The 288,358-nt window shown below is 40.8% G+C and overlaps 1 protein-coding gene and 1 long non-coding RNA gene across 3 annotated transcripts; one reads left to right on the top strand and one right to left on the bottom strand.

Annotated features, from left to right (window-relative positions):
• Nucleotides 1–68,937: 68,937 nt before the first annotated feature.
• Nucleotides 68,938–272,297, bottom strand: PKP4 (plakophilin 4). Of its 2 annotated transcripts, XM_081312603.1 has the most exons (22): nt 272,112–272,297; nt 228,253–228,383; nt 209,976–210,088; nt 136,771–136,805; nt 132,473–132,598; nt 132,164–132,354; nt 130,235–130,787; nt 116,308–116,499; nt 114,289–114,499; nt 113,890–114,022; nt 111,133–111,346; nt 104,315–104,498; nt 89,926–90,043; nt 88,507–88,698; nt 88,157–88,330; nt 85,498–85,648; nt 81,682–81,877; nt 75,693–75,777; nt 75,445–75,562; nt 73,750–73,881; nt 73,402–73,475; nt 68,938–70,098 (listed from the first exon to the last, which is right to left on the bottom strand). In XM_081312603.1, the coding sequence occupies exons 2-22, from the start codon at nt 228,376–228,378 to the stop codon at nt 69,850–69,852; spliced, it is 3,567 nt and encodes a 1,188-aa protein (XP_081168729.1). In that variant the 5' UTR covers nt 228,379–228,383; nt 272,112–272,297; the 3' UTR covers nt 68,938–69,849. The 2 variants fall into 2 exon arrangements, with proteins under 2 accessions (XP_081168729.1, XP_081168730.1); XM_081312604.1 differs by lacking the exon at nt 228,253–228,383 and having other exon boundaries at nt 68,939–70,098; nt 272,112–272,273.
• On the top strand, nt 151,713–167,259 carry LOC308659167. The gene is made up of 4 exons (XR_014024465.1): nt 151,713–151,884; nt 156,671–156,866; nt 165,066–165,237; nt 167,161–167,259. It is a non-coding gene; the product is annotated as an uncharacterized lncRNA (long non-coding RNA).
• Nucleotides 272,298–288,358: the final 16,061 nt, after the last annotated feature.

The following is a 288,358-nucleotide window of genomic DNA, read 5'->3' as shown; positions in this document are numbered from 1 at the left end:
GAATTAGTTAGACCCTAAGATGCTAAGACCCTCAGTGTCTTGGTATTGGGGGGAATGACTTTGGGAAAAAGGAGGAAGAGCCACAGACTAGACGACAGTCTGATAAAATGTAGCATTGCAAATGCCACAGAAGGGATTCTGCCTAGTTTCCTGGGCTGTAAAAAGGGGGGGGGGCATGTACTTTCAGTCTTGCACGATTCTGTTAATGTGACCTTATAAAGTAGAATTAATCCATCTAGTCATGCTTTCTGTATGAACTGACTTGCAAGGCTGGCAGTTAATAATTGTTGGGAATGCCCAGTCAGATAGAGGAGGAGTCAAGCAGGGAGTTAGCCTTGAATCACTGTGCAGCCACAAGTGACACCCCTCTCCAAGCTTCACGGAACCTTATCTATCTGTTCCCAAGGGAAGATAAGAAGTCTGGGGAGATTCCTTTATTATAGGTGGCATTGCAATAAAGTAGTGAATTTGAACTCTTCATGTATTCATCTATTGCCTGAGTCTGACAATAACCTGATGAACTTCCTTTTCCCAGTCCATTTCATGATTAAGAGAATTCAAAGGAGCCAAGTGGTTTCAGCCATAGGTCTGTGTCCTCAAAGGACCTACATAATCCCAGAGAAAAGAACAGCCATGAGTGTCATTTGACATTGACAAAGCAAAACTTTGGAAATCTTAATGCCTACTTTCCTGGATGGCAAGTACTTTGTTTCACATATTATAATTGTACCATGAAGCATGATTCATAATGCGGATGGCTGTCTCCCACATTTCACCAATGCAATCCGAGGAGAGACAGGGAGACAAAAAGAAAGAATTTAAAAAAGCATGTGTCTCATTCAGTTTTGTCTATGGAATATTAATAATGCATTTAGAATAACTATTCACATGGTACTATCATCAACTGCATGTATTCTTAATTTTGACAGTCGCTATTCATACAGTGAAAATACTGCTTTTAAAAAACATCAGCCTATATTTTCATGGAGTTTGAAAAAGAAACCCTTCAGTGTAATAGTCACAATTGTGGTATAAATATTTGAACATATGAATTCATGCAGAAACAGAACTGTATTTGATCATAAATGGCTATAAAACACGGGTTTGGAGATTTCAGTATAATTCAAAGCCAATTTGCTTCCAGTATGGAGTGGAAACCATATTATGTTTATGTATGAGACTTTCAGGACGGAAGATGTGTGGATGAAAGCTCTTTCCATTGAGGACCACATTTCTCCTGGGGTGATTTCTTGGATCCATGGGGTGGATGGGGCTTCAGCAAAAAGTAGGTGGGCCAGAATAAAATATATGTGAAAGTACTAATTAGATGTAGTTGCACAACAAACATAAGCAAGCATGATGCTGTTTACACTACCTTGATCCTGGGTTTATTTGTCATACCTAACCATATAAATTATGTATGGCTCTTAAGTTTCATTTCCCACTAGAAAACATTATTCCTCAACTAATGTTAATGGCTTCTTTCATAATATATAAGAGGTTAGACCAGGGGTGTCAAACTGCCGGCCTGCAGGCCGGTTTCATCATACCAAAGCCGTGCCCACCCAATTGCTGGCAAAGCAAAAAGAGTCACGATATGTCACGACCCGTCACGCGATGTGGCGAGTTTGACACCTGTGGGTTAGATGGTCCTTTTCACAGATTGAAATCATGTCTCCCAAATTCTTTTTTTTATAACACACCTAATGTAAAAAGGGCTTTTTTTAAAAAAAAATCTCACATAGGTGTGTATTTGATGCATGCATATGTATAAGGGGATGTGTGTCTTTTTTAGTATATGACATTACATTTCCTTTTTTGCATTTTTTATTTAAAAAATATAAATGAAAGAATAAAAGCAAATTCAAACTATGAAAAATGCAAAGAGATACAAAAAGGAAAAAAGGTATGAAAAAGGAAAGAGAAAAGAAAGAGTAATTTCATCCCAGCAATTAAAGATAATTTTAATAATTCATATTTCTAAATACCACATAATCTCTCTCCACCCACCCATAGTTCATCACTTGATAAAAAAACATAATCCAGGTACTTCATCCATTGTTCCTTGTCAGTAAAAGTCCAGTATGGAAACTGGATACAACTATTTTCCTCTTTTAGTTTGGATCAAATAAGCCAACTTTATAAACCTTCCCTGAATTTTTAAGGGTCTCATTTTTAATCCCTTCAGAAACAAGGTTATTATTACCAGTATGTATATGTTGTGCATCTAGTATTTCCAAGTTTCAAGAGCTGTAAACTTTTCCATACTTCACTTTTATTTCATCAAATAGTTATTGGGGAACAAGAATATTGTGCTGTCTGTTGGAAAGACTGTAGCTAAAAAGATTAATGGGTGGGAGGAGAGGGCTGTCTTTGAGCAAAGAGTGCTCCAAATCCCACTTGATTAAAGCAGCCCAAGCAGATAGTCTAAAACATAAGCTTCTGGATTCTTTTTTCACTGCAAAGGGAATTGCATTGGGTTGTATACCATGTCTCGGTCCATGTCTGCCACATCGCTTTGCTTCTGCAGCAAATTCCCATTACCATGGCTAATGACACCAATCTATCTGCAGGGCAGTAACAGATGTTCATCCTCTCGCAAGCAGATGTATAGATTGAAAACTATGCAATTTCATGCATCAAATCTGCGCTTGTTGACTGCAGTTGCTGAATCTTTTTTGGTACTGTAGTAACTTTATGGAATAGAATGTGATCTTTGCCTCTTTTGACACTTTTTATCTATCATCTATATCTACCTATTTAACTACTTAACATCTATCTATCTATCTATCTATCTATCTATCTATCTATCTATCTATCAACAAACAACCTTAATATTATGTAGCATGGGGGAAGAGGGAAAAATGAATGAAAGGAGGTGGTTTTGATAGGAAATGAGAGAGAGAGAGAGAGAGAGAGAGAGAGAGAGAGAGAGAATAGGGATAGGTGACTCTCCATGGGGGACAGGCCTGAGGGAAAAGAGAGAGAAGCAGGACTTACCAGCTGATCTGGTCTTGACCCCACCAAGTGAAGGGGGAATGAGGACCCAGATTGTTGGGGGCAATAAGCTGACTTTGTAATAATGCCGCTTGGGGGGGAAAGCCCTAATAAGCAGGCATATACATAGAATGAAGGCTATTGCTAAGCACATTTGATTTGTGCTTAGATTGTAAGCCGCCCTGAGTCTTCGGAGAAGGGCGGGATATAAATGGGATTAAATAAAAAAATAAAAAAATGAAAAAAATGAAAAGGAGGAGGTTTTGGTGGGCAAGGAGAGCAAGGGTTAGAGAGAGAAGGCAACAGGGAGAGGTGAGTCTCTTTGGGGGACAGACCTGAGGAAAAAAGGCCTATTGGCCCACTTGGCCTCCACCCCACTAAGTAAAGGGGGGGGATGCATTGCTTGAAGATAGATAAAGGAAAGATAGAAAAAAGGAGTGGGAGAGAAGGTGCAGAAAGGAGTGTAGGGAAAGTAGGGGAAAGTGTGTGAGGAAAGATTGAGAAAAGAAGAGGAGGAAGAGGAAAGAGAGAGATTGATAGGGAGGCAGGCAGATGAATCAATGAAAGAACAGAGGCCATGGCAGGAGAAACCAGCAAGCAGCAGGATGGGACGGAGAGAGAGAGGAGAGGGAGGAAGAAGGGCCGACTGGCCATCGGACCACCACCCCACCGTGTGATCCAACTGCTGAGAGGAGACTGCACAAGGGACCAGCTGGAATGACAAGACAGCAGAGTCTAGCTGACCCAGACAAGAGGAGGTGCCTGAGCGAGGGACCAGAGTGGGCTGGCAGCCATAACAACAGACTGTAGCAGGGGAAGGCACCTGGATGATTGGAAAAGAAGGCCAGAGGAATCCAGGTTCCAGCAGCCCTTTCGGGGGTAGCACTACCATTAGATCGGGATAAAACAAAGAGAACTCACCTGTTTATTGCACATGATTTGATGGTGAAAAATTAGATTCTTAATCTTAAATTACACTGCATTGTGAAAATTCTTGTGCATTTGGAAGAATGACTTATGTCAGCAACATTCCCTGTAATGATTCCCTGTAATAAAGGTTTATTATTGATTATTTTGTTTCAAAGCTTCCAGCTATACAGCTGTCTCACATTTTAACACTGTGGCAATTCTTATAAGAAAAACAGAAAACGTAATGAATTTATTTCAATAAAAACCTAATAAAAGTTTATAGTATATACTGGCTAACCAAAGCATTTCATTACTGTCCAATTGATTTACAAATACTATGCAGACTCATTAAAGATTTTTTCAGTTCATGTTAGCTTAATTTAGATATTTAAATGCCACATAATCCCTTAAGAGCCATGAGTGATTAACCACATACAAATATCCATTCTTTTAAAAATGTATATATATGTGTGTGTGTGTGTGTGTTTGTGTGTATGTGTATATGTATATATAGTAATGATGATTAAAACAAACAGCGTAATATATCAATATTACTGAGGCTCTGATTTCATGTGCCATCACTGTTATGCACACTTAGGGAAAATGCCATTGAATTTAGTGGAAAAATAAGATTTTTAATAAGATTTTGCTGAAACACCTCTTTACCCTTATATTCTATCTTATCTATGTTACGTGATTTTTGTTTTTTCCTTAACAAATAAGCTAACCATCTACCTGGCTTATTAGCATTATAAAAAGTATTATGTTTGACATATCGTAAATTGGTTGCCACCTGATCTGCCATCAGCATATCAAACTGCCCTCTTAGCAAATTAATTGCTTCTTTCAACCTTTTATTAGATGAATCCAAAATAAAAGCCTTCTCTTTCATCTTTATTTCCTCCTCTAATTCTTTACGCTTATATTCCAATCTACGTCTATATTTATTATTCAAATATATTAACACTCCTCTCATATAAGCTTTACTTGCATCCCAGACCATTTCAATGGGTGTACCCTTATGCATATTTATAACAAAAAATTCTTTCATTTGTTTTTTACATTCTTCCAAATTTTCTTCATATGTAAACAAGTTTTCATTTAACCTCCAAGATCTCCTATCTCCCTTCTCCTTGTCCAATTCCATCCATACTGGACTGTGGTCTGATAAGGTTCTTGGACATATCTTGATCTTCTTAACCCTAGAGAAAAAATCATTAGTAGTTAATACAAAATCAATCCTGGAAAAGGATTGATGTCTATCAGAAAAAAAGTAAAATGTCTTTCATCCATGTTTTGTTCTTTCCAGACATCTCTCAGTTCCAAATCGTCTGTCATGTCAAAAAAGGATTTAGGCAATTTAGCGTGATTTGGTGTACTTTTAAAAAGTCCTTTTTTATCTTTTTGTGTATCCAGCACTCCATTCCAGTCTCCCATTAAAATACACGATTTATAATCCCATTGAATTATTTTGTTATGTAAAAGTTTATAAAATTCTCCTTGCTGTTGGTTAGGTGCATATAGTCCAATTAAAAGTATTTTCTTTCCTTCTATTAAGAGTTCAATTATAACATATCTTCCTTGTTTATCTGCTTCAGTTAGATTGGCTGTCAGATTCTTCTTCACATAAATAACTACACCATTTTTCTTTTCTGGAGCAGATGCAATAAACTGTATACCCAATCTAGAGTTTATCAAATATTTTTGATCAGCTACACGAATATGCGTTTCCTGCAAGCATATAATATATATATTTCAGGTACTGAAATATTTTCTTTCTCTTTTGCGGTGAATTTAAACCATTAACATTCCATGTCAGGAACTTTGTCGCCATCTTTTGCGACTTGAAGCTTTCGGAGCGTATCTTGCAGATTCACAAGCATCTGCTTCTTTGGTCTCGCTCCTCCCACTGCTTCTGTATTAGTAGATTCTTGAGTTGCAATTGTAGAATATTGTTTCTGTTGTTGTTGTTGCTCCTTGCGTCTAGTCGCTGCTCTTATCACTCTTTGAGCCCTTGGATCTTCTAATGGGACCAAGGGCTGCACAATTTCCAAAGTTTGCTGTACTTCTTTTGAAATCAGCGAGGTGATTTCTTCATCTCGCTGTGTACCTTCCAATTATGTCTGTCGCACTTCTTTTTCCTCTCTCCTTTTAATTTCTGGGGATGGCGGTGAGCCTGCCTTCAGTATATTTCGCAGTCGGTGCTGGCAGGAGGGCAGAGGTCAGCCTTGAGGCCTCTCATTTGTGGAGTTCCTCAGGGGTCAGTCCTCTCGCCTCTCCTGTTCAACATCTACATGAAGCCACTGGGTGAGATCATTTGTGGTTTTGGGGTCGGGTATCATCAGTATGCTGATGATACCCAGCTTTTCATCTCCACCCCAAACCACCCCAGTGATGCCCTCGATGTGATGTCCTGTTGCCTGGAGGCGGTTCGGGTCTGGATGGGGAGGAACAGGCTTCGGCTCAATCCCGACAAGACTGAGTGGTTGTACGTGCCGGCATCTCGGGAAATTCAGGTTATTCCATCTTTAACCATGGGGGGTGAGGTATTACCCCCCGTAGATAGGGCTCACAACTTGGGTGTCCTCCTGGATTCACAGCGCTCCCTGGAAGATCATATAGGAGCGGTGACTAGGGGGCCTTTGCCCAGGTTCGCCTGGTGCACCAGTTGTGACCCTATCTGGACCGGGATGCCTTGTGTACAGTCACTCATGCGCTCGTGACCTCTCGTTTAGACTACTGCAATGCTCTGTACATGGGGCTGCCCTTGAGGACCACTCGGAGGCTTCAACTGGTGCAGAATGCGGCCGCACGAGTTGTATTGGGGGTCTCCCGATACTCCCATGTAACACCTCTACTCCGCGAGCTGCATTGGCTTCCAGTTGCCCTCCGGGTGAGATTCAAGGTGCTGGTGATGACCTATAAAGCCCTAAATGGCATGGGTCCGGATTACTTACTTACTCAACTTCCCTTCGTCCAGTGCGCTCCCACAGAGAGGGCCTCCTCAGGGTGCCGTCGGTCAGAGAGTGTCGGCTGGCGGCCCCCAGGGGGAGGGCGTTCTCTGTGGGCGTGCCAGACCTTTGGAATCATTTACCAGTTGAGCTCCAGACAGCTCCAGACCTTCGCTCCTTCCGCCGTGACCTGAAAACTCACCTATTTGAACAAGCCGGCCTGGTCTGATGGGTTTGGGGTATTTTAATTGTAATTTTAATTAACTTTTACTGCAATTGGGCTATTCTATTTAATTCTTATCTTAACTTTTGTATATTGTATTTTTATTGCATTTTATTGCCCTGTGCACCGCCCTGAGTCCTTCGGGAGAAGGGCGGTATAGAAATTAAATTAATAAATAATAAATAAATAAATATTGCAATAAAAGTCTCGGGCCTTAAGAAGTGTATTAAGACGATACCTTGTGCCAACATAATTCACCACTATCCCGGTTGGTATCTCCCATCTAAACTGAATCTGTCATTTCTTTAATTCATCTGCCAGAAAAACAAATTCTTTCCTTCTTCTTAAAATTTTTGGTGGAATTTCTTTCAGAATTAAAACCTCTTGATCAGCCACTTTAAATCTGTTGTTATAAAAAGCTTGAATAATCGCATTTCTGATTGTTCTCTTTTTAAAATAAACAACCACATCCCTTGGCAATTTTCTTTGCCTAGCAATCCAAGAGTTGACGCAAAATATTTTATCTATTTCCAATATAACATCTTCAACTCGCCAACCCAAAATAGGTGCCACAGCTTTTGCCACTATTTCCTCCAAATTTTCTTGTGGATTTTCTTTCAGACCTCTGATCCTCAAAGCAAACTCCATGTCCCTATATTGTATCATCACCATCTCATCATCAATTTTTTCCATTTTATTCTCAGCTTCACTGACTTTGGCTTCCAATATCAAATTATTTTGATTAACTTCTTCCACACGATCATCCAGATTCTCAATACAGACTGTCAGTCCTTGAAGTGCCAGCAAAATATCCTCTCATATTTCTTTAGTTTTCTCATTAATAAGCTCTGCCACTTGCTCAGATATTTGCTCAGATTGGAGTTTTAAAGCATCTTGTAAATCTTTCAATGTTAATGTGGGTGCAGATGCTGCAGGGGGTGGCATTAGTGATTGAAGACCAGATTGTTGAACTGGTGAAGCCCCCGCACTTTTAGAAGCAGGGAATCTAGGTGGTTTGGAAGCCATTTTAACACCCAATTAACTTTCATTTCTCACTTTCACTTTTCCACACTAATTGCAACTTTGTTGCTTCACTGTCAAATAGCCAAGTCTCTTAAATCATCTTTGAACCAACTTCAAATGTTTTAAACAAAGTCTTTTACAACTTTTAAAAATCCACTTTCTGTCTGCCCCCTTGCTTTTATTTTATTTTCCTTGTTCTTTTGTACTTCATGCTTTCTCTCAGAAGTTACTCCAGCGCCATCTTCCTCCCCTTCTTTTAAGTTAAACCGGAGTTAAAGATCATATACTTGCTGTTTCTGTATTCTCCCGCTCAGCTCTGCCTGTGTCCAAGTAATCCAAAATACAATGTTAAAAGCAGGGATGGTTGCAGCGTCCTGTTCTGTTTCAAAGCCTTGAAACAGAAGAGTCCGGAGTCCAGAGTTAATTCAGGCTCCGAGGAAGCTCTCACCCTTCAACCCCCAGATTAAGTTCTGGGGGTCTAGGGGAGCTCTACCTCTTGCCTGAATACTCACCCCCCCTCTTCTCCCGAAGGGGGGATTCCCAAACCACGAAACAGCTAATCATCGCTGTTTTCGCAGTTAAACGGAACAGCGGGGCTGACGGTCAGAAATGACCGTCATCGACGGAGCCTTGCCACCCAGAAGTCCTTGGAATGACACTTCTAATATCTTACCATCACACTATCTATATGTATTCTTTGTATCAGTCCTAGATCAGCTCCAATTCTCCATGTTTCCATGTTGATATGTCATTTGGGACATGTTTCCCAGACCTGCATAGATTTATCACAAACTAGAAGAAAGCTGGCTAACTACTAGTCCTACTACTACTAGTCCTACTACTGCTACAACTACGGCTACTACCTCTTCTCTTGTTAGGAAGGATTAGGAAGGGAAGAGGTTGAGTGAAAATTGTGTTCTAGGAACTAGAGTACTTAACTAAAATGTTTGTTTAAATTATTTTCACTAAATAAAGAATATATACATTTCAGTTTTGCTCAAATTCTCATTTTTAGGACCTTAGGTTCTTTTAATCCTATTTCTGCTTCAATTTATCCTTTTTTTAAAAAAAAAGGTATGCAGATCTAAAATCTAAATTGTTTTCATACGCCATTTTAATATACTGTTTGACAAGCAGTTTTCCTTAATACAATGCATTTGGGACATGGGTTTCACCAAAGTTTTTGTTTGTGTTTTTGCCCAATATTACAAATTTTTCTATGCATGTTTTGATTGGAGATCTTTCTTGAACAATTGGCAAAGTGAATGAGGAAGCATAATGATATCTTGATTGGTACAATGCACATTAATTGAACTTGCACAAATGCATCAAAATGAAGAAATCTCTCTCCCCCACACGCCCCCAGCTAAATGTGCAGATATGTGCAAAAGAAACGTTACTTTCTTCTTGAATGATAGGGCAACCCCAAATCAGATACATTATCCACACTACTTTAGATGGAAACCCAAACTTTCAACAGCAATCAAAAGAATGTAATTGGGTGGCCCAATACTTCCTTGCTTTGTTTCACATTTCCTTTTCAATGCAGAACAGTCTTGTAAGATCTTACAGTCTTGTAAGAACCTGATTGCAATACAGGACACACATAACATATACATGTGTTTTCTTGAAATATATTTTACCCAATTAAGCTGCTACTATTTTCTTGCCAGCTTCATGTGGTACAAAAAATGCATTTCAACCTGATATTTCTCCCTTTGACGTCTCCCTTCTTATTTGGCTCAAAAGAGATCTGATGTAGCCAAATACATCAGAAGCTTGGAGAATACCATGCAATGAATTATCAGGGTAGAGGTTTTGGTCCGTTAGCCAGTGAACTAATCTGGTAGATTAATATAAATGGACACATTAGGCAAGCAAGCATTTCGTTTGTAGCATTTTGCTTCAATGCTTTTAAATGGTCATTTGAATAAGGTACGTTGTGAAACGTGTACAAGTTCTTCAGAAAGGAAGATAACATTGGAGAATTTTCTCTCGTCTACAGTGTAATGATGCTAGTTGCACTTTATAAGCTTGGTGCCAAACTATTGTTTCTGGGGAGCAGTGGCCTACATTTCCTTTGTGGCAATAGTTCAGTTGTACTTCAATTTCTGCTTGTTGATTAAAAAAAAGCATGTAATGAAACAGATGGGAAATGTCTCAAAAGATGTAATTTCTTGTGTCAGCCAGCAATGCATGAAGCCACCTGTTCCAATATTATGGTCTCTTCTGCATTCTTGAGTTCTTCTAGCTGGTTCAGATGTTGGAATAGGCAAACAAATGCTAACCAACTGCTCTCTATATCTACTCCTGCTAGTGAGAGTGGATAAACAAATCACAAGATCTCTGATCAAGGCTTGTTTTTTTTGTTTGTTTGTAGCATTGGTTTCCTAGGAGAAGAGTTTGTGAAGGATCCTGATTCAGGCATAATACAGTATCAAACAAGCCAAGAATAAAGGCTGAAGGAGTTGAGCAGCAGCAATTGGATTGTAGGCATGAAGTTGCTTGTGTGTTCCTATATATGACCTGAAATCTGAACTGTAGTGGTGGAACTGTAAATTATTGTTCCATACACATATTTCTTCTTTATTAACTCTCACAAAGACTCTATGACAGCTGTTGTGGTAGTAAGGGCATTAAAGAGACCCAGGTTTTAGCCCACCTTCAGCCACTGTTATAAAGTTCACTGGATGGATTTAGACCAATCACACTTTCAGCCTTTGCCCAACCTTGCCCAAAGTTGTAGTTGTTGGTTAAAACAGAGACGTACCATGTAAACCTTAATCGGCTGATGGCAAAAAGGGATAAAAATGTAGCTATAAATATAACTAATTAAGAAATTAATATACTGTAGTAATATTATCTATCCCATACAAAAAATCCCTTTACATGGTTAAGATAAGTTGTGCAAAGAAATTATATTTAAGTACCCAATGTACAGAGCTTCCCTTCACTGGAACATATTCCAGAATTCTATACTACATTTAAACATAAAAACAGCTCAGTATCATCTCTACTGTTTTTTACTTTTTAGTTATAACAAAATTATTTCCTGTTTTAGCCCCATAACTTTTCGTTTCAGGTGTTTTCAAAGGTTTGCTTTCAGAATCCTTGCTTATACAAAGTAAATTAAAGATAGCAATTTTCAGGATACCTGAATGTTGTTTGAGAGATACATTCAGATGTGTTTATATCCAGTATCATCTGGGTTGAAAGATGTTTTGTAGGTTACTTGAAAGATGAGTCTGCTAGCATTTTTTCTAGCTAATACATTTGATTGAAGAGCATGAGGTTTTGTGTGTTGCAGTTTATTTCATGAGATGCATAGAGTGGCTGGACTGATGTAGCTTTAAATTGGGAGGGAAGGTGGGGATAGGAAAGGGAGGGTAAGATAGGGTTATTCTGCAGATGGAGGCTACACAAAGCAGATTTACAAACACTAGAAGCCTCCTATTTTGTCACCAAAGACCAGCATGGCTTTCCTCTTGGAACATTTTAAACAATACATTAATCTATCACCTCCAAAAGGGGAAATTCCTGAGATGGTTGTACACAAGAACAACACTCATACCCATACACAGAACAACAATCAGCGCTTCCTTTTTCACACCCCTCTCAACTCTGGGGAAAACTAATGCCCGTAATGCTCCTTCTGACACTGTTGTTTGGCACTTGAAATGTGAACACCCATTATTATTTTCCAGGTTCCTCCAGTGTCAGGCAATACATCTTCCCAAAGAAACAAACTGCTGTTTTATCAGTCTGACACCAATCTAATGGAAACAGCATGGATTCCAAGCATTTGAGAAAGCTCCCTTTTGATGTACTGATTGAGGGCTTGTTACCTGTCAGTTAAAGTTATCACCCAACTCTGTCAGGTATGGATGTTTTTAAACCTACTCCTGTCATCATTATAATTAAAAACCTCTTCATTATATGTTAGCTTTTTAAGTTCATAACTATTCAGATACTCTCCTATATCCATCAGAAGTTGACAGATAAAGTGTTTCTTTTGTGACAAGTATTGGCAGAAGTTGCTTGTCCGTTGGCATCAATAGGATTTATGCGGAGAGGGCAATGTTCTTGCTTGAGAACTGAATGGAAGGTGACATTCCATGCAACAATACTGGGGAAGTAAACCAATCAAATTAATGGTATTGGCTATTTCCCCCCCTCTTCTTGCTTTATTTGTCAAATATCAGGAAAACTGGATCATCCCAAAAGAGGCAAAACGCAAATAAATGGATGAAAGGAAAGAATTGGGTTCCTTTTCATTAATGTTGGTTTGTTTGTTTTTTAAAAATAGAATGTTTAGATAGGGTTTAGTTATTTTTTGGTGGCAAGGTTGTAAGAGCCATAAATACCAATGGCCACGTATACATTTTCAAAATAAATAAATACAGATGGTCCTCACTTAACAAACATGATTGGGACCAGCAACTCCATTGCTGAGTGATGCAGTTATTAAGTAAAACATCACATGACCATGCCTTACAATTTTACCGTTGGTTTTTCTATTGATTCTATAGAAAACCAGGTATGAAATTCACCAATGGCAATCATGTAACCACTAAACACTGAGATAGCCGTAAATGGGTGCCGGTGCTTATAAAGTTACTTTTTCAGCACCACTGTAACTTTGATTAGTTGCTTAACAGGGCAGTCATTAAGTAAGAAGTACCTGTATAGTTAGCCTAAATATCCATAACTTATTATATAAGAGGAGAAAAACATAGAGGAGAACTAGTGTGCTGTATAGAGGAGACTAGGAATCCTGACAGTAAAGTTCCAGATTTAAATTTCAACTCATTCGTAAAGTTTTCTGTGTGTTTGGGGCTGTGTGTCATCCTTCAACAACAACAACCAATGTTTTGAGATGAAGAGAATGATTTCTGTACAACATCTTAATCTCCCAGAGGCATTGTAAACTATCAACATAAGCAAATATCTCAGTTAAAGACTGCAAGATGGTGATACTCCACCCACGTCGCTTAAAGTTTAAAAACTAAGCAGAGCTAGATCTTGTTAGTTTTTAAATGAGAAACCCAGAAAGAAAACCTCAAAAGTTTTTGGGAAATATCCCAAAAGAAGACAAGGATTTGCCATTTCTGTTTAGTTGCTAAGGCAACTACATGGACATAGGCATGAGCATAAAATCACCAGTGATTGTGGTCACCTTGAAGGAGATGCTTCTTAATGCTTCTTTATCTACAAGCTCAAGAACTTCTGAGGGAGAAATGGTGGAGATGGCTTTGCAAAAAAATGGAGCCAACGACCGTGGTGGAATGAAAAACCAGCGAGTAGATTGGCTGTTTAGTAATTCCTCTCTGGTAAAGGAGAGGATTTGAGATCATGAGAGATAAGAGATGGGATATGGGAAGAAGAAATCATTGGTTGTATTTTAAGAAAAGGTGATAAGTTACTAAAATTGTTTATACTTTCACTTTAACGCAATAACAGAGTTAGAAGGGACCTTGGAGGTCTTCTAGTCCTACGCAGGCAGGAAACCCTATACCAGGGGCAGGCAACCTCGGCTCTTTTATGACTCATGGACTTCAACTATGCTGAGTTATGCTGACTCAGGAATTCTGGGAGTTGAAGTCCATGAGTCATAAAAGAGCCGAGGTTGCCTACCCCTGCCCTATACCATTTCAGATAAATGGTTGTCCAATGCCTTTTTCAAAACTTCCAGTGTTGGAGCAATTAATCAGGTTGTTCCACTGATTAATTGTTCTAACTGTCAGGAAGTTTCTCCTTAGTTCCAGGTTGCTTCTCTCCTTGGTTAGTTTCCATCCGTTGCTTCTTGTCCTGCCTTCAGGCCCTTTGGAGGATAGCTTGACTCCCTCTTCTTTGGGGCAGCTCCTGAGATATTGGAACACTGCTATCATGTCACCCCTAGTACCTAGCTGTCATAAAGGGGGAAATCACTTCTTTATATATTTGTTTTTCTTTACTATATTCTTACTTTTCTTTCTTTATTCTTACTTTTCCCTTTTTTCCTCTTCTTTCTTTTCTGCGCCTTCTATTTTTTCTTTGTATTCTTTTCTTTTATCTTGTATTAGTTTTTACTGTTGTCATTATAATCTTTAATAAAATTACTATTAAAAGGAACATACTTTTGTCACTCTGACATTTTGCAATTAATTGTCCATGTACTAATAAAAGCAAAAACAAAACAAGCCCTAGGTTTTTTTCAAAGATTTAGATTTCATGACGAGTCATACCTTTCAAGAAGATTGGTGTACAGTTACCATAGTTTATTAATTTCTGCCTTCAGCATTTTTATTTCCTAATTAAGATTCACGTGACTGCATTGTCTGATTGCTTCATTGCATATTTTTTTACTCTTAGAACCGTCTACTTTTCAACAACAAATCCTTGATTTCCACCTTCACTACATTTAAGCCAGATGGAAGCATATATCAAGGATACAAAAAAGTACCAGCATCCCATTTCTGCTTCCCAGCCCACTTAATTAACTGAGTCCCCAAAACCTAGCCTCTTTTTTTGCATTCACAAGTGTTGAGGGGGGGGGCTTAAATGGCAAAATGAATGATGTAAGACAGTCTTGGAGATGCTTAAGGCAGGCATTTTACCCTTTCTCAAAATAAGCCCTCACTTTGAATCTAGCATCCATCACAGCACCTTGTGTGGTTTTTCGTGCAAATGAAGATATATACCACTGGCATGGATAGGGCTGTAAGTGGCAAGGGGCAAGTGAGCCATTTAGGTCAGACCAGGCACAGTTGATCCAGTAATCCAGATATAGGCTGTCATGTACAGGGGGAGCGGAACAAAGACTTTTCAGCCAATTTAAAAACCTCTTTTTAGAAAGACCATATCTTATTAGGGTTTGTTGGCTATTTTGCTTTCAGAACACAGTTTTCTTAATGTGAACCTAATTACTTACAGTAGAAGGGTGATAGATTCTTCCTTTGTGGAATTTTCAAACAAAAACTGGATAGTTGCCATTGGCAACATTTCCGCTCTGATTTCCTGCATCAAGTAGGAAAGTTGGACTAAATTATTCAGAATGTTTTTGTTGACTCTGTTCTTTGTGCAAGCAACCTATCACTCCATGTTCCCAGAGGCTTATACTAGCTGCATTCACATACGTTTTGTTAAAAAATGGTTTGAGTAAGCCATGATTAGTTGGGTTCACACATAGTTCACACAAATGCAGGCCCTTAATTCTATATGAGTGCATACAAAATGTGGTTGAAACAAAACAAAATCAAATTTGATGCTATGCATACTTCTACACATTAGTGTTTTTATTTCTCCAAATTTAAGAAATGTTTCATATCGGCTCCCATGTTCCCTCCCTGTAGCCAGTCTTAAAATGTTGAATTCCTGCATTTCTACTTTTCAGTGGTTTCAAGAACAATTCCTGTGGCTCCTAGCTCATCTGGAAACAAATCAACTCAGCAGCCCAGTGGGGATAACAGCCCAGGATCCTCCAACCTGATTGGGAACGATGTAGATGCCATGTGTGGAGCTGTCTTTTAGTTCCATAAGGCCAAAATTTAACATAACTACCAAACTGTGCTTTTGCCACTAGAGGGCACATAAAGCTCTCTGATTGATAATACTTGATCACAAGTTTTACAGATCAAGAAATAGTACAAGAGGATAACAGGCAATCTTGCACATGGCTGCTGGAATTGGGTATGTCTAGTTTAACGAAGAGAAGGACTGGGGGTGATATGATAGCAGTGTTCCAATATCTCAGGGGCTGCCACAAAGAAGAGGGAGTCAAGCTATTCTCCAGAGCGCCTGAAGGCAAGACAAGAAGCAACTGATGGAAACTAGTCAAGGAGGGAAGCAACCTGGAACTAAGGAGAAACTTCCTGACAGTTAGAACAATTAACCAGTGGAACAACTTGCCTTCAGAAGTTGTGAATGCTCCAACACTGGAAGTTTTTAAGAAAAGACTGGACAGCCATTTGTCCGAAATGGTGTAGGGTTTCCTGCCTGAGAAGGGGGTTGGACTAGATGACCTCCAAGGTCCCTTCCAACTTTATTATTATTAATAATAATTAATCATGGAAGAATAAACTTTGAATCCTAGAAAATACTAATAAGATTTATTTATTTTTATTTTTATTTTAATTCCATTTATATCTCGCCCTTCTCCGAAGACTCAGGGCGGCTTACAAGCTTAGCAGTAGCCTTCATTCTATGTATATGCCTGCTTATTAGGGCTTTCACACACACCCCAAGTGGCATTATTACAAAGTCAGCTTAATTGCCCCCAACAATCTGGGTCCTCATTTTACCTACCTCGGAAGGATGGAAGGCTGAGTCAAGATGGCAATCCACAGGAATTAGGGACCCATCTAACTGGGACTAGATACTGTACCTTATTCTCAATACTGTATTCTCCATTCGTCAAATGGATGGAAGTGCTACTTCACTTTAAAAAATCAGCTGGAGCAATTAACCAAGAAAACTAATGAGATTTGCCTCATATTATGTATCTACAGATAGTCCTTGACTTACAACCATTCGCTTAGTGTTTCTTTGAAGTTACAACGACACTGGAAAAAGTGACTTAGGACAGTTTTTCACACTGACACCATTGCAGCATCCCCATGGTCACATGTTCAAAATTCACACACTTGGCAACTGGCATGTATTGATGACGGTTGCAGTGTCCCAGGGTCATGTGATCACTTTCCTGATAAGCAAAGTCAAAGGGGAAGCCAGACTCACTAAACTGAACATGTTACTAACTGAACAACTGCAGTGATTCAGTTAACAACTGTGGCAAGAAAGTTCATAAAGTCTTGTTTAGCGATGGAAATTTTGGGCTGAATTGTGGTTGTAGTTTGTAGCTCCTCGGTCTAAACAATTATTTTTAGCAAATGGCCATACAGATTCCTTTATCTGCTTGTTCCAGACCTTGATTCTCAGTCCTGTTGCCACATCTTCCATATCTGCTGCCTTTGATTTTTAATTCTTTGCTTCATGCCCCAGAACTGTAGCTTGCCCATTTTCTGTCTTTGGTCTTTGGATTCTGTTTGTTGGTATCTTTAGTGTAACCTCATCGGAGAGACCTGTTGCAAAGCCAAACTACGTGAAGTAATGCCCAGCTGGAAGATTAAAAAAAAAGGTTCCCCTGGAATCAGTGGAATATTTTAAAACATTTTTGTATTTAATGAGCTCATTTTGTACTTCAAAGCTTGGCCAAGGCCTGAGACTACTAAATAGATTTGAATTTTTTGACTTAGTGTTTGTTCAACAGGTCTTGCAGAATCTTGGCAGCTGTACAGGATTGGCCTTGGTTAGTACTTGTTTGGGAAGCTGCCTAGGCATTTGGGTAGATTGGGAATATAAACACACACAAACAAAAACACACCCTAGAAGAAAGGAGTTGTAAGCTCTTCCAGAATACAGCCAAAACCACGGCAGGGTCATCAAGAGCTGAGCTCAAGCTCAGGAGATTTTTTAATGTTTTATATGAAGCCCAAATTCTGCTAATATGTGTCATCTTAGAGCCTGAAATAAATTTCTAGTTTCAGATGATTAAAATGAAGGTCATTACATGTCACTGATTGCCAAATGCATGCTGAATTGTAATAAAGGTATATTCTTATGGCAAATTTACTGGAAGGGGGGTGGGAAATAGTAAGAACAAGCAGAGTTAAAAATTGCTATAGAATAAAGGGCAGGCATTCTCAGTTTGGAATGAGGAACATATTACACTAATCAAAAGCAAAAATTAACAAGTGTAATGAAAGTCTGTATTTGATAGATGTTCACTGCCCTTCCTCAGAAATTCACTTCCAAAAAGGAGCATCTTTGGATTTGGTTCTGTAAGAGGGCACTGAGTTTACTACAGGTTCCTTTCTATCTCTCCTGGTAAAATACATAGGAAAATCCTATTTGGGAAAATTCCACTTTGAGTTAGGTTTAGGTCACATGAACTCGGAGAGCAAAACGGACATCGGCAACAAATTCAGAGTGCTTGGGAATGGTTAGGAAGGCACTGACTTTTCTACAGTATCCTGTCTATGTTTCCTGGTAAAATACATGGGAAAATCCTATTTGGGAAAATTCCACTTAGGGTTAGTGTTAGGTCACCATGAACCTGGAAAGCAAAATGGACATTGCCAAAAAAAAAAACTCGGGATGCTTGGAAATGGTTAGGAGACCACTGACATTTCTAGACTGCCCTATCTATGTTTCCTGGTAAAATGTATGGGAAAATCCTATTTGGAAAAATTCCACTTAGGGTTAGGGTTAGGTCAGCATCAACTCAAAGAGCAAAATGGACTTCACAAACAAATTTGGCATGCTTGGGAATGGTTAGGAGGGCACTGACTTTTCCAGCCTGCCCTATCTATGTTTCCTGGAAAAATACATGGGAAAATTCCATTGGAGGAAAATTCCACTTAGGGTTAGGTCACCATGAAATCGGTTGACAAAATGAGCATTGGCAACAAACCTGGAGTGCTTGGGAATGGCTAGAAGGGCAGTGAGTTTTCTAGGCTGCCCTATCTATGTTTCCTGGTAAAATACATGGGAAAATCCTATTTGGGAAAATTCCACTTCAGGTTAGGTTCGTAAGAACTCAAAGAGCAAAATGGACATTGCTAAAAAACTCGCGATACTTGTGAATGGTTAGGAGGACACTGACTTTTCTAGGCTTTCCTATTTATGTTTCCTGGTAAAATACATGGGAAAATTCCATTGGAAAAAAATTCCACTTAGGGTTAGGGTTAGGTCACCATGAACCCGGAGAGGAAAATGGACATTGCCAACAAACTTGGAGTGCTAGGGTATGGTTAGAAGGGCATTCAGTTTAGTACCCTGCCATATCTATGTTTCCTGGTAAAATACATGGGAAAATTCCATTGGGAAAAAATTCCACTTAGGGTTAGGGTTAGGTCACCATGAACCCGGAGAGCAAAATGGACATTGCCAACAATCTTGGAGTGCTTGGGAATGGTTACAAGGGCACTGACTTTTCTAGGCTTTCCTATGCATATTCCTGTTAAAATACATGGAAAAATCCTATTTGGGAAAATTCCACTTAGGGTTAGGGTTAGATCACCATGAACTCAGAGAGCAAAATGGAGATTGCCAACAATCTGGTAGTGCTTGGTTATGTTAGGAGGGCACAGACTTTTGTAATCTGCCCTATGTTTCCTGGTAAAATGGAAAAATCCTATTTGGGAAAATTTCACTTAGGGTTAGTGTTAGGTCACCATGAACCTGGAAAGCAAAATGGACATTGCCAAAAAAAAAACTCGGGATGCTTGGAAATGGTTAGGAGACCACTGACGTTTCCTGCCTGCCCTATTTATATTTCCTGGTAAAATACATGCAAAAATACCATTGGAGGAAAATTCCACTTAGGGCTAGGGTTATGTCACCATGGATAGCAAAATGGACATCGCCAACAAACCTGGAGTGCTTGGGTATGATTAGGAGGGCACTGACTTTAGTAGCCTGCCCTATCTATGTTTCCTGGAAAAATATATGGGAAAATACCATTTGAGGAAAATTCCACTTAGGGTTAGGGTTAGGCCACCATGAACTCGGGGAGCAAAATGGACATCACCAACAAATTCAGAGTGCTTGGGTATGTTTAGGAGGGCACTGATGTTTCCTGCCTGCCCTATTTATATTTCCTGGTAAAATACATGAGAAAATTCCATTGGATGAAAATTCCACTTAGGGTTAGGTTTAGGTCACCATGAACTCAGATAGCAAAATGGACATTGCCAACAAATCTGGAGTGCCTGGGTATGCTTAGGAGGGTACTGATTTTTCCAGCATGCCCTATGTATGTTTCCTGGAAAAATACATGGGAAAATTCCATTGGAGGAAAATTCCACTTAGGGTTAGGGTTAGTTCACTAGGAACCCGGACAGCAGAATGCACATCGCCAACAAACTCAGAGTGCTTGGGTATGGTTAGGATGGCACTGACGTTTCTAGCCTGCCCTATCTATGTTTCATGGTAAAATACATGGGAAAATCCCATTTGAGGAATATTCCACTTAGGTTTAGGGTTATGTCAGCATGAACTCGGAGAGGAAAATGGACATCGGAACAAACTCAAGAGTGCTTGGGAATGGTTAGGACAGGGTCAGGAACCTTAAATACTCAAAGAGCCATTTGGACCTTTTTCCCATTGAAAAGAAAACCCCGGGAGCCACAAAACCCTTCTGCTTCCCCCCACCCTGCATGGAGCGCTGCACCATCACTGCTTCCTTCCCATCCCGCAACAGAGCGTTTCACCACTTCTGCTCCCCCCCAGAAAGCATACCCCGCTGCCACTTCCCTCAGTGGCGAAGGTGGAGTTTGGGAGGCAGTGGCAGGGTGTAGCTCGTCGTCCCCACTCAAGAGGCCATCATTGGCTCCTTGGCTTCGTCCGAGTTGAAGAAAGTGGAGAGGAGGATTGCTCTCAATAAGGTGGGTGTACACGAGCGAGGATCGCACCGGCTCTTATTGTTTGAGAGCAATCCCACTGCTGTGCCTCCGTTTTCTTCACCTTGGATGTGTCTGAAGCACCCAAGGCACTGGTTGCCACTTGAGCGGGGAGGACAAGGAGGAGGAGAAGAGCAGTGATGCTTTGTGCCAACCGGCCAGCCAGGCAAGGAGTAGGTCAGGCGATGGTGGCTGGCTGGCTGGGGAGGGGGGATCTTGGCCGCTTGGTGGGGGATCTGCCAAGCCTCATGGCAGTGGCATTGGCAGCTCCCCTCACCCGGCCTGTTTCCCTGGTTCGGTACAAGATGCCTGGCAGAACCCACCCCGTTTCCCAGCCCCGATCAGACCCACGCGGCACCTTCTTTCCATCTCCGATGTGGTCCTCCATCACTTCCTCCGATGCTGTGTGCAGTCCCACAAACAAAAGAAGTTTGTGGGACTAAAAAAAAAATCAATTTCAACCTTGCAAGATCTTTTTTTCCCCACGAGAAGTTGCAATTAACTGATTGAACTTTTTTTTTAGTCCCACAAACTTCTTTTGTTTGTGGGACTGCACACAATGGCAGAGGACAGGGAGCCACAGCAAAGTGATGAAAGAGCTGCACGCGGCTCCTCAGCCACGGGTTGCTGACCCCTGTATTAGGGAATGTCTTTTTTTAGCAATTTGTACACTCCTTGTTTTATTGATTGCATGTAATATTCTAATTTTCTGAGATTGTGGATTTGGGGTTTTCATGAGCTGAACGCCATAATCATCACAATTATGACAAATCACGGCTTGAACTATCTTGCTTTGCATTTAATGAGTCTATCTCATATATTAGTTTCCCCTTTTAAGTTGCATTACTGAAATAAATGAACTTTTGCACGATATTCTAATTTTTCGAGTTTCATCTTTAGTTCCTTCTAGGACTAAGGAGAAAAAAAAGGAATAAAGGGGGATAAACTCTCAAATGCACTCAGCCAGTTGCTCCCAGAAAGGGCAGAGTTTCTCAGCTGATGTGCAGAAGCCCCAACCACCTTAATCAGGGGTTCCAGAACATCACACACACACACACGTTCTAACCTGTCAACCCTTAAGGCAGGCCAGACTAGGAAACCAAATCATGAAGGCCAATATAACTCTGATTATGAAAGCATAGTTGCACAATCTGAATCTGAATGCACTTCCCCTTATGTCTCCCTTAATCTTGATGAGAACCAGAGATTTCTTTTATCTGTCTGTAGTCTTGGTTGCAGCTCTTCCTCTTGTTCCTCAAATATATTTTTTTCTGCCATTCCATCACTGTGAATGGGAAGGGAACAGTCACCCTGAACTCCAATAGGATAGGTGATATACAAACCCAGTAAAATATGAATATTCATTTGTAGCATTCCGTTTCTTGTCACCATAAAGAAGAAAACTTGAATAGTTTGAGGAGGCTTCCAACATTATTTCTAATACTACTAACTAAAATATTCATTGATGTTGGCCACTCATTCTTTCCCTTATGAACAAATGTATGGTAGCAACAATTTCGTAATTCTATGGCATTTGGTTTTAAATTCCAAATCCTTGCTGTGTATCAGTCTAAAGTTGGTGATAATCATTGAATGGATAGATGATAATAATAATAATAATAATAATAATAATAATAATAATAATAATAATAATAATAATAATATACAAAACAGACTAAAAGCTTTTGACCCAAAATTGCTTTAGAACTGTTAAATGAATAAGTTATGTGAGAAAACCTAGGAGATTTACAAGTGAAGATGATGACCAGGTCATCTATCAAATTTTATCAGTACGGCACAACAATTGCACAATAAAAAGCGCTTTGGCAGTCCTTCCACTCACAATTCACAACAATGCCGCAAGACCTTCTTAGGGCTGCCACAAAACATTTGGTCTTTCAGCCAAAAGAATAAATAGCGCTGTCTTATCAAAGTGAATTACAAGGCCAGCAAAGTTATTTTAGCAAATGAAGGGAAAAGCCTACAATATTTTTCCTCCTTTTCCTTCAGTAAAAGTTGCAATGAAAATTAATTAAATACTTGACAATTTCTTGCCATTTCATGATATCCAGAGAGCAGCTGCCTGAAGCGCTCTCATTTTGCCTAAGGGAAGGATCACATCTAGTCACTAGCTGTCGTGGAAAAGCAGGACTATAAATGTAGTGCTTTTAAGGTAATTTACCTTAAAAAAAGTCTAATTCCATTTTTTCTTGTGTGTTTTCAACATTATACCCTCCTGTAAAATGCTTTTTAAAAAAAGAAATAAAAGAATAATAATCCTACCACTATCTCAGTTGTTTTTCAAAATATATGAAATATGTTTTTTCTTTCAAATGTTCAGACTTTACCTATTTTTATAGAAATACTGTGATTGGCCATCCTCAAAGCAGTAGCAGGTTGTGCTAAATGCATTTTTAATATTTATTAAAAGTGGAACAAAGGTGACATTAATTATAAAGTGATTTCATGTATGTGTTCAGAAATAAGTCTCATTAATTTCAGGCAAATTGCTTTTAGGCAAGTACATGGACAAGATTTTAGCAAAAAAAGATTCTGAAGAATTGCTTTCAAGATACCACTACTGGAGAAATTTAATCTATGACTTTTTGACAATTGGTAAATGTCCCCAATGGTTATTTTATTGCAGGCAATTACAGTTGTGCATAATCTAGGATTACAGAAATCCTTATCCATTTTGGACAAACTGATACCCTATTTGAATGTGATTGAGTTTTACATCAAATCTAAATTATCAGAACACATCGGAAAAAAGATTTTCAACTGAGTACAGAAGGATGTTTATTTTGTTCCCATGACATCCATTCATAGGAGGAATTGATTCCCTCACTGTGATATCAAAAGCAATTCAGACTTTTGATCAAAGACCATCTCAGTCCTATCTGTCTTACTAACCATCTAAGGCCAATGCCAATGCCATTTCCAGTCTGAATTGTTTCAGGAGACAATAGACAAATAATTGCATTATTTTTCAATAACTTGATTATAAGCCTTTTAAGAAGAGCGTGATGTATTTCTTCTTTAGCCTAACTGAGATCAATCCCCTTTTCTCCCTTGTACAAATAGTCTGTGTATAAAGGAAATTAATTTTCTTATAATTAGCTGAGTCTTCCCAAGGATGACTCAGAAAAACAAAGCAGAAATAGCTTGTGTCAAAGTCTTCACTCTCTCTTAAAAAACAGATAAAAACTAACAGCCACTGCAGCTACAGCTACTTGACACTTCTGCTTCATGAGATGCACTGGCCAGAGCAAGCTTCCAGGTGCAATTCCAGGTGTTGTTTATTACTTACAATATGGCCTGTTGTCTGAAGGAGCATCTGTTTTCTGTAGTTTCTGCCTGTCTCATACAATCCAGCAGAATCATCATGCTTTAGGTCCCATTGATTAAACAGTGTCACCTGAGAAGTATGTCTTCTCTGTCACAGGGCTTGGCCTCTGATATTGTCCTCATATTTATTTAAATGAGCCCCTAAAATCTATCTCTTCCTCCAGGGCTTTGGATGGAGGGTGTAGCCAACACACTCAGATGAATCTATTGTTCTTTCCACATGTATACTTTGCATTGCATTGCTTTAAGCTCTTTCATCTTGCATGCCACCTAGAGTGGCAATGAAGTCAGGTGGCCTACACATTAATAAATGAATAATGAATCAATCCAGGGGAGAGGCAGAATGGAGAGGTCATGGGCCCATGTCCTGCGTCAATGACCTCATGCTCTGGGATGAATAACAAGGTGCTGAGGTTATAGTACCATCTCCTTTCTGCTCTTCTAAGTTACTAGGAAGAGTGCTGGTGGCCACAGCCTTTCCAATGCCATTATTCACAGCTTTCCAGCTTTCGCCCTTCCCTTAGTTAATCAGCAGGAAAAGGATAACACAGTCCTTTTATCTGTGTATTGAGTTCTGTAACAGAGAAGATTACCAATCAAAGATTCAGAGTGGTCAGCAAAATTACCCGTGGTGTCTTGATCATTTCTACCACTAATTAGGGAGAAGGGCTAGTGATAATGGCTGTTAGGAAAAGGCAGCAAATTGTTTGTTCACTTCATGTTGTATTCTAATAAGGAAAAGGTTTGTATGGGAATTTCCTTTTGGACTGAGATGCCAAGAAAAGTTGACCAATCCACAAAGCCTTGATTTTGTTCCCATCAAAGTAGTATGAGATTATCCAGTCCCTTTTTGTTATTGTAGTAACACATAGACAGTCGAGAATGAGTTTGGTATAGTGGTGAGGATACCAGACTAGAAACCAGAAAGCTGTGAGTTCAAATCTTGCCTTAGTCATGAAGCCAGCTGGGTAACCTCAGACCAGAGCCTTGGTGGAGCAGTGGGCTAATGCCTCCTTAAGTAACACCAGCTGCCTGCAATTAGTGCAGGTTCACATCCCACCAGGCTCAAGGTTGACTCAGCCTTCCATCCTTCCCAGGTAGGTAAAATGAGGACCCAGATTGTTGGGGGCAATTAAGCTGACTTTGTAATAATGCCGCTTGGGAGGGGTGTGAAAGCCCTAATAAGCAGGCATATACATAGAATGAAGGCTACTGCTAAGCTTGTAAGCTGCCCTGAGTCTTCGGAGAAGGGCGGGATATAAATGGAATTAAAAAAAACAACAACAACAACAACAACAAACAATCATTCTCTCTGAGTACTAGGAAGGACCAGGCAATGGCAACATACTTCTGAAAGAAAACTGCAGGGAGTTGTCCAGATAATGGATACTGTTTGACATTATTATTGATGAAGCTCTGTCTCATTAAATATAATAAAGCGGGGGAGGGAAAAAAAAGAAAGATAAAGATTGTCCTGAACAATGGAAACATGTGTTTTTTCTGTCATTAAATGAACCAAATATTTACTGCTGTTGAAATTCCCCATTTTTTTTGACCAGGAGTTAATAACATTAATTTTACTAGAACTGACTAATTCCTCTTCAGTTCTGCAGTAGCATTCAAGAAATTTGTCTTCTGAGCAATGGAGCCAGGCATTTTCATTTTCTTGCATTTTTTTTAGAAAAATGCAAATAGACTTTGAAAGTTCAGACTGTCTAACCATCTTATCTGCAGGCAAGGGAAAGTAAAAAACCAAAGATTCCTTTAACTTCCATTAATTTCACTGAAAAAAAGAAAAACCAAGGAGATTGATATAGAACAAGTCTTGCAACAAACTAAAGTCAAGTCTTTCTGGGAATGAGAGGAAAAATGCCTATGCTGGCCAATGAAGCAAAGGCAGAACTTTGGGCACAGCTTTGAATGGAGCATTTTATATTCTCTCTTATTCTAATTATTGTGAAATGACGTCCCCTTCCTCAGACTGCCTCATCCAGTACTGGTGAGAAGGATATCCTCCAAGGACGGGACTCTGGTTTTCTATCGTCTGCATTTTCATTTGTATTAACTGTGCAATTATGGCCTCATTGATGAAAACAATGCCCAGAGCTTTAAAATAAGCAGGAGTGAGTGGAAGGCCCCCCACCCTGGGTGATTCTGAGCAGTTGCCTAGGATAACTCTTGATCCGGCTATCTTGTTCACATAGCAGAAGGAAGAAGAGCTTTGCATTGCTATCTTTCAGCACACATTTATCTGGTGGGATAACGGAGAGCTAAAGGAAAAATATGTTGAGGGAGGGAGAGCCATGGCTCTGTAGTAGACTGCAAATGCTGGCTTTTATCTCCCCTATTACACGCACTGGTAGCTACAGCAAAGCAGCTATGTATATTTGTTGGGAGAAGGGGAAATTATGTTAGTACTTCAGAATAGAAATTGACTGCCATGTTGGTCTGTAAAGCAAAAAAAAATTCCAATTGTAGAATAATATTTCCTTTACTAAGAGCAAGAAAAATGGCCTGGACGAGCACGACAGCTTTAAGAGTCTTCAGAACTCTTCACTGGGCAGGATCTTACAAAAGAAGGAGATGAGAAGAAGGAGAATTGGTGTGTTGGAGGTGGGAGAGCAGAAGGGTGTAGGTACAGCGGCAAATTAGGAGGAGCTTCGGGGGGGAGGCTCTTGAGTGGGAGACACGGGTGCCCATAAGGGTCTAGTGATGGCAGTCTTGAGAAGAGTCTGGAAAAGATTACAGTTGGAAAAAAGATTTGGAACTTTATTATTGTATCCGCTGACTGCAGTGAGAAGTCTTTATGCACAGAGATGGACAGGTACATCAGTCATCACAATAGAAGAACTAATGGAGAAAGTGATAGAGCAAACAGAGATGGCAAAACTGACCTTTTTAATTAGAGAAAAGAATATATCCAGTTTTGTTTCTACTGAATTTCTACTTACTTTCCTCATCTAAAATTCTTACTTTGGATGTCTCCACTTGAAATGTCTCCTATTGATTAAGCTGACCTTCTTGGAGCTTTCTTTTCATTGCATCATAACACTCATGGCTGACTTCTCCTTTTCTTTCGATTTCAACATGCACTTTTCCCCATAATAGAGGGGTGCACATTAAATGTGCAGACTAGTTTAAGTAACTCAGGTTTTCCGGTTACCATGGTTTCGTCCCGCCCACAAATAAAGCTGATATTTATTTATTTTTTCATGCAAGCACCTGCCCCCAAAATAATTTCTTATCAAAGTTATATTCCAGTGTTTCCCTCTATATGCCTTCTGTCTTCTATATAAAGCTATTTGCGGTGCAACAATGCCCCATTTGCAGGCCACCCCCACTATCTTGTAAATTCAGCTGCTGCTGCTGAGTTTTGGTGACAGCTTTTAGCAGGGTAATGATTTCTTTGTTTTTTTGTGGAAAATAACACCGGTATTGGGAGTGGGAGGCCTCAGCACCTATCCTTGAAGTCCTCCTCCAATAGTAAGAATATAGACCCCCTATCCTCCTAAGCAGCACTCTAGAATGCGAGGTGGCAGAATTATTATCTCAGGTCCTCAAATATTGTCTCCCAGCTGTTTTAAATTTGTGCTTTGCTCTTGGAAAATATCCTTGCATTGCCATTCTTTGTAATTACTCCATCTTCCTTTGCTTTGGGACAAGGGGGACAATTGAACATATTTATCAAGCCTCTCAACTGAGAAGCAAACATTTGGTTTTCTACTCTGACATGTGCTTGAAGTTATCTTGCCAATAACTTCCATGGGAGATTTGCTATTGTGTTTCCTGGGGAAACATTTGCTGGCAACGGCCAGGTTTACATTGTTCTCGGTGATGCTTTAAAAAAAAATGTTACACCAAGATATTTTGCTAGAGTTCTTTCTGTGTTGGTTGCACCCCTATAGCCCTGATTCACAATCTGATTTAACATAATGGCAACTTATGTTAACTTATGATACAAAGCTGCCTACCCAGCATGTATGCAATCAATGCTTCCCTTTTAGGAGTAGCTGCCTAATGATCAGTGAGTGAGAAAGCGTCAGTAAAGCCTAGCTTTTATTTGCTTTATTGTTGTTGTTAATATCATTGTTTCCAAACCTAGTGCTGTCCAGATGCATGGGGATCAGAACTCCCAGGTTCCTGCCAAGCCTTGGCCAACAGCTGTTTGAGAATTACGGAAATTACAATCTAAACACATCTGGAAGATGCCAAAGTATGGCCCCTATATAGTAAAGGAATGCTGCCTTATACATTTTTAAAAGATATATATATATATATATATATATATATATATATATATATATATATATATATATATATATATATATATATATATATATATATATATATATATATATATATATCTTTTAAATATATATATATATATATATATATATATATATATATATATATATATATATATATATATATATATCTTTTAAAAATATATATATATATATATATATATACACACACACACACACACACAAACACAAAGAGAGGGTAATTTAAATGCTTTGAACAAGACCCACCTGCCTCATGAAATAGTAACAAGAAAGATTTCTAGAGGACAAAACACAGAGAAAGATTGCCACATCACAGCTAGCCGTTAGTTTGCTTTGCCGTTTTTGTTATCAACTTCCCAAATACATAACACATCTTAATGTGTGAATGGATGGAAACCTTTGAAATGGGAGAAGCAATGCTGAAGGAAGACTAGGAACCTCACAAGGAACCCATGAAAAAACGCACTTGAATATCAAGGACAAAGTAAGATCTCCGGCAAGTTGCAAGACAAAAAATGTCAGCCAAGTTGAGAAAAGGCATGGAATGTGTAATGTATTGGGCCTTTTACTTGAACTGTTTCCACATCTCTTTGAATGCTGCTTGAGACTGCTTAATCAGGGAGTCTGTGTAACGGTCGCAGGGCTGCCCAGACATGCAGTCTCCAGGACGACCATTGGTTGGCTGTAGGGCGGGAATAGGTTCCTTCAAACCTATTGGCCGCTGCCTAGTGGCCAGCAGTATAAGTAGCTGCGTAGAAGCCTTGGTTACTAGTTCAGTTCCTGTTATCCAATAAAACAATGTTCCTGTTTGAACTATCTTGTCTTGCCTCCTGCTTGCAAAAAACCCAGTACACAGTAGAATGTCAAAAAGACAAGATTCAAATTGAGGAAATTGTGAGAAAAGCGACAAAACAATAACCAAGATAAAATTCTCATAATACAGATTTCATTAAAAAAAATGGCAGTAAGGCCAAGACGACCAAGCCAAGCCAAGATACTGAAACAAGCACCCCCATTCCTGGATGTATGCTGACCATAGACAAAACAAAAACAATATTGATAAAACCTGATAAAGACAGAATCCTGAAAGCTATATTTGAAATGGTCCATGAGTGAAATATCTTAAGTTCTGCCAACATATTTGGGGATGCTAGTAGAACAAAATGCATTTTCAGTGTATCTGGAAGATAAAAAAAATAACATGTGATGATTTTTATTATTTCTATGTGATTTTTAACATTTTGTTTCTGTTTTGATTTTACTATACTCCACCCAAAATCCATTTGGATTGGGGTGTGCTCTAAATCAGGGGTCCTCAACCTTGGCAACTTTAAGACTTGTAGACTTCAATTCCTAGAATTCCTCAGCAAGCAAAGCTGGCTGAGGAATTCTGGGAGTTGAAGTCCACAAGTCTTAAAGTTGCCAAGATTGGAGACCCCTGCTCTAAATCTTCTAAAAGCCAAAAAACAAACTTTATTCATTTGCGCAGCCACAAAAGACCCAAGTCCAGCCCTCCCCCCATGAATTCCTTTGACCTTTATCTAGCACCAATTTGGCTTGATCATTAGCAGCCCAGATTCTTATGTACAGTATAAGTAGCATGGAACAACTTTTAGTTATTGTTCCTGGTTACTTGTGCCTGACAACCGGGGCCACAACATGTCATAGCTAAAGTCCATAAGCAAGCAGCTTAAAGGAAGTTCAGAACTAAAAACACAAACAACTCCCAAAACTTTCAGTACACCACTTGAAAACTACTGATTTTGACAGAAGGCTCACTTAATAAATTAATATTAAATTCTTACATTAATTTCAACAGTTCCCATAAAGCTATGTGTAGGTTATGGATTAAAACGTTTCCACATTAAAGTTCAAAATATTCCACATTAAAGTGCAATATTCAGATAGGTCATCTTGATATAATTATATCAAGATGACCTACCTGAATATTGCATTTTAATTACTGCATCGATTGTCAAGGTTACAGTTTTCAACAGAGGCTGTGGAGATATTTCTGGGTCACCAAATAAAAGGACACAGAGAACTAGATCTCCCTTCTTTTTATGTTCTGACAACTAATACTCTGAACATACAAACCGTAGGCTGCCATCATGATTAATCACATTTCAGAGTCCCATACTTCAGATATAATGTATTGCTGCTAAATGGGTAGTTACATGACAGATATTGCCCAAAGGTAAAGTTAAATATCCCTATTATTTAGTGGGTAGTAAAAAATTAAAAATGGAACAAATTATTTGAGAAATCAGGGAATTCCAGAATGTGGTAGAAACATGAGGCAGGCCAAAATATGTAGGGCAAGAAAGAAGGCCCTATTTCCTACTTTTAGGAAGAAAAAGGAAGGAAAATCTAGTCTTTTTCAGTCTTAAAAATTATTGGAGCATTAAGAAACACCTCAGTTAACCAAATGCCTAGAGAAAAAGCCTTTTGATTTCAGCCTTCAATTTTGTATTCACAACACAGAATTCCAAAGATTGTTCATTTGTTTTTTTCAAAATTAATGTCCTAACTCTTCCCTGCCTTCTTCCCCTATGATCTTTCTTCCCACCCCCACCCCCATTTCTATCCATCTAGGAAGAAAAGACCAATGTTAGTTACATTAACTTTACCTACAAGTATCCCAGGAAGTCAAGAAGTTCAAGATGGGGGGAAAAAGAGAATTAAAAACTCCATTTGCTCTTTTAAAAGATGTGGTTTTTTTAGGTGGGATAATGAATAGAAGTAATAATAGTACATATAGCTTAAATTTTGGCATTTTTACCAAATAAAAATTACTAGAGACACTTCTGCACACCTGTTACTTTTGCCTCCCTTACCTTCTGCAGCAGTCACTCCCCTCAATGCCTGTGAAAGGTCAGAGAATTACAGTATCTTCATAGTAAGAGGCAAGCTGAGGAAAAATTCAGGAACCAAGGGAATTAAATTAGTAGGGAACCACTTATTCTGCAGCTCCAGTAAATACTGCAGACTTACCTCCACAATTATGCATTGTGAAGATACCTGGAAATTTTGTTGCTTTTTGGAAGTAGAGGGTGAGAGGTGTCAAAGGCCAAGCAATCTTATCAATGGAAGGGGCCTAACAGCACAAACTGGTTAAATGGGGGTACTTTCAGGTAATTGACTAAAACAAAAGTAAGAAACCTTTTAGTGGCTGAAGGCCATACTTAATACAAGTGGTGGGAAATGATGGGGAGAGCCAACCTTTTTTTCGGCATCAGAATGATGCAAAGTTGGTGCACTGATTCTCCATGAAGTCTACTGCAATCTACCTATCTATCTGTCATCTATGTATTATCTCCATGTATTGCTGTCTTCTCTCTCTCTTTCTTGCTCTCTCTCTCCACATACCTTAAAAATGTCTGCCCCAATTATGTCACTGCAGGTAGTCCTTGCTTACAATTGGCTACGTAGCAACCGTTTGAAGTTACGACAGACTTCCCAAAAGGTGCAACCTGGTTTGGTCTGATGGCTGAGGGCCCCTGCAGTTAAGTGACTGCTGTTTGGGTCTGTGAGGTACATAATAAATGTATATGTTAAAATTTTTCATAGTATAGATTAGCTTATATTTTATAAAAACTATTTAGAGCCAGTATTTTAAGGTATAATCATATAGCCAAAGTGCAGCCATATTTCACCTTGCTAAAGTGATGACATACACAACTTTTGGTTTGAGGCAGGCATTAATTACATTGTAGATAGATAGGCAAGGAAATATTTGTATCATCCAGCTTAGACAAACCCAATCCTATTGTGAGCTGAGTTGGTTGAGTGTCACAAACATGAAAAGGGAAAGTCCTTTGGGAGAGGGGCGGTATATAAATCCAATAAAATAAAATAAAAATAAATAAAGGTAAAACAAAGGAGAATTATTAATTGTACAGGTGGAGTGTCTACTAGGCAGTCAGAAAGCATGTGACCAGACTGGATCTATCAACTGGGTCTGGAAAAGAAGGACGTGGCGTATTCTACGGGACGGGTATAAAGGTTTCTGCTGAACTAATCTAGGTATGGCCCTTTACTTGCAGGTAGAAGGGTCCACCAGCCTTTGCAAAAGCTTCAATAAAACTTGTCTTGTTTTCCAACACCCTTGGAGTTAAATTTCACTCCTCACAGGCCCTCAGCAACTACCTGCATTTATGTCCATTTGCAGCATTCCACAGTCATGTGACCATAATTTACAAAATTTTTGCTGCAAACTGGCCTTTACTTCTGGCTTTCGGCAAAAACACCCCATGACTACCTCAATTCACTTAACACCCATAATGATTGGCTTACAGACTGCCACACAAAAAAAAGGTTGTAAAATCAGGTCAGTCATATGATGACCTACTTTTTGACTGTGGTAATTTATGAACATAATGGACAGGCACCATTGTAGTCATAAGTTGAAGGCTATCTATATAATGCTTCATTACAAAAATAATAAATGCGAGATATAAATAAATAAAATAAAATAGTCCTAGAATTGGCAGGTCCCCAAACCACTCACTCAGACTTGCCAGGGTTCAGCTGAAGTCTGTTGTTCTTCATCCAGACCCTTGCAAAGGATCATCACATCCAACAGCACTCTTGTGTATATTGTAATAATGTTGTCATATGAACAGTATATTGTACATCCACTGCATCTCTCTCCCATTTCCAGGTTGTAGCTTTCCAATTCTCTGCTAGCAGAGGACCGTTTCCTGCCATGCTTGCTCAAAAGCTATTTCCTATGGTCACTCATTACATGACCTTCATCTGATGTAAAAATATTACTAAGAAGATAGAAATCATGTATAGTTCTGGAATGTTTATTCTGTAATATATTGCTAAATCCTTCTGGAGGTTGGGGTGGGCAATAGACAAACATCTGGAAATTATATATTTCTCCTGCAATGTCTGTATTTACCTATAGATGGCAGAGAGTTCACAATTAAGGCGATAATAAATGACAGCATCTGTGTCCTTTCTGCCCTGCTTAGCCTCATGTAGACAAGATCTATAACTGCTAGCAATTTTTTACATGAAATTCACAGTCATTTTTCTCTTACTCTCTGGTCTGCCAGTGCTCTGAGCCGAAGATGCCAAAAAGGCTATTTAAAAATCAGGTTTTTGCTTAATGAGTACACCTATAAATTGATTTTAGCAAGACCTCTTGCTCTTTGGTTCCTGGCCCCAAATAAATGCAGTTGTTTAGTATGGCATTCATACTGTAAGGCCAAGTGATTATTTGCTCTTTTTTTTAAGCAAATGGGCTTTGGTTGATGTTGCCAGGCACTGACAGTATTATTGAAATGGGAACTTACTGAATTGCTTCCCAGTTTTGAGTGTAACAGAGCTAAAGAGAGAAAGAAATAAATTACCTGAAAAGTTCCTGGCTGGTTTCACAGGTTCTATGAATCAGAAGTGATGGATACAGGAGGGAATATTTCTTTATATCCTAATTTACTAAACCACAGTGTATTAACCTGAAGGCATCTAATTATGCTTCAATTCTCTCTCCCCCCCCCCCGCCGCCCATTTGCGAGTGACAAGGATGGGAATAGAAAGGGTTCTTTTAAATGTGTTCAGTACTAAGCCAACCGTTAACGCATTAATTAAAAATTAGCATTGACATTTATTCACTTATTGCCTGAAATATGAAAAAGTCGATCCTGGAACCTGGGAGTGTCCCTTTCTCGTACCCTCAGGAAGACTTCTCAGTCATGGTCCCTGGAGAGTATTTATAACTGTAACTACAGTAGAAGATCCTGAATGGACAATAAATAACTTATAACTGGTGCTTGGAATACAAGCCTTTCTTTATAAAATCTGAGGATAAAATTTGGATCCCCAGCAGTCTGCTTGCTAGTTCATTCCACCCAACATCTGACCCCCATCTTGTTCAGAATGCCCGAATGCCCAGAGCAGCTATGAAATTTCAGACAGGATCATGTGGGAGAAAGCATCTTTCCAGAATTTGTCTTCATTGGTGGTCTATATTTCCTCATCAAGACATCCCTAGTCTATTTAATTCTTGTAATTTTAATTGTTCCTATATTTATCATTTTTACTTCTATTTTTAATGCATTGTAAGCCGTCCAGAGTTGCTCTGGATAGTGAGATGGGCAGCATATGAATTTAATAAATACATAATTAATAAAAATGTGGTGGAAAAAGTGAAGATGGAGGCTGCAACAGTGTGACACAAGCTCTGCAATCCACATAAAAACCAGGCAGAGTTTGAACTGCAGTGTCTTCTTTTTTTCCACTATACCCTGTGGAGAACCATATTTCTAATTTTAAAAAAAGCCTGTTCTGTGGCTGTTTTTTCTGCTAAAGCAATACTTAATTGCAGAAAAAGAAGTGCAGACAAACATACTCCAAGTACAGAGTTAAAAAAACATAGCTTATGTACCTGAATACATTGGGAAACTAAGTCACGGAAAGCATTCAAGATGACTGTCACAGGCTGAGTGTGTGTGTGTGTGTGTGTGTGTGTGTGTGTGTGTGTGTGTGTGTGAAAGATCAGTTGCTCTCAAAGATTTTCTTAGTACCAGATATTTTTTGCAGGGCCTATTACTATTTGGCAAAACTTTTCAAGTCAATTGAAAAACTATTTTGTTTGGTCTGTTTTGGGATCTCAGACTGGAATCTTGCTGAATAGCTGCAAGAATTTAACTGTTTCTTTTCTGATAGTACACATTGTGGTCTTTTGCACAATATTCATTAGGTGTTTTAGGTTCAGGGCCTGGTGATAAGGACTATTCAGGCTTGGCATATTGGCAGTGGTATGATTGTACAATCTGTCCTTCCATCAACAAATGCTTTTCAGGGTGGCTTATAATTAAAAAAAAGTAACAAACTTCACCTACCTAGCTGCTATTATATAGAGAAAATAGAACCCCAAAGAAAAAGTTGTATAGGAAAATGCCCTGTTTGATAATACTTTCCACACCTGCTTTATTGTTTAGAAGGATCTACAATCCTTAGGTTTGTTTTATCGAAATCTTCAGGTTCTCAGAAGCTTGCTGATGCTTGCTTTTCTTCTTTCCTAGGTGGACAAATAAGGAATGGTGAATTATGATTTTTCTTAGCAAGTATAGTCACAGTTTCACTTAATGTCTGAGTTTACTGCCCAGCCAGTCATGCCCTTTTCAAGAATATTCCATTCCATTGCCTCAGGTCTACCATGCGAGCTTCCCATATTCATCCAGCATTCCATTTCCCCTGATAAAGTTCCCCAGGATTTATTTTTTACATGCAGTGAAAATTCTTGACCTTGCCAATTCTCCTTTTGTGAGTGTTTTGGTTACCCAGTGACTCCATTCTAAGTATATGATGATAAATTATCTCTAAATTGTATAGAGGGTTGTTGTTGTTTTTTCAGTTCAAGGACTCATTTGGGTAATAACAATTAATTGCTACTATTTTATAGTTTTGGCAAAATAAAAAAAGTAATGGTACTTGCATTCTAATCCCTTCTGGGCACAAGAATTTATCAAAGGCAGAGTTCAATATAAAACTTAAAGAGCGTCCCTAGATTTTGTTGATTTTTCTTTATAAGCTTTGAGGAGAGACAGCATTATCTTGATAGAACATTGATTAATTGGACAATTAAAAGGAACACATATAATGGAAGGCGTTAATTAACCTTTCTTGCTTTAACATGAAAAACAATAGAGGGCCCTATTTGGCAACCAGATACAAGAAAAGCAGTCAGCAATAAAAAGGATCAAATGAAGCATAAGTAAGAATAAAACCAGTAGAATACATTTAATATATTTACCAGATTAATTGCAAGGGAACTGAGTTTTGAGCACACAATGTGTCAAAACATGTGCTAGAATAGAATTTTGGCTGCTTTCTTGTAATGGCATGACTAATTTTGAAAAGGCCACAGACAAACTTCCCATGTTACTTTCCCATGCCTGTCCCACTTTCTCTTCCCTTACTTTTAAAACTACTCTCACCCCAAATCCCTGCAGCATTACATTAGCTACTCCTCTCCTTTCCCACAAGCATCTCATCTCAGATGCCATAATATTGCCTGGCAAGTTCCAGTGAGCAGAAACAAGGCAGCACAACTGTTTTTAGTGGAGATCACTTGCGACTGATAACCATGGGAAAAGGAAAGGAGGAATGGCAGGATGGCTCCACATCTCCTAACCAAGACTGGTGGTATCAACCAGATATATCCTTTCGACTCCCAACATTCCAGAGTTGCAAGGCAGTAATGGTGGTTGACCTCTGACAAATTAGCCATCAATAAACACTAGACATAAACAATGTCTACACCTACTATGCAAAAGAAGCAATCAACAAGCCAAAAAGGGATCAAAAAGACCCAAACATCCCCACCAGCAATCAGCATCCAGATGAGCATAGATTAACTCCAAGATTAATAACAGACCAATAATCAAGTCAACAATACCCAATCTAGGAATGCCAAACAAGCCAACAGTAAACAGCCCAACCAAGAATCTCTTAAGACCACCCCCACCAACACTGACAGGCAAGCCACTTACAGGGGTAGGCAACCTTGGCTCTTTTATGACTCGTGGAATTCTGGGAGTTGAAGTCCAGGAGTCATAAAAGAGCCAAGGTTGCCTAACCCTGCACTAGAATATAAACTCAGAGCAAACCCCATTCCTTATTAGCAATGATGATGTTAGCCAGTTTAGGTAATGAAAAGTCTACAAGAAAATAACCAAGCTCAGAGAGCACCAAGTACCCCTTATGTCAACCCTAAGCTCCGCATATACTCATTTCAGATGGAAATAGAAACCAGTCAACTGCAATCTTGGCTCCTGGAGAATTACATTGCTTAATCCAGCATGCTATGCATCACCACTGGCATTCACTTTTGCCAAACGTCTGTGTGGTTTGGAGAACACCAAGCTGCGTCCAGAGGTTCAGCTTCCTGAGGTTTTTAATGGCACAAGATTGGCATAATCTTTTGCACCTGCAGAAGATTATGCAGGCCACCGTTCAAATAATCCAGCAGCTATAAATCAAACATCCAACATCAAAGAGAGCTTTCTAGCTGACTTAGTCCTGAGGTCCACAAAAAATGCCTGTATGAGCTCCGGTGAGCTTACGATTTCCTTGATATTCTAATGACTCACTTACTTTTTCCTCAACTTTTTTAAAATATTTTTTTTAATATTCAAAATTTAAAATCCATGTAAAGCAAATTAATCTCCAGCATCATGCGTAGTTCTAGAAAGGTTAGAACCTCACAGCGTTCTTGGGAAATAATGGGTTACTGCACCACTGCCTTGCTTGGAAGTTTGCCCAGAAAGAGAAGAGAATAAGCTGGACTGGAAGGGGTTGTTTTGGTGGAATAGAAGGAAGATAAGCTTCAGCAAATTCCACCATCTGGTGGATGGTCCGTCCTAGCAGCCATTTGGTCAGAGAACCCATAAAACCCATTCTGAATTTGAAATGTGCCCACAGACTCCCACATTTTGGAAGCTCAATCCCAAATAAAAGACAGAAGGTTCAGAGCTAGGCTTCAAATGAAATCCTTTGACGGGCACCACACACATTTACAAATTAATAAACAACATTCTTGAGAAAATAATACAGGTGGTGGCCCTCAACTTACAACAGTACATTTAGTGATCGTTTGAAGTTACATAGGCATTGAAAAAAGTGACTTATGTCCATTTTTCACACTTATGACTGTTGCAGCGTCCCCATGGTCACGTGATTAAAATTCTGCCCCTTGTCAACTGACTCATATTTATGATGGTTGCTGTGTTGTAGGGGTCATGTGATCCCCTTTTGCGACCTTCTGACAAGCAAAGTCAGTGGGGAAGTCAGATTCACTTAACAATCATGTTACTAACTTAACAAATGCAGGGATTCACTTAACAACTGTGGAGAGAAAAGTTGTAAAATGGAGCAAAACTCACTTAACAAATGTCTCACTTAGCAACAGAAATTTTGGGCTCAATTGTGGTCATAAATGGGAACAGAGCAAAGGCTGGATGTGTTGGTAGGATGATCAGCAGTCTAGAACAGGTTTTAGATGGGACTCAGTAACTGTAACACAATGTAAGTGTTTCAAATTATACATTTTGAAACTTATCACAAATGATAACTATTACAGCAGAATGCCTAAATTTATTGATAAGGTTTACAAACTACTCTATTCCAGAATTCTAGGCAATATACAAAATCAAAAACTAAGAACAATCCAAGGACTGGATTTACAAAAAGGAGAGGATGTACTGTAAGAGAGAGAGACAGAGAGAGAGAGAGAGAGAGAGAGAGAGAGAGAGAGAGAGAGAGAGAGAGAGAGAGAGAGAGAGAGAGAGAGAGAGAGAGAGAGAGAGAGAGAGAGAGAGAGAGAGAGAGAGAGAGAGAGAGAGAGAGAGAGAGCGCTGTTCACAAGAACAAACAATATTGGTGTGGATCTTTCTCTACCTGTTCTGGAAAGACAAGTTTTAAATGTTCTCTGGAGGGCCTTAAGAATGAGGGGGGCATTTTTGCCTCAGGGATAAACTGCTAATGAAGGGAGCATTCACCAAGGATGCCCATCTCCATGCCCTCATTTCTATGTAAACATCCTGCTTGGGAAAAGTGCATTTTTAAAGGATGAATCGTGAAAGAATTCAGGTTCTTTGAAAGAAATGGTTGATGTGGGAGTGGATTCTCAGGCTGCTAAAGACACTACAACTTTTATCAGAACCATGAACAGGTGCAAAACTTTCCTCTCTTTACACAAATGGCTCGTTTTCAGTCCCCTTTATTATGAGAGCCTGAGAAAACATATAAGGCTTTGGCTGCCAAAATTGGGTAAACAGAGAAACCTCATTTGAAAACAAATGGAATTCTTGTACTTTAACCTTCATCTTCTTTCTAATAAATATTAGTAGTTTTTGAATTAACTGTTCCTTACCCAGACTGCTAGGAGGAAAAACATGGCAGGCATGACTTAAAGGCAGAGAGCTATGTGAAAGGCAGAGAACCACTGAATCCGAAGACAACATCCGTTTCCCCATCTCATGGGCTTTGTAGAGAAGTTCTCCCCATGTTTTATCATTGTAACCTGATTTCATCTCTTTGGTATCTCTCCTTTTCAGGGACACAGTATTGTCTGGAGGCTGTTAGAGCCTCCTCACAAACTTAAGCTCAGTCCCTGTGAGGTAGCATGGATTTAAGTGACAATTCCATCTGATTCCAGGAGTATTCCATTTTTAAACAAGGTCATAATCCCAAGGTCAAACTAGTTCATAACTTGGGAATTCCTTTTTGACCCCCATTTCCTGAGTAGCAGCTGTGGCAAAGAGGGCCTTTACACAACACTGTCTGTATGTCTCCATTGACCCTTCTTACAATGAGCTCCTTCTCTCAATCACATCTTAATTTCTCCTCACATGGGGCTTTCTTTGATGTTTTTACTTTATGACTTTTTTGGCTTTCTGATCACCTTTTAGCTTGCTGGTGCTGCCTTCTCCTACAGGGAGGAAGGATTTATTTGATCAGTTCATTCAGGTGACTAATAGATCCAGATGGATTTCACAGAAGGCTTAGGCTTTTTCTTGGGGATGTGTACGTAGTTCAGCTAAGGTTTTAATCTCTGCATTGAATGGGTATGTGATGAGGGCTTTGGATTAGATTGTACCTATGTGCATCAGCCAAATGGTACTCTGGTTTTCTGAGTGGTTAAAGTAGCAGAAAAGACACTTAGACTTAGAGCAGTCAAGTGAGAACTTTGGCTTGAGTTGTTTGATTATTCATGATATTCCCAGGAGTCTTCTCAATGCTCTTTCTCTCCTGCTTTTTCAAATCCAGCTTTCACTTCCATAGAGTGTCACAGGGAAGCCCACTGCCTGCATGATTCTGATCTTTTGTAGTAGTAGGCACATCTCTGCATCCGGACATCTTTTTCCAAGGCCTTCACTGCCTCTCTACTTAGGGCTAGTCTACTATGCATTTCATGACTGCTGATTCGTTTACTGCAAATTATTATTAAGATTAATTGATTATCTGCCATTCAGTCATTGTCAACTCTTAGAAACCAGGCACTGTTTATTTTGGCTCTTATTTACAAAAAAAGTATATGTAAACTGCTCAGAGTTGGTACCAAATGGAGCAATATATACAGCCTGAAAATAAATGAATAAAATATACATTTGAAGAGGAACTCAAAATCCAGGGAATAAAGGGAACCTGCGCATCATGTCTGGACAGACAAACGACTGGTTGGCATTTTACTGGGTACTGATATTCTATGAGACAATAATTCCAAACCTCACCCTCTTAGAAGCAAGAAAAATGCTACTTAGCTGGAACTCTTTTCACAGAAAGGAGCAAATTCTTTCTTGTTTTTAACCTCCCTGATTAGAAAAACAGGCTGGCAACTCAAAATAATGCATATTCAATAGCTGTTCTTTCTTGCCCGCATGATGTACTCAGCCATTTCCTGGGCCACTGCCACAACAACCATATGTCTTTATCTAATCACATTGAGATAAGCATATCTGTTCACATAATATTCCAGTTCCCTGCAGCAAGGCAAGGCCAAGTGTTAAATTACCTTGAAAACAAAATCATGGATGCTGGAAATGTAGGTGTCCTCTTATGTTTAGTGGTTGTTGGGGAAGGGGGAAAAATTTCTATGAACATGCCTAAAACAAGAAGCCACTCAAATACCTTATTAGGATTAGACAAATGAGTTATAATACAATTAGCTGTAAAATACTTGGAGAATCTTAGTAGCTACTATAGAGAGACAGTCTGATATAGCAGTTAAAGCACCAGGCTGGAGATCAGGATTATGAATTCTAGCCATGCTTCAGACAAAAAGCCAGCTGGGTGATCCTGGGCCAGTCATCCTCTCTCAGCCCTAGAAAGTAGGTAATAGCAAACCACTTCTGAAATCTTGCTCAGAAAACTGCAGGGACAATTGTCAGGAGTCAATATCTATCATCTGTCTCTCTTCCAAATTTTGTCATAAATAAATTCAATATCACATTAACATCTTGGAACCTATTTCTCTTTCACTTTCTACTTCAGATTAACAATAATATGAATACTGAATCCAAGTGGAACAACTGTAGAGCAAAAGCCAAACATATATGTGATCATTTCTGCTAAGCTTGTAAGCCGCCCTGAGTCTTCGGAGAAGGGCGGGATATAAATGTAATAAAAATAAATAAAATAAAATAAATCATTTCAAATATATAACATTTCCAGCATGAAAATTGCCATGTCAAAATAGGAAAAATATTAACAAATATGTCTTAGTGCAGGGGTGTCAAACTCATCACATCACATGACGTGTCACGACGTATCGTGACTTTTTCCCCATTGCCGGAGCTGGGGTGGGCATGATTTCATTATGACGCATCCGGCCTGCGGGCCGGCAGTTTGACACCCTTGTCTTAGTGTTTTATGGGAAAAAGCTAGCACAAATATATACAAATCAAAATATAAGCCCAACAATAAAGTTGAAAATCAGGAAAATTAAACTCCTTATCTTTATATGGAAGCCACAGGTTAGATTTAAAAAAAAAACCTGGAGGGACTTATCAATATATTTTACATACTTATTAACTTCAGGATCTTTTTCTTAGTGTGTATATGTGTCTCTCTGTATATAATTTAATTATATTTATTCTTCCCTATTGAGTCATAGGAATTTTTAACAATTTGTTTGCCATATTCCTTATAGAGGGATGAAATTCAGATATTTCAATATTTATAAAGTCAACATTCAGATAACAGTCAAGACATTTGCTCAAAATAGGGCGAAGGTACAAAAACTATCCATATGGTGCTGTAACAACAACTTGCACCTGAACATTGGCAAGATGAAAGAGATGGTGCTAGACTTCCGGAGGAAAAAGGAGGAACCTGCCCCACTTTACATCGGGGAGGACTGTGTGGAGAAAGTTTCCTCCTTTAAATTTCTGGGAGTCTACCTCTGCGAAGATCTTACCTGGAAAGTTAATACAACCCAGGTGGCAGAAAGGCCCAACAGAGACTTCACTTTCTCAGGGTCTTGCGGAAGAACAGGGTAGAACAACGGCTTATGACCCTCTTTACCGGTCTACTATAGAGAGCGCCCTCTCTTATGGTATTGTGGTTTGTGTGTTGGGGGGAGAGAGCACGGGGGGAGGCTCAGCTAATCTCAATGTACACATGTTGTACTTTGACAATAAAGGTTTATTATTATTATTATGCTGGTCTGACAGCCGCGGATAGGAAAGCATTACAGAGGGTGGTGAGCACAGCACAAGACACTGTGGGCTGTCCCCTGACACCACTGGGTGACATCACCAGGGCTCGCTGCCTTGGAAGAGTGAAGAAGATTCTCAGGGACGACTCACACCCTGGACGGTATCTCTTTACTCTCCTACCATCGGGTAGGAGATATAGGAGTATAGCCAGCCATACCAACAGGCTGAAGAACAGCTTTTATCCATGGGCTGTTAGGCTTTTGAACGGGAAATAATTTTATAAACTTTATGCATGATTGACTTGCGAGGCCGGTGCGTTGTGCAATTAGCTCACATGGTGTAATAAGATGGAGGGTTTGTATCACTGTAAGTTGGGGGTGGGGGCACGAAGGGAGGGTCAGCCAATCTCAATGTATACATGGTTGTACTTTGACAATAAAGGTTCATTCATTCATTCATTTTCTTCTAAGTAGTTTTCTGTGTTTCCAGTAATGTTACATCTCTTCCAAGATAGATATACTTTAGATTTTTGTTACGGAACCCAGAACAATTCAGGGTTTAAAATAAAATATTTTGTGAAATATATTATAATTCAGGGTTGACATTTAATCCAGCCACAGGTCATGGCTGTGATTCATGTCATATCTAAATATTTAGCTGATATGAATGCTAATTGTGGCACTTAGTAACTTAAATATGGCTTCTGGTTCTATTTTTAAAAGATGCTTTTAGCAAAGATGAGACAACTCTAATATTGACTAATGTGGAAGAGGTTTCTCTGATAATCTTCGTTACCAGGTTAAAATCAATGTTGAAATATTTCTATGTTCTCACTTTCCTTTACAGCCAAATAGCACCCGCCTCTTGGCATTTTATTTCTATCTAATTACAATGAAAGAGCACAGAATCAATCACTCTTATTTCTTAGGTTATGCATATAGATGGCAGGATTATTCTTTTTCTAAATCTGTCTAGATACCAGAGATTGTTTGATTCTGAAGCATATCCCTTTCATGTGCTTTTAGAACCTATTTTCAGAAAATTATATATCCAGATTCTTTTTTATATATAAAAATTTATTGATTTTCCAATATTACACTTATATCTTTGAAAAGCAATGTGGTGTCTGGGTTACAGTAGTTCCATTTCATACAGGTACATGTTGTTACAAATCTCCAGTTTGTTATAGCCAGTATTTCCTCTCTTTTTTCCTTAAACACACATTGTCTCTTATCTAAATTAACATACTTCTTATTTTATCTATCAGTTATTTAATGGTTTCCTTGCATTTGTCAATACTTTTATGTTTTATTTATTTTAACATTTCATCTTTAAGATATCAATCACCTTATAAATTTTTTCAGCTTTAATTTGCATTAGTATTAAAGTTAAACGTTTGAAGTTTCTCATTTTCATGTTTCTAGGTGACCCTACTTCCCTTTATCATAGTTCTCTCCAGTACCTAATAATATAAATACACATCCTATCTATCTCATTTCCATATCAACAGGTTAATAATACAATATAATATTCTTGTTTTCATTATAATTTCCACATAATGTAAATTCAATAACCAAAATTTCTCCCATTTCACCATTTAATACACCTTTTCTCTTCTCCTTTACATCTGCTCTCTCATGCTTAGACTATAATTTTATTCTTATCACTACATCTAAGTATATTAGTTACATTATATCACTCTTAACATAAATGCCTCTTAGTCAATTTCATTTAAACTATTTAATATTTCAATTTAACTGTTGATATTCACACATCTAAGTTTTTTAATTAACCAGTATTTTTATCTGCACATCAAAACAATCTCTCATAATCCAAGTACAATCCTGTCTATTTAGATATTTTCTGTTTCAGGCCTCTTAAATATGTCCATTCTTCTTCAATCTTATTCCGGTTTTCTTCCTTTGCCATGTCATTCTGTTTCTTTACTTCAGAGTCATCAAAGAGTTCTTGTGTGGTAGTGTCATATTGAAATGACCCTCCAATCTCCATTTTTGAAGGGTTGAGGGGTCTGATAGAAATACCAAATCTTCTCATTATTTTCTCCTCTTTGTGTAATTGTCCTGGACTGTCCATTTTTTCTTCCATCTGTTTCTCATTTTGATCTTCAAATTCCTTCTGCTTTATGTAGCAAATTTTTCCTTCTATCCATTTTGTCAGGTTTTTCTCCGAATTTTCTCTTGTCTGTGCTTGTTGAGTAGTTAAATCTTCTGTCAGGGTATTTAATTGTTCAATTTCTTCTGTTATGTTCTGTCCTGATAAATTATTAGTTATAGTCACAATTTGAGTTTGCTTATCCAAGAGGGACGCGGTGGCTCAGTGGGTTAGGACGCTGAGCTTGTCGATCAGAAGGTTGGCAGTTTGGCGGGTCGAACTCCGAGTGCCGCGTAACAGAGTGAGCGCCTGTTACTTGTCCCAGCTTCTGCCAACCTAGCAGTTCGAAAGCACGCAAAAATCCAAGTAGAATAATAGGGACCACTACGGTGGGAAGGTAACAGCGTTCCGTGTGCCTTTGGCATCTAGTCATGCCGGCCACATGACCACAGAGACGTCCTCAGACAAGCGCTGGCTCTTCGGCTTTGAAACAGAGATGAGCACCGGCCCCTAGAGTTGGAAATGACTAGCACGCATGTGCGAGGGAACCTTTACCTTTACCTATCCAAGACGCTTTCTAGTTTTTTTCTCAAAAGCTCTTATTTCATCACCAGCTGTGGAAAGGAACTGGTAAGTTTGGCAGGTTATTTTCATCATAGCATAAATTTGTTTTTGTATTTCTTCCATGGTGGACTCTCACATCTGGTGTTCAAGGTTAGTCTTATCTTGTTTTCAGCCAAGTCTCTCTCTCTCTCTCTCTCTCTCTCTCTCTCTCTCTCTCTCTCTCTCTCTCTCTTTTAGAGTGTCAGATTGCAATTTCAGATTTAGCCACACGGTGTCCCCCAAGTGCTTAGAAAATCCTTATCTTTTCTTTTAGGGAACTGCCTGTTAATCTCTTTTCAATTGTTTCTTCTGTTTTAAAAGAGCAGAGCCAAATTTTCAAATAAAAATAGGAAGTAAGGAATAAATAGTCAAAAGCTTTTAGTCCACAAGTTGTTCTTTTTAAAGGAATAAAGTTCTAGTTGAGGTCCAATTGGTTTGTTTTTTTAACATTTCTTTTTAAACACCCCTGGAGGTTCAATCGCCGCTGATCCTGAAGGGAGGGTTGAAATCCCCCCTCCCTCTCTGCAGGGGAGAACGTACTTAGCAGCTTATTTAGGTGAAAAGAGGAAGATTGGAGTATAAGAGAGGTTGATCTTACCTGGTCTCTTCCATGCTGCTTTAATGTTGCCTGGCAGTAAGTGTGGCTTTGGCTGTCTGCAGCCTAGTGACCAGCCGTATTGCTATGGCCAGTTTTTCGTTCGCCGGTTCGAAGGGAATGCAGGCACTAACAGGAGAGTTGCGGCCCCCCTCATTTCTGCAAAAGCCCCTTCTTGCTGGTTGCCCCTCCAGGGTGACTCTTCTGCCCTTTTAGGACCCCCCAGCGATGCGAAACTGGACGTGGAAAATGAGAGCCATCCTCCAAACGTCCATAAAGGCAGCATTGGCAAACTGGAAGCCTATATATCCAGATTCTTAGGCCCAAGTTTCCCAGGCATTATTGGATGCCTTACTCATCAATGGGCTAAGAATGTTTTGCTGTTCAGCTGGCTATGATTAAGATATGTTCCATTAGGTGTGCCAGTGTAGTGGTTAAGATCAGAACTGGGGACACCCTTAGTCATGGAAACTTGTTAGATGACTTTGAGCCAGCCACCCTCTCTCAACCCAATCTTTTAAGGATTGTTCTTGTGGGAGACAGTGGAGGAGGAAATGGTATGTATGCTACCTTTTGCCACTAGAGAAAAAGTGAGATGTGAATGTAAGAAACCAAGCAATGAATAAGTAGTAAAATATGAAGCAACTGTTATACCACTTCAGATCATGAGTGCATCCACTAACCTTTTAAAGGCAGAAAAGCAGGACTGGCCTCTCTTCCTTAGTCAGGCAGGAATCTCTGTTCCTAACTGTTTACATGAGCAAGTAAAGCTCAAATCTAAACTAATAGCATATCATACCTCTTCTCCTTTGCCCAGGGATAAAAAATGCTGAAAAAAAGAAATCCAGTAAGATTCTAAATCCCATTCATTTTGTCTCCTTCCATTTGAATTAGTATATAACCAGTGGTGGGATTCAGCCAACTCACACCACTTTGGCAGAACCAGTAGCTAATTTTTTGTTGCCCAGACCCATAATGGACTTATGGAAGTGGCATCCACACAGACAACCGGTTGTTCACATATTTGAAATCCACCACTGTATATAGCTAGTTCTCAACTTATGACCACAACTGAGATCAACATTTCTGCTGTTAAGTGAATTTTAGTCTATTTTATGATTTTTTTGCCACAGTTGTTAAGCAAATCACTACACTTGCTTGGTCATTAAGCAAATCTGGCTTCTCCCATTGACTTTGTTTGTTAGAAGCCAGCTGGGAAGGTTAAAATGGTGATCACATGGCCCTGAGACAATGTAACTATCATAATTATACACCAGTTGCCAATGCCCAAATTTTCATCACGTGACCATGGGCATGCTGCAACAATTGTAAGTGTGAAAAAGGGTCATAAGTCACTGTTTGCAGTGCTGTTGTAACTTTGAACAGTCACTAAACAAATAGTTGTAAGTTGAGATCCATCTGTATATAAATGTACATACCGTATATCTATGTATATGCATATTGATAGTTATAATGAATAATATAATGAACTGAAATGTTCATTCAGCAATCACTTTCAGAAAAGAAACTGGTTTGTGCTCAGGCTTGGCCTTTTCTGACACAGTACCTGTTGGCTCCCAGAATCTCCTTCAGACATCCTCATGTTTATTATCCAAATGATAAATCGCAAAGTCGCTGGATGGGATTTGATTACCCAAAGCAGCTAACAATAAATCCTGAATGGGGGCTGCTGTGCTGGGACTCATATTTACTTGTGGGTGCAAATAATTACTATTGTGACAATTCTTAACATGACCAAATGTTGCCATGAAGCAATTCCAATTTATTAAACAAATCTTAAATAAATACATATTTCTATAAATGATAATAATTTATATTGTGCTGGAATGTGGGACAGAGTCAAAGGAGAGAAGGGGACTTTCCCAAGGAGCTAAAAGACAAATCATCCTGGAATCCTTGGTAAGCAGGAGGAATCCTAAGGTGGAACAAACACCCCCCCGCCCCGCCAGCAATTCACAGGGACTATATATAAATATGTAGACAGATTGTGCTTTTGTCTGGCAAGAATGCGGTCTATGGGTGGATAAAGGTAAAGGTAAAGGTTCCCCCGCACATGCGTGCTAGTCGTTTCCAACTCTAGGGGGCGGTGCTCATCTCCATTTCAAAGCCAAAGAGCCAGTGCTTGTCCGAGGACGTCTCCATGGTCATGTGGCCAGCATGACTAGATGCCAAAGGCGCACGGAACACTGTTACCTTCCCACCGTAGTGGTCCCTATTTTTCTACTTGCATTTTTACGTGCTTTCAAACTGCTAGGTTGGCAGAAGCTGGGATGAGTAACAGGCGCTCACTCTGTTATGCGGCACTCGAGATTCGACCCGCCAAACTGCCGACATTCTGATCGACAAGCTCAGCGTCCTAACCCACTGAGCCACCGCGTCCCTTCTATGGGTGGATAGCAATAAAGAAACTACTCTGAGTAGATCCTGGATTCATTCTTGGTTCCTCGTGCCTTATGATATAAATATAGTACTAATTTATTTCTTAAATAAAAAATATTATTGAAGCTTACTCTAAGCCACCTTCATTGATTTGAAGATGGCTTTTTAGTCAATTTTCAGGAAAGGCTATGAAGGGCATTAACACTCTCACTTTTTGATAAATGTATAAAAATGCTACATGAAAACATTTATGTTTGTTAAATATTCATGTAATAATGACACAGTGGATTCCGTTCCCACTCTGAAAGGAATCAAATGTGGCAATATTTTAGCTCTTCTATTATTTATCTTTTCTGTTAACAATCTTGTTTCAGGCTCACACCAAATTTGATTTACATCCCTGAACCTTGGCCCGCCAAACAATTTCTATCCTTCTAAATGCTGATGACGTTGCTTCTTGGATTGTGTCCAGGAATGGCCTGCACATCTTGTTCTTAAGATAAAAGCTGGAAATCAACCTTTGGGGATGATGACAGATGCATCACAAAGAGCCAAACAGCTTGCATAACTGGAAATTATATGCAAATTGAGCAGGTCAAGATATACCTGGGAATTTATTTCAAATCTTCCCCTGCCTGAAAAACAACAAATTCATGACCATTTAGTAGAGGCTACTAATGCTAAAATCAAACCAATAAACCATATGGGTAATAATTGTATTTCAGCCACATTCAAACTATTAAATGCCAAGAAGACAAACTTTCTCATGTAGAGTTTTGCACCTAAAGACATGGATGCATTTGCATTTGAAGCAATTCCGTGCAACTTTTGGAAATCATCCAGTGTGCCCTCTCCTTTCACCACACCAGGGCAAATATCGTCCTCCGGCTGTGCCTTGTTAAAGGCCCCAGTGAAACCCTGCCAGTTGAAATATTGGTTGAAATAAGTGTTTGAAGATGAGTTCTTGGTTCACCTCTCCTTGGCTGATCAATTTTCCTCTTCTTGGAAGAAATAAATAGCTGCTGATTTCGGTTATTGTGGCCTCTCAACCCACATTTTACTCACGCTGGTTTAGAAAAAGCTATGGGTGAGCTTACACATAAAGTATTTTATTCAGATTTTCAAAACAGAATCTCACTCCTATCTTACTCTTATCAGCACGTCTTCCAAATAATTTTACATATTCTTTTAGTTCCAAGCAGGGCATTTTTTTTTGATAAGCTATCTTTAAAAATCATGGAGAGATATTTTTTTTTAAATGTTTGTGGTGACCTCTGGAATGGAATGCCCACTCACATTAGGCATGGCGTGGCTAATGAAATGGAATCCCAGGGTGGATTGCAGAACCGTAGAACTGTTTAGCCCAGGGATGCCGGAAAAAGTCACATTAAGAGCTCTAATAGACTCTGGCTGCACTCGCTGCCTCGTAAGCCCAACCCTGGTGGGGAATTTAGGAATCCTGGTGAGGAGGCTGAAGAAGCCGATTTCATTGGATGAGTCCATTGCAGGGGGGATCCTAGCCACCCTTGCCATGCAAACTGTTCAGCTTACCATAGGGAACCACGTAGAGTAATGTTTGCTCAAGCAGAGGTTGAATGAATCACATGGGCTTTTTTGGAGATGTCTCTGGTACCACACCTGATACCTGAGTTCTGATTATTAACAGATGTCCAGGCTCATCCTCCTAATCATAAACTGATCTTTTCGTTTCTAGAAAAATCTCTCAAAAGTCTTGTTAAAATTTGTGGGTCCACAGTTTCCATACTGACTTATAATGTCCATTTTCCATTTTACTATTTTTTATGTTGATATCTGCTTTCCTCATCATTTTGCTTATTTTTTTTTTTTGCTTTTTTACATTCACTTCTTGACACACTTTATCTGTCTTTCCTACTTTCTTACTGTTCCTTTGGTCTGTGACTGTAATTTTTTAAGACAGGTTTTATTAAAAAAATTAATTATATTTTAAAAATACACTCAGTGAAAAATATATCAAATGTGAAAAAGAAAAAAGAGAGAAAGAAAAAAGGAGATGTAAAAAAAGAAAAAAAGATCATAACACATGAAAAATATATGAAGAAGTGGCTTCTGATTTTCCTCTCGGCAGTTATACAATTGTAATCAAACCTTTTTCTCTCTCCAGGGTTACATCATAATTCCTTTTCCATAACCTATTCTTTCTAATCATCAAAACCATACATCACAAAATCATTATTATTATTTTTTTACACAAAAAGAAAACCTTTCTATGAAACTCCAAAGCATTTTATAGAAGAGAAACAACAGGCAAAGACAAATGATTAATGGCAGAATGATCTAGTTGTCAACAGTTTTCCCATTTAGTTACCAGAAAAATTTCAAGTGGATAAAAATACTTATGGTATGGTACAAAGTAAGACAGAAATTTGAAGTGAACTGTGTCCTGGTGATGGCATGTAATTGTTAAAAAATATAAACGTTTGTTGAAATTTGAAATAGATGAAGAATAGGTTATTTATGATAAATGGGCTAAGAATTATGGTTATAAAATACAGATGGATCAATAGGAAAATATGTGGTGTAAAGCGTTGAAATTTATGTTATGTTTAAGGAAAAAAATTATAAAATGATGTATTGTTGGTACATGATCCCAAAGTAACTACCTAGAATGTATAAAGACATTAGACTTTAATGTATAAAGACATTAGACATTAGACTCCGGATGAAGTGGACAAGATCATGGGGAAACTAAGTGCTGCCACATGTTTATTGGACCCGTGTCCCTCCTGGTTAGTCTATGCATCTTGGGAGGTTACACGAAGCTGGCTCCTAGCAGTTATCAATGCCTCACTGAGTGAGGGGTACTTCCCTGCCGCCTTGAAAGAGGCGGTGGTAAGGCCCCTCCTCAAGAAACCGGCATTGGATCCAGCTATTTTAAACAACTTCCGTCCCGTCTCCAACCTTCGCTTTCTTGTGAAGGTCGTTGAGAGCGTGGTGGCACGACAGCTCCCTTTGAACCTGGAGGAAGCTGAATATCTGGATCCGTACCAATCGGGTTTCAGACCCGGGTATAGCATGGAGACGGCATTGGTCGCACTGGTAAATGATCTCTGGCGGGCCCGAGATAGAGGTTATTCCTCTGTCCTGGTCCTATTAGATCTCTCAGCGGCTTTTGATACCATGGACCACGGTATCTTACTGCGTCGTCTTGAGGGGTTGGGAGTGGGAGGCACCGTTCTGTGGTGGTTCTCCTCCTACCTCTCGGACCATTCGCAGACGGTGTTAGCAGGGGGGCAGAGGTCAAGCCCTAGGCCTCTTAGTTGTGGAGTACCCCAGGGATCGGTGCTCTCGCCCCTCCTGTTCAACATCTATATGAAGCCGCTGGGAGAGATCATCTGTGGCTTCGGGGTGAAATATCATCAATATGCTGATGATACCCATCTATTCATCTCCACCCCGAACCAACCCAGTGATGCCCTCGATGTGATGTCCCGTTGCCTGGAGGTGGTACAGATCTGGATGGGAAAAAACAGGCTTCGACTCAACCCGGCCAAGACTGAGTGGCTCTACATACCGTCATCTCGTTTAGTCCAAGAGGTTCCATCTTTGACTATAGGAGGAGAGATGTTACCTCCCATTGATAGAGCACGCAATCTGGGCATCCTCCTAGATTCACGACTCAGTTTTGAAGATCATATTGGAGTCGTGGCTAGGGGGGCATTTGCCCAGATTCGCCTAATATACCAATTGCGCCCCTTTCTGGACCGAGATGCCCTAAGTACAGTCACCCACGCACTCGTTACCTCCCGTATAGACTACTGTAATGCTCTCTACATGGGGCTGCCCTTGAAGACCACCCGGAGGCTTCAGCTGGTGCAGAGTGCAGCTGCACGGGTTGTGATGGGAGCACCCCGATACTCCCATATTACACCCCTCCTGCGTGAGCTGCATTGGCTACCGGTTGCCCTCCGGGTGAGATTTAAGGTGCTGGTACTTACCTTTAAAGCCCTACATGGCTTAGGCCCGGGATACTTGCAGGACCATCTGCTGCCGGGAACGAATTCCCATCGCCCAGTACGCTCACACAGAGAAGGCCTCCTCAGGGTACCGTCAGCTAAGCAATGTCGGCTGGCGACCCCCAGGGGGAGGGCCTTCTCTGTGGGAGCGCCAGCCCTATGGAATCAGCTCCCCCCTGAGCTACGGATGGCCCAAAATCTCCAATCCTTTCGCCGCGGCTTCAAAACACTCCTATTCCACCAGGCTGACCTGGACTGACAGGCATTTTAATTATATTTACAATCTTTAATTTATTCTTAGTTTTTAATTTTAATTTATTGCACAGATGATTTTAATTTTATTTTTATCTTAATTTCTGTACTTATTATATGTTTTGTTGTTAGCCGCCCTGAGTCCTTCGGGAGATAGGGCGGGATATAAATCCCATAAATAAATAAATAAATAAATAAATAAATAAATAAATAAATAAATAAATAAATAAATAAATAAATTTCAAATGTGTATTGGAAATGTGAGTAGTATGAAGGGAAATTTTATCATGCTTGGTGGACATGTAAAACAGCTAAAAAAATATACACTGGTACAGAATTTTAAAGATTAATATTCAATTGAAGCCAGAACTTTCCTTTTAGGACTGATGGATATATAGTTAGAAAAGAATCATGAAATATTATTTCAGTATATGATTACTGTGGTAAGATGGAAAGATTTGGTATTAACCACCAAGAAGGAATGAATGGTGAGATTGATAGAACTTGCCGAGATGACCAAACTATCTTCTTTGATTAGAGAAAGGTCATTATTGATACTCATGGATGCATGGAGACTCCTTATGGACTTTTTGGGTCTATGATTATAAATTTAATACATTACAAGATCACACCTGAAGTTCAACAAGGGGTGTCTTGTATATATCATTAATCATGTATTAATGTCTTTGGTGTCTAAAATAGCAGACCTATTTGCAGGAACTTGCTTTCTCTTTGTGCAATAAGGAGCTCATGACATAATCCATTTTTCATATCCAGGAGGGTCACAACATCCCTGCACATCGTTAGTTAAAATATCAGATACCAGCTGAAGGATGTGTTCAACTGAGTGCTCTGCTACTCAGTGTTGACAAAACTGACTTGGAGAGATGAATGGTCTTACCTCAGAGAAGGTCTTTCCTATGCTTGTTCTTTGATTTTGCTAAACTGGGCTGAGAGTAGGGCTGGAGTGTAGCTTTGAGGAAAGAGCTGCTTCTGGTAATTGCAAGCTGAAAGATGAATACATGTGCTATGACAACATATTTATTTAGTACAAAATATAAGCTTCCAATAACAGCAATGTCATCTACATAGATCTGCTAATGATTTCATGGTTTCAATTAGATTTTGCCCACATCACTTATCTTTTAGTTACTATTGTGCCAGCCACCATGTATTTAATATAATTACTACTATATTATTCTATACATTAAAAAATATCCAGTTGATTGCTTTAATCTTCTGACTGACAGACTTCTGCAAATCTCTGACTAGACTGTAATTTCTACAATTATTTTAGAGAATATGTGAGAATTACAGCATGATAAATAGTTTTGGGACCCTGCTCAGCTCCTAATGTTTACAATACTCGAGGCATGATTACTTAATGTCCCAATAGTAAGACATTGAAATGCTAACCACCATTAAAAAGTAGCTTGTGAACGAACTCCTAAATTTGTAGCTAAAGTGGTTCTGCAAGCAATTTCTTATGTTTGTATTTCAATCCAAAATTCAAAGCAAAGAGACTCCTGATTTTGCTATGCAACTGATGGGAATTCTATTTACAGATCATTTCAGGTGTATGGTAGAAAATGAAAATAAAGTAGAAAACACACCCAACTACAATCACTTGCTGAGAATTCATGATTGAAATAAAGTTAACATGTCTGATACAAGAATAGTATTTCTTTGAAAATGTCAACACCCCAGTTCTACTTCTGCTGTTCTTATAAGGCAAGTTTATTCGATTAGTGAAATAACTATCTCTCTGTCTCTCTTTTCAACACAAGCAAAAGTATTTAATACAGAGAGGCTAAGGAAACATCCACAGATTTTAATGAAGACAAATAGATTTGCTCAACTAAATGTACTGGATATATTTTAACATTATTTGGAAGCATTCATGACCTGAAAAATGTTTGAAAATGGTGTAAGTTTGATTTGGGTGCTCTAAAACAATCTCGTGTTTACAAACCTTTAAATAGGAGCCTTGGTGGAGCAGTGGGCTAATGCCTCCTTAAGTAACACCAGCTGCCTGCAATTAGTGCAGGTTCACATCCCACCAGGCTCAAGGTTGACTCAGCCTTCCATCCTTCCGAGGTAGGTAAAATGAGGACCCAGATTGTTGGGGGCAATTAAGCTGACTTTGTAATAATGCCGCTTGGGGGGGGGGCGAAAGCCCTAATAAGCAGGCATATACATAGAATGAAGGCTATTGCTAAGCACATTGGTTTGTGCTTAAATTGTAAGCCGCCCTGAGTCTTCGGAGAAGGGCGGGATATAAATGGGATTAAAAAAAAAATAAACATTATGATAAACAACAAAACTTTTATCTTGCGCTGATAGCACTCCAGGTGGCTGCCATTTTGATTGCAGAGCCCTCCAGCAGTTATGGAGCATTATAGCTTGCCTTAACCCATACATCTTGTCTATTGACCAAATGAGCACTTGGCTGCAAGGCTACTATTAAAGATATAAATCCTGTATCAGAGAAATGCAATCTATTTTGAAGATAAAAATAGCTGTGTTCCCAGAAAAAAAGGCTCTGGAAGGGTTGGATCCCAAAATAAAGCCTGGCTAGAGATACCAAAGATTTATTTATGATAGTCATCATACTTTTTCAGGGTTCAGCAAATAAACTTGGACGAGCAGTGACATCACCCTGAGAGTTTTCTTTCAACAGGAAAAAAAAGTATGGAAAATGAAGGAATGATACAGGAAACAGCTGTTTCCTGAAACCAGCAAATATTCCAGCAAGTTTGAAGTACTTCAGCAATAACACCTATGATCACATCCTTTTCCTGGAAGTTCAGACTCTGACAGTGTGAGATCTCTTCAGGATAAAAGTATAGTCCATATACATCACCAAGAATAAATAGTCAAGGATACCTTGTAATGGATGGAGCCTACATGAGTTTGGTGTAGTGGTGAAGGCACCAGAAACCAGGAAACCAAGAGTTCTAGTTCTGCTTTAGTGGAAATCTTTCCAAGAAAATCTTTCCAGGCAGTTGCTAAAGCCAACACTCATTTGAAGGTGTGTGCGTTTGTGCACACACACACACACACACACACACACACATATATAAATACACACACAGGCTGTAATAGACATGTAGGCTTATGTTAAACTGATCTTTTTGAATTTCACATTTGCATTCCAAGCTTAAAATGGGAAGATACAAAGGCAGTTTCAAGAGGTCTTGGCATTTATCATGTTGGGATTTTATTGAAACTAAGTTTAATGTTGGGAAGGGGGCTCCTTTTAAACCTAACAGGCTATGCTACTGTTTTAATAATGGAATATTTGTGTTTTAATGGATGTGGTAGTTTTGTATTTTATTGCTATTGCTTGGGATATGGGTATCTAATCCAGGTCATGGTGGTTATATCCAATCATTAATTAGAAACTTGAGTCCTGGTTCAAAGTTATGTTCCCTTCCGAAGTGGCAGACTGAATCTTCCTGCTTTTGGTGTAACATGTGAGCAACAAATGTTGGTAGTAGCTGCAAAGGTGACATAGGAACCATCTCCAGTGCAACCTTTCCCACTATGGTTCCCTCAAAATCTGTGAGATTACCACTATTGTAATTCCTACTTGTTTAGGGATCATGGGAGTCAAAATCCAACATACTGTACTGGAAGACCGTAGATTGGACAAAGCTGATTTAATCTATTATTCAAGTACTGCATAGGTGTCAAACTCGCCATGTCATGTGACGTGTCGTGATGTATTGCTATGTTTTTTGCATTGCCAGAGCTGGGGTGGGCGCAGTCTCCGTATGATGCAACCGGCCCACGGGCCAGCAGTTTGACACCCCTGAAGTACTGTAATGAATGGCAGTGTAAATATTTTCCCATGAATCATAGGCAGCTTGAAGAGCCTGTATTAAACCGAATGCCAATGTGTTGAATGAAAATGCTGACAAGCTTAGAATTGCTTTGACTGAAAAACACTTCAGAGAAGCTGTATTTGTGTGTATGCATGTATGCATAGTATAAACTCTATAAATCATATTTAAGTGACTTCAATATTTACTTTATCATTGTTTTAATTTACTATTTTACTTTACTGACCAAACGTTTGGTTTTTGCATTTTTGTTTTTGATTGTTTCTTTTAGCTTCTTCTGAGTGGGATTTTACAGCTATGATGTCTTTCTGTTCTGAAATGTTTATGTTAATTCTTCTCTAAGGAAACACATTTGGGTAAAGAAATGTTTCACTTCTTACCAAAAGCACCACTTCAGTTTTACACAGTTGAGCCATGTTGCTATTTCTGATTCTCAAATGTATGATGTTTTGAAAAGTAGTAGCAATTTTCAGAATACTGTGTACCAGAAGAATATTTGGTCGTTAGTTTAAAGAATCGTATTTGTATCTTACCCAAACATTCTTTGATGGTGGTGGGAAATAACACTCCCTTAGGCATAAAATGAAGAGGAGGGTAGTAGAAAGGACCACGAATATTGATGGAAACTCCTTGGAAGACTGAGAAAAATATACTATAGTTCTAAAAATCCCTCTATTACAGTTGAAAGTCACTGGATCTAAAGAAATGTGATCTGGACCACAAAAGTGTTTAATCCATTAATTTTGGTAGCATTTTGTGAATTACTGCAAAAACTAATGCATCACCATTGGCAGAGTAGGAGCAACACCTACACAAATGTCAATTGAGATTGAAGAACCCAAAGGGCATAATAATCTATTCAACTCATAGAGGAAGCTTTTACTGAGGATGAAGAGTTGTATATTTTAATGATCCAAAAACTGGGCTGTGATCTGTGAAATCCTATTCAAAACTCAGCTGAAAGCCTCAGCCATTCATCTATATTAACAAAATGCACAGGAAGCATTTGGAACAATTAGGAAGAGTACTAATGGTGGATAAGAAATAGTATTATGATATTATTGAATTAATAGCATTGGAAAGTATCGTGGAAGTTTTCTAGTCAAGCCCCCTGCCCAGTCAAGGAATCTCATACCATTATTTAAAGCCTTTAATGCATCATTACAATGAAGTGTATTTTCATGATTTATTATCGTTTACCTATCAGTATCTTCTGCAGCACAAAAGGTGGTTTAACAGAACGATTCTGTAGCCCTTATTACTATCATTATGGATGCATTATGTGCTGGATGCAAATATGAAACTAGAGCTCTTAAGGAACATCAATAAAACAGAGCAGCATCTAGATAATTTTTTCAAAAAATTATATGCATTGTGTTTGTTAAATTGAGTCAAAAATTTGGGAATCACCCTTTTATGGGAATTTTGGAAGCCCAGAAAAATTCTAGTGTATTTATCTGCAATTACTGAAGTTTAGTAGTAGGCTTTGCATCAGCTGCACTTACGTTTTATTGCATTTTCTTTGCATATTTTCATCAGTGCAGACAACTGTGTCCACATTGACACTAATTTTCATAAGAGCATCTCCTCCTTCCAAAGCTGTCAGCCTTAACAATTACTTTTCATCAGTGTCATCTTTCTCATAGGAGAGGTCAACAAAACTTGTGAGTTGAGCTTGCTAACCTACCATTAATTCTACATTAATATAAAATGGAACAGGCTGAACAGAAATAAATTGAAACTCACCGTGGTCTTTCATTTGCATAATAGAAAGTGTGACGTGTGTGGACTTCCAGGGAAGAATGCTGAATTGAAGATGGCTCCAGTCAAAGCAGAACCGATGACCACAGCAATGAAGAGCTGGCAAATAGATTGGCTCTTCATAATTCCTCTCTGCACAAGGAGATACTTGAGATTGCTCACAAGCACTCCAGACAATTGCTCCTCATGAGGGGACAAGACAGCAGTCTCCAGTGGGCTTAGAGTTCTGGGAGACGAGGCAAAGACATCTTTACTCAAACCTAAGTTGGTGCCTTTCAAAAGGGTTCACACCCTTTCCAAAAACTGCTGGTTAACTGTTTTTCAGCTGTTAGGTAAAGGTAAAGGTTCCCCCGCACATGCATGCTAGTCGTTTCCGACTCTAGGGGCCGGTGCTCATCTCCGTTTCAAAGCCGAAGAGCCAGCGCTTGTCCGAGGACGTCTCCGTGGTCATGTGGCTGGCATGACTAGACACCAAAGGCGCACGGAACAGCTGTTAGGAACCTTTTAATCTACAATTTTACAGCACTGGATAATTTTCTTTCAATCCTTAGTAAAAGAAGTTTTACATACAAGTTTAAGGACTTACTCTCTCTTTTTCTTTTAGAATAAACAGCAAAACAGAATGGAGCAAAATATCTTTGCATTGGATGCATTGAAGGTTATTTTTTAACAATGGACCCAGAAGTTATTTTAAGAGTGTCTGCCTCTACAGAATGTGCTCAAAAAACATTAAGGGAGAGGAACAGGTTTTATTGGACAGAACTGAAATTGATATGAAAGTAGATTTCAGAATGACAGGTTACAAGAATGATATGGAAAACAATACTGCATTGAATATACAAATGAAACCTGTTGATGTCTTGATAATTATTATTAATAAAAGGGATATGCAAGTAATAAACCAAAAGATTGACCTGGAAAACTTTCCTATATGGTTTTACAAAAGAGACTTGTTAAAAGTATTGAAGGATGTTGTGAGGAGGAACAAAGAAAAAAATGAAATAAGGGACTTCCGGTTTGCCGAGCCAGCTGGCATGGATGTCTGGAGGATGGCTCTCGTCTTCCACATCCAGTTTCGCATCGCTGGGGGGTCCTAAAAGGGCCGAAGAGTTGCCCTGGAGGGGTGACCAGAAAGAAGGGGCTTTTGCAGAAATGCGGGGGAGCCGCAACCCTCCCATTAGTGCCTGCATTCCCTTCGTACCGGTGGACGAAAGAATGGCCATAGTAATATGGCCAGTTACTAGGCTGCAGACAGCCGAAGTCAAATTTACCATCAGGCAACATTAAAGCAGCATGGAAGAGACGGGGGTAAGATTCCTCTCTTATACCTTAATCTTCTTCTTTTCACCTAAATAAGCTGCTAAGTACCTTCCCCCCTGTGGAGAGGGAGGGGGGAATTCAACCCTCCCTTCAAACAAGTGATGAGCAAGCTCAGGGATGTTTTTCTTTTTTTCTTTAAACATTGAAAAAAGAAACGGACTAAAAGAAAAGAAATTTCAAAGCGTTTGGGGGACACCCAGTGGCTAAACCTGAAATTGCAATCTGATTTTCTTAAAAAAAAAAAGAAGAAAACATTTAAGAAAAATAAGATAAGATTAACCTTGAACACCAGATGTAAAACTCCACCATGGAAGAGTTTCAAAAACAAATCTATGCTATGTGGGAAATATCCTACCAAACCTATCAGTTCCTTTCTGCAGCTGGTGATGAAATAAGAGCTTTTGGAAAAGAAATAGAAAGTATCTCAAAGAAACAAACTCAAATTGTGACTACAACCAATATTTTATCAGGACAGAACTTAACAGAAGAATCAAATACATTGGCAGAAGAATTAACTACTCAACAAACACAGATTTTCGAAGACAAAAATGAGAAACAGATGGAAAACATTTTATTCAGCCCAGCGCAACTATATCAAGAGGCGAAAATAATGAGATGATTTGGTGTTGTTAACAGACCCCTCAATCCTTCAAAAATGGAGACTGGAGGGCTACTTAAATATGATACAACAATACAAGAATGCTTTGATGACCCTGAGGCAAAGAAGCGAAAAATGATATGGCAAAGGAAGAAAGCAAGAATAAGATTGAAGAAATATGGACATACTTAAGAGGCCTGAAATAGATAACACCAAAATAGATAGGATTGTACTTGGATTATGAGAGATTGCTGTGATGAGTAGATAAAAATACTAATTAAAAAAACAAAAACAAAATACAGATGTATGAATACTAACATTGAAATACTATTCTTTAAATGAAATGGATTAAGATGCATATGTTAAGAATGATACAATGTAATTAATATACTTGGATGTAGTAACATGAAAAGACGTGTTAAATGTTGAAACGGAGAAATTTTGGTTAACTTTCAATATGTGGAAATTATAAATGATAAGAACATTATATTGTCCTCCTCTTCCTCCTGCCTGCAATTGGTATTCTAATGACTACCGTTCTCATATTGTACTACTAACGTCAATATGAAAATGAGATAAATAAGAAGTGTATTTACATTGCTAGGTATTGGAGAAAACTGTGTAAAGGGAAAGGTGGTTATTTACAAATATGAAAATGAGAAACTTTAAACGTTTAATCTTAACATCAATGTAAAATTAAAACTGGAAAAATATATAAGGTGTTTTGATATCTTAAAAATGGAATGTTAAAACATAAAATATACTAAGGTATTGATAAATATAAGAAAACTATTAAATGACTGATGGATAGCAATGAAAAGTATGTTAATTTAGATGAGAGATAATATGTATTAAAGGAAATAAGAGGGAATATTAGTTACAACAACTTGGAGATCTGTAATAATATGTATGTCAAAGCTCGTACTGCAGCAAGCAGGGCAGAGTGCCGAACACAGGAACGAGAGACCTCCGCTGCGATCTGCAAGCACTTTATTCTCCAAGGCAACAGCCGCAACAAGAAACAAAGCCAGCGTTGGCCGCTACCTGCAGCCAACGCTGTTATATACACACCCAAAACACCCACCCAGACTCCACCCAAACACGTCCACACCCTCCCATTCCCTATAACTTTCCCACCCCTCCCCTACAAGTCCCTTCGCCCGTCGCCCAACCAGGTAAGCCTCCTCCCGTGCGCTGCCGCCACCGTGCTCCACCCCCTCACCACCTCCCTGCCGCGCCCAGCTCCAAAACCCCCTGTGGTCGTTCACGCCCGGGGCTCCCAGCCACCCAGGCACCGCGGCGGAAAGGGACCCGTCCCCCAACGGATCCGCCGGCTCCCATGCTGTGGCGTGGCCGAAGACAGCCGAAGTGGCGGCGCGGCCTCCTGGGCCTTCCGGGCCGCCGACGCACCGCCAGGCGAACACAGCTGCTGTGCCACGGAGGAAGACGTCCAAAGTGGCGGCACGGCCTCCGGAGCCTTCCGGGTCGCCGACGTGCCGCCAGGCGAGGACAGCTGCTGTGCGGTGGTGGAGGAAGACGTCCGAAGCGGCGGCGCGGCCTCCTGGGCCTTCCGGGCCGCCGACGCGCCGCCAGGCGAGGACAGCTGCTGTGCGGTGGTGGAGGGCGGTCGACGCGGCAGCGCGGCCCCCGGAGCCTTCCGGGCCGCTACGGAGCCGGTCACGGCCGGCGCGACCCCAGGAGCCTCGCGGACTGCTGGGGAGGCAGGCGAGTCTGGCGGGCGGCAGGCGGGGGTTGCTGGGGGGGTGGAGGGGCCCCCCCTCGAGTGTCGGGCTCCCGAGGCCCGACATGCTGCCCCCTCTACCAGGGGCCCACCTGGAATGCAAGGAGAGAGGGGTGAGTGCTCCGTTATGTGACCTGCAGTCTCCCCCTGGGTCCCTCCCGGCTTCCCTGGATGTTTTCGGTGGAACGCGCGGAGAAGGCGTGGTGCACACACATGCCCATCCCGCACCCAGGTGGCCTCCTCCATGGGGTATCCCTTCCAGAGCACCAAGTATTGCACCCGCCCCCTCCGTTTTCGGGAGTCCAGGATCTCTTGTACCTCATAGTGGTCGCCGTGTACAGGCCCTGGGCCGCCCTCCCCCACCGCCGCAGAGGCAGTTGTAGCAGGCTTCAGCAGGCTACTGTGGAAGACGGGATGTATCTTCCCAAGGAGGGGGGGTAGCCGAAGCCTGACGGTGACAGGGTTTACCACCTGTATAACCCGGAACGGCCCGAGATACTTGGGCCCTAACTTCTTACAGGGCACCTGTAACCGCAGGTACTTCATGGAGAGGTATACAAGATCACCTACTTTAGGGAATGCAAATGGTCATCTCTTTCTGTCTGCCTGCTCTTTGTATGTCCCTGCAGCCCGCTCTAACGCTTTCTTTGCCATCCCCCATACTTCCTCCAACCGGTGCATCCACTCCCCGGGTGTGCAGGATGCAGGGGCACCCTGGTCACAACCTGCGATGGGGACGAATTCATATTCCGAGACTACTTTAAAGGGGGAGAACCCAGTGCTGCTATGCACCGCGTTGTTGTAGGCTACTTCCGCAAAGGCTAGCAGATCCACCCATTCAGACTGCTGGTATGAGACGTAGCAACGTAGGTATCGCTCCACTGCCGCGTTCGCACGTTCCGCAGCCCCATTTGTGCTTGGGTGGTACGCCGAGCTCAGGCCCTGTGTTGCTCCGATGTAACGCACGAAGTCCTTCCAGAACCGGGCCGTGAACTGCACCCCTCGGTCCGAGATGATACGTCGTGGCACCCCGTGGAGACGGTAAATGTGTTGGACAAACAGCCAGGCCAACCGACGGGCCGAAGGCAACCCCTTGCAGGGGATAAAATGGGCCTGTTTCGAGAATAAGTCTACTACTGTCCACAAAACGTTGTACCCCTTGCTTTCCGGTAGTTCGACCACAAAGTCCATGGCAATGTCCTGCCAAGGCCGTATGGGGTCCGCCACCTGTTGCAGAAGGCCTGCCGGTTTGTTGGTGGAGGGCTTGGTGGTCGCGCAAACGCGGCATCTCTGCACGTAGCTCTCGATGTCTCGCCTCATGGTTGGCCACCAGAACTGGCGGCGAGCCAAATGTAGGGTTTTTACGAATCCGTAATGGCCTGCCTGCCTGGCGTCATGGCACTGATAGAGCGCTCGATCCCGTACCGCCGCAGGCACATACAGTCTGACCCCGTGCCAAGCTAAGCCATCCCGCAACGTGAGTGTACCGGGGTGCGCCTGCATCCACTCATCAGTTGCCAGAGCCCCCTCGTAGGCCTGCAGGAAGTTGTTTGTTAAGGCGTTGGCCTTGTGCTCCGCCCCCTCCACCGGGCGGGGTGGCGGTACCAGTGCCTGCACCACCTCCTCTTTCCGGCAATCATATTGAGGTAGCCGTGACAAGGCGTCTGCCAGGAAGTTCCTACCCCCGGGCACATACTTGAGCCGGAACCGGAAGCGCCGAAAGTACTGGGCCCACTGCATGTGCTTCGGGGACAGCCGGCGAGGCGTTTGTAAGGCCTCCAGATTTTTATGGTCCGTCCATACCTCGAACTCTTGGCTAGCCCCTTCAAGCAGATGTCTCCACGTCCCCAAGGCCCAGCGGACCGCGAAAGCCTCTTTCTCCCAGATAGCCCAAGCCCTCTCCGCGGTGGTCAGTTTCTTGGAAGCATAAGCGCAGGGCCGCAGCTCCCCCGTCGCATGCCGCTGCAGTAGGACAGCTCCAACAGCCACGTCACTCGCATCGGCCTGCACTACGTAGGGCAGGTCAGGGTTCGGGTGACGTAGGACGGGCTCCTTAGCAAATTGTGCCTTGAGCATCTCAAAAGCCTGCTGGCACGCAGTGGTCCACGCCAGCTTTTGCCCTGGCCGCGGGGGTGTTGCTGAGTGCTTTGTCCGCAGCAAATCTGTGAGCGGCAAGGCGATGGAAGCAAAGTTTGGGATGAACTGGCGGTAAAAATTAGCGAAACCCAGGAAACTCTGCAACTGTTTCCGGGTTCGTGGGGCCTGCCATTGTTGGATGGCTTCCACCTTCCCTGGGTCCATCTCCACCCCGTTTGAGGACACCCGATATCCCAAATAGTCCAGCCGGGACTTGTGAAACTCACATTTAGAGAGTTTCACATATAATTGGGCGTCCCTCAGTTTGGTTAGTACACACCGAACCAGGGCGACATGCTCCTCCAGCGTTGACATGTATATGAGGATGTCATCAAGGTAGACCAGGACCCCCCGGTACAAATGTTCATGCAGGACTTGGTTAATCAATTGCATGAAGACCGCGGGGGCTCCCTGCAGACCAAACGGCATTACCCTGAACTGGAAACTCCCCAACGGGCAATTGAAAGCCGTCTTCCATTCGTCGCCGGCTTTGATCCGGACACGGTAGTACGCCTCCCTGAGGTCTAATTTGGTGAACACCCGGCCCGTAGCCAAATGGGCCAAAAGATCCTTCACCAGAGGGAGGGGGTACAAGTGCTCCACACACACCGCGTTAACCCCGCGGTAATCCACGCACAGTCTTAGGGTCCCGTCCTTCTTCTCCCTGAATAGGACAGGGGCCGCCATCTTGGACCGGGCAGGCTGGATGAACCCCCTCCGCAGGTTCTTATCTATGTATTGTCGAAGCTCCTGCATCTCCCGGGGTGCCATTGCGTACATGCGGGGTTTCGGCAGTTTCGCCCCTGGCTCCAGTTCAATGGCACAGTCCGTGGGGCGGTGGGGCGGCAGGGCATCACACTCTTTCTCGTCGAAGACGTCTGCTAGATCGCCGTACTCCCGTGGCACCTGTATCTCACGCCCAGCTCCCACCCCCGCGGCCCTTTCAGGCCCACCGGCCCCCTCGGGACCCATGAAGGTATGCTTTGCAGGGGGCTGGGGCCCCGTCCCTAGACGAAGGTGTCGGCACCCCCCCTCCCACCAGACCGTGGGACCCCATCTGCCCAACCATGTGAGTCCCAGGATGACCGCCTCCATCATGGACGGCACCACGACAAACCGTAGGGTCTCCCAGTGTGTACCTAACTCCATCCTCACCGGTGCCGTCACATGCGTGATGGGTGCCCCGCCCAGTAGGGACCCGTCCACCTGCTGGAACCGGAGAGGGTTGGGGAGCCGCTGAAGGGGGATGCCAGCCTCCCTTGCCGTTACCAGGCTGATAAGGCAGCGCGTGCTACCTGTATCGATCAAAGCTTTATATTCCCTCCTTTCGCCTGTTTGTGGGCTTATCAACGTCACAGGCAACACAAAAGGGCACACTGGAGCACTTACCATCGGGTCCTCCTCGTACTCATGGTCCTCAGACCCGTCGGATGTATCGGTCCGCCCATCCGCCGGCCCCTCTGGGCGCGTCAGGGTTGACGTTCGGGGTGTCTTGTCGGCCACCTGGTACGCCGTTCTGGAGCGCTCTGCGGTTCTCCTGGGAGTTGGGACCCGTGCCACCGGAGGGTTGGGCCCTGGCCGGGGCGGTGGTAACGGGCAGTCCACTGCCCGGTGGCCCGGTTGGTCACATCGGAAACAGCGAAACGCTGGACGGGGCGCCGGTAGGGGGGCGGGTTGTGACACCGCCGGCCCGGGCTTCCGGCCCTCGGCTTTCGGCTCTCCCGCGGCCTTCCATGCTCCAGGCCCCACTTCAGGCCTGCCCCGGGTGTCCTGCAAACCAATATCTAGCTCCACCGCCACCCTGAACCAGTCCTGAAGCCGTGCCGGGACCCCCCTCACCACACATGCCCGCCGGAGAGCTCCATCAAGGCCGGCCCGAAAGTGGTGCACCAGCAAGCGCTCAGGCCACGAGCGCAACCTGCCCGCAACCCTGCAGAACTCGTGCACGTACTCCTCCGCTGGCCGTCCTCGCTGCCTGATGGTTAAGACCTCGGCTTCTGCACGGTGCATACGGGAAACATCTTCGAACCGGACGCGCAGGGCATCCAGGAATAGCCCAACGTCGCCGAGTTCACGGGCGTGGTCACTGTAAAGATCCGCTGCCCAGGTCGCAGCCTCTCCCTGAAGGCATGCGGTGACCGCCACCACCATCGCCCACTGTGATGTGTAGGCCTGGGCATACCCGTCCAGATGGTTAATCACCTGACCCAGGAACATACCCAGGCGGTCGGGGTGGCCATCGTAGGTTGCGGTGAGCGGTGGGGGTCCCCATACCACACCCGGACCCCAATACCCAACAGATGAAGGGGCTTGGGCCTGGGACGCCCCCGCCAACCTGGGTGCCGGACGACCAGGGGCCCGGTCAGGTGTTGGCCATGCTTCTCGCCCCCCTTGTGCTTGTGTGGATGAGGGCCGAACGCCACCCTCCCCGGTCACCTTGAACTTTGGGCTGGCCAGTCGGAAACGAGACGTTGCTGGCTGACTGGGTGCCCCCCCAAGAGACCACTGGCCTGTGTCTCCTTCAGGCCCCATGGCCGCCCAGGAACTGCTGTCACGTGCCCCGACCTCTCCGAACCTATCCCGTAGCACGTCCATAGTCTGGCTACCCGGGGCGGTTGAATAGCTCCATTCCTCGCCGTCGTCATCGGTCAGCCGGCGCTCCCTCCAACCCAGTGGAGCCCCACTGGGCCGGCCCGTTCGCCCTTGCTCGTGTCCTGTGCGGCCCAGGACCGAGCTCAGCCACCACTCCCCCCCCAGGGTCTGGCTGCTAGCACCCTGGGACTCCACCGCGGGGTCTGCTGGTGGTGCTTCCCACACCTAAGGCCGCACAGCTGGCTGGGCGTCCTCCACTTCCCTCTCCTCGGGTGGTGTTGCCTCCACCCCGGCCACGCCGGCCTCCTCCAATCCGGTCTCCAAGGCGGCTCCTTGCAAGCCCTCTGCCATGGCACTCAAAGCGAAACACAGCAGAAAGGCAGAAAGGCCGCAATGCTAATGGAGAACGCTGGCTTTCTGTCAAAGCTCGTCCTGCAGCAAGCAGGGCAGAGTGCCGAACACAGGAACGAGAGACCTCCGCTGCGATCTGCAAGCACTTTATTCTCCAAGGCAACAGCCGCAACAAGAAACAAAGCCAGCGCTGGCCGCTACCTGCAGCCAACGCTGTTATATACACACCCAAAACACCCACCCAGACTCCACCCAAACACGTCCACACCCTCCCATTCCCTATAACTTTCCCACCCCTCCCCTACAAGTCCCTTCGCCCGTCGCCCAACCAGGTAAGCCTCCTCCCGCGCGCTGCCGCCACCGTGCTCCACCCCCTCACCACCTCCCTGCCGCGCCCAGCTCCAAAACCCCCTGTGGTCGTTCACGCCCGGGGCTCCCAGCCACCCAGGCACCGCGGCGGAAAGGGACCCGTCCCCCAACGGATCCGCCGGCTCCCAGGCCATACAGCCCTGCGCCCGACTGTCCAGTGCCCCGGCCTGCCTTGCCAAACGCGTCGTGCTGCGGGCTCCCGAAACGGCAGTCCCGCCACCAGCCGTAGCCCCTGTACCCTCCCAGGCCGCCATGAGTGGGCCCGAGCCTCCGCCGGTCAGCTGTGGCGCGGCCGAAGACAGCCGAAGTGGCGGCGCGGCCTCCTGGGCCTTCCGGGCCGCCGACGCACTGCCAGGCGAAGACAGCTGCTGTGCCGCGGAGGAAGACGTCCGAAGCGGCGGCGCGGCCTCCGGAGCCTTCCGGGCCGCCGACGCGCCGCCAGGCGAGGACAGCTGCTGTGCGGTGGTGGAGGAAGACGGATGAAGCGGCGGCGCGGCCTCCTGGGCCTTCCGGGCTGCCGACGCGCCGCCAGGCGAGGACAGCTGCTGTGCCGCGGAGGAAGACGTCCGAAGCGGCGGCGCGGCCTCCGGAGCCTTCCGGGCCGCCGACGCGCCGCCAGGCGAGGACAGCTGCTGTGCGGTGGTGGAGGAAGACGGATGAAGCGGCGGCGCGGCCTCCTGGGCCTTCCGGGCTGCCGACGCGCCGCCAGGCGAGGACAGCTGCTGTGCGGTGGTGGAGGGCGGTCGACGCGGCGGCGCGGCCCCCGGAGCCTTCCGGGCCGCTACGGAGCCGGTCACGGCCGGCGCGACCCCAGGAGCCTCGCGGACTGCTGGGGAGGCAGGCGAGTCCGGCGGGCGGCAGGCGGGGGTTGCTGGGGGGGTGGAGGGGCCCCCCCTCGAGTGTCGGGCTCCCGAGGCCCGACAATGTATTTGTCTGAAATGGAACTATTGTAACCCAGACACCACGTTGCTTTTTAAAGATATTATTGTAATAGTGGAAAATTAATAAAAAAGAAAAAAGAAATAAGACCAGGTTCTGGGACAATGTTTGAAGGGACTAAAATCAAGATTTGTCGGTGGAGATTCTCAGCTATCCAGGTCATATTTTGAGCTTAAATTGCTGAAGTTGCCTTTTCCAAATGGCATTTTCTATTTTCTATATGTTATTATAACCACATGTTCCTTACACCTTTGTGCCCCTCAGTGATTTCCAGTGTTCTCAGAAGTGGGCATGGTTGGTTTTTTTTTGGTCTGTAGAAAGCCAGATCATTTCTTTTAAACCTTAATACAAACAGCATCATGTAAACATTCTCTGATATTACTAAGCATCAAAGCGATTCTACAGCAAACATTTTTTGCCAGAACTACATCAAAGAGAAATACCAGTGAGTGAATTCAAGGTATTTGATAAAGCACTGCAGATGGGGATATGGTCAATGATCCAGATGGCACCTTACCTCGACTTATACGATTGGCATCTTAAGCATTGTGAATTAAAGGAAGTATATAAGCTCAGTCTCCAGGCATGTATCAATCTTCTGCTCAGAATTACAAACATTTTTGTTTTTGCTTGTTCTTCCATCTATGGCTTCATTTTGTTTATGAAGACTGTAATAAGTTCTACTTATGGAATAGCAGCAATAACACAATCGCAAACAGATGCAGATAAGCAACAAATAAATCCTAACTAATTAGAATTGGGTCTAAACAGAGCCCTAATGAGCCTAAAAAAAGTGAATGGAAATAATGCTCCTAAATGAAAGGAAAAAATGTAGGAAGAGGTATATGAGCCAATTGGAAACACTACGGGAATAAAAGAGAAAAAAAGAGGATTTTTTTTATTCTGTATCATGTATTTTTGAACAGAAAATCAACTGTGAACAGCAAAAAATAATGGATGCTGGGAAATAAAAAAAAGATGACAAAAAAGTACATAGTTTTGTGTTTCGACAAATAAGAAATAATTCTGGACAACAGAAAAAAATGCCAAAAATGTTGCATATGCATATATTTAAATCCATTTTTACAACTAACAGTGAGCATTTACAACTCTTTTGATCTTTAACAGTAAATGTGAAAAATAAAGAATGAGAAGGGAAGTACTTTCCATGGCTGAGATGTCCATATTTATTTTTCCCCCAAAGGCATTAAAATGGCAGTGAAATCTTCTGAGAAAGAGGCAAAGAATGAGAAAGGTGCAGATATATTTGACTGAAGTTTGTGCTTCAAAAGTACACTATTTGTTTTAAAAACCAAATGATATTTATTTATAACAATCAATTCCATATGTGTTTTCTCTTTTTCTGGCTAGAGTTGTCAATATTTGAAATCAGTTTTAAAATGACACCTGGCATTAAAATGATGGCACTTCTAACCAATGTGGCATTTCCATATTTACAACAACTAAAAAGAAATTTACAAGACATGATAGCATACAATCTTGACATTTAGTAATAGCGGTAAAACAAAATGGCATCTGGGCTTTTTCTGTACAACTATGAGAATAAGACTTCTATTCACATTTCGTTTAAAAAAAATCATTTGTAATTTGATCTGATCTACACATTTCCCAAATCCATTTCCCTGTTCTCAAACCTTTCATCACGTTGCCCACACCTTCACCGAACTACAGGAACTACAAGTAATGAGATCTAAAATCTAAATGGAGCAAACCTCCTCTCTTTCCAATTTCTCTCCCGTCATCCTGATTATTAAAACTCTTCCTTCTTTCCTTCTTTGTAATTCACTTTCACACTTCTCCCTCAAAACAATGAATCCATTACTCAATTTCTTCTCAAGTAAAGTTAGAAACTGTATGATTTATGAATGCTACACCCAAGAATCAGGGGACCCAGGATATTGTTCTGTTCTGTAAGAAGGTCGTCTGGTAGAATAGAAATCAACATAGTTTGTGGTTGATTTCAGTCCATACTGTGTTGTGTAATCTGTAGAAGCTGGGAAGTGAACCCGATCATCAAAATATGGGTCTTCGTAACTATGTGGGGATTGCAAATACAATCTGTATGCATCATAATGCTTTCTGTTGGAATCATCTTGACTGTAGTATAAGTGCTGATGCTATTTGGAAAATAAAACAAAAGCACAAGTAGTATTATTCACTTTCTTAGAACTATATAACAGATTTCCATGCATAGAAGTAGCAATAAATTAGTCATATGATAAATGAGTTCTGTGATGACATTTCTACAGTGAGAAATAATATTTATCAAATCTTGCACAGTTTATTTTTATTAGCCTTTTTTAGATCTACTTTCAAGAAGGCCAACAATGAGCCTGTATAATCTGTTTTATAATGAGTTAGCTCACGAGTGCAGTGTGTATATAAAACAATACTTTTGATCCGGTATTTGAGCCCAAGCATCTGTGGAGTCAAGAGACAGTTTCTTAATCAAGTATGAAGATGATGGTGATTACCGTATATACTTGAGTATAAGCCGAATTTTTCAGCCCACTTTTTGGGCTGAAAAATTCCACTTCGGCTTATACTCCAGTCAACAAAAAAACTTACCGAGGACTTGTGCGCGGCCGAGGCTTTGGTGCTTCCGGGATCGCGCGCACCTCTCCCAAGCCACCGCCGTCTGAGACCTGCCGAAGTTTGGGGAGGTTTGGGGAGGTGCGCGCGCACCTCCCCAAACCTCCCCAAACGTCGGCAGGTCTCCGTTCCTCCTGCCGACGTTTGGGGAGGTTTGGGCGCCTCCCCAAACCTCCCCAAACGTTGGCAGGTCTCCGTTCCTCCTGCCGACGTTTGCGGAGGTTTGGGCGCCTCCCCAAACCTCCCCAAACGTCGGCAGGTCTCCGTTCCTCCTGCCGACGTTTGGGGAGGTTTGGGCGCCTCCCCAAACTTCCCCAGGTCTCCGTTCCTCCGCGCAGACCTGCCGACGTTTGGGGAGGTTTGGGCGCCTCCCCAAACTTCCCCAGGTCTCCGTTCCTCCTGCCGAAGTTTGGGGAGGTTTGGGCGCCTCCCCAAACCTCCCCAGGTCTCCGTTCCTCCGCGCAGACCTGCCGACGTTTGGGGAGGTTTGGGGAGGCGCCCAAACCTCCCCAAACGTCGGCAGGTCTGCGCGGAGGAACGGAGACCTGGGGAGGTTTGGGGAGGTGCCCAAACCTCCCCAAACGTCGGCAGGAGGAACGGAGACCTGCCGACGTTTGGGGAGGTTTGGGGAGGCGCCCAAACCTCCCCAAACGTCGGCAGGTCTGCGCGGAGGAACGGAGACCTGGGGAGGTTTGGGGAGGCGCCCAAACCTCCCCAAACGTCGGCAGGAGGAACGGAGACCTGCCGACGTTTGGGGAGGTTTGGGGAGGCGCCCAAACCTCCCCAAACGTCGGCAGGTCTGCGCGGAGGAACGGAGACCTGCCGACGTTTGGGGAGGTTTGGGGAGGCGCCCAAACCTCCCCAAACGTCGGCAGGTCTCCGTTCCTCCGCGCCCTGCCTGCCTGCTTCTTTCCGCAGCGGAAAGAAGCAGGCAGGCAGGGCGCGGAGGTCCGGAGACCTGCCGACGTTTGGGGAGGTTTGGGGAGGTGCGCGCGCACCTCCCCAAACCTCCCCAAACTTCGGCAGGTCTCCGGACGGCGGCGGCTTGGGAGAGGTGCGCGCGATCCTGGAAGCACTGAAGCCTCGGCCGCGCGCAAGTCCTCGGTAAGCTCCGGGCGGTCACTTGCTTCGCGTCTCCTGAGGGAAGGGGGGGCGACTGGAGCGGGCGTGTTTCCTCGCCTGCTGGGCGCCGCGATTTGCCCGGGGAACGCGCGGGCCCCGAATGGCAGCGTGGAGCGAGGAAGCGGACAGCCAGGGCTTCCCCGAGAGCCGCGGCCACACAGGGTATTCCTGTGTATTCAGGCTTGCAAAATGGCGGATCGAGCCTCTGCTGACGGCAGAGGCTTGCAGAGCGCGGATCCAGCCTCCGCCGGCGGCAGAGGCTTGCAGAGCGCGGATCCAGCCTCCGCCGGCGGCGGAGGCTTGCAGAATGGCGGATCGGCTTATACTCGAGTCAACAACTTTTCCCAGTTTTTGGGGGTGAAATTGGGGGTCTCGGCTTATACTCGAGTCGGCTTATACTCAAGTATATACGGTACGCATGCTTCAGTCTTTTAAGTAACATTATTTTCATTTTTTGTCCTCCCTAGTGAAGATACAAAACTAACAGGAGATATTTATTCTTAGGAAAATGACTGTAGTCTATTTCAATCGACACTTTCATTGTTATTTAATGAAACATAGTTAAATTACTTTCCTGAGGAATATGGTGGCTCACGTGGTTAGGGCTGGAGGTTAGAAGCTCATGTCTGAGACATGAATGTTGCCGTGGAGCAGGGTTGAGCTCCTGTCCTTTGCTCCATCTCCTGCCAGGGACATGAAAGGAACCCCAACTGGGAGTCTCCTACACTTTTTTAAAATCTCATCTTCAAAATAAAGTTGTGATCTCCATTCAATACTTGTTCCATTGCCTATTCATTTATCTTGCTAGAATGCTGCAACTGCATTATTTTCTCTCTAGCGCATTTGTGTTTGGGCAACATACACAAACTAATGTCCTCCTTAGAGAAATCATTTACCTCTCTATAAACTTCCATCTTTGACTACGTCCTGAGAAGAGTTGCTTTTTTTCTATTATTAGTTTGTACTTTCCCCACAATTCATGAAAATTCAAAATTGTAAGAATTATGCCCTGCATTTCAACAAAGTTCATTACTATGGATAATGATGGAAAACCAAAGTGTCATATTGTTTCTTCAGCTGTTCCACTAGTAAGCTCACACACTAGCATCTCATCAACCTCCTGCTAAAGGCATTTTTCTGTATTGAGGATTTGGTTCTATGTCATTTTTCATTCCTTACTAATTGCAAATCTTGTTGTGCAATTGATTTTATAATTTTCTTTTTTCTGGTGGCACATTTTAAGGATATGATTAATTATGCCTCTGTAGGAAAAAATATTTTGCATGTATAGGCCACCTGTTGTGCAAATATTGCATATATACTTTCAGTGAAGATGCTCCATAACCCACTTTGGTATACCCATGGCTCCTTTGTTTAATTTGTCTATGTGTTATTTGTATCCCTATTAACTAATGTCATTTTGCTTTTACTTATCAGACAAATTTCTTGAGGAATATAATTAGACTTTTTAGGACCTTGTTATGTCTACTTCCCTATCATGGGTGTTGGCCAGAGTTTTTCTTGGAGGGAAGAGGGAATACATCTATATTTCTGTGCTATCGGACATTTTTGGTGAAGAGATATTTTTTTCAGAAAATTTTACATGATTTCTCAGGATAATGCTGTTTAATGTCCTTAGATTACATAAAATGCATCCTCACTGGGACACAAACTGATTATCTTCAGAATAAGCTTCCACACCTTACCTGTAGGCGCCGATTTTGGTCCCTTGCTGGTGAGGAATAGGAACTGATATAAATTGGCGAAGGTTTACTAGAGCCTGTAGGTAAATAGCAGTATTGTATTAAAACCAAACTTCATGCCAATTGAGCATTTTATGCTTTATTGAAAGAACAATTTTTTTCCAAATCAATAAGTCATAAATAAACTGGTCTGGTATCAGAAAAGCTCCACTGGAACTCAATACATTATTTTGGAAGCTATTTTATAGGTGCTTTGCAAATATAACCTCAACTTGCTTCCAGTATGCTTCCCCCATCCCAACCCCTGTAATTTACATTCCTACTTTCAGTTTCATCCCACTGGGCCCTTACCAGTATAGATGTCTTTATGTGCAATCCCATCACCTTGGCTATTATAATATTGCATAGAAGACTGGGTCCTTTCATATTCAGAATGAGGGTCTCGAATTCCCAAGAGTGCTGGTGAGGAAGATGTGCTGCCAACTAGGAAAAGAAGGAGGCAGAGAGAGCGGATCAAACAGAGAGAGAGAGAGAGAGAGAGAGAGAGAGAGAGAGAGAGAGAGAGAGGGAGGGAGGGAGGGAGGGAGGGAGGGAGAATAATCAACTACTTGACTAGTGACAAAAAAAGGATAACAAGTGTATATCTGCCAATATTAATTGTGATCTGGAAGAGAGACTTTGCACTCAGTGCAGCAAGTAATCTGTTAAGATTAGAAATATGATGATCCAGTTAAAATGTTAACTTCAAACTCCAACTCCATCAGTTTATTGGACAATGTGCTCATCTGTAGCTCTCCACTTATCCAATTGCACAAGGCTATTGTAAAGATTAAATTAGGTGGTAGCAATACCGTGGACATAATGATGGGACACAAGTTTGAAAATATGTAATCAGCAACTAGGTAAAATAGACATTTATTAGACATTAAATATATGGATTTTAGAACATTAAATTCCTAAGTAGTGGAACAGAAATGATTAAAACAAAATAACAAACAAACAAACATCTTTAAAAGCAAGGCTATGTCCTAATGTATACAAAGGCATTGGCAATTTTCTAGCAAAGAACCTTTTGACTTTACGGATCTTGCTGTAGAGGATGTTTGCTGATACTTTTTCATTATCACAAAAATATATCTACTTATGCAAAGTAGTCGTTTTCTTGAAGCACCACAGCCTTCTTTTGGTCTCTGCTGCTCCAAGGGAGAAAATGGCATATATCTCCTGAAAAGAACTTCCCACTTCAGTGGACCAAAAAAAAAAAGGGGGGGGGAATAAAATTCATATCTAAATACTGGACAACGATAAGCATCAAGGAATAGATTTCTGCCCCTCTTTCACCTCCATTTCAGTGTATCTGATACCACATGTGTATTGCAGCCTCATTTGGAAGTCACATAGCTACATCTTGGCAGCTGGCAAGAAACTGAACAGACCAATATGCTTGGACTCTGGAATTTCTAACGTTTGCAGAACTTCAAAGAACCAGCTCCCTGCCTGATATACTCATGATTTCTGGTCAGCAGAAAACTTCCTGTGTATCTCTTTTCATCTTCTTCTTGGCCCTCCCTTATCAGGTGGGATAGCATACCTGTGAGGATTGGTCAAAGAAGTCCTACCTGGGAGGCTGCAATGAATGTCATAGCTGTAGAATGCAGGTGCATAATATTCAGGAATGCAAGTGGATGGGTATGGGGGCTAAAACTATCTGTTGCCTCTCTGATTGAAGGAAGATGTTGCTGCCCTTGGGTTCTCTGATCTGAGCGTTCCAGTATGAATACTGTTAAGGTTTAACTTCAAGTATTCTCTCTTTGATTGGGTCAGACGGCTTTATAAGTCACCTTGGAGAGCTTTTGATTAAAAGTTTATAGTCTAGCCTTGCTTGATTTTGTCATATCAAAATCAAGTCAGGAAAGATAGCTTCAATTGCGTAGGAGAAGAGAGGCTGACAGAGAACAATTTTCTAAGGTTTGAAAAGATGTGTGCAAAACCTGTTTGGTTAATGACTATCAAGTTTGGCACATACAAAAAAGTTGATTGACTAACCAGATTGAATAATAGGTGACATCTGCTGATTTGCTGTAGACAAGGAGGGATGTGACTTGAATCTATCACGCTCAAGTGTTGACACAGGAGTAATAAAATGATTTTGATTCCAGCCATCCTATGGAGGAAGGAAAAGAAGGTCACAGGATAAATAAATTCCATTTAATTAAGAGAAATTGTTCAGACTTCACTATGGCATTGAATCTTAAAGAATATTATCTTTGTGAGAAAGGCAGTTAATATATTACCTTTTTATAAATGCTACGGAGGTCACGATATTGCCATAATGTGTTGAGCACCTGGGCTGCTGCCTTGACAACCTTCAATGATGATCTAAGAAGGAAAGATGTATCAGACACACACACACACACACACAACTACACAATGGTTGGCATCCAGTGCTAAGTTACCGTTAAAATAGTTTCCTTTAACAGAATTTTCCCCTTGCAACCACAAAATTAACTCTGAAAGCAGAGTCTGCAGCTCTGAAAGTGAGAAGTTCTATTAAGCTAACGTGGGTCTGCTAGCAACATTCCTTGACTGAAAATTAACTTCTGCTTTACGTGAACCATAGTTCACTTGAAAGAACATCAATATTTTATGATCAAAATGAACTACCAGCAACAAACAGGTAAATGGATAAGTTGGAAAGTAAGTCTCATATCCCTATAAAACAAACAGGTTATGACCCAGATAGCAAAGGACCTTGACTGTACACATGGAAAAAACATGAGGAGATAACCAAATGCACCCCTTTACTATGTGCACAGCTCTTCCTTTTTAGGAGACAGAAGTGCATAAAAGCTGTAAACCAAGAGTTGATAGGTTAACAGAGAACTTATTTCATGTGCCTATCCTGTTTGGATAGCATGATACCTGTATTTCACCTTGTACCAGTTATGCCAGCATACTGTGATGTATATTTCAAAACCACCTGGTGTAGGGAGTTAGACTGGCATGGACAGGTGGGCTTTTTTGATCTATCCAGATGTGTTCTTTATTTATGGAATGGCTATGGCACAGTTAACAGCACCGAGGAAGAATTAATCTAAGTGATTCAGAAAGAGGGGAAGACAAATATTCATTAAATTACCACTAAGAAATGAAGCTCTTTATAGACCTAATGAGGAAAGGTGCTAAATGCTAGACAGCATAATCTGGAAAATGCCTGATGACGATGAGAGACTCCAAGTTACTAAAGGGATATGCGATTCTTTCCTGTGTTTACACTTCTCTGCTGGATGATGCAGTGTCTTGTTCCCTTGCCTATGAATATTTTCTATCTATATTATGTTTTTTAGTTAAAGTTATCCTTTTGCTATGCTTTACTTAATAAACATTTGTGTTTTTATTTGTGTGTTTATTGCTTTCAAATCCACAAAATGCAAAATCCAGTGTCATTTAAATTTGGGGTATTTCGGGATTAGATTGCAGCAAGCTTTTTTTTTTAATGTGGAGATTGCCATGCATAGCTTTTGAGTATGTAGCCATTCCAAATGAAAACAACAGGGCTTGACATTCATTAGCAGAAACAAGCTCGAATGTATCATACTTCATTTAAAAGTGCCTTAGTTACCAATCCATTTACAAGCCCAGTTAAAGATGCAGGTTTTGGCTTACATGATGCGAGTTCTGAACAGCTCCTTCCATATAAGCTGAAAGCAGTGATTCTCAAACTAGGGTCTGTGACTTACAATTGAGCCACAAAAGGACAACTGCATTCCCTGCATCACCATCAGCCAGCTGGCTGGGAAGAACACACAATTTCAATTCCCACCTCTCAATGTCATGCCCTGTCAGTCAACTGCTTCAAAGGAATAAATAAAAACTGAATTCACTGAAGTTCAGAAGTGGCACATGGGTACTGTACTAAAATAATAATACATCCCACCTCCAAAGAGGCATCCATTTAGTTACTCACTTTGCATCCATGGTGTACTGTTCTACATGGAACTGTGATTGTGACTATAGCAACTCAAGAAGTGGAATGAGAAGGGGAATAGGAAATTTGATTATTTCTGTTGGAAAATGGGCATGTTTGTGCTAAGAGGTGATATGTATGACATATGTTGCACAAAATAATTTAAATGGTATGTTGAAAATTTTGGAGCTGTATTGATATTTAACAAGTTAAACATGCCTTTGTTTCAAAAAAATTTTTTTGCAGGTCCATGATCAAAATAAAATGACTTGACTTAATTTTTGGTACATAATAAATTTGATTAAAAGGGACTTTTAAAATGGGGTGGATGGGAAGGCACACACAAATGCAACTATAATTATCATTCAGTGAAAAATGGTATTTTGTATGAACATGTAGGCAGGGTTCTTTTAACTTGGAGATCCATGCATTTTTCAAATATTTCTTTGGGATTACTTACAAAAGATTTAACAAACACTGGTCTAATTGTTTATGAAAATCAGGGTTTCTATCAATGATGACCTCTAAACATGGCTTTTCTTTCCTTGAAGTTAGAATTTCACTTTCATTCTCCTCCTTTATTTTGTTGAACCTGTTGGGTTTGATTTACCTTATGAGATTGGAACATGAACACAGTGCCATTATTTATTTATTGATATTTCCCCCATATCCTTTATTTTATTATTTGCCATTAATTCATTACCGTATTTTCCGGCGTATAAGACGACTGGGCGTATAAGACGACCCCCTACATTTCCTGTTAAATTATAGGGTTTGGGCTATACTCGCCGTATAAGACTACCCCTCTTCCAACGCACACCAAATAAAAATTAAAAAACATCAGATCTGATTTTAATATGGTAATTTTAATTCAAATGCTTATGACATGCAGGTGCTTAGTAGGAAACCTGTCACTTATAAACATAAGGCTGTTTGTCATCAAACATGTAAACATAAAACAGTGCAAGTGGATTAAACTATAATAATAATAATAATAATAATAATAATAATAATAATAATAATAATAATAATAATAATAATAATAATTTATTTTTTATTTATTTTAATTCCATTTATATCCCGCCCTTCTCCGAAGACTCAGGGCGGCTTACAAACTTAGCAGTAGCCTTCATTCTATGTATATGCCTGCTTATTAGGGCTTTCACACACACCCCCAAGCGGCATTATTACAAAGTCAGCTTAATTGCCCCCAACAATCTGGGTCCTCATTTTACCTACCTCGGAAGGATGGAAGAAGAAGAAGAAGAAGAAGAAGAAGAAGAAGAAGAAGAAGAAGAAGAAGAAGAAGAAGAAGAAGAAGAAGAAGAAGAAGAAGAAGAAGAAGAAGAAGAAGAAGAAGAAGAAGAAGAAGAAGAAGAAGAAGAAGAAGAAGAAGAAGAAGATGGAGGGGTCCTTGGAGGTCATCTAGTCCAACCCCCTGCTAAGGCAGGAAACCCTATACCATTTCAGACAAATGGCTGTCCAGTCTCTTCTTAAAAACTTCCAGTGTTGGAGCATTCACCACTTCTGGAGGCAGGTTGTTCCACTGGTTAATTGTTCTAACTGTCTGGAAGTTTCTCCTTAGTTCTAGGTTGCTTCTCTCCTTGACTAGTTTCCATCCATTGCTTCTTGTCCTGCTTTCAGGTGCTTTGGAGAATAGCTTGGCTCCCTCTGCTTTGTGGCAGCCCCTGAGATATTGGATCCCTGCTATCATGTCACCCCTCACCCTTCTCTTCGTTAAATTAGACATACCCAATTCCAGCAACCGTTCCCTATTTTCCTAATTCACTTTTTCACTTTTCCTAATTCACTCTAAAGCTTTCCCTGCGCAGAGCCTTAAATAACACCAGCTGCCTGCAATTAGTGCAGGTTCGCATCCCACCAGGCTCAAGGTTGACTCAGCTTTCCATCCTTCCAAGGTAGGTAAAATGAGGACCCAGATTGTTGGGGGCAATAAGCTGACTTTGTAATAATGCTCCTTGGGGGCGGGGTGAAAGCCGTAATAAACAGGCATATACACAGAATGAAGGCTATTGCTAAGCACATTGATTTGTGCTTTAAATTGTAAGCCACTCTGAGTCTTCGGAGAAAGGCAGGATATAAATGGGATTTTAAAAAAAAAAGACCAAATGGGAGATCCGCTCCAGGTTTTCTAGCCAGCCCGCCCAGTTCCTGAGTCAAATGTGTCCTTAGAGCTAAGCCGCTGCTCTGGCTGCTGCCTTCCCCTCCTGCCTTTCAAGTTGGGATATACTACAGCTGGTCTTCAACTTTAGAAGGAAAGACGCCCAGACCCCAGCCTGTAAAAAATCACAGACTGCAGCTTCTTCTCCAATTGGTCCCGCTTTCCCTGCGCAGACTAAATGGGAGATCCGCTCCAGGTTTTCCAGCCAGCCCTGTCCCTAAATTTTCAGCACCCGGCGTATAAGACGACCCCTGACTTTTGAGAAGATTTTCATGGGTTAAAAAGTAGTCTTATACGCCGGAAACTACGGTAATTCATTCACACTGTATTCTGCTCTGCCCCAAAGAATCTGAACCACTAAACACTGACCATGAGAATAACAGGATTCAAAGCCCTAGTAATAAGAATAAAATATTTTTTAAAAATTCTATAATACAACTTAAAAAGCAATCCCAGGCACCAATCTTATGATCTCCAAATAATTCTTAAAGAGCCAGGCCAAGATTTAGTTCTTTTGAGTGTTGGAGCCAAAACAGACACAGCGACTGTAAAAAAACACCAACTTTCACACCACTCCCAAGAGGAGTGAAGAGGAGACACCCAGACAAGTCCTTAAAACTTAATCAAATAAAATTGGTAGATTCTGTCTGAAGTAGGAAGCCCTGAAGGGTAATCTAGACCAGGGGTGTCAAACTCAATTTCATTGAGGGCCACATCAGCATTGTGGTTGCCCTCGGGGTGGGGTGGGGTGCGTGGCCAGGGTGGGTGTGGCCTACTGGGTGGGCATGGCTAGAGTGCGTATGGCCTACTGGGTGGGCGTGGCCAGCTCTACATCGTTCGCATCAAGGGTGCCTATGGGGGCCTGGGCAGGAGTGGGACAGATCTGAGGGTCTCTGGCAGAAGGAGGGTCTCTGGGCCTGGGCCAAGGCAGTGGGGGCCGTTCCCTCACTGTTTCCAGGATGGCTTCGGGGGCCACATGAAACCACTTTGCGGGCCGGATCCGGCCCCCGGGCCTTGTGTTTGACATGTCTGATCTAGACCTATGCATATAAAGCTTTATAAGTAATAACTGGAAACAAGCAGATAACTAATGCAGCACCTGAAAGATCACTGCTAGATCATCAAAGCAACTTTTAGGAATTTGATAATTCAACTGAAATGTCCTTTTATGCACTTTGACAAATATAATGGCTAAAAAATATACTCACACTTTTAAATAATTAAGATTGCATTGGCTGGCAGTATTGACTAGCACGGGGCAACAAAATTGAATACAAAAATGTGTGATATTAGGGCCACTGGCTTGGATTGGCAAGTGCTTATGTAAAAATTCAAGGTCTTTTGACACACCTCATTTCATTTAGGAATCCCACAACCTCAGGAACAATTGTTCATGTGTATAGAAGTAGAGAGCAAGAATTCCTTTGGTACAGGTGACCCAGTGTCCTTACATATGCGTAAGAATTGCATATTTAATCTAATTTTAAAAAATCATCCCTAAGTGGCACTGAGAGTAAAACAAGAGAGAGAGAGAGCGATAAAGAGACTAGACTTCGAACACAGTTTAATGCTTCATAGTAGCATCCTTCATTTCAGTCTCTCTTTTTCCCCAATGTCACAGCAGACATTCCCAGCAATTTTTTCATGCTTTGCAACATAGCCACCTTTTAATGATCAGGCAGACATCGTCTTTTTATGACTTCAACCAGCTTTTGGCTGGAGGTTCTGATAAATACACACAGAGAGACATATATATGTGAGCACATATATACCCACATTTTCTTTGATCCGGTGCAGAGCATCAACTGGGAAAAGCGATAAATATCACTGGGATTTACAGAAATTTTTAATCCTGAAGCAGTTTGCAAGAAAAGGGCTTACAAATAAATGCTCTGTAACAAGGAGAGTGGCAGGCGCTATGTGGACCTTATGAAAATGAAAAAAGAAAAGACGCTAAGTTCCCTCTATTTCCTCCCGAACAAACAAAATATAAGGCTAGTCAGTGAATTTAATAAGCAGACAGTGTGGAAACAAAGTTTCCCAAATCAACAGCTATTTTCCTAATGTGATACATTCCTGTTCTCAGAAGCTATCAAAGGTTTCTATTGGAGAAATTCAAACATTCGGTACTGACCTGTCCCCTCTTCCTTTGGTTATGTTCACCAGTTTTTCTATTCCTCCAGTATCAGCCAAAGCTTTGGCATTTTCCATGTTTTTGCTGGTGACCTCGTGCAAAGCACAGCAGATGGCTGCTACTGTTTCGTCAGAGAGAATGTTGGGCCCACTGCCGCCGGGAAGGCGATTTACCAAGTCCCGCATAGCGTATTTACCTGAAAAGCAGGCTATGAATTATGCCACAGTATATTTTATTATTATTATTTATTATTTATTAAATTTTTATACCGCCCTTCTCCCGAAGGACTCAGGGCGGTGTACAGGGCAATAAATATCAAAATATAAATACAAAAGTTAAAAAGAAGTTAAAAAGGATTAAATAATTATGCCCAATATAATACAATAATAAAACTGTGTTAAAACTAAATCCAACCCCAAACCCATCAGACCAGGCCAGATTGTTCAAATAGATAGGTTTTTAAATCGCGCCGGAAGGAGCAAAGGTCGGGGGCCATCCGGAGCTCAACCGGCATATACTTTCAATATCGTAAAGAATGATGATACGGAGAAATACACATATTCAAAACAATGGAAAGAGGTTCTATTTAATATGGGAAAATTAATTTCATAAAAAAATAAATAGTCCTATGCAACTCTTTACAGAGCAGTGTTTCCCAACCTCATCAGTTTTAAGATGGGTGGACTTCAACTCCCATCATTCTCCATGCTGCTTAGGGAATTTGGGGAATTGGACGTCCATCCATCGTAAGAGTTGCTGAGGTTGAAAAACACTGGTTTAGAGGGAAAAAGTAGGTACTGCAATATCAATTTTCAATTTTTTTAAAAAAATATATGTACTAGATTCTTTTATTTGATTAAGGGAAAATGTGATTAAAATGATTCTGGCAAGAAGCCAAAGTACACAGACATATACAAATCCGTTTACTTATTTTAGATAACTTTGTTTTAGCTGAGCTATTTCTAAAGATAAAAAGGCACAGTCGAATTAACTGCATAGCTTTCAATATGTGGTTTCTTGAAACACAGCAGATATCAGGCAGCTCTCTCTTTTTCTTTCAAGTATAACGTGGAATACGCAGACAACAAAACAAGATCAATGTTATGACCTAATCTTGGCTCTAGTGAGTATGGAGGCAATAAATGTGTATAGAAGAGAAAAACCAGTTCTTCACATTATGGGTCTGTTCCTTTTATTTCATGAACAACTGAATAGGGCACAGATATTCTGCTTGCTTCATTTTTCACCTGTTACAAATAATCTCTGTGAATCTCTTAGAAAGAAAAAGATGGACATTGCATGATAAAGAAAAATAATAACCTCAAGCTTTGGGTTGATACAATTTAGGGACTTTTAATTAGTCTCTTTTTTTACAAACATGAAATGTATATGGATATAAATCATAATTAACATTTGGATTTAATTAGACAAGCGGTGCCCTGTTTGGGTCATCCTTTCCCAGATATTTCATTGACTATGAACAGACTGCTATTGAATCAAGAAATTCTATTGGAAAATGAGTAGTGTTGTTTCCTTCACTGACAGTACTGAAGGAACAATATTTTTTTCATCATTTCAGGAAACCTGTAATGCATGTGGAATTAATTTTTCTCATTGCTTCATTGCGGGGAACCCAAGATAGAGTTCTTTGAGAATAGTTCTGCAGGAATCTCCACTGAGATGTAGGAAGCTGTCAGAGTCCGTTTAAAAATACAATCACATGACTTCCTGAGGGCTAGGGCAGGATTAGTCTACCTCAGTGGTTCTCAACCTGTGATCTGAGAAGGCTTGAAGAAATGTTATGATTTAAATCTTGAGTCTTGGGGGTCCGTGGTGAAGAAAACGTGGAGAACCACTACCTTATCTCCAGTGGCCGAAGGAGGGGCTGGTCTATACTCATTTTCAAAGTAAGAGCAGTTGAAAAATAAAACAGGCAAGGACTAAGACAAATTGGCTGATGTATTTGACTGAATATCCAAGCCTATGTTCATGGCATATATAGTTGTTGCTTCTTTAAGAGTCACATGATGAGTCAATTTCTCACTGCTGGGTGGGGAAGGAGCAAGATTGGCTGGGAAACTGTCATGGAATGTTCAAAATGACCATCATGTGACTGCAGCAGCCTGAAGCAGCCACAACTTCCCCAAATTTCATGCTCTAAGGAGTCACTGATCCCATATTTTGGACACATGTGGTAAGTTAGTCCATTTCAGGTCCCTTGGTTCAAACACTGTTGTCCTATGGCGCACTGTTTCACCCAGATAAAAGATGTGACAAGTTTTTCAATAATATATAGTTGAGAAAAGTATTAATTCTGTGCTATGGTAACTGCAGACAACTTTCAGTATTTAAGTAAAAACTATGATCGATCATACATTTAAACATTTATATTGTCTCCTTACAGGAGGGGATGGGTCATCCCCTCCAGTTGATGGCAATTTGTGGTTCTCTTAGATTCTCAGCTTGTGCCTCATTGAAATGTGAACTGAGTATGTATCTCATCCTTTTTTCAGCACTTCTCTCAATTTTTATGAGCTGTGTTATGAGGCCTGTCAGATGATAAAAACAGATGCAGCATAAATGATTCTTCAAGTTACCATGTCCATGATTTATCTGCTGAATGAGCCCTACATTGTACAGAAAATGTTGAGGCCTGTTTGAATTTATACATTTTATCATGACATTAAGCATGTCTGAAGAAGCTAGAATATGGCTAACAAAATGTTAGCACATTCTCATCATCTCAGATGCATCACCTTGGAATCATTTCACCAATTGATCAAATCCATTGGTTCCTTATCCCAAATCCATTCCTTATTCTTTCAGCTAAACAAAATACCAAAGCGTATTATTACGTACAGAGCCATATTATAAGCTTTTGCCCTGCCTATGAAATCCTTTCCCAGGTGTGTTGTTTCTCAGATAGTGTGTTTAAACCTTCCTATTTTCCTAGCTATGTTTTAATTAGCTTTTTATATTAAGTGATCACAAAATCACTTTATAATATTTTAAATGCTTCCTTGCACGTTTTAATGAATTTCATAGTTTCCACTGTTTTTAATAATTACTTTTGTAATCTCTCCACACATTGGGAGTATCTGAAGGAATGTTTTGTCCACTGCCACTACCAAAAGGCACAGAGTATTCCAAGCACTGCAGCCAGAATGTTATTCTGATTTCTTGTATTTGATTTAAACTTCATAAAAAACTTGGGTTTAGATCTAAAAGTGTAACCTTTTATACTTTCTGCTCTACAAGAAGGAACATTTCTTGGCTAGCAAGCTATATTTCAAGCAAATTCATCTGGTTTGATCTTGAGAAATACCAAATCAATTCCTATTCATAGGCTTTTCACAAACTCAAACCAATAATCTAGACTGTATTAATAAACATATTAATAAAGATTCTTCCTTCATTTATAAAAAGAAATACAGAGGAAGAAGGGAAGAGTGGCTTATTGGTAAGAAATGGGTCTTATGTATCCACATTGCCATTTTGAGAGAAATACAAAAGTTAAAAATAAGGTTTTAATTTTTTTTTTATAAAAAAACTGTAAATCTCCAAAGGAAAAGCATCTTTGGGAGCTGTCAGAACCCACCATTAGATGTAAAAGATCTATGGTTATACTGAAACTGAAAAAAAAATCCAATCAAGTTCAGCAAATATAAATTCCACCCAAATTAATTTATCTTTGATGGCAGTTTTTCACAGTGGAGAGGCATAGAATGGATAATAGAATTCTAAAATGATTTTTTAAAAAACATGTCTTCAAAGTTTCTCGTATTTATAGTTTGGATTGTGCCCCTCAATACTCACCTATAAGCTCCTTGTTACGCACATCTAGTGCCATATTTCTCAGGGCTGTTGCCACAGAAGAAACAACTCTATCATTGTCCATTCTTAGCAATTCCACAAGAATTGGGAGTCCTTTCTCTTTCCTGACAGCCGCTCGAATATATGCTGCAAACTGTTGCATAAAAATAAAAGTTACTTACAAGTCTTTTCTTATTTATGAATCCATCAAAATTACCTTTCAAAACATAATTTTTTATAACTTTTCAAAATTTATTTTATAGCTTTTCAAATGAGTTTATTCTAACTATAAATGGGAATCCTGCATCCAGCGGCCATTAAATTAAGTGTGAGTTTGGCACTGATTGAGTTCGGAAGGCTTTTTCTTATGAGTCATAGAGAAATAAAATGAATTAAAATACTAAATTATGTGATCATTGTTTCAATAGCCATTAAAGATGCAGTGACATTTATAGAATAAAGACAAAATGTTTGGAAAGTCAAGCTGCTGAAGCAATTTAACATAGCAGTATGTTATTTATTTATAAGTTTCTTCCAAAGTAGATATTAAAAAAAATCCTTGGAATGACAAAATACTTTGTAAAGTAACGTTTACGAGCTTTGCAATTCAGAAGTTGAAGTGTTCAGTATCTTTGTCTTTCACTTTTTTATTACTTCAGCAAAGTCAATTAGCTGAATTAAATTCTTTTTCTTTTACTAGAAAAATGCTAGATTTTTGAATCTTACTAGAATATAATCTAAAAAGTATGATAAATGATACTACACAGTTATAAAACTATGTTCAGACAAGATGCTCCAGTATTCTTAACAGAGTGCTATTTGTAATGCTCTTCTCCTGAAAAAAAAAAGATTTTTGTTTCTGTTATATGCTGTAAAAGATCAGATTTATAAACTGCAGAAGGCAGTGATCAAGAACCACCATCAATCTCTAATAGCTTATTTTTTAAAGAAAAATTAGGAAAGAAGAATTGTAGCTTTGTCCTTGAGAGGAGTGGGAATTTGAAACTCTGGGACATGTTTTGCTGCATTGCCTTTAAAAAAACAAACCTATGAGATACTTGTATTTCCCTATGTATATAACATAAATACCTAGACAGCAGAGACCGATTGCCTTAGTTCAGGGGTCTTCAAACTTGGCCCTTTTATGACTTGTGGACTTCAACTCCCAGAATTCCTCAGCCAGGCATGCTAGATGAGGAATTCTGGGAGTTGAAGTCCACAAATCATAAAAGGGCCAAGTTTGAAGACCCCTGCCTTAATCTCTTGCTAACTGACTGGAAGCAGGGACTTCAAAGAATGTAGTCTACTTCTGTATCAGAACTATGATTAAATATAAACAACGGCTTCAAGTGAGGTGAACCTTAACTAGGCTTCCATAACTCAATGTATTTTCTCTCCCCATTTCCTCCCTGCCTTTTCTCTTTTCCTTTTAAATAAGCACATAACATTCTATGTTTTACTCTGCTATTTCTTGGTTATAATTGGTTGGGCAATAATTGCTACAAATAACTAGGACAGATAACTAAAAAGACCATAATGATATTAGAAATTTTAAGATATTACAAGAATGTCAAGCTATACTAGCTTATATTAAATCTAATACTTGCTGAAGCTCTCCAAAGGGTTCATTTTATCCACACCTTATTTTATTCTATCAATTTGATTTTTTTTATTTTTATGTTTGTTTTAGAGTAATTGTTATGTTATTAGTTCTATGCTGGTCTATGACCGAAATAAAATTGATTGCTACAAAACGTTCAACATATAAGAATATCTCCAGATGTATCTTAACATTTAGCATTTGTTTGAATTTAGTCATTGGATCTGAAAAGAATGCAATGAATACTCAAACAACTCTCTGATTTTCCACTTCTATTAAACAATGAATGTTGAGGAGCAATTGGCTTTGTTCAATTGGCCTATATATAAAGGCCTAACTATGCATGACAATGATTGGAAAAGGAGTTCTACATTGTGATGTAGAGCTGCGATATACCTGCCAGGATCCCCAAACCATGCTGTTTGTTCTTCAGAGGGACAGAATATTGTTTAGAGGCCGCCCAAATATTACTTTCCTGGTCTTGCAATTGTTGTTGACAGCAATGGTAAGGTCATGAACTAGATCAAATTCAAGGTCAGCATTATTCTTTCTCTATTCTATGACTATATTAGAAGCCCGAGAAAGCTAGGAAAGATTCCTAGCGTGCTCAGGGAATGTCTATTAACCTTCTCCCTTTTCTTGCTTGTTCCAGTACCAAAACTTTTTCAGATGGCTAACAAAGAATGCCTAAATACATATACATATTTGTCCTTCAAAATCCTATCTTCTTTTTCTACCCCACAGAATTGCAACCTAATGTTAAATCTGCAGATAGGTTGCAAATGCACTACAAGGAATCAGGTCAAATTAATTTTACTAGCCGAATAACAGTCATCTGATCCACTTGTAGATTCAAGTTTTGTTAGATTGAAGTAACTTTAGAAACATTTCAGATGAGACCTGGTGATTTCAAGCAACTGGATTAAAAAACACACAACTGTTTGCAGTTAGCTGTAATATTGCAACTCATACTCCAAACCTCATATTCTATGTCACAAATACCAATGTTGTAATAAAGGCAGTAGGAATGAACTATCACTACTCCCAAGTTTCCTACACTACCTTCCAGTTGCCTGCAGAAAGATTCTGAAGAGATCCTGCAGAACCCTCCAAAGTGGCTGGATTGGAACTTTCAGCTAGAAGAGTTAGATACGGTTTTACGACAGATGGGTGCCACAACATTTCCACGCCTTTAGGAGATTTGGACAACCCTGGTATTGGACCAACTCCATCCCACTGTACAAAATAAGCACAATAAAAATATTACATGCAAACAGTTATTCCTTTTTAACATATAGTGACTCAATGTTCTCATAAAAAGATTCCGCTGTAATATAAATAGATAATGGAAAAAATTCTTTCTTTGGTATTCCTGAGAGAGTTACGCAAGAAGAAAAAAAGAACGAACAAACCTGATCCTCTTGCGAAGTTTTTTTCTTTTTCTTCTTCTTTTTTCCCCAGCAGCTTGAGTCGGAATCTTTGCTGGGCGATTCCTTCCCCAAAAATTCATCCAGCTCACTGATGCCAAGAAGGCGGGCTTGAGGAACCTCAAGCTCGAGACGATAAGAAAGGTTCCGAAGGGTGCACACACAGTTTTCGACTGTCTAAAAGTGAAACGGAAGAGATTCAAAGAAATCCAATAATGATTTGGGCAGATACAAGTTTAGAGAATATTTAGGGAATCAGTGTGTTAGAAAGAAAGAAAGAAAGAAAGAAAGAAAGAAAGAAAGAAAGAAAGAAAGAAAGAAAGAAAGAAAGAAAGAAAGAAAGAAAGAAAGAAAGAAAGAAAGAAAGAAAGAAAGAAAGAAAGAAAGAAAGAAAGAAAGAAAGAGAAAAGGGAGGGAAGGAAGGAAGGAAGGAAGGAAGGAAAAGAAAGAGAGAAAGAAAGAAAGAAAAAAGAGGAAGGAAGGATGGAAAAGAAAGATAGATAGAAAGAAAGAAAGAAAGAAAGAAAGAGAAGAGGGAAGGAAGGAAGGAAGAAAGGAAAAGAAAGAAAAAGAAGGGAAGGAAGGAAGAAAAAGAGAAAGAAAGAAAGAAAGAAAGAAAGAAAGGGAAGGAAGGAAGAAAAAGAAAGAAAGAAAAAAGAAAGAAAGAGGGAGGGAGGGAGCAAGGGAGGGAGGGAGGAAGGATCAAGCCATTTCTCCTTAAGTTTTTCACTTCTCCCAAGTAAAGCAATGACGATTAAATCTTCTAATCTTTTAATATCATAATGCTTGGAATGATTAATATAAAAAAAATCATGTTAAATTCCTAAACTACTGCATTTTTCAAATCCTGAATTTGTGATATTGAAGAAATAATAAACATCAATCCTGTCTGAAATTTAACAAACATGGCACCTCAAAGCTGACTCTGTCTTTTTGGCTGTATTGGGAATGTGTTTTTTAAAAAAATCTTTGCTGAAATTATATAGATATTTTAAGATGTTGTGGTATATCTCGACTGTTTTCCTTACTTTGAAGTACTAACTTAATGAATTATTGTCAGTATCAGATAGTGCTAATATAGCTAACACCCTCCTGTAGGTGTTCACAAACTTTATTACAGTGAATCTTCCCTAAACAACAAGTATAGTTTTTCTCTTAAAAATGCTAAATTGGAATAAGGGGTGAATAGGAACTAGAAAGGGCTGAAAAGTAAGCAACACCAACAACAAACCCCTTGTCTGTTTAAGTTGTCTGTCCACACGAAAAACATACTAATGATGACGTTCCACATACAAATTATTCAGTAACAAAAAGACAAATTCTGACTTAAAATAATATAGACACCTGTCAATTCTATATAACTCTTATTTGAAAAGAAAATTGATAATTAAAACATTTGCATACCTTGCTATCATAATCAGAAGTGTTCACACATGTATGGATCACATATAACAAAGAATCAACCAATCCTTCACAAGATCTCATTTGTTTCCTTGCCTCTTCTCCTGCAGAACTTAAATTCCTAAGGCACAAAATAAAGCAAAAAATACAGAACCTGTGATATATCCACCGATATTTTATTATATCAGCTATACCTATGCAATAATTTGATTATAAATGAACATTTATCCAAAACGATACCATTGACTTGTGGGGAAGTATAAAAAATCTCGAAGTGTTCAGTTTCATGTATGATGATGATGATATTATTATTATGTACTCATAGTTTATCTGACAGTTCTGACTAGTTTTGTTACTTTTCTCTATTGGATCCTTTTCATGAATCTAAGACAGACATGTCAAACACAAGGCCCGGGGGCCGGATCCGGCCCGCGAAGTAGTTTCATGCGGCCCGCGAAGCCATCCTGGAAACAGTGAGGGAACGGCCCCCACTGCCTTGGCCTTGGCCCAGAGACCCTCAGATCTGTCCCACTCCTGCCCAGGCCCCCATAGGCACCCTTGATGCAAACGATGTAGAGCTGGCCACGCCCACCCAGTAGGCCATACGCACTCTGGCCACGCCTACCCAGTAGGCCACACCCACCCAGGCCACACCCACCCAGCCCCCTGAGGGCAACCGCAATGCTGATGCGGCCCTCAATGAAATTGAGTTTGACACCCCTGATCTAAGATAATTAAACACATTATCTGTTGTTGTCGTTTTACAAGGACATTGTCATTATTGTTTGCTAAGTGAACAGGTAACCAAAACAATAATTTAACAGAAAATCTACATTATTTTCACAATGAGCAACAACTAATATTGTACAAACATATTTCTGCCTCCTCTTCCATTTCTCTGATTTGCTCTGGTGTTTACCTCCAACACTCGAGTTCATTTGGAGAATATGAACAAAAGGAGAAAAGGCCATTTCACTGGAGAATATAATAGCAATAGTGGATTAGCATCTCTGAATACAACCTATTCTATTTTTCCCAAACACCATTCGTATTTGGAGAGAAAATGCAGAAACCTCTACAATATTTAACAAGCTACGGCTTTCTTTAAACATATCGGTCCACACTGATCAAGCTACACGTGCAAATTTGACAAATCTGTGAATGAGATCTTCAGCACCTCCCTTCTGAGCCCCAAAATATTGTGTTTCAAGTATCTTTTTAAAACCCATCTTTTTTGGTCTTTTCTCTAGTCATGGTTCTATTTTAATTTAATTTATTCAATTGTTGTTTTTTGTGTGATTTTTAATTTATTTTACGACTAATGTAGTTTGCTTCTGGATTTTCAGTAAAAAAATCTCTTTCCCATTATTTATGTAGATAGGTGCCTGATTTTTTTTTAATTTCCTCAATAGGGAATTAACCCTCCCCATTTATCCGGGCTTGGGACCGGCATATAGATGTTACTATCTATATGGCTGGGTTGACAGTACCGGGATAATATTGCTGCAGAGTCACAAAAAGTAGCTTGGCAACAAGAATACTGTATATTATATACTATATTGCACCATCTTGGAGGTCACATGCATAACATCAATGATAACATTTGCAAACCCCATGGTACCTTTCCTGAAAAGTTGAACTGATGGAATAATGTTTCTACATCTATAACCACTACGAAATGATGTACCACTTTAAGAAAGAATTTAGATTCTCTTCCAGAACCAATACCAGAGGCAAGATCAAGAATCAGAGAGACTGAAGAGGCTATAAAACAGGGGTGTCAAACTGCCGGCCCACTGGCCGGACGCGTCGCAACGAAACCGTGCCCACCCCATTGCCGGCAATGGGGGAAAAGCTCCGATACGTCACACGACGTCACATGACGTTGCGAGTTTGGCATGTCTGCTATAAAATAACTAAAGCAAGGCACACTGAAGTCAGGAGGTAAACTTTGCTAAGACCTGTGCTCATTAATTATGCACACCACTATTTCTCCACTTTCTGATCTGGACATCAAAGCAAGCCATCAGAATCTCCATATGTAAAAAAAAAAGGGGGGGGGGACAGCCAAAAGTGTAGATGTTATCATGGGATCAGTTTTACTTTCTATAGCTGATAAAATGTTCACATGGACAATACTACTCCAAATACAAAAACAAACAGAACAAGAGGCTTGCTGGTTTCTCTCCAAACTGCTGTCACCAAATATTTATGCTATATCATGTCATGGAAGAATGAATGAATGAAGTTCAGCTAGCGCTGGCCACTGAGGAAATGCCAAGCAAGATCCCATGGCTCCTACAGCACAGATATAATACCTTAATCAGTTGCATTTGCCTCCAAAGTGAATTATAAGAGGGTTTCCCAGAGTGCACTGGATACGCCAAGAATGTAACTGCTTGTCAGGACCCACCTCAATCCACATCTTAGGAAATAAGAACTCTTGGATGCAAGTTTGTCCAAAAAGAAAGGCTTACTAGGATGAGATTGATTGTGGCAATACAAGACGGGATCTAACAGAGTTACATTTCAATCCTATATAAAGCATTCCCATTTCAGCCCCCTCCCCTCATCCATTTGGTCAGGCTCACATCATTTACTTAGGTGTCAGGCCCTTTCGTGGGAAAGAGAACTCTCCTTGTGTTTATTGTTATTGCTTCTTCCTTTTCAGCTGCAAATGGAGATGCAATCCAGATCTCTCTCTCCCCGTCCCCCCCAGATCAAAAGCTTCCCTGGTCTTTGAAGACAGCCTATTACAATCTGAGTAACCATCCTCTCCCCCCCCCTCGGTGAGATGGCAGAATCCCCAGAATAAGCACAATATTCTACCCATACATTTATGAAATGTGATATAAATGGATTCTGACACTGCTGTTCAATACTGCAATAGATGCCTTCATGAAAAAAAATCTCCACCATTAAGCATGGACTTGAAAATGGTCAGGGACAGCTCATTATTGACTTAATGTATGCAGATGGGCAAATGATCAACAGCAAACCCTCAAGCACCCTGGCATGACCTTCGGTTTATAGCCAACTACTTATGCCTCCCTTCCAGGAGGTTAACAAGGCTACCAGATTGCAGTAATAAGAGATTTTCTGGGACTGAACTGACTGGGGGACGGGAGATACTGGAAAGAAGCACTGCATTCAGAATAGAAAACGGAGGACACTAATGGCCTCTCCCAAGGGGAAGAAAAGAAAGACGGCACACTGTTCACCAAACAGTAAGGAAGATAGAACCAATACACAAAAACAACAGAAAATTCTGTTTCTGTCAGCCTATACCATCTGCAGTGGGTCGTGCATCCTCCCCCTTTCTCCTGCCGGATAGCTGCGAGGCTTTGGCATTGTTTGGGGATTCTTCCCTGGAGTGGGATATGCGGGCGCAGGCCGAGAAGAGTCAGTTGAGAAGCCAGCTGAGAGGCTTGCTAATCCCTCCACGTAATTGGATGATAAATGACTCAGCAGTTTTAAGTGAGTCAGCTCCAAGCCAGGATAAGGGACTAGAGTTGGAGTTTGACAATCATAGTGGATCAGCTTTAGGGCTTGAAAACCAGCTAAGTGACAGCATAAAGGATTTCATCAGCCGGCACAGCATGCTCACTTCTCAGAGAGTCCGGGCCATTTTTGACCAGTTTGCAGAGGTGCGTTTGAAGTTGAACTCTGTGATCAATCTTGTTGCTGTGGTACAGACGGAACAGCCGCAGGAGATTTCGACTGGTTGCCAAACAGAACAACCTGGTCAGATATCAATGGTGCAAATGAGGGAAGGAGTAAGTAGACAGCATATTGGCTGTCATGGCGGAAAAAAAGATGGTGAGATGGATGGGCCTGAAATCCCATGTCACAGGTGTGTGGGGGGAAGCAGGCGATTGCTGAAGGAGCAGATTGTATTGAACATATATAATTCTGAGACAAATGAGGGTAGATGGATTTCAAAAAGACGGATAGTGACCTCTTTGTCACAGCTTACTCGGAGTGACAAGGGGGCAATAGATCTGGTAACATATGAATATCTTCCACAATGTGATAATTATTCCAGAATTCTTCTTAAGTTCAAACAACAGCTCTTTCCAAGTCTGCTCACACGAATGAGAGGATTCTTGGCTTTTTACCCAAATTTTACCAACCCAAGTCTTTTCTAGTAGCGAAGTCAGCCTGTTGATCCAGAGAGCCCCTAGGGAGGGGGGTGCAGCGCATGGGACAGCTGACTTGAAAAGTAAACGAAATGGGGAAAGTAAGTTAACTGAAACAGGGAGGAGATCTAGAATCACAAAGGAAACGTTAGCTGAGGCTTTGGTTCCAGCTATTGTGAAATCTCCTTCAATTGGCTTAATGCAAGATGAGATATTTGATTCTGCCTGCTTAGAAACTTCTTCTATACTTTCATTAACGGAGCAGCAAGAAGTACTTAAAAAACTTAAAGAGACGAGAAAGCTGCTGAAGCAGACCATTTCCTCTGCCACCTCTTTGGTGCCGATAGTTCTGTCCCTATTAAGTCATGACGCAATTCTGGAGAGTCAGCAACCTATAAGTTCGGGAAGCCGGATACCTGCGTCTATACAGCATAAAGTGCCAGTGACAGCTGACCTGACAGTGCAAAGTGCTGTGGGACGAACACCGGAGATGGAAGGTACCCAAGAAGGAATCTCCCAGTCCTCCTCAGTGGCAAAAATGATACCAAGAAACGACGTAAGCGGGGAGCCTCAAGTAAAATCATTTATTGTGGAGGCAGAGATTAATAGAACTTATGGATCTGCAAGCCTAAAAGCAACAGGCAAAGAAATGATGCCTAAACAGTCTTCTATGGAGCTCAGGCAATTAAATGGGTGTGTGAGCGTAAACGGGGGAGGACGGGTGGAAGAGAATATTCAAGAAGCCTGACTAGGAAATAGCGAGCAATCACTTTCTTTAAAAGTCCACTTCCTCTCATGGAATGTGGCAGGATGGAGAGGGAGTTGGTGCACAGAAGATTGTATTAAATTTTTAAACAGGTATCATGTAGGAGACCTGGTTAGTGGTGATGAGGCCCCAATTGAGCTCCCTGGGTTTAATATTTGGCAGCTGCCAGCGAAGAGGGTAACTATAAAGGGAAGAGCTTCAGGAGGGTTGTGCATTTTGGTAAAAGCCGAATTAGGTTGGAAGGGAAACGAGATATGCTCGTGTGCCGGCCCTTTATTTTTTCAAGCAATCCATTTGGCATATGGAGGGAAATCAATGGTATTTATAAATGTGTATGTCAATCCAGCAATGGGCGATCTGTGGGAGGCACTAGAAGTAAAGATATTAGATATACGTAAAAAATTTATAAAAACACCTTTAATTTTGGCAGGAGACTTTAATGCCCGTGTGGGTCCCTTGTTGGAGCCTTTTGTTGAAAATGGTACAATCCCAGATGGTTATTTACATAACCAACAATTATGGGACTCCCAAGATAGGAAAAAGAATAAAGATGGGGGAAAATTTCTAACAATGGTATACAACTGTAACCTTCAAATAGTAGGCCAGTACACAGAGGTTAGAAGGTACCCCATAACCTTTTTTGGTCCCAAGGCATGTGGCTCTACTGATTACTTCTGTGTTTCTCACAGTTGAGTGGCAGGGGCTACTTCGGTCTGGATGTCACCAAGACCAGAAAGTGATCATCTTCCGATTGAGATGTCCCTGGCACTCTCCTCTGATTTAAGGAAAAGGAACCAAATAATTCAACAAATAGGCTTCAGCTTGGATATAGCCCAGGAGAGAAGGCTAACATGGAAGAGGGTTGATGGGAAAGCAGTGACAGAATTTATGAATTCATCACGTATGGAAGCCCTAGCGCATATATGTTCAAATAGTACGGGTGAACAAGAGCTTATAGTATATTTTGTGGAAATATGTCAGAAATTGAAGCATTTTTTCATGACTACTAAGTCAATGGGTCAGTTTGATTCCAGTTACTCAACATGGTTTGATAATGACTGCAAGGAAGGGAAAAAACAGCTTAGGAAATCACTTAGGAGATACTTAATGAGCCCGAATATGGAATTACAGAAGAAGTATATTATCATAAGGCAGAAATATAAGCAGCTACTGAAGAGGAAAAAGGCTTCTTATATTGACGACTTATGGGCTGGCTTAGAACAGGCAGCAATGCTGGCCTCACCTACACTTTTCTGGTTGGGGATCTCAAAAATTATTAAAGATAGAAAACCAATAAGTGACCCAAATATTACTGCAGAAAGTTGGGAGAGGCATCTGGCCACTCCAGCAGTTGCGGAAAGCTCTGATGAAGTGATATCCTCTCTGAGCTTGATACAGGGATATGAAGCCTTACCCCAGTGGGCAGAAGTGTCAATCACAGAGGTGAGGCAGTTAATTTCTTCCCTGAAGACAAACAAAGCTCCAGGACAGGATGCACTCCCGGCATCACTATTTAAAGAAAACATAGCCTGGTGGGCGCCTGTCCTGGAGGGTCTCTTTACTTTTATTAATAGAACAGGGCAAATTCCTGCCAGTTGGCGTACATCAATAATTGTTCCATTACATAAAAAAGGCTCTAGAGACAATCCGGATAATTTCCGGTTAATTAGTCTGATTGATATTTCAGCAAAAATTTATGCTAAGTATTTGCTTCATAAATTAGAAGACTGGATAAAGAGAAACAACATTCCAGCTGAAGAACAGTCTGGCTTCAGGAGCGGAAGATCTACAATGGACAACTGTTTTGTGTTGGACCATCTAATAACAAAGTTTAAGTTTTGGAAAAAACCATTGTACGTGGCATTTATAGACCTGAAGGCAGCCTTTGATACAATTGATATATCAATTCTATGGGATAAATTAGAGGCCATGGGAATAGAAAAGAAACTGCTATATTTACCGTATATACTTGAGTATAAGCCGAATTTTTCAGCCCACTTTTTGGGCTGAAAAAATCAACTTAGGCTTATACTCCAGTGAACAAAAAAAAGAACTTACCGAGGACTTGCGCGCGGCCGAGGCTTCGGTGCTTCCGGGATCGCGCGCACCTCTCCCAAGCCGCCGCCGTCCGGAGACCTGCCGAAGTTTGGGGAGGTTTGGGGAGGTGCGCGCGCACCTCCCCAAACCTCCCCAAACGTCGGCAGGTCTCCGGACCTCCGCGCCCTGCCTGCCTGCTTCTTTCCGCTGCCTGGCTGCCCTACGATGTAACCCGCTTCATGATAGAGTGCGACGCCTGCAAGGACTGGTTTCATGGCAGGTAACACAAAGCGGGTGGATCCGCGCTCCGCAAGCCTCTGCCGGCGGCAGGGCACGGATCCAGCCGGCGGCAGAGGCTTGTGGAGCGCGGATCCAGTGGGGGGGGAAAAGCCCTTTAGCAGGATTTGCCTGCATGCTGGCGGAGGCTGGATCCGTGCTCCACAAGCCTCTGCCGCCGGCTGGATCCGCGCCCTGCCGCCGGCAGAGGCTTGCGGAGCGCGGATCCACCCTCCGCCGGCATGCAGGCAAATCCTGCTAAAGGGCTTTTCCCCCCCACTGGATTCGCGCTCCGCAAGCCTCTGCCGCCGGCTGGATCCGCGCCCTGCCGCCGGCAGAGGCATGCGGAGCGCGGATCCAGTGGGGGGGGAAAGCCCTTTAGCAGGATTTGCCTGCATGCCGGCGGAGGGTGGATCCGCGCTCCGCAAGCCTCTGCCGGCGGCAGGGTGCGGATCCAGCCGGCGGCAGAGGCTTGTGGAGCACGGATCCAGCCTCCGCCGGCATGCAGGCAAATCCTGCTAAAGGGCTTTTCCCCCCCACTGGATCCGCGCTCCGCAAGCCTCTGCCGCCGGCTGGATCCGCGCCCTGCCGCCGGCAGAGGCTTGCGGAGCGCGGATCCACCCTCCGCCGGCATGCAGGCAAATCCTGCTAAAGGGCTTTTCCCCCCCACTGGATCCGCGCTCCGCAAGCCTCTGCCGGCGGCAGGGTGCGGATCCAGCCGGCGGCAGAGGCTTGCGGAGCGCGGATCCACCCTCCGCCGGCATGCAGGCAAATCCTGCTAAAGGGCTTTTCCCCCCCACTGGATCCGCGCTCCGCAAGCCTCTGCCGGCGGCAGGGCGCGGATCCAGCCGGCGGCAGAGGCTTGTGGAGCACGGATCCAGCCTCCGCCGGCATGCAGGCAAATCCTGCTAAAGGGCTTTTCCCCCCCACTGGATCCGCGCTCCGCAAGCCTCTGCCGCCGGCTGGATCCGCGCTCCGCAAGCCTCTGCCGCCGGCGGAGGCTGGAACCGCCGGCGGCAGAGGCTTGCGGCAGAGGCTTGTGGAGCACGGATCCAGCCTCCGCCAGCGGCAGAGGCTTGCGGAGCGCGGATCCAGCCGCCGGCGACAGAGGCTCGATCCGCCGTTCTGCAAGCCTCCGCCGCCAGTTAATACCCTGTATTCAGCTCTGGGAAGTGGGGGGAAGGGGGAGAGAGGGGGAGTTTGGGAGGAGGGGGAGGGGGAGCTCCACGGTGCAAAAATAAAGCCCTGCCGCTCTTCGCGTTGCTTGCCCGACTGGCTGTCACGGGACCGCACGGATCGCCTCGCTCCCACTGGCAGCTGATTCCTTCAAGTTTGGTCTCGAGCGATTTTGCATTTTCTCCAGTGCTGAAAGCCACTCGGCGGATCCCAGCCTCGGCTTATACTTGAGTCAAGAACTTTTCCCAGTTTTGGGGGGTAAAATTAGGGGTCTCGGCTTATACTCGAGTCGGCTTATACTCAAGTATATACGGTAATTAGATTGTTATACACGGAAACCCAGGTAAGAGTTTGAGTGAACAAAACAGGATCGGTAATAAATGCAATTCCAATTAAGAAGGGCGTAAGACAAGGTTGCATTTTAGCCCCAACACTTTTCAATTTATATTTAAACGATTTTTCAAAATGTCTGGAAGACTTATTACTTCATGGGCCTAGTATGGGAACAAGACAGGTAAATTGTTTGTTATATGCCGATGATATAATTTTGCTGTCGGCCTCACAGGTGGGGCTACGAAGGTCACTAGGAAGGTTGGCAGCATATTGTATAAAAAATCGTTTGACAATTAACGTAGAGAAATCAAAGGTAATGATATTTAGCAGGCAACAAAAGATGAGGAGATGGGTTTTAAATAGCAGAAGAATAGAACAAGTTCAGTCATTTACCTATTTAGGGCTAGTATTCCAGACAAATGGTAAATGGAATAAGCATGTAAAAGCCAGAGCTCAGAAGGCTGTGGCTTGGATGGCCCAATTAAACAAACTTATTTTAGAGAAAACTCCATCTTCATTAACCCCAGTGTTAAAGGTCTATCAAGCGAAAATTTAACCAATACTTACCTATGGGGCAGAAATATGGGGATCAGTTAAGCTGCCTGGGCAGGAAATTCCTCAAAATAAGTTTCTGAGGAGAATTTTGGCAGTGTCCCCTGGAACCCCAGCATGCATAGTTAGGGCAGAAATGGGAGTCCATGCGATCGGCACTAGGGCCATGCTGAAGACCGTTTATTATTGGCTAAGAATATCCGAGATGGAGGAAGGGAGGTTACCTAAGCTAGTGCTAATGGATCAGATTGTTTCAAGTAACAAAAATAATTGGTTATCAAGAGTTTTGAAGCGGGTATCTAGCTTTGGTATTCCATTAAACTGGCAGCTGTAGGATCATAGGCAGATTCGATCTTGGATCACACAGAGATTTAAGGACATAAGTGCACAATCGGACATCGCACAGGTGACAGTAGAAAAAGTTTACCTCTGGTTATCGGCTAATAAACAAATTTTTAAAATAGAAAAATATTTAACCTTGCCTTTATCTCCCATCATAAGAAGATTGTTTTACTAAACTGAGATTGGACCAACTTCAATCAAACATGCTTTGGGGCAGATATAGGGGGATTCCTGTAAGTGAAAGAGTCTGTTTATGTGGGACGGGGGGAAGTTGAAACAATGTCCCATGTAATTTTTGATTGCCCCCGTATTCAGATTTGAGGGAACATCAGTTGGGCAGAATCTTTTATACTAGTACCCGTGTCTAAAGAGTGCTTCTTGCATCATTGTTTGTTAGGCTCTAATTTGCAGTTGGTGAAATGGATTGCCAAATATGCTGTAAAGTTGATGGAAATAAGAACAAGGTTGATGCAGCAGAGTGTGGTAGATTGTGGGAAAGATCACTTGATTTAAAAATGTGATTTTAAAAGTAGTTTTAAGACTGTTTGGGGTAGACGCAGGGGTGATATTGTAATATAATTTTAAGCATATTTAATCTGTATGTTAAATCATTGTATTCTATCCTGATTTTATTTCGATTGTATTTTGCTTCAGTTTCATTTTAAATTGTATTTTATCCAGTTTCATTTGAATTGTTTTTGTCAAGTTTTAGTGATATTTTGTTTTTGGAACTTGGCAATTTGATATGGCCCAAGGGCTAATCAATAAATAAAGATGAGATGGGTATGCAGATGACGCTGCAATTTTTGCCATGGGAACATGGTCGTTTGGATTGGTAATCAGTATGGAAAATATGAAAATATTGAGTGGTGATGGCTCATCAAGAGTCATATAGCTAATGAGCTACAATTAAAAGAATTCAAATATTGCAGCTCCATAGTACAGAAAAGAGAGTTCTCTCAACAGCTCAGTGTAGCTGAAGTAATAAAAACTAAATTAGTGCTGCCACCACAGCTTTTGGTTAACTTATTTGTTGTCTACTGTTACTGCCTTTTACTGTCTAACATGACCGTATACACCAATTTTTCAGTCAGTGGTACTACCAGTGTTATTCTATGGGGCTGAATCACAGACACTTCTATACTTAGAAATCTAAAAATAGGATACCTTCCAAATGCATTGTCTCTGTAAGATCCCTGGCATTACACTGATGGACTGCATAAAAAAATGAAGCCATCCATCAGTAAAAGAACCATTAGCCAGTAATAGCTAATGAATTCCCCAAACAGTTATGGATGTAGCATATTTGCATAACTTTTTATTTATCTGTATTCCTTTGTTATTTTTACAAATAACTCAAGGTGGTGAGCATATCTAATACATCTTCCTTTTCCTATTTTTCTCACAACAACCTTTTGAGGTGGGATGAGAGAGAGAGAGAGAGAGAGAGAGAGAGAGAGAGAGAGAGAGAGAGAGAGAGAGAGAGAGAGAGAGAGACAGACAGACAGACTGAGAGAGAGAGAGAGACTGGGGCAATATTAGACATAATTCACTCTGTTGCAAAGTATGCTGGAGAACATGACCTCGTGGCTGGAAAGTTCAGTGCAGGGCACCACGTAAAACCTAAATAGGATAAATTGAAACCGAGCCAGTCTGCTGTAGACTGGCAAAAATCACACTAATGGTCAAAGCAGTTTTCCCAAAGGCAGCTACAGAAGTACACTGGTTGTGAAACTGTATTCAGCCAATTGTGATGTTAGGAAATCAAGTTGTGGGATTTTGCATGATAAGAAACAGCGTATATACACCATCAACAAATAAATAAAGTGGTCAGTTGTATGACTGAGTGCAGAAAGTATAAGATTTACAAAAGAGAAAAAAAACCACCATTTTTCCCCTTAAATGTTTCCATTTTGTTCTTGGGGATCGGCAAGTTCTTACCCAGATACACAGTCACTAATAAATGACCCATATGGCGTATTTCTTGCCATGTGCTGTTGCTGCCTGCCATGTCACTTGGCACTGTAAGGCACTGTCTGATCCAGAAACAGAGCATAATTGAGAACTGTCACCCAAAAGATTTTGGAATCTGCAATTAACTTTACTACTTAGAAAAATGGTTAAGAATTTTATTTGCTCTTTAGATGTGCATAGAATATTTTTCTGTGAAAAGTTCCTGCAGTCTGGCTCAGAAGACCTGTATAACTAATTCAAAGACCTGAAAAAAGAGGCATATAGAACAGCCACAACTGTAAAAAGGTTAAGGCCTTTTGGATAAAAGTTTGGTGGAACATGCAGAAGATTTTTAAACAGAGGATAAAGTTTTGTCCGCAACTTTTTTTGTTGGGAATAATTACAGATGCTACAGTTGTGGACACTAAGTTGATGTTGAATTTAATTACGGCAGCAAGTCTCTTGATAGGTCAGTATTGGAAGAAAGAGGAATTGCCGTCTATAGAAGAATGGACTTTAAAGGTTTCCGACCTGGCAGAGATGGCGAAGATTTCGGCCTATTTGAAAGATCACTCGCAAGAACGCTATATTATGGAATGGAGAAAATGGATTGAGTTTATCCAGAATAAGTATAGGGTTAAGAAGTTTTATGTAGCATTTGAATAAGTCTTCTTTCTTTTTTCTTCTTTTTTTTCTTTTAGTTTTTTTTAATATATTTAATATTACTAAGGTTTGTTTTATCCTATATAAGCTAGAGAGTGATGGATTTTAGAGCTTATAGTTGTTAGTATATGATTGTTTATGATTGGTTTTTTTTATATATACCTTGTATTTAGCTCTGGGAAGTCGGGGGGGGAGGGGGGGAGGGGGGAGAGGTAGGGGGGGAGGGTGAAGGGAGGGGGAGGGGGGGTTTTAAAGAAAAATTGTATGTTAAAACTTTTCAATAAAAAAAAAAAGAACAGCCACAACTTTGGGAAAAAGAGCATTTTCCAAGGAAAAAGAGCTATGAATGGCCTTTCTGTGGAGATGAGTCAGAGGTGCTGTTACTGGAGCTCACTGAATTTTAGATGACAAATGATGAAAGAAAATGATATGACACAAGAGTGGAGGGACTGAGATGTTATTTCTTTCATCCCTGACACTACACGAAGCAGGCAGCACTTGCTAAAGCACGACTACATCTTAAGCTGCTATGATTTGTTGCTTGGCATGATGATAAAGAAGATAGTAACTCCTTGTTTGTTCTTTCCCCCCTGAACAATCGCTTGTCTTTCCCTACATAAATTGTTGAAAATAGCGTGTAGGAGCTTGGGGATTAGCGTTTATGCTAGGACAAAGCAATGACTGAATACTGTAAGAATTACATTCTTTGAAGCTGAATTTCCTGCCTTCCCTGTCTGTCAACAGGTTCCAATTTTGGTGCTGGGCCATACTCAACAGTTATGGAGGTTAAGATAAATAACGAGGCAAGAAAGTGGTAATTGTTATCCTTCATCTTTAATAGGTTCCCTACTTACCTAGAAGCATGGAGCACAATAAGCAGCTTCTGCTATGCATTCTTGCCCATCTAAGAGCAACTGGAAATAAAGGAATGGGAATCTGGTACACATATCTACTAACTCATAACTGGTGGAGCCTGGATGACATCCAATACAATATTCAGTAACCATTTGGATAAGCTTACGGGTGAAATGAAATAACATTTATTGGCTCAATGACCAGGAGTTTAAGGGTGGGCTTCCTCAGATGGCGAGAGATCTCTTGGTCAATTATCAACAAGTCTGGAGAAAGAATGGGCAGCCAGTTCAAAACAAAAGCTTTAAAATCCAGTAATCACCTTAAGAAATATATCAGTCAATGAGCTTCCAGAAAAGATTCTAAGTGGTATTGAAGCAGCACCTGGTTTGGATGACAACTGAACTGAAATCTCCACTGAAGCCAAGATTGCTTGAACCAGAGCTGCTAATGCTGAAGGGGTAGAACTAATTCTGTAACAGGCAAAGATAGGTCATCTGGCTCCCATGTCAAAAGTACCACCTACTTTTGAACTTGACATTTCAAAGCCCCTGCAAGCCAATATGAAGATCGGTAGGGCTGAGAACTTAAGCAATAAGGTTTCCTTGAGAAATTACTGTACTGTTGTAAGGTAAGAAAAGCCCACTTTGAAAATGTAAAGGTAGTCCACTGGAAGTAGTAAGTACCCAAAGGCAACTGATAAAGACCAGTAACCAGGGAAGGAGTTCTGATGTTAATGTGCTCGATTACTAAGAAAAGTTATAGAATAAATTGAGTGCGTTTTTAGATTTTGGGGTGAAAGTCTATAGATTTATTTTAGAATCTGGATTTACAGAATGCAGCCAAGATTGAAAAGTCTTCCCTGAGCTGAAATTGTGTAACTTGAACAATAGACTTCCATGCAAAATGGAGATATTTGGCACTCAGAGGCCTACTGAAACATTTTTGGTAAAATATGAGAAGTACCTACATACCAGCTATTCTTATACTGATTTTGATGGAAGTACTTTGTCTTAATTTTGCAATGCTTGCATTAATAAAAACCATACAAACATTGGTAATATGCTACAAAATAAATTACTACTTTGAACTGGACCAAATCAACTAGGTGAAGGCTAACTCTGAATGAGCATTTAATCAAATACACAGAATTATTTCATTCATACAACAGTCTACCTTTGAGGCTACATCTGCAGCACTCATTACTGAAAAGAAAATTACCTTGAATGACAAAAACGAATGGGTTAAAAGGATGCACAAGCATTTATTAGTGAAGGTGATTATTATGAAACTATGATTTTACCTTAGACAACCTGTTGTGTTGCGCAGAACTAGAGAAGTCTGGAATTTAATTTTATGATCATCATCAAAGGAAGAATTATTCCATCCAGAATGAGGAACTATCACACTGTTTGTCAATGTTGCTAGAGCATCTCGGATGATTGTCATTTTTACTGCATCACACGAAGACAGGTTCCAGAGGACACCTTTGGAATAAGGATATATCACAGGTTGTAACAGAAAAGATCAAGAGGCATATCAGTTTCAGCTATCATTTCAAAAGAGGAGAGAACTGATAGCAGTAAGCCCGATATATTTTAAAAAAATAAAACCCAGTGATTGTAATCGTGGCAATTCTAATAGGAATGCAACCATTGCCAACATCGAACAGCATAAAAAATATCCTTTTTTTCTATGTGTTTTTTGGTCTGCCACTGAATTTATTACAAAGAAAGAGCTCTTACTAGGTCTATAAAACATGAAGTGTCATAGCTACTGACGATTTTATAAATCGGAAAGAACTTAGAATGGCACGCGACTGTAGTGCAAATGGTGGATTGATGCAACCTAAACACCAATCTCACATCAATTTTCTCTGGAGTAAGCTCCACTTAATCCAATAAACAAATATGGCATTGTGCACTGCTTTATAAAGGTTTTCTAATATATTTCTGTATATTCTAAGGAATGAAAGGAACAGGGACCCGCCATTTATAATGGAAATACAGAGCAGGAGTGATTTAGGAAATATGTAAAATTTTTGACTCAAGGTATTGTTAAAAATTGATTCAGTGTAACAGTGGTTTAGTTATTTTTTCCCCAAAGAATTAGAATGTAAACAATCACTATAATGGATTTATTGTGGATGAAATTACAAAAGCTATTTTTATAAATAATGAATATAATGGAATTACATTCCTTATCTTCATAAAGATTGACGAAAAGAAAAAGGAAAGAAGTATTGCAATATCAATTTGCAAATAAAGCCTATCCTTCTTTCTGCAGCTCTATAAATAATACTCTAAATCATAGCCTGAAACCAACATTTAAGGATTTTTTTCTCTAGAAAAAAGTCATATAAGGGTGATCATTATAAGTGTATTCAGTGAAGCTTGGTGTGGAGAAAATAAATGAGTCTTTCTTCGTCTTTCAAAATTCTGAACAGTGGGGTCATCCAAGGAAGCAAACTGTGTGGGATTCAGAACAGACAAGAAATACTTTTTTTAAAACAGTGGCACAGTTAAACTAGGTAATCATGCTGACATCTCCTGATGACTGCTTGCTTGAATGGCTTTAAAAGAAGCAAATTCATGGAAGATAAAAGTCCATTAATGGCTACAATCATAAGACTGACCTAATGTACCCCACCAATTGAGTCACTATAGTTTGTAAGAGAGTGAGTTGAAGGGGTCTCAGCATAGCTTTTTCTTTTACAATCTTCCTGAGCTAATATTTACTTCACTGTTCAAACTTAATGCTTGACAAATACTTACAAGAAGAGAATCCGAAATAACAATAATCTGTCTCACCAAATTGCAAAATATTTTTGGTGCAAACATTTTTAACCATGTACTTTTTCCCTTACTGTAGATAGTTCTATAAAGAAAAAATATTTCCAGTATCTGGAACTTCTGAGCAGCCTCTTCTTAACAAATATTCTGTTAGTATCTGGATACCGAACAAAGGATGTGTAATTCCAACATTTCCCATTTTAGGGTTCTTTCTCCACTGTCAACAGATCCCAAGTCAGAATTAGGGCAGCAAAAATAGGATGCTTTCCATCAAATTAGCTTTTCAGCTTTCCTTCCCAGAATCCTTTCTGTTTTATCTGTGACCGAACTTTGGGGAGATTTTTCTGTATATGAATCACTAATGCACCCATCCAAATGCTTCCTTTGTTATAATTCATCACTCTATTGAATTGTTTTTATAATATTTATTAATTTTATGGGTATAATTATTCAACCATTTTTTCTTCTTGGTATAAATAGGAATGCCACAAATAAAATCTGAAGTAAAAAAAATCCCTAAATGTTGGCTTGACAGTGCTATTTAAAATAACCTCTCCAGAATTTGAAATGGGTACTAGTCTTTCCAGAATATGAAAAATTGGAAGAATTTTGAGAATTGATTTTGTTATAATTTATCTCCTTCATTATAATTTCATTTCATAATATCCAGTTAACCAGTAGGAACCATCTGTAAAGAAAGTGAAGAGTTAATTTTTATAAAATATGATTCCCATTCTTTTACCAATTCAAACATAATGTTAGGCAACATATTGTGTGAACATGTTAAAGTCTGTTTCCCTTCTCTCTTCCTTCCCTTGTACATATTATAGATATGGAAAAGGCAAAAGATTTACAGTCCCAGTAAAATGACATTTGCATAATAGATGTAGTCCTTTCTTAAGGACAGCTTCCAACAAGCAGAGTCAACAGAGAAGCCAGCAATAAAATCGCAAGCCATAGTCGTGTCTTGTTTAATGATCGTGGATGATCTGCTTAACAACCATGGAGGAAGTAAGTCTGTTGTGGTCATGTGATGTCTTACTTAATGACCATGTTGCTCATGACAGAATTGCTGGACCCAATTGTGGTAGTTAAGCAAGGACTACCTGTAACAGACATTTGGAGGAGAAAGTCTTTATTTACAAAGATTTGGGGCAATTATTCAGCAAACAGGGTGGGCTGCAAAGAAGAATACACTTAATTAAATTTGGCATGGTTTAGTTGCAACTAACTACTGACATGCTTACATTAATATCTCAGAGGAAATGGAAAGTGCTATTTTTCGTACTCAATGCTAAATACGGCTGATGAGTAATGGCCCTACAATAAATGTTGGTCCAGGTGCATTCATATTCTTTTCTTGCATTCATATTCACCTAATCACTTTGCACTGCATATTCTAAAAAGAAGATATAGGAAAAGACACATACTGCCTGAATCATTTCTAAAATGATGAAAATTTTTAATGATAGTTGGCTCTAAAATATTCTGTATCGTTTCTTGCTACAGTTTTGATTCAGCTTTAGATTGTATGATTTATATTCCCTTATTGTTTGAACAGTAGGATGATAATTCTGTTCTTAAGTTATTACAAACTTAACCTCTTGCAGATACTTGAGAAAGAAAGGAGGAAAATAAAATTTCAGTGAGAATTCTAATAAAAAAAATGGGAAAATGTCTTAAGATCAGTTTCAATGTCATCTCAAAATGTATCAAGCTGAAACCAAATTTAAATCGAAAGAGCCATGTGTAAAAATCACATTTAGATAGTCATGCGCTCATAATTACAGCAATATTATGTATTCTTGGTTGCACTTGCAGGTGTAACACACCAGGAAATCCTGTTTTACTTTGAAATTATGCTCTTCTGTTAATTTGCATGTGCAGAGTCAAACACTTGATGTAAGTAAAATGCCAAGTGCATACAATTCCCCCTACCCAATACCACTGTTTTATTTTTAACATAAGCCTAACATTAAACTTAAATTAGAATACTCTGAGGTCTGCATCTATGATTATTAGCTGTGTCATTTTCCGGCTGCTGTGCTGAACTGTTTTCCATTCAGCGGTGCAATTTATTGGAGGTTTGCATCTGACGCTGGTGTGCAGGGCAAACTGTTGTAGGCATTCGTGCAGAAAGAATAGTTGTTCCTTGGTGGAGGTTTGCCTACATGCAAATTTCTGTCATTTGCGTGCTTATTGAAGCGTACGACATCCATATGTGGCTCCATCAAAAGAGAATATACATAGCTCAGGACTGAACTATGGAGTGCTTAGTGTTCTCTGAGCTTAGTTGTTTGCAGATGTTTTGTTACCTGACTAGATAACTTCATTAGGTAACATTTATTTTATTTATTTATTCTATAAGATTACTTGCCAATCCTCCCAGGTAAACCAGGGAGGAAACATGATAAGCTAAATCTACTTTACTGTAAGGCTACATTGACCGAATCTTGAAAGCCTGAAAGCAAGATTCTTCTGCCATCAACTTTTAGTAACCTGCTCCTAAGTTTCTTTCTCTGTCTCTTAAGCCACTAGGGAGTTTCCCCACTCTTGGCTGACTAGTCTCTAATCCAGGGGCCCCTAATTCATGGGCCATAGCCCACTACTGGGCCTTGAGCCCTTTGGAACTAGGCCACGGAAGTGGAGGGCGAATTCATGCGTACGCACACGGATCCCCACTTGCCGAGCAGTGGGAAAGCACGGGCGCTCCATTTGCGTGAATGGTGGGCGCGTATGCCCACTTGTGCAAATAGAGTTGTCCGCATGTTTGCCTGCCACTCGCGCAAAACCATTCTCTCTACACCCCCCCAGCCAGTCCGCAAAGCCGGAAAGGTTGGGGAACTCTGCTCTAGGCAACATCTTTTTCTCTCATCCAGCAAGATCATTCCTACATGCCAATATATTATCCAACTAAGTGTCATCATTCAAGAAACACATGAATACTAGAGTCTGAGAAAATCATGGCAACGTTAGAGCTAATGTTACAAATACTACACTGAATATTATGTAAAATATTATGCATACCTTCTAGCTGTGTAATGGAATATTCAGAATCTTTGGCAGTATTCATAAACCATGACATGGATGGAAAATGGGCCCTGACCAAAATTGGCATTTGTTATATACTAAATTGCCAGTAGGGACGCGGTGGCTCAGTGGGTTAGGACGCTGAGCTTGTCGATCAGATGGTCGGCAGTTTGGCAGGTCGAATCCCGAGTGCCGCGTAACAGAGTGAGCGCCTGTTACTTGTCCCAGCTTCTGCCAACCTAGCAGTTCGAAAGCACGTAAAAATGCAAGTAGAAAAATAGGGACCACTACGGTGGGAAGGTAACAGCGTTCCGTGCGCCTTTGGCGTCTAGTCATGCCAGCCACATGACCACGGAGACATCCTTGGACAAGCGCTGGCACTTCGGCTTTGAAACGGAGATGAGCACCGGCCCCTAGAGTCGGAAACGACTAGCACGCATGTGCGGGGGAACCTTTACCTTTACCTTATTGCCAGTAGGACTAGTTTAACAACATCATGCTACCTATGTACTCTTTCAATTTAATTTTAAATTCATTTAATTTCCAAAGCAAATTGTCATCTAAGTAGTCAGTATAAGCAACAGTTCAATAATGTCCTGAATGAAATGGTAAAGAAAGAATATTTGTATAATATCCTGGGGAAAAATAAGTACAGGTAGACCTTGACTTATGACTGTAACTGAACCCAGAATTATGATCATAAGTTCTGTTGGTCATTAAGCAGTTCACCATGTGAACATGCCTCATTTCATAGCCTTTCTTGTGGCAGTTGGTAAGTGATCCATGGTTGTTAAATGAACACCACAGTGTTTAAGCAAACCCATTTAAGCCAATGGATGTTTTTTCCTGAAATGAAAGCAAAACTAGTTTCTGGCAAAAAAAAAGTTGTAAATTATGGTTATGTGACCTCAAGACACTGCAAATGGCTGCAAAAGCGGGCCAATTGTCGAATGCCCAAAATACAATTGCATCACTGCATATGGAGGGGGGGGACTGACTGTCTTAAATTTGAAACTGGGTCATGAGTAACTCTGGGGAGGTCCATTGTAACTTTCTAAGTTAAGAACTTCCTGCAGCACTATAGCCTGCAGTTGCAATGTTGTTCAGAGGGACAATAGTGTTTTCTGATCTTTTTTTCTGACTATTGAGGTATACCAGGATTGGCAAAGAATGTCTCTAGAATTCCAAGCTCCTCCTTTCTCCAATTATTGGAGCTACCAAAAAATAGCTATGCAAGATTATCATAAGCAATTATCGTTCTTTCTGTCTTATTTTGGGAATGGAGAAATGCAGGAAATAGTTTTCAACTCACTGTATGTGAGTACTCAAGAGTGAATGACTAAGCAGTGATGGAACAATTTTCTAGGAAGGTTGAAGGTTTCAGGTTAAGTAGGTTAGAAGCAGCTGATATTGAGGAAGTGAATCTGCACACAGATTTTAGACTCAGCTGGTGTCAATAAATGTGACATCATTGGATTCTCACAGAATATATTTCCCAAATTAGGGGATCAGTCTTTCCTACTGGCATTTGTAAATATCACCGGATTTCAGCTACCCAAGGATTAAAAAAATATTTAAACAAGCTTAGATTAAGAGAATAGAACAGAATTTTTATCGTGCAGAAAATACACAGCACATTTCTCAGTCTGAACACACAGTGAAATCATACAGATATACTAAACATCTTACACTGTTTAAATTATTTCTAGAGAGATTGTAGGCTTTTAGGCAATATTTTAAATTTTTACCTGACTTATCAATACAATCTCATACAGAAGACTGTTTGTAGTTCAGGACTGAACTGTGGGGTCCTTGGGGCTCTCTGAGCTTGGTGGTTTTCTTGCAGACATTTTATTACCAAAGTAGGTAACATCATCAGTGTGGATGAGCGCTGGTGAAATTATTTAATTTGGTAATGAAGTATCTGCAAGAAAACCACCAAGCTCAGAGAGCACCAAGAATCCCAAAATAGTCTTATGCATATCCAACCGGAGGTAAGGCTTACTCACATATATCACAAATTGTTTTGAATAGCACTTATACCCTCAGATCTTTACTAAAGAACATGATGACCAGAACTGATAAGGAAATGATAGGAGCCGATATACAAGACATCTGGAGGAAACCAGGTTGTCTAACTCTGGTATAAGTCTCAGTGAACCAAACAGACATGCCTTAGAACAGTGATAAGTATTTTTTTTCAAATAAATAATAGCTATTTCAAAGGAATGCTTTTTCTTGCACATATATTCATTGTACCTAACTATAAATCATTTATCTCCTATCTATTAACAATTACCTGTGACAAGTTCTCTTACTTCTGCATCAATTGATTTTCTTAGCAACCGTAAAAGTGCAGCTATTCCACCAACATTTTTCATTGCTATCTTATTTTCATCTGTAGATTTCCCAAATACCAGGTTCCGCAGTGCACCACAAGCATTCTTCTGAACTTCAAGAACTCTGTGGTCTAACAGGTCAACCAAGTGCTTAATTCCACCTAACCTGCATACCTATAAAATACATTGAATAGAGGAGTCGGTGAATATGTGAAGTGAAATTCTGGGAAAATATATTTTTTCACACAGGTTGCATATACCAAGCTTACTGTCTGCCAATTTAATATTTGGCATTTCTAGGGGATATACAGTATGTCTAATTTATTGAAATACAGTGCTGTGTATAATCTGTGTATTAGCTATCCCCCCATTTTCAGATAAAATAAATGTTCTGGAATTAAAACATGATTTACAGATATTTTAATAAAACCCATTAATAGTAATTTTTATAAACATGCTTGGCTGTATCTCAACAGTTTAGAGATGCACTTTTCTCAATCTTTCATATGATTGTAAAAATAATATTCCCAATCCCTGGCCACACAAATATTTAGCTGCTCTGATTGCAGATGATGGAAGTTGTCGAGTAACACCTCTGAAAGACAATAGGTTAAAGAAAGCTTTTAGGGAAAATTATTTTTTCAAACATCTTTATATTAATGAAGGTAACTTGAAGTTTATTCTTTGAAATATCCAGAAAATAGGCATTAATCCAAATCCCTATATAATATATATAGCATGTGCATTGTACAGTGTATAATTTTTATATGAAATATCCCGCTAGCGGTTTATAGATATATGATAATAAATATGACCTTTTCAAGTGCTTAAAGCTCAAAGCAAAGGACATGAGTTTTGTTTTAAGATTGGAATAAAATGTAGTGTTTTATTCCCAAAATTAGCTGCTTCAAATGTTTTCATTGTAGGTGTTTCAAGGGCTGTCTGACTTTTGCCTTTAGGATTCCCCTCCCCTCAAATGTTTTTCCAGTTCAGTCAGTAGAGCAGCAGACACCAATCATGTACTCAGTGCTATTGGTTTGGAGTTACTGTAATGGAGAGATGTAAGAATGGAGTGGTGAAAAGAAAGCAGCAAATAGGGATGCAGGTAGATTGCTTGCAGCTACATTTCTGCCAGCCTTTCTGGATACTGGGCTTTTTTTCCCAGCAAGTTAGAGTTAATACTTGTATACATGGTTTGATCCTCTTTCTTTCATAGCCTCTGAAATCCTGCATGGCCTTTAACTCAGACAATTTAATAATTGTTCACAATTAACAAAGTGCTTCTGTTGTTATTATGGTTTGTCACACAGTCAGCTAGATGTTCAGAGTGGATTTGGAATTTCTGTCTACCTATCGAGTTTTTTTCCCCAAGGACCTGGGATAGGCAGATGTGGATGTCTGATGGTGTTACAGATATCATTGCAGGTTGTAAGCTGTTCTGAGTAAAGTCAACTTTTGCAATTGGCTGATGGTGAATATGTTAATGCCAATGGTTTTCAAGTGGTGCTCCATTCATTTGGGATTGTTGTTGATGATGATGATGATGATGATGATGATGATGATGATGATGATAATAATAATAATAATAATAATAATAATAATAATAATAATAATAATAATAATAATAATAATAATAATAACAATAATAATAATAAATAAATTATCAAAACCCAAAGATAGCTCTCATTTTGTCAATGTTACAGATGTAACTAATTTGAAGGAACTTTGATCAAAATGTTATGAGAAGACAAGGTAATCTGTGCTACTTATCTACTACTGATCTACAGAGAAATTGGCCAAGGGGATTTTTAACTTAAAAAAAGAGAAAGAAAACATAGGAACAAAAATAATGTACTATATTTTGTGTTGCCAAGATGGCTTGTTTATCTCCTACTGGAAAGCAAACACTGGAAATAAAATCATGTCTGTTATTCATAGTGTTGCTTCAGTCTCAGGTGAGCTCAAAATTAATGAGTAAATCTCATCTCTGTATAAATATACTTGCTATTTGAATCACTAAGGATAAAGTCTAAGAAAATATTCATGCTTTTGTCCTAAAATTTGAAAATCTGCAAAAGTCCGCACTGGGGTTTAAATTAAATTCCCTTATAAATAGAGAAAGCATGAAAAACAAAACTAGAAACACACCTTTTAATTTGTTTATTTTGAAACTGGCTTAACAAGATTCTCTTTCTATATATACTTCCTTATATAAATACTGTACTGTGAACACAGCAGAGAAGTGATGGATTTCTTCAATGTTTAAGAGGTGGCAAATAATACTGGAAAGCATACTTTCAAGTAATTCGAAGTTAAACACTATTCTTTGTAGTATTATTTTCCCTTCCATTTCATATATGCATAAATTTCACTAAAAACGTCATAAATATTCATATACTTGTTTTAAAGAGCCACACAGAGAAAATTGACATTTTAAAAATCTCCCCCATTAGCCTTATATGCAAATATTTAGAAATGTTCCACAAAAATCACCAGGGTTTGCATCTAAGAGTATGAGCAAAATATTATGATGTTAATGAGGGAAATAGCTACTTGCACAATGTTTTTCTAGTGACCATAATAAAGCTTAAAAGCATGACTATATTTCCATTACAGGGTTTCTCAGTTCATAGAGTTTACAGTGTCTAATCTGATGAGTATTTCAATATTGAGCCATATGTTGTAATAGTTATGAAATAGTAAGACCTGTTCCATACCTCGGTTTTTACTTTATTATCTCCAAAGCACAGGTGCTGTAGATAGGCTGCTGCATTGGCCTGAACTGATGGGAACTGGTGCTGAAGCATATGAATGACTTCTGGCAACTCTGGATCCCGCCATGCAAATTCTCTTCAGTAGATAAGAAAATTCAAAGGAAAGAATGAACGTATTGTTATTTTATGAGATTTATTAGTTAGCCCCTAAGAGAGGTGGCTTTGAGAATGTGTATTTGAATCCAACAATAGTTTGAATTTTTGGATATCAGCAACTAAACTTAACTAAATTAAATCAGAGGCAAAAAACTAAAAATGAAATTCAAGGAATCACTTAAGGATTTATCTTTATTATTCTTGTGCTAATTGTATGTAACTGATTAAAATATCATTTATACGTGCCTGGGATCTTTCTGGATGCTGTCTATAGAGGGAGATCGTGTTGTTCCATCATCAGCAGGGACTGCATGTTGCATCCTGTTATAATTCGATTCAGACATCCGATAATGAAGTGACCTATAGGGTTCTGCGTAGGTAACTGTTGTGTTCAGCCCGTAATTATTTCTTTGGTATGTGCTACGCTGACTAGATGATCTTTGAAGATTTCCAACACCTAGTATACCAAATAATTATGAGAATACTCCTCTGTACGGTTAACAAACATACAGTATACACAGATACCGGCATGTATTCTTTGTTGTTGTCTTTCTCTTAATTCCTTTTCAAGAATGTTAAAAATATATTGAATGTTTCTCTCTATATTGGTTTGTGAAGAATGTAGCTAAGCAGAAGATAGTTGTGATCCTAAAATAAGTTGACTTAGAAAAGAATATAGCATTATAAGAAAACTCCGTGCATCAGACTAATGCAGTGTTTCTCAACATCAGCAATAACAAGGCTTGTGGGCTTCAAAATTTCCAGAATCCCCCTAGCCAACATGCTGGGAGGTGAGGAGGGATTCTAGGAGCTGAAGTCCACATATTTTAAAGCTGCTGAGATTGAGAAACACTGGACTAACGGCTCCTAGGTTCATCATTATTTTTTCTGCTGAGCCAATCAAATGCTTATGGGTAGTCCAAAAGTAGACAATTAAGGGTAATAAACTTGTCCTATTATTGCTCACATAAAATATATTTGCAACTAAGCATTAATCAACATTCTAAGATTTATTGCTAAATAAATATGAATGGTATTGTTCACACAGCGGAGGACGGCTTATGTGAGAGACAAATTCCACAACGCCTTTCCTCATATTGCTTGTCATAGATCTACAAACTTCAGAATGTTTTTATGGGATTCAAAGGAGAGGAATAGTTAATGTATTTCCTTCTATGAACTTCCTTAAGTTAACTTATTTTAGGATGCAAGGTACAGTGATACTTAAAAAATATTTTGAAGTTTAATTTCAGTACTGATTGACCTTTTAATCTCTTATTCTGTATCTTCAAAAAAACGGGTTAGTCATAAAAGTGATAAACAGAGAGAGCTAGATCCAAATTTAGCCCTTCTTTGAAGTTAATCAACTGAAATTAATGGAATATAAATTAGCTATGACAAAAACCCAGATTTGGTCTGCAATAAATAATGCATTTAGTTATTAACTTGTTTAGAAGTAAAATAAATTTGGCCTACAATAATGCTTTCTTACACTTTCCTCCCTGAAAATCTCAACATCTGCTCTGAATTTGCTTTGGATTTTTTTCCAAAGCAAAATACTATTTTTTCACTAAGCATTCACACTAAACAGGAATTAATGTTTATACTGTTTTATACTTTTTATCAAAACGTAGGAACATTGTTGAAATTCTATATTAACTGAGAGTAAAGTAAAAAAACCATAAAACAAAAAAGTCTAATATAAATTCAATGTGCCTTAACAGAGACATAAGGCTGTAAGTAATTTTCAGAAGGTGACAATTTTGTTTCCTGATGCTACGAAGGGCTGCAAAAGGCAAGGCCAAAACTTTTGTCTGGGTTTTTTTTTTGGAAGGGGGAGAGTTTTAAAGATTAGGAGGTGCAACCCTGTGAAAAAAAGGCTGACATTTAGCCATTTTGCTGTCAATTCTAGCAGTGTAATCAAAGAGTGTTTAAAAAACCCATAGGGCCTGGTGAGTGTGTGGGTATGAGCTCTCCATCTTTACAGTTAAAAAACAAGCAGCTGCTGCAGTTATATATACATAATTGCACAGTCAAACAGTGTGAAATGAGTAGAATGTTGAACTAGAACCAGAGGATCAATTTCAACTCATTGGTTTGAACCTCATAGGTTTGTCTTTGAGCAAATTATCTCTAAATCAGCTTATTTCATACTATGTTTCTGAAGGAAAGGTTGAATATGAATATGAATCTAACCACAAAATAAGAATATAATGCTGCTGCAGAGGTTCTAGGATAACAGAAAAATAACTATTTCAAACTTACCTGAGCCAGTTCGATACAATCCCGTTTGAGATCCTTGAGGTACATCACCTGTTCCATGGCTTGGACTGTGGTACACTGGACTATAATAAGGTCTACCTTCATAAATGGGAGTGATATGTAAATCAGGAGATACATTAGAACGTAACTCCTGTCCAAGTTGACTATGTTGACTAGCATATGAACTCCTTAAGCCTAGGAAAAGAAACAGAAAAAAAGTAATAAATGGCAATTATCAGGGTATGATGATTACCGTAAGTAATCTATTTTGATTCCTCCAGGTTTTTGTCAGTAGTACTGGAAAAAAAAAACCACAAGAAAAATTCACTGCCCCCAAAGAGGAGACACTGAAGTAAGCAGGAAGTAATTTAAGCAAAATAAATTCAAATCCAGACTTATACTTTTTGAATGAATTGGCATCCTGTTATTTGTTGCCCTTTATTGTTTCTAAAAATTTCACTATTTACTAACCCACTTCTTTTTGAATGGACTACCCAATTTTCTTAAATCAGTTTTTCCACATGATTTAGGAACTTATTTTTCTCTTTTGGTTTTCTTGTTTTAATTTTGATCTAAAGTGAAAAGTTCAGATTTTCCCCTGGTACTTTCTCTTATTTACAACCCTTGTGCTTGCTTAATCTTCATCCACTCCTCAATTCCACTGTTATCTGGATCTGTGTTAATTGTTCAAGATGACAGGGAAATAAAATATGTGAAAATTGATGTACTGTAGTGGCATTATAGTTAATACATTTCTGTTTATTCACTGGAATATTGCCTTTGGTTTGGAAAGCAATCCCATTCATTCCAACATAAATCAAAAGTTGTTCCGCAGCCATATATGATGCAGTACAAATAAACTGCCCAAAGTAGGAAGTGCATCACATTTACTTCATTTCCAATTGTCTGATTGATAGGCATATGCTTTTTGATCCTTTAAACCAGTGAAGCTTTCTTCACATTCTGACTATGTCACCTCACTGTTCCATGAAAAATGTGTCCTTACAACTGCAACCTTTCTTCTGAAATGTTTGCCATCAATATTTAACATTTAGAGCCACAACACCTTGGATTTTGGAGGACAGAGCTGGTGCTTCTGCTATTGAAAAATAAGGCTTTCTTCACACCTCAGAAGTCTCCTGACCTTTCTCACCCTTCTAGTTTTGGTCTGGCTGCCTGGCCAGCTTGTTTATAATACCACCCAATGTAGTGTTTCAATAGATTGACTGAAATAAGAATAAAGCCAGTGAGAATTTGGAAACATATAGATGTACACTTGGCACATAATCATTCCCAACAAATTGTAAGTTATCATTTATTATTTTTTCCTAAATCCATGTGGAATTGTACAATTGAGACTGTTAAATATTTAAATTTACAGTGCCTATGAGAGGCTGTGTTTATTTTACATCTGACAACACAATTCCATCCTTCAAACAGGTGAAAAAACAGTCTTGCAATTTAACTATTTAACAATCTACACACACCCTTTCCCATCTCAGCTAAGTTACACTCGATGGTTTACAAATATGTTATTTAGTTCCAAGAACATACACTTCTTAGATGGTTTAGAAGATACCTGAAGATAATTTATGTCACTAAAGCCATTGTGAATGGTTGTTAAAGAGTTCTGAAATAAAATGTCATCAATATTAAGATGACAGGCAAGATTTTTTCCTACTATCTAAATGAAATAGCAAATGCTGTAAGGATATTTTTGGAAGTCTAAATGAGACCGATAAATTTAAAATGAAATAGATAAAGCAGAGGTACTGAAAAAGGGAGAATGATCACAGAGGTTATTGTGCTTACTTTTAAAAATCAGATTTTCTTGAGGTACAAGTAACCAACCAACCAATCAGAGGTACTATCTGTTGGATGTTGAGTAGCTTCTGTGAATTAGTCAGAGATTTTCCAAAGTCAGTTAGTAAGTGCTTTCTATTAGAGAGGTTAATAACTGCAATGTATAGTAAACTGAAGGAGGGACGCGGTGGCTCAGAAGGTCGGCAGTTTGGCGGGTCGAATCCCGAGTGCCACGTAACAGAGTGAGCGCCTGTTACTCGTCCCAGCTTCTGCCAACCTAGCAATTCGAATGCAAGTAGAAAATGCAAGTAGAAAAATAGGGACCACTACGGTGGGAAGGTAACAGCGTTCCGTGAACCTTTGGCATCTAGTCATGCCGGCCACATGACCACGGAAACATCCTTGGACAAGCGCTGGCTCTTCGGCTTTGAAACGGAGATGAGCACCGGCCCCTAGAGTCGGAAACGACTAGCACGCATGTGCAGGGGAACCTTTACCTTTACCTTTATAGTAAACTGGGCTAGCTTTGCTCTGTAGAAATAATTTAAATTATTTCTATTCTGATAATCAGGGTTGTTGACTACTATCTTGGAAAGCTCTCAAAGGAGAAATTCATGGAAGGCAGGCCCTTTGAGACTTATTATTAGTTTGAACATTTAATACTACTTTTATGCTGGAGCAGCATGTCTCCAACTACCAGCAGGAGAGCATTATGACTCCATCTGCTTGTGAGCACACTGGAAGCATCTGGTTGATCTTTGCAAGAAATAAAAGGCTGGACTAAGATGGGCTTTGGTCTGATCTATTAAGGTCATTCTTCTGTTCTTACAACAGACTTGTGCAATGAGGCTACTATAGGCTACTATGGGATTGCTCCATTAGAAAATGTAATTGATTACGATACCAACATATTTGTGGAACACCACTAATTATTACATACTACCCTTTCGGCATCTTTTCAGTTAAATTAGCATCTAAAAAACAACAGCCACTTCCAGAGAGGAAACATCCTTAACCAATACTGTATAGACAATAGTGTTAATTCTACATAAAAGGAAATCTTATTACAATATAAAGTAAGCATTTTTATATTTTGAAATATGTATTTGCTGGCTATGTTTAAAAACAAACTGGATGATCACTTTTTCCCGTTTGCTTCTTTCTCACTTCTTTTGTTAACTTATAATCTGCTAGTTTAGAAGATAAAAATGGATGGCCATATAAAGTCTTCTTCATTATCTGAAGATTTATTCTTTATGTTTTAAATTTAAAAAAATAAAAAGGCTTCATATATTACACACAGGGAATCAAAAAATACATACTGTAATGAATCAAAGAATGAACAAGGATTTTGAGGGCAGGGGAACTTCAAGTATATAAAACATTGTCCAGAAACAACTGTTATGGTAGGGCATTAAATTTTTCTTCCATGAAGAACACAAACCATGTGCAGGAAATACGAAATAAGGTAGGGCATTCATTCAGGAAGAAAAGTTGGACTTGGGTGGAAGTGTCCCTGCAGGCAACTTTTTCCCATTTGTGTGCTGTCTGTAGATGACACCTTCACCATAACAATAAAGGACAAATGAGAGAGCAACATAGAACCATCAACATTTTTAAAGGAATCCAGTTTACTAGAAAAAAGAAAATAACAACTTGCTGTCCTTCCTGGACATCCTGATGAGCAAAGACCACAATGGCACTACTAGAAATGCAAGTCTACAAAAAAAAACCCCACCCATACTAACCAGGTGCTCCACTATCAAAGCAACAACCCAACCTCCCACAAGAGAAGCTGCATAAGGACTTTATTTAAATGAGCCCAAACACACGCAGCAACCTGGAACAGCAGAAAAAGGAAATAGAGCATCTATACAACGTATTCCAACAAAATGGATATCCATGCAATTTTATCAAAACATCCCTGACCACTCAACCCAATACAGCACAACCAACACAAACCCTAGAAAGAATTACATTGCCATACATCAAGAATATCTCAGAAACCACCAACAGACTCCTACAACCACATGGAATCAGCGTAGCACACAAGCGAACTAAAGTCCTTCAAGACATCCTAACCAGACCAAAAGACCCAACAACCCCAGAAGAAAAAAGCCATCTACAACATGCAATGTAACGACTGCATGTTGCAACCACTATGTAGGACAAACAGGCAGAAAACTGGCAGAATGTATCCATGAACATAAACTAGCAGTCAGAAGACATGATGAAAATTCTTTAATTTCACAACATACAGACAGATTTAACCATAGTTTCAATTGGGAAAATGTGACCATCCTAGACCAGGCCAAGTTCAAAAATGCCAGGGAATTTTTAGAAGCCAGGCACTCTGATAAATCATCCATCAACAGACACACAGATATTAACAACATCTATAGACTATGCAAAACAGACTATCACCCAGCCCAAAAAAGGAGCAAAAAGACCAGAGCACCTCACCACCGCAATCAGCATCCACATCAGCACAGATTAAGTCCAAAGTTAACATCAGACCAACTGTCAAGTAAACAATACCCCAATCAAGAAACTGTCAAAGAGCCAACAGTAAACAGAATCTCTAAGACCACCCCCACAACACTGACAGTACAAACCACCAGAATATAGGCAGCAAACTGCCCTCTTTACTACCATGTTTCCCTGAAAGTAAGACCTACCCCCAAAATAAGCCCTAGTTTGGGGGCAAGGCGCACACCTAAAAATCAAGGTAGGGTGGGGGTGGGTGGAGCTTACCATTTCAGCCAGGCCTCCCATGGATCGACACTTGCCTCGCCAGCCCACTACGGCCAAAGGAGCAGCTTCATTCTGCAGCTGAGAATGGAACTCAGGCCTGCATTTTGCAGTCAGAGGCTATAGGTCAGTTCTTGGCTGCATAGGCCTTCCGGAAAGCCCTCTGATGGTGAAATGCAGGGCCGAGCTCCATTCTCAACTGTAGAATGAAGCTGTTCCTTCAGCCACAGAAGAAGTGGGCTGGCTGGGTGGGGCTGTCAGTGCCGGAGTTGCGTGGAAAAGACACCCCCCCAAATAAGACCTGGTGCCTCTTTTGGGGCAAAAAAAGATAAGGCCGGGTCTTATTTTTGGGAAAACACAGTAGCACTGATGTTACCTAGGTTGGTAATGAAATATCTGCAAGAAAACAAACAAGCTCAGAGAGCACCAAGGACCCTCTCATCCCAACATACAGTATGTTCCCCATAAACTAGACCAGTATTTTTTAAAATGTGGTCCTGGGACTCCTAGAATTTCCCCAAGAGGCTGTCAGAAATCCACAAAATCAAAATTATTTGCCAGCCTATATTAAAAATAATGTATGATTAAATTACATAAAACAATTGTGAGAAGCAAAAGTGCAGCAGATACATCAATTTTAATTTTTAATACAGTAAATGTTGATAAATATAACCCATATGAACAAAAGCTCTCTTGGGATTCTCCATAATTTTTAAAAGTGAGAAGGGGTTCTTAACTGCATAAAAATTTAAAAATCTTAGGGAAATAGAGGGAAAATTCCATTTAACAGATCCTTATTTAGCAGTCTTCAGATGCAGCAGATAAATTTTCAATCTGGATATCCCTCCCGCCTGCCCCCAAATATAATGGACAAGCCCACGGCACCCAAAGTAGTCTAGATAAGGCAATTAAATATGTTAATTTTATGATACTTTTATCTCATTTGAGATTTACGTCATTTGTGTAATGATGTCATTATGTAAATGACATGAATTGATGTCAGTTACATCATTTACTTAACAATATCATTATGCAAATGATACAAATTATTGTAAATTACATAATTTGAGATTTGACAGACATTTGGGAGTAACAGATGCTATCTCCCCACAACTGGTCTGTTAAACCATGTTTCTATGAAACATTTGTATCAGAACTCTATTTCAGAATTTCAGCTGTCTTATATAACTATAAACAAATTTATGCAGATGGATATTTATTTTATTTATTATTTATTTTAGTGAGCTTATATGCTGCCCCAATTATAACTGATTTTGGGAAGCTTGCATATTCTGTAAAATAAGGAAAAAATATATGGAAAATAAAGCAAATAATAAACAGATCACAATTCTGTGGATATCATACTTTGAAAGAGACTCATTAAACCAGTAGAGAGTTTTTCTTAAAAACATTCTGAGTTTTCTTTTTTGGGCAAAATGAGCATGATGCAGTGATAATAAAGGACTTAAACATACATGCCTATTTTCACTGAAATTTGCTGAATCAAGCACAAAGTATCAACTTTTCAGTATCTCTTATAAGATAAATTTAAACACATTTTCTCGGCTGCCATATTTTATTTCTTAACAAAACCTGTAAAATTTATTCATGCTGATTTAATCTGTTTTGAAAAATATCACTGGATAAAATGGGTTAATTTCAGAATTTATGTATCTAAATGAAAACATTTTAAATTGAAACTTGAAAATATTCTTATGCTGAAATTATACTAATGATTGTGTTGGGGCAAAAGGATAGAAATTTCTAAATAAATACATGCTCCGTTTTAAGATCCAGCTAACAAAGAACATAGAATCCTTTCACTCCCCACCACCCAGTCAGAGCCGAAAAAGCTTCTTGGATGAGAAGTGAAACATCTTCAAAGAAAAACAGAAAAGTCCAGTTGCCTCTTGAAAAAGCAGTTTCATGACATGGATGACTGAGAATTTCCATAGACATCTAACTAAGAATATAGTTTCCTGTAAGGTAATGCTGGTGCCAATGTTATCGGATTTTAATGCCAGTTGAAGACCTGATTTTTTAGCTCTCGGATTTGACAATTCATGTTATGTTTCACCAGGCCTTTGTCTTTTAAATGCCTCCCTGATACTTATTCATTGTAGTTTTATATTGTATTTTCAAGTAATTTATTACTGATTTTACCCGGTGCTACTCTTTTCTCTTTTTTAAAGAGGACTGCAATTCGCCATGTGAGTCAATAGATTGTGGGTGAGCTATAAATATTCCAAACAAATAATTAAATATCATGTTGGCTACTTAAAGATATAATTATCAACTGCAGAAGTAATGTTTCAATAGCTTATTTGCCTAAAGTTTTTTTTCCCCTGAAAAAGTAGCTTGTGTTTTTCTAATTCTCAAGATACTTTAGAATTTCTTTAGAACAAAAGTTAATGGCATTTTTAACTAACTTCACCACTGCAGAGCAGAAATTGTGTTCATGTTTCATATTTCTTCATTATTTTATAGCCTCCAATATTTTATGATCTGGAAAAATTCCATGGGGGAAAACTTGTGAGATATTTTGTTGAAATGTAATTGAGGACTGGAAAGCAGGGAAGCTGCAGATCTTTTAGATCTTTATTGTGCATAATTAGAAGCCACCAATGTATAAGTTAAATAAATTGAAAGCCAGTTTGGTCAGAAGTCACTAGGTTAAAAAGTGGGAGATTGTGAATTCTAGTTCTGCCATAGCCATGAAAGCCGGCAGGTGATCTTGAGTCAGTCTCTCTCTCAGCCCAACTCACTTCATAGGCAGGTTGTTGTGGGGAAAATAGTAGGAGAAAGGTGTGTTGGATAAATTCACTGCCTTGAGTTATTTGTAAAAATAATAAAGGCAGGATACAAATAATAAAATAAAATAAATGCACAGCCCTATGGCCATATAGTGAAAAATCCATAAAAATGTTCTTAGAAAAAATATGAAAACATTTCTCCCCATCAAATTGATTCAGTCTTGAAAAAATAGCAGAAAGGTATTTTGGAGCATAGTATTAATAATTTAATTATTAGGGACTTCCGGTGGTGGCGCGGCGCCGGAGACAGCCGTTTCGGGCTGCCCGCTGCTCAGCTGTGTTGTTTTCACCCGAAACAGCGCCGATCAGCTGTTCGGGTGGATTTGAAGCCCCCTCCTCAGGAGAAGAGGAGGGGGTGAGGCCCCAGGTAGGGGTTGAGTTCTCTGGGGCCGCCTGAGCTTAAAGCTTGGGCGGCTGAAGGATTGAACTCCCCCGTAGCCTGGGTTGCTCCCAGCTGTTCAGCGTCTCTGCTCCGGAATTTTTGGAGCAGAGCCAGGCATTTGCGACCACCCCTGCCAGAAGGAAAGACCCTGGAATAAAAAGGAGCAGGCAGAGCGGTACAGGAGGATAAGGTGAAGAGGACTTTTATTTTTACTCTCTAGCTTAATGGACTTTTTAAACTTAAAGTGAAAGTGCGCAACAAGTGAAAGTAAAAAGATGGCGGCTAAACCTCCCTCAAAAACTCTTCGGAGTGCTGGAACTTCCCCGGTGCAACAGACATTGTTACAAGCTTTGCTTCCTCCTGCTGCATTGACATCGAAGGATTTACAAGATGCTCTTGAAAAACACGTCCAGGTAATTTTAGAAACACTGGGTGATAAGTTGGCAAAGGTGGAGGAGAAATTGGAGAAACTGGAGGAGAGGATAGAAGAGAAGATGGAAGAGAAATTCAGTGCGATGAGGGTAGACATTTTGTCTACAGTGGAAAGTGTGGCTGAATGTGTGCAAGGTCTGGATGAAAAAGTGGAAGATCTGACTCAAAAGAATGCTATATTAGAAGTAAAGGTACTGGAGAATGAAGATTTAAGAGACAAAATGGACAGAGAATTGAGTTTTGTTCAGTATTATCAGATGCAGTATGCTGTTAGAATCAGAGGCTTAAAAGAAAATACCAAAGAAGACCTAAAGCAGCTGATTTCTGAGGCTCTGGAAGCAGTATTGGGTCAGCCAGCATCTGAAATAAAGGGATGCATGGATAAAGTCTTTCGTGTAAATTCATGGGTTGCTAGACAGAGAAAGCTACCTAGAGACATGGTGGTTTATTTTGCAAAGAGAGAAACTAGAGATGAAGTTATTCAAGCCGCCTATGATACTAAAGTAGTGGTTGCTGACCAAGAAGTTTTGGTTTTAAAGGAAATTCCTCCAAAGATTTTAAGGAGAAGGAAGGACTTTGCATTTCTTGTGCAGGAACTTAAGCAACGTGATATAAGGTTCAGATGGGAGATTCCAGTGGGATTGGTGGTGATGCATGAAGGTAAAAGATACCGTCTGGTTACTGTGACACAGGCGCGTGATTTCTACAATAATGTTTTAAAAGCAACCCCACTATCACTTTTGGAAGCTGCAAAGGGATCTGGAGAAGGAAAATATCAAGAGGCCGAAGATGGACAGACAGAGGAGAACGGTGCTGGAGGGGAGCAAATTGTAACTTCGCTGGCTGATGCTGGAGAGCAGAGGGTGACGCGTGCTGCTTTAAAACGAGCAAAACAAATAAAAGAACAAGACCAACAGAAGTTTATGGAATTTTCAAAGCGTACTTACAGCGAGGCAGTGGGAGGAGCACGGCCCAAAGCAGACAGAGGGGCTATAAAAGATGTGCTTCAACAGCTTCGGGATGACAAGCATGGCGACTAAATTTCTAACCTGGAACATTAATGGACTAAATTCGCCTCAGAAGAGAAAGAAAGTTTTTCAATATTTAAAAAAATTTAAGATTGATGTTATATGCTTGCAAGAAACGCATATTAGGGCTATGGACCAAAAGTATTTATTGAACTCAAGGTTGGGCACGCAATTTGTTGCCTCTGCAATGAATAAGAAAAATGGAGTGGTTGTCTATGTTAAAAGTGCTTTAACAGCGGACTTAATTGAAGCAGATAAGCATGGAAGATACGTTATGATAGATTTGTTGCTAGAAGGCAAAAAAACGCTTTTAGTTGGACTGTATGCTCCTAATCAACAACAACAACAAGCTGATTTTTTTAGTTTACTTCATACAAAGCTTACTCAGTTGGATTATAAATCGTTTATTTTTATGGGGGACTGGAATGGTGTTTTGGATGTACAGATGGATAAGGCTGGTTTTTTTAAGCGTGTTCCGTGTCATGCCAGATTGCCTAAATCTTTTTTTGAAATGAAGGATGATCTGGAATTGCGAGACATTTGGCGTGACACACACTTGCATGAAAAGGATTATACATTTTTTTCGGATAGACATCAATCTTTTTCTAGGATTGACTTCATCTTGCTGACTAACGACTTTTTTTCTAGGATTAAGAAGGTAAAGATCTGTGCAAGAGTTATTTCTGACCATAGTCCAGTATGGTTAGAGATTAATAAGGACAATAGAGATAGGCGCTCGTGGCGCGTAAATGAGAACTTGTTTAGAAATCAGAAAAATGTGGAAGAATGTAAACAATGGATGAAGGATTTTTTTGAAATTAATATGAATAAGGATACTTCTATGGACATGGTTTGGGATGCTAGCAAGGCATATATGAGAGGGGTGTTGATATATATGAATAATAAATACAGACGTACTTTGGAAGCTAGAAGGAAAGAATTGGAGAATGAAATTAAGGAAAAAGAGAAGGCCTTGATTTTGAATCCATTGGATGTGAAGACTAAGGAGGTTATTAAGCTATTAAGAGGACAATTCGATAAGCTAATGGCTGATCAGGTGGCAACCAATTTGCGGTTTGCCAGGCATAATACTTTTTGTAATGCTAATAAGCCAGGTAGATGGCTAGCTTACAGACTAAGGAAAAAGCAAAGGGCTTCTAATATAGACAAAATTGAACATAAGGGGAAGGTTGTGTTTCAACAGGATCTTATTAAGGAAGCCTTTGTGGATTTTTATTCTAAATTATATGCTAAGGAGAAGATTAATGAAAAAGACATTGATGTATATTTGGAGAATGCTAGCATCCCGGTTCTTACGCAAGTACAAAAAGAGGAGATTAATCAATTGATTACAGAAGAAGAAATTCTTACAGCAATTAAGGAGTTGAAGGTGGATAAAGCGCCAGGTACGGATGGTCTGACTGCGGCTTACTACAAAAATTTGCAATTAGAGTTGATAAAACCGTTAAAGGAACTGTTCCAGACAATTCAGAGAGGGGGAAAGGTGCCTCCGTCTTGGAGAACTGCTTTTATTTCTTTGATTCCGAAGGAAGACCAAGATGTTACTCAAGTAAAAAACTATAGACCGATATCACTTTTAAACACAGATTACAAGATATTTGCTAAGGTGTTGGCTAATAGATTGATGAGGGTTCTGCAACAGGTGATTCATGGGGATCAAACTGGGTTTATTAGTGGTAGGCAAATGAAAAATAATGTGAGGCATATAGTTGATGTGTTGGAATTTTTGGAAAGGAACAACCAGATCCCTGCGGCGCTAATTTTTTTAGATGCTGAAAAAGCCTTTGACCAATTGAACTGGCAATTTTTGATGAAAGTTTTAGATAAAATGAATTTTGGGGATAAATTTCTGCAACCAATTAGGGCATTATATCAAAAACAAACAGCCCGAATAATAGTTAATAATAGTTTGACAGAAGCATGTAATATTGAGAAGGGTACAAGGCAAGGGTGCCCGTTATCGCCTTTGTTATTTGTGTTAACATTGGAGATATTATTGGTAAAAATACGGAATTCGGAAAGAATTAAGGGTATACAAATTAGAGATCAGGATTATAGATTGAGAGCGTTCGCAGACGATCTGGTTGTTACAGTGACCCAGCCGGAGAGCTCTGTTGTGGACCTGATGGAGATAATAATGCAATATGGGAAGGTTTCTGGATTTAAAGTTAATGTACAAAAAACTAAAATTTTGGCTAAAAACATGACAGCATCGCAAAAGGCCCTTTTAGAAGGGTTAACTGGATTTGAGATTGCTAAAAAGGTCAAATATTTGGGGGTGCTTCTGTCGCCCTCTAATACAAAATTATATAAAAATAACTATGAAAAATTATGGGGAAAAATTCAAAAAGAAATGGAGAGTTGGGAAAAACTGCAATTGTCTTTGTTGGGGCGAATCGCAGCAGTGAAAATGAATGTCCTGCCTAAATTTTTATTCTTATTTCAAATGATACCGGTTCTCAAGAAAGATTCTAATCTGGAGGAATGGCAGCGAGGTATCAACAAATTTGTCTGGGCAGGGAAAAGGCCACGAGTTAAACTTAAGATTATGCAGGATACTCGTGAAAGAGGTGGTCTTAAAATGCCTAATCTTAAATTATATTATGAAGCTGCTGCGTTAGCAGGTATAAGTGATTGGATTAATTTGACACAAGAGAGATTATTAAATCTTGAGGGCCACGATTTGTTGTTTGGCTGGCATGCATATCTGTTGTATGATAAGAAGGTAGATAATGTGTTTAGAGCGCATATTTTAAGACAGGCATTGCTGAGAGTTTGGAAGAAGTATAGATATAAGTTAGACTGTAAGATACCTTTGTGGGCAATTCCAAAGCACGCAATAGAAAATATAAATGTTGGTTTTAAACATGATGTGACTACGTATAAGGAGATTTTAAGTTTGGAAAGAAATGTCTGGTGTCTGAAACCATACAGTCTCTTGCGAGAGGAGAAGATTGTTCAAACTTGGTTTCAATATATTCAGCTACGGGCCAGGTGGAAAGAAGACCAGAAAACTGGTTTTACAATGACTGATGAAAATCTGATAAAACAAATTAGAAATCAGGGTCCAGCACATATTAAACGGATATATCTTGCATTGATAGAGATCGACTCAGAAACAGAACTTGTTAAGGATTGTATGCTAAAATGGGCCCAAAACATTCAAGAAGTTATTACAATGGACACGTGGGAAAAGATTTGGGTGAGGAACGTAAAATTTACACAAGCTCAAAATTTAAGAGAGAACTTTTATAAAATGTTTTATAGATGGCATCTAGATCCTAAAAAGCTTGCAAGTATGTACCCGAATTATCAGCCAAAATGCTGGAGGTGTGGCGATGAAGATGCAACATATTTTCACATATGGTGGACTTGCAAAAAGGTGAAGGCCTTCTGGATAAAAATTTGGTGGAATATGCAGAAGATTTTCAAGCAAAGGATAAAGTTTTGTCCGCAACTTTTTTTGTTGGGAATAATTACAGATGCTACGGTTGAGGACACCAAGTTGATGTTGAATTTAATTACGGCAGCAAGACTCTTAATAGGTCAGTATTGGAAGAAGGAGGAACTGCCGACAATAGAAGAATGGACTTTAAAGGTTTCTGACCTGGCAGAGATGGCAAAGATCTCGGCTTATTTGAAAGATCACTCGCAAGAACGTTATATCATGGAATGGAGAAAATGGATTGAGTATATCCAGAACAAATATAGGACTAAAAAGTTTCATCTAGCATTTGAATAAGTCTTCCTTTTCTTTTTTCTTTTTTCTCTTTTTTTTCTATATATTAATTCTATATATATTAATATTAACAGTGTTTGTATTATCCTATATGAGCCAGAGAGTGATAGATTTTAGAGTTTATGGTTGTTAGCATATGGATGTTTATGATTGTTTTTTTTTTGTTTTTATACCCTGTACTTAGCTCTGGGAAGTCGGGGGGGGGGGGAGGGGGAGAGGGGTAGGGAGGGAGGGAGAAGGGAGGGGGAGGGGGGACTGTTAAAGATAAAATGTATGTTAAAACTTTTCAATAAAAAAAAATAATAATTTAATTATTAGGCAAGATAAATGCAAACTATAGAAGAATGTTATTCTGTACTTTTCCCCCCTTTTATTTCTAAAAAAAAATGCTCTGAGATATTAAGAGGACACTCTATAATGTGATTAACAATTTTTAGGCCAACTAAGATGATATATTTTATTTTTACCATTTGTTATTTAGTTAGAGCAGGAGTATCAAACTGCTGGCCCCTGGGCCACATGCATCATGCCAAAACCGCGCCCCCACCGCATTGCCGGCAATGGGAAAAAATCACGATACGTCGCGACATGTCACATGACGTCGCAAGTTTGACACCCATGAGTTAGAGCATAATCATTTGTGCAATGAAAGCAAACCTATATATGTGAGATCTGACATATATTTACAGCACAGAAATATTAGTAATTTTGTATTTTTTTAGATTTGCTTATTCTTTCTTCCTCAGCTTGAAATTCAATTCTGACTTAGAAAAGAAAAAAAAGTGAAAATATGCAACCACACTAACCAATTGTTATTATTTTTGAAAGAATCAATTCCTTTCTTTAAAACATTCATTTTCAGAAAAATAATTGCAATAATTGCTTCAGATAATTCCATTTGTCATTAACATAAAATATAATTGCACAAAATTTTAAGTTGTGTCTTTACCTTTTTACTAACCTGTAAGGCTGTCTGGACGAGGTGGAACCATTCTTTCATAGATATCATACTGCTGTGCATATTGCTCAATGTCATGAAGTGTCTGTTGTAATGTTCCCAAATGTTGTGGAACAGCAGTCATCCCAGAGCGCTTTGGTGACGAAGATCCAACTTGAGTTAAGGGTGGAGAGGCTACTCTTGTCTGCGTATCATTTATTGTGAGAGGTGAACCAACTCTGACTGAAGGCTGGTATTGAGGAGTTCCTCCATTGGGGTTGGTTGATTGCCTAGATGTTATTGAACCAATTCGGCGCACTGCTACTGGTGAGGCAGGCCTCTGTGTAGTAAATGGAGATGCTGCTCTTTGAACAGGTAATGTTGAGAAAACATTAGAGCTGACAGACCGTGACTCAGTAATAGATGGCGAACCATAGCCACTTCCTAAAGAAGTTCTGAGTGATCCCCTTGAAGGGGAAACTCCTGTAGTGGTTACATATGAGGGAGATTGGGCCCTTGATGGAACAGAACTTACACGTCTCATGGCTCTGTTGGTGGAAGCTATGTTTGGTGCTGTCTATTAAAAAGGAGAAAAATAACGATATCAACAAAATAAATTTAAGTGTAAAGATTAAGTGAAAACCTCATATACAGATTTGGGATTAGGCCTTATTGGATGCACTGGAAAGTACTTCTGAACAGGACTGAACTCTCAGTTTCTCCCAATGAAAAGTAAAATACTTTCCTTTTGTTACACTGAGCCTAAAACGTTGTTAAACAATTTTATTTATTACAGCATCCATCTAGAATGCATTGTTAGAGAACACTGAACATTGTTTACTAAATAGAAAAATAAAAAATTAAATAGAAAATATTTTTCAGATTTCCTTGAGAGAGGCTATAAAGATAATAACCCTGTAAAATGATTATATAATTATACCATTATAATTTTGCATCGCTGTATCTTTAGTTTAACAGTCATCTTTTCATTACAAATATAGGCTCAGGTTTATTTAGTTGACCTTTTTCATACAAACTATACTTATTGCAATATGTAACAATAAACAATGTTTTTGTTGAGTTTATTTTTATTTTTGTGGAATAGCTGTGATAAATGTGTTGTTTCATGGTTTTTATTTCTATAAATTTTTATATGATTTGTTTATAATCTATAGACAATTATGTCTTAAGACAATTATATTAATTTGGTAAATATTATTTTTATACTACATATACACTAAGTTATAATTTTGTGGACTTTTCTTAAATGTACTTTCTTAAATGTACTTTCATACACACACTTTCAAAATTTAAAATTCACTTTTTGTGGGCAGCTTTTCAAGTGCTGCGATATTTTGTTTTTTTAATGAACAATAAATTAATTTGAGTAAACGTTGCAAACTTAAAAAAACATTGGGCAACTTATATGGCAGAGCGTTACCCAGGAAGAGAATTTATTCTTCCTATACGCTGCCCATTCTCCACATCTGCTCAAAATAGTTGGAAGCCTTTCCCGAGCAGATATTGGAGGAAAACGATGAAGGGAGGGGGGAGGCTGTGAAGAAAGGAAATCCCATGGTACTAGAAACGAGTGCCCCATGGGCAGAAAGAAATTAATATTGTAATAAATAGCAGACCTCTACTACATAAATTAGGGCGGGGGTCCCCAACCCCCAGTCTGTGGACTGGCACCGGTCTGCAGCATGCCAGAAACTGGGCCCCGGAAAGAAGCGAAGCCCCGTTCACGGGATGCAGGCAGCACAGGAAACGATGACCCCTCTAGTCCGTTGAGAAACCTCTCTCCACAGAACCAGTCCCTGGTGCCCAAAAGGTTGGGGGCCTTTTCTTATAAAATACAGACATATCTCCTTACACAATGACAAAGCATAACTATTTGCAAATGTCTAGCACATGGAACACTGAACGAAAACAGGTGCTGGAATTTAGCTGTACCTGTACCAAAGTTTGTCCTTCAGCACGTGAACTTCGCACTAAATGGTTATTGTTTGCTCCTGCAAAAGAATGCTGCTGTCTGCTCTCTCCTTTTCCTGGGTTCTGGCTGTTATGGAAACTGCCTACTTCCTGGTACCCGCTATCAGAATATGAATTCATCTGTGTTGAGCTTCTAGAGTTACCAACTGATCCTGCGGAAATAAATCATTACAAGACTGACATTATTACAGGTTACCACACACACACAAAAAAACCCCTCTTGAATTGAAAAATGTCAGATTATTTAAGATGTATATAACAGACCCTCACTTTCATGAAGCGATGTCTGCTCTGGAGAGTAAAGATTTCCTTGTTCAGGCTCTGTTCCAACATGGTAAGAAGTGATAGGAACACTCTCAGATGTTCTGAGCTTATTTACACCTGCGTTTGGAAATTCTGAAAGCAGAGTTTTGTTAGTCAATGAAAACAGCTTACATATACCTTTCTGTACGTTCATGACTTTATTCTACATAACATTACCAACAAAGGTAGGTAGTATGGTATATTCTCCATACGGAAATAGGTAAGCAAGTGTATGACTGTGTATGCAATATTTCTATCTGAAAAGTGCCCTCTTTTGCAAATGTTTTTTTCTTCTCAGCTCCAAAAAGATGATCTCATACATTTTCCATGCAGGGAAATTTGAAAACAATAACTGAAGAAATTGTTGGCTATTCTGGTGGCGGCCATAGAATGAAACCAATACAGATTCCCAAAAGTCTTCAATACCTAGAATGATACCAGATGTTGAATTACGAGGTCTGTATTCAGAAAGGCTTTAAACCTCCGGTGATCTTTCTTTCTTTGTTACTACAGAAAATGTTTTAAAAAAACTAGGGCTATCAGATTTGGAATGCAAAAATGCAGTCTATCTCAAAATGGCAGCAGAGCGTTCATATATTCTACTGGTCATCTGAATTTTTATACAGGTAGTTTGCAACTTACAACCATTTGTTTAGCGACCATTTGAAGTTACGATAGTGTTAAAAACTGATTTGTGGCTGGTCTTCCTATTTACAACCATTGTAGCAACCCTGCAGATATGTGATCAAAATTTGGGTGCTTGGTAACTGCCATTTATTTACCATAGTTGCTGGGTCCCAGGTCATATGACTGCCAATTACAACCTTGGTAGGGGTGGGGCTTTCAATAAATAAAGTCAATAAGAGAAGCCAGAGTCACTTAACAATTGCACGATTCACTTAGCGACCACGGCAAAAAAGTCATACAATTAGGCATGACTCTCTTAGCAGCTGCTTCACTTAGTGACAGCAGTTCTGGTTCCAATTGTGGCTATAAGCTGAGGACTTCCTGTAGTCCAGCTGTGTTAGCTGCAATGATCTCTTTTTATATATCTTGTGTTGGTACTACAAGTAATTCGAGGGCTTTCTGATTCATGATTTCTTCATGTCCATTGATAGCTCCTTTTTGGTTTCAAGTTGTTACATTTGTCACATCCTGCCAGCTGATGGCCAACCAAAGTAAAAATACCACATAGGATATACTGTATAAAAATGCCTCCTTCCAAACAAAGGGAAGTGGTATAAGTCATGTAAAGTCTCCTTGGAATATGACACCACGTAACATCCATACTTCTTTCCTCCAAGAGCTTAAGGAAAAATGAACTATATATGCCATGCTGATAGTTTATTTTATTTATTTTATTTTTTATTTATTTTAGTTCCATTTATATCCCGCCCTTCTCCGAAGACTCAGGGCGGCTTACAAGCTTAGCAGTAGCCTTCATTCTATGTATATGCCTGCTTATTAGGGCTTTCACACACACCCCAAGCGGCATTATTACAAAGTCAGCTTATTGCCCCCAACAATCTGGGTCCTCATTTTACCTACCTCGGAAGGATGGAAGGCTGAGTCAACCTTGAGCCTGGTGGGACTCGAACTTGCACTAATTGCAGGCAGCTGGTGTTACTTAAGGAGGCATCAGCCCACTGCTCCACCAAGGCTCTTTAGATATGTTTAGATATCTAAAGTTTAGATATGTTATCAGTTTATTTCTCCAAACAATTCTGTGATATTGAATGAAGAAAGTTTTGAAGCAATAGCTGGCAATTTTCAATATGTCTTAAATGAAATGCAGTTGAAAGCATTTGCACCAGAAGGCACAAAGAAAAAATATATTGGAGCATCTGTGAATCAGAGTTTTAGAATCAGCTTTTGGTTTGTTAGTTATTTAAATAATGTTTTCTTAGCTTCACAGCTTAAAACAATTAACAGGCTAAAAGCTCGGGCACTTAGCACATAGAAAAGAAAATATGTTTGGGGGTCAACTCACTATATGAAGGAAGCATTATTAGAATTATGGCTGTGACTTAAAATATCCACTTACTATGAAATAGGCAGTGGCTTACAATTTAGGCCTATTGATATATTTATCTGCATTATAACCAAGGGAACAGAGAAGATAACAGACACTTAATACAGAAAACAATTAACAGTAAGAAGCTCAAGCACTTAACACATTAAAAAGGAAATGAATATGTGTGGGGGTCAACTCACTATATGAAGGAAGCGCTACTAGAATTATGGCCTTGACTTAAAATATCCACTTACAATGAAATAGGCAATGGCTTACACTTTAGTCCTACTGATACATTTATTTGGATTACAACCAAAGGAACAAGGAAGGTAACAGACATTTAATACAGAAAAATTAAATTATGCTAGTCCTGCAAATCTCAGTCATAAGGAGTTGTTTGGATCATTGATTGCTTGGTGAATAACTTGATGATATTCATGATTATATACAATTCATTTATGTCAAAGGAATTTTCCGGTAAATTAATTTTTGTATGACAGAAAAGTATTTATTAAATTAACTGTGTCACATGCTTCATTCCCTGCTAACTGAAAGATCAGTATTTTGGGGCACATTTTGGCCAATATGCCACTATAGCAAGCAACCAAAGTTTTATCCCCAAATGCAATCTTATTATTCTATGCATGCTAGAATTACTAATCTAGTGACAACCTTACAAGCCAATATAGCTTGTATGTCCTATCACCTTAAAGGTTTGTGCAATGTATGACACACAGGCAAGATGCTACATGGAAGTAGGACTTGGCTGAACCCGAGGAAATATGAAGTGCATCTGGAGGCAGTGGGGGGGGGGGAAGACTACAAGTGTAGTCCTTGATTACTTATTGCAATTGGGACCAGCAACAGTGTTGCTAAGTGGTGCAGTTGTTAAGTAAAACATCAAGTGATCACATCATTTCCGTCTGTGGTTGTTAAGTGAATCGCCTGTAGCCATTAAGTATGACATCATACTTAATGCTGGCTGAGGAATTCTGGGAGATGAAGTCCAGAAGTCATAAAAGGGCCAAGTTTGAAGACCCCTGATTTATGACTTCCTGCTGGTTCCCCATTGATTTTGTTTGTCAGAAGCTGCCCGGGAAGATTGTAAATGGTGATCATTGACAGCAGAATACTGTGACCAACATAAATGTGTGCCAAGCTGTGAAATCATGATCACATGACTGCAGGAAGACTGCGATAGCTACAACTTTGAGGACCAGTCATAAGTTGTTTTTCAACACCATTATAACTTTGAAAGGTTAGTGAATGAGTGGTCAGTAAACAAGGACTGCCTATACTGGATTTTTTATGTGAAAACATGAAGAGTTCGGGTCAAGAATGAATGGTGCTGAATGAATGGAGAGTGAATATGAAAGATAAGCAGTATAAAACAAGTACATATGGTTTGGCCACATACAGAAAATGAACGAGGACTGATATATATATGTATGTAAGTGCCTTCAATTTTTTTGGTCTAATATTTCTCAGCCCTTTTCTACACTTTGCATAATGTTGCTTACCCAGAAAGGAAAGCTACGTCACATGTCACAATTAGATTTTAGAGTGCTCCTCTGTGTTGGGGTGGGGTTAGGAAACCATCTAAAGAAAATGAAAGCATCACAAAGGAAAAAAAGTTCCATTTTTGCATCACAATCTGTGGAAGCTTTCATATTTTCATTTTTCCTTTCTGCTCTTCAAGGAGAACAGCTCATGGATGATAGGGAAGGGGAGATGCTGAGATCCGGGAACAGATGGACTAATAAATAGCGTAAGCTACACTGGGCAAGTGATGGCAGATGTGGGGGTGGGACTAGGAAGGTTGAGCTCAGATGGGTTGATGGGATATACTATATTAATTGATGCTGAATGGAGGAGGGAAGAGGGGGGACATGATGCACCAATCTGGCCCTTCCATCCACTGCTCATATTCCTGGCACTTTCTCTATTCTTCCCATCCCATCCCATCCCTGAACTACTTTTGAAAGGTTGAACCCTGTTTTGACCCATGCATAGTTCAAAGAACTCTCTTTTGTCCTGTGTACAGACTTAAGTATGAATGTTTCAGTTAGGGCCTGGATTGCATGAAAAACGCTATTATGTAAATACAACAGATTGTGCAAGGAACATTTGTACATCTCCTTAAAAGATTATATAACACCTTGCCTTTTGTGTAACTTATATGACTGTGGTTCAGAACAAGTGGGTTAATAAGAAAGCAATGAATTATGTAGTCATAAAAGCAAAAGTATACCTGCAGATCTCCAGGGAAAAGACTTCTCAGTAGAACTATAGAAAAGGAAAAAAAGAAATCAAATGTAATTCTTTTCAGGCGTTCACGTTCTTTATTGTTATAAATACAGAGAGTACATTTTGATCAGTACCCACACGTGTAAAAAATTCTCATGAGGGTAGAACATTTCTACACATCTCCCTTCACCCACTATCCTTATGGACAATTTTAAGCACAGGAGGACAGTTCAAGGAAAGAAAGCGTGTTCTTCCCACATCTGCCTTCAGGTTATCTTTTTAGCTATCTAAAGTTATAAGAGATCCTTATTTAACCAGTGAGAACTGGCGTGGAATGCCATATCCCAAATTGACCATTGCACTGTTGTGCCAACAAAAGCGATGATAAACATGGGTCTATTGAACCCCATAGGCTATTTGCTAACATCCCCATCATATCTCATTACGAAAAGCAAGCAATTAATTTAACAATCCTTCACCAGGAAAGCATAGAAGTGGACTAATTAATTATTCATTAATCTGCCAACTGTTGAAAAAGATCTCGTGTCTCTGGCATATCCATCCAGTGAACTTGCCTATAAAGATCTCTGGGACCGCACAATTTAGAGCTATATTCATTAGCTTATCATGATTACTGAGAGTATGGTGGAGATCATTACAGTGCAAAGGTGGCAGTAATAAATACGAAGGTCTATTCCAAGCCCCCTTTAACTCTTATTGACATCAACAGGGGAATTAAAATAAATGTGTCCAATCTGCAACATATTGGTCTTTTTGACTAATTAACAAGGACTAATCAAAACTGTATACTAAAATCTTTCCTTGTATGATTAATTTTAACATTATTAACATTTGTTCCTGCTCTTACTCTTCTCATGTTTGAAAATTATTCCTGCTTATCTACCAATGAATTTTGAAATAATACTTTAACCAGCATAACTGAAATATTCATCTTTAACCGTATAAACAGAACTTGTGATTAAAACAGATATTCTGTTCCTATAGGATATGTGATTCCCCCTCCCAAACTTGATCTGAATGGTTATAATGAAATTTCCTTGGCAGCCAATGAGAGAAAGGACAAATTGAATGGAAACTTGGTTATATTCACCTCTCTCCCCCTTAGGCATGGCTGGCTCAGGAATTCTGGGAGTTGAAGTCCACGAGTCATAAAAGAGCCAAGGTTGCCTACCCCTGCCTTAGGCTATAGTAACTAGATTCCCTCCATGTGAGCACCCTGTGAATAATAGCCATACAGATGCTCAAACCTCTACAGGTAAAGTTAGAAAAATATATAGCTAAATACAGCTAAACAGTTTAGTTATGCATCCAGTTAACCACAATGGTCTCTTCTAACGACCGGTTGCTATTTCAACCACAAGTTAGCTCCTAATTTGACCTCAATGATAAAGAATTTTAAGGATGATACCACTGTTACACTAAAATATTTTTATAAATTGAGGTCCCTCTAAAAAAATATGTCAAGGACCTAGGCTGTACTTCTGCAGGCTTATTATTTTTATTTATTTTTATTTATTTTAATTCCATTTATATCCCGCCCTTCTCTGAAGACTCAGGGCAGCTTACAAGCTTAGCAGTAGCCTTCATTCTATGTATATGCCTGCTTATTAGGGCTTTCACACACACCCCCAGCGGCATTTTTACAAAGTCAGCTTAATTGCCCCCAACAATCTGGGTCCTCATTTTACCTACCTCGGAAGGATGGAAGGCTGAGTCAACCTTGAGCCTGGTGGGATGCGAACCTGCACTAACTGCAGGCAGCTGGTGTTACTTAAGGAGGCATTAGCCCACTGCTCCACCAAGGCTCTGAAGGCAGCTGAAAAATAGTTTAAATTTATGTTTACTGCTATTATTGAAACTGCTTATTCTGGAAACTATAACTTTTGGAGAGTAGAAAGAGACTAATCACTGGATACATGCTATAATCATGTAATCATCAAATTTTGCCCCACTGGTCCTATTCATAATTATTCCAGCTTAGTGGAAAACATCTCTGTGGTTGCTCATAGTTGCCACAACACAGCCAAAGAGAACTTTGGAGAAACTATGCAGAGATGGTTACAAAAACATGTATAAAACACACTTTAAGCCTGGGAAACAAAGAAAGTATCAGAAATAAATTCAGATAGGCTTTGCCCTAACTGTCTAGGGCAGAGGCCCCCAACCTTTTGGGCACCAGGGACCGGTTATGTGGAGAGAGGCTATTGTGTGGACTGGAGGATGCATGGTTTTGTGTGCTGCCTACATCCTGCGGATGGGGCTTTGCTTGTTTTTGCGGCCTGATTGCTGGCATGCTACGGCCCGGTACCAGTCCATGGACTGGGATTTGGGGACCCCTGGTCTAGGGTATAAAAGAGAGGAAAGGAAAAGTGCAGAACCTCTTCCCCCAACAATATATTTATTATATGGTAAATGTGTATATACAAGACACATATACATAATACACATCAGCTAAGACAGACATAACCACCCATATGGTATTTATATACATTTAAGACAGTTCACTTATGAAAACTAATGGGAAATTAAACAGACAATTTATAAAGAAGCTTCTGAATTACTTTCTAGAGATAAAATACTTGTTCAAAATAAGAGGTGAGCTCTTCAAACCATTATTAAGTCCATTATATAATTTTACAGACAATGGGCATCTTTTTTAACTTTGTGCACACATCCTCCCTCCCTCTCACTATAAACAGATGCATGCAGTATTTATTTAATTTCCATCCTATTGGTATGTAACTAAAAAGAAGAGGGAGTCAAGCTATTCTCCAAAGCAGGGTTTTTCAACCTTTTCACCCATTGTACCACTTTTAGGATATGGCAACATCCGAGTACCACCAGTCACCTAGCAAGGTGTCAAAAACTTGATGACCAAAAAAAAAAGAAAAAAAAGAAAGAAAAAAGGAAAAAAAGGAAAAAAGTGATGAAGTACAGGTAGTTCTTGACTTACAACAGTTTGCTTAGTGACTGTTCGAAGCTACAATGGCACTGAAAAAAGTGCCCCCCAAGCCACAGCCGAGCAAGACACCTGCCTGCCTGGTGGCACTCTTCCTCCTGTCCAAGGTTTTCATTGTTGTGAGCATTTCTGTTGAGGATTGGCAGCGGGGGTGGGGTGGGGGGGTTGGCTTTTATTCCTCCCGTCTGCTGGGTGGTTGCAGCAGGTTTTGATCACTTCACATGACCCTGGGACACTGACTGTCATAAATATGAATCAGTTGTTGCAACATTCCAGCTGATCGGTGCTTCTTCTGAGCTTAGAAGCGCCAGGATCAGTGCCGAGCTCCAGCTGGAGCCTGGTACTGATCCTGGCGCTTCCACTGAGCCCTGAAACTCCAGCCATCTCTCGCTCAAGCTTGTGCGGTGCTGCCACCGGTTCAGCTCATTCCCCTCCCCCGCTACCACTTGTCCAGAATGGTCGTGTACCACCTGCCAGGTGCCAATGTGCCACAGGTGGTACCCGTACCACTGGTTGAAAAGCCCTGCTCCAAAGCACCTGAAGGCAGGACAAGAAGCAACGGATGGAAACCAATCAAAGAGAGAAGCAACCTAGAACTAAGGAGAAATTTTCTGACAGTTAGAACAATTAATCAGTGGAACAACCTGCCTCCAGAAGTGGTGAATGCTCCAACACTGGAAGTTTTTAAGAAGAGACTGGACAAACATTTGTTTGAAATGGTATAGGTTCTCCTGCCTGTGCAGGGGGTTGGCCTAGAAGACCTCAAAGGTCCCTTCCAACTCTATTATTGTTATTGTTATTGAATAACAAGGCCAACAAGTCTTCCAAAACAATGAAATAACTTTTATTCAAAGTAAATGACTAAGCATTGAATCACACCATGTTGGTTGTACTTGGAAGATATTTTCAACAATGAACTCAACTTATACCCTAGACAAATGTCAGTGTCATTAATAGGTTGTTCTCCATCAATTCAGTAACAAAAGACCAGGTAAATATAGGATTTGAAACTGAGGAACAACTAATATGATGATTAAAGATCAAATCCAATATCTGGCACAACATTCCTATCTTAATTTGACAAAGCAATTCTGATCCCTGTTTGGTCCGATTCAGCTAAACATGCAGGAAATTATAATGGTTGCATATCTTATTTTCTGCAGAGCTTTTGCCTATGAACCAATGAATAGATACTGACCTATAATTTTGCTTAAGGCCTAGATTCAATTTATTGTTTAAAAATGGAATTGCAACTTGGGGGAAAAATGAAGAAAACCATATAATTTTAGTAGTGTGATTCTGTCTGTCTATCTCTCTCTCTATCCATCATCTATCTATCTGTTAAATGGACTTTTATACACTATTGGGGAAAAGCATTAGATATTTAGATTTTTACTGTGTTATCTTGATTTTTTAATTTAATATGATTTTTTCAACTTTTCCCTTTAATTTCTTAGTAGTTTAACAGTATGTTTTATGTATGTAAGTCTATAAAGTTAACTATATTATTTAAATAAATATCTAATTTAGAATTCTATATATAATTTATATTGTGTATAGAAAATGTTTATTATAATGTTTTTGAGGTTTAAAACATTTTTTTGTTTTTCAATAAAAATAAAAAAATATGAAGATCTGCTTGCATAGAAAATATATTATCTGTCTATGCTCAGGGATCTATAATGGGACATTCTAACAAGTCAAGCAAAAACTACTGGCATTTAACACATGGAAATGTCTCTTGATTATACTTAAACATTATTGGTTAGATCAGAAAATGACCCGACATCCCATTTCTGGATTATATCCAGTGGTGGGATTCAGCCGGTTCACACCACTTCGGCAGAACCAGTAGCTGAGTTTTTATTGCCCAGGCCCAGAATGGACTTCCGGAAGTGGCATCCACAAAGAGAACCGGTTGTTCACATATCTGAATCCCCCCACTGATTATATCTTGAAAAAGCAGTGAGACCTAGGCCTCTTGGTGTTCTGTAAGTTTAAAGCCTTAATCAATTATAATCATTTAACCTTTGTTTTAAAATTAATTTCAGCAGAAGTAGTATTCTGATTATGAATGTATACTTATCTCCCTTACACCATAAGATCAAAAGGTTCTGGACTATTTAGCAAGGTTGATAGCTAACCAAACAAGACTCCTCCAAAAGGCCTCCAGAGCCAGGACAGGAGATTGAAATGCAACAATGAAGCTAGATGTATAAATTAAACCTGTATACATTTCACAATGATGGGTGTATATGGTCCCCAGTCCCACAATCCAAGTATGGGAACGGTACTTTAATGGTATGGTAAGAGATCAAGTTCAAAGGAATTGCATAGTGTATGTTGGGTAAATAGCTGCACCAGTTATAATGATTATGTGATTGTATCTCATGATCTCTTTCATCTTATTGATCATTTGTACTACAATGTCACCCAAATAGTGATTTTCTGCCTCTAACATCTAGAATGCTAGACTTAATGATTTTTTATGGGATTTGGTATTCAGCGATTAGATTAATAGGCTTCAGGATGCCTTCATAAATCCAAACTATGGTTCAATGAAAAATGCACACACACACACACACACACACACACACACACACACACACACACACACACCTACCTTCATAGTCAATTATAAGAGAGAAAGTAATTGGCCACAGTAAATAAACAAACACAAACATACAGAGGAAAAGGAGAAAAGATTTTGATTAAGGCAAATAACTATCTGTAAGGAGAAGACTACCAACATAACTGTAGCAGTTATGTTGAGTAATTTTCTGTGTTTTAAAAATATTTTTATTGGAATTTTTTAATAAGATACAATTTTTTTTAAAAAATAAGAAAAATATATAGAAATGAAAAATGAAATTAAATTAAAAATAAAGAGGGAGAGAGAAAATGGAATGGAAAGGAGTAGAAATAATTTTTAATAAGACACGAAATTTAAAAAATAACAAAAATATATAAAAATGAAATGAAATAGAAAGAGAGGGAGGGGGACCCTAAAAAGGGTTGAAAGTCACCCCGGAGAGGCGACAAAGAAGGAGGGGACTCTCGTCAATCGCAAAGGGGCAGTGGCCCTTCCACTGGATCCGAGGAAGCCCTGCAAACTGGCAGGGGAATGACTGGCTACATTCATGTGGCCAGTCAGAAGCTGCTGACAACCGGCTTCCGGATGGCAAGGCGACGCTGGAGGCAGCCATTTCTTGGCTGTCAGCCTCGCAGCTCCGTAGAGCCGCCGAAAACAGCGCTGATCAGCTGTTCGGCGGCTCGGAAGCCCCCACCTCGGGAGAAGAGGAGGGGGTGAGCGTCCAGGTAGGGGTAGAGCTCTCCGGGGCTGCCAGAACTTATAGTTTTGGCAGCGGAAGGATTGAGCCCCCCCGAAGCCTGGGCATGCTTCGGACTGCGAGGCGCCTCTGCTCCGGGTTTTTTGGAGCAGAACAGGGCGTTCGCAACCATCCCTGCTAGCAAGGAAGAGCTTTTGAGAACGAGGACGCAGGCAGAGCGAAGCAGGAGATTTTGGTGAAGATGATGCTTTGATCTTTAACTCAATGGACTTTGCTGAATCTGCATGTGAAACTGCGTAGTTAACAATAGAGGGTGAAAATGGCGGCTATATCTTCTAAAGTTTCTGCCCTGAGGCAGCAGTCTTCGGTGAAAACCTCATTGTCCTCTGCATCTGAATCTGTATCAGCTTTTACAGTAAAAGATTTGCAGAATCTGTTGCAAGAGACTATGGAAAAGCAAATGCAGCAATTTGTTGAGATAATGGAGAAAAAGTTGGAGGAGAAGTTTACAGAGAAATTAACAGAAATGAGAGCAGACATCACATCTGCAATAGAGGGCATGGTTAAAAGTATTGAGATTTTGGATGACAGATTGGAAGATCTTGCTCAAAATGATATTAGATTGGAAGCCAAAATGACAGAAACTGAAAATGTAATAGAGAAAATGAATTATGATTTGATTTCGACACAATATTCTCAGATGGAGTTTGCTTTAAGAATCAGAGGCCTAATAGAAAATCCTAAGGAAAATTTGGAGAAAATGGTTTCTGAGGCTTTGGAAGGGGTGTTGAAGCGACCAGCAGATGAAATAATGCAAGATATAGATAAAATCTTCCGTGTTAATTCGTGGATCGCAAGACAAAGGAAACTACCTAGAGATGTGGTGGTTTATTTTACAAAGAGAATGATTAGAAATGAAGTTATCCAGGCCTCCTACAACATTGATTTTGTAATTGCTGAGCAAAAAGTTCTGATTTTAAAAGAGATCCCTGCAAAGATTTTAAGGAAAAGGAAGGAATTTGCTTTTCTGACACAAGAATTGAGACGACGTGATATTAAGTTTAGATGGCAAATACCAGTGGGGATGGTGGTGACCTATGAAGGTACGAGGTACTGTTTTACCACGGAGATTCAGGCACGTGATTTCTACAGTAATGTTTTAAAAGCAGTCCCCATACCATCTTTGGAATCTACAAAGAAAAAAGGTGAGAGAGAGTCTCAACGTTCCAGAGAGAACCTGCATGTTGCTGAAGGGTTAACGCAGGCAGATGTGAAAGATACAGGAGTGGGTCAAATTTCATTATCACTGGAGAAGGCCAGAAATTGGAAGAGGCGTGTTACTTCTGGACGAATGAATCAAGCCTGAAGATTTAGTCACATAACTGTAAGAGACAATAATGTAATAAGGATTATGGGAATTGGAATTGCTAGAAGGACTAAATATTTGGGGATATATTTTTTACCCTTATAAAATAATTATGTAATATTTCGTGTTGCTTTAGTTCTAAGATGATTATGGAAAGTTAATTGGGAAGATTTGTAGTAGTGTGTATTGATATTCTGTAGGTTATGATTTGTTATTTGGATGAAAAATTTTAAGCTTTTAGTTGGTTAGAAGAATAGTTTTATAAAATTGATATAAATTGGTTTTTGTGTGATTGAAGTTAATTTGTAATATTTTTATGGGTAATATTGGAATAGGTAATAGAATATAAGAATATAAGAATGATGTGATTATATAAAAATTTCTTAAGTTTGGAAAGTAATCTATGGTATTTTAAGTTGTATAACACATTAGGATAATGTGAATTTAAAGCTTAGTTGGAATGAGGAATAGTTTTAGACAATTGATATAAATTGGTTTATTTGAGATTGTTTTTATTGGATATCAGATTGGAAGGTATTATTTTGTATTTGAATAATCATTGATATGATATATATATGTACCGTATATACTTGAGTATAAGCCGAATTTTTCAGCCCACTTTTTGGGCTGAAAAATTCCACTTCGGCTTATACTCCAGTCAACAAAAAAAACTTACCGAGGACTTGTGCGCGGCCGAGGCTTTGGTGCTTCCGGGATCGCCCGCACCTCTCCCAAGCCACCGCCGTCCGAGACCTGCCGAAGTTTGGGGAGGTTTGGGGAGGTGCGCGCGCACCTCCCCAAACTCCGCGCCTTGCCTGCCTGCTTCTTTCCGCAGCGGAAAGAAGCAGGCAGGCAGGGCGCGGAGGAACGGAGACTTGCCGACGTTTGGGGAGGTTTGGGCGCCTCCCCAAACCTCGGCAGGTCTCCGTTCCTCCGCGCAGACCTGCCGACGTTTGGGGAGGTTTGGGCGCCTCCCCAAACCTCCCCAAACGTCGGCAGGTCTCCGTTCCTCCTGCCGACCTTTGGGGAGGTTTGGGCGCCTCCCCAAACCTCGGCAGGTCTCCGTTCCTCCTGCCGACCTTTGGGGAGGTTTGGGCGCCTCCCCAAACCTCGGCAGGTCTCCGTTCCTCCTGCCGACCTTTGGGGAGGTTTGGGCGCCTCCCCAAACCTCCCCAGGTCTCCGTTCCTCCTGCCGACCTTTGGGGAGGTTTGGGCGCCTCCCCAAACCTCGGCAGGTCTCCGTTCCTCCTGCCGACCTTTGGGGAGGTTTGGGCGCCTCCCCAAACCTCCCCAAACCTCGGCAGGTCTCCGTTCCTCCGCGCAGACCTGCCGACCTTTGGGGAGGTTTGGGCGCCTCCCCAAACGTCCCCAAACCTCGGCAGGTCTCCGTTCCTGTTTGGGGAGGTTTGGGCGCCTCCCCAAACCTCCCCAAACCTCGGCAGGTCTCCGTTCCTCCGCGCAGACCTGCCGACCTTTGGGGAGGTTTGGGCGCCTCCCCAAACCTCGGCAGGTCTCCGTTCCTGTTTGGGGAGGTTTGGGCGCCTCCCCAAACCTCGGCAGGTCTCCGTTCCTCCGCGCAGACCTGCCGACCTTTGGGGAGGTTTGGGCGCCTCCCCAAACGTCCCCAAACCTCGGCAGGTCTCCGTTCCTGTTTGGGGAGGTTTGGGCGCCTCCCCAAACCTCCCCAAACCTCGGCAGGTCTCCGTTCCTCCGCGCAGACCTGCCGACCTTTGGGGAGGTTTGGGCGCCTCCCCAAACGTCCCCAAACCTCGGCAGGTCTCCGTTCCTGTTTGGGGAGGTTTGGGCGCCTCCCCAAACCTCCCCAAACCTCGGCAGGTCTCCGTTCCTCCGCGCAGACCTGCCGACCTTTGGGGAGGTTTGGGCGCCTCCCCAAACGTCCCCAAACCTCGGCAGGTCTCCGTTCCTGTTTGGGGAGGTTTGGGCGCCTCCCCAAACGTCCCCAAACCTCGGCAGGTCTCCGTTCCTCCGCGCAGACCTGCCGACCTTTGGGGAGGTTTGGGCGCCTCCCCAAACGTCCCCAAACCTCGGCAGGTCTCCGTTCCTGTTTGGGGAGGTTTGGGCGCCTCCCCAAACCTCCCCAAACCTCGGCAGGTCTCCGTTCCTCCGCGCAGACCTGCCGACCTTTGGGGAGGTTTGGGCGCCTCCCCAAACGTCCCCAAACCTCGGCAGGTCTCCGTTCCTGTTTGGGGAGGTTTGGGCGCCTCCCCAAACCTCGGCAGGTCTCCGTTCCTCCGCGCAGACCTGCCGACCTTTAGGGAGGTTTGGGCGCCTCCCCAAACGTCCCCAAACCTCGGCAGGTCTCCGTTCTTCCTGCCGACCTTTGGGGAGGTTTGGGCGCCTCCCCAAACCTCCCCAAACGTCGGCAGGTCTGCGCGGAGGAACGGAGACCTGCCGAGGTTTGGGGAGGTTTGGGGAGGCGCCCAAACCTCCCCAAACAGGAACGGAGACCTGCCGAGGTTTGGGGAGGTTTGGGGAGGCGCCCAAACCTCCCCAAACGTCGGCAGGTCTGCGCGGAGGAACGGAGACCTGCCGAGGTTTGGGGAGGTTTGGGGAGGCGCCCAAACCTCCCCAAACAGGAACGGAGACCTGCCGAGGTTTGGGGACGTTTGGGGAGGCGCCCAAACCTCCCCAAAGGTCGGCAGGTCTGCGCGGAGGAACGGAGACCTGCCGAGGTTTGGGGAGGTTTGGGGAGGCGCCCAAACCTCCCCAAACAGGAACGGAGACCTGCCGAGGTTTGGGGACGTTTGGGGAGGCGCCCAAACCTCCCCAAAGGTCGGCAGGTCTGCGCGGAGGAACGGAGACCTGCCGAGGTTTGGGGAGGTTTGGGGAGGCGCCCAAACCTCCCCAAACAGGAACGGAGACCTGCCGAGGTTTGGGGAGGTTTGGGGAGGCGCCCAAACCTCCCCAAACGTCGGCAGGTCTGCGCGGAGGAACGGAGACCTGCCGAGGTTTGGGGAGGTTTGGGGAGGCGCCCAAACCTCCCCAAACAGGAACGGAGACCTGCCGAGGTTTGGGGAGGTTTGGGGAGGCGCCCAAACCTCCCCAAACAGGAACGGAGACCTGCCGAGGTTTGGGGAGGTTTGGGGAGGCGCCCAAACCTCCCCAAACGTCGGCAGGTCTGCGCGGAGGAACGGAGACCTGCCGAGGTTTGGGGAGGTTTGGGGAGGCGCCCAAACCTCCCCAAACAGGAACGGAGACCTGCCGAGGTTTGGGGACGTTTGGGGAGGCGCCCAAACCTCCCCAAAGGTCGGCAGGTCTGCGCGGAGGAACGGAGACCTGCCGAGGTTTGGGGAGGCGCCCAAACCTCCCCAAAGGTCGGCAGGAGGAACGGAGACTTGCCGAGGTTTGGGGAGGTTTGGGGAGGCGCCCAAACCTCCCCAAAGGTCGGCAGGAGGAACGGAGACCTGCCGAGGTTTGGGGAGGTTTGGGGAGGCGCCCAAACCTCCCCAAAGGTCGGCAGGAGGAACGGAGACCTGCCGAGGTTTGGGGAGGCGCCCAAACCTCCCCAAACGTCGGCAGGTCTGCGCGGAGGAACGGAGACCTGCCGAGGTTTGGGGAGGTTTGGGGAGGCGCCCAAACCTCCCCAAACAGGAACGGAGACCTGCCGAGGTTTGGGGACGTTTGGGGAGGCGCCCAAACCTCCCCAAAGGTCGGCAGGTCTGCGCGGAGGAACGGAGACCTGCCGAGGTTTGGGGAGGCGCCCAAACCTCCCCAAAGGTCGGCAGGAGGAACGGAGACTTGCCGAGGTTTGGGGAGGTTTGGGGAGGCGCCCAAACCTCCCCAAAGGTCGGCAGGAGGAACGGAGACCTGCCGAGGTTTGGGGAGGTTTGGGGAGGCGCCCAAACCTCCCCAAAGGTCGGCAGGAGGAACGGAGACCTGCCGACGTTTGGGGAGGTTTGGGGAGGCGCCCAAACCTCCCCAAAGGTCGGCAGGAGGAACGGAGACCTGCCGACGAGCCGCGGCCACACAGGGTATTCCTGTGTATTCAGGCTTGCAGAACGGCGGATCGGCTTATACTCGAGTCAATAACTTTTTCCAGTTTTGGGGGGTGAAATTGGGGGTCTCGGCTTATACTCGAGTCGGCTTATACTCAAGTATATACGGTACTGACTCTGTAAACTGCTTAGAGAGTGCTGTAAAGCATTATGAAGTGCTATGTGAGTCTTATTGATATTGCTATACTACAAAGATAACCAGCTGACACCAAACTGCCTAAAAAAATAAGATTGTGCTTTCCACTTGAAAAACTGTGATGCATCAAGAAGGATCATATACAGTGGAATGGTAATCAGCCTAGAACATCATTCTACTCCTAAATATCTGGGAGTAATTCTGGATCACACACTTACCTTTCAGAACCATTATTTTAATACCAAACAGAAAATATTTGCTAGGAACAATATTCTGGAAAAAATAATGTGCACAAGAGGCAGTCTCAACCAGGCAGATTAATAGCTTCTCCATTAGCCCTATGTTACTCTTGGAGAATATGCCAGCTCTGTTTGGTATAGATCAAAACATGCAAAATAAGTGGAAATGGCCTTAAATGAAACAGTGAGATTGGTCACAGAGTATCTAAAACCATCTCAATACAAAAGATGTAACTGGTATCCCCCCTCTAAAGTTCCACAGGGGAAGTGTTGCACAGAGAGAGTGGGTTAAAGTTATGGCTATAAAAACACCTATTATATGGCCATCAACCTTCAAGGTCAAGAATGAGTTCAGGGAACAGCTTCCTTAAAACTTTTGCCTCTCCTAACAATTAGCCATCATAGACCACCCTGGAACTATGGAAGGCAAGTAAGCACTATCGGGCAACCTTGGCACATCCACACAACTGTCTACTGCATGGTCAAGAACAACCTTGGCTGTATGGGAATTACTAAACAGGCTGGGATGGGAAGATCAAAAGACAATCTAAGAAAATACAAGATACAATACTTAGTGTGAATATGGAGAAGAACAATCCATCTCACATATGTTACAATGCATTCAATGTCCTTCAATGTACAGAGGGAAAATACTGTTGATGTGGTCGGACTGGGTGAATATCATTTAGTTTTAATCCTATTTATTTTACATACTTTACATGTGCTATATTTCTATGATCTATTTTATACCTCATTTTACTTGCTAAGTGTTCAGTGTTATATGTCTATAATTTTGAAGGTGCCTCTGACACAAATAATGCCCAGCTGCATTTGTGTCACTCCTTTTTGAAAACCGACAAAACTTATGCAACTTTTTCTACCCTGCAGTAGTCACCTATCTGCCTGCCAGCTTTTCTGCCTGGAACTTCCAAGTGCCTGTCAGCATTAATGATCCATGATGCTCACTTAACAATAACAGAGATAGCAGGGATTATTATCACTAAGCAATGTGGTCATATGATATCATATTTTGTAACTATCAGCTAAAGATGAACATACTAATCCCAACTATTAAGCACTAATTGTAAAGCTTTTGTTTCCTAATTACCTAACAGAGGAGTTAGTAGTAGTTTTTTTGTGCACAAAAGCTTGAAATGCTAAAAAAACCCCACAGATTTATTGCAGAATAAATTTTGTAAGGCAATGCTAATTTTCTTTATCTTTATCTTTTTATCTTTTATTAAATTTATATACTGCCCTTCTCCCGAAGGACTCAGGGCGGTGAACAGGGCATATATAAATAGAAAATACAAAAATTAAAAGAGAATTAAACAATTGCCCAGATAAAAACAGTAACAGTATAAAAACCCAATTAAAAACCCTAACGTCCCCCATCAGGCCAGGCCAGCTTGTTCAAATAAATGGGTCTTCAGACCGCGCCGGAAGGAGCGAAGGTTGGTTCCATAAAGCCGGAGCGCCCACAGAGAAGGCCCTCCCCCTGGGGGCCACCAGCCGACATTCTCTGACCGGAGGCACCCTGAGGAGGCCCTCTCTGTGGGAATGCACAGGGCGGAGGGAAGTTGACGCCGGCAGCAGGTGGTCCCCGAGGTACTCCGGACCCATGCCATGTAAGGACTTAAAGACCATAACCAAAACCTTGAATCTCACCCGGAAGACAACTGGTAACCAATGTAGCTCGCGGAGCAAAGGTGTAACATGGGAGTACCGGGAAACTCCCAAGACAACTCTCGTGGCCGCATTCTGTACCAGTTGGAGCCTCCGAGTGGTCTTCAAGGGGAGCCCCATGTAAAGAGCATTGCAGTAGTCCAGGCGAGAGGTCACGAGCGCATGAGTGACCGCACACAGGGTTTGGTGTAGATAAAGACAACTTGGTAAGGGGACAATATGGTGAAGCTAGATAACCTTGGGATTAAAAGGTTCTGAAAGGTATAGAACAAAATTCCAGATTATGTGTGAAGTTTCTTATATGTGGTAAATTAAAAAAAAGATGGTTGCCCATATAGAAATCAAGGAAGTTTAACTTTCAATTGATTGAAGTACAGGTCATATTACCACTATGGTCATAAGTTATAATGATTGTAAAATGGGTAAATCATATGACCTGATTCTATAACATTTTTATAGCAGCTGTTGAGCAAATCACTGCAGTTAAGTGAATCTACTGTTAATATTGCTGTACAGGTAGTCCTTAACTTACAACCACAACTGAGCTCAAAATTCCCATTACTAAGCAAGATATTTGTTAAGTGAGTTTTGTCCCATTTTTGTCACAGTTATTAAGTGAATCTTAACCACTGCAGTTATTAAGTTAGTAAAACAGTTCTGAAGTGAATCTGTCTTCCCCATTGACTTGACTTATCAGAAGGTTGCAAAAGGTGGTCACATGACCCCAGGACACTGCAACAGCCCTGCATACATGCTAGTTGTCAAGCATCTGAATTTTGATCATGTGACCATGGGGAAGCTGCAACGGTCATACGTGTGAAAAATGATCATAAGTCACTTTTTCAGTGCTGTTGTAGTTTCCAACGATCACCGAATGGTTGTAAGTCATGAATTGTAGTTAAATCAACCATTGTTTTGCAATAACTGGAAGTAACTGCAGGTTTTTGGCAAGCATTACAAAATCTGGTCACATGACTGTGGAATGCTGCTAAGGACATAAATGTAGCAGTGTTGCTGAGTAAGGGCAGATCCAGTCAGATCCAGGTTGCAATGCCCTTTTTTGGATACATTGTAAATCAAAGATTACTTACAAAATGTTACTTGAAAGTTGGAAAGTTTTATTTATATCTTGCTTTAGGGATATAAATGTTAGACATTCACTTTCAAAATATAAATAGTGTTTTTGGGATGATACAGATCATTGGTAAAACATTGTAATTTTAATATATTTTGCAGGTATTTATGGCGCTGGCTGTCTTATTACAGAAGGCTGTCGTGGTGAAGGAGGTATTTTAATTAACAGTGAAGGAGAAAGATTTATGGAGAGATATGCTCCAGTTGCAAAAGATCTAGCTTCCCGAGATGTTGTATCTCGTTCTATGACTATTGAGATCCGTGAAGGAAGGCAAGTTTAATCTAACTATCAAGTCCATAAATGTGATTATAAAAGATGCAGAGTACAGTTAGTTAACTCAACATATTGTATCTTAAAGAATAAAATACTTTCTTTTAAGATAATTACAAGGTTAATTTATAGATCTCTTAGGAGAAAGAGAATAAAAGACCCAGCTAAAATTTTGATTCCATAAGTAATATGTTTTGAAAAGTCTCTGTGTAAAACAATGAGAATACTGTGCTGTTCCACTGTCGTCAGAAAACCTACTTAGATTAAAATATGTTGAGTCACATCAATTTTTAAACAGAAATAACACATTTTTTCTAGTTTCTTTAAATGAATCTGCTTGCTTTGGTTAATTACAGAACAACTAAACTAATATTTAGTGCAATACTTCTTTACAAGTTTTTTTCTTTTTCTTTTTAAAAATATCTCCTTGGTTAGTTTTCTATAGACACTATAGGATTTGAGGTGGGTGACATTGGTAGTTGAATTGTCAAGTACATGCCGAAAAAAGGCCACTACATTGATGTTTCATGATATTTTACTTCACATTCAGACATTGCTAAATGTTTCTTAATTCAATAGATGGTTTAATTTAATAAATAATATTATAGCAAAATTTGAGAACAAAGGCAAATAAACCAAATAAACCAACACTGTACAAACAATATATGTATGCAAAACAAGCTACTGCATACAAATATATCTTTGCATTATTTGCTTGCAAAATAAAGCACTGCACAACATTTGTAAAACCCATCCATCCATAATTCAAAGTCCAGTTTCCATATGGCAAATTTTATATTTTAAAAACAGTGACCTGGTAGCCGTAAAGCTGTAATAAGTCATCTTTTTTGTTTAACTACCGTATATACTTGAGTATAAGCCGACTCGAGTATAAGCCGAGACCCCCAATTTCACCCCCAAAAACTGGGAAAAGTTGTTGACTCGAGTATAAGCCGATCCGCCGTTCTGCATGCCTCGGAGGCTGGATCCGCGCTCTGCAAGCCTCTGCCGCCAGCAGAGGCTCGATCCGCCATTTTGCAAGCCTGAATACACAGGAATACCCTGTGTGGCCGCGGCTCTCGGGGAAGCCCTGGCTGTCCGCTTCCTCACTCCACGCTGCCATTCGGGGCCCGCGCGTTCCCCGGGCAAATCGCGGCGCCCAGCAGGCGAGGAAACACGCCCGTTCCAGTCGCCCCCCCTTCCCTCAGGAGACGCGAAGCAAGTGACCGCCCGGAGCTTACCGAGGACTTGCGCGCGGCCGAGGCTTCGGTACTTCCAGGATCGCGCGCACCTCTCCCAAGCCGCCGCCGTCCGGAGACCTGCCGAAGTTTGGGGAGGTTTGGGGAGGTACGCGCGCACCTCCCCAAACCTCCCCAAACGTCGGCAGGTCTCCGTTCCTACGCGCAGACCTGCCGACGTTTGGGGAGGTTTGGGCGCCTCCCCAAACCTCCCCAGGTCTCCGTTCCTCCGCGCAGACCTGCCGACGTTTGGGGAGGTTTGGGCGCCTCCCCAAACCTCCCCAAACCTCCCCAGGTCTCCGTTCCTCCTGCCGAAGTTTGGGGAGGTTTGGGCGCCTCCCCAAACCTCCCCAGGTCTCACTATACACATTCACCCAGAAGTGACTCCCTCTGTCCTGACAGGGGATTATTCCCCTCCAAGTACATCTAGAATGGTAGTCAAAAGAATTGTTAAGTAGTTTTTACCTTTCACAAATCTCTTTCAACTTCTTTAGTTGATTGCTTTGGCATTCTTCTGCTACATCTGTTAGCTTTTGTATAAGCTTAGGAGGGGGAAAAAACAGATATGTCATAGACTGTACCAGCCAAACATTCTGTTGATAAGTATTGCACAGTCTTCAGGTTGTGACCCTAATGGAGACTGCCATTAAATAATGTTAAATGAACTGCCTCAAGTAATGACCAGCCATACGTATTCTCCTCAGTGCATTCATTAAAGAGTGCACTGGTCATTAATTGAGGGTGGGGGAGATCCTGGGAGGCCTAATGCAAGCACCAGCCCGCCTGTCTCAGGTCTCCCCCACCCCCAGATACTGGGCTTCAGCACAGCTGGCTGTCTTGCCAAAGAGAAACATCTGGGAAGGAAAACCCTGTCTTACCTCTTTCCCAATTCTGCCTCTGCCCTTCCTCCTACCAAGGTGTTCTGGGACTAGTTCCCTAGCCTTTTGGAGCTTTTGGTGTTCGCCCATCAGCTGTCTACGGGGAGGCAACAAAGCTGCCTCTCTAGGCTTTGAGAAAAGGCCCCTTGCACAAAAGGCAGCTTCAGGACGAGCTTCCAAAAACCCTTTCCTTCCTTAACGCCCTCCCCACCTTCCCCCAGAAAGCCATATTTCTTTTTTTTTATTGAAAATTTTTATTGAAGTTACAATATTATCCCCTCCCCAACCCACCCCAGAACCCCTCCCCCTCCCCCATATTTCTTCAATAACAAAAACATAAAAAGCTGGTTGGGATGTACTCGCTGATTTCCCCCCCCCCTTTTTTAGATGCTAAAACTAAACTCTCCCTCTGCCTTCCAACCAATATCCCTTTTTAAAATCTTACCTTGGCTCCAGATGGAAGAGTAGAGGAACTAAGCTAGTAAGGAGAGAATTTTTTTCTGCAACTTTTTACTCCTGAAGTAGTAGTAGTAGTAGTAATAGTAGTAGTAGGAATAATAATAATAAATCCCTAAAAGTTGTGCCAGAAAATGGAGGACGCTGGGTCTTTGCAAGTTTTAGCTGTCTGTCAGACTGCCTGAAAAGGGCGGCCTTCAGGCAGCCAGGCGGACAGCTAAAGCTTGCAAAGACCCAGCGTCCTCCATTTTCTGGCATAACCTTCGGAGATTACTTTAAAAAAAAAACAAAAAAAAACTTCAGAGGAAAAACAGCTGCAGAAACATTTTGTCTCCTTGCTGGCTTGGTTCATCTACTCTTCAGCCAGGAGGGAGTCCAAGGCCTAGAGAAGGAGAGCTTTGCAGCATCCCTATGGACAGCTGATGGGCAGACAGCTGATTAGCGGAGAAGGCTCTGAAAGTAGCCGCCATTTTAGCAAGGAATTGTTCGCAGCTGCTTCCAGGAGTCCTGGGGAGCAGGCCTAAGTGCTGCAGGGGAAGACGGGCAGGGGAGGACAGCGCAACATCCCCAGGGTCTGTGGTAAGTGTGAATGACCACTGGAGTGCTGCATTTGTCATAAATTTGAAAGAGGTTATTTGTAGTTTTGGGGTGTTGGTTGTTTTGAATGGCAGCTAAATGGCCTCCCCAAACGTCAGCAGGTCTGCGCGGAGGAACGGAGACCTGCCGAGGTTTGGGGAGGCGCCCAAACCTCCCCAAACGTCGGCAGGTCTGCGCGGAGGAACGGAGACCTGCCGAGGTTTGGGGAGGCGCCCAAACCTCCCCAAACGTCGGCAGGTCTGCGCGGAGGAACGGAGACCTGGGGAGGTTTGGGGAGGTGCCCAAACCTCCCCAAACGTCGGCAGGAGGAACGGAGACCTGCCGACGTTTGGGGAGGGTTGGGGAGGCGCCCAAACCTCCCCAAACGTCGGCAGGTCTCCGTTCCTCCGCGCCCTGCCTGCCTGCTTCTTTCCGCTGCGGAAAGAAGCAGGCAGGCAGGGCGCGGAGGAACGGAGACCTGCCGACGTTTGGGGAGGTTTGGGGAGGTGCGCGCGCACCTCCCCAAACCTCCCCAAACTTCGGCAGGTCTCGGACGGCGGTGGCTTGGGAGAGGTGCGCGCGATCCCGGAAGCACCAAAGCCTCGGCCGCGCACAAGTCCTCGGTAAGTTTTTTTGTTGACTGGAGTATAAGCCGAAGTGGAATTTTTCAGCCCAAAAAGTGGGCTGAAAAATTCGGCTTATACTCAAGTATATACGTTATGTGCTTAATTGTTTTTTTATTCTCTCAACACTCATTTCACAGATAATTTTATCCAGTTTAAACAATGTGTAAGGATGTCATTGTTCTGTGTTATTGTATTATTATTAAGAGGAAGAAATAGAAAAGGAGCAACTCAGTCACAAGCCGGAAAACATTCCAGCTACAATGATCGGAACAATCAAAACATTCCAAATTAGCTTGAAACAAAACAGCTTTTTTCTTGAAAGAGAACTCTTAAAATGCTTGTGTTTTGTTTCATCTTTAGACACTTGGAACTTTTACTTTTAGGTTAGAATATTTCAAAAGCCTTTTGCGCATCCCTGTTACAGATTTGTTCCAGTTGTTTTAATTTTATTCTTTTAAGGGAATATTTGTATTTGAAGTTTGTATTTATTTATTACTCTTTTATGCTGCCCATCTCATAGATACAGTGACTTTAGGAGGCTTACAATATAATAAAAAGTAAAAAAGTAAGACAAAGCAAATTAAGAAAATTAAATAGAAAAGCTAAAAAAATATAGCTACTATTATCAAATCAAGTATAATTTGCAAACATATATAAATATATCATAAGAATTATCTTATATTTATATATTGATCTTATGTTTGTATTTAAATAGTGGTAAGAAAAAAAATCTATTTAACCACTGTGCCCTGGTGGCCCAGTGGTTAGAATGCAGTACTGCAGGCTACTTCTGCTGACTCTTGGCTGCCAGCAGTTTGACATTTCATGTCTCACCAGCTCAAGGCTGACTCAGCCTTCCATCCTTCCAAGGTCAGTAAAATGAGGACCCAGATTGTTGGGGAAATATGCTAACTCTGTAAGCTGCTTAGAGAGGGCTGTAAAACACTGTGAAGTGATATATAAATCTAAGTGCTATTGCTATTAACATATATTTTTAAAATAACAACAACAGAGGTTGTGGACCAGACAAAGATCATGTGTACTTGCAGTTGCATCATTTGCCACCACAACAGCTAGCAATGCGTCTTCCTGGGATTTCAGAAACTGCTATGATATTTGCTGGTGTGGATGTCACAAAAGAACCTATTCCTGTCCTACCTACTGTACATTACAATATGGGAGGTATCCCTACAAACTACAAAGGACAGGTAATTTTCAAAACATGTATGTATGTATGTATGAAATTTATATACTGTCCATCTCACTATTGAATTTCAGTTTAATAGACTAGAAGTTTATATTTTATTACACTGTTTAAAGTTCTAACAATATATCAAAAAGACACTCTCATTAGTTTTCCTCCTGTGCTTTAATCTAGTATCAACATTTCTTTTAAGGGGCCATGTCATATCTATATTTTGTGCGTGCGTGTGTGTGTGTGTGTGTGATTTCTTCCTTCTGGGGGCCTGAAAAGAGCCTGAAGTTGCCCCAGAGAGGTGACAGATCAGGAAGGGACCCTTGTAGATTGCGGGGGAGACGGCAGTTGACCCACTTGATCCAAGGAAGCCCTCAGAACCAACAGGAGAAACACTGGCTGCACCCATGCTGCCAGTCAGAAGCTGCTGTCTGCTGGGCTTCCGGTTCTGGACTTTCGGTGCTCCCAGACGCATGAGGGAATCACTGCTCATGTTGTATGGATTTCTTCATCAGGGGGTGCCTGTAAAGGGGTCGAAAGTTGCCCTGGAGGGGCGATGAGCTGGGGAGAGGTCTCTCCAGTCAGCAGTAGAGGGCGGTGGCCCTCCCGTTGGCTTGGAGCTACTCTCCGAACCGAAGAAGAAAGGATCGGCCACTCCCATGGCCCATCATTTAGCCGTTTCCTGCCGAAGCCAAAAGCACAACAAAGCACTTGAAAGCAGTTGAAAACTGGGTGAGAATTGCCTTCTTGTTTTCCTAATTGTCTACTTTCCCTGTCAAAAGCTTCTTGAATTTGCTTCCCCCTGCGAGGAGAGAGGGAAGGGATTTTTTTCCCCTACCCTCCTCAAGAGCGGATTTTTCTACATTGGGAGAGAAAAGAAACAGCCTTCTACTAAATTATACTGATTAATTGGACTTACTGCCTTTCTACTTTTGGCCCAAAGTTCCTATATTTACAGAAATTGACTATTCTACCTATTAGTCTAAAAAAGGGGACCAAAATAAATAAATAAATAAAAAGATACTGTCTGAAAAGGTTGAAGTATTCTGGAGACATCTAGTGAATACTATTGGCAAACAAGCTTGCTTACATTTTAGACTGACCTTGGCATTAAGATAAAAACCTGAAAAAGCTGGAGTTTAATTTGGCTTAGACTTGTGGAGGTAGACTCTTACTGACTTTCGTTTGAAACATAGCTTCCACCAAGGAGTATTTATAATTATTACAAAATGGAGAAGGATCAGCCACAAACCTTGCTTGATTATAACCTCATACTTGAAACAATCTACAGAGTCACTGAGATGTCTATCTCCAGATTTAATAATTTACATGCCAACCTTAAGTCACAAATTGAAACCCAGACTGCAACTAAAGAATTTATAGTTCAGAATATAACAAAATTGGAAGATATTACTATTGAGACAGAGGAATATAAGCAACAACTATCCAAAGAACCGACAACTCTAAAAGTACAAGGAACTATCACTATGGCAAATAACCTTAAGGACCAACAACAAACTATGGGAAAACTTAATACTCAACTTTTTACTCCATCAAAGAGCCTATAACTTTAGAAGTATACTATGTACAAGATAGTTATGCTAACCTAGAGGACGTGGAAGATCAACAAAGACAGTTGTCTGAAAGCCTGGATAGCCAAGCATTAATTACAAAATTGGATAAGACTCTTAAAGCAGATGAACCCAGACGGAAGAGGAATCCAGACCGAACCGAAGATAAAGTTTTTAGAGCAAATACAAAAACTAACAGGGCAACAACATAATGATTACAAATGGTTTGGTTTTTGTGGATCACTGATGGCTAGATGGCCTCCTTCGATTCAAATAATAAGTATTGGAGCGAAGGGAGAACTATCTGGCAATTCAAAGGCCTTGGTTTGGAAACCTGATTGGCAAAAAAAGAAACCCAAAGTTATATTTAAAAAGTGAGTTCTTAGAGAACCATTAAAGGTTATCCTTTTAGTAATCAGTGATCTATTAGGATCTAAAATAGAAAATGTTTATGAGATAGAACTAGAATGTGTTTATGTATCTATTAGGCTTATTTTAGACATTATAATTTGTGCACTGACATAATGGAAATTTGGTTTATAGATCCCACTTGATGTTAAAAGACATTTTATTATTCTATTTAAGAATTAAGAATTAGCTAAAATTTAAAACAGAATCTGGTTGTGTATAAATAGTTGTAGATTGATAAACATAAGCTGTGGTCCTGTCAGTAACGTGTGATGTATTAGGATGTGAAACAGATGATGTTTATTAGGTAGAACATAGCTACTCAGCCACTGCGTACATGTTAGATGCTATACTTTTTACTGTAATGAAATAAGGGAAATTTGGGTTGTGAACATTATTTGGAATGTTAAAGGCTAAATTTGAATAATATAATTAAAATTAAAATTAGGTAAACTTTAATAACGACATAGATATATTTCAATGAAATTGAATTGACAGATTTTTCAACTGACCATGCTATTTCTAGAAATTTACTAGTTTAAACTGGTTGTATGAAATGTTAAGGGAAATTGTGAAGGATGGTTTGATAATGTAACCTGAATTATGTACTGAAAACTCTGTTACTGAATCTCTGATTACCCAATCATCATGATGCTTTCTAAATATGTAGATTTTAACTGAAAAACCAATAAAACTTGTTTTTTTAAAAAAGCTGCTGTCTTCTGGAGGGAATAGTATTCAACAAGCATGAGCAACATGTCTGATCTGGGTGAGACTATTTTCCTTCCTCTATGACTCTAAAACCTGTTTGTTTGTTTTTTTAAAAAAGCAAACTAAAAGCAGAGAGAGAGTGTGTTACAAAATGGACACCTAATGAAATCTTGTGGTAAAAGAAAAGAACTACACCAACTTTTGTTTATATATTTTATATATTTTGTCTACAATTTTGTCTACATATTTTGTCTGAAGTGAGGGAACTTGGCCAGAAGCCCAGATACAGATTACGGACTGAATCTTTTGATGTCCCTGAACTTCATAGCCTTGTAGATTGCAACTGGAAAAAAAATTCTTGGGCTGTTTTTTCTGCAGGATGGATTACAACTAAAATTACAAACTATTTTAAAGCCATCTGGCTTCTTTGGATTACAAATAATGTAGTTCCACAAACTACTCAAAGTGAATGGTAAGGAATTACCAACAGTAAGACATTTTGGATTATAACTTTGGCAAATTGGCAACTCTGGACTTTGGGACAATTTTCTTTCTTTTTTTCTTGTGGCTTGGGGAGCCTATTGGATTATAAACACTTTATATTAGAAGTATTTATGGACAATGAAAGTATAAATATTGGTAATTTCCCTTGAAGGCTCTATTGACTATCAACTTTGAATAGTAGGACCTTGTGGATTTTAAATCCTGACTGAGCAAAAAATTTGGACTTTGGACGATCGATCCGTAAATGAGTCCTATAAACAGAAGTGGATTACAATTTTTTTCTTTTTTTTTCTTTTAAATCTTGATCTCCCTTTTTTTCTCAGGGAGCCTACTAGATTACAGAGACTACATAAGAATTATAAGAGTTATGTAACAGATACATTGTGGTATTGAATATAAGACTAATGGTTTGGTTTAAGGCAGGCATTGGGGAAAAGTAATAGAGCTGATAAACGTTTTTGGGGGTGGAAACAAAATGAGTGTTACGAGTTTAACTAAAACTGGTAAAGAAATGTTCTCGGCCTCATCTTCCGCCTCTGCAAGCCCAGTGTATCAGAGATCAATCAAATCAATACTTCAACAAGAAAAATCTAATACCTTCAGAAGGAGATGCAAGCAATACTGCAAGCAATCCAAGAAGCAATTTTCTCGCACAAAGAAGATACAAGGAAAAACAATGAGGAGACAAAAGATAACTTTGATAAAATGAATCAAGAAATTCACAGTATAAACTCTCAATTAGAAAGCTTTAGACATGGTTACAAAGAATGAACAAAGAATTCAGAAAATAGAAGACAAGTCAGTAGACACTGATCAAAGATAGAAGAAATAAAAGATGAAAACCAGAGGCTGATGATGATGATAACTTTATTGTCACTTTGAATGTACACCAATCGGCATACATCAAAATGAAATTTCATTGAATACAGCTCTCAAAGGGTCACCACCTCCGATATATACTCCTTGTTCGGGGCCCGCTCAAATTTCACATTGTCCATTTTAGTCTCTAGGGAGTGAACGATGGCAAACAGGACAGATGGAAATGGGGCTCCATGTGGATTAGCCCTCAAGTTAGCTTGTATTCTGACAACCTCGCCTTCTTTCCTTTTTCTGATCCTGACTTCCACCCTTTCCTTAAAGAGGCCTTGCTTCTTTTCGCCCCTGGAGCACGCTGCTGCCGCCGCCACCAACTCCTCCAAAAGCCTCTCTCTCTTCCTCTGGGCCTGCCAACAGCCTTGTCCAGTTCCTTCACCTCATAAGCTCCAGGTCCTCTCCTCCTCTGCCTCCTCTGGAAACAGCCCTGATTTGCAGTAGAATCCATCACTGGGCCAGCAGTCAGATCTTGCTGCTGGTAGAACAAATTCAAACAGCGCCAACGACTTTTAACGGTCTCACCAACAGTTAGGCAAATACAGAATTAGAAGATTCAATGGCAGTTTTGGAAATGGAAAAGGCATCTTCTCAAGATTTCAAAACATAATGGAGGTTAAAGGAGACCTCGCAGACTTGATGACGAAACTATTGGCTGAAGCACTGGAAATTCAGAAACAGGAAATGGAAGGAGAGATAGATCAGATATTTCTAGTCAACTCAAGCTATGCGATGGGAAACAAAATCCCCAGAGAAGTACATATCACATTTGTCAAAAGAGCTATAAGAGATGAGATATTGAGAAGAGCAAGAGATGATCCTCTGTGTTATAAAGAAAAGGAAATCGTAGTGTTGAAGCAGGTCCCCAGGAAAATAAGAGATTCACGAAGAGAATATCAATTCCTGACTAGAAAATTAATTGAAAAAGAAGTGAATTTTAGATGGCTGATTCTGGAAGGGATTTTAATTAATTGGGACATGAAAAGATACAGATTGGACACTGCACTTAAATCAATGGAATTTTATGAGAGATACAAAGCATTCTTGGAAGGGGAAAATTCAGAATTTCATGCAGAGAGAGAAACAAAGAAACAGGAAGAGGCAGTAATAGAAGGAGCAGCCAAACCAAGGGAAAAGGAAGAAACAAAAAACACAAATACGGAAGAAGGGCAAAAGCAAGAGAACAGAGACGAAGAAAAACTAGAAGAATAAAACCTAAATATAACTGAAGGAGATGGAGAAGGAAAATGGGATTTTCATTAGTGAATATAAATGGATTGAACTGCCCCGCCAAAAGAAAAAAAAATCTTTACACGACTACAAAAATTAAAAATGGATATAATTTGTCTTCAAGAAACACATAATAAGAGACAACAGCATAAACTGTTGGGCCACCTGAAAATTGGGAAACTCCACATTAGCACAACAAAAAAAGAGGAATAGCTCTCTATATTAAAGAAATAATAAATCCCAAACAAATGGTGGAAATAATGATAAATCAAAAATACATACTGATGGTAGCGATATATGCACCTAATAACAAACAAGAAGAATTTTATCAAAAATTACATTAAAAAATAGTGGAATTGGAATATCAAAATATTTGCTTAATGGAAGACTTTAATGCAATTGTAGATGCGAAGCTGGATTAGAGAAGCAGTAAAATAGGGGGGAAAAGAAAGGAACATACTACCTAAAACTTTCTTTAAAATGGCAGAAGAAATCTGTATAAAGGATATATGGAGAGAAAAGAACCCAAAAACCCCACAATATACATTTTATTCAAACAGGCATAAATCATGGTCCAGAATTGATATGTTATGGATATCTCCTGAATTAAGCACATTTATACAAGAGATTGAGCTAGAAACCAATATATGGGCAAACCACAGACTTATAAAGATGACCTGGAGAGGAGCTAAGGAAAAATTAAGATGGTCTCTGAACCAATCTTTACTGAAAGACAAAGAATTTATACAAATAGCAACAAAAGAAATGGAATTTTTCTTTAAAATAAACAAAAAGGAAGAGCCATCGCTTCAAAATGTGTGGGATATGGCTAAAGCATACTTTAGAGGGCTAACTATAACTTAAATGGCGAAAAACAACCAAGAAACAAAGCAACAACAAATGAAGTTAAAGGAGGAATTTATAAAACTAGAATTAGAACTACAAAGAGATCCACAAAAGAAAACACTTAAAAAGCAAATGGAAATAATAAAACATAAATTACCCAACAAATTAAAAGGGCAAAACAAAATTTCTTTGAAAACGCTAACAAACCGGGTAGAGGGTTAGCATACAAATTGAAAAAAGAGAGAAAGAATTGATAAATAAACTGCAAGACTCAAAAGGCGATTTACAGTTCCAAAATGTCATAATTAAAAAAATAATTAAAGACTTTCTTATGAGACACTTTATGACACAAAAGAAACTTCTCAAGAAAAAATAAAGCAATATATATAAAAAAGCTGAGTTACCCAAAATTCCATAAAACATACAAAACTTGCTAAATGAAAAATATCAATGATGGAGGTAATAGAGGCGATAAAAAGGCAAAAAAAATGAAAAGACTCCAGATCGAGATGGGCTCACTGCAGAGTTTTATAAATGTCTATAAAATACATTAAGCCCACTAATGAAAGAACTGTGTAATGAAGTACTCTTAGAGGCCAAAATATCAAAAACGTGGATAGAAGCCAACATTACTTTAATACCTAAAGAAGATTCAGATTTGACACAGATAAAGAATTATAGACCAATAACACTATTAAATGTGGACTATAAAATTGCTTCAATAATAGCAGAAAGATTAAACAAATTTTTGATTGAATTTATAAATACAGACCAAAATGGATTTTTACCTAAGAGACAAATAAAAAATAATGTAAGAATGATCTTAGATATTATGGAATATTATGAAATGCATCCAGGGAAGCCAAATGGTGCTAATATTCCTAGATGCATAGAAGGCTTTTGATAAAGTAAATTGGCAATTTATGATTCAACAATTAAACGAAATGGATTTAGGAGAAAACTTTATAAATATACTTAAACAGCTAAAGTAGTTGTAAATGGAGATTTTATAGAAAACTTTAATATCAAAAAAGGCACAAGACAAGGATGTCCATTTTCCCCATTATTATATATATTAACACTGGAAGTACTGAATAGAAATATTAGGCAAGACTCAGAAATTAAAGGATTGGAGATAAAAGATGAAAAATATAAACTACAAGCATTTGCAGATGACTTGGTCTTTGTATTAGAAGAACTGCTTGAGACAAGCCTCAAGCTTATGAAAAAGAACTTACAAATAAACAAAAAAACTTTGGGCATAACACAGAGTTAGAAAACTGACAAAGCCTTTGGGAAAGAAACTCTAAAATAACAAAGGCAGTGATTTACAAAGAAAACCTATACAAAATGTTCTACAGATGGCATATAACACCTGTGAGGTTAGCGAAAATGTTTAAAAATATGTCTAGCATTTGTTGGAAATGTAGACAAAATCCAGGCACATATTATCATCTTTGGTGGACATGCCCTAAAGCCAAAAGATTTTGGTCAAGAATACATATATGGTTAGAGAAAATGATTTAAAAACACATAGATTTTAAGCCAGAATTATTTCTGTTAGGTATAATTATAGGAAATTATGAGAAGGAATGCATATACTTAATGTGTTAACTGCAGCAAGAATTGTATTTGCTCAACATTGGAAAGATGAAGAATTACCAATGGAGGAAGAAATAATTAAAAAAAAATTAGATTGTGCAGAAATGGACAGACTGACACTGAAAATGAAAGAGAAAGAAGACTCAGAATACTTTAGAACAGGCATGTCAAACTCGCGATGTCACATGATGCCGCACAACATATTGGGACTTTTTCCTCATTGCTGGCAATGGGGTGGGTGCGATTTCGGCATGACGCATCTGGCCTGCAGGCCAGCAGTTTGACATGCCTGCTTTAGAACATGGAATACATTTTATTAATGGATAGAAAAACGAGGCTGAGAGAAAGGAGTAAGCTAAATATTGTAACCCAGACAATATATTGCTGATATATTAAGCATTTGTGACTATAAAAAAATCAATAAAATATTGAATATATATGTATATATATATATAAATATATATTGACAGGTAATTACACGTGTAAATGGCAAAGATGAAATAGTACCTGGTTTATATGCTTGTGGTGAAGCAGCTTCTGCATCTGTTCATGGTGCTAATCGACTTGGTGCAAACTCGCTTTTGGACCTGGTAGTCTTTGGTCGTGCCTGTGCTCTTACCATTGCAGAATTATGCAAACCTGGTAGGTCTTTATTTTTTAACTTTTAAAATGGTGTACTTTAAATTTTACAATGCTTTATTTTGTAACATACTTAAAAATTAAGAATGCTTATGTCTTCACTTACAAAGTTATATGTAGTTGTTGAGTTATGACCATAATGGAGCCTATCCATTGGGGTCAGGACAAATATTAAGAGAATTGCCTCAAATAACAACTAATCAACCTTGCTCTTCCCAGTGCATTTGTTAATCAAATAGGTGTGTTGTTAATTGGACAATGGGGTATCATGGGGGGGTGGAATCCTGGAAGGCCTAATGCAGCACAAGCCTACTTGTCTTGGGCCTCCCAAGGCCTCCCCCATCTTCTGAGATACTCTTGGCTCTGCTTTTGCCCCTTGGGTGGTCATACATGCCTGCCACACTGTTGACTGTCTTGCCAGTGAGAAACAATAGGGAAGGAAAACACTGGGCACATCTACCTTTCCTGGTTCTGCCACTGTTTTTGTCCCACCAAGATTGCTCCTGCTTTACTGAGCCAAAAAAGGAACCAGTTCCCTAGCTCTTTAGAGCTTTTGCCCCAATCCATTGGCCTCCAATCAGCTGGCCATTGGGAAATTGCAAACTTCTCCTAGCTAATGTGGTAACTTTGGGACTAGCTTCCCAAAATGTTTCCCTTGCTTTAACTCCCTTCCTTCCCCAGAAAGTCACATTTCTTCAATAAACAAAACAAAAAAAAGCTGAAAGGGACAGACTTGTTGATCTCCCCCCCAAAAAATTAGGTGCCAAAACAAAACTCCTCATTTTCTTTTAAAAACCTGACTCCAGACTGAAGAGTACAGGAAAGAGGATGCAAGCAAGCAATGAAATTTTTTCTGCAGCTTTTTGCCTTCAGCAGCTACAGAAAAAATTCAGCTCAGAATTTTGCAAAGCTTTTAACTGTTGTGTCTCACTGCCCATAGAACCCAGCTAAGATTTTAAAGACAAGTCAAGCTAGGTCCCATAGGTATTTACACAAACAGGCAAAAGGATAGCAAAGACCCATTTTCTGTCCCATTTTGCTGCAGCTAGCTAAACTTCCTTTCCTCTACTCTTCAGTCTGGAATCAAGGTAAGGTTTTTAAAAGGATTAGAAGTTGGAGCAGAGTTTAGCATCTTATGGTGGGGGAAACTACAGCCATTGTATCTTTGAAACAGAGTTATGCATAGTTTTGAGATTTATAAAACTTTGTTCATTAATTGACCTGTCATATTTAGGGGACTATCCGTAATTGCATTTCTAGGTATCAACTTTTACTTGAATTTGCATGAAAATTATAATGTTGCGAAAGGGGGGGGGGTGTTTTCTTTTTTGTAATACAAAATTCAGAGAATATGTGTTTCTAAATTCTCATTACCTCTAATGAACTTCTCTAATGTCATCTAATGTTATTTGGGAGCTAAGGACATAATTCCTCTATGCTTTCCAAAATCAGCAACAAACAAACAGATTTAAACTATGTAATCCAGAACATGCTGATTCTGGCAGAATTGTGTTGGACTGGCAAAAATTAATGAAGAGTGGCAACCCATTAAATAACTAGCCTCACACCAGATTTATAAGTGATAACCACCATCTTCAGTTGTATCTACAACTGAATGACACTTTCCATTTTCACCCTGAATGGTAATGGTGAGTACTAATTGTCAGTTGTAGGTGTCACATAGAATGGATTCTTCTATATTTTTATAAGATAGATGAGAATATGGGTAATATTATCTTTGAGGGGTTCTTGGTGCTCTATGAACTTGCTTGTTGTCTTGCAGACGTTTCATTACCCAAACTAGGTAACATCATCAATCCCTCATGTCAGTCCTGAGTCACAAATACTCTCCTTTCTTAATATTATCTTTGTTCTCTCCATAGAAACCCTATGCAATTAAATAAAAATTATGCTTATTCTTGTTAGGGGAATCAGTTCCATCAATCAAATCAAATGCAGGTGAAGAATCTGTTGCAAACCTTGACAAATTGCGCTTTGCCAATGGAAGTGTAAGAACATCAGAACTGAGACTTAGTATGCAAAAAGTAAGTAAGATCTTTGGATTAGAGGACAGGCTTTTAATCTGAACTTGCAGCACATGATTAATTATCAACTCAATTTAAGAATGTTCTAAATAATTTTCCCCCAAAAAATTCTACCCTTGACTTTTCCAAATTTAATACCAATGCATCCACCCATAAGTTAAACATTGACAAATTATCAAGACCTAATTTGGTATGGTTATATTGTTGGGTTCAGCAATTTAAATTGAAGTTTGTCTAGTCACAGAGTTCCCTAAATTAAACTTCTTATATCTCAGCTTTCTAAATGACTAATGGGATTCTAATATTGCTTGTTTGCTGCATGGAGGAATCGCAGAATACAAATATATCTCCCATAAGTTTTGGAAATGATTGTTTTAAACAAGGGAGATTTATTTTTTTGCACAGAACCATAACACATTCCTGCTATCTTCTATAGTGATTTTAGCTGCAACTGACTTTGTAGATATTTTTGAAAAAATGATAAAATAAATTTTCTGTTTTATATATAGTCTAGTAAAAGATAGCATATTATAAGAATCCTTACATACTGACTGATTATGGACCAACAAGTTAGTGGTTGATTCTTAAGGATCACATAGATAGATTTCTCCAGGATAATCTGTTTTTTCAGATTTTCTAATTGTGTATCTCTCATCGCTGTAACTGATTACAGTCCATTTTGCTGCTAGTCATCTTTTTTCTTTTGCCTTTCCCAGCATTATGAACTTTTCTGTAGAGCTAGGTCTTTTGCTTAATGTATCCAAAGTATGATAATTTGAGGTTAGTTATTTGTGCTTCAAGCGAGAACTCTGTGTTGTTTTGATTATTTACTTATTTGTTGTTGTTTTTTATTGAAAAGTTTTAAAATACATTTTATCTTTAACAATCCCCCCTCCCCCTCCCCTAGCTATCCCTCCCTACCCCTCCCCCCCCTTCCCCCCCCCACTTCCCAGAGCTAAGTACAGGGTATAAAAACAAAGAACAATCATAAACATCCATATGCTACCAACAATAAATTCTTAAATCTATCACTCTCTAGCTCATATAAGATAACTACAAACAATACTAATATTTCATATAGAGAGAAAAAAAAATAGAAAGGAAGACTTATTCAAATGCTAAGTGAAACTTTTTAGTCCCGCATTTCTTCTGGATATATTCAATCCATTTTTTCCACTCCATAATATAACGTTCTTGCGAATGATCTTTCAAATAAGCCAAAATCTTTGCCATTTCTGCCAGGTCAGAAACCTTTAAAGTCCATTCTTCTATAGTCGGCAGTTCCTCCTTCTTCCAATACTGACCTATTAAAAGTCTTGCTGCTGTAACTAAATTTAACATCAACTTAGTGTCCACAACAGTAGCATCTGTAATTATACCCAACAAAAAGAATTGCGGACAGAACTTTATCTTTTGCTTGAAGATCTTCTGCATATTCCAAATAAGATTATTTACTTATTTGTTTGGGGGTTTGGGCTGTTACGCTATTATGATTATGGTATTCTCAGGAGTCTTCTGTAAATTCTTAACCTATTCTTCAAACTCCATCTTTTATTTTCATGGAGTGTCACATTGCCTGGTATAAATACAACCCAACATTTAAATATCTTTTTTAAGGCATTGTGGCTACTCTGCCAATCATTAATCTGTTAATTTTGACTACTGATTCCCTTACAGGGGTCTTCAAATTAATGATCCTTTCAAAACAAGAGACTCAGGAAAAATTACTTGAACAACCCCTGTGATCATGTGATAGTATTTCAGGTGGTGGCAACCTGTTTACACTTACAACCAGTTGCTTAAGCATGCTGCATTTAGCAATCTTCTCTCCTGGCTTCCCCCAAAAGTCAGTGGGGTTGCGTCTCTATGCATGGAGAGCGGGGGGAGGGACTGGAGAAACAAAGATTTTTAAGTTTCAAGCTTCTTTTCTCCAGCTGTATGCCAGTGTCTTTCCTCTTCCTCCCTACTGCCACCCCATCACTTCAGCAAAGAAGAAAACTCAATTCTGGGCTGGAGAAAAGAATCTTGTGTCCCAAAGATTCAAGCTTTTTCTAGCCTTTTATTACTCAGAAAGATGGAGAGATAGCACACCCTCATAATTACTCTGAAGGCTAGAAAGGCTCTAGCCACTCTTCAAAGGCATCGTACTTGTTAGCTTTCTGCCTGAAATGTTAGCAAGTACAAATTTTTTTTGAATGATAGAAAGTTTTTTTCCAGCTTTTATACTATTCAGAAAGATCAGAAACACTACCAGAAAGTTAGTGTAAGATCTAATCTGGCTTGGTCCCAAAACCAGAGGTCTTGTATTCCAGGCTTTCGGACTCATGCTGGGGCCCCCATCCTCAGGGAACTTCTCTCTAGCAGAGTGTTTGCTGTCCTGTGTGTGGTATTTATAGTGCCTGTTGTATGAGGCTTTTTAGATGTTGATTGAGGTGAGTTGATGGCTGGCTTTTAAGTCATCAGTTATCGTTTGCTTGTGTTGCCCAGTGCTGGCCTTCTAAGTACTTGATAGGCTGGTGGTAAATCAGCACTCCTGTTGACTGATAAGGGGCCTGTGTGCTGGCCTGGAGTAAGGAAGCTCAGATTTTTGGAATCATTGCTGTGGCCCAGCATGGTGGTCCCCTTCATATATTTCCATTCCATTCCATTCATTTATTCCATTCCATTTATTCCCATGTATCATGTATGTAGTACTGTTTAAATTGATTTAGAATACTATGATAGCAAAAATGCAGGAATGCAAAAAATAAACCTTGGAATTAAGTTCAGCTTAATCAGCCCAAATACTAAAGGAATTCTAAGCTAGTTGTGTTTCTTATTGTGTTTAAAATGTACCAACTAGAAAAGCTTCCTAGAGATCCTTACTTTAACAAAGGAGAGAGAATATAGCCAAAACTACTATTCATCAAATTTGTGGCATCTCTTGATGTCAGTTCTAATTTATTCTAGCTTAATAGGGTAACTAGATACTTTTTGTAACAACTTTATTAAATACAGGTATTCCTTGAGTTACAAATGTTCAAAATTACGACATCCCTGCCAAAAGTACTTACAACTGGGTCCCAAAGTTATGTATGTTGCAGCATCATAGGGGTTGTTCGCCCTTACAAATGACCAGAGAGACGCTACAACATGCCCCTTTAATGCCACACCTATGAGCCCTGCACTGCCCATGCTCACCTCCTGTGCACTCTTGGATGACGGAGCCCTTGTCCAGCCTGGCGGAGAAGCACCGGGCCGGCTTCTCCCCTTCCCTGCTGAGCCCTGGCCCCTCTCACAAATGGGTGTGGCTTTGCCCCACCATTGCTGAAGCACTGAACCCAGATTTCACAAATTGTGCCACTGAAGAGCCGGAGAGCTTTGTGTGCCACCACCCTCCTTCCCTTGCTTGCCAGAAGCACTCCGAGTCCTTTTCCAAATTGCAAGAGGGGCTCCTAAATAAACCTGTTTTCCAGCTCCATCGCATTTCTCCCCGCAGCTCAAGATGCTGCTCTTTCGCTGGAGAAATCAACAAGCTGTGTTGCAAAAGGAAGAAATGCGCAGGGAAACCAAAGAAGAATCATCCGAAGACGTCACTTTCCCCAGTGCAGAGCAGGAGGGACCAAGCAACTTCACGAGGCAAGTTTGTGGGGCTAAAAAAAATAAAAGATCAGCCTTTCCAACTTCTTTTGGAAAAAAAATGAGATCTTGCGAAGTTGGAAAGGCTGATCTTACTTTTTTTTTTTTTTTAGCCCCGTGAACTTGCCTCTTGGAGTTGCTTGGTCCCTCCTGCTCCGCATTGGGGAAAGTGACAATTTTGGAGGATTCTTATGTATTTTCTTATTTTATAAGCTAAAGAGTTTGAATTAAAATTGAAAAGGAAGGAGACAGAATATATCCTTGAGGTGCATCTCAAAATAGAGTTAATGAGAAATTCATGAATAATTATGGTTGAATTAGGAATTAGATAATTCATTCAGTTCATAATAGTCAAAATTACCCTTAAATATTTTCAGGAAATTACATCAAAACCTTGTGCAACACCCAAGAAAATTATAGCTCATGGGCCATATACATATAGTGTATGGAAAGAAAAAAGTGCACTCCTGTTGGAAGCTGTAATAGAATTTGAAATATTCATTTTCTATTAATTTAGACATAACTTTATGCAAAAAAAATCAACTAGTAGTTTACAGGTGTTGAAAACAATTATATATTTGTCTTGAAAGTTTGTGGGTGAGCTTTGACATAATTGTTTTGACAAATGTAGAAAACTTAAATTCTTACTTAAAGCTATGAAAGCAAATGTATTGAAATGTATTGCTCCTTCATTCTTTATAGACAATGCAAAGCCACGCTGCTGTGTTCCGTACAGGCCCTGTCTTGCAAGAAGGCTGTGAAAAAATGTCCAAACTCTATAAAGATTTTGATGATCAGAAAACATTTGATAGAGGTATTATTTCAATACAGACTTTATAGATGTGTGAAAATTCATATTTTTATCCAATTAACCTAACTGTATCTGCATCATATATTTCATTTAAATGAAGCACTGAGTCAATTGATTTGCAGAAAAGTAAGTAAAAAATTACCCTAATTGGGATCAGAATTTTAATTGCTAACCAAAGAGGTTGTTAGATGAAACAGCATGTGACTACATTGCTTACCAGCAACAGTTCTAGAAATGCTCGCTGCAGTTGTTAGGTCAGGAGAAGGATCATTATTAGATGTCCTCATAATGTTCCTGCCCTATATACTCACCTCTATTTTAACTCTTCACTGCTTCTCCCTCCACTGTTTCTGTCCTTTTGTCTCCTCTGCACTCTGCCATCTATCCAACTGTATTCTCCCTGTATTCTGTCACCATCACATACTTGATGTTACCTTTGCCACCCGCAACTATCATATTCTTCTTCTTCCTTGGTTTGTGGGCTCTGTTGAGGCTGAGCTAGCCACTGCTACTCAGGCAAGCTCCTGATGGGTCTGTCCTGTTTTAGCTGTCTCAGCATGCTGCACATTCCTGTGTGTGCAACACCCTATCTGCTTCTTAGTATTCCACGCACCAGATGCAATTCACTGCCTCCTCCTAGCTTCCAGCCATGGTATTGCAAAGCAGTTGTTCATTGAACAACATGGTTGTGCATTGTGGGATGCAAGCCAAAGCAAGATAGGTGCAGGTTACAGGTCATGAGCTGCAGCAATCATAGTCCAGCCAGCAGTCCCCTGTTCAGCTTAGGTTATGCCTCTCTCCTGTCCTGATGTGCCTGTCTGCCTTGTGACATGACTGCTGTGGTCCCCCCACTACTCCCATCCTACCTCTGTCTGCCTTTTTCATTTGTGTTGCTAAAGAAAAAAGTCAGCAATGAATACAAAGTTTTGTTTACAAGAAACATGTTCCTTTAAGGACAGCCCTTTCTGGTGCACTTTGATTAGGATATTTGCAGCCAGAGAGGTGACAGCAGGGAGGGGCAGAGGAAAGCATGCATGCAGAGCCCCCAGCCCTCAGTGGCTGAGACTGCTGAAATGGAGCCTACAGCAGAAAGGGCTGTGTTTAATGGAATAATGTATTTTTTTTTCTTGTCTCAAACTTTTTTCACACGCAATCTTAATTGAATATTTCAACAACAATAGTCAGAACTAATACAAATTCTCAAATAGAATGAAACAAAAGAAAGAGAATTTTTTTTAAAAAAAGCTAAAAGTGGAAAAAGGAAAAAGGAAAAAAATGAAAAATTTAAAGATATAAAGAAATAGCTTCCAATCTTAACAGCACTTATAAGTACAATTATATTTTAGCCTCTCTAATGTTACATCATGACTCTCTTCTTTCTATAATCTATTCTATCTAATCATCAAAATTGTAAATCTTAAGGTCATTTTTTCTTTTTTATGCAAAAAGTCCATAAGGAATTTTCAGTCACCACTAAACATAGATATTGTCTTTTCTCTAATCGAACAAGTCAGGTTAGCCATTTCAGCAAGGGCTGTCATCTTTACCAACCATTTCTCTATTACAAGTATTGTAGATAAACATCTTTGTGCATTTAGTAATCTTACTTCACTTATCAAATGTTACTATTTATAAAAACAATGTCCTTTCTAGCTCTTATAATCAGTATCAGTATCAAATATTTTGATTTAAGATTAAAGATTTAAACATTAAAAATTAAATATTAACTTTTAAAATTCTCTGAATCTGTATTTGATCCCCATATTTTCTAGTTTTTTACGTGTCCAAACATGATAAAATTATCCTTATTCACATTTCCAGCATAAATTTGAAGTACATTTATACATCCTAGATAATTTTTCTGGTATTATATACCACAGTACATCACTGTATAAAAATTCTCTTTATAACAATGTAAATTTCATCCTTCCAACCACATATTTCCAATCACTCCCATTAGTATATTATAAGCAATGCTTTTAGCCCACTGTGTCATATATTCCCCAACTTTTTTGTATTCTGTTTCAAATGGGAATAAACTTGTATACATTTTAGCAACTATATGTTCATTCTTGCTCCAGATATCTTAATAAACAAAACTTTTTACAGTATTCATTTTACAGTATTCATATTCATTCAATTTCCTTCTTTAAGAACACAAATGGAAAAGGCAGAGACACAGATGGGACAAGGACAGGGGCAGGGGCAGGAAGCACACTAGCCCTGTCATGAGTTACCAATAAAGCAGAATATTTGTAGCTCGGCTTGAAATGAGGGATCCTTCCTGGTCTTTGAGCTTGGTTGTTTTCTTGCAGATGCCTCATTACCCAAACTAGGTAATATCATTAGTGCTCATGATGATGTTACCTAGTTTGGATAATGAAATGTCTACAAGAAAACAACCAACCCCAGAGACCACCAAGGATCCCTATAACAATTCAGGGAGGAGCATATGCAAAGAAAATGAGTATAACCTACACCAAGCAGGGGTTTGCTAGCTGAGATGTAGCAGGCAAAAGGGAGTATGCACTTGGGAAGGTGCAGCAGGAAGCCCAGCATCTGGGATGGCAAGCCCAGAGATGACACTGCTGTCAGGCCAAGACAAAGGTCGGCTGGGGATAGCAGTGGGTAGGTGGTGGTAGCATGCAGGGTGGGCAAAAGGGAAGATATGAAGTGAGATAGATGGGGATCACAAAGGCCTTGCAGATTGTGAAGTTCAATTGGGACAGTGGGCAGTGGCAGGGGTAGGTGGCTGAATGCAGGGTGGCCAAAATGGCAGAGTTTGAAGGAGATAGTAGGAGGACGGAGTTAGCAGCCCACCTGCATTTATGACCATATGATGCATTTCAAATTGGGTTCAGTCATGTGATGACTCACTTTATGATTATCATGACTTATTACAATAATTATCAGGCTTAATTACAGTTGTAAGTTGTGGACTACCTATGCATTACAGTCTTGGCACAGTAATCTTAAATTACAGGAAACAGATTCTGGTTGAAAATTTAGAAGAACAGTGGAACCAATTACTAAAAAAGTATGGTAGGTTTGCCTTTGTTGCAGATATTCAAACAGAAGTTAAAGAACCATCTGCTCATGTTGCTTTAATTGAGCGGGGTTGAAACCAATGACTTAAATAGCTTCTGCCAATCCTGTTTTGTATAAAATTCTAAAAATAAATTAAGTCCGTGGCAAAAAGGGCTGGAGTTATAATTTATGCGAATTGAAAGTATTTGTACAAATGTGTTAATTCTCCTTTTTTGGTTTTCTTTCTTGCAACCTAGCCATCCCCACATGAAATCTATACATGAGAAATTCACAATTCATTTCCTTACTCACAAGTATACCTTGTGCTCAACATTTATTGCTAAGTATATTTATCAAGCTGCGTTTGAGTCTTAAAGAAGTATTAACCTTCTTTCTACTTTCTGCGCTAGTACTGTTAAATTATATTGAAGGAAGAATCTGGTATATCTGCTGAAGAGCTTTTTCTCTATAATTTCTAAAACTGTTCCATACTTTGTGTTGTATTTGTAGGTGTTGTTTGGAATACTGACTTGGTAGAGACTTTGGAACTACAAAATCTCATGTTGTGTGCTTTACAAACTATTTATGGAGCAGAAGCTCGAAAAGAGTCACGTGGAGCTCATGCTAGGGAGGACTATAAGGTACATATTTATTTAGAAGTTATTTCTTAAACTGCTATCATAAATACTCTTATTGTAGACAACATACCGTATATACTTGAGTATAAGCCGAATTTTTCAGCCCACTTTTTGGGCTGAAAAATTCCACTTCGGCTTATACTCCAGTCAACAAAAAAACTTACCGAGGACTTGTGCGCGGCCGAGGCTTTGGTGCTTCCGGGATCGCGCGCACCTCTCCCAAGCCACCGCCGTCCGGAGACCTGCCGAAGTTTGGGGAGGTTTGGGGAGGTGCGCGCGCACCTCCCCAAACCTCCCCAAACGTCGGCAGGTCTCCGGACCTCCGCGCCCTGCCTGCCTGCTTCTTTCCGCAGCGGAAAGAAGCAGGCAGGCAGGGCACGGAGGAACGGAGACCTGCCGACGTTTGGGGAGGTTTGGGCGCCTCCCCAAACCTCCCCAAACGTCGCCGGGTCTCCGTTCCTCTGCGCCCTGCCTGCCTGCTTCTTTCCACAGCGGAAAGAAGCAGGCAGGCAGGGCGCGGAGGAACGGAGACCTGCCGACGTTTGGGGAGGTTTGGGCGCCTCCCCAAACCTCCCCAAACGTCGCCGGGTCTCCGTTCCTCCGCGCCCTGCCTGCCTGCTTCTTTCCACAGCGGAAAGAAGCAGGCAGGCAGGGCGTGGAGGAACGGACACCTGCCGACGTTTGGGGAGGTTTGGGCGCCTCCCCAAACCTCCCCAAACGTCGCCGGGTCTCCGTTCCTCCGCGCCCTGCCTGCCTGCTTCTTTCCACAGCGGAAAGAAGCAGGCAGGCAGGGCGCGGAGGAACGGACACCTGCCGACGTTTGGGGAGGTTTGGGCGCCTCCCCAAACCTCCCCAAACGTCGCCGGGTCTCCGTTCCTCCGCGCCCTGCCTGCCTGCTTCTTTCCGCTGCGGAAAGAAGCAGGCAGGCAGGGCGCAGAGGTCCGGAGACCTGCCGACGTTTGGGGAGGTTTGGGGAGGTGCGCGCGCACCTCCCCAAACCTCCCCAAACTTCGGCAGGTCTCCGGACGGCGGCGGCTTGGGAGAGGTGCGCGCGATCCTGGAAGCACCGAAGCAAGTCCTCGGTAAGCTCCGGGCGGTCACTTGCTTCGCGTCTCCTGAGGGAAGGGGGGGCGACTGGAGCGGGCGTGTTTCCTCGCCTGCTGAGCGCCACGATTTGCCCGGGGAACGCGCGGGCCCCGAATGGCAGCGTGGAGCGAGGAAGCTGACAGCCAGGGCTTCCCCGAGAGCCGCGGCCACACAGGGTATTCCTGTGTATTCAGGCTTGCAAAATGGCGGATCGAGCCTCTGCTGGCGGCAGAGGCTTGCAGAACGGCGGATCGGCTTATACTCGAGTCAACAACTTTTTCCAGTTTTTGGGGGTGAAATTGGGGGTCTCGGCTTATACTCGAGTCGGCTTATACTCAAGTATATACGGTATGTTTGGAATTTACCTATATGAGTTAAAGTTTGATAGTTTGAATAGTTTAGGATTGTTTGCGTAAGTTAGATCATGATTGTTTGTATTTTTATACCCTGTGTTTTGGTATTAGATTGGAAAGTATTATTTTGTATTTGTATAATTATTGATATGATATATATATATATATGTTTGGAGTTTTCTTATATGAGTTAAAGTTCGGTAGTTTAAATAGTTTAGGATTGTTTGCGTAAGTTAGATTATGATTGTTTGTATTTTTATACCCTGTATTTTGCTCTGGGAAGCGGGGAGGGGAAAGGGAGGGAGGGGTTGGGGAGGGTTGGGGAGGGGGAAGAGGGTGGGAGGGGTTTTTTTTCTTCTTTTTTTTGGTTGGTTAAAGAAAAAATGTATTGTAAAACTTTTTAATAAAAAAAAGAAGCTGCTGACAACCAAAGATAAGCACTAACTAGCAATTTTTGAGCAACGTGGATGGAACTGGGTGAGACTTTATCCTCTTTTTATGACCTTAATACTACCTTCCTGGAAAAAAGAATGCCCAAAGAAAAGAATCCTCCCCGATGAGAGAGGGAAGGGAAGTTTTTACACCGCTCCCTCAGGAAAAGTGGTGAATTAATTGCTTTGGGGGAAAATAGAGAAAACTACAAGATCAATCTGGAATTAATACAGATATATACCTTTGAAATTTGGGGACTAAAAGTACCTTTGAGACTTCTTTTTAGAAAAGATATTTGGAAGTCTGTAAAATAGGGTTGCATTTGGAAAGCTGGAAGATGGTGTCAATGACATCTAGTGGTGAATCATGGCACTACAATTTATTATGCTTAAAGGAAACTTGGCTTGAAGCCTGGACTTAGATAATACTCTTTGTTGTTCCTGGAAACTTTCACTTTTTCAGACTGTAGCTGGGAAAAGGTAAAAAAAAAAACACTCTTGAGCTGCTTATCTGTGTTGGGGACCCTATTGGACTATAAAGACTACATACAAAAGCAAAATGGGTATTCCATACTTAGCCGCAAATGGTAAAAAACCATCTTTAACACTTGTCTCCGAAGCACCCAGCTTGATATACCAACAAGAAAATGTTTATGAATCTCAGAAAGAAATTCTTTCTATGTTGAAATCAATCCAAGAGACAATTGTTTTATTTTATGAGACTCAACGCAAATGAGATAAAAGAACAATTTTCTAACCTAAACATACAAATTCAGACAATGACTATAAAGAAGGAGCTAGTACCCCAGAAAACAGAAGGAAAATTAGAAAAAATGGATCCAAAGATGGAGGACCTAAAGGAAGGAATTAACAGATACAAACAAATGAAAAATTAGAATATCCAGTGATAACACCGGAAATGGAAAAGATATCTTACTTGTCAAGATCTCAGAACACATTTGAAGATAAGGAAGAAGAGCTGATCAAATGCATGATAAAACCATTAGGAGAAATGCTGAACATTGACAAACAAGAAATGAAAAGAAAAACTGAAGAAGGACGGAGGCTGTTTAATGAATATAAATGGGTTGAGTGTTCTTCCAAAAATACTTCAATCGAATTCTCTTCCTCATTCCAAACAATATATATATAAACAGAGGAAGAATTATTTGATTATTCAAATGCACTGACTTGGAAAGTTATTTGGCAAAGGAAGAAAGCTAGAGTTAAGACTGAAGAACATAGAGGTTTTGACCTATTAGATGGGATATTATACTATTAAACAGATGTTTGAATATGGTTAAGAAGACAGATAACTGTTAGAAATAGAAGTATTATTATAGTTAGAAGGATAGGATTTGTAACTAGAATATTATACTTTGTTATGACACTATCAATATTATGTATAATACCAGAAAAATGTAGTGAAAATGTGTATATATAATTGTATATGCATTAACAGTAACAAGAATTGTATTTGCCCAGTGTGGAAAAATGCATACCACTGGAAGAAGAGAGGACCAAGGAAGCACTGGATGGTGTAGTATTGGAACTAGACTGAGAAAGTTAATATGTACTACTGAATTACCAATGGAACCAGACGTTGTTTATTAAGTACTCATGATTGTAAAATTAGAAAATTAATAAAATATTATAAAAAATGAAGTCTAGCTGTGGGCACATATACATGGCAGTGTGGTTGTCATAACTTTGGAAGCAGGTCATAAGAATCTTTTAGGTTGCCCATCATAAATTTGAATGGTCACTAAGTTAAGGAGTACCGGTTGTAAGTTAATGACCAACTGTACATATAATTGTCAACAGAAGGTTAGAGGCAATTCCCTCTATGAAATGGATAACATAGATGTATATTTTAAAACCCTAATTTATTAATTATTTTTTCTGATTATGCTAACCATCCCTCTAGCCTGAAAATAGATCACTGTCTATGTTATTCTATCAATATAATACAATAATCAAACATTTGGGAATAACACTACATGGGTAAACATTCTTTTGCAAGTTTGAACAGCTGGGCACGAACTATAAAAAACAACAAGCATATGGTTTTATGAGGGAAAAAACAACCCAGAGAAAACTCCACAGAGATAACTTTGATAAGAATCCAATTAGACAAGTAAGCTACTTAACAGAATTGGTGTGGACTTCCAATCATCTACAGAGGAAGGTTGGAACGCATTCAAAATATACCAAGCAAATGTGGCTACTATTACATATGTCTTCTGCTCTAAAGGGAACTATTAAATCTTTAAGGGAGCAAGAGTATACGAGGTTAAAAAAATATCCTGGCTGTTGTACAGAATCATCGGGATATTCTAAAGAAAAAACTGGCAGTTGGAAATGGTTCAGCCAAAATAATTGCATTTTATTCTTGTAGCCTTGCAGTCCTGGGCGCTGGGCAATGTAAACAGAGAAACAATCACATGTATGTTGTGCTTGGAGACAAGATTAGTTTTGATGGAAGAGTCTGGGTCTTCTTTAATTTTTAAAAAGTCCCTATATTCAGGTGGCGCCTTTCATCCACAAATATACATCTATGTGAAAGAGAGTCTGATAAAACAAATTGAAATTTTGTAGATTCTCTTCTAGATTTGGTACTGCACCATTGTTTTGAAAATAATCTGGTAAAGTACCTGGATGCAGAGTCACAAAGTAATGTATGTTTGATTTCCAGTCATGTGTATGCTAAATTGGTTTATAGCGGCTTTGTGTCTAGACCCTAACTTTTCAATATAGTAATAATAAAATACTGTATGGCTTTTATGCTAGCTTAATTTAACACTTTCTCTTAAGTGTTAACAATGGGAAGACACCAATACATATTTTAGCAATTTGCCTAGTCTTGTGGAAGTAACTTCAATTATGTTACAAATGTGAATTCAGCCAATAATACCACCTGGCTGACCTTGACCATACTCAGTAGCTAAACAGGGTTGGGCTGAATTAGTGCTTCGATAGGAGACCACCTTGGTACACCAGAGTTGCAGACCAACCTTTCCAGAGTTGCAAAAAACATCTTGGAGAAGATAATTGCAAACCACTTCCACACCAGAAACCCTGCATGTAAGACTCCATTAAATTGCCAGAAATCTAACAGAGACTTTTTAAAACAGAAAGGTAACACAGTGGCCACTCTTCCACTCTAATCAGTCCCTTTAATTTCTTATTCTATTCCTCCCCACAAATCTTGAATGGCTAATTTGAGATAATTGAATAGCTATTTGTAAGTAGTCATGACACAAACATTAGAAAGAGCATGTTAAATCCTCCAGTATTAGATGGGATTATAAAACACGCAATGGCCTGAATCTATCTGAAGCCATCAAAAGGAAAGTCTAGCAATGTTGCATGGAATTTCAGGGTGTTTTTTTTTCTTCTTCCAGTGTTTTTCCTGCAGATATGGAGTCTGCTTTTTCGGATCAACCAAATGTTGATCTGTTGTTTAGGACAGGAATTGACCCAGTAGCTTGTCACCCAAGCACGACATCACAAGCTGAGGGAGGGTGATGGCCAAAAGTTATCTAACTAATTAGACCAAACTGGCTCTCAAGACAAAACTGGCTCTTAGTCCCGTTGCACAGAATAATCTCATCAATCTGAGATTAAATATTTTGAGGAATCTATTGTTAATTTGATTCTTCAAGCAGGTGCACCTATTAAAAGGTTGAAGCAGAATCCTGAAAAAAAGACAGTTTTAACAAAAACAGAACTGCACTGTGCTCATATAATTGTTCTGAATAATTTTTGCAGTATGCACAGATTTAGTTCACAGCTCGGCCTTGTTGTGCAGTCTGGTGGGACATGACTCATCGCTTGCTTAAGGATCTACATCTGATATTTCACTGGACCACAATTACCACGTCATAAAAAATGCAAGCCACAGATCATCAAAACAGGTCTGGCAACCAGGAATAATTTACTATGGAACAAATCCAGAACAGAAAACAACAGAATGCCACATGCTATTACCTACACGTTCCAGTGCAATCGTTCAAAACTATTGTCTACTGTATAATGCATCCTGCACAACTCATTTTACATATTTATTGATTGATCTTGTTATACCACAAGGCAATTTACAATGACATTTCCTTTTACCAATTTTGGGTAATGGTTTGTATTTGTTTATAGCCAGACATTCAACCTAAATCAATTAAATTACACAAATACAGGTTTAAGAATGAGATTCTATGTTTGCTAATTTCCCCCCCCCAGCCATTATTTCACCTCCATTAGATTTCAATTCTATCATTGTGATATGAGGAATGCCTTATTAAATGCTACAAAAGTTATATTAGTCTCCCCCAAAATAATAAACTGATAAAAAATCTGATATTAGAAAAAGCAATATTTAAAAACTATAGATAAATTTTCAGATTCCCAGAACAAGCTGACACCAACCTTAACCCCAAATCAACTATCATTACATAACAAATTATATTGCAACACCTAACCAATCTTGATTAATCATGAAAAGACTAAGCAGGGTCTGAGCCAATTGATAATTACAGAAAAGGCAAAGAAAAAGAAGAAGAAAATCCCAAGGCTGTAAATTAGATTTGGTAGTTCAAAAAAAACATCCCAGACAACAGTAATGGCAAATCACTTTTGTGATGCCTTACTAATCTAAATATGCTAATACCAACTTTCCATAAAAATGTTAAGAATAGAATGAAAAGTAATAAGAATTTCTGCTCATTTCAGTTACGTTTATTGGTAATTAGATGCAAATATAAAAATTATAGAATTTGCATTTCCCTTTTCCACTGCAACTCTTTCTAATATACAATTACAGCTAACTTGGGAGCACTGGGGACTTGACAGGCAGCCAAAAAATGGATTAAATATGTAAATAAACTTTTGAGACTAATCATATTATGTGAACGAGCTGTTTCACTGGAAACATAATTTTATACAAAAAAATCTAGTTATTTAAAAACAATGTCAAAATTGTCATTAATGCACTGCAATTAAAATCTGTTGCAGGTGTATTTTACTACCTGCAATGGAATATTATTATTATTATTATTATTATTATTATTATTATTATTATTATTATTATTATTATTAATTATTAATTTAATTTGTATACCGCCCTTCTCCCGAAGGACTCAGGGCGGTGAACAGGGCAATACATAATAAAAACAAGATACAAAAATTAAAAATTATTAAAAAGTAATTAAACAAATGCCCGTAATAAATTAGTACAGATTAAGAGTTAAGACCAATTTATAAAACCCAACCCCATCCCATCAGGCCAGGCCAGCTTGTTCAAAAAGGTGGGTTTTAAGATCGCGCCGGAAGGAGCGGAGATCAGGCGCCATCCGGAGCTTGACCGGAAGATGGTTCCATAAATCCGGCGCGCCCACAGAGAACGCCCTCCCCCTGGGGGCCTTTTGACCGGTGGCACCCTGAGGAGGCCCTCTCTGTGGGAGCGTACTGGGCGGAGGGAAGTTGACGCCGGCTGCAGGTGCTCCCCAAGGTATTCCGGACCCATGCCATGTAGGGCTTTGTAGGTCATTACTAACACCTTGAACCTCACCCGGAAGACAACTGGAAGCCAATGCAGCTCGCGGAGCAAAGGTGTGACATGGGAGTGTCGGGAAACTCCCAACACAACTCTCGCGGCTGCATTCTGTACCAGTTGGAGCCTCCGAGTGGTCTTCAAGGGTAGCCCCATGTAGAGAGCGTTGCAGTAGTCAAGACGAGAGGTCACGAGCGCATGAGTGACCGTACGTAAGGCATCCCGGTCCAGATAGGGCCGCATCTGGCGCACCAGGCGGACCTGGGTGAAGGCCCCCCTAGTCACAGCTACTATATGGTCTTCTAGGGAAAGCTGTGAATCTAGGACTCCCAAGTTGCGAGCCCTATCTACAGGGGGTAATAACTCACCCCCCATAGAGAGGGGTGGGATATCCTGAATATCCCGAGATGCCGGTACGCACAGCCACTCAGTCTTGTCAGGGTTGAGTCGAAGCCTGTTCCTCCCCATCCAGACCCGGACCGCCTCCAGGCAACGGGACATCACGTCGAGGGCATCACTGGGGTGGTTTGGGGTCAAAATGAAAAGCTGGGTATCATCAGCATACTGATGATACCCAACTCCAAAGCCATGAATGATCTCACCCAGCGGTTTCATGTAGATGTTGAACAGGAGAGGCGAGAGGACCGACTCATGAGGAACTCCACAAACAAGAGGCCTCGCGGTCGACCTCTGCCCCCCTGCCAACACCGACTGCGAGCGTCCCAGGAGATAGGAGAACCACTGAAGAACCGTGCCTCCCACTCCCAATCCCCTGAGGCGCCGCAGCAGGATACCATGGTCGATGGTATCGAAAGCCGCTGAGAGGTCTAATAGGACTAGGACAGAGGAATATCCCCTGTCCCGAGCCCTCCAGAGATCATTCACCAGCGCGACCAATGCCGTCTCCGTGCTGTACCCGGGCCTGAAGCCCGATTGGTACGGGTCTAGATAATCCGCTTCATCCAGGACCAGAGGGAGCTGATGTGCCACCACACTCTCAACAACCTTCGCAAGAAAACGAAGGTTGGAGACCGGACGAAAGTTATTTAACACAGCCGGGTCCAAGGCAGGCTTCTTGAGGAGAGGTCTCACCACCGCCTCTTTCAAGGCGGCGGGGAAACTACCCTCACTCAAAGAGGCAGATATAACCGCCTGGAACCAGCCTCGTGTCCCCTCTCGGGCTGCATAAACCAGCCAGGAAGGGCACGGGTCCAATAAACATGTGGTGGAGCTCAGCCTCCCCATAATCCTGTCCACTTCCTCCGGAGTTACAGGATCGAACTCCTCCCAGGTAACATTGACAAGACCACCCGTGTCCTGATCGTCCGACTCTGCCCAGTCGGAGTCCAGACCGGTCCGAATCCGAGCGATTTTGTCCGACAGATGTTGACTAAACTCCTCGGCACACCCCTGCAAGGGTTCCTCACTCACCTCCTGATTAAGGAGGGAGCGGGTCACCCTAAACAGGGCGGCCGGGCGATTATCTGCAGACACGATGAGGGCAGCGAAGTAGTTATACCTCGCCACCCTCATCGCTGCGAGATAAGACCTAATATGGGTTCTTAGTCGCAATCGGTCGGATTCAGATCGGCTGGACCACCAACCGCTCTCTAGGCCCCGTCTCCAACGCTTCATCTCTCGGAGCTCCGCGGAAAACCTCAGTCCTCGCATATTTTTATTATTTGTGGTTTATGCATATACTCCCAACTAATCTAGTATGTCTCTGTAATCCTTCTTTGTGGAAGGATACACAACTGTTCATAAGGAAAGGCTTCTCAGGGAAGAGACCACATCTCCTTGTACAACATTCTAGACCTAGTAACTTCTGGGAAATTGAGGTGTTCCATTCAAAATCTACAGTTGCAAGAAAAAGTATGTGAACCCTTTGGGATTACGTGGAGTTTTGCATGAATTGGCCATAAAATGCGCTCTAAACGTCATGTAAGTCACAACAATAGAAAAACACAGTCTGCTTAAAATAATACTACACAAACATTAGCTGTTGTCATGTTTTAATTGAACATAAGATGGAAACATTCACAGTGCAGGGTGGAAAAAGTATGTGAACCTTTGGATTTAATAACTGGTTGACCCTCCTTTGGCAGCAATAACCTCAACCAAACGTTTCCTGTAGTTGCAGATCAGACCTGCACAACGATCTGGAGTAATTTTGGACCACTCCTCTGCACAAAACTGTTTCAGTGTAGCAATATTCTTGGGATGTCTGGTGTGAATCGCTCTCTTAAGGTCATGCCACAGCATTTCAATCGGGTTGAGGTCAGGACTCTGACTGGGCCACCCCAGAAGGCGTATTCTGTTCTGTTGAAGCCATTGTTTTGTTGAATTACTTGTATGCTTTGGGTCATTGTCCTGTTGCATCACCCATCCTCTGCGGAGCTTCAGTTGGCGGACAGATGGTCATACGTTTTCCTGCAAAATGTCCTCATAAACTCTGGAATTCATTTTCCCATCAATGACAACAATCCGTCCAGGCCCTGAGGCAGCAAAGCAGCCCCAAACCATGATGCTCCCTCCGCCATCTTTTACAGTGGAGATGAGGTTTTGATGTTGGTGTGGTGTGCCTTTTTTTCTCCACACATAGTGTTGTGTGTTTTTCCCAAACAACTCAATTTTGGTTTCATCTGTCCACAGTATATTTTGCCAGTAGTGCTGTGGAACATCCAAGTGCTCTTTTGCAAACTTCAAACATGCTGCAATATTTTTTTTGGACAGCAATGGCTTCCTCCGTGGTGTCCTCCCATGTACTCCATTCTTGTTTAATGTTTTCCTTATTGTAGATGTGTCAACAAAAATGTTAGCATGTGCCAGAGATTTCTGTAGGTCTTTAGCTGACACTCTAGGATTCTTCTTTACTTCATTAAGCATTATGCGCTGTGCTCTTGCAGTCATTTTTACAGGACGACCATGCCTAGGGAGAGTAGCAACAGTGCTAAACTTTCTCCATTTGTAGACAGTCTGTCTTACCATGGACACATGAACATCAAGGCTTTTGGAGATACTTTTATAACCCTTTCCAGCTTCATGCAAGTCAACAATTCTTGATCGTAGGTCTTCTGAGAGCTCTTTTCTGTGAGGCATGGTTCACATCAGACAGTGCTTCTTGAGACCAGTAAACCCAAAAGAGGTGTGTGTTTTTAAAAGTCATGACAGCTGTGAGCAACACATCCAATATCATCACACTGATTGGAGTCAAGGTTGGCTCACTCCTGGCTCCAATTAGCTCTTGGAGAAGTCATTAGGTTAGGGGTTCACATACTTTTTCCATCCTGCACTGTGAATGTTTCCATCTTATGTTCAATTAAAACATGACAACAGCTAATGTTTGTGTAGTATTATTTTAAGCAGACTGTGTTTTTCTATTGTTGTGACTTACATGACGTTTAGAGCGCATTTTATGGCCAATTCATGCAAAACTCCACGTAATCCCAAAGGGTTCATATACTTTTTCTTGCAACTGTACTAGAGATCTCTACAGTATTCTTTAGCTATTGTTGGAAATGTAATATTTAGCTTCTGGTATGGGAGAGGAAAGCGAAGGAGTATATTTTATCAGCAGGAATCATCAAAGAATGCCAGAGGCTAGCATTTGGTCTCCCCTCCCCACACCAGGAGGAATCTAACTTCTCTCATCATCTGAGGGAAAAAAGAAGATATTGAAGGATTTGGGAACTGGGAATTCTTTAGCGGACCTACTCTACTGCAGACCAGCTTATCCATGGAAGTTAAGAGTGGCTTCCAGTTTCACGTCCTTCAAAACTTGCCTGTTCCAGAAGGCTTCTGGGATTGGATTATTAGGAGCTGCCGGATGTCTCATTGTCAAAATATATTCTAATTTAATAATCTTATTTTAGAATCACTGCATTTCTATGTATTTATTATTTTACATTGGCACATTGTTGCTGCTCTTTTTGCACAAGCTAGACTTTTAAGGTTGAGGCAGTTTTAAAATGCAAACAAACAAAATAAATAAATAAAAGCTGAATATCGGTCAACCTGGTAATGGACCATTGATGGAGATTTGCATTTCCATCCTGCACTACTACCTGCAAAATAGGTCAGTATGAACAATCATTCTGAACAGAAAAGCAAGATACTCCATGAAAATTTTTGAAAAGCTGTAGATCAAACCAAACATGAAGAGTTGGTGGAAAGCAAAGCTTCCAGTGATCCACAGACATAGCATACTGAAGAAAGAATTCTCAGAGATTAGTCAGAATGACAAAGATCAATTCCTGTATACTTTTGAAGGAAGTCAGGCTTTTTATTCAGTACCACACTAGTGATTCCATTAGAATAATGTACAAATACTATATCACATAGCAAATAGTGTGAGATTGGCAGAGTAATAATTTCAAAAAAATAACAGGCATTTCAGCAAAAATGGGACTCAAATCATCAAAAATATGCAAGGATCAGCAATTTTAGACAGAAACGGTGTAACTTTAAAAGAGAAAAAATTATGCATCCAAGATCAAGTTGTACACATACATATACAAAAATCAAGTTGTACACATACACATACAGAGCAAAGAAACCAGCACTAATTTGTTTCCTTAGATACTTTCTTTATGCTCATATTCTTATGATATGTGTGTACTTAAATATATTATTTATAGCCTTAAATAGCCTGGTTGTCTGAGGTATGACTAGATATTAGCAACCAAAGTGACAAAAGGCTATTTTAAACAGACAAAATAAAACCATTTCCTTTAAAGGTGCTTTGGTTTATTTATCAAATTATACAGGTAGTCTTCGACTTACAACAGTTCATTTAGTGACCATTCAAAGTTTCAATGACACTGAAAAAAGTGACTCATGACCGTTTTTCACAGTTACGACCTTTGCAGTATCCCCATGGTCATGTGATCAAAATTCAGATGCTTACTGACTGGTTCATACTTATGACCACTGCTGTGTCCCAAGGTCATGCAATCACCTTTTGCGACCTTCTGACAAGCAAAGTCAATGGGGAAGCCAGATTCACTTAACAAACATGCTACTAATTTATCAGCTTCAGTGATTTACTTAACAACTGAAGCAAGAAAAGTTATAAAAGTTTGCAAAACTCACGTAACAAATGTCTCATTTAACAGAAACAAATGTCTCACTTAACAACAGAAATTTTGGGCTCAATGTTGGATCGTAAGTCGAGGACTACCTATATAGCTGCCCATCTCACATATATGATTCTGGGCAGCATACAATAAAGTCAAACAATTAAAACAAGTCTTAGCGATGGGTGCTAATTTGGGTGACTTTAAAAGGAGATTGGTTAAATTCATGAAGGACAAGTCTCTCAAAACCATTAGCTTTGAAGAGTCAACATTAACACTGGACTGGGGGAAACTTGACTTCAAATTCCAGTTGTAGGAGATTGTTGGTGGGAGAAGGATAAATCTTCTGCTTGCAAATTATTGGTTGTCAGTGTGCAAAACAAAATGCTGGACTACAGTGAGTCTTGATCTAATGCAGTGGGGTTTTCTTTATGTAGCTATGCCATTCATTGTCCACTTGGATTAGTATATAATGGATGTTTTATTCTCAAATCTATACTTCCTACAAAATCAAGAGAGATTAGGCTCAGTATGCATCCTTCAATGTTTGTGTAAAACATCCCTAAACCTGAATTTCGTTATAGGTAGTCCTCAGCTTATGACCATAATTGAGCCCTGGCTGTAAGCCATGCTGGTCGTTAAGTAGATCAGCATGTGACCATGCCTGATTTTACAACCTTTTTATGGTGGTCATTAAGTGCATGCTATGGTCATTAAGCGGATCCAGGCCTTAGGTAAAACATTTAAACATTAAAGGTCAACAGAGCTCAGTTTCCTCTTTTGAGTCCCTTCAGCTCAAATCCATCATGACTAACCCTTTTATTCTACCAATTCTCATCCTCTGTATATTTACTAAATTTTATTTTAAAATATTAATATTTTACCAACAGTAAACTTCCACACAAAATAGTAAATATATATATATATATATATATATATATATATATATATATATATATATGGGTAGTACTTGATTTATGACCACAATTGAGTTGATCTACACGATCAGCTTGCTCCAGCATGAGTATGGACCACCAACAGTTTTGCAAGGATAGGAATACATAACATCCTATAGCTGATCCCAGTTTACCTGGAAAGCAAACTTCACCTATCTTTTCTTGTCGTACATCAAAAACACTATTTTCAACTTGTGGCAGCAGTGTTTCCGTTGATTCAACTGCTATTACAAGCAAACACCTCCACTCGTTTGTACATCCCCTCCCTGTTTTATTCAGAAGAAGAAGAGACCTCAATTGAACTTGTTTCTTTTTCTTCATTGCACCAATGTTTTCCTTCATTCACCTCTTCCTATTACTTCTGTTCTGTTCAGCCACCTGTCCCCATGAGTTCCCAGGCAATGTATTAGGAGTCAAGGTAGAAAAGGATCAAAACGATAAGAGACAAAAAAGCCTGGGTTGCCAGAATGGTGGGAGGCTAACCCTGGTTTCTCCTTAAAATGTGCATTGGTTAAAACTGGGGCTTTATTTTTTTTAACCAGATGAAATTGATAAGCAAAGGGGGTGGACTGTAGGATATCCACCACTTGTGGATTATGAGCATACTCAGTGAAGGTGGATGTCAATTAGGATAGCAGACTTCCAGCCACACCTTGGGAGAATGTCTGACTCTAAATACAACAACAACAACAGAGTTGGAAGAGAGCTTAGAGATCATGTAGTCCAACTCCCTGCTCAGGCAGGAAACCCTATACCATTTCAGACAAATGGCTGTCCAGTCTCTTCTTAAATACTTCCAGTGTTGGAGCATTCACAGCTTCTGGAGGCAGGTTGTTCCACTGGTTAATTGTTCTAACTGTCAGGAAGTTTCTCCTTAGTTCTAGGTTGCTTCTCTCTTTGATTAGTTTCCATCCGTTGCTTCTTGTCCTGTCTCTTTAGTCAAAGTGGGTAAAATCCATTCCAGCATACTGTTGTGATTCAGGGTCAGCCTGTGGGTTCGGCAGTTGGGTCGGACGACTCAGAGGAGGAGGGGGGTGTTGAAGAGCTTGCTGAGGGGGTTGGAGAGCTTGCTGATGAGAGCCCTCAGCCAGGCCCCTCCCACCTGGTCACAACGCAGACCCAGCTGTGTGAGCCTGACAGCGTGGATGAAGATGACCCACAGCTGGCCCTGTTCAAGGATGCCCGACGCAGGAGGCAGTCAATCAGGAGTAAACAGAAGAAGGCAATGGGGCACCTCGGAAGGAGGCAGAGAGAAGCCACGCCCTGAACTGTATAAAAGGGGAATGCGTGGGAGGGCTGGTTTGCTGAAGGCAACCGCTTGAATAGCTCCTGTTTCATGGTTCGTGTCTTGTTTGCTTTTGTATCCATAAATTTGGTAGGCTTAGTTCCAACCTCTTGCCTTCTTGTAAAAGGGGTTGTCCCTGCCTTTTCTGCAGGGCCGGTAGCAGGCTGGTACAGAACACATGCCTCTGGGAGAGGACAAGGTGTCAACTTCTCTAATTGGGCAAAGCCAGGAACATTGATTATATTAAAACTTTGCTCTATACCTCCATGTGTATGGGAACAACTCTCCAGGTTCCTGAACAGTACTTTTGCGGTTTCCTGTCTTTTGCTCTGTAGATAGACCGTCAGTTTGATTTTTGGGGGGTTGGCTTTTATGGATTCCTCTGGCTCTTGACCCACAGACTGTTCTTGGATGGCCTACTTTTTCTGTCTACACTCTGTACGAGCCAATAGCTTTGTGCTGAAATAATTTACATGCAAGAATGCCGTCACTGTGAACAAAGCAGAGGAAGGGATTGAAATTCAGAAAGGGATTTTTTTTCTGCCAGCTTTATTTCCAGGTAGTTTACATATGGAAATCAAGCAGCTTAAGTTTGCAGTACAGAAGAGCCCTTACTGTTGAGCTACGGGATGTACGTATTTAAAGCTTCACAGTGGAGTGGGGAGAAAATCACATATTCATCATAGTCACACCGATTAAATCTCTGTTAGAGCAATGTTTTTATTAGAACAGTTCAAAATAACCAAGTAATAAACTGGTCTAATAAAAATATTGCCCATGTTTGTTGCCTTTAAGTTAGCCTAGAGTCTTGAAAAACTACATGGAGACTCTCATGTAGTTTTCTAGGCAACATTTTTAGAAGTTGCTTGCCATTTCCTTCTTCCTGTGGCTGAGTGAAAATGTCTGGCCCAGTTACCCAGTTGTCTTCTCTGTCTAAGTCTTGTCTGTGACTTAGGACTCCCCACTCCTAGTCCAGTGTTGTAACCACCAAACCAAATGGTGCTTAATGCCCTGACGTGGACTTCTAAAAAACATACTGAGGGTTGCTAGTTAAGGGAAATAAAACATTTGAGAGCAGAGATGATTCCTATACAACAATGTTGTGAGCAACTGTTTCCAGAAAATGGTAAAAAAATTGTCAAACTTTCAAAAAAGTTATTTTAACATGAATAATAATTATGTAACCAAGGCATCATGATAGCCAAAAGAATCATGGTTTTGAAAAGCAGCTAGACAACTTCAAAGAGGATAGGTGTGTGAAAAGATTAGCGAGGTTTCTAGCTTTTTTTAACCCTTCCTAAAAGAAGTTCTGTACATTGAGACATATGATGTTGCAGACAAGCTGACAGAGATGTTAATTTCTTGTTACTGTGATTCTAGATTATCTTCAAATTACTAATACAGAAAACAGAATTCTGCTCTAGAGAGACTGGTTTTCTTGTCTGATAATAGTGCAATTACTATTGAGCACCTACTTTTTAAATTTCTGAATTTCTAAATGACAAATTTCTGGCAAACATAAGCCAAAACATATGCACAGTGTATTACATGCGTTCAATACTTGAATGCCAAAGAATAATTTTCAAGAGTTGAATCCCTAGTTCAAAAGGCTACGGTCATTTCAACAGATCAATGCCACTTATAGATATCAATTTCATCATTCTGCTATTTTTGATGGGCTTAAAAAAGGTAAAGGTAAAGGTTCCCCCGCACATGTGTGCTAGTCGTTTCCGACTCTAGGGGCCGGTGCTCATCTCCGTTTCATAGCCGAAGAGCCAGCGCTTGTCCGAGGACATCTCCGTGGTCATGTGGCCGGCATGACTAGACGCCAAAGGCGCACGGAACGCTGTTACCTTCCCACCGTAGTGGTCCCTATTTTTCTACTTGCATTTTTACGTGCTTTCGAACTGCTAGGTGGGCAGAAGCTGGGACGAGTAACAGGCGCTCACTCTGCTACGCGGCACTCGGGATTCGACCCGCCAAACTGCCGACCTTCCGATCGACAAGCTCAGCGTCCTAACCCACTGAGCCACCGCGTCCCTCTTGATGGGCTTAGCCAGTTTTAAATGAATGAGTAATGGTTTAAATTGAATCTTGGATTAAACTTGCATGTTATATATATTTTTGCTAATTTACTGAAGTTCATATCTATAGCAAGTCATTTGATGAATTGATTGGTGAATACAAGTACATTTTTTCTTTTTTATTTTACTGTTGTACACCACCCAGAGTCACATTTTGTGAGATGGGCGGCCATATAAATATATTACATAAATATATAAAAAGAACACATTTGATTTTTCAAATCTCATTAAGTTTATACAATTCAATTTATTTGTTTGAGGTCACAGACCAAAGTACAAATACAACAAAAGAAAAACATAGAAAAAGTAAAATCATAGACAATTGGACACCAGAAGCCTTGGCTGAGGGGAATTACAACATTCTCCTCTAATAGTTACAGCTCTTAGAAAAAATTTAGAGACCTGAGAAGGGTGTATTTTTTTTTTGCCGGCTCCAAAGATGGCGGACGCGCTGGGGAGAGCTCCGTAGCCCCCAACAGTAAGGCGTCCCCGCAGGAGCCCCCCAGGGATGTCAATGGACCCCTGGGGTGGGGCCAGAATTTCGGGCAGATGAGCTGGGCAATTATGCCGCCCGCTGCCTCCCGAAACAGCTGCAGGGGTGCTGGGACATCTCCGCCCCACCGCCTGGGCCGTTGGGGGCCAGCGCCTCCGCCCTGCCTCTACCGCTTGTCAAACTGCCGGGCAAGGGCGGCGCCTCCATGGATCAGCTGTGCGGCGGATGCGCCGGCGGCGAGGACGGCAGTGGCGGCGGCGATGACTCTCAAGCCCCCAGGCTGGTCGTCGATTCAGGGAGCCTGGCAGCGGCGGTGGCGGTGGGGCGTCTCCAGGCCCGCCCCTGGCCATCCAGGAGGGGCCGGAGGCTCTGCTCTGCCCCGGCCCCCTGACCGGCTCCCGGGTGGCGGCGGGGTCTCCGGGCTATCAGCGGAGACGCCGCGGACCAGCTGGACCAGCTGGGTGGCGGAGGCGGCGGCATCTTCGACGGCGCCGGCGGTGAGAGGCCCACCCCTGGACCACGACAGCCATCGCAGCCATCCAGGAGGGGCCGGAGGCTCTGCTCTGCCCCGGCCCCCTGACCGGCTCCCGGGTGGCGGCGGCGTCTCCGGGCTATCGGCTGAGACGCCGCGGACCAGCTGGACCAGCTGGGTGGCGGAGGCGGCGGCATCTTCGACGGCGTCGGCGGCGAGAGGCCCGCCCCTGGACCACGACAGCCATCGCAGCCATCCAGGAGGGGCCGGAGGCTCTGCTCTGCCCTGGCCCCCTGACCGGCTCCCGGGTGGCGGCGGCATCTTCGGCAGTGAGAGCCCAGCGGGCCCTGGTCTGCGGTCTCCTACGATCCCGATCACCGGGCAAGGGCGGCATCTCCGCAGATCAGCTGTGCGGCGGAGGCGCCGGCAACGAAATCAACAGCAGCAGCAGCGACGGCTCTCCAGCCCCCAAGCTGACCGTCTGTCCCAGGAGCCGAAAAGCGACGGTGGCAGTGGCGACGGGGCATCACCAGCCCGCCCCAAGCCACCACAACCATTGCTGCCATCCAAGAGGGGCCAACATCTCTGCCCTGCCCCGGCCCCCCCTGTTCGACTCCCAGGCTGCGGCGGCGTCTCCAATCGATCAACGGAGGTGCCGCGGACCAGCTGGGAATTAGTTTCAATACTAGTAATATAGTTCTCCAGTTCGTCCCATTGAGCCTTAGTATCGGCTTGCCTCACTGACGGGGGGAGGTAGACGTTAAACAATAACAAATTGATGCGTCCTCTCTTAATTAGAAGTGCAATGGCTAAGGAGTCACAGCGAGGGAGATCCACAGACTCCACTTTTAAAGAGGTAGAGACCAGGCAAGCTAGACCACCCTTGGGTCTTCCCGTTGTAGATTGTCTGGTAGCGGCCAAGGAAGTGACCGTAAACCCTGTAAGGGATATCTTATCACATGCCCAGGTCTCCTGAAGCAAGACCACATCGAATGACTGGATATAGTTGGTAAATTCTATGGTGCCGCACCTTCTCCCCCAACCTGCTATGTTCCATGAAAGGCATTTGAGAGTGCAAGGGTTTTTATTTTGCCAGGTTTGATAGTCATTCTGTATAGTTAATTTTTCCAGAGAACCCTTCAGGTCCGGTAAGATACACCCGTTGTTAAATGGCAGTGTCACCCTCTTGGGAGACAAAGGCAGGGAAGAGGGAAAGGGAGGCGAGCCTTGTTCATGGGGCTGTAGGGCTCTAAACGTGCTCCAGTTCGTACATGTAGCATTAGTTGGTTGCTTAGCTGGCAGGCATTCAGTGTCATCAGCAGAGGGAGTCTCAGATAGCCCAAGATCTTCGGATTTACGAATTAAACATTCTGGAGAAAGGGCCAAGGGAACTTCCACTGATGAATTGGTATGGACTCCCTGAAATCCAAGGAGATCCTTGTCAGGTAGTGAAAGACTCCAGTGCTTAGATTTAACTGCAGCCAGACGCTTTATAATTTGGGCCCTTTCTGGTTGTGGGAGTGCATGAAAAGAGTCAAAAAGCTGTGTCTCCTCTACGTTCCAGAAATTATCTTGAGATGAGTCGATCTCATGGATAGGTGGAATCCCAGAGGCACTGGCCTGAGGCTTATTCACTAAGAAGCCTTGGATACCCTGGGCAGGTGTCACTTCCTTTGGGGTCATTTCTTCCCAGCTGATCAAGTCAAGGCAAGCTTCCTGATAAGATGTTACTCGCTGAGGGGGGTTGGTTTGCCCGGCTGTGGGAGGATCAATCAGGCTACCATCTGAGAGGACGCCATCAGGGGATTTTACAAGAATGGGTGCCTAATTAGTAGATGGTCTAGTGTCAGGAATGACATTCAGGGTTGGCACATTAACATGTGCTGCTGAAGGACTTTTGAGGGCAATAAATCTCCGGACGCTCACCGATTGTCGATTGCTTAAAAGAGGCTTAGTCAACATGTCTTTGAAGACTCTTCTTGGCAAAATGCCGAAGGATCTTAGCAGAGATCTTCTCCTGAAGAATAGTTTTGGAGTGTTGGGGTTGTCAAAACTGAGTAGCACTCTAGTGCACCATATAGGGGAGGGTAAAAATGCAACCTCCTTCAAATCATCAGCTTTCAGCCCCAATAGCTGTAGAATATGGCCCCTTGCCAGCTGTATTGAGCCCCAACAAGGCAAGTAGCTGTTAATGGGATTGATATTAAGGGCCACCTGTTTTGGATGTAAAACCAGGTGACTGTTTGCGTCTAAAGGTGTAAAGTTTGAACTAATAGTAGGGTTACATTGAACAGATCTTTTGCTGAGGCTTGACAGGGAGGACCCTGCCATCGCATCGGGCTGCCGAGCAGCCAGTCCAGGGCTACTACTGGCAACCCAGGAAACTAGATAGAGTACTTATAATTTTATCAAGCTGGAGCTGTATGCTCGCTGTTCTATCTGCAACCAGAAAACATTGCTGGGCCAAAAGTTCTGTGAGGGTGGGCTCATTTAAAGATTGGTTAGGGACCGTAATTTTTGGGGAGCCTTTGTTCTCAACTCAAGGGGCAACACTCTCAACCATCGGAGGATCACAGCGACCGGCAGCAGCCAGATGAAAGGGAGCTGGAGTTTTCAAGCAGAGAGGCCGAGTTAAAACAAAGTCCTCAATCTTGGATTGCTTCAGAGAAGGCTGAGAAACCAGGTCAGTGAGGGATCTGCTCCTTTTCCTTGACTTCATTATGTTAAGTAGCACAATAGAGGAGGAGCATAGAGTAATATAGCAAAGAGTCCAATCCCTGAGATGAGTCCTGGATCCAAAGGAAGAGGAGTCAGGAGCCGAGAAGAAGCAAGTCCCGATGCAAACAATGGCAGAGCTCCTCGCAAGTAAGGCAAGGATCCTACCCTCCTGACCAAGCAGGGAGCAGGGAGTAAATAGAAATGATAAAATAATAAAAAGAAAAAGATAAAAATAGTAGAAAAATAGGAGGAATTAAGTAAATAAATAAATCAAATAAAAAGGTCACATCAAAGCTAAACAGTACTAGGCTTCCTGGCTAACACAGTAAAACCTATGTAACAGCAGCAACAACAAAAAAGCGGCAGCAAGGCATTCCCCCATTAAGTTTATAAATCAGGTCATCCTTCCCTTAGTGAATCACTGTTCCTGAATAATACTTCAAAATTGTCATATTATCTTGTAATAAAAATGTGGTATCTGAACCCTAGTTTAATTTCTTACACCACCCCACATAAACCATTTTATGAGACATTCATTCTCACTTAGTCTTTCAAATAGAGCCAGTGGTTCTAAAGAAATTATCAAATTAAAAAGTTATACACAGTATTTGAACATTTCAGATATTCAGAGGATATGGGATTTTTTTCCCCCTTCCAGAATGGAAATACATCGATTTTCTTACTGATCTATTTTTATCATGTTAATTTTTTTGCAAGGGATTATTTCCCCCTCCTAGGGGAGATTAGAAAGATATAAAAGTAAGAGCACCTGTGAGAGATAAAATTGGTTTAGATGAATGAATGGGATGGAGATAGATGAAATGAAGCGCACCTGGTCATTGGTTTTCACATGTTGTAGTAAAAGTAGTGACATTAGAAACAGAAAAAACTGATCTTAAATTAATCTGCGATGTGTAAAATGTACTATATAAAGTAGCATGTATTATAACATCGCTTCCAAAATTCTGTGCTTCCAAAAAACAGAAATTTGGATTGGAGAGGGATTATCTCAGTTTCATGGGTCCTAATCTAGTACTTTCATCACAGCCCCTTTTATCACCTAGGTCCAGGACATAAACTACACTGAATGTAGCTTGAACTAGAATAAGTACATTGGATATTAGAATTTTCACTTCTGCAAATGTAGATATGAAAGTAATAGGCATCATCCAATGAGAATGTATATGAAGTGATGTATCAATAACTCTTACCTCAAGAAACCTTAAGTCACTTTTCTAAATTTGTAGATTTCAAGAGGCTTGTTTTTTTAAGAAAACAAATAATAACTAAGCATTTATGCTTTAGCACTTAGGCAGTAACTAAAAGCTGAAGAGAACAGATCCTCCAATAAATCCAGGGTAGAAAGAAAAAAAGCAGCATTTTAATGTTCTAATTTTTTAAAAAAATGCAATATATTTTCTCCCATGAAAACATACACGAGCTATTAATATGCACTTGCTCCAGAGATAGTACATATTAGAAACTCAAGTAATGAGTGTTCAGCGACTTCAAACTTCAAAGCTTTTAAAAGATATAAGTATATAAGAAAATTTTATTGGATATACAGAGAAATTTAGTGATACATGGACCTTGGGATCTCATCCCCAAAAACGGAGATGCTGTTTGATCCAAAAGATATGACTAAAGGCAATACCAAGTACACTCAACTAATGAAACTATATGATATTATTATATCTGGAATATTAGTGACAATTCGTTCTTCTTTCTTTTTTGTTCTACAGAAACCAAATATTTTTATCATCTCTTCCATTATTTATTTATTTATTTTATTTATTTAATTAAATTTTTATACCGCCCTTCTCCCGAAGGACTCAGGGCGGTGAACAGGGCATATCTTAAAACTACAAAAGTACAAAAGTTAAAAAAGAATTAAATTATTGCCCACAATAAAAACAATAAAAAATATATATAAATATTAAAACCCTAAGTAATTCCCCATCAGGCCAGGCCAGCTTGTTCAAATAAATGGGTCTTTAACCCGCGCCGGAAGGAGCGGAGATCCGGTGCCATCCGGAGCTCAACCGGCAGCTGATTCCACAAAGCCGGAGCGCCCACAGAGAAGGCCCTCCCCCTGGGGGCCACCAGCCGACATTCTCTGACTGGAGGCACCCTGAGGAGGCCCTCTCTGTGGGAACGCACGGGGCGGAGGGGGGTCGACGCCGGCAGCAGGTGGTCCCCGAGGTATTCCGGACCCATGCCATGTAAGGACTTAAAAACTGTCACTAAGACCTTGAACCTCACCCGGAAGACAACTGGTAACCAATGCAGCTCGCGGAGCAAAGGTGTAACATGGGAGTACTGGGAAACTCCCAAGACAACTCTCGCGGCCGCATTCTGTACCAGTTGGAGCCTCCGAGTGGTCTTCAAGGGAAGCCCCATGTAGAGAGCATTGCAATAGTCAAGACGAGAGGTCACGAGCACATGAGTGACCGTACACAGGGCATCCCGGTCTAGATAGGGCCGCAACTGCCGCACCAGGCGAACCTGTGCGAAAGCCCCCCTGGTCACGGCTACTACATGATCTTCTAAGGTAAGCCGTGCATCCAGGAGGACTCCCAAGTTGCGAGCCCTATCTACGGGGGGTAAAAACTCACCCCCCATAGAAAGTGATGGAACGTTTTGAATGTCCCGGGATGCCGGAATGTACAGCCACTCAGTCTTGTCAGGGTTGAGTTGAAGTCTGTTCCTCCCCATCCAGACCCGAACCGCCTCCAGGCAACGGGACATCACAGCAAGGGCATCACTGGGGTGGTTTGGGGTCGAAATGAAAAGTTGGGTATCATCAGCATATTGATGATACCCAACTCCAAAACCACGAATGATCTCACCCAGCGGTTTCATGTAGATGTTGAACAGGAGAGGCGAGAGAACCGAACCCTGAGGAACTCCACAAACGAGAGACCTAGGGGCCGATCTCTGCCCCCCTGCCAACACCGACTGCGAACGTCCCAGGAGATAGGAGGAGAACCACCGAAGAACTGTGCCTCCCACTCCCAATCCCCTGAGACGCCGCAGCAGGATACCATGGTCGATGGTATCGAAAGCCGCCGAGAGGTCTAATAGGACCAGGACAGAGGAATATCCCCTATCCCGGGCCCTCCAGAGATCATTCACCAGAGCGACCAATGCCGTCTCCGTGCTGTACCCGGGCCTGAAACCCGATTGGTACGGGTCCAGATAATCCGCTTCATCCAGGACCAGAGGGAGCTGATGCGCCACCACACTCTCAACAACCTTCGCAAGAAAGCGAAGGTTGGAGACTGGACGAAAGTTGTTCAAGACAGCTGGGTCCAAGGCAGGCTTCTTGAGGAGAGGTCTCACCACCGCCTCCTTCAAGACGGTGGGGAAATTACCCTCACTCAAAGAAGCAGATATCACCGCCTGGAACCAGCCTCGTGTCCTCTCCCTGGCTGCATAAACCAGCCAGGAAGGGCACGGATCCAATAAACATGTGGTGGAGCTCAACCTCCCCATAATCCTGTCCACTTCATCAGGGGTCACAGAATCAAACTCCTCCCAGATAACATTGACAAGACCGCCCGTGTCCTGATCGTCAGACTCTGCCCAGCTGGAGTCCAAACCGGTCCGAATCCGAGCGATTTTATCTGACAGATGTTGACCAAACTCCTCGGCATGACCCTGCAAGGGATCCTCCCTCACCTCCTGATTAAGGAGGGAGCGAGTCACCCTAAACAGGGCGGCCGGGCGATTATCTGTGGACGCGATGAGGGCAGAGAAGTAATTGCACCTCGCTGCCCTCATCGCTGCGAGATAAGACCTAATATAGGTTCTTAACCGCAACCGGTCGGATTCGGATCGGCTGGACCTCCAGCAGCTCTCTAGGCCCCGTTTCCGACGCTTCATCTCCCGGAGCTCCGCGGAAAACCATGGAGCTCGATGGGATCTGCACCGGGTCAGGGGCCGCAGGGGTACAACTCGGTCCAGTGCCTCAGTGGCTGCCCTTTCCCAGGCTTCCACTAAGGCATCCGCCGAGCTGTGAGCGACGGAGGCAGGTGGGGATCCCAGCGCTGCCTGGAACCCGAGAGGGCGCATTAAGCGTCTGGGGCGGTACCATCTAGTTGGTTCCGCATCCCCACGGTGGGGGGTGGCAAGACGGAAGACCAGCCGCAGGAGGTGATGATCGGTCCATGACAGGGGCATAATAAATGGAGAGCCCCCACCAAGATCATCCAACCACCGTCCAGATAAAAAAACCTAGTCAAGGGTGTGGCCTCCCTCATGAGTTGGTTCAGAAATTACCTGCGTCAGGTCCATGGCCGTCATGGAAGCCATGAACTCCCGGGCTAACTCAGATGACCCTCCCAGGGATGGTAGATTGAAGTCACCCAAAACTAGAAGTTTGGGGAACTCAATCACCAAACCGGAGAGGACATCGAGTAGTACGGGCAGGGCTGCCGCTGTGTGACTAGGCGAAACGTACACCAGCAGCAAGCCCAACTGCGCCCCCGAACCAAACCTCAAAAAGAGAGACTCACAGTGTCATTACTATGACACTGGCAGTTTTATTTATGTTTTTGTGCTGTGGGAATGCTCAGACTGTTTTTTAAAAAGCTAATCAGAGCAGTTCTGTTCTAAACCCATCAACACCTACTCTCCAGATGGGTAGTGTTAACTAAAATAAACATGACCTTCTCTTGTTGCACGTGGTAATGGAATTTGTGGTTATATCACAAAAAATGTTCTTAAAGATGTCCTCTTAAATTAATGTTAGAAGAGTTTTCACATGAATCCAGAATAGCAAAAATAAAGGAATTATGTAGCATTAAATAAATAAATAAATAAATTAGGTGAATTACTTAATTTACTGCAAAAGTAGTAATGTTTGCAAGACAAGGCATGCATTTAAAAACAAAATACTATTGAATTTCACCTTTAATAAATGAAATGTTTTTCTCCAATCATAAATTATGAGAATCTTCCATGCACACAAACATACAACCTTTAAAGGCTGTAACTCAATTTACTTGTAATATTAACTGAAGTTTATTTTGGCTACACTCTGCATGCATTTTCCTGAAATTAAGCAATTCTTTTGTTTTTAGTTTTTCAGATAGCCCTTTCTTCCTCTGTCCCATAAAACACATAGATTGGGAAAAAATAGCTTCTGTAATTTTATAAAAAAAATATAATAAATAATGCAACAGCCATTTAAGGAAGACTGCATTAAACAAATGGAAATGAATGCCAAAATACATTCAGCTGAATTATGATCGTAGTCTTGGATGATGGCAGGAAAAAACATAGATAATAAAAAAAACTTTTCATTAACTTTTAGAAAAACAACATTTCTTAAACAATGCACAAAACATAAGCAATTGATTTTAAAGTGTTCATTAAAAGCAGCATCTCCAAAATGACCTGGATGTTCATTTACACGGTATATAATTTACACAACTGACAGGAAATTATTTTAATTGTTCCTGAGACTGAAAACATGAATCTGTATCATTCCCTCTGTTTATAATGTTCAAAGTACAGAGAATGGCTATTAAATAATTAAAGTAGCATTATACACATACAAAAGGATCTTATTGACAGCAGCAGTATGTGATGGAGTAGAAAGCCAGCAGAGGAGGCAGAAGTAGGCCAGCAGCGTTGTAGGACCAGCCAGGACCCTGAGGCAGTGGCGTAGCATGGGTTGTCAGCACCCGGGGCGGGGCAAGGCAACCGGAAGCGGAAATAGCGGGGCGGGCGGGCGGTGACGTCACGGCACTGCTGAAAAGACGCGCCCCGCAGCGGCGTAGACTTTCCAAGAAGAGTCGCGCGCATGCGGGATGCTTCCGGGTCCCTCTCGAGGGCGGCTGGGCGGGGCTCTGACCTGCAAGAGCCGCTGCATTCAAGCTCGCCGGCTATCACGGAGCCGAACCGGGCGACTTTTAAGGAAGGCTCTTATTCTGGAGCAGTCCGGTGCGTTGAGAAAGAAGGGACCCCAGTTTCTTCCTTCGCGGAACTGGAATCCAAAGTCACCCTGCCGCCGCCCTCCCGCACGCCCGTCCGTCCGTCCACTAACCTTTCTGGCTCGCTCTCCCGGAGCGGATGAAGGAGACACGGGAGGGGGCGGGGGCCGGGAGAGGGGGAGGGCCTCTGCAGCAGGGGGCCTCTCCTGGTTGGGCCCGCGTGCGCCGCCTGTCACTGGGCGGCGTGTATGTCGGCAGCCTGGCCCCGCCCCGCCTCTTCGCAGCCCGCGGCGCGGACAGAAATGACACAGAGCCTCGGTGGCTACCGAGCAGCTCAGTGCGAGCGCGCCCCCCCAGATGTTGCGCCCGGTGCGGCCGGCCCCCCCTGCACCCCCCACGCTACGCCACTGCCCTGAGGATTTCTGTGCAAGTGGCCTGTTGAAGCCTGGTGACCATTTTACTCTGCCCCATGATTGCTGGACCCAGGAAAATGGTACTACAGTCATAGCTGGACTATGTGCTTATCCCTGAGGCCTATCTACTCTTAAAATATTTAGAGAGAAGCTGTGGAATTTTTAGACTTGTCATCTATGGATAGATGGATGGATTTTGTTCTATTCACTATTGGGGGTGGTTGCCTGAGGGCTGGATGAGAGTGGGCTTGATTCAGAGTGCACTGTACATGAGTTGGATTGTAATTGAGGTTGCTAAGGGAGGAATTGCTGGGCTGCTGACTGCAGAAGCATCTCAGCAGCCTGGACCCCTTTTGGTGGGCAGATAATTAATAGGAAGAGAACAAGACCTTTGGCTGGGAGGGAGGTTGTCAGGTAGTTTGGGAAAAAGACATTTCAGGGGGGTTGAGAGCAGGAAGGGACAATTAGGTAGTGATGGATGGAAGAAGATAGGATGGGAAGCAGGGGTGGACTTGATACTATTCTACCCTTTATGCTCAGTCTAAATCCTGCTCACTGAACTTTCAAAGGGCTTCTGACTGCTGCTACTGCGGTAAATAAATAAGGCCTCTCTCGTATGTGATTTGTTGGGAATGGAGAGAGTGATTGCCCTTTTAGAAATCTGTCATCAACCAAAATTCTAGGGTAAAGTAGCTATGACTGTCTGGGGCATTCTGCTGGCAGCCAGAGGTGTTGCTCTGCAGGTTACTGGGCATGAGAACTTGTTTGTTAAATTGGCATAATGTCTTAGGGGTCTTCAATCTGCATTCCTTTGGGTGGAGTATAAGATAGCTCAGGAATTCATGGTCACCATGGTAGCCATGAATCGAAATCAGGTCCCTCTTTGGACTTGTTTTCCTGTTGGAGCAGTGGCGACATGATATGGCATTGGGGAGATTGTCATCGCTCCCCTGCCATAGTCGGATGACTTTCTCATCACCTGAGAATGCTCTGGTGCCACTCCTGACTATGGAGAGGCTGAACCTATTTGACTGGTTCTCAGAGGCTTAATGAAGCCAGTGGGGTTCCAGAGGGAAAAAGGAATTATTCAAGAGTTAGGATTAAACAAACAGTCTGAGACTTTGGTTGTCACTTGGGATAAGAGGGCAGCTTGGGCTTTGGACTTGATTATGCCTATGTTGCCTTCCCTGCGCCATGCAGCCTGAAGCTATCCTTGGTTTACAGAGGAGCCTGGGAAAGATGAAATGGAAGATGTCTACAGGATGATCAGTGAACTTGATTTTCTATGGGTTAGAGCTGCTGTTAATACCTAATTATGAGCCGTGGTGGCGCAGTGGTTAGAATGCAGTACTGCAGGCTACTTCTGCTGATTGCCGGCTGCCTGCAACTTGGCAGTTCAAGTCTCACCAGCTCAAGGTTGACTCAGCCTTCCATCCTTCCGATGTCAGTAAAATGAGGACCCAGATTGTTGGGGGCAATAGGCTGACTCTGTAAAATGCTTAGAGAAGGCTGTAAAGCACTGTGAAGTGCTATATAAGTCTAAGTGCTATTGCTGTTGCTACCTTGCAGTGATAAGGGTAGCAAAACTTCAGTACTCCCCCATCCTTGTTGCATCTCCACACAATTGCCCAACAATCATGGTGAATTCTCCAAATTCCCTTGGAATGAAAAACCAGTCCCAAGATTTTAAAGACATGGATTTGGTCTTTTGGGTTCCACTCTTATGTTCCACATTTGTATCTTAATCTTTTTAGCAAAGACCACGATTTCAGATTTTCTGAAGAACCATCCTGTTTTGTATGTAGTATTGGACTATAGCTTTCCTTGCATTTCTAAGCCATGTAGGAGAATGGGCAACAAGAACTGTATCACCTGGAGGCAATATTGGGGTCTAGTGATAGTTTGAGCTGCTCACCAATTCAATCATGGAATTAATAAATTAATCATGGAAAGGGCCAGATGTGCATCCCTTCTGCACATCTCTCTGTGTGTTATCATTAGAAAACAGCCTTGATAGTTACATATTATTCTGAAGCAGGAACGGATGTAAACGTTCTGGATCAAATAAAGATGCTGCCCTATCCATCCGACTATTTCTGAGTTTATCCCATAAAATCCTTTTAGCTATAGAAGACAAATTTAAAGTCCTGAAATACCACCTGACATGGAGGTTTTAAATTGTGCACATACTTCGTGCACCACCAGAATATGGTCTATAGCAGGGGTCCCCAATCCCCAGTCAGTGGACCGGTACTGGGCCGCGGCATGCCAGCAACCGGTCAGCACAAACAAGCAAAGTCCCATCCATGGGATGCAGGCAGCACACAACAACATGCCCCCTCTGATCCACAGAAAAACTCTTCTCTACGGAATCGGTCCCTGATGCCCAAAAGATTGGGGACCTCTGGTCTATAGTTTACTGAGGGAAAAGATAAGAGGGAATACCACCTATTTTACCTTGAACTCCTAAGTGAAAAGCCCTGATGTAAACATATCTAACTAAACTCCCCTAAACTCTGATGAAGATGACGAAACATTTGGAAGCCAACCCATAAGCTCGGAGAACACACCTCCACCCTCATATTTAACTATCTGATTTATATAGTATTTATGTAGTATATATTAATCTTTTATCGTTTAAATGACATGTTTGAGAGGAAGTTTGATAAAGACAGGAGGAAAAAAGAGATTGAGACTGTTTATGGATACAATCAAAAATATAGTTTTCAACAAACATGTTAACAAAAAACCTACCTTTCTTTGGGAAGACCCTGCTCTAAAGACAACCCATAGTTTGGAAGTAATTCAAGCACTATTTCAAAACTATTCAGCTTAAAATGGAAATGTTCATAAAGCCCCAATAGTAGGTCACTGCAGCCAGCTGCCTGCATCTATTTAATAGGAACACTGGCTGAGTTACCCAGAGTATAAATGTTCTACAGAAGATTTAGATATACATTTTTAATTCCAGTCGGTGGGGACTGTTACAATTTGGGTTTTTACATCTCTGGGGAAATTGACTTGTGGCATTACAGGTTTGTGAACAGAATGGCAATGAGTGGAAGTAATTAAAAATGGCTGCTTCAAGAATACTGCTTCAGTGAATTGCTCCAAATAAACTGCATTTTTGGGGGGAGATACACTTTTCCAGTACATACTGTCTAAGACTGGGTATTGTTCAATCTCTATTTTAAAGTAAGAATATGTTTCAAAATTTGTGAACATTTAGTAAAATCAGAGCAATGTTAATGGTTTCCCAATACTAGTTAAGCAGAAATAATTTAGCCACAAACAATATTTTTTAGATTCAGTATCCAAAATACACATGCTGGAGGGGTGAGACAGGTCACTCTCTCCTGCCTTCTCAGTGTTAAGCTTGTCCCATAATGGTTTCTTTGCTGGTCTTCCACTGATTCCCAATGGGAAATTACACTATCATTATTTGCCACCACCTTCCAACCACATGACCTAGGCTGCTAGGGTCACTAGAACACCACCAGCTGCTTCCAACTTATGATAAGTGAATATAACCCTGCAAAATATAAATCTTTTATTGAAAAGTGGATGGGAGAAGACAGGAGATTCTTGAATATGTCAAGGTAACAAGTTTTCCCAGATAGAAAAAGAATAGGAACAGGATTACTATGAGAAACAATCATATTTCAATCTGCATAAGGGGATACAAAAAGCCAAAATAACCCATTCTAATAAGGGTTGCTTGGCTTACAGTGTTTCCTGATTTCATGGTGTACAAATGAATGGCCTGGTACTGGCTATAAAATACATTGTGGACCATGAGCTGTGATGGTTTTCAGTTGGGTGCAGACTGAATGAAAGGTTTCCAAAAACAACATAGCTAAAGCTGTACAGTCTTTGGAAACCTTTCGTCCCTCATCTTTGAAGTGGCTAAAGCTGCATTGTTTTTGGAACCCATAGCCACATATGGGAAACATTTGCCAGAGAAGCTGGGTATGAAAAGGAGAAACCAAGGCAATGAGGCACTAGGTGCAAAAGGTTGGTTTCGGAAAATTGGGAGACAAGGCTCTGAACAAATAAATGCTTGCTGGCGTTTGCTGGAGAGCAAAGGAATGCTTGCCGAAGTCCGTTGGGGATCCTGGGGAGTGGTAAGCAGCCATAGAACAGCACTGTTTGTGGCTGCTTGCTGTACCACACGACAGGATGCAGGACAGCCAAAAGAGCACAGATCGGGAGAGACAAGCAGGTAATTGAAGCACCCCTATGGTGGCAAGTGTGGGCAAGCTGCCAAGCATCTGAATTTTGATCATGTGACTGCAGGGGCACTGCAACAGGTATAACTTTGGGCACGACTCGTAAGTCCATTTTTTTCAGCACCACTGAAAATTTTTGTAATTTTGAATGGGTGTTGAGAGAATAGTCATAAGTCACGGACTACCTGTATATTAAATATGGTAGATACAGGCAACTTTTAATTCCTCCACAGCAAGACTAGGGCTGGAGGACCAGACATTCTATCAATCTTTTTACAGATTTTGCTGACTATGCAAGCTACTGTCTGATGTTTTGTTAAATGCTTGTATCAAAAATTCTGACAACAATCTTGGCAGATAGCCTATAGATGATTTTACCTTTGATTGACTATCAGACAGTACAGTCTGGTTTCATAGGAGAGTAATAAGTTTTGGATAAAATTAAGTAAACTGGTATCTTAGAAATATATTCTGAAAACTGAAATTTACAGTGATGTTTCCCTGGATATGGAAAAGGTCTCTGATATGGCACAATTTAATTTTTTTTGCCAATTATGGACTTACATATTTCATTACCAAGTGGATCAAAGTACGCAGTTCTAGTTCTTTTGCTAGAAATATTACAAATGGAATTATTTCCTCATCTACCAAAAATTTGCTTAGGACTTATCAAGGATGCCCTTTAATTCCCCTTATATTTAATTTGAGGAATTAAATTTGGCCTATCTTGCTAGGCAACTGAAAGACATTCTGGGCATTAAAATGCATGAGCATAAATTATCACTATATGCCAATTGTATATCTGATCTTATTGTTGATTAGAAACATTCCATAGTCAATATTTATTAAAATAGTACAACAGAAAGGAAATTCCCAAGTTACTCAATTAACTGGATTTAATCTCATATTCTTCCTATATAGGTTCTAATGTATTTATGAAAAATTAAATCTTACAATATTTCTCCCAGAAGCAAAATATCTTTATGTAAATGTTTTAAAATATTTATCTTAGATTAATATTCACATAAAAACATAGTAAAAATCTTGATTACTTAAAAACTGACATATGAACTCAAAAGGATTCGCAAGCTGTGGTGACCTCAGCAAATATATCACCATACAAACAATGTTCTTGTATGTTTGCATCTTGTTTGCACACACAGCTCATTCATCTGACATATAAAACAGCATATTACCCCTTTTGTTTGTAACAATTAAGATTAGAACAAGTCAAATTATTAAAATATTATTTAAAGTTTGATTACTTATTCTAAAGCTGGTGCTTGTGACTTCCCATTTCACATGCAACAGTAAACTATAATTTTGTTCAATCAAAATCTGTAGACAAGTCTATCGGAAAGAGTTTGCACCCACAGGCAGAAGTCTTACTTATATCTTGGCATATTGAATTTGAGGCAGTAACAGCGGAACAGTACTAATTTTCATACACCACAAATTGTCAGGTGCAAGAAATCAGGAACCAGAGTTGTTCAAATGAGTACAAGTTTATTTCATGTCGTCTCTAAACAAGAATCTGAACTACTAATGGTCAAGGCAAATTGGTGGTAGATAACAACCAATGGAATTCAAGAGGGGCTGGACTTAGATCTCTTGTGGGTGCGAAGGGACTCCAAACTGATGCTGCACTTGATCCCTCCCTCGTGTTCAGCCTGATGATCTCCTACACAAATTTGATCAACTGAATGCTTTATATATCCATTTTAATCATGAAACTGTGGGCACTATTTTAAGGTATTTCCTACCTCCAGACATATTTCATTGTTTTGCTGACTAAAAGTTCAGAACATAATAGAAGAAATATAGAATGGGAAGTTCTCAAGCCAAAAGCCTCAGATCTGATAATTGTATTTAATTTTAATCCCTTGCACTCTGTACCTCCTTTCTCGATTATGAAAATTTGTTATTTATAATTAGTGAGGTTCCTGGTCAGAAAAATCACTGCTTCTGAATTTTTGATTCAGATAAATTGTACATATGAAAAATTGACATAATTTTATGGTAATTTTTTTCCCTCCAAGCCTCTATTATCTTAATCATGTGGACAGCCACCTAGTAGAAGAAAAATAATCATTACCAGATGTTTATAGTAGCAGGTATTAGATTTAAAAATATAGTGGCATGGTCATTCTGCATTTACAAACATAATCAAACTGCAGAAATTTATTTAGAAAGTATTCAAAAAACAAAAAGCCTGCCTGAACCTATGAAAAGCTAAATTATTTCAAGTTTTGTTTTAAGATTGATGAAGCATTCAAATACTTATAGATCATATAATTCCAAATTACTCTAAGTAGGCTATATTCACAGTTCCACAGTGCAGCTATTACAAAAATGACAGTATGTAAGCAACAATAGGCAATCTGAATTAAAAGTAGATTAAAACAAATTTATCATTAGAATAATCTGAGTTTAATATTTTTTTACTTGCTTATGAATGATTTGCTGTTTGACATGAGCAATGATGTGGTTAAGTCTGATGATTTCCATTATTCTAAAATGGTTAGTAAAAAAAATCAGTTTTGGAAAATGGACATTAAACTGGTAAATTAATTCAATATGAGAAAATGCAAAGTGAATAGTGCTGATCCATATAACAATATTCATGTTTCAACTTGGAACAGTATCTAAATTATGACCATATATTTATCCCAGATTTTTGGGAAGTATTAAATCCAGTCAAAACTATCTGGTAGGCTATATATTATTTTTTTTCATATAAACTGGTATGCTTTAAGCATATGAAAAGAGAAAATGAAATAATGGTTCAGTTTGCTTTTGTGAAGGCAATGTTTGGGGTTTATTAAGGAAGGAATCCAAAATAAAATTAAAGGTAACATGATGCCCAAAAGATTACACAAATCCCGAAATATCATGTCAAGTTATGATCACTAAATCTCAAAAGGATGATTTAAGAGCTAGACAACATCCCTACAAGAAAAGATTAGATAAGATACCAGACTGTTGCCTTTCATATCAAGCCACAGATCCGTATTGTATCCAATATGAAGCTGTAAGATGTTCTAAAAATCTGCACATCAGAATATGCTTGTATCAGTACATTAGTTTCCAACTCTTCCATATGCAGAGAGTCAAAACAATTGTTGAGCTTCAGAATCAAACTGATCTCTTTTAATACATTTGTAACAGAAATGAGAACTATCTGGAACTGAAATTCTAAATTTCTTATATATATATTACTAGCACAGTAACATGCCTTTCTCTTCCACTGCTCTGCTTTCATTTAAAGCAAGGGGAACTGTAGGTTTTGTTAGTGATCTACTGCAAATCACGGAGAGAACTGCCAGTGACAATTCCAATCTGTCATCTGCCTTTCCTGCTACAGAGCTAAATCCATGATTCCCAGGTAGCTGGCAGGAAAATGGCTGTGAAATAATGCTGAATGTGGTACTTATAGATTGAAAGTTTTTCATAATTCATGCTGTAATAAAGGCTTATTTGAAAGAAGTAGCCGACAATTTGAAAATTAAATACGGATGGATACCTTGTGCTTGCAATGCTTGGCGATTCTGCTCCAACCCGACATCTTTCTAACTGACTGGCAACAATTTGTCTTTCTACTTCAAGTTCTCTGGTGAGTCTTTGAAATTGGAGTTCCTGTAATTAAAAAACAATTTTAAAATATATTTAGATAGTGGTCAAATAAAATAAAAACTGGTCCACACATATGAAAACAAGATTCTACTGAGATAAATGTGAATTATATGTAAAGCATTAACTTCTCTTTTATCTATAAATGATGGGTTAGAACAGATTTTCAGCGCTCAAAGGTTGAAGCCTGAAAATTCCCAGCTCCTGAAAAATACCAGGTGGTAGGATATGCCACACCTATTCTTGGTCAAATGGCCTGGATACACAACTTGAAATGACTTTATTATAATTAGTTATTAATTTAATTTAATTTAATTTATTAATATTTGTATACCGCCCTTCTCTCGAAGGACTCAGGGCGGTGTACAGGGCAAGAATAAAACACAAAGCTACAAAAATTAAAAAGTAATTAAATACATGCCCAACAATAAATACATAATAAAACCCCAATAAAGTGATAGTAAAAACCCCACCAATCCCCCCTCAGGCTAGGCCGGCTTGTTCGAACAGGTATGTTTTCAGATCGCGGCGAAAGGAGCGAAGATCGGGCGCCGTCCGGAGCTCAACCGGTAACTGGTTCCATAGCTCCGGGGCGCCCACAGAGAAAGACCTCCCCCTGGGGGCCACCAATCTACATTCTCTGACCGGTGGCACCCTGAGGAGGCCCTCTCTGTGGGAACGCACAGGGCGGAGGGAAGTTGACGCCGGCAGCAGGTGTTCCCTGAGGTACTCCGGACCCCTGCCATGTAGGGCTTTAAACACCATGACTAGTACCTTGAATTAATATTAATACATTAATATATATTAGTAAAGGTAAAGGTTCCCCCGCACATGCGTGCTAGTCGTTTCTGACTCTAGGGGCCGGTGCTCATCTCCATTTCAAAGCCGAAGAGCCAGCGCTTGTCCGAGGACGTCTCCGTGGTCATGTGGCCGGCATGACTGGACGCCAAAGGCGCATGGAACGCTGTTACCTTCCCACCATAGTGGTCCCTATTTTTCTACTTGCATTTTTACGTGCTTTCGAACTGCTAGGTTGGCAGAAACTGGGATGAGTAACAGGCGCTCACTCTGTTACGCGGCACTCAGGATTCGACCCGCCAAACTGATCGACAAGCTCAGCGTCCTAACCCACTGAGCCATCACGTCCCTTTAATATATATTAATATATTATAATTAGTTTTTCCTATTATAAAGTTTCTGCCTCTAATTTTTTTGTTACAGAATGTACAATAAATTCAGTAACTGCCTTAAAGAATATGTTTAAATGATAAGCAATGCTTAAACAGGTAGTCCTCGACTTACAACAGTTCATTTAGTGACCATTCAAAGTTACAATGACACTGAAAGTGACTTATGACCGTTTTTCACAGTTACAACCTTTGCAGCATCCCCATGACCAGGTGATCAAAATTCAGATGCTTGGCAACTGGTTCATATTTATGACCGTTGATGTGTCCCAAGGTCATGTGATCACCTTTTGCTACCTTCTGACAAGCAAAGTCAGTGGGGAAGCCAGATTCACTTAACAACCAGATTACTAACTTATCAGTTGCAGTGATTCACTTAACAACTGAAGCAAGAAAGGAATGGGACAAAACTCACTTAACAAATGTCTCACTTAACAGAAATGTTGGGCTCAATTTTGGTCCTCATTCAAAGACTACCTGTACTACCAACTATTTGGCTCCATTATGGTTTAAGACAAGAAACAGAACAGAGGATGTTCATTGTATCCTTATATTCCTAATATACACCAGGATATTCCTTGTGTATATAAGGAACACCTCACAAAACCTTTTCCTAATTTTAAACAAATGAGTTACTTATTCTGATAGGTTCTTGGCTGATTCACCTCAAACTTACATTAGTTAACCAGGCTTGTAATTATATCTACTGCCTGTGCACCTCTCCCATTCCAACCAGGGATCAAATAAGATGTCTTATCATCAGAAGACTGTAAAGTGCCAACTGAAATAACTAGAAAAATAGACCTATAAAAATATAACATTGCTTCAGCTACAAATCTACTTTGCTTCACCAAAACACAGGGACTGATTCTAATTCAATGGATGTAAGTTATGTCCAGTGACAGCCAAGCATATAAAATATTTATTTATTATTAGATTTTATCCCACCATTTCTTTATAAATTAACTCAAGACTGTAAACATTCTTAAACTTTCTCCTCCTATTTTCCCCACAATAACAACCCTAATGAGGTGAGCTGGACTGAAAGAGAGTAAGTGATCCAAAGACACCCAGTTGGTTTTCATACTTAAGACATGACTAGAACTCCCAGTCTCCTGGTTTCTAGCCCAGCACCTTAACCACTATGCCAAACTGCCTCTCAGTAATAAAGTAAACTGCACAGGAGCAAAAGCAATATAATAACTAGGATCAACATTACAGGACAGATAGTCCTCGACTTACAGCCATTTATCAGTCATGATGGTGCTGAAAAAAAAGAGACTCATGATCAGTCTTCATACTTAGACCATGGCAGTGTCCGCCATGGTCAAATGATTACAATTCGAGCACTTGACAACCAGGGATGTATTTATGATGGTTGCAACATCCCGAGGTCACATGAATACCTTTTGTGACCTTCTGAAATGGCTTCCAATAAGCAAAGAGGGTGGAAACTGGATTCACTTAATCACCATGTGATTCACTTAACAACTGTGCAAAGAGGTTGTAAACTCAGGCACAACTCACATCACAACAGCATGGCTTAGTATCAGAAGTTCTGGCCCCAAAAGTTGTAGGTCAAGGACTACCTGTACAACAAATCACCACATAGTATTAGAAGGGTGATGCTGTGCACGTATTTTTGCTACCCACTGCATAGCAGCTGTTTGGGGATATTATAATTATGTTATTACAGGTCGTCCTCACTTAATGAGCAGTTGCTTAATGAGCAATCGCTTAACAATACTTCAAAGTTATGACAGGCTTCTCCAGCACACATTACTGTATTTTCATTATTTCACTGTATTTTACTATTTCACTATTTTGCCACTGTTTACACTTCTTTTCATTTCTTTGCTTTTACTGTTGCAGTCTGCCTAAGAGTAACCCCATGGTGAGACAGGCAGCAAAAAAATTTAACAATCAAACAAATAAATAATGGCTTATTAATACTGGTATTCTTTTTATTATGCTATATGTTACATGCGTTGTTATAATTTTGCAATCTGCTTATATTCAACTAAGAGGCATAAAAATACCAGTAATAAATAAGGTCTGCTTAGATAAAATGGAAAGTATTTTGACAGCCATGTATTGATTCATTTCATTCGTATTTGTTAGTCTTTATGATAGACATTTTGAAAAAATATATATACTGTTATTCCTAAACAAAAGTTCAAGGCACACAAAAGCATTCACAATCCTAAAATTTTATTATTTTGCTCCCTTTCATGAACTAGTGAGAAATGTTGAGCATCAAACAAAAAGAACATTAATCTATTTAAATATGACAATGTTTTCACTGTGTCTTGTAACAGCTCTGAAACAAGAGTTTGCTTTACATGGTTGGTTTCACCATAAGCCTTCTGGAACATTCACTTGTATTATTATTTTTGCTTTAAAAATTTTCTGAATGCTGTAAGAAAAGAATATGGCAGGATAGCAACAAGAATTCATATATTGCAGATATTCAACAAAAATGTGCTTCATAGCATTGGCATACTAGATTAAAAAAAATACCAGAATGTACTCAATATCATAATTCACTCTCCCAACTGCAGTTGTTGACACATGCAATAGAGACAGAGTGGAGAGCAAGATAAATTATACTGCATGGACATTAAAAGAAAAACATTTCATATTAGGAATTTATCCTTAAGAACGACAAAGCAATTTTCTTTCAGGTTACTCAGTCATAAATGACTTCAAATTAGCAAATTAAGCAAAAACAATGGAAGAAAAAAATCCACTGTTTCCCGGCCCTTGGCAATGAAATAAGGCCAGTTAACACATAATAACAAATTTTGTTGCTTTTATTCAGAATGGCACTCAAGTTAGCATTGGAAAGTTTAAAAAGCCTTTTGCTAAAGCAATTTCCTTCCAAGTACATATAATAAAGGCCAAATGTTCACCTTGGAATAGAACAACAAATTAGTCCAAACAGTTAAGGACACTACATTTTTGTAGCTTATCCCTTTACTAAGGATAATTCTATGGCAGATACATCAAATGTACTCTAAACATTGATACCCCATATAATCAATCCCTCTTGATCCAAGCCTTACTGCAGCCTAGACTGTCCCTATATTACCTCTGATAGCTCTACTTTTTTCTTGCAATTAAAATAATTATAAAATAATAAACAAAGGAGGTGGCTTAATTCTAGCTGAATTACTGAAGACTTTTATTCCTGGATCCCTGTACTAGTTTCTTTACACATTCATAGTGTTCCCTCAATCTAACAATGACCTAAGGATTTTCTTTCAGTCTCTCAATCACAGTGCCCATTTATAAGAAAAGTGATAAATCTAACTTGTCCCAGCAGTATCTTTAAAAAAAATCAAAATAGGCTTTGTAAGCTTATTTACAAAACTCTTGCAGATGATCTTTAGAAAGGATGGTTGTGAATATAAATGTGGTATATGAACAGCTGTCGAGTTTGAAGGTTTGATACTCCACTTCTGAGTACAGATATGTCTTATGAAATTTTTCAGAAATAAAATAAACATATAGTCAAATAAGTTTATTAATTTATTGCTCAAACTAAAGAACCATAGTTACCCAGGGTCCCTAGCTCCACTACTCAAAGTTTATAAGGCTAAGGTTACGACAATGCTCTTGTATGGAGCAGAAATTTGGGGTCTTTATTCAACCACAGCTTTAGAACGAACACAGTCCCAGCATCTGAGATGTATTTTGGGTGTAGATCCAAGAACATCTGCTGCAGCAGTTAGAGCTGAATTGGGAATTCATACAATTCAGGCATTATCTAAAATTAGAGCTTATAACTACTGGTGCAAAGTTAATGAAATGGAGACTGATAGACTCCCCAAATTATGCCTACTAGAGCAAATAAAACTGCAATCACAAATCTCCTGGATCACCAAACTAACTAATTTTGTAAGAAGCTGTGGCCTTCCTGTTTCTTGCGTAACAGGAGAACAATCTACAAAAAGAGTTGCCCAAAGAATTAAGGATATAGAAGCACAAACTGATATAGCTATCCTTAGTAAGGTGGGTAACTTGAAATGGCTGAGTAAATACAAATGTACTTTTCAAGTGGACAGTTATTTGAAGTTACAACTCCCAAAACATCTTAGGGAAATATTTATGAGAGCGAGATTCGAACAGCTTGATACAATGGTCAGATATGGGAGATTTCATGCTATACCGTACAATGAGCGTCTCTGCATTTGCGGAGCGGCAGAGGTAGAGGACCTGGCTCACATCCTATTTGACTGTTGTTTGTATAAGAGGGTGAGAGACAGGTATCTTGGTCTATATACCAAACAAATGACCCATTGGGATCCCCATATCAAAATAACTTACCTTATGTCCGGCCAGAACTTGAAAATAACATCCAACGTAGCACAGTATTTGAACAAAATGATCCAGTTAAGATCTGCATATGTGGGACTGATTGGGGTAGATTGTAAGGGCGACTCCGAAATATAATGTTTCCATATTTTATCTATATCTTAAATTTGTATTTTATTACTATTTTAACTTAAATTGTATTTTAATTCCATTTTAAATTGTATTTTATCAAATTCCATTTCGAATTGCTTTTATCTAGTTTTGGTGACGGTTTGTTGCTGGAACTTTGTACTTTGATATGGCCCAAGGGCTAATCAATAAAGTTGTTGTTGTTATAAAGACACTAAAGAAAAGTGATCAGGGATAAACAGTTATTGCTCATTAAGATCATGTATTTTTAAAAAACAAAATGCAAATAAAATGTTCCTATTATCTGAGGCAGCTAGTTTTTTTAAAAAATAATAATTAAAAACCCCTATTATTCTAAAGGAAAAAAAAGAAAAAGAAAAAAAAGCAACCATGGCCAGAGAAAATCTTTTGTATTGGGAGTGCATAATAAAGCAAGTACCGTATTTTCCGGCGTATAAGATGACTTTTTAACCCATGAAAATCTTCTCAAAAGTCAGGGGTCATCTTATACGCCGGGTGCTGAAACTTTAGGGACAGGGCTGGCTGGAAAACCTGGAGCGGATCTCCCATTTAGTCTGTGCAGGGAAAGCGGGACCAATTGGAGTAGAAGCTGCAGTCTGTGATTTTTTATAGGCTGGGGTCTGGGCGTCTTTCCTTCCAAAGTTGAAGAGCAGCTGTAGTCTATCCCAACTTGAAAGGCAGGTGGGGAATGCTGCAGCCAGAGCAGCTGCTTAGCTCTAAGTACACATTTGACTCAGGAACTGGGCGGGCTGGATGGAAAACCTGGAGCAGATCTCCCATTTGGTCTTTTTTTTTAATCCCATTTATATCCCGCCCTTCTCCGAAGACTCAGGGCGGCTTACAATTTAAAGCACAAATCAATGTGCTTAGCAATAGCCTTCATTCTATGTATATGCCTGCTTATTAGAGCTTTCACCCCCCCCCCACAAGCAGCATTATTACAAAGTCTGCTTATTGCTCCCAACAATCTGGGTCCTCATTTTACCTACCTCGGAAGGATGGAAGGCTGAGTCAACCTTGAGCCTGGTGGGATGCGAACCTGCACTAATTGCAGGCAGCTGGTGTTACTTAAGGCTCTGCGCAGGGAAAGCTTTAGAGTGAATTAGGAAAAGTGAAAAAGTGAATTAGGAAAATAGGAAATGGTTGCTGGAATTGGGTATGTGTAGTTTAACGAAGAGAAGGGTGAGGGGTGACATGATAGCAGTGATCCAATATATCAGGGCCTGCCACAAAGAAGAGGGAGCCAAGCTATTCTCCAAAGCACCTGAAAGCAGGACAAGAAGCAATGGATGGAAACTAGTCAAGGAGAGAAGCAACCTAGAACTAAGGAGAAACTTCCAGACAGTTAGAACAATTAACCAGTGGAACAACCTGCCTCCAGAAGTGCTGAATGCTCCAACACTGGAAGTTTTTAAGAAGAGACTGGACAGCCATTTGTCTGAAATGGTATAGGGTTTCCTGCCTTAGCAGGGGGTTGGACTAGATGACCTCCAAGGTCCCTTCCAACTTATTATTATTATTATTATTATTATTATTATTATTATTATTATTATTATTATTATTTATATTATTAAGTTTAATCCACTTGCACTGTTTTATGTTTACATGTTTGATGACAAACAGCCTTATGTTTATAAGTGACAGTTTTCCTACTAAGTACCTGCATGTCATAAGCATTTGAATTAAAATTACCATATTAAAATCAAATTGATGTTTTTTAATTTTTATTTGGTGTGCGTTGGAAGAGGGGTAGTCTTATACGGCGAGTATAGCCCAAACCCTATAATTTAACAGGAAATGTAGGGGGTTGTCTTATACGCCCAGTCGTCTTATATGCCGGAAAAATACAGTAAACAAAGGCTCAACTGACATCATTATTTCAATTTCTGAAACAGCAACTTCATTTATTATGATTATTATGGATGAAATAGTTGTGCTGAGATAGAGGGAAAAAATTCTTTACCTGTTCATTTGCTCCAACCCTGCTTGCATCTCCTTGCAACCAACCCTGCTGGCCTATTGTAAAACCATAAAGATCTGGTTATGACCCTGGGTTGGGACCCCAAGTTTATTAAGGGCCCTGTGTCTTGGCTATACCTTTTACTTGATGATCGCATATATTTATTCTGTATTGTTTTAATTATTTGGGTTTTTTTATAATGCACACTGTCCAGAGTCACTTATCGAGATGGGCAGCTATAGAAATTTTAATAATTTTTGTGAACATAGCAACTACTGATACTGTAATGAACTTATTACCTTGTAATACACTTGAATATTTTGTCCATCTCGATCAAAATAACTATGAACTAAGGAAGATTATTAGAAGAAAGAGGTAAGGGGAAACACACTTGAAATTTCATATTTGGCATTCACAAGTAAAAACAATCTCTGTCATCTATACTTTTTGACTTATACCAGGGGTATTCAACCTTGGCAACTTTAAGACCATGCTGGCTGAGGAATTCTAAGAGTTGAAGCACACAACTAGATGGCTAGATTAGAACTACATATCTAGTCACGGCTAGTTTACATATGTTGCAACTAGAAGAAGGACTTTATTGACATATCTTGGTTTTCTAAAAAAGTTTAAGTTTAAGTTTAAGTTTAAGTTTTATTTAATTTGTATACCGCCCTTCTCCTTGGTAGGGACTCAGGGCGGTTCACAGGGCATATATAAAAAAGACAATACAAAAATTAAAAAAGATTAAACCCATGCCCAGTTAAAACAGTAATACAAATCTAAAACAACAAATTAAAACCCATAATCCCCCGTCAGGCCAGACCAGCCATTTCAAATAGGTGGGTCTTCAGGCCACGACGGAAAGTTCGGAGGTCTGATGCCGTCCGGAGCTCTACCGGCAGTTGGTTCCATAATGCCGGAGCGCCCACAGAGAAGGCCCTCCCCCTGGGGGCCACCAGTCGGCATTCCTTGACTGGCGGCACCCTGAGGAGGCCCTCTCTGTGGGAACGCACAGGGCGGAGGGGAGTTGATGCCGGCAGCAGGTGGTCCCTGAGATATCCCGGACCCATGCCATGTAGGGACTTAAAGATCATAACCAAAACCTTGAACCTCACCCGAAAAAAAACTGGTAACCAATGCAGCTCGCGGAGCAAAGGTGTAACATGGGAGTACCGGGAAACTCCCAAGACAACTCTCGCGGCCGCATTCTGTACCAGTTGGAGCCTCCGAGTGGTCTTCAAGGGAAGCCCCATGTAGAGAGCATTACAGTAGTCAAGGCGAGAGGTCACGAGCGCATGAGTGACCGTACACAGGGCATCCCGGTTCAGATAGGGCCGCAACTGGTGCACCAGGCGAACCTGGGCGAAAGCCCCCCTAGTCACGGCCACTATATGATCTTCCAAGGTAAGCCGTGAATCTAGGAGGACTCCCAAGTTGCGAGCCCTATCCACGGGGGGTAAGAGCTCACCCCCCATAGAAAGAGATGGAACATTTTGAATGTCCCGGGATGCCGGAATGTACAGCCACTCAGTCTTGTCAGGGTTGAGTTGAAGTCTGTTCCTCCCCATCCAGACCCGAACCGCCTCCAGGCAACGGGACATCACAGCGAGGGCATCACTGGGGTGGTTTGGGGTCGAAAAGAAAAGTTGGGTATCATCAGCATATTGATGATACCCAACTCCAAAACCACGAATGATCTCACCCAGCGGTTTCATGTAGATGTTGAACAGGAGAGGTGAGAGAACCGACCCCTGAGGAACTCCACAAACGAGAGACCCAGGGGCCGATCTCTGCCCCCCTGCCAACACCGACTGCGAGCGTCCCAGGAGATAGGAGGAGAACCACCGAAGAACTGTGCCTCCCACTCCCAATCCCCTGAGACGCCGCAGCAGGATACCATGGTCGATGGTATCGAAAGCCGCCGAGAGGTCTAATAGGACTAGGACAGAGGAATATCCCCTATCCCGAGCCCTCCAGAGATCATTCACCAGAGCGACCAATGCCGTCTCCGTGCTGTACCCGGGCCTGAAACCCGATTGGTAGGGGTCCAGATAATCCGCTTCATCCAGGACCAGAGGGAGCTGATGCACCACCACACTCTCGACAACCTTCGCAAGAAAGCGAAGGTTGGAGACTGGACGAAAGTTGTTCAAAACAGCTGGGTCCAAGGCAGGCTTCTTGAGGAGAGGTCTCACCACCGCCTCCTTCAAGACGGTGGGGAAATAACCCTCACTCAAAGAAGCAGATATAACCGCCTGGAGCCAGCCTCGTGTCCTCTCCCTAGCTGCATAAACCAGCCAGGAAGGGCACGGGTCCAACAAACATGTGGAGGAGCTCAGCCTCCCCATAATCCTGTCCACTTCATCAGGGGTCACAGAATCAAACTCTTCCCAGGTAACATTGACAAGACCGCCCGTGTCCTGATCGCCTGACTCTGCCCAGCTGGAGTCCAAACCGGTCCGAATCCGAGCGATTTTATCCGACAGATGTTGGCTAAATTCCTCGGCACGACCCTGCAAGGGATCCTCCCTCACCTCCTGATTAAGAAGTGAGCGAGTCACCCTAAACAAGGCGGCCGGGCGATTATCTGCGGACGCGATGAGGGTGGAGAAGTAATTGCACCTCGCCACCCTCATCGCTGCGAGATAAGACCTAATGTAGGTTCTTAACCGCAACCGGTCGGGTTCGGATCGGCTAGACCTCCAGCAGCTCTCTAGGCCCCGTTTCCGACGCTTCATCTCCCGGAGCTCCGCGGAAAACCATGGAGCTCGCTGGGATCTGCGCCGGGTCAGGGGCCGCAAGGGTACAACCCGGTCAAGTGCCTCAGTGGCTGCCCTTTCCCAGGCTTCCACTAAGGCATCCGCCGAGCTGTGAGCAGTGGAGGCAGGTGGGGACCCCAGCGCCGCTTGGAATCTATCAGGATCCATTAAGCGTCTGGGGCGGTACCATCTAATTGGCTCCGTGCCCCCACGGCGGGGGGTGGCAAAACGGAAGACCAGCCGCAGGAGATGATGATCGGTCCATGACAGGGGCATAATAAATGGAGAGCCCCCACCTAGATCATCCAACCACCGTCTAGATAAAAAAATCAGGTCAAGGGTGTGGCCTCCCTCATGAGTTGGCTCTGAAATTACTTGCGTCAGGTCCATGGCCGCCATGGAAGCCATGAACTCCCGAGCTAGCTCCGATGAACCTCCCAGGGATGGTAGATTGAAGTCTCCCAAAACTATAAGTTTGGGAAACTCAACCACCAAGCCCGAGAGGGTATCGAGCAGCTCGGGCAGGGCTGCCGCTGTGTGACTAGGCGAAATGTACACCAGCAGCAAGCCCAACTGCGCCCCAGGACCAAATCTCATAAAGAGAGACTCACACCCGACTATCTGAGAAACGGTGGCCTCCCGCGGACATAAGGTCTCCCTAATAGTAACCGCCACTCCCCCACCCCTACCATGAGCTCGTGGCCGGTGTAGCACCCGGAAGCCTGGTGGGCAGAGGTCAACCAAAGGGACCCCACCCTCTGGGCCCAACCAAGTCTCCGTGATGCAAGCCAGGTCCGCATGCTCACCCTCAACTAAATCCCTAACGAGGGGAGCTTTATTAACCACGGACCTGGCATTCAGGTACACCAGCCGGAGCTCAGCAGGCTGCACATCCTCGCTCCCGGGATCTCGGGGAAGAAGCAGAGGGTCGGAGCGCCTCACCGCTTGCAAATAGCGGGGACGGCCCTCCCGGTAGCGATACGGCCCCCTGTCTATCCGCCTGCTGCCATTCCCCGTCGTGGGAATTGATAATCCCACGACCCGCTCATGAGCCCCGGCGACAACGCCACTCCGTTCTCCCCCCGTGCTATCAGGCCCAAGGCTGGTCTGAACCATGGTAGATCGGCCACCCCCCATAGCCAAACAACCGGTATCTCCCACCCCGCTCCCTAGCCCTATAAAAAATTTGGATAAAAAAATAATCAGAGGCTTTCTAGATTTACATGAACAGCCCCTGCCCCTCAAAGGTTACTTTGAGTCAAGCCTGACTCCCAGTGACTTCATGAACATGTCAATACATTTTTCTTGACAACAAAAAATTTGAACAACTCACTCCTACTGGGGCATGCCTACCTTCCTTATTTATCAGCAGGAAGACTCAAATCCAGGAAGCCCCCACTGGCACTTGCATAACATCTGTCCAACAACTTTAAATAGATCCCCAATAGAAAACCAAATGGGTAGGCGAACACGCAGACATAGGATGGCATATAAATGAAGTATCATGTCGATAATGGACAATCCTAAATAGGATTCACATCTCACATGGCGTCTGCTGGGACTTTCTGCATAAATGGAGCATAGCATCCTCCCCTCAGTGTGACTGTAGGATCCCACATCAAAGTGTAGATCACATTGTGACCAGCTGCTTCAAGCTAAGGGCATATACCACTCCAGTATCTGATTTTTTTTAATATAAACGATGCTGCACTTCAATAGTTAGCTGGCCTAGCCCTAGACATTGGTATTTGAACACAGATCTTTTTAACATTTATATTTTATTGTGTTTTACTAATATAGATGCAATGTTAATATATATTGCTAGTCCATGTATGATATGCCATATAAATAAATCTTGACAGTACAGAAATGCCTTGGTAATGCTTTGGTAAAGAACGTTTGACTTCTCAGCCTAGTTTACAGTTTTCATATTTTGTAGTGTTCCCCCATTTAAGTACTAACTGGGTCCAACCTTGCTTAGGGTTTTGTTTTTTTGAGATCATTAACACATAATAGCTGCAATCATGAAGATTAATTTCTTTTTTTAACAATTTCATTCTGCAGTTCCTATTACTCGCTCTCTACCACCTTGATGAATAGCTGAGTATAAGGAATTATTCACCTGAGCACTTCTAGCAATTTTAGTGGCTGTGGTATAGCAACCTTAATTATTTTGCAAAGAGAAACTCACTAAAATAAAAAGTTCACCTGAATTAAAAAGGAAATTCAAGAGGCAAGAGCAAATAATTGTTTGAGGTAAATAATTGTATTGGAAAACATATATCTCTGGGTTCCCTGCCATATAAAAAAAGTATTTATCAACAGAAATCTGAAAATGCAGAAAAGCCATATTATTATGTAACACATTTGATTCTTTCTCTTCAAAACAACAAATAAAGCACCTTTTAAATCTATAATTGCACATGTGGTCTAAAGAAAATATGCTTGCTTCTCCTTTAAATCCATCTTACACTTCCCAGTATATCAGATTAAAACTTGAAATGCTAGTTTTAAAATTAATCTCACAATGTTCCCATTAAGTATTATCCATAAGACCCCAATCCCTTAATTTAACTGTTCAGTCTAAGTTCATACATAACAGAGAGAAACTTCAGGACACATATACAACCACTACACCATGGTAACGGATTTATTTTTTTTACCATTACAGTATTTTGTCATTCTGATATGCATTATTTTCCAGATTTATTAGCTTTGTTTAAATGCCTTTGCACCTTTTTCTTTGTTAGGACATGTCAGGGTAAGAACCAAATTCTTCTGTCTTTATCTATTCAAATCTCTCTTTCCAATGTACAGTATATTCAGTGGAATGAATGAACACAGAGACATAAACAAACACACACTACACATAGCAGGAATGAGAAGGAAGTGAGGAGGAGGAAAAAAGCCATTCCGAGGGATGTTGTAAGTTTAGGGAGGTTGAAGTGATATTTTCCCACATTCGAGTTATCTTTCAGACATCCCCAGAAAGGACAAGCTGCTTGCTGCTGCTTCCCTTTTCTCAAAAGAGTTGTAGGGTTTTTTTGTCTCCTACTTATGTGACTGGAAGAGAAGGAAAGCTAGAAAACCAAGATCATCTCTTCTTTCAATCATTTGCCAAGATAAAGGAATCTGCCTTTTCTCTCGGAACCAATCTGAGGAGCTTGCGTAAATTCTTTTTGAGATAATTTTAGGTGAAACAAAAAATGAAGAGGACATAAGCCAGAGAACATTCTTCCATTTGGCATTCATCATAAAAAATACCCTGATGCAACCTGAGAAACCTGGTATTGGCAAGCACCACTTAGCAATAATTTCAATGAACATGATTTATTGGAAAATTGTCATGCCAGACCAGAACGGGGAATGTTTGTGTCAAGCCATTCTGTGCATGCACTGTTATTTATTCCTGGTAGAAGTTTGGAAACTCTCAAGGCTATGGGAACGGGTTTCTGCCAGACCACCTGAGGTTAATAACACCACTGGCTATAACAACTAACATCCTGTGAATACCATACACAGAATACAGCTTGCCATGAAAAACTGATGCTCTATACCAGGCATGTCAAATTCGTGACATCACGTGACATTGCGTGACGTATCGGGTCTTTTTCCCCATTGCCGGCAATGGGGTGGGTACAGTTTTGGCGTGAGGCATCTGGCCCGTGGGCCGGCAGTTTGACACCCCTCCTCTATACCAATGGTGTCAAATTGAAATAGAAACAGGGGCCACTAGTTTTGTTGTATGCTGCCCAGAGTCGCTTGGTTGTGACTAAACTATAATGATCTCTGCAAACTGCATGTATTTTTTTTATTAATGCATCAACATATTAAAATCTGACAGGAACTAGATCAGGGGTGTCAAACTGCCAGCCCATGGGCCGGATGCATCACGACAAAACCATGCCCACTCCATTGCCGGCAATTGGGAAAAAGCCCTGATACGTCGCGTGACGTCACGTGACGTCACGAGTTTGACACCCCTGAACGAGATACAACCAATATATAAAAAGAAACATTATGAGTTTATTTATTTTCAATATTTAAATGTATTTACATATTTTTGAGAGTATATAGTGTACCAACATTCCCCATCCCATTCTGGCTTCTTCTCACCTACTAACATATTATCATGCAAACTGCCTCCTCCCATTTGCAACTTCCTGTAATGTTCCCTCTAATTTCTGACATTCTATGTGTAGGGGAAAAAAATGTTTCCACAGCTTCCAAACCAAGTACAAATTTGTGTGCCACAATATGAGAATATGACTAAATTTCAAATACAAGTAATAGTGATGTTACAATATATATTTCTTAGTTAACATAAAGAAAGTAGAAAGAATAAACATGCTTGAACGTGGTGCTCTCAATTCATTTTGGATCCTGGTCCCTGCCCTCTACTTTTCTTGGCAACATTTTTCATCAGTGACTCTGCAGTTCTTTCTTGAATATGTGAATATGTGACTAGTCCAAGGTCACCTGGCTGAATCAGAATTCCCCAACAAACTCGCTCCACCTACACATCCTTACAGATTATGATACATCAATCACTGATAACTGCAATCAATATTTTGCAATAATTTAAATCTTTCTTTCTTTCTTTCTTTTTCCTTTTCTTTCATTGTAATGAAATCAGAATTTAGAAAAAAGAAAAACATTTAGAGCCATGCCCTTATCATGTTTCTCCATTCTTTCCTTCTTCTCTGGATGCATTCTGAACATTTAAAGGTTATTAATTTAAAAACTATTCTTATAAACTTAACAATAATCATATACCTTGTGAAGACAAATAACCCCAGATACTAACTAATTCAACCTGTTATGTAAACTGAAGAAAAAGACTTCAACCTTTTTTGATGGGCAGAGAGAAATTAATACAACCTATTTTGGAAGGAGGCAGTCATTCTCATGTGCTGGAGACTCTGGGGTCCGGAGTAGGTCAGCAGTGCCACCCAAAGAAAAGGCACAATCTCTCTGACTCAGCTTCCTCGCAGCATCAAGGTCACATGTTACGGTTGCAGTACAGACTAAGAGGGCGCTCCTATTCAGTCTGCACCATAATAGCACCAGGCAACCCTCCCTGTTGTAGTTAAATTGAGGTGGTGTGGAGCTTGTGCAGGATTCCACGTGCATCACGAGCCAAGAGTTTTATGGAGGCTGGTGACTAAATTTATTATTAGTTTTCAAATGTGTTATTTATGTTTTATTGTATTTTTATTACATTCCCCCCCTCCCAATATTTCCCAACTGCGTTTTAATCTGGTTCAGGATGCGTTCAGGAGCTTTTTCCACATTCATAACTAGATACATTTCCAGTTCAGAAAATTGCAATAATGCCATGTCTATTTGTCAAATTAAAATGTGAAATATTTTTGGAAGGGCAAATGAATTTCCACATGCAATAAGATGCAGAACACCAGCCAGCAATAGATTTAATTAAATATTATATTACACTTTTGCCTTCTTACTCAAAAAGATGCAATCTTTTCAGAAAACGAGATTGCTAGTAGCAATTTTTAATTTTTGGTTAGAAGCAATAGCTACATCATACTGAAGAGAGCAGAATTTACCTCTGGAATTATCTCATTTTTCTCTACCCTATGGGCAGTGAGCATTGCAAGGGTCGTTTTGTACCATGTCAACCATCATCCACTATCTCCTGTTCCAGATGATAACTTATGGAAACATGCCTTGTTCAAACTGACTCACTGAAAGGAAAAATAAGAATGCTCCAGAGTTTAAACTATTATGTTTTGCACATGATTACTAGGTAGTATAGTATTCTTTTATTTACACTAAAACACAAGCAAAACAAAAATGATCTCTTCAAGTTTTATGTCATTTCTCTGATTCATAAGATAATTATTTGCAAACAAGATAGCTTTGTTTAATAGTCACAAAGACAGGGAAACCTTTAAAATCATTCTCATAGTTCAGAATGTAAAGCACCTCTATTAATTTACTGACAACATTTATATACATATAACACTCAATAATCAAGATTCCAAATTACTGTCTTGGATTTCTTGGCAAGGTTCAGAAGGCATATTAATAAGAAATAAAGTAATTCTAATGCTGGTTTGTGACCATAATAAAAATTGATTAATAAAGTAATTCTGTTGCATATAAGAATGTAACCCATTCTAGTGAAGAATTTCTAAATAAATTGGACCAAAATAAATTATAACTTGGGTGGAGAGGTGGGAGAATGTTTTCCTGACAGAAGTATGAATTATGAATTCTAGTCTATTTAGAACAGAATGAACTATATATCTAACCATATCTAGGTTGGTGTTTTATTGGATATTTGGGGTGTATCTGAATATGAAAAAGGCTTGTACCCATAGTGTTCTGAAGTTGTGAAAATTGAGGCAAAAACACTTGGTATGCTAGAAGACTTTCTAATTTCTAATTATGATGTATCTATCCATCCCATTTTAGGAGACATTGCACTTCTTGTAAGCTTCCATAAATGGAGAGTATGAGCCATAGCACAACTTGCTCAATTAGGTTTTGGAACACAGGAATCATTTTAAGTCAAACAGATAAGGAACACTACTATTTCATCTCTGAGAAGCTACCATGAAGAGCCTCTTTTGCAAATTGGAAAGAAAATATAGCAACAACCATTCTGAAAATATAGCAACAACCATTCATATAGGAAGATTAGGTGAGAACAAATCAAATGGGTAAAAGAAGAAAAGGTACCTTGATGTCAAGGGGCTAAGAAAAAAGAACAAGAGGCACCGATCTCTTTTTAATGAATATTATACAACTTCCTTGATCTTAAAATAAATTACTTTTTTTTAGTTCTCCGAGAGATGTGATGAACTCCAACTTTATATTTTATCTCCTAAAAAAAGTACAACACATCAATTGTATCCAACTGAACTTAATCTAAAATAGGCTCTCCTTCTAACTCCACAGATGTTTTTTACGTGATGGATTCCTCTTCCTTCACAGATAAATGCATCAATTCATTTTAATAGTGTTAACCAACACCCCAAATAGTACTGTAAATCAAACATGATGCTGGCAGAAACACTAAAGTCTACAAATATATTTGATGCTCTTAAAATAAATCTACATACAGATAGTCCTCAGCTTACAACCACGACTGGGAACAGAATTTCTGCTGCTAAGCAAGGCCATTGTTAAATGAATCACACCCAGCTTTACAACCAGTTTTGCCACAATTGTTAAGCGAAATTACTTCAGTGAATCACACAGTCATTAAATAAAATCTGGTTTCCCATTAACTTTGCTTGTCGGAAGCTGGCTGTGGAGATCGTAAATGGTGATCACATGATCCTAGGATGTTTGCATCCACTGTCAATACATGCTGGTTGCCATGTGCCTGAATGTTGATATGTGGCTAAGGGGATGCTGAGATGGTCATAAATGCAAGGACCAGTTGCAAGTGAGTTTTTACAGTATGGTTGTAATTTTGAATGGTCACCAAATGAATAGTTGGTAAGGATTACCTATAGTTCTGCACCTTTTTTTTAGCTTGTTTAATTAAGTCAAAGAAAACACATTTTCCATTTTGTGTAAACCCAAAATTCAAGATAACATTACCCAGAAAATATCAAAGTTTGTTATTATCCATTACAGAATATGATGACTTCATAAAACTTGAAAAAGAGATAAAAAAACAGCGAAACTAAGCAAATATTTTATCCCAACTATGTGGCAAGTCAACGAAGTTCAAAACTACCCAAACACGAAATCCCAATATATCTACTTATTACCGGTAATTACATCAATCTACAATATTTCTTTTTTTTTAAATACCTGTTCTTTTACAGAAGCTAGAATAGTAGTGGCAGTAGCCTCTGTTTCCATGGCAGGATTTGCAGAAGATTCTTGGGTAGTTGGTTGCAGCCCATCTTCCAAAGGGATCTGTTCGGGAGCTGGCATATTGCCTGGTGGGGGGAAAAAATTAGTTTGATATCTGATGTTTATGGATTCAATTGACATGCTACCTTTGCTGCTCTAAAAATATTCCATAACATTTCCCAAATCTAAAGGAGTATGATATGAAATTAAGCAATAAGAATTTCACATTTTTACTTCTTATAATAATGGCTAAGAAACAAGGTGGAATAGGTAACAGCTCCCATCTCATTTTGGCCACTAAAAAGTAAGAGCATAATATCTTATTATTGTGATTGGAAAATATATGAAAGCTGTAATATATCTCCTAAAATAGGATGCCACAGCTTAAAAAATAAGGGGAAAAAACCTCAAAATTCCCTCTCCAGCCTTACCAACATGTATAATGCAGCCTTTGTCCACAAAAAAATTGTCTGACTTACAAGACTGCGGTTATCTATGTATATCTCTATTTTAAAACAGATTAAAGTATCTTTGATAGTCTGTAGCCCTAGATTTAAGGAATAAAAGTGTTTGCAGTAATTTTGCTGGATAGCTATTATATGATAATTGGTGTAATTTTCCCCAGATACACCTATATGTTAAAAATATCAAGCTTTTCACCTTTTGATAACCTCAGGTAATAATGATTCAATTGTGTTACCTGCTTCTTCTTCAGGAAGTCCCTGACTTATGACCAGAATGGACTCCCGAATTTCAATCATAAGGCAAAGCACCAAGTGACCAATCTCGATTTTACAACCATTTTTATGAAGGATGAAAAGCAAATCATAATTGTTAAGCAAGTCCATTTTTTGAACGCACATTTTTTGTCAAAAACCTGGAAAAAACACCAGAAACCAGCAAAAACTCTAATAAATCACAGTCATATGACCGTGAGACAATGCAGCTGGTCATATATGTGAGCTGGTTACTAGCACACAAAATGTGATCATGTGACTACAGAGAGGTGCATGCAGTAGTTGTAACTTTGAGGTCGAGTCATAAGTAGGTTTTTGTCCAAGTCCATCACCATATTGAATGATTCTTAAGTAAATGGTTGTAAGTCAAGGACTGCCTGTATCTAAGCAAGGGCATTATATCCCTTTATATCAGGGGTCTTCAAACTTGGCCCTTTTATGACTTGTGGACTTCAACTCTCAGAATTCCTCAGCCAGTGTGCCTGGCTGAGGAATTCTGGGAGTTGAAGTCCACAAGTCATAAAAGGGCCAAGTTTGAAGAATCCTGCTTCATATGCGTCATCATGTAAATGGTCTTCATAGATATTTCCTAAAGGATGCTGATACCTTTCTGCCTTAAATGAAAAGTCACAACTTCCATTATACATATGTTTCATGCAAGTACACCAGCTTTTTCCTATTTCTTAAGATTCATATAAGCAAGAAATTAGAAACAGGAAGAGGAAAATGTCTATGCTGGCCTTAGACTGGGATGACACCTCTGCACTTGACTTGAGTTATCACACTTGGTTGGTTGATCAATTTTCAATTGATAGCAAGTGAATGTATCTTGCAAGATACAAATCATGTAATCATAGCTAATACTGATGCACCAAGTCCACATATCCCACTAGCTTATGTCTAGTCTAAGACATTAAAATAAATTATTTCTACTTTAAAAGGCTTAATTTCCTGAAGGAGTTTCTTAGGTCAACCAGAAGTCTATAAGCAACATACAAGCTTCTTGTTTCCTAGCTACTGGTATCAAGAGATTTTCTACTTCCAATTTTGGAAACATGGTGATTTACATATTTGCAAGATACTTTTCATTATCTTTCTTTAACACACATAGCAAGGTATGTACCCTCCAAATTTCAGAACTCCATTTGTTGTAATTTTATTGGCAAAATACAGCATAGCTCAAGTACTTTTTCTGACCTTTCTCACTTTTTCCAGCAAAGCTACACAGCTTCTATCGAGTCTAGATAAGATACGCAATTTGTATTTACAGTATTTTTGCTATATAAATCTATTAGTTTATAGTTAAGGTATGTGCCTTTTAACAGGTAATAAGCTAATATTTTCAAAGAGCAAATTGTTGACTTAAATGAGTTTTAAGAGTTAACACTATGAACAACCAATACCTTATGATTATCAGAAACAACTAATAAATCCAACTTTCAGAAATAACTTGTATTATCTTGAATGTGAAATCTGCTTTAAACTGGATTTTTTGTTGTAATTCTCTTACAAAACTTTTATTTCCAGTTCAATACCAAATCACCCATTTTTTTATTCAATTTTTTATATAAATTTTTTATAAATTCATTCAACGGCTCCATTCAAGCCTTCAGTGTTAGCAATGGTGAAGGCCAAAGAACAATAAATGAGGTACAAAAATAAACCACCCCTGTCTTCCAACTGCCATGTCACCTGCCAAGCTCAGGATGTAAAAGCTAGGGTGCTGGTTTACCTTAAACCAGGGGTGTCAAACTGCCGGCCCATGGGCCGTACGCGTTATCCAGAAGCCACACCCACCCCATTGCCGGCAATGGCAAAATTGTCCTGATATGTTGCGCGACGTCACATGACATAGTGATTTTGACATGTCTGCCTTAAACAAATGAAATACTCAACAATATGCTTGAATGAGTTGGAGACTTTTTAAAGTGCCAGTTATTATAGAGTGAAATTGAAGGGCTGATCAGTTATCACAATATTTCATTTTGTAAACTCTACTTGGTTGAATTAATAAAATAAGGGCTTTCCTATTTCAAATTCTTACAATTAGCAGATTTTAACAACCTGGAACTTTGATATGAAACTTCAGTAAATTCTGTTCCCCAATGCAGAAGAAAGGCAAATACCATTTGATAATCAGAGTCTATCTTTATACTACTAAACCTCTTGTGTCTATTTCTTTGTAGCCTTCAAATGGATGGAAGAGTACATAAGAGGGCAATGATTTTCAATCAACATACCTCAAATGGGCTAATTTACAGAATACGTCCAAAATCTGGGACCTATAACTTGGGATTGAAATTTGGCAATTTTGTAATTATGATAATATTCCATTAACTTTTCCACAATTTCCCACAATTTATTCAGGCTCCTTGTATAAAGCTCTTTTTTAAAACAGATGCAAACAGTGGCTACATTTACACATGGCTTGTTGTAAACTTTGTTGAACCCAGAAGCAGGCCAGAGTCAATCTTGCAAAGAAGTTAAACAATAATAGCATGCTTGGCCAATTCCTGATTTGTTCTTTTTCATTTTAAGCAGTTTTTTGCTTGCATTGTAGTAAACAGGAATAATCAAAAAGTCCAAACAACGACAATCCTATTGACATATCACCCTAATGCCACAATTACAATTAGAAAGCTGATCATATGCCATGATTTCAAACAGCAGTTTATTGCTAAAGAAAGGAAGCTGCCTTCCTTTATCTTTTTTTAAAAAAAAAAATAACTTAAAAGCAAATGTGAATTTGGCTATTGCAGTTTATCCACCATAGATATTTGAAAAATAATTAGAATTAACTATTTTTATTTATTATTTTGTCCTACACACACACACACACACACCTAATAACTATAAAAATACGAATACCGGGCATATCTGTACAGCAGTATAAAATCCTCGAACTCCGGGATGAAAACAAAACAGCCGTTTATTGTTAAAATAATAAAAACAATAAAAACAACTATTTACAATCTAAAATATCCATAGCTTTTGCTGGTCTACTGCCAGCATCATCAGAGTGAGTGTTTTTATTATGTGCCCTAATCAACGGCCACCACAGACGTATCGGCGCCTAGGCATCGGAGATCCGGAGGTGCCAGGAATTCTGCCGAACCATGTTGGCGCACCAACAGTATGAGACCCTCAACCGCCATATACATCAGACCACACAGAGAGCACGCCGGCACAAGACTGAGACACTTCAAAGAAAGATGGAAACCTTAAAAAGGGCACATAATCACAATCACACCGTCGGGTTGGTCCACAATATATCATCGAGGAGCCTAACCAATGAACAAACCAGGCTTCTGCAATGGGACACAGGCCTCAATGTAATGGATGCACAACCCATTGACTTCATTGCAGCTGTAGAACCCGTGATACAATGCATAAGCACCAGCGATGAGGTAAGAAATTCTATAAGACAACGAGTCACAGGACTACTCATGGGCCATAAATAACGTCATATTTTACCAACAAGGGAGAGGAAGGCCCTGGAGGAGCTACGGAAGGATAACTCCATCGTCATCCTACCGGCTGATAAGGGCAGGGCCACGGTCATTATGGACAGGACCGAATACAACCGCAAGAGCCGATCCCTACTTAATGACGCCAATGCATACAGAGTAATCACAAAAGACCCCACAACGTCCATAAAGAACCAACTTAACAAAATCATAGAAAAACTTAGAGGACGGGGGAGAATTAGTGAAGAGGATTTGAGGGCTATACGACCAAGGGACTCGGCAATGAAGAGGTTCTATGGTCTGCCGAAGATACACAAGGAGGGGGTCCCATTAAGACCCATTGTGGCATTCAGGGACATGCCAATAGTTGGTCTGGCCAGATGGCTAAGCCAACGGACACAATATTTGTTTGAGGGGAGTACGACCACAGTGAAATTGTCACAAGAGTTCCTGCAAAGACTTAAGTCAGTAAGAATTCAGGATGACGAAATCATGATATCATTCGACGTGACGTCATTATTCACATCCATCCCACAAGATCTAGCTGTCTTGACAATAAAAGATCTATTGCAGCTAAAGGGATCACAGAATCATGGTTCACTTAGGATGGAAGATGTCATCCAACTATTGTGCCTATGTCTGCAAACGCACTTTGTATTCCAGGGCACGATGTACGAACAGATCAAAGGCATGCCAATGGGGTCCCCCATCTCTGGGGTTATCGCTGAGCGGTCCTACAGTGCCTGGAAGCCAAGGTCCAACTATCGCCCCAAATTTTGGGCTAGATATGTCGATGACATGTTCGCCATTGTTAAAAGGATGGACAAGGCTGTCTTTATGGAAAAACTTAATGCAGTGTTCTCCAGCATCCAGTTTACAGCAGAGGAAGAGGCCAATGGTACCTTCTTAGACGTATTGGTCAGTCGCCAAACCAAAGGCAACCCACACTGACAAAATGCTGCATTACAAAAGTAACCACCTAACGGCCCATAAGGTCGCATGCATCTGAACGCTGTTTGCACACATAAACACGCACTGCAGTACAAGGAAAGCTAAGCAAACAGAACGTGCCCACCTGCACCGCATATGCAGGCAGAATGGTTACCCAACCAACTTCATCTGGCGATACAGCAGACACCAAAGGCCCCAAAGAGGACAGAAAGATTTGGAGGCAACAACCTGGACAACAGTACCCTATATCAATGGGGTATCGGAACCGACGGCCACATACTGGCATCATATAATGTCAGTGTGGCCCATCGACCTAACCAAACACTCCGGTACAAGATGATGCGCCCCAAGGAGCCATTACCAGAGGAAATCATCGGTGGTCTATAGAGTACAATGTAAGGACTGCCAGTGCAATTATATAGGGGAGACAGCCAAACGGATTAAAACCAGAATCCATGAGCATAGGTTGGCCGTCAAAAGGCAGGAACAGTACTCATAAATATGGACACACATGGCCAGCAATGGCCATTCGTTTGACTTCATGGGGGCAGAAGCAATCGCCCAGGATGCCTCCAAAGGAGGCTGGCTACTTAGGGAAGCCTGGCTCTCAGACACATAATCGATCAACCGACATATAGAGCTTCCACCAGCGTATCAAGCATTGAAAGCATATGAAGAGCAATCCAAAATGCTGATCACGTTCAAAAGGAGAAGAGCCAAGGAGGACAACTGCATGACCCATGTGGAGGAAAGGACACCACACACATGACAACCTGTTGAGGCCAGGAAGGGAACAGGTAAAAAGCGAGCCTGTGACAACTCCCGACAGCTGGATGCAGAGGGGGCGAGGAAAGAGTGGACCGCATCCAGTGGCTACACATATGGATGGACATCGACTGGAGGGAGCAGAGTCGATCAGAAGGGGAGAGGAAAGACAGGAACAACAGAGAGGCGATACAGGCACACGGGTATGCCCAACCCGACGGCAGGAGGGGATCCGACAGATTGGTGGGGACAGAACAACACAGGGATATATATATCAACCAGAATACTTTGCTTTGGGGGATTTGCAATGTTTGATCACAAAATGGCAACTGAAGGGCCTTCAGGCCGCAGGTTGCATATACCTATTTTTTTGCATATACTTATTCAAGGCAGCTAATAAAATTCACATATTTAAAACACACATAAAATCCAGAATTTTTAAATCAACCTTACTGTAATTCTAATGTTTAATCTAATTATCTCTCCTGTGCCTGAAAAGTGAGCTCTTGTCAGCTGTGGCATCCTAAGAAGAGCCTTTCCATATTTAAACACCTAGATAAAGGCCCTCCTTTAAGTCAAGTTTAACTCCTGTTGATTTCATCGATGTCTATGGAAACTATGGATGTAATTTTCCTGGCAGCACTACAGAGATGGTTTCCCATTGTCTTCATCTGCAATGTTTCTCAATTTCCCAGCCCAGCCTGCTACTCTGGTATTTTCTCACGTAAATACTAACCCATCCTGAACTTGCCTAGCTTCCAACCCCAGACAAGGTTGCCTAAGGGCTACCTCCTTATGAAACCTAGACAAGTTGGCAATGAGAGAAGACATTTTTCAAATAGTCAAATCTTAAGCTCCTTAGAATGTTAAGGACTAATGCTAAGACCAAATCTTGTACTGCATCTAATAAGCAATAAAAGCAGTGAATATTTCTCCGTATGGCCATGATGTAATATCTGTATCTTGCATCAGTGAGCAACCGAGAATTGTATCATTTGTGACTTCTGGACACCTAACAAGACCATCCCACAATAGTGTTGTAATAATCAAGATAGATGTAGCGAAAGCACAGGGAACTGACTGAGAGGATGCTATACCAGATGTAATTGTGTAAACACACTCCTTGTCAAAGCTGTGAATCAGTGTCAGTGTGCACTCTCATGCTACAAACCTGCTCTTTCAGGGAGTTGAACCCACAAATAAACAGGCTAAACATAAATTCTCGTGCTCATGTTCTCTATTCCCCAATAGGACCTCTTCCTTGTTAAACGTCAACTTATTCTCTTCCATCCACCCCATAATCAAATTTATTTGACGATATTTGAGAATACCAGATAATTCATTAGAATTGAACAGTTGGCACTGAGGGACCTCACACTCCAAAGCTCCAGATGATCTGCTTGAGCAACTCTCTGTAAATATTGAACATCATGAAAAGCCTTTTTTTTTCAGACAGAAAACTTTAGAACGGTGTTATGCTATGATGAGCTAGAGAAACCATGTTAATTATAATTGCCAGAGATTAGTCAAAACACACAATGGGAAACACAAAACACAATGAAATGGGAAACACAAAATGACATAAATGATATAATAGTCTTGACACAGTTAAAAAAGAAAAAAGAAATTGTTGACTGTCCACCCAAAAAACTAAGAAAAGCTTGACTGTGTCCAAGTACATGACATGGGCTTTCTTTCTTTACAATAATCACCCTGAGTCATCCCCAAAAAGACCATTCGTGTTCCTTGCAATCATCAAAAGATTAACAGCCCCCTCTACTAAATCATAACTTAATGTTATGTGCAAGGAGACAATTTTGCATCATTTGGGTTTTTTAAAGTGTTATATTCTACCCACTCAATCAAACAGTTAGAAATAGCTTTCTACACTTTTATCTCTTCCTTTATTGGAGTAAAATCTTTTTGTGATGTTGGAAAGTAATTTTGCTTCAACTATGAAGATCAGATAGCACATATATTCAATGACATCAAATATATTATTGCTTTGAAACTAGTTTTATATATTTATTTTATGCTCTCATAATTTTCTTTTGCCATTGTAGATGTTATTTCTTGTTTACAAAGCGAAGCTATCATCATTAAAGAAGATAGATGCTTAAAACATTCTGCCAGACTTAATCCTAGTAAATGTGGATAGAATTACAGCCTAAATGATGCACCATATTTTTTCATGTTCTGTTTGACGCTTCAAAGTTTAAAGTATTCGTAAGCAACACCTATTCACCAAATTTTTTTAAAAAAAAAATCAAGCACATAAGAAGAGTTGTATAAAGCACTTAAAACAAGTGCTTACCAAAGTAAGTTACTACAAATTAAGGACCTCTTTTTGAAGCATAAGAGTAAGGCTGCTCTGAAAGTTTCTGCATATGTCTGTGCGTAAGGGCCATGATGGTGCGGTGGTTAGAATGCAGTATTGCAGGCTAATTCTGCCCACAGCATCGTGAAGAGGTATATACCGTATTTTTCGGACCATAAGACACACCTGACCATAAGACGCACCCAGTTTTTAGAGCAGGAAAACAAGAAAAAAAATATTCTGAACCAAATAGTACCAGTATACTAAAACAGGGCTTTTCAACCTTTTCATCCATTGTACCACTTTTAGGACAAGGCAATGTCCGAGTACCACCAGTCACCCAGCAAGGTGTCAAAAACCTGACCCCCCAAAAAAAGGAAAAAAAAAATGATAAAGTACAGGTAGTCCTCGACTTACAACGATTCATTTAGTGACTGTTCAAAGTTACGACAGCACTGAAAAAAGTGACTTATGACCATTTTTCACACTTATGACCCTTGCAGCATCCCCAGGGTCATGTGATTTACATTCGGATGCTTGGCAATAAATTCATATTTATGATGGTCACATTGTTCCAGGGTCATGTGATCGCCTTTTGCAACCTTCTGACAAGCAAAGTTAGTGGGGAAACCAGATTCACTTAACAATCATGTTACTAATTTAATTTCTCTCTCTCCCCTTCTCTTTCTCTCCCTCTCCCCCTTTCTCTCCTCTCTCTCTCCCTCTCTCCCTATTTTTCTCTTTCCCTCTATTTCTCCTTCTCTCTCCCTCTATTTCTCCCTTTCTTTCTCCTTCTCTCTCTCCCTCTTTCCCTCTATTTCTCCCTTTGTCTCTCTCCCTCTATTTCCCTCCCTTTCCTTCTCCTTGTTTCTCTCCCCCTTTCTCTCTCTCCCTCTTTCCCTCTATCTCTCCCCTTTTCTCCTTCTCTCTCTCCCTCTTTCTCTCCCTCCCTCTTTCTTTCTCCTCTTTCTCCCTCTCTCTCTATTTCTCTCTCTCCCTCCCTCTCTCATTGTCCCTTCCTTCTTTCCTTCCTTCCTTTCTTCCTTCCCTCCCTCTTTGTCCTTCTCTCTCCGCGTTACAGCAGTACCCGCGGAGGCGGCCCGGCTTTCTCTTGCAGAAAGCAGGCTGAACCAGAGCGAGGGAGATTGCCATGAACGCGAATCGGCCAATCTCGCACTGCTGCAATCTCCCTCGCTCCGTTTCAGCTTCCCTTGCTACAAGAGAAAGCAGGCTGAAACGGAGCGAGGGAGATTGCAGCAGCGCGAGATTCACGTTCATGGCAATCTCCCTCGCTCCGGTTCAGCCTGCTTTCTCTTGTAGCAAGGGAAGCTGAAACCGAGCGAGGGAGATTGCAGGAGCGCGAGATCGGCGTTTCTCAGCATGTGCCGATTCGTGCTCCTGGCAATCTCCCTTGCTTTCCACTTGCGGAGGTTGGGGCTGGCCATACGGATCACCTTCGGACCATAAGACACACCCTCGTTCCCCCCCCACTTTTTTGGGGGGAAAGTGCGTCTTATGGTCTGAAAAATACGGTAAGTCTAAGTGCTATTGCTACATGCATCTCTTAGGTTTTACTGGCAGTCTCAGAAACAATATCACTTCATGCATACACAACACATGCAGACTTTTGAAGCAGCTGTGCAAACCTTCTAAAAGATACAACTGCCCTTTATGCTTTGAGGAAGGGAGGATTGCTGGCAGAAACACACACTGGAGTCCTTTGAGGTAGGCCAGGTCAGGAAAGAGACCCAACAAGAAATATTAGAATTTATGTTCTATGTCAGAGGTCCCCAAACTTTTGGGCACCAGGGACTGGTTGCCTGGAGAGAGGTTTTTCCGTGGACTGGAGGGGGCGTGATTTTGTGTGCTGCCTGCATCCCGCGGATGGGGCTTCGCTTGTTTGCGCGGCCCAGTTTCTGGCATGCCGTGGACCAGTGCCAGTCCATGGGCTGGGGGTTTGGGACCCGTTCTATGTTATATAAGCTTTAACAACAGAATTTGAAACACTGACAGCAGCCCAAAGTCAATGTGGGGTAACTTAATGTCTGCCATGCTTTCTTATGTTCCTGGGCAAAATGCATGTTTTGAAATGGACTGAGCTCACGTTTTGCTAATAGTTTCTGCATACTTAGACATCATCTCTGTGCTCCTCTACGCTCCCTTTGCAAAGGACCTCTTCCAAATATTTTACACAGTCCCAACTAATAATCCGTCTTGGCGATTAAATTATTTCAGTATCAGGAAGCTTCTATCAGCAAGCTCTCAAGACCATTACCTCTTACTTAAGATGTATGTAATACCGATATGGATAGTATGTTTCTGTCCTTGTAGCATATAAATTTTAATAAGTAATTCGGCAGAATAATCTAAATGTTAATTTTCATCTTATTTCCAAAAATCACACGTAGAAGAAAAAGTAAATTTCTTGGTAAAAGGTAATACTGCATGTCCTAAGGTACATCACCATATTACTAAATTATACGTTTAGTGTACCATATTAACATTAGTGGGTGAACTAGTATGTGATAATTATATTCTTTTTAAAATCTTAAACAATTTACAGTACCAACAGATATATGCAACAAAAGAAATGAATATTACACTGCCAAACTTAAGTTTAAAAAATAAATACTACATCACCATAAGCTCTGGTTAATGTCAATGAAACAATCAGGATGCTTACACTTTCAATGAAAAAAACCATCAGCACTGCAAGAAGTGCTTACAAGAACATTAAGACCGATGAAAGAGGATTCATCTTTGGATGTACATATTAAAATATTTTATATTCATACTCAGATGAGTATTCTACCAGTTTTTACTACAGTTATGTTCTATCTCTCTCTCTATATATAGGCTTAGCAACCAATAAAAATATGCACTGATAAATATCTATTTATCTGTAATTTTAACAATGGCACTATTTCACTAAATGTATAGAGAAGCTAGGTGAGTCTGGAAGATAACAAAATGAAAGAAAGCAAATTTCAGATTGAAAAACCTAAAAACTAAATGCTATGAAAAGAATGAATTATCACTTGCCTGTAAAGTTATTACAACTCTGAGCAGTGTATTAACAAAACATAGATAAGCTCTGATAACGGGAAGCAGTTTGGTGTGATGGTTAAGGCACCAGGCAAGACAGCAGGAAACTTTTGAGTTCTACTCCTGCCTCAGGCATGAAAACCAGCTGGATGATTTTGGGTCAGTCACTCTCTCTCAGCCCAATTAACCTCACGTGTGTTGTTGTGAAGAAAACAGGAGGAGGAAGGAGCATTAGGTAAGTTCACCATCTTGATTATTTTTTATTATTGTTATTATTTATAAAAATAATAAAAGGTGAGATAAAAGTAAATTAAGAATATATGTAGTTCAGTAGTAATGTTATGCAAAAATTCATAAAATCCAAAAAAGGAAAAGTTATAGAACTGTATTAGCCCAAATTCATACTATGTGAAATTCAAGTGTTAGGCAAAAAACAAAAACATGCATTCATTTGCTGTTAACTCAAATAGAGATGATCATATAGTCTAACCCAGGGGCGTCAAACTCACAACGTCACGTGATGTGTCACGACTTTTTTTCCATTGCCGGCAATGGGGTGGGCGTGGTTTCGGCATGACGCATCCGGCCCGTGGGCCAGCAGTTTGACATCCCTGGCCTAACCTGTCTCACAGGGTTGTTGTTGTGACAGAATTATTAGGTATGTTTGTTGTCTTAAGTTGACTAACATACCAGTGAAATAAAAATCTACCAACATCATTACCTATGGGTTTAGATACTGAAAATCCAGTTTACTTAAGAATTCAGATGGAAGTATAATGGTAATTACAGTTATAGTAGTTCATTTCTCTATTGCCCTTCTAAAAAAGTATTTGACATTAAACAATTTAAATATGCTAAAGCAAAAGAAGCTAAAACCCTATATCAGAACATTTAACTATATTGTACCCAATGCCTGTACTTGGCATCCCCCCCATTTCCATTACACACACACACACACACACACACACACACACACACACACACACACCAGCACTCCATAGCACTCTCTGCCCTTGGACCTACTTGCAAATTGCCTGGGACTTGTGACTTTCTGCCAGTTTTCCCATTGACTTGTTGTGGTCAATAGATCCTTGCTTAATGATAGCAAACAGGGAATGCTGGGATTACTGTTGGTAAGCAATATACTCAGATGATATCATGCTTATTACTTAGCAATGGAAATTCCAGTCTCAACTACAGTTGTTAAGCAAGGACTACCTGTAGTGAGGCCACATTCAGAGAGGTTTCCCTTAAATCAGATGATGTCAGGCCCCAAACCCAAGAAAGACACGGGGAGGTTCTTCCAAGTAGATTTCTTTTTTAATGTTCAATCTACACCTATAGAAAGCAGCTTGCCACTTTAAGGCACTCTGTTATCTACATCAAGCACAGACGCAGAGAATGATTAAGGTGGGGCTGTCTCCCCCCCCCTTTTTTTTCTCTCTACACAAACCATCTGAACTGAGCTACCTCTTATTCCTCTGGAATGCACCCCCCCTCCCTCCCGGGCATCTAAATTAGTACATTCCATCACATCTAATAAGCTATTTGGAGCTATAAAGGCAGAAATCAGACTTCTGAGCAAAATTCCTGTTTAAGAACAGGAATGCTATAATCTCTGAATAACCTCAATAATCAAACTCCCAAGTTGCATGTGGGACTCACTTAAATTTCCCAGTTCCTTAGAAAGACATCTGCGTAGAAAAGAACTGCAGCAGTTGCTTCTCAAATCAGCCCATTACAACAGGAATGAGAAAGCTTTGCTTGGGTTCCTATTAATTTGTTAGACAGAAAGTTGGATATTTGGCATTAATGGGTGTTGCAGTTGTTCCAGTAATGGTGGCTGGACCTCGGACTAGCAATGATAAAGGGGCATCCTGTTGAGGCAGACTTTGTCCTTCCTGCAGCATTAGCTAGTTCATTGTCTGGGTTAACTTGGGTTGCAACTTCACTTTAGTGCCGGAGCAAAGTATTGGCAGCTTGATCAATGATTAACAGGGTAGCAACAAGATCACTGATCTCTTGTCTATTTGTGGCCTTACACTGGTAGCCTTAGGATAGGATGTGGGCAGATGGTGCTATTATGCTTAAGCCGGACAGAGCTGTGTATTTGGCTCTCCAGACTCAGCCTGTTTGGAATTTGCTTGTGCAATGGTAAACTTACCAAAACAACTGACTTAGCTACATGGCTTCGTGGCAGATAAGAATGAAGCCAACTGCAACATGAGGTCTAACTACCACTATATGCAGCACTCAAAGTATGTGAATGTATGTGTATGTGTGTTTGTTATATATAGGAATATAGCCAGCCGTACCAACAGGCTGAAAAATAGCTTTTATCCGTGGGCTGTTAGGCTTTTAAATGGGACATAATCTTATGCAGAATTGACTTGGGAGCCCGGTGTGTGGTATAGTTGGTTCACATAGTGTGGTGGGATGGAGGGTTTGTTGTCACTGTGTGTTGGGGGGAGAGCGCACGGGGGAGGCTCAGCTAATCTCAATGTACACATGTTGTACTTTGACAATAAAGGTTTATTATTATTATATTATATACACAGTTACTAAGTTGGATAATAATCAATGTTTTTTTAAAAAAAATTAAAAAATCGGATTTTTTTGTTATCAAATTTATTTTAATAAAATGCTTTTGGAGTAAAAATCTATCTAAATATAGTTTTCTATTTAAGATACATTAATAATTTAGTTTATTCAGGCTGTATATATTCTGCAATATTTACATTTTTGGTAAACTCGTTCAACATGCACTGCCTTGATGCATTCACACAATTTCACAGTAACCATGGGATAAATCATAAAACAAAGTTCAGGAATATTCCTTTATCCCATTGCTTTGCAAATCTATGTACACTACAAACTGTATAATTGTTTGAAGAGAAATGCATCTGTACCAGGCTCTAAATGTTTAAATTAAATAAAAGAATTTGAGTAGTTCTCCAACTATGTGTGATTAACCTATTAAATTAAAATTGGTTCCGATATTGCTGTTTTACTAACCTGACAGCTTATTGTTCTAAATAGGAAAACTCATACAGCCTCATGCTACATAACTAAGCTCCATTTCATGCTAAATAAACTAAATTATTAATATATCTTAAATACAGTAGAAAACTATATTTAGATTTTTACTCCAAAAGCATTTTATTAAAATAAATTTGATAAAAATTAAAAAGTCAGATTTAAATTTAAAAAATCAGATTTAAATTAAAAAAAATTATTTTCATTTTTTTTAAAAAAAATCATTTATTATTATCCAACCTGAGCAACAGTTACTAAAATGCTTTTCTGGACATAGCCTCAATAGGATGAGACTATAATTCAAGAGCAGTTCCAAAACGTATTTCTGTTTTATATTTGCAGCCACAAACAGAAATGGTGACTCTATCCTATTCTCAAAAGCATCAGCTGTCATAAACCAGCAACTTTTTCTTGTTTGGACTCAATTTCAATTTATCACTCTTTTCTGGCCTGCTACTACCTTTAGGAAGGCATTGATTGATTGGATTTTTTTTAAGGTTGCCCAATTTAAACAAAAACAATTAACATAAAGTGATAGTGCGCAGAAGGATCAAATACCCCTACACAGGTAAGAGCAATCTAAAAGACCCTACCATTCAAATAAATCTCTCAAAGAAATTTTTAAAATAAGGCAAGGGGAATGTTGCCATTATTTAAGAATAATGAAGTAAAGGTACAGGTAGTCCTCAAGTTACGATGGCAAATGACCAGTATTTCTGTTGCTAAGCGATCCAGTTGTAAAGTGACATATTACATGACTGCATTATTTAGTGATGACAATTCCAGCAGTCCCGGTTGCCGCCATAACCTCAGGACTGAACAGGTTATTAAACAGAGATCTCACACGACCATGACATAGGAAGAGGTAGGAGTACCTGGAAAGCAGGCTGGCGAGCGAGAGCTGCAGGTGAGAACTACGGGCAGTTGAGGGTGCCATGGGCAGGTGTTATAGAGCACAGGCAGATATATGGGTGCTTCAGGTGGATGAAAAAAATTGGTTGGAATGGGAGGGACCTGAGAACTTCTGTCAGCTTCTCCAATGACTTTGCTCATGGGGAGAAGCCAGCAGGGAAGGTCACAAATCTTAATCATGTGACCAGAGGACACTGCAAGCATTGTAACTGCAGGCTAGTTTCCAAACACCTAAATTGCAGTCACTTGTCTGCAGGGATGCTGCTACGGCCACAGCTTCCTGGGCCCATTTTAGCATCATTGTACCTTTGAATAGTCACTGAATGAATAGTTGTAACCTGAGGACTACTACCTATAGAATTGGGTATCACCAGGATGTTGGTAATATAAGCAAAAATATTGTGTTATTAAGTCTAGTAAATTAGACAGTATTGGAGCCCTAAAACTTTCAAAATAAGAAGCCCTGTTACTAAGCACCACCACTTGAAAGTACAATTCAATGATGCCATTCCCCAAATCTCTCATGCAATCCAAAAGATGGCCATGGTCAATTGCACCAAAATCCACTGAGATTCCATACAATCAAAATAGTCTTACTTGTCTGTCAGTTCCTTGGTGAAGATCAGCTAACAGGCCAATCAAGAGCCAACAGTCTACTCTAATGCCAGTTTAAAAAGGGTTTAGATAATCTGCTTCCTCCAAAACCTCTGATTGCCCAACACTCTCTCCGTAACAGTTTCTAATCTCTGGAATTTGAAAAATTAACTACAATACAATTCCATCAATAAGGAATCTAAGATAGGCTTCTTAAAGAGTTACTTTAAGATAGCATTAAACTAGATAGCAGTCTAGTCCTTCAGGGCGGCCTTAATGATGAACTGGCCAAATGTAACAACTCCCTATATGACAAATCAGCTTCATTGGGCAGAGATCCCAAAAACAGTTAATATGCTATGCCAAGCCGTGCAGCTTTTCAGTATTCTCAGCCTTAATCAGGAAGTGATCTATTCATAACATTGGCAAACTGTATGGACTCCCACTCACAGAACATCCTGAGTGAAAGAGCAATTCAGTATGTGTCACAGAGGTTGTTGTTTCCATTTTTAATTCAAATATGGAAACAGCCGCCACAGACTGTACCAGGTATCTCCCCAAAGTGAACATTAAAATAATCCACCACCAAAAGACTGAGCAATTCTATTACCAATTCTGCATGTGGCTCTGTTAGTTGTTTTAAAGACTTCACTAGGCAATAAGAGTGGGCAATTTGCTAATTAAATCCTGAAACTATCCTGAGCTTTGTGTCGCCATATACACATTCACTATAAGTCAGTTCTCTGACAGGTATCTTGACAAGAGGTACTATATAGGATTTATAAACCAGGGCTACCCGATCACCCATCCAAGTCCCTTAATCCCCATATTAAGAGTATTTTGTCTGAACTTTCAGACTCATGCTGGAGCCCATCCTCAGGGCTGTGTACGTTTTGGGCTGTTCTGTGTGTGGTATTTATATGGTGCCTGTTGTGCATAGCTTTTTAGATGTAGATCGGGGTGTTGATGGCTAGCTACTAAGTCGTTAGTTGTTGTTTCCTTGTGCTGTCAAGCTCCTGCCTCCTAAATACTGATAAGCAGGGAGAAAATCAGCACTCCTGTTGATTGACAAGGAGCCAGTTTCCCAGGCTTCCCTGGCTGTTTTTGTGCCTGCTGGTCCAACAATCTTAGTAGCTGCAGTAGTTCCCTGAGGATGGGCTCCAGCACAAGTCTGAAAGTTCGGAAGACAAAGCCTCTGGTAGCAGTGACCAACACAGATTGGATCCTGCAACACTGTCTTGGGACAGGTAGATTCGCCTTCATTAATAATTTACAGAAATTACAGTCATGACCTACGTTAACAAAAACTGCACTGTGTATTCTGGTTTCTGGAAATCTGGTGACAAATGGGCTACAGGATTGTTGGCTGAGCAACCAGGGCCATCAGCTGCAAAACTACAAGAAGAAAAGTGGTTTACTCCTTGCAAATATACAATGGGAAAAAATGGGGGGGGGGGAATCTACTGTTACAAATCAAGCAACAAGAAGATATCGGAAAAGAATGCACCAATTCTAGAAAGAACATTCAGAATCATAAATAACAGAACAGAAGCTAGCAGACCAACAGTCGACTTACAATACAAAATAGCAAAAATTGCAAAAGGCAGCTTTACTTGAATCAGCCTACATCCTATGACAATACCTTTAATATTAAACATCTGCCTATCCCAGATCCTTAAGGATTCAATTGGCAGACAAAAATGCCAACTCCAGTCTAAACATCTGGCTGTGTGACCAACCCTAATATAAATAGTACTTGTAGAGATAGTAAATTCCTTCAGACTTTAGTTCTGCAAGGGCCCAGTATCAAAGATAGGTCTGTTTGGTGGCTGATTTTTGTGACTGCCTAGATAGCAGATTGTTTACTTTCAGCCCTGTCAACATTGGTACCCCAGTGTCTTTTTTATTCAGAAGGTCTTTGTTTCTTCAAATCCAGGGGAGACTGGATTATCTCCTGGCTAGGAAGGTTTAGACAGTCCCATTTATATCACATTTCATAAATGTATAGGTAGAACATTGTGCTTATTCTGGGGATTCTGCCATCTCTCCGAGGGGGGGGAGAGGATGGTTACTTAAGGCGAATCTTCAAACAACAGGGAAACGTTTGAACTGGGGGAGGGAGGGGGAGAGGGGGATCTGGATCGCATCTTCATTTACAACTGAAAAGGAAGAAGCAATAACAATAAAAACAAGGAGTTCCCTTTCCCACGGACGGGCCTGACACCTAAGCAAATGATGGGAGCCTGACCAAATGGATGAGGGGAGGGGGCTGAAATGGGAATGCTTTATATAGGATTGAAATGTAACTTTGTTAGATTCCGTCCTAGTAAACACTTTCCTTTTGGACTAAACTTGCATCCAAGAGTCCTTATTTCCTAAGATGTGGATTGAGGTGGGTCCTGACACAGTTCTTTAGTTCCTTCTCAATTCCTGATTTTCACTTGTAAATACCTATAAGGAGTAGTATTCTGTTACATAAGGAGCTGCCTTATCCAACATGACCCTACTCATCCTATGAGGATATCTAGATAGGGTCTATTCAAGGACCCACTTTGAAAGAGGTGAGAAAAGTATGAAGCAGAAAGCAGGCCTTCTCAACGATTGCCCCCTATACTATGAAATGCACTGCTTGTATAGGGGTACTTGGGCTTCTTTGTTCTAGTATTCAAGAAGATGTCAAAAATTGTTCTCTTTAAAACAGGCATTTGGTGCACTAGAGGCCATCATCGTAATCATTATTGCAGTGCCAGTTTTTAAATTGGGTTTTAATTGAGGAAATTGTTGGCAACCTTTTATATTGTTTATATGCTATCTGGAATCTTGAGAGTCGACACTATCAGATTAATGCAATAAATAAGCAAATCAGATTACATCACATCTATGTCAACAACATGCTGGCTTGACTGACACAGGCCTGCTCTCTTTGCATGCAAGAATTCATTCTATGGGAAAGCAGCGATAAGAAATCGCAGTAAGAAATACAAATTTGTTCAGAAGCTATTTAGCCTAAACTTTCATCAGAAAACTTACCTTAGATTTCAAGAAAAAAATATTAAGCACCCAAGAGAATTCTAGGAACTAGTAAAGACAGGGAAAACTGCTATAAAAGCATTCTTAAAGACAGAATGATAAGACGCTATTTTAATGTGGTAAGAGAATGTAGGTTGGGCATTTCTATTACCTTAGTCACAGCAAGACTAGACATCATAGCTGCTTTCATGCAATCAGCAATTTTCTAACTTGTGTAGGTGGTGGCAATTTTGTCAGTGCAAGCATGAGATTCTTCATAAAAATCACAGAAGTTGCTATCTCCCTTCCTTCCAGGTCTTTAAGCAAAGCACTTAAAAAAAATCTCTACATTCTCCAAAAGCTCATCATATTGAAAGATTAGAAGGAACTGTACTGTATTAAAAATATGAAGCCTCACTGCCTCACCAAATATTTTATTTGCTTGATATATCTTCCATTTAATATTCAAGCTTTGATATAATGTACACATTCTTGACTGCCAGTGGCAAATGGTTTTCTTAGAGAATGTTCCTCAGCACAAATATTTCTTTGGCTTCTCTGAAGATCTGCATAATGTAAAACAAAATATATCTACAACTAAAATCACACGGGGTTCTTGGTGCTGAGCTTCGCAGTTTTCAAATCAGCCCTCAACAGGCACATAGAGATAAACAACATCTACATATCATTCAAGAGAGACAATCAAAAAACCAAAAAGAAAAAAGAAGACCAAAACACCTCCTCACCAGCAATCAACAATCAGATGAGAGTTTAACACCAAGATTAATATTATACCAACAATCAAGAGGTAAACAATACCCTAACCCCAACTCAAACAAACAGTAAACAACAGCCCAATCAAGAAACCACCAGACTATTTCCACTAACATTGATAGGGCAGACCACTAATATATAAAGTGAGAGTAAATCCCACTCCCTAGTAGCACTTAGTACAAACATGTCAAACACAAGGCTCACGGGCAAAATTTGGCCCTCAAAGGGCTCAGATTTGTCCCAGAGATGGCAAGGGACCAGCCCCCACTGCCCCGGCCCAGGCCCACAGCAACCCGGCTGGGCGTTCCCCCCAAGCGCACACACAGGAAACGGCAAGTGCTTGGGGACTGGCAGTACGCAGCAGCAGCTCATTTGCCTCAGCCCGTCCCATTCCTCCCAGCCTCGCCCCGTCATGCCCAGCTATGCCTCCGGTTTGCTGGGCCTTTCCTCTTCGCATCCAGCTCTGCTTTGCTGGGCCACGCCTCACCATACCCGGCCCTTTTTCTGGGCCTCTCCTCTCCTCACTTGGGCCATGGAGTTCTGCCAGTGACTGGCAACGTGTGAGCTACCCCGTCGTGGGGTGCAACCATTCACGACAGCGTAGCTCACACATTGCCAGTCACTGGCAGTTCCAAGCTGTGGCATGAGTGCTGTGTTCCCCTCTCAGGCCCTACCACGTGACAGAGAGGGTGACCAGGAGCCGGCCCCTGCCAACACTCAGCTTATGACACCGCACGCTCCCATCTCCCCACCTTTCATCCCACAGACTGGGTCCCGTCTGCTGGAAAGCGGGTGGCCTGGGCCCCCTCTTTCGGTCCCCCTCCAAGGTGGCCCTGTGGATCTAAAACTGACAGCATTTTGTATGACCGACATGAAGTTGTAGATCGGCGTTGCCAGTAGCGTCTCCATAGTCTGCTCACTGGCCCAGCCTTGCAGCCTGCGAGCACCTCCCTTTCACTGGGACCACCCCCGCCCCCACGTAGGAAAGCCACAGCCACGGGTAGCAAGGAGAAGCAAGACGACAAAACTAGATGCCAGGCAGTTTGCAGAAGACCAGTGGGAAGGTGAGGCCGTTTGGGGAGTCAGGTTAATTGCATTGTGATTCCCAGAAAAGTGAGAGGCCCAAAAGAAATATGTTTAATTGTTTGCAAAGGACTTTCTGAGGAGATGGCTTGGAGCCGTGTGCTGCATCGGGGAGATGGTGCACAGGCAGGCGCAAGAGCAAACTCGCAGATTGGCTTCATGGTCTATTCTTGCCACCTCCCTTACCTAAATCCAGGCAATAATAGAACTCACTGAACTGAATGGGAAGGTAAGAGGAACTGGCATGAGTTGAAATTAAAAGGCCGAGTCAACTCTCCCCCCCCCCGAATTATTTTGTCGGAGATGTGGAAAGTGTTTCTCGCTTCTACTTCCTCTAATCTGCTCTTTTATAATTTAATCCAGTCTTACCCAAACTAGTGTCTTTCGGGTGTCATGGATCACAGTTCCCATCATCCTGTGGCTATGCTGGCTAGAAATAGAATGCCTTATTTTCTCTGCAATTTGCACCTAGGGGGCAGTAGGTCTGTAGGATTTAGATGTATTTAAACATTTGATCCTTCTGCCTAATTTATTAAATCAACGTCCAATTCGAAATTAAATGTTTCGGAGAAATCCAGGGTGGTTTACAAGAAAACTCTCAAAGATAGCTATTGTAAAGCATCACCAGCACTGCTTAAAATATTAAGTGTGTATTTTAAGAAAGAAAAATATTAGTAATTTACTTAGTGCTGTTTGACCATAAAATGTGGTGTTGTTCTACATATGCCTGGCTGAACAGTGTGTTTGGAGTTGCCTCTAAACAGGTGAGGGATGTACTGTTCATATTTTCCTTGGGAGAAAGTTCTATAATTCGGTGCTGTCTCTGAGAAGGCTCTGCTCGTGGCCACTGCTCTATAAACCAAGCCAGTGGGACCATGTGGTCTTAATGGATGGTAAATAAAGATGATTAGGGGGCTGGAAGCTAAAACATATGACAAATGTTTGTGGGAACTGGGCATGGTGACATGATAGCAGTGTTTCAATATTTGACGCACTGCCATAGAGAAGAAGGGGTCAACCTATTTTCCAAAGCATCAGAAGGCAATAATAAATGGAAACTGATCAAGAAGAAAAGCAGCCTAGAACTAAGGACTTGTGAAAACAACTAGTCAGTGAAAAGGCTTGCCTTCAGAAGTTGTGGGTGCTCCATCACTGGAGGCTTTTAAGAGGAGATTGGATATTCCATTGTCTGGAATGGTATAGGTCTCCTGCTTGAGCAGGGGGTTGGGCTAGAAGACCTCTAAGATCTCTTCCAACTCTGTTATCGTTTGAGAGAAGCACTGCCAACCTCTCCCCCTCCCCTCATCCCTTCCTGGGCGCAGAGAGACAGACGGAGGGAAGGAAGCAGGAAAGAAAGAGATGGGAAAGAGAAGGAGGGAGGCAAGGAAGGAGGGAGGGGGACAAAAAGGAAAAGAAGGAGAGGGGAATGGGAGGGAGGGAGGGAGGAGATTGGAATGAGAGGGTGGGTCTGAGGGAAGTCCTGCCTTAGCACGGCCACCAGCAGCCCTGCTGCCTTTTTGCCAACCCCTGGTGGTCTCCCATCCTACTGTTACAAAGCCAGGTCTCCTCGCATGGAGAGGGTGTGCACCCACCATGAGCAACCTGGCCAAGGAGAGTGAGCACAGCAGCAGCAGCCTTGAGGAAGAGGTAAGTGCAGCTGGCCACCCACCTGGGGAAGTGGGGCTGGGCTAGGATGGGCTGCGGGGTCTGGTGCCGTGGAAGCTTGAGTGCCAGGCTGGGCACTTAACTTCTGCTGCCCAGGGCTCCAGGCAGCCCATGCCACCATCTGAGGGCTCCACTCCCACAGCCTGAGAGACAGTGAGGCTCCTCCAGTGGACCATGCCCTGGCGCTCTCCCCAGTCTCACCCCTCTCCATAGGAGACCCTCAGATCCAGCCAGTCCTGCCCAGGTGCCCCTGACGCGAGTGACGTCGAGCTGGCCATGCCCATCCACTAGGCCACGGGTCGGCAACCCACGGCTCCGGAGCCGCATGCGGCTCTTTGAGCCGTCTCCTGCGGCTCCCAGCCGCCTGGTGCGCTCGCACCTCTTCGAACGGGCAGTGGTGCGCGCGCACCTGTCCAAATGGAGAGTGGCACCGCCCGTTCCGAGGTGCGCGCGCACCTTTCCGAAGGGCGGAGGTGCGTGCACACCTCTCCAAGCCGCCGCCGTCCCGTCCGGAGACCTGCCGCATTCACGGCAGCTGTGCAAACGGGATGGCGGCGGTTTGGAGAGTGCGCGCGCACCTCTCCCAAGCCGCCGCCGTCCGGAGACCTGCCGACGTTTGGGGAGGTTTGGGGAGGTGCACGCCGGGGAAAAGGCCGGGAGAGGAGGGGGTCCGGGCTGGGGGGGAGGGATGGGGGAGAAGGAGGCTTCCCGGGCTAGGGGGGGAAAGCAGAAGCGAGGGATCAGGACTCCTCCCGCTTGGCTGCTGCCGCCGCCACCGCTCCTACAGCCGCCGCTGCCTGCTCTCTCGGCTGGTTGCTTTCCACTTCTCTCCCCTGCCCTGCCTCCCGCCTGCCCTCCTTCCTGCCTTCCTCCCCTCCGCCTCGCCTTCCCCGCTCCCACGTTTTCCCTCTCCCCGCCTCGGATTCGGGGTGATTCCCCGGGAGAGGGCGATGGGATTCCGGTGAGCTTTCAAGTCTTCTCGGCGGTCTCCGGCACGGTTCAGGAAGCGTTTCTGCACCGCCCGGCCGGAGCCTTTGCCTCCTTCCCTCCCCCAAGCAAGGCGTCCTTTTTCAAGTTGCAAAACCAAGCGGGGTGAAGCGGGCTGTCGGGAAAGACATTCAGGAGGGTCACCCTGGAGAGGAGAGGGAGCGGGAGCGGGAGAAGGAGGAGGAGGAGGAGGGAAAGGAGGAAGAGGAGGTGATCGACTCGCCCAACCCAGTCCGGGCCGGCCAGCTCTGTAACGTCCGAGCTCGCACCGTGGGCGGAGAGGCAGGAAGCCGAGAGGAAGACGACCGCCAGGAAGCTGCCTCTGCAGCCGCCGCCTCCTCCTCCTCCTCCACCTCTGTCTCTGCCGCTGCTAGGAAGGCTGCCGGTGCTGCGGCCGCCTCCGCCGCCGCCACTGCCTCCTCCGCCACCGGGGCCCGACCGGGGGTGTCGCCGCTGGATCGCGCTCGTCCCCGCCGCGAGTCTGGGAATGGAGGGAGGCTGGCGAGGAAGCGGCCGAGGCGCAGCTGCCGCTCAGGGCACGCGGGTGTCCGGGGGCCAGGTCCAAGGCAGCGCCGCGGAGTCAGCCATTCAGGAGAAAGCGGCAGCTTTGCAGACGGGCCACGGCAGCTTTCGCAACAAGTGGGGCCGCTGCCCATTCGCGCAGAGGTACGGAGACCTGCCGACGTTTGGGGAGGTTTGGGGAGGTGTGCGCGCACCTCTCGGAATGGGTAGCGGCCCCGCTTGTTGCGAAAGCTGCCGCGGCCCGTCTGCAAAGCTACCGCTTTCGGCAGCTTTGCAGATGGGCCGTCGCGCAACCGGGAACCGGTTCCATCACACATTAAAAAAAAGGCAACCGCGCGCGTCCACGCAAGAAACGTTTTTTGCGCATGCACGTGCATGGACGCACGCACGCGGCTCCCACTTTTTTTTATGTGTGATGGAACCGGTTCCCAGTGGCTCTTTTCCTTTTTCGGGTTGCCGACCCCTGCACTAGGCCATGCCCACCCATCCACTAGGCCACCCTCACCCCCACCCACCTGCCCCCCCGGGGGAAACCACAATACTCATGTGGCCCTCAATGAAATTGAGTTTGACAACCCCTGACTTAGCAGATATTAGTTTATTTGGTAATAAAACTTCTGCAAGAAAACAACCATGCTTAGAGAGCATCAATGATCCCTCATTTCAACCCTGTGCTACAAATATTCTCATCTATTGGTACATTTAAAATCAACCCAAACAATCATAAGACCTCTTCACTGAAAGTTATGAATCATAATCTACATATTATTCCACAGTGAGGATTGATAGGTAGATGTTCAACTTCCCAATAAAGGGCTGAAAGAGAATAACTGACCTAGCGTCTCCCAGTCCGATCCCCCTGCTCCCAGTCTAGCACCTTAGCCGTCACTGTATCTCAGAGAGACCCTAAATTGATAAATTTAACCACCAACTTAAATGTAAATTGTATTAGAGGAAATTATGTATACAGAAAAGGAGAAACCAAAGCAACACTAATTTTAAAAAAAAAGAACAAAAAGAAAGGAATCATAGTTTTTGAGATTTTGTTGCTTTCTTCTATAGAAAAGTCTTAATAATGTATTTACACAAATCATATGAAATTCAGAGAACATTAGAGAATATCTAGATCAAGAATAACTGAGGAGGGATATCATTTTTACAGATGCCATTAAATTCTGGAGGAGTTTTGAACATTCACAAAGAAAACTGCTGCATGCCATTTATGTATACGTTAACATAATCTATCCTAACTTCCAGTGGTTTACATCTATAAACTATAACCATATGAAACACATTTAAATCATACAAAACGACTTTGTAACATTGCAAAAAATACAGCCCAAAATAGCAACCCATAATAATAATTAAAATGACAGCCATGCCTCAATCTTTAAATTTCAGAACAATTCTGTTTTTACCAACTCCTGGTATGCGGCTACGGAAAATACTGACCCTGGTCAGAAGGGAAAGCTATTCCAAAACACAGGGGCATTTCACTTTTCACTCAGAAGGCTTGGAGAAAAATGGAAAGAAATTCTGTTCTGAATTAGCCCAAACTGCTGGATTTATTGAAAGGATTAGTCATGAATAATAGCTGGTTACTATGCACAATCTCAACGTATGTCTCCCATACATTCCCTTAATAAGCTATATACTTTGTTTCTGAAGGGATCCAGTGCATTTATTTGTAATTTACTTAGCAAATTAGCAGATGCTCAGTAATTTTTCTTTGCAGGACTGGAAGTGATTTTCAAATGAGTTTTGAGTGCATCCCATTTCATTTTGGAACTGCTAGTTTAAGTATGAAATGGGATGTTTTAACTGTAAATCCCTTACAAACTCATATTAAAATGAGCACTGCATTTTTATGGGGTTATTTTTTGTGTGTGTGTGTTCAAAATTATACCCAGCAGCAATTAAAATAAAACACTGGAGGAGAATTAGGTTTGACAGTCACTTTGAACAAATGAAACAATATTTCTATGATTATTTACGTGTTTATTATGTAGCAAGTGAGACATGTGTAAGTAATGGTGAATCAGAATGTTTGGTGGGCATCAATTTTTCACGCATTCAGTTGTATTAGAATATCTTTTAACATGTTTAAATTTTCATGTCAATGGTCCCTGATATAAGCTTATCCAAATGCAATTCTGAGCCAAAAACTGCATTTCATGATGTGTAGAAAAATATGTCCCACCAGCACATTAGTCCAGAAATGCAAATTAGACTAATTGACTTAAGGTCAATCAAGTTAATTTCTCACCATCCGAAAAACAGGTAGTGTTTCTTTTCCCTTACTGGGGAACCCAATTTTCACATATGATGATATACCATTATATCTCTAAGAAATGCTGTCTCTTGCCCAATCTCACTTTCTTCTACTTAGTCTCACCTTATGTACAGGCCCCTTACAATTTGACTTGAAATGCTTTTACGTGATTACTTATTAACTGACCGTGTCATTTTGCTTGCCAGAATCCAGAATGACATATACAGTACACTCAGACTAGTAAAAGAGCAGAAATGTAAAAGGCAATTTTTTCTTAGATTACTATATGTTCTCTCTAAAGCACCAAATTAAGCAAAGTATTGTAATATGGCAGTTCAGACATGAACATCTATCGTATTTCTTATAGGGATTTAAAATATTTTTTAATTAAAGTTACTTTATCATCAGATTATTAACACAGCCAGAGATAATTAAGTTGTTGGTTCATTTATTTATTTATTTCAGTCTGGAAGACTAGAGAGCTTACATTTTTTTAAAAGGCAAACTTTATATAACAATAAGATACCCTACAGCTTAACCAGCACTATGCTCCAAAGCTTGGGAGGACAGCTGTGATTTCAATGATTTTCTGAATGTCATCAGGGTGGAGCTGAATGACTCTCTGCGGAGTTGCTCTACCAACAGGCGGGTATCGAGACACAGAAGGCAACCTTCTTCAATCCCAACAGATGGCATAGTATTATTGAAGGGACCCAAAGCGCACCTATTCTGCTTGACCTCACTAAACTAGAAACAATTGGACATAAGCAAACTTAGCCATGGCCTATATTGTAAAGTGATTTATAGGTGATAGCTTAAATGGCACCTGGAAGCCAAGTAGTAACCAGTTCACCTCTGGGTCACATGGGCATGGTGTGGCATACCCTTCATTGTCTGCATCACTACTTTCTAGACAAGGTGTAGTTGCTTCATAGTTTTCAAGAATAGACCCACAAAAAATGCACTGCAATAGTCCCTTTGTAAGGTAGTTAGGGCCTGAAATGCCTCCTGATTCAAGAATGAACACAACTGTACATTACTGTACATCAGTGATGGGCCTGAGGGTGTCCTCTCTCCACCCTCAATCTGAGAAGAATCTGCATAGCCTCTGGACATATCTTCTTGATGACAAGGAGCTATTCACAATGAAAATAAATCACCTAATCATATATGAAAGGTATTAAAAACACTGGTCATACTTCCTGCTTTATGTGGAAATTCAAATTAAACAATCTGACAGAAAACTACAGGTAGTCCTTGCTTACCAATGGTAATTGGGACCAACGACTCTGTCACTAAGTGACACAGTCGTAAAGCACTACACCATGCTTCTACTTATGACAACTGCAGCAATCCCAGTTGCCTTTATTAGGCAAATCCCGAAAAGAATCAGTGTCCTATGATTTCCACTTGGAGACTCCTACTGACTTCCCCACTCACTTTGCTTGTTGAAAGTGTGCTGCGATGTCACAATTGCAAGCCAGTTGCCAAGTATTAAAATCATGATCATGTGACCACAGAGATGCTACAACAGCTGCAACTATGAGGACATCCAAGTCCTCTCCCTGTTCAATGCCATTATCCTCAAAGGTCACTGAAAAAGTAATTGTTCAGGGAGGACTATCTGCATCTAGCTTCTCTTTATGAACACATTGTGAAGAAATAATACATGTTTTCCCCAAAATAAGACCCAACCGGAAAATAAGCCCTAGCATGATTTTTCAGGAACGCTAATATAATCCCCACCCCAAAATAAGCCCCAGTTAAGATTGTCAGCCAGACATACACATTTAGTACCGTATTTTCCCAAACATAAGCCCTATAACTGGAAAATACCGTAGTTTCCGGCGTATAAGACTACTTTTTAACCCATGAAAATCTTCTCAAAAGTCAGGGGTCGTCTTATACGCCGGGTGCTGAAAATTTAGGGACAGGGCTGGCTGGAAAACCTGGAGCGGATCTCCCATTTAGTCTGCGCAGGGAAAGCGGGACCAATTGGAGAAGAAGCTGCAGTCTGTGATTTTTTACAGGCTAGGGTCTGGGCGTCTTTCCTTCTAAAGTTCAAGAGCAGCTGTAGGCAGGTGGGGAATGCAAGAGCAACTTGAAAGGCAGGTGGGGAATACCAGAGCAGCTGCTTAGCTCTAAGGAAACATTTGACTCAGGAACTGGGCGGGCTGGCTGGAAAACCTGGAGCGGATCTCCCATTTGGTCTTTTTTTTAAAAAAATCCCATTTATATCCTGCCCTTCTCCGAAGACTCAGGGTGGCTTACAATTTAAAGCACAAATCAATGTGCTTAGCAATAGCCTTCATTCTGTGTATATGCCTGTTTATTAGGGCTTTCACACACCCCAAACAGCATTATTACAAAGTCAGCTTATTGCCCCCAACAATCTGGGTCCTCATTTTACCTACCTTGGAAGGATGGAAAGCTGAGTCAACCTTGAGCCTGGTGGGATGCGAACCTGCACTAATTGCAGGCAGCTGGTTTTACTTAAGGCTCTGCGCAGGGAAAGCTTTAGAGTGAATTAGGAAAAGTGAAAAAGTGAATTAGGAAAATAGGGAATGGTTGCTGGAATTGGGTATGTGTAGTTTAACGAAGAGAAGGGTGAGGGGTGACATGATAGCAGGGATCCAATATCTCAGGGGCTGCCACAAGGAAGAGGGAGCCAAGCTATTCTCCAAAGCACCTGAAAGCAGGACAAGAAGCAATGGATGGAAACTAGTCAAGGAGAGAAGCAACCTAGAACTAAGGAGAAACTTCCTGACAGTTAGAACAATTAACCAGTGGAACAATTAACCAGTGGAACCTGTCTCCAGAAGTGGTGAATGCTCCAACACTGGAAGTTTTTAAGAAGAGACTGAACAGCCATTTGTGTGAAATGGTATAGGGTTTCCTGCCTTAGCAGGGGGGTGGACTAGATGACCTCCAAGGTCCCCTACTACTTCTTCTTCTTCTTCTTATTATTATTATTATTATTATTATTATTATTATTATTATTATTATTATTATTATTATTATTTATTATAGTTTAATCCACTTGCACTGTTTTATGTTTACATGTTTGATGACAAACAGCCTTATGTTTATAAGTGACAGTTTTCCTACTAAGCACCTGCATGTCATAAGCATTTGAATTAAAATTACCATATTAAAATCAAATCTGATGTTTTTTAATTTTTATTTGGTGTGCGTTGGAAGAGGGGTAGTCTTATACGGCGAGTATAGCCCAAACCCTATAATTTAACAGGAAATGTAGGGGGTCGTCTTATACGCCCAGTCGCCTTATACGCCGGAAAATACAGTAAGCTTATAGGCACAGGTAATTTCTCTAAGAATTGATTCCACTATTCAACTGTTACTACTGAGAAAGTTCTTCTAACCTACAATCAGAATTGGCCCTCATGTAATATTTGAATAGTTTGATCAGAAATGTTTTCAATATCTTTTCTGTGAGATTCTTTCAGGGATGTGCAAAACATTGCTAACTGAACCACCTTAAATTCAAAACAGCGCATTTTGAGATCAAAACAGTTCCAAAATGTTTGCAGTCAATTTCACAGTTGAAACAAGCTATTTACAACTCAAAATGAGGCATTTCGACTCTGAAATAGTTCACATTCAAAACATTTTGCACACACTCCTTTCAAATATTTCAAAATGTTTAATTATAATAATAATAAGCATTTTTCCATAGTCACCAAAGTTGAATCTCATTTGATGGCATATTTTTTGTCCACTACTAGTCTTCTCTTCTTAAAGCTATCTATTCCCAATTCTTTCAAATGCCATGTACATGCCACCAGTCCTTCACTAAACCTGTTCCAATTTGTCAGAAACTAGTGTCCAGAGCTGGATACAATACTTGAGAGTTGGAGTCTTACCAACACGGTGTAAAATGAAATTATTACTTCCTGTAATTTGGAAACAATGCTTCTGTGGATGCACTGGCAATTATGTCAAATTATTGTTTTATGTTCATTTTGCAACCAATCATTATTCCAAGATCTTTTTCATTAATACTATTAATAAACCAAATGGGGTATTGTAGGGACCAGTCCTTGACTCCATCTTATATGATATCTCCACATATCAAAACTTTAGACTACTAAGGGAGACAATCTGTTGGTTGGGTTTATTAACCATACTGTTAATACCCAGCTTTACGTCTTGACCCCTGGCCAATGTGAATTGTAGTGGAAATCCCAATGCCTATAAGCAATCAAACCCACATGGGAGAAACAAACTGGGACTGAACTTCAATACATCAGAGTTGATGTTTGTATAGAATCCCTATGGATCCATGGAGGTACCATCCCCTGCTGTGAACAAGGTTACACGTCCTCTGAAAAAATGTTGGTGTGCAATCTTGGTGTTCTCCTGGATTCAAAGTTCCTGCTGGCACAGCAAGTAGAAGCCACAGCTAGGAAAGCAACCAGGTAGTTTTGGCAGGTCAACTAGCCTTACTTCATTTTTTTAAAAAAAGTGCAAATTTTTAAAATACCAAATATTTTAAATCTCCATTTAGTATATTTAAAAACATGCTAATTTGCATGTCATTTTACTTCAAAAAACAATGCCAACATAGTAAGCATTTATTAAACAGATAATTGGAGAAAGCACCAGTTTTGTTTAGCATAGGTTCCTAATAAGAGATTGAGTAAATTCAGTCCACTGACATTCAATTTGTATAAGTTTTGATACATGTCCTCACTGAATGACTATTAATAAATAAGTTTTTTTTTTTTTTAATCCCATTTATATCCTGCCCTTCTCCGAAGACTCAGGGCGGCTTACAATTTAAGCACAAACCAATGTGCTTAGCAATAGCCTTCATTCTATGTATATGCCTGCTTATTAGGGCTTTCGCCCCCCCAAGCGGCATTATTACAAAGTCAGCTTATTGCCCCTAACAATCTGGGTCCTCATTTTACCTACCTCAGAAGGAAGTTCAAGGAATCATTCTAATCTACTCAAGGAGCAATCCATTATTTTAATGTTTTAGTCATGTCAAGGTATTACTTAAAACACAGCATGACAGTTCTGTAATAAGACCAGCAATTCTTAATAATAATGCATCAAATTATTTTACTAGCATATAAAAATATGTAAAGGTAATGCCAGTTTGTAACTAGAAAGATTCCTAATGCAATGCAGTTAAATTCACTCTTCATCAGCTTCTTGTAAATTAGTAATACTCTATGAGAAAGCCAGAAGATAATCTATGCTAGCAAATGATTTTATTGGCTTATATTAAATAAATTTCTTTCGACTGAAAAATGGTAAAAAATTAATAACAATCACATTTTTTTTCACCCCTGAAATTTATTGCTCTGCCCATGAGAATGACAGAAGTTTGCCTTTTCTACTGTATGCATTGGATTGCTATTCAAGATAAAACTTTTCTATGAAAATGTGGATACTCTAGGGTACACTGTTGAACTGGGAAATATTGAGCAACTACAGTTGTATTTTTATTGTTTGAGATTTTCCATTAAAAGAAAAAGGTAACTAAGCAACCAAGCTTCCTCTAAATAAAGCAACATCTCTGCTAAGCACATTACCAAGCATCAAACCAATACAGGTTAAATATATATTAAATTTGAAAATAAAAATAAATTCCATATAATTAAAATTCTTTGCCTTACCATATTTCCCTGAAAAGATGAACAAATATAGCAAGGAAAACAATCATCAAATAACAAAAAAACGTAAGATAATACATCTAATAATTTGGTGACCCCGACTCTTGGGGAGTTTATCTCTTTCAAGTACTAGTCCTCTGAATGGCATGATTAATGTTGTGAAACACATGTACAGACAGAAGATATTTGTAGTTTGTAGTTACTATCCATATGTACTATATGCTGAATGAATGAATGAATGAATGAATGAATGAATGAATGAATGAATGAATATCCATAGTGACTGGGGAGTAAATTCACCAAACTTAATATTTACTTTTAAATAAAAATACTTCGTATTTTTTAATTCAAAGAAAAGTCAAGGCTTCAGGCAAATGCTATATGATTCAAATATATCAATTTTATATGCTTTACAACAGAGGTCCCCAACCTTTTGGGCACCAGGAATCGGTTACATGGACAGAGATTTTTCCACGGACCAGAGGGGGCGTGGTTTTGTGTGCTGCCTGCATCCTGTGGATGGGCTTTCCTTGTTTGTGCAGCCCAGTACCTGGCATGCCGCGGCCCAGTAGTGGTCCACGGACCGGGGGTTGGGGACCCCAGCTTTACAACATAAGGACTAACCTCTCCTAGCCTGTTTTTAATGGTTTTCATAGAAGTAACTGAACTTTTTATGTTAAAAGTTTTCTGCACAAGGAATGCAGAAATTGTGGTTTTTTAAAAATACAAATATAATGCAGCAAAATGAAAGTTAATAGTTACACATCATATAGAGATATTTCCATGGCCACCATAGTTTATCTTCTCCTTCAGTCTCCAATTCAGAGGTTTTATTTGCAAAGTGGCAGCTCTGAGCTACCCAAACAACACAAGGTCAAAGCTGGTTAGCATTTGGATGGAACTGGGAAGTTTAAAAAGAAAAGGCAAAAAAAACCATCCTGGAAGAAAACGGTGGCAAACTTCCTCATTGTCAGTTCAACTTGTCAGATAGTATCAGTTAGAGCCAGGGAGATAAAAGATACTCTTGGAAGTCAGGGTTTTATTAGTTTTCATTTTTTTAAAAAAAATACTAGGGATTTTCTTTTTTTTCATTTTGAACATACTGTATCTTCCTATTTTTCTTCTTCCTTGTAGCTAGCACCTAGGACCTTTAGGGTGCAGTATGGGGTTAATGGGGCCCTGACTAACAGGATTCACACAAATAAAGGGATAAGGCAAGGGTGTATCCTGGCCTCATTATTATTTAATTTATACATCAATGACTTGCCAGGTTTAATGAAGGATACCATGGTTCACATGCCGATGATCCTAAATACTTACTGTAACAGCTTGCTTTATGCTGATATGATTTTATTATCATACTCACAAGTAGGATTACATAGGCTATTAAGAAGATTCAGCTCTTATTGCCAGGATAACTCTCTAATCATTAGCAAATCTAAATCAAAAATAATGGTGTTTGGAAGAAACCATCAGAGACATAAGTGGCAATTAGATGGTGAACCAATTGTACAGGTTAACACCTTCGTATATTTGGGCGTAACTTTTTCCAAGATTGGATCTTGGGCCTGCCATCATCAACAGAGTACATTCAGAGCAAAAGCCCGTTTGAATTTACTGCTCAAACTAAAGAACCATAGTTACCCAGGGTCCCTAGCCCCATTAATCAAGGTTTATAAGGCTAAGGTTACCACAATGCTGTTCTATGGAGCAGAAATTTGGGGTCTTTACTCAACCACAGTCCTAGAACAAACACAGTCCCAGCATTTGAGATGTATTTTGGGTGTAGATCCAAGAACATCTGCTGCAGCAGCTGAATTGGGAATTCAAACAATTCATGCATTATCTAAAATTAGAGCTTATAACTACTGGTGCAAAGTTAATGACATGGAGACTGATAGACTCCCCAAGTTATGCCTACTAGAGCAAATAAAACTACAATCACAAATCTCCTGGATCACCAAACTAATAAATGTTGTAAGAAGCTGTGGCCTTCCTGTCTCTTGCGTAACAGGAGAACAATCCAAAAAAAGAGTTGCCCAAAGAATTAAGGATATAGAAGCACAAACTGATAGAGCTATCCTTTGTAAGGTGGGTAACTTGAAATGGCTGAGTAAATACAAGCGTACTTTGTTATTTGAAGTTACAACTCCCAAAACATCTTAGGGAGATATTTACGCAAGTGAGATTTGAACAGCTTGACACAATGGTCAGATATGGGAGGTTTCACGCTATACCCTATAATGAGCGTCTCTGCATTTGCGGAGGGCAGAGGTAGAAGACTTGGCTCACATCCTATTTGACTGTTGCCTGTATAAGAGGGTGAGAGACAGGTATCTTGGTCTATATACCAAACGAATGACCCATTGGGATCCCCATATCAAAACAACTTACCTTGTGTCCGGCCAGAACTTGAAAATAACATTTAACGTAGCACAGTACTTAAACAAAATGGTTCGGCTGAGATCTGCATATGTGGGACTGATTGGGGTAGATTGCAAGGGTGACTCCGAAATATAATTTTATCATATTTTATCTATATCTTAAATTATTGTACACTATTACAATTTCATTTTAGATTGTATTTTATTACCATTTCATTTTAAATTGTATTTTATTCTAATTCCATTTTAAATTGTATTTTATCAAATTCCATTTTAAATTGCTTTTATCAAATTTCAGTAACAATTTGTTGCTGGAACTTTGCACTTTGATATGGACCAAGGGCTAATCAATAAAGACTTTAAAGACTTTATCTAGGACCATTACATGCCGGAGCCTGGGATCTTTCAGATGCCTGTGCTTTGGACTGCCTACTAACACGCATGTCTAATTTAATAACACGTCTAGTTTAATGAAAAGGAGTAGGGGTGACATTATAGCAATGTTCCAGTATTTGAGGTGTTGCCACAAAGAAGAGGGGAATCAACCTATTCTCCAAAGCACCTGAAGGCAGGACAAGAAGCAATGGGTGGAAACTAATCAAAGAGAGAAGCAACCTGGAACTAAGGAGAAGTTTCTTGACAGAACAATTAATCAGTGAAACAACTTGCCTCCAGAAGGTATGGCTGCTCCAACACTGGAGGTTTGGACAATCATTTGTCTGAAATGGTTTTCCTGCTTGAGCAGGGGGTTGGACTAGAAGACCTCCAAGGTCCCTTCCAACTCTTATTCTGTTATACTTGCCATAGCATGGGCTTTAGGAAGCTTCTCACCTGAATCACTTATAATTGGCTAGCTCCCCAGGCTATTATGATTTGCCAGTGCTTTGGGACACTTGAAGAGAATATAGCTATTGTGTTTCTCAGATACCCATCTGCCTTTTCTAGGCATTACTACTGACCTCTCTGGGTGTCTTTCAGCTCTTTAAAAAAAACAATGTTTTTTTTGCTCTTTCTCCTTCTTTAACTGCCGTCCATACTTTTCTGCTGAACCCTTTTAAAAGCATATTTTAAAGTTTATTTTGAAAAAAATAATATGGATGCTTCCTAAAGAAAAAAGGGGAAGAAGGGATACCTAATTGCCATTCACCCTTCCTTTTCTAAGTGCCAAGAAAACTATAAGGCTCTGTTCATGAAACTGCCAGGAATATAGCTTGATGTGAAGGAAAATTTACCTTTTTCAGTAAGGTCCATTTTACCAAGAGATGAATGTAATTTGATACAAACCTTTGACGGCCCAGAAATGTTAATGTGCTGGTAATATCATATCATTAGTGAAATACGTCACTGTCATTTTTAAGTATCTGAGATTTAATTAAAATTTTCTCAAGCACTGATCTAGGGATCACTGATTATGAAGCCCATGAAGGAAGTACCTTTAAAAAGTGTTGAAGCCAACAAACCTGGGGAATATGTTTCAGCTCTTTTAATTTATACTTTTAATAACCAGAAACCAATCATCAAAATTCTTTATATACTCAGATTTCAGAAGATTTAGTGTGCAAGCATAGGGCGAGTAGACTACATTAAAAGGAAATTGTGATGAAATGTTGTTCTGATTCCTAGGAGGGAAGGAAGGCATTCCCCCTCTCCTGGGAATCCAGACATTCCACCACAGAAAGACAATTCAACAATAAGTAATTATGAAATGTGTCACTTCCTGGTTGTAGAGACTCAAGAGCACTTTGCTATAGGAAAGTGTGCCAAGCAAAAACAGTACATTTCTATATCACCAGCAGGAATTTAATACGTGCACCACATTTACGTGTTAGCTATTGGATGATCATAGAAGTAGGGGTAAAAGGTCAATACTACATTTCAGTTAAACATTCTGCTTAGTCGGCATCTTGACAAATGCAAGTACAAACTCAAAATATCAGACTTTCAGATCAGAGATTGTAGCTGACTGGTTACAAAAAATTCAAAAGGTTCTAAATCAGGAATGATTAGGTGATCTGCCATCATCAGTAATCAACTTTAGAATAATCCAGTGTTCATGAATGAGCATATATACTATTTTCCTAAAGAGGCAAGCAACTACTGCAGATCCAATATCAAGTTATTTTTTAATTCATATTTAAAACTGGAATAATTTTTGTCCCCCCAGAGCCCAAATTTTCATAAAATATTTTAACATTAGTACTTAACTACAGTCAATAAAACCTTGAGTTTCTATTAATGATAAAAATCTTTGGAATATTTTAAAAGGAAAAGGATTGGCAGCCCTATATCTACCATGCAAATTTTATTTTTTACTTCTATTCTACCACTACATTATTCTGTCCACTAAAATATAGTACCTATTTTACTATAGATGGCACAATCCAAAAATGTTACCACTGATGTATAATAGTTTTTTCTGATGATGTTTGACTATGTTTTGGAAAAAAAAGTATAGTTCTGCTTTAAATCTAACTTTGCTACTAGCTGAATTCTTGTTTTTTATTTGCCATATAATTAAAACACAGACATAACCTCACTATATCATTAAACCTAGACCATATATCTGCTCCAAGACGAACAAAGCAACTTTTGAAAACACCTATTAAACAATGATTAAAAGAAAGAAAAACCTAATGTATTTTCTAAACCTATACACAGTACTTTTGTCAACTTTAGAAAAATCCACCTGGTTCAAAATGCTGCAAGGTTATTCTTGTGCAGCCAAAGAAAGAAACATGGGGCGCATTTCATTACCACTGCAGAGTACCCAATTGCAGGCAGCCAAGCAACAAAGCTGATGTAAGGAAGACAAGCAGAACAAGCTTGACTCTAATTAAATGGCATGGGCTAGTGTTTTTTCTGATTCAAGTCAAGAATTTTCAAAGGTTATCTTTATTCCATTACATTCTTCAGTAGATTTACTCTTCGCTGTATTTCATAGTCTCCCAACCTTTTTTAATATAACACTAAGATCTCTAAGAGTCCTTGTATTTCAAGTAAAACCAATAATTCCGAGGGAGTTAAATGGTTAAGAAATAGGAAATATAAGCAAATAAACAATTTCCTTTTGCATAAAAGTAAAAAAAAATAAGGTAAAGGTTTGTATTGGTAATATGGATGAAAAATAGAAGAATTGTTTGTGCAGGCCGATTTCTGGCATGTTGCGGCCCGGTACCGGTCCAAGGACTGCGGGTTGGGTACCTCTGTTCCAGAAGACTGTGAATACCTGGTTCTTCCCCCATTCAGCTAGGATGGACTTGAACTTGTGGGGGGAGGGGGAGAGGTTTAGTTCTACTGGTTGCTATGTTGCCTTCATAGGAAAGGTATTGGTTTTGCTGTGAATTGTGAATTGTCTAGGATTACTATGTGAGATTGATGGCCATATAGATTCTTTAAATAAATACATTTGGAATTTCACATTCTGTGAAGAACTCTCTGGATCTATCAAGCTTGGGCTTTCGCAAAGAGTATTATTTTATATAGATGGGGGAAAAATACACTCCTGATATTAAGGTATAGATTGAGGATAAATGTTCTATACTAATTTTTGTAGTATTTTTGTATTCTAAAATGAGAAGAGGGAGTAATATGTTGCTATATGATCTACGCTTAAGTTCAAGAATTACTTTTATATGAACATTATATGGATCCTTTTTTCCCTCTTTGTCTTCATTGTTCCCCCTTTGGTTTTAGTTTATTTTCCCATCAGCCGGGAAGACTTATGGAAAATCACAATAAAATTTACCCCATGCTATAATCTAAGATAAAATACTGATGGTACGTAACTCCATTAATAACTGCAAAAATAAATAAAATGAAAATGTCTGAAGCGCCATTATACAAAATGAATATTTTATCATATGATGTAGTCGTATAAAAAAATCTTAAAAGTACTGGAAAGAAGTACAAGCATTTATTCAAAATATTTTAAAAACAAAGTTTGAATTGAAACCTTAAGTTTTTTTCTAACTGATTTAGAACAAATGAATTAAAATTATATCAATTTATTAAGAAACCTTTGGATCAGGATTGGAAAAGTTATTACTGACTTTTCTATCCTCATTTCTGATTTCATATTTCTTTTTCCTATCTACACCTACCTTTGAAATAGTGACGAATAGTAGTAAATATTCTTTCCAGTTTTATAAACTTCTAATTATTTCTTAAGATGGCATAATTAACTTATTTCTATACATTTAATTTTAAATTTTATGATTAAAATGTTTTAGTTTATCTTAGTCCTTGAAATGTACGGTGTTGTACTTTTGTTGTACTATCACAGATTATTCTTTTATTTTTTTATTATTTTATTTTTTATTTTAATTCCATTTATATCCCGCCCTTCTCCGAAGACTCAGGGCGGCTCACAAGCTTAGAAGTAGCCTTCATTCTATGTATATGCCTTCTTATTAGGGCTTTCACACACACCCCAAGCGGCATTAAAGAATGTATAAATGCATGTACCTATATATCATTTTAAAACCCAAATCATTGTCCGTTTTTAGCAACACCCTTTCTACAATTTTCTGATGATGGAACCCCCCGGTTACTTCAGAGTTGCTCCCAGGTCTCCTTTATAATTTCAGTAGGTGGCAGCACCTGGCTAGACTCAAAAGCAAAGCTGGGTTTGGCCTGGTCAGTACTTGGGTCAGATGTCCATAAATCAATCTGAAGATTTTTCTTCTTGCATTTCTTTTCTTGCATCACCTTAGAATTCCACTTGATTTGTTCCCGCTATATTTTTCACTTCACCATACTATATTAATCTGTAATCAAATTAAACGTATCAAAAATGTCAAGCTGTCACTAAGCATATATCAAATGGGGTAATCCACTGAACAGGAAATGTTGCTATTATTATTGCAGTTAAGGAGGAGCCCATGTCAATAGATAATTATTGCATTACTTTTAGGTATTGACTTCGAGGTGCCCTGAAAATTCTAAAACACAAACATTCAAATCTAAATCTAGATACAAAATTTAGTTATAGATCTCTGCATTCTTCCTGTCAGCTACTTTGCATTTTCCAATTAGCCTAACCATAAATGTCTTAGAATAGATGCTCAAATTCTCAGATACCCTCTCCCCTCCTCCTCCATAATTCTCATTATAGCATCTAACTACCAGTCCATAGACTAATCTCTCCTATTCTCTTCTTATTTTACAGGCCTTTCCCCATTCCATTTAGTCCTCCCCTTTTTCTCTCTATTTCTGTCACTTCTCATCCTATATCTATTTTTCATTGAGTTTGGTGGCAACTGCACACATTTTAGCTTTCACTCTTCAGGCTAGTTATAACAGACTGACAAAAAGACATGAATGATACAATTCTTTGAAAAAAAGGAAGAGCAAGAGCAAAATAATGCTCTACAATCCCAACTGGATAGCCTCTCCTGACATTTAAGTGAATAGATAGTTGAAGTACAATCAACATACCCTAACCAATGTATCTTGGCAGATTTTTCTTTTTTTAATTTTTAGAGGTACACAAAAATCTCTTGTGATGAATAATAAAAACTGACTGAGAAACTGCTTGGATTATTAAGCCTTTATTATTATATCTTCTATGACGATATTATTCCCCAGGATAAAAAGAATTGTTTGCTATATTACAGGTCACTACAACTATTTCCCAAGAATGTATTTTACCTTTTAGTACAGAAACATTCTTACTGGATTGTTCATACAGTACAAATCTTATTTTCAAAACATTTTGCTCAAGCATTCTGGGGGAAATTCTATTTCACATGAACAGGAATTCACAAGTGTTACTCTAAATGTAATATTTAAATAAAGAGAGCAATTTTAAAAATGAAACATAAAATTAAATATATTCTGTACTTGGGAACGTCATTGATGATCCTACAAAAAGGATCTGAGACTATCTTTTTGTCACAAGGATTTTAGAAGGAAAAAGGAAGGAGGATTTGATGCTACCTTAATGCCAAAATAAACTGGTTGGAGTAACTAATGTGTATAGGGAGGTTTGAGAACTCTTAGGATGTTACAAGATATACAGAGTTCTATATGACCTTTGCAGGTTCCATAATTGCTGTAACCTTACCAGAGGATGGTTAAAGAGAAAATCAAATCATCTGGGAAAGGGGATAGCCGATACATACATTTAATAGTGCAGTACAATGACTTACTACTATGTTAAATGCTTTTCCACCCTCAGCTAATTTCCCAGCTATAGAATATTTTTCATCTGATTGCACATGTTAAATTGCAATCGTTCAGTTCAAGTACTCTTGTTCCTGGGGTAATATTAGAGCAGACTACTACATATAGGCCACCTTGAGCTGAGAAATGACAACATATGGATGCAACATTTTTATAATTTATAAAAATATTTGGGTACTTAAAGATCTTAGTAATCACTGCAGTTGAAAAAGCTTCAAGGTTCTAAATTCTTTTTTTAAATGTATTTTTATCTCCTTTTAGTAATGCTTAGTCTTTAGCAGACAGGAAGAATATATTGCTTGCCAAATCTTTTGCTTTCCTTTACTAATTCTATATAACTATTATAAACATCCATTTAAAAGTGCTGGCACTTGTGATCCTTCCTCAGAAGACAAACATATCAATTATAAAACCTTACATGTGAAAGAAGAATCCAGAATATACTGTTAACAAAACATATTGCTCTATTCCGATTATCACCATGTATTGAGCAAAGCAAGCTATACCTCTAAATATTTTGCAACATTTATTTTCAATAAGTTATCCATAAATGCTATTTTTAGCATATTACACCGTGAACCTTTTAAAGCTTAAAAATATAATCATCAAAATAACTGCAATACCTGCTGAGGTGCAGATCATCCTGTCTAACTTTTCTGAGTAGATACCTTTTAATTAAATGTAATAGCCAATTCACTATGTCCTATTTACAAAAACTGCCCCAAACATGTCAGAACAGCAGCCTATATGATATGCTCTGGGACTTGCTTTGGCAGCTACTGCTATAGTTTCTTCATTACTGAAGCATTGTAATTATTTCCTTTCATCTGCCAGGCTTTTTTTTTAAAGACAAACAGAAAAAGTCTACTTTTAGACCGTGTCCAGACACGTAGATGATTCCCCTTTACCTACAGCTAAACTATTCTGCTTCAAACTTTTCAACATGTTTTTATCTCCTCCAACCTAAGATATTGACCCAAGCACCCCCATCCAAATATCAAATTAACTGGTGTTGGCAGCTCAAATAGATGAACAGTCTCAACCCACAGAATTATTAGATGCAAATCTGGGAAAAGATATGTTGACAATTGTTCTGTCCCACTGCCCTTCAATGTAAATTTCAAATGATAATTGACACGCCCAGTAATTTAGCTGAACCAAACAATTCTTTCTGGCCCATCATTAGGAAAACACAGTTTCTCTATTGGTTAATGAGTATTATAAGAGGTGGGGGTACTTGCAGCTCAGTATTAACAAGAAGAGGTTCCAATACTCTCTAAGCATTCCACAAAGATACCATCAGATTAATTTTCTGACACCGGCATTTAATATAAAAAAGTTATAAAACATTCCTTAGCACAACGCAGATTTAATATTTCCCTCATTCCACACTCTCTCAGAATCTCCCAGTTTTCCCAGCACTTAGTTTCCAAAGCTCTGCTTCAAAACATGTAAAAGAATGCTTCAGCACTAACCTGGATTATATTAGAATAAAACTTGACATGTTTGAAAAGGAGGAGTTAAGCAAGCTGTACCCTTGGTAATGGGGATAGGCCACAGCAATCATTCTTGCCTTCAAAAGCAGTCTTCAAGTAGAGCATTGTGACTAGAATCTAACCTGATCCTACGTAATGCATGTAGTACAGATAATGCTCCCACACATTCTCTGCAGCAGTCAAGCAGAGATGCTGGCTGCTATATAGATGGTCCGGTGACCTTTGAAAGCTTGGACACAAGGAACCGATCTATTGCAGCTGGCTTTCAAGGCATTCCTCACATTCCTGCTCTATCTAAAAGCTCCAGGAACAAACAAGAGTCCCCCCCACAACCAATTAAACTCACAGGCACACACCTGCCTCTTAATCTGTCCAGAGCACCAACAGCTTGCATCCACACACACACAGCTGTGTTCTATACTCCTCAAATATGTAGCCAGAGCTAGGTTGGCCCCTTGCTCTTTTTGTCTTCTCCCTACAGAGCAATTGCAGAGGGGCAGTAGTTGAGGTCTACTGAGAGAAGACACGCTAAAAGCTCTCCATGGATTTGCTCCCCCAACCGGGTTGCAAGTAGCTCTAACAAGCAAATGAGAGAAAATGCAAGACTGGACAAGGTTGAGTGAGGAGAGGCTCAGCAGGTTAAGAGAGAAGGAATCAGAGGGCCAAAAGGGGGGGGAAACTTGCTAATAGGGAATCAAGAGGACTGGAATCAGCCCTTTTAAGAAGGAAAAAGACTAAAGAAGCAGAAAATTTCTACAGTGGCAACCTGGGAGAAGACAGATGAAGGAAGGAGCAGAGCTTGTGACCATTTAAGAGACATACAAATAGGAGGGGGGGGGGACACACTGAAAGGGTTTATGTAGTAACATGGTAGGTTTAAGAAATGGGAAAAAAACTAGAGAAGAAACTAACCGAATGCAACATTTGTAAGATAAAGAGTGAACATTTTCACAGAAATAATATATTCATTTTAATTCAAGGACAAAGCTAAAAAGGGGAGCAATGCATTTAAAATACTGTTCACTGGGTGAAGGACACTGGGTAAGCCTCGCTTAAAGAGAAGGGACAGAAAGCTTTAGAAGAGAGAATAATACTATATAAAAATGTAGACTTATTAAGGAAGCAGCTTTTGACGATTCTGAGGGAACCAGCGCGTTGAAGAGGAAAGATAGAAAAGGCTAAGTAAAATGGCTAAGTAAAAGCTAGGAGAAAGGTATTTTATTTAACACAGGCACCCAAATATGCAAGGGCAAAGGAGACCAGGAATAAAGGCTGGGAAATCTGCATAAAAGCAAGCTGATAAATCAAAAAGGGAGACTATTTAGGTGGAGCCCCTTTCCAGAAAGAAACGAGAGAGGGAAAAGACAGAAATACAAATATTTTAAGAGTGTAAAGCAGATTTTTTTCTTCTTTTATACCACACAAGCAAAAAGATCCTGAGAGGATGCCTACTGTATGAGGGAGGAATTTTTTTTTTTTAAAAGGGGGGGGGACCCTAAACGGCAACCGCGAGAGGGACTTCACAGAGAAGGCAGGCACAGGCGAGCCAGGAAAAAGGTGGTGACTAAAGGAAAAAAAGAAGTGATGTGCTTATTAGAGGAGGCACTATTATTGGAGTTAGGCAAGTTTCTTTAAAAAGTGGCGGGGGGGGACAGAGATCTGAGAGAGGCAGAGTAAGGCGGGAAGGCAAAGTTAGCAGGAGACGAGAGGAGCGAGCTAATAATCCATCGAAGCAGGAGGAAGCGGAGGGGCAGGTAGGCAAGGAAAAGCGGCGGGGACCGGACGAGGAAGGCAGGATAAAAAAAAAATAAATAAGCGCCGAATTCCACCTCCTCAGCGGGAATCTCCGGCAGGCCGTTTTCCCTCCGTGCCCCGCTTTGCACTTCGCCCACCGCAGCTCTCGGGTGCGGAGCTCTCGGCTCTTCTCCCCGCTTCTCCGGGAGAGAAGCCGGGAAGGGGGTCAAACTCACCGCGTAGACTCGAGCCAGGAGCCCCTCCCCCGCCGGCGCTGGGTCTTCGTGGGCGCGGAGGGGCCGCGGCCACCCCGCCGGGAAGGGCCCTACCCCGGGGTGTCCATGCTAGTGAGACTAACGTGCCACCGCCGAGCAGCACAAATTCTCCCTCCACCTCCCTCGCGGGCTCTCCTCCCGCTTCTTCCCGCCCCTCGCGCCCCCGCTTCCCCTCCTTAGACGTCAACAAGGCGCCCTGCCCTATGCCTGGCTCAGATTGGCGGAGCCCGGCTCAGTCAAATCCCGATTGGCCGCGGCCTCGTGTTAAACTGGCCAATGGCTCCCGCACCTGCGGTTGCCAAGGTTACCGATGCTGTGAAGAGACCGGCCGAGGGCTAGGGAGCTGCAGTTCCTTCAGGCGAGGCGGGGTATTTGCGTCTTTCGGGGGTGGGGGGGGTGGGGTGTCGTGTGTTTGTATGTACGTACGTACGTGTGTATGCGAGGGATACCAGGAAGGACTAATGTGTGGAAAGAGTTGGAATGGAGGAACAGGCAAAATGGCTTATACGGTATAGGGAGGGAGAATTCTAGAAGCACTGGGGAGAAAAACTTGATTTAGCGCATCTGTGTCCTAAGTTAAACCCCACTGGTTTTAGTGAGATTGGCTTTTTAGAAATAATGCCAGCGGAATTACACTGTTATCTTTTTATTTTTATCTTTCTCTTGTTTGCTCATGCATAAAACATTCTAGCTTCCAGAAATGTGTTTTTTTTAAAACCTAGTCACATTCCCTGTTTATTATAGGGCAATAAACTTAGTTTTCTGGGGTTCCCTTAATTACTGAAATTTGTATGGCTGCTTTTCAACAAATGTGCAATGAATGTTTACTGCAACAACTTCATCACTTTTTATTCTTAGTTGGCGATATCCTAATAAAACGGCTTTGCCATCTTAGATTTGAACCTTTTAATATATATTGAAATTAGTTTAATTACTGTTGTGGAGTTAAAAGATGTTATTTTCAATACATGTATTACAAGATAAATATATGGATGCAATAAATTATTCTTTATCTGGGTACTGACTCTTAAAAAGCATATTCCTGAAACATTCTGTTGCATGTGGATCAACTCTCAAGTGCAGATTTTGAGCATATTGAATCTTTTATTTCTAACTATATTGCAATTATTGCTAAAAGCTAATTATTAAGTGGGTAGCTGTATGTAACAGTTACAGTGTATGTGTGAAAGATAATTGCATATGTGAGTACTTAACAGGTCATCTAAGATGGAACAGTATTTCACATGGTGCTTGCTAATAAGAGATCTTCAGCTTATAAGAGTATTAGCGTGTGATAGGACAATTCATGATTAAACTAGCACTGCACTTCTACTCCTTAATTTTCCTGATAATTACGAAGCAAGATTTTAAATGTTTCTGAATGTGTGGTGTTGCAGCTGTTTTTCATACATTATATACTGCTCAAAAAAATAAAGGGAACACAAGATAAGACATCCTACTATTAAATGCAGTACATTGTGTTGTTTAGGTGTTCCCTTTATTTTTTTGAGCAGTATATTTATACCCATTCTGAGATCAATAAACTTTCATAAGTTTTTTTTAAACCAACATGGGGAGGGGTTGCTTGTGTAAAAATGAGTAAGAATGAGAACAACACTATGTGTTTATACCAAAAGTTTGACTTGGCATTTCTGCCCTTCCTTTGCACATAGTAATTATTTAATTTATTTATATGCCACTGCAATATGATTCTTGTCAGCTTCCATGCAGTAAAATTTAAAGAATCCCTAGTGTGATCAAAAGATAACATAATAAAAGCCAAAACGTAAAATCAATAATAAATGTGAAAACAAAAGGAAAGAAATAAAAGGTGGCATGGTTCTTAAATGAAAACACAAAATTCCCTTTCCAATCTATTTTTGAAATCTTCCTGGAGATCAACAAGAAGGATGCTGACCTGACCTCCGTTAGGAGTCATCATTGTTGTCTCAGAAAAGCAAAATCCTCTAACTTCAGCCCTCCTCACCTTTTAGAAGTGTGAGATCAGAAGTGGGTCAGATTGATTCCAGCTACAATAGGCAGTCCTGCAGGTACCCAGTGTCAAGCTATAAAAACCTTTATGAATCAATACAAGCACCTTAAATTGTACCTGGAAACTAATTGGCAAACAATGCAGGGCGTACAGAATCAATATTAAATATTTCCAGCTGTGAGAGCCAGTGAATTCATAGGCTACTGCATTCTGGACTAGTTGCGTTTACGGAGTAGTAAATGCGATTAAGGGGATACTCAGAACTATGTCACAGAGTAGGGCTCTGCAAAGCAGCCATGAAGACCTTGAAAAAGATACTCAAGTGCCCTGATCTACAAAACTGAGTCATAGTGATACTCTATGGCAGTGAAAATTGGACTTCAAAGAAGAAAGATAGGAAGAGTATTGATGACTTTGAACTTTGGTGTTGGAGAAGATTTAAGAATATCATGGACAATCAAGAAAACAAACCGAGGGATCATTAAACAAATCAATTCAGACTTGTCACTCAAGGCATACACGAGCAGGCTTAAATTATCCTACTTGCAACATATTTTGCAAAGATTCAGCTCTCTGGAAAAGATTCTAGTGGTAGAAAAGGTGGAGGGAAAGAGAAGAGGATAACCAGAAGCAAGGTGGATAGATCCAATTACCGGTACACTGGTGATGTCTGCCTGGTTGAGAGACTTGAAAGAACAAGTTAAGGATAAATCATGGAGAAAAATCTAGCTATGTGGTCACTAGGAATCAAAACAACTTGATGGCACACCTTTTAAAGGAGCAGCCCTATGTAAAGTGTGCTGTAGTAGTCCAGCTTAAAAGTAATGAGGGCATATGATATTGGAGCTAGTTCCTCCAATACTGTGGTGTTATATTTCACACAGCATTAAAGGCTTTCTAGCCATGGCCTCTTCCTGCTGTTCAGGCAGGAGTCATGAGCCCAGAAAAATCCCCAAATGCTCTTTTGTCCATCTGGAGATGATGCTGGTGTCATCAGAAAAATCTAATGTACAAACAACTCTGTCTAATCTGGGTTCCACTTCAGTCTGTTTTTACCCATCTTGGCCTTTACAGCCTCCAGACACCAGGACAGGACATCAACAGCACAATCTGCAGGGGTGGTATAAAGCTGAGTATCATTAAGTGGGCTGATAATATCACACTCCAACCCTCTTCCAGCACTTTTATTATAGGATTTCTTTTATCCTGCCTGGCGAACATACCTAATAACTTCTTCCTCTTCCTGTTTTCCCCACAACAATAACCCTGTGAGATAAGTTGGGCTTGAGAGCAAATGACTGATCCAGAGTCAGCTTCTGTGCTTAAGGTGGGACTAGAGCTCAGTTTCCTGGTTTGAAGCATAGTGCTTTAACCACTAGACCAGGGGTAGGCAACCTCAGCTCTTTTATGACTCATGTACTTCAACTCCCAGAATTCCAGGAATTCTGGGAGTTGAAGTCCATGAGTCATAAAAGAGCCAAGGTTGCCTACCCCTGCACTAGACCAAACTGGCTCTCTCTTCATTCTGTTCTGTTTTGTGTCACTGCTAAAAAAGCAAGGGAAAGAGAATCAAGCCCTGCAGCATCCCACATTGCAGAATCCCAGATTGAAACAGACAGAAACCACTGAGGAAGGGTGAAACTACTTCAAAACAATGGTTCCAATCCCTAGCCCCTCAACAGCTTGCCTCCAGAAATTGTGGGTGCTCCATCACTGGAGATTTTTAAGAAGAGGCTAGACAGTCACTTGTCTGAGATGGTATAGGTTCTCCTGCTTAAGCGGGGTGGGGGTGGGCTGGGGCTGGACTAGAAGACCTCCAAGGTCCCTTCCAGCTCTATTCTATTATTATTATTATAACACGGTCCATTAAGGTACCATAATTCATGGTATTGAAAGCCACTTAAAAAGTCTAATGCAGGCATGTCAAAAAAAGGCAGACATGTCACGTGATGTCACGAGTTTGACATGCCTGGTCTAATGTGATGGACTGTCTAACACAGGGGTCAGCAACCTGAAAAAGTGAAAGAGCAACTCGGAACCGGTTCCCTCACAAAAGGAAAAACTGGGAGCCGCAAAAAATGTGTCCGCATGCGCATACATGCGCACATGCGCAGAACAGGGTTTGACTGAAGAGTGGAGCCAAGGCGAGATATGCACCTACCCTGCATATTTGAATTGATTGGGGGTTTTTTTGGACTGCACATGGCAGAGGACTGGGAGCCGCAGGAGACGGCTGAAAGAGCCGCATGCGGCTCCGGAGCCGCGGGTTGCAGACCTGTGGTCTAACAGATCCTGATAAACAGGACTATGGGGCACTCTAGGAATGGAGGCGGTTGGTGCAGTGACAGAGAAGGCACTACCTCCGCATCGTTCCAGCTCCTAGTTTTTAGTCTGTACTTAACTTTTGTTATTTTCATTCTGATACTTTAATTGTAATAAATCACCCAGAATTGCTTGGGATAGCGAGACGCATGGCATATAAATTTAATAAAGATATTTGAGTCCAGGAGAAGGGGAAAACATCAGAAAGAGACTCCCATCTTAATTCTGTTAATAAGGTGGAGAATTCCTTTGTAGGCTTTCAAGATTCTTTACATTACCATAATAGGAATCAAGACCTTTGCAGAAGTCCAAGCGGTTCTTGTTTCTTGAGTTTGCCTGCCTTGTAGAGCTTAACAAACAGAACCACAAAGGTAGCACTTTCCCCAACTAAGTCTTGGCATCAATCATCCAAGAGAACAATCAGTGTGGTCTCTGTCCTGTATCCAGATGTGAACCCTATTTGAGAAGGGCGCAAATCATCTGCTTATTCTAAGTTGTCTACACTTCTTTCTGAATAGTCATACCTAAGAAAGGGAAGTTAGTGATTGGACAATAGTTATCTAAAATCCCTGAGATGAACATTTCAGAAGATAATGTACTACTGCCTCTCTTCATAATATCCAAGGTATGCAATCACAACTGTAGCATGGAAGGACTCTAGACACCCAGACAGTTCCATGTCCTGGAGTCATCTGATCACCATTTGTAACCTTCCCAGCCAGTTTCCAACAAGCAAAGTCCGTGGAGGAAGCCAGATTTGCTTAACAATCACATGATTTAGTTAATGAGTACAACGATATGTTTAACAAGTTTTCAAAAAAAAAGTCATAAAATGGAGTAAAACTCACCTAACAATTGCCTTGCTTAGCAATGGAAATTTTGAGCTCAATTGTGGTCATAAGTCGAAGTCTACCTGTACTTATTATATGTTGCCTTGAGGTAATTAGCTCTATTTGGGATTCAATGTATCTGGGATAGTGATGTTCTATCTTTTTTGCACTGTTTTGGAGTTTCCTGTTTTCCTATCCTGGACTGGATATCTACAAATACAGCATTATTACTGCTGGAGTATGAGCCACATCTCTTCCTATTCCTTATAACATAATTGGTTTATAAGATAGTTCAGTAGTTTTCCTACTATCATTTAGTAAATCTTTCTGTAGGAGAGATTCCAGGCAGCAATTTTGAAATGAAATAAAAGCTTGTGAAACTATTTCTCAAGTTTCTAGAGGGCAAGAGCAGACAAAATATAACAAAACATCCACTCTTGACTGTTTTCAGATTAGTTATCTCATGACCCTTCAGAATCAAAATGGAATGTTGTGACTTAGGAAGTGAAGTTTCAAAGATTTCTTGTGGCATATACTTTCCTAAGAGTTTCTGAAATGTCATACTTTTAAAGTGAATAAGAAAAAACATATCTCACACAGATTTGGTTTGGAGTGTTCAGAATGAGCATAGCTTCCTAAGTGATCTAATTTTAAGTGCAGTCCTACTTCACAGAATAGATGATGATTGTATTATATTTAAATTTAAGGTTTCTGTTTGTTCCATTCATGTAATTATGTATAGTAGTTTGGGTTTCTATCATGCCAGCTTCAGTTGAGCTAATCACTCTTGAAATGGATTTCCTTGCATATAATAATTTGGAGATTGATCTGAGGTATCAGTTTGATAATATTTTCCTCTCTCCTCTTATCTCCATCCTCTGTTTTGTTGATTGACTATAATTCATTTAGTGGTGCTACTGAGGCTTTATCATAAACCTTGAGCTAAATACCTTCAAGGCCTAATTATAGCTTAAATGTATAACCATTATTGGATCCAATTTTTCTATAATACTTTATTGTGCCCTAGGTTGGTGCTGTAGCACACAAATAGCAGCTTGTTATACGATTAAAAACCATCTTCCTTTGAGTGGGAACCTAAGTTAACTTGTGTAAAAAAAAGTTCAGATAATAGTGGAGTAAAAAGCCTGTGCTAGTATATTGGTCAGTTTTGTAGGAACATTCGTGGCTGTTTAAAAGTTAAAAAATTCCAAAAATAATTTCTTTATATATATTTTTATTTTGCTCAAGACGAGGTTAAAATACCAAAAAAATAATAATAATCCAAAATAAGACAAAAAAAGAAAAGGACAAAAAACACAAAGCAATCAAAACATTTTAAAAAGTGCATAAAAACCCCCACATATACACATATTATCCCCTCTAGTTGAATATTGATTAATGCATTAAAAATATTAATGAAAATTATATGCCTGTTTGCACTATAGTTGATCAGTTAGGCCATAGTGGTCACTCAGCAGCTGATATTATGGAGTAGTGACAAGATATTAAAAGACAGATGTGTATGGTATGTAGTCTGACTAGCACTCCTTAAGCCAGAGGCCCCCAACATTTTGGGCACCAGGGACTAGTTCCGTAGAGAAAGGTTTTTTCGTGGACCAGAGGGTATGTGCTGCCTGCATCCCATGAATGGGGCTTTGCTTGTTTGTGCGGACAAGTTGCTGGCATGCTGCTGCCCGGTACTGGTCCACGGACCAGTGGTTGGGGACCCCTGCCTTAAGCAACCTGTTTCTTTCAGCAAGTAGGATGATGTTTACCACAGGGAAGCTGAAACAGACCAACTATCAGATGTTTTTGAATGCAGAATAAGAGGACACAATTTTGTTCTTTGCTTAAAGCATTAATTTAATTTATTAGTCCTCTTTAGGAATACCTATGAACACAAAGTTATATAGAAATAAATTAGAGATAAATTCTCAGTAAGTGGACTCAAATGTTAATGTTTTTCCAATTTCTGAGAAGATTAAAAGCATGATGAGTTTTGTGTTGGATTACTATAACAAAATACTGCAGATGTTTAATCATTGTATTTGTTAGCCAAAAATACAGTATCTGGACCTTTGTTCTTTCTTGTTTTCATTAAGTGTTCATTAATGGGTACTTCCTGACCTTTGTAATAGTTTAGGGTTACATCTAAACTTCTGTGAGGGTTTACGTTTAAGATTGTTAAAGGCATAAAATTTCACTTTTTTGCTTCTGGTGGGAGGATGCCATCATGTTTATTACTTTATCTTAGCAGAAAATAACTTAGTACATGTCAAATGACAAATTTATTTTTAAAACATGTCTGTATTGCCCTTTAATAGAGCTTTGGTGTGCTGAAAGATACATATAATTTCGTCAAGAATTTATTAGAACTTTGGGAATGAAACTTGTATATGCTTAAGATGAAAAGTTACACTGATGGTAGATATACCATCCTGGGCAAGTAGAACACTATCAGTTAGTGGGATCTTTCTCTCTTTCTCTAATCAGAATAAGCAAGTTGCAGCAGTGAGAAGTCAGTCGACACGTTTGTATGACGTATCAACCAACACAGTTTAGCCATGAATGTGCCAGTGATGCCTAAGTACCATTATTTATTTATTAAATTTTTATACCGCCCTTCTCCCGAAGGACTCAGGGCGGTGTACAGGGCAATAAATATCGAAATATAAATACAAAAGTTAAAAAAGATTAAATAATTATGCCCAATATAATACAACAATTAAAATTATGTTAAAATCAAATCCAAACCCCAAACCCATCAGACCAGGCCGGATTGTTCAAATAGATAGGTTTTTAGATCGCGTCGGAAGGAGCGAAGGTCAGGGGCCATCCGGAGCTCAACCGGCAAGCGGTTCCATAGGTCTGGCGCGCCCACAGAGAACGCCCTCCCCCTGGGGGCCACCAATCGACATTCTCTGATCGGAGGCACCCTGAGGAGGCCCACTCTGTGGGAGCGCACTGGACGGAGGGAGGTTGACGCCAGCAGCAGGTGCTGCCGTAGGTAATCCAGACCCATGCCATGTAGGGCTTTATAGGTCATTACCAGCACCTTGAATCTCACCCGGAGGGCAACTGGCAGCCAATGCAGCTCGCGGAGCAGAGGTGTAACATGGGAGTATCGGGAGACCCCCAACACCACTCGCGCGGCTGCATTCTGCACCAGTTGAAGCCTCCGAGTGGTCCTCAAGGGCAGCCCCATGTAGAGAGCGTTGCAGTAGTCCAAACGAGAGGTCACGAGCGCATGAGTGACTGTACGCAAGGCATCCCGGTCTAGATAGGGCCGCAACTGGTGCACCAGGCGAACCTGGGCGAAGGCCCCCCTAGTCACAGCTCCTATATGATCTTCTAAGGAGAGCTGTGAATCTAGGAGGACCCCCAAGTTGCGAGCCCGATCTACGGGGGGGTGTAATAACTTACCCCCCATATTAAGAGATGGAATAATCTGCGTTTCCCAAGATGCCAGCACGCACAGCCACTCAGTCTTGTCAGGGTTGAGCTGAAGCCTGTTCCTCCCCATCCAGACCCGGACCGCCTCCAGGCAACGGGACATCACATCGAGGGCATCACTGGGGTGGTTTGGGGTTGAAATAAAAAGCTGGGTATCATCAGCATACTGATGATAACCAACTCCAAAACCACGAATGATCTCACCCAGAGGCTTCATATAGATGTTGAACAGGAGAGGTGAGAGGACCGATCCCTGAGGAACTCCACAAACGAGAGGCCTCAAGGTCGACCTCTGCCCCCCTGCCAACACCGACTGCGAACGCCCGAGAAGGTAGGAGGAGAACCACTGAAGAACTGTGCCTCCCACTCCCAACCCCCTGAGGCGCCGCAGCAAGATACCATGGTCGATGGTATCAAAAGCCGCTGAGAGGTCTAACAGGACTAGGACAGAGGAACAACCCCTGTCCCGAGCCCGCCAGAGATCATTCACCAGCACGACCAATGCCGTCTCCATGCTGTATCCGGGCCTGAAGCCCGATTGGTACGGGTCCAGATAATCAGCTTCCTCCAAGAACAAAGGGAGCTGATGCGCCACCATGCTCTCAACAACCTTCGCAAGAAAGCGAAGGTTGGAGACCGGATGAAAGTTATTTAATACAGCTGGGTCCAGGGCAGGCTTCTTGAGGAGGGGTCTCACCACCGCCTCCTTCAAGGTGGCAGGAAAACTACCCTCACTCAAAGAAGCAGTTATCACTGCCTGTAGCCAGCCTCGTGTCCCATCCCGGGCTGCATAAACCAGCCAGGAGGGGCACGAGTCCAATAAACACATGGTGGAGCTCAGCTTCCCCATGATCCTGTCCACATCTTCAGGAGTCACAGGATCAAACTCCTCCCAGATAATATCGACAAGACTGCCCTCGTCCTCATCGTCAGACTCTGCCCAGTCGGAGTCCAAACCGGTCCGAATCCGAGCGATTTTGTCCGACAGATGTTGACTAAACTCCTCGGCACGACCCTGCAAGGGCTTCTCCCTCACCTCCTGATTAAGGAGGGAGCGGGTCACCCTAAACAGGGAGGCCGGGCGATTATCTGCGGACGCGATGAGGGCGGCAAAGTGATTAGACCTTGCCGTCCTCATCGCCGCGAGATAAGATCTCGTAAAAGACCTTAGTCGCAACCGGTCGGATTCAGATCGGCTGGATCTCCAACAGTTTTCTAGGCCCCGTCTCCGACGCTTCATCTCCCGGAGCTCCATGGAAAACCATGGAGCCCATTGGGATCTGTACTGGGTCAAGGGCCGCATGGGTACAACTTGGTCGAGTGCCTCCGTGGCCGCCTTTTCCCAGGCTTCCACTAGGGCATCGGCCGAGCTGTGAGCAAAGGCAGGTGGGGACCCAAGCGCCGCCTGGAACCGCTCAGGGTCCATTAAGCGCCTAGGGCGGAACCATCTCATTGGTTCAACAACCCCACGACGGGGAGTGGCAAAATGGAAGACCAACCGCAGGAGGTGATGATCGGTCCATGACAGGGGCATAACAATTGGGGAACCCCCACCCAGATCATCTAACCACCGTCCAGATAGAAAAACCAAATTGAGTGTGTGACCCCCCCATGAGTTGGACCCTGAATAACTTGCGTCAGGTCCATGGCCGTCATGGAAGCCATGAACTCCCGAGCTAACTCAGATGATCCCCCCTGGGATGGTAGATTAAAGTCACCCAAAACCATAAGCTTGAGGAACTCAATCACCAACCCTGAGAGGATGTTGAGAAGCTCAGGCAGGGCTGCTGCTGTGCGACTAGGCGAAAGGTACACCAGCAGCAAGCCCAACTGAGCTCTAGGGCCACATCTCAGGAGGAGGGACTCACACCCAACTTTGGAAAATGGTGGCCTTCTGCGGACATAAGGTCTCCCTCACGACTACCGCCACTCCTCCGCCCCTATCCTGAGCCCGAGGCTGGTGCAGCACCCAGAAACCCAATGGACAAAGATCAACCAGAGGGACACCGCCCTCTGGGCTCAACCAGATCTCCGTAATGCAAGCCAGGTCCGCATGCTCCTCCTCGATCAAATCACGTATAAGAGGAGCCTTATTAGCTATGGACCTGGCATTGGAATACACGAGCCTGAGCTCAGGTGGCTGCTCATCCTTGCTCCCGGAACCATGGGCCGAAACCAGAGGGTCGGAGCGCATCACCGCTTGGAGACAACAATGACGCACTCCCAGATATTGATACGGTCCTCTGTTCGCATGCCTGCTGCCATTCCCTACCGCCGTGGGAATAGACAAACCCACACCCCGCTCCGGGGCCCCGGAGGCACCCAACCCAAGCCTCGTCACGGCGCGATCAATCCCAGGCCTGGTCTGAGAAACGGTTGGTGGAACCCCCCCAGTCTCCAACCAAACCTTTTGAGAACCCTCCCTCCTCCCTAACCCCACAAAAAATTGAGCTAAAAAGTGCACCAGGGGCCTCTTATTAAATTTATGACAGAGGCTCCTGTCCTTGCCCAACCATCTCTCAGGGTCCCAATAAATGGGCCCGTCATCAAGAGGATAGGTTGAAATAAAGGCTAAATGGATACAAATCATCCATCCATAGTTTATTTTCAGTGACTATTTCATGAAATCTGGTGCTATGGCAACATCTTGGTAGAATGCATTAGAAAGAGAGTTGGTTTGTTTGATAAAGCGTCACTTTAATTTGAGGTTAATATTTTTCTTTAAAAATAAATGAGGACATTGTGAGATCAGAAAAGTGTTCAGTTTCAGGAGTTCCTTACAATTATTTTTTGTGAACAAAAAAGTGGGTATATGTCATATGTTTATTACATATCACTTAAGTGTAAAAGGGACGCGGTGGCTCAGTGGGTTAGGACGCTGAGCTTGTCGATCAGAATGTCGGCAGTTTGGCGGGTCGAATCCCGAGTGCTGCGTCACTCATCCCAGCTTCTGCCAACCTAGCAGTTCGAAATCACGTAAAAATGCAAGTAGAAAAATAGGGACCACTCTGGTGGGAAGGTAACAGTATTCCGTGCGCCTTTGGCATCTAGTCATGCCGGCCACATGACCACGGAGACGTCCTCGGACAAGCGCTGGCTCTTTGGCTTTGAAACGGAGGTGAGCACTGGCCCCTAGAGTTGGAAACGACTAGCACGCATGTGCGGTGGAACCTTTACCTTTACCTAAGTGTAAAGTGTTTTATGTGCAATTTCAGTCCACCAACTCTATGGAGAAAGACAGATTCTAAACATAATCTATACTCCATCAACAATTAGCTGTAATTGTTAATTTGAGATTGACTTTCAACAACCTCTTTACACTCCATAACTAGCAGCTTTGAGGAAAAGCTAGGTCTAAATCACTTCGGAAATATCAGCAGGGACAAAATCATCTCTGTCACTCGAGGCAAGCTATCCTAAATGAGTGGAATCATTATAACTTCCATCTCATGTAAGTAGAAGCAGCATTTAAAATTTTGCTTGCAGTTGAACTTCTCTATGCCCAGATGTTCACTCAGGTATTTCAGATTTAATCTTATTCTTTTTGAAGTTGGGGAATACTGTAGTTCAGGATTTAAGTAATGTAATCTCTCCTTGCCTGGATTACATAATGCAAATGAAAGCAGAAATGGATTGCATATTGGGAAAGGAGGTGATAACTTGGAAGAAAGGAAAATTTTGACAAAGAATCAGATTGTGGACATCAAAGGAAATCTAGAGATGAACTTTGTGCATTCTTGAATTATCTTATATCAATCTGAACTTAACTTCTTTTAGCATATTTAAATCTTTTCACATTTAACACTTTAGCATTATTAAATCTTCACAATAAATAGCACCAATATATTGTTCAGATTACTTTTAAATAGCTGTTTTACTATCCCTATAAATGTACAAACTCTGCATTGTAATTTAAGATTGCTTTCTTAAAGCTTTAAAATTCATTCTTGGTTATCGTACTGAAAATATTACTGGATTCTGTTTTCCAAGTTGCATAGGAATGATTTGGTGCTGAAAAGTCAAGGGGAACAAATAGCTGAGGCTCTGAATGGGTTTATACCACATACTTCTAAGACCTGAGTATGATATGTGAATCTAATTTGTGTTAGTGCTACTAAAATGAATGTGCACACACCACCATCTTTTTGTTGTATCAGTGATCTAATGATCTTCTGGGTCATTGGAAATGCAGCAATCTTCTCTGATGTCCTTGCCCCAACCTCAAATTTCAACTATTAAGTGAGGCTGATAATTCCTTCCCTCCATAGGCCTTCTTCCAGAGCACCTTTAAACTTCTTCCACTACCCTCCCCATTAGAAAAATAGCTTATATAAAGTGCATAGCATTTTCTGATATAGGTGATGAGAATGTAATTGCAAAAAGAATGCCATCACATCATTATGGGCATTTATCCACAAGCATTTATTCTTGAAAGAATAAATGTAATCATTGTTGCTACTGCTTGTCTAACCCCAATATAAGGACAGCATTCTTTTTTTTTATTTAAAAAAGTTTTACAATACATTTTGACTTTAATCCCCCCCTCCCCCACCCCCACCCAACCCTCCCTATCCCTTTCCCCCATTCCCTCCTCCCCCCCCCCCGACTTCCCAGAGCTAAATACAGGGTATAAAATCAAAAAACAAACATAAGCACCCCTATGTTATCAGCAATAAACTATTAATTCTATCTCCCTCTAGCTCATGTAAAATGAATACAAACAATATTAATATTACAAATAAAGTAAAAAAGAAAAAGAGGAAAACAAAAAAGAGCTTTACTCAGAATAGATTTTCTTAATCCCAGTCCTTATTCATATTAATTCCAAAAAAAGAAGAAAAAAAAACTTTCACCTACTATTTACATTCTCCAACCTTTCTCTAATTTCTAAACAAATTCTCAGTTATGCGCCAAAAGCGCCTATCTCCATTAACCTTAATAATCTCCAACCAAACTAAACCATAATCAAAAATAATTCTTACATGTATCACGCCAAATGTCTCGCAGTTCCAAATCATCCTTGAGTTCAAATAAAAAGAGTAAAAAAAAAGGTTTAAGCAGTCTGTAAGACAACTTGTTGTTAATTAGGAGCTTGCATACCCATTTTTAGTTCAACACATACTTTTAGTCCATAACCCTAATATACTTTTCTAACAAGCAAATAACATCAATCTTAAATTGTGTAAAATATTAAAAAAAAGCTTTCTTTCTCCTCTATGATAAATTTAATCCATTAACATTCTAATTTAAAAATTTAATCAGCAATCTTAACGCCCCAAAGCTTTTGGAGCACGTCTGTCATGACCCCCAAAACTTCTTTGGACCGCGCCCCTCCCACAGCTTCACTGTAAGTACACTTTGGAGATTCCATAACTTTCTGCTGGTCTTGCTCTTGCTCTCGTCTCGCTCTTCTTAGGGCGGCACGCGTCATCCTCTGGCCTCCTGCAACATCCGATGAAACTGTATCTTGATCCCCTCCAACACCATTGTCCTCTATCTGTCTGTCTGCAACATCTTGAAGCTTTCCCTCGCCGTATCCCTTTACAGCTTCCAAAAATGATAGGGGGGTTGCTTTTAACACATTGCTATAAAAATCACGTGCCTGGGCCACAGTAACCAGACGATGTCTTTTACCTTCATGCGTCACCACCAGTCCAACTGGAATCTCCCATCTAAACTTAATACCACGTTTCTTAAGTTCCTGTACAAGAAATGCAAAATCTTTCCTTCTCCTTAAAATCTTCGGAGGAATCTCTTTTAAAACCAAGACTTCTTGCTCAGCCACTACCAATTTAGTATCATAAGCAGCTTGAATGACTTCATCTCTAATTACTCTCTTTGTAAAATAGACCACCACATCTCTGGGTAACTTCCTCTGTCTTGCAATCCATGAATTTACACGAAAAATTTTATCCATATTTCCCTCAATTTCAGATGCTGGCTGGCCCAATACCCCTTCCAGAGCCTCAGAAATCAGCTGCTTTAAATCTTCTTTACAATTCTCCTTTAAACCCCTGATTCTAATAGCATACTGCATCTGATGATACTGAACAAGGCTCAATTCTCCGTCCATTTTATCCCTTATATTTTCATTTTCTAATACCTTTGCTTCTAATATAGAGTTCTTTTGACTGAGATCCTTCACTTTTACATCCAGCTGTTGTGCACACATTCAGCTACAGATTCAATCATAGACAACATGTCCACCCTCATTGCTCTAAACTTCTCTTCCATCTTCTTCTCCAATTTCTCCATTTTCTCCTCCATTTTCTCTTCCAGCTTTTTCAACTTTTCATCCATCATGTCAGACATCAATTGTGAATGCTTTCCAAGAGCATCTTGTAAATCCTTAAGCGTCAATGCCGGAGGAGGTACAGGAGGAAGCAAAGCTTGCAATGAGGTCTGTTGCACCAGGGAAGACCCCGCACTCCGAAGAGCTTTAGAAGTTTTAGCCGCCATCTTCCCCCACTTTCACTTATTGCGCACTTTCACTTTAAAGCTATAAAATCCATTGAGCTAGAGAGTAAAGATAAGAGTCCACATCACCTTGACCTCCTGTACCGCTCTGCCTGCATCTTAACAATCAAAAGTATTTCCTTTTGGCAGGGGTGGTTGCTAACGCCTGGCTCTGCTCCATAAATCCCGGAGCAGGGGCGCTGCGCAGCTCGGAGCAACCCAGGCTTCGGGGGGGCTCAATCCTTCAGCCGCCCAAACTCTCAGCTCAGGCGGCCCCAGAGAGCTCAACCCCTACCTGGGGCCTCACCCCCTCCTCTTCTCCCGAGGAGGGGGCTTCAAATCCATCTAAACAGCTGATCGGCGCTGTTTACGATGGAAAAACACAGCTGCGGAGCGGGCAGCCCAAAAACGGCTGTCTTCGGCATCGCGTCGCCACCGGAAGTCTCCAAGGACAGCATTCTATGGGTATGGACTGCTAGCATGTAGAAATATAAACAGAACAGCAGGTAAAGATTGAATGGGGTGGGTAAATTATGCACTATGTCCCAGTTACTCCTATTTAAAAAATCCTGCAAAAATTTTCACTTTTGCAAACTCCTCTATTTTATTTCTAACTATTCTTCTAATCATAAAAGGACATTTTTCTTTTTCAGCATTTATTTGTACTTCAATTTATATGGGTTACCGTTCTCAAATTCATTTTTCTTGGTGGGTAATAGCAATTAAAGATGCCATATAAAATCATCCAAGTAGTCCTTGACTTATGACCTTAATTGATCCCAGAATTATGTTTATAAATTATGCCAGTTGTAATGCAGAATCATCACATGACTGAGATGATTTTATCATGTTTGTGGTTAAGTTGTTAAGCAAATCACCGTGGCCGTTAAGCGAATTGCAGACATTAAGCAAACACTAGTCATTAAGCAAAGCTGTTGACTGCAATGGGCAGTTTTTGCTGAAAACCAGAAGTAAATGTCAATTTCCCACAAAAAGACTCATAAATTGTGGTCACTTGACAGTGGGATGCTGCAAGTGGCCATAAATGCAGGCCAAGTGCCCAAAAGGCTATCACCTGACCATGGGGAGATTGGCTGCCAGAACTTGTACTTACTGAGTCGTGAGTATCTTTCTGGGGATCTGTTGTAACTTTG

This window comes from Vipera berus, assembly GCF_964194415.1.
Source record: "Vipera berus genome assembly, chromosome: 1".
NCBI classification, from domain to species: domain Eukaryota; kingdom Metazoa; phylum Chordata; class Lepidosauria; order Squamata; family Viperidae; genus Vipera; species Vipera berus.
The sequence above is the reverse complement of the archived record's forward strand: the minus strand, read 5'-3'. Positions and strand labels throughout refer to the sequence as shown.

Bases quoted from the DNA above. Each gene is read 5' to 3' on its own strand.
- PKP4 (XM_081312603.1), bottom strand. From the start codon at position 228,378: ATGCCAGCTCCCGAACAGATCCCTTTGGAAGATGGGCTGCAACCAACT. The intron at 114,023-114,288 runs GCACGTATAAAT...TATCTACTGAAG, and splicing joins AGCATCCAGAAAGATCCCAG to AGAATTTGCATGGCGGGATC. The intron at 81,878-85,497 runs GTGAGTATTGAG...CCTGCTTTTCAG, and splicing joins GCGTAACAAGGAGCTTATAG to GTAAATACGCTATGCGGGAC.